This window comes from Siniperca chuatsi, linkage group LG5 (genome assembly GCF_020085105.1).
Source record: "Siniperca chuatsi isolate FFG_IHB_CAS linkage group LG5, ASM2008510v1, whole genome shotgun sequence".
Classification (NCBI taxonomy): Eukaryota; Metazoa; Chordata; class Actinopteri; order Centrarchiformes; family Sinipercidae; genus Siniperca; species Siniperca chuatsi.
In genome coordinates, this window is record NC_058046.1 from 25,605,516 (window position 1) to 25,875,703 (window position 270,188).

Genomic DNA, 270,188 nt, shown 5'->3' on the forward strand with positions numbered 1-270,188 from the left:
TGAATGTTTGTCACACTTAAATGTTTCAGATCATCAAACAAATTTAAATATTAGTCAAAGATAACACAAGTAAACACAAAATGCAGTTTTTAAATGAAGGTTGTTATTATTAAGGGAAAACAAAATCCAAACCTACATGGCCCTGTGTGAAAAAGTGATTGCCCCCTAAACCTATTAACTGGTTGGGCCACCCTTAGCAGCAACAACTGCAATCAAGCATTTGTGATAACTTGCAATGAGTCTTTTACAGCACTGTGGAGGAATTTTGGCCCACTCATCTTTGCAGAATTGTTGTAATTCAGCCACATTGGAGGGTTTTCGAGCATGAACTGCCTTTTTAAGGTCATGCCACAGCATCTCAATAGGATTCAGGTCAGGACTTTGACTAGGCCACTCCAAAGTCTTCATTTTGTTCTTCTTCAGCCATTCAGAGGTGGACTTGCTTGTGTGTTTTGGATCATTGTCCTGCTGCAGAACCCAAGTTCGCTTCAGCTTGAGGTCACGAACAGATGGCCGGACATTCTCCTTCAGGAGTTTTTGGTACAGCAGAATTCATGGTTCCATTTATCACAGCAAGTCTTCCAGGTCCTGAAGCAGCAAAACAGCCCCAGACCATCACACTACCACCACCGTATTTTACTGTTGGTATGATGTTCTTTTTCTGAAATGCGGTGTTACTTTTACTCCAGATGTAATGGGACACACACCTTCCAAAAAGTTCAACTTTTGTCTCGTCAGTCCACAGAGTATTTTCCCAAAGGTCTTGGGGATCATCAAGATGTTTTCTGGCAAAAATGAGATGAGCCTTAATGTTCTTTTTGCTCACCAGTGGTTTCGTCTTGGAATTCTGCCATGCAGCCCATTTTTGCCCAGTCTCTTTCTTATGGTGGAGTCATGAACACTGATCTTAACTAAGGCAAGTGAGGCCTGCAGTTCTTTGGATTTTGTTGTGGAGTCTTTTGTGACCTCTTGGATGAGTCGTCGCTGCGCTCTTGGGGTAATTTTGATCGGCCGGCCACTCCTGGGAAGGTTCACCTCTGTTCCATTTTTTTCACCATTTGTGGATAATGGCTCTCTCTGTGGATCGCTGGAGTCCCAAAGCTTTGGAAATGGCTTTATAACCTTTTGCAGACTGATAGATCTCAATTACTTTCTTTCTCAATTTATCCTGAATTTCTTTGGATCTTGGCATGATGTCTTGCTTTTGAAGATCTTTTGGTCTACTTCACTTTGCCAGGCAGGTCCTATTTAATTGATTTCTTGATTGAGAACAAGTGTGTCAGTAATCAGGCCTGGGTGTGGCTAGAGAAATTGAGGTGTGATAAACCACAGTTAAGTTATGTTTTAACAGGGGGGGCAATCACTATTTCACACAGGGCCATGTAGGTTTGGATTTTATTTTCCCTTAATATTTAAAAACCTTTATTTAAAAACTGCATTTTGTGTTTACTTGTGTTATCTTTGACTAATATTTAAATTTGTTTGATTATTTGAAACATTTAAGTGTGACAAACATGCAAAAAAATAAGAAATAAGGAAGGGGGCAAACACACCACTGTATACAAAGAACAGCATTCTTCACATTTTGTGCTTCTCTTGAGGATTGTTGGAAATACACCTGTAAAAATCTCAAAAAAACTCTTTGGTCATGTGACAGGACGGTAACTTCAGCCACAAGTCACATTACCACCGTGCCACCATGTCATTGACTCATGAGCCCCTCTGAGCCTGCTGGATGTGACTGTCTGGCTCACAATGCAACAGGGAAAACCAGGGCCTTAGATTCCCATTGGTCAGCAGATGGGTGTGAAAGAGGGATTAGCTCGGTGCTGCAGTCTACTCACCCAGAATTGTGTTTGTGTTTCTGTTTCTGTACTCATGTCTATGCATATATTGCATAATGTAGTTTCTGGTAAAAAGTGGATCATCCAGAGTAACAGGGAGACTAATTGTAAAAAGACATGTTCCTATTTAATCTTTTAAACATCATTTTTCAGTTCTGTGAGCACCACAGAATAAATTCAAATCACCTATATTGTACTGGAGGGGTGGAAGAAATCTCAGAGATGGATACCTGGAGCAATACAGTCGAACCAAAACTACTTTTATGGCAAGATGCCAACAGAGGCAAGTGGGAAAATACCTTTTTTGTAATGTGGGTGAAGGACCCTTTAATAGTAAAAAAAGACAAAGACGTCCTGTGATTATAAATGGTCTCCAGACATCCAGGCCAGCTTCAAATGATTCATGATCCTTCTCAGTAGGGACTTTTAATGACGTGCCCACGCTGCTCTATTATGTTGGGGCCTGACAGGAAAATAGACCACAAGCTTTGCTTTGTCAGTATCCTTCCTTAGATTGTTCAACATAATTTAACAGAGTAAGCGAAACTCTCAGCACTGTTGTTAGTGAAATAATGTATACAGATGAAAGAATGCAGTATTCTGTTAAAGGGAGAGGGATTTAACTGATATAGCTTTGTCTATGTAACATCAGTGAGTGAGGCTCACAACTTATTACCTTTTTCACTTCTGTGAAAAGTGGATGGTTCAGTTTCTCAAACCAAAGTCTTGTCAACACAAATATGAGAAAAGAAGACCGGCCTTTTCCAGGAACTGCTCCGTGTCACTACCAGACAAATGCTTGAACTTGCTCATTTTGAATTCTCAAGGTGCTCTGGCTCACCAGATGACTTACACAGGAATCATGACTGCACAAATAGAGGAGTGGGCGTAGGGGTTCAGCTGCTGAATAACATTGCACATTGTTTCTTCCAGGACACCCGAACCTAGTGAATCAACTTAACTGAATCACATAGCTGAGGGTCATGGGTCTGTGTCGGCGGGCTCAGGCTGTCTGAGGGGCAGGGGCAAAAAAAATAAAAAAGGCACCAGCGCACAGAAAGTTGTGATGCAAACCCTTTTCTAGCATGTAGGGCAGTCTATATGGCACTGCATCGTGTTTTCTCTATTTTAAGGGCACCCATTAGTGCACTGGATCACATTTTGTCTACTGGAAGGGCACCCTAGAGGGCACATTATCACATTTTCTTTCACATTGAGGGCACAACATTTCTTTCGAACATGGGTGCGCCAGGGGGGCGATTGCGATCAGTCCAGCGGTGGTCTGTGGCCTGTACCTGCCTCCCCAAAGACTTGTATCTGGACACTAAAGTCTGATACAGATCATTTACTGCTTCAGGTGTATTAGTAAATGAGTTAAGTTACAGTTGCATCAGGAATTCTAGCAGTCACATCTTTAACATCTGAACAAGGTTTCATTTGCTTCACAACTCGTTTGCGGGCCTTGTATCAAATAGAGACGTTTGCAGGCTGATTTTGAAGACTAGAGTTGAGAGCCTTTAATTTTTGTGGTTTGTAATATGAAAGCCTAAAGTTTGGCAACTTATAGGGTCCGCCTAAGTTCATAACTGATTTAAAATTTGATGCGACCTACTTGGAAGGGTGGAGATAGCTAAAGATGTTCAACTCAACTTTGTCATTAGGCAGCAAGTTCATTGGTCTAAGCAAGGACGGCAACACAGAAGCACAATGTTACAATGAAACTGTCTAAAGGCAAAAGAGGCGGTACGGTAATACTGTTACCTTACTGTATGAAAGTTTTATCTAATTTGACAAATAATTAAGCAATTAGTTTTTCAACTCTTGGACACCATATACTGTATATGATATGAGTTTAGTCATATCTTTCAGTCTTTACACCAAAACCTGCTGCTGTGCTTTTTTAGCTCTGACCGTAATCACTTCTCCAGCAGAGCCTGGCTGTATCCAAGTACAGGGGAGGTAATTAGGCTGTGATTAGTAAGTGTCAGCCTGTTAGCCTGTAGCAATACCACACTGTGTTCAATAGCTAAATAGCTTAATTACAACCTCCAGTGTTGTCCGGTAAAGTGGTCAGAGTGTTGCACTTTTATACAGTTGGGGTACTCACGAGAGGCACATTTGGCAGTGGTGGTTTTAAAGGTTAGAGAAGTAGGCTTTTGACTGGAAGGCTGCCGGTTTGATCCCTGACAGGTTTGCGGGAAAGTGCTTGACCCTCCCTCATTACCACCACTGAGGTGCTCTTGAGCAAGGCCCTTTTACTGCTCCGGTAGAGCTGCTCAGTGGCTGACAGACTGAGGTAGCACTGGGCTGGTTCCCCAAATTATGTGATTGTGATCATGGCATCCCTGCAAAAGACAGCTTGACTCTCATTGAACTAAATAAAGGTTACTTTTTTTTAAATGGTCCAAATCATAACAGCAAAGGCCGAGATATCCTGACTTTTACTCCCTTGTATGTGTCAAGCTAAAAAAACACTGGATCCTGTTTCTTATAACGCAACCAAAAGCATCTTTCCGTTTGACCCTCCCTGCCTGGTAAATGCACACATCTTTCAAATTCCACAACCCCAGTTCACAATGCAGCTTTCTGTTAAAAATCTGTAGCCAAAATGATGTCATCAGGGTTATTTTCACATATTTCCTGCAGAGCCACAGAAGAAATTATACAACAGTTATGAGGCTGAGTCATATTTCCAATGAATACTGAACTGATTTTTGTTTGAGTTTCCCTTTAATGATGATATTGAAATTGTAACTCAGAGTAATTAAGGCTTGAGTTATTTGCTCACAAAACAATATGACATCAGATGATGTAATTATCTCTCTGGGTATTAAGCAACAAGCACCAGCTACCATTCTTTCCAGAATAGCATTTTTGAATGAAACCACTCAATGAAAATTAAATGTCCTTCAACTCTTTCACCATCCTGCCCATTAACACTGCCACTAACACACGATCCAATGAAAGGTCTTACATCATTGTTCTCCAGTGAAGGAAAACAGGCCTTGGTCATTCTTCTAGCAGATCTCATAACAGACTTTCTTTTCTTTTGGCTTCAGTTTATAGGTTCTTGATGTTCCGCATTTCTTCAGATATTCTTGCCTGAACCATAACTCTCTGCTCTGCAATGAGTTGTTAATACAGAAATTATAGGCTTCAGAATGAATTGTTAACTGCAATCATTTTTATTTGACATTGTTGATTTAAGTGCTGTTTGTCCACTCATGCTGTGGGTCTGGAATGACGATTAAAAGAGATTTTTTTATGAAGGCTGATGGGTGTGGATTTGTTTTGAACACTGACAATTTGGTTTTTTTTATTATCTTACATTTGCTTCCATTTGAACTTTTTTTTTTTCAGACAATCACCACTTAGTGCTTTATCTTTTTAAATCATTACATCACTTGGACTTCAAACTTCTTTTTCGGATGTTCTTCCTGCTCATAACTGAATATCAAGCTAGTGCGTGTCCTAACTGCCTTTAGACAGTCACACTTAATTACAGGCTTCACTTCACACCCTTTGATAAATACTAGGGGTCAAAGATTGTATCGGCAGGTAAAAGGCAGAACATAAGTCCTTATTTAGAAAATGTATCCGGTGCGTCACCGCTGACTGATCGCTGCGGAGCCACAACTTTGACAAGTGCGGGACTTCATTTAATCACCTCATACAAATGGGATAAAGACGACGATGGAGTTCTTCTGGGGGAATATCTTCTTCTTTATACTAGTCATTAGTAAGTACTGAACTTGTTTTTGAACTTCGAACATGTTATTTTCACTATTATGCGACGCCGTCCTCTCATCCAAAGAGTAAAAAGATACAAATATTCTCGCCACCAATAGCGAGGGGTTTTTATATCGTTTTCATAAGATTGGAGTCGGGAAGGTTTATCAGTAGTTCGTAATAGCTTTGAAGGTGTTTGTTAAATGTTTTCATACACTTTAAATACATCCGAAGAGCAGCAGGAGTCACTTTTACTGAATGAATCTGCCTGGAAGTGCTTTTGTTTAGAATTAGATTTCACATCACTCTGCAGCGTCTCTTCCTTCTGCTATCAAATGCATGATCCATAGTCAACCCGCATGGGCTAAATAAGACCAGAGTGGCTGTTTTACTGTGTATCATCATGGCTTATTGTAGAGTTGTAGAGAAAAGTCACATCATTTCGTGTTGCTCGATGCCTGCTCTATAACCTGTGGAAGCTTTCAAGCAGCAGCCGGACAGAGACTTTTAATTATTCTCCTATATGCCCCCCCTCTCTGAACTGAACGGAAATATTAATATGGTATGGGGTTTGCAGAGCCCCCAGAGGAGGCAAATTGCTACTTTGTGCTGCAGGTAAACAGGCGTGGCAGAAAGCTGTGTGAAGGTCTCCTGAATCCAGTAGGCCTACCCATACACATTCCTCCGCCTGCTGATTGAGGGGAAGGCAGACTATTAGCTGAGCTCTGCCAGTATGGGCTTGTGGGTCTGTTACTGCAGAAAGACTCACTCTTAGACAAACAAATTCCATGTCCTCAGGGGCTTCAGAGGGCTGTGTCTGAACGTGGATTGTGTCTATGGAGAAACACACTGTTCCGGGGCAAGCAATGTCTATTAACACAGTTTTCAACACCTCATGAATAGTATTACCTGCATGTGTTGTGAAGCTTTTTTAGTTGGTTGCTTTGCTTTAATGAGTCAAGCTGATGTGGGGGTTTTTTTTATATGTGCATGATTCAGCCACAAAAACCACTTGACTCAAAGGAGGAAGTAGGATTGCTGAAATTGTTGCTGGAGATACAACATCAAACCTCTCTTTCATTAACGATCAGAGTCATGATAACAGTTTTGTGTTGAACATTTAGATACATAGATTCTAAAATGCAAAATAATAGTAATATAATTGGTTGTGCTTATAGTAGGTATAGTTTTGACAGGGTCATTATTACCAGTAGAGAGAATTATGTGATGGTGATGTGCTGTTATAAACTATGAGAGTCACTGTCACGCGATCTCATGTTTCTCCTCCACCAGCTGACAGAATCTGGAACTCACAGTCTTTCAACGTCGGCACTGCAGGTGCCAAGATTTTCAGCGGACCAGCTACGGAAGAATTTGGCTACGCAGTCCAACAAGCGACAAACCATGAAGGCAAATGGTATGAATTTAAGTCATCACTTTATCCATGGTTCTGTCACAAACTGCGCCCTGTCCAGGTGCTGTAGCTTTCATGTGGTGTCCAGTTAATCATTTATTTAGTCAATATTTCTTTGCAGTGTCTTTGAAATAGCAATAAAGGTGAGAAACATAATGGCATCTCCAGAGTATATAAATATTAATAAAGTTCAGTGGGACACTTGTAGATGCACCTCCTCAGTAAAAGCCTGTACACATGGCACAACAGGCTAAATTCCAGGTTCAACAAGGTGCCTGACATGCTTCAGAGGGATAGATCTTGGTCCATGTTGAGTTTCAAACAGTTGTATGCATGACAAAAAAATCCATGTACCTAATCCCAAAGATGCTCTACAGGGTTGAGATCTCAAGGCCATGCCAGTTGTTGATGTACACCAACTGTAATATTTCTGAATCTTTGATATGTGCAGTTTCGTCACGTCATGGAGAACTGTCCTCGTAGAAGTATTCATTTTGCAAATGAAGGCCTCTTGCTGTAAAGCGATGCACCTGGCTATCAGCAATGTCTAGGTATTCTGTGGCATGTAAACAACTCTGCACACTGTTATACTACCACCACTAGCCTGTACTGTTGGCACCAGGCAACACAGCTAAGGATTCATTCTCTTTATGCCAAATTGTGACCTAGTCATCAGTTTGTTGCAACACCATGATTTAACAAAAAATAAATATAAATCTCACTTCCTTTGTGCCCACTTCAGCTGTATCATTTTGTTTTTAACTGAAGGGATTGAAAATTGCGGTGTCTTTGCTGGATGCACTGCAAGGTTTAAGAGGTTGTGTGTTGTTAAATGCTCCTCTGCTCAACACTGTTGTACCACCACTTGTTTTTAGCTATGTAAGTGGCATGGCTCTAGGGATGGCAATGTCGATCTGTCGTTCGGCCACTCAGTTCACCAGACTGAAAAATCTAAACAACTACTAGATGGGTTTCCATGTAATTTTGTACAGATATTCATCCCCTGATATTTCTTCCAGCACCATCCTGAGGTAGAAATTTGTGGTTTTTACTAAAATGTGAATATGTTCGCGTACCAATGTTTTTTACACCATTTACTGTACCAATGTGTCTAAGTACAGCCTCACAGAGCTGCTCCAATATTTGGGAGTTTAAAAAATCTAATTTTATCAGTCTAGTTCTATTAATAAGTTGATGTTGCAATACATTGTTAAATCTTATAACACCATCCTGAGTAAATTCCTGTAAAATTGTTGACACTGTAGTCATAAAAAACCCTAGGCGCTCAGTTTTGTCTGAGCTGCTACAATCTGCATGTGTGACACAAACAGTCCTGCCATGTTTAAAGCCTCTTACATTTTGCCCCACTCAATTGTAACATTTAGTTAAACAGTAACTGAATGTCTCAGCGATGTCTCGATGTGTGTGTTGTATGAGTCACAGTCTCGTAGAGTAACTCACTGTCTGGAGGAGTGTCCCGTATGCGTAATTGGGGGAAGTGTAGTGTAGTGTAGTGTAGTATCTGATAGTGTTCTCTGACTGTATACTCCACATTAGTATCAATGAGATAGCAACAGTAATACATCCTGTTTCCTGTCCTCTAACTTATAAAAAACAATGATGTGTCCCACTTGTACCTTGTTTGACACTGTGTAAACAACACCGTCTTCAAGATATGTTGAATTTTGGATCAGCTTGGTATAGCTGTATTGGAAATCGGCAGCATCTGAATTTTATGATGTGGGTAAAAAGATGTTTGAACTGGATATTTTCTGTGTGGACTTGTAGAATCTTGTTTGCTGTTTCATAGGAAGTTAGAAAAATGACATAACTTACTTGCTGGCGCTTGCTCAGAACAAGACCACTCAAACTTACTGCTACAATGATAGACTGATATTTATGCATATTTTGTATTGTTTTTGTATCACAATTGGCTCAGAGGTTACTGCAAGAAAATTTTGGTTCCTATATTATTTTGGCATAAAGTAGTAAAATTACTTTTGTTTTTTTTTATTACAACAAGTATAGTTATCTATATATAGACATTCTGTAACCATTTTCTGCATCAAATAATTTGGAAGAGTCTCATTAAAATACTGTATGTAAAGGTAGTTATAACCTGTACACAAAAACATTCGGAGATTACTCTTATGGTGCATGTTTATGAGAGTGGGGAAGAGATGAATATTGTTGTTTTCTGTAGGCTCCTGGTTAGTGCTCCATGGAGTGGTTTCAGTCGAAACAGGAAAGGAGATGTTTACAAGTGTCCAGTCTCAGGGTCCAGAAACAGCTGTGTGAAGCTCAATCTCCAAGGTAAGGTTTGGTATTTTATTGTTTATTGTTTATTGTTTCACCTTTGACCTCTCTACCAAACATTGGCCATGTACTTAAAATGCCTAAACAGAACTGACAAGCTGCGTCATCTTAAAGCACCCAGGTTGTCTTCACACATTTGGCTTTTTTCTGTTTTGAAAATAAAAAAATAGATACAAATAATAGCAGTGTATTACAACAAAGCATGTATTTTATTCATACTTTGAGCTTATGATAAAGGTACACATTGCATCAATTCCAGATTTAACAACTATAATCTGAACTTTTCTTTGCCACTTTATCCACAGATTCCGTTAGTATTCCAGATGTTAAAAACGTCAATGACAACATGTGCCTTGGTTTGACTCTTACCCGGATGCCTACAGTCAATGGTTTGCTGGTATGTGTGTGTGTGTGTGTTTTCACTAAAAAGATAGAAAGGAAATCATGCTATTTCAGAGATTGGCAGATTGTATCTTAGTTTTACATATTTCTAATATTTCTTGTCTGTTTGTGCTTTGATGGAATAATCATCATTTTGATACATGTTTAGTAACACAGGCTTTAACTGCTGCCTGAAATATTGTAATCACAAGATGAACACGCTTGGACGAGACAGCAATGTGCCATGAACCGGTTAAGTCACGATTTCCTTCAAAATTTACATTGAAATGTTATTTTTAGGTGGGAGGAAGTGTTGCCAGTGGTTTAGGTGAATTGATTGCTGCATGGAGAAGTAGTACAAAGCTACTTACTAAATAAAAACATCAGCCACTGCATCACTACTGATGTTGCAGGTTCACTTTGTTGTTATTTACCACCAAAAACACTTAAATATGACTTAAGTCGAATTAACAATTAACAACAATTTAATTCACTAGTAAACTTAGACCGAAAAGCTTACTGGGAGCTTTTAAAGGCAGTGACAAACTTTACATTAAGTCTCGTCTCTTTTCTTCTGTTGTCATCTGATACAGATGTGCGGTCCTCTTTGGGGACAGCAGTGTGGCAGTCTGGACTTCTACCCAGGAATATGTGCGGGATTGAGCCCCCTCTTTCAGCCTCAGCCTGCCTTCTCTCCTGCCGTCCAGAGTAAGATCTATCATCTTTTTATATGAATACGGAGCTTTTGAGCTGTGTATAGTTAGATATCTCTCAAGACAGGTTTCTGTTCATATCAGAATAGTATAAATCCATCACAATGACATGCAGTTTGTTATGATGTTATGTCAGTACGTGCTAATGCCATCAGGGACCATTTTGCTTATGGGAAACTGTAACATCATAGATTTTAGAGTTTGCTTACAAACAGCAATGTTTGTAACACAAGACATAGCCAAGTTTGAATTATCCTCTGCAATGTAAGTTATTATTTGTCTTCTGGGTTAGATTTTTTTCAAACAACATGGCTCATCAGTGCTTTGCTTTTCATCAGCTACTCTCAATTTCTGAATGTCGGAGCTTTCTTGAACCCACCTACAAGGGTCTCTGCTTGGAGGCGTTTAACCACATAATAATGTCATTTTAAAAGGCAACTAACAGATAACTGTGATATATTACCTATCTCAGGCAAGTTTATAGTCTGCAAAATGATGAACATTTATTTTTATACTGTACTGGCATGAACTGAAACCAGTGGCTGTATGGAAGGTAGAAAATAAATATAAACACTTCAGAAAATGGTCAGCAGTAATATGAAGGGTATGACTTCAGTTCGATTAATCACTGCTTAAATGTATTATAATATGTCTCCTCTCATGACATTTCTAGCATGTGGAGGGCCTATGGACATTGTGATTGTTTTGGATGGCTCCAACAGCATTTATCCTTGGGGTCCAATGATCGAGTTCCTCCAGAAATTAATACCCGGGCTCGACATCGGGCCCAAAAACACACAGGTGACATCACGTTGCATCAGCCATAACAGGGAATATAAACAGAGATGAAGCAGTGGATAATCTTGAGTCAATGGTTCCTTTTTTGTCTTGTGCTCATATTTGATAGCTTTCTGTGCTTTATCACACCATTTTTCATCATGCCAGGTCAGCGTGATTCAGTATGCCGTTGACCCCCAGTTTGAATTCAAACTAAACGAGCATAAAACCAAAGATGAGGTGATGGCTGCAGCGTCCAGCATCACACAACTATATGGTCAATCTACCAATACCTTCCATGCGATCCAATATGCCAGGTTGGTGTTGCCTTTTATGCATATGTATGTATGTATGCATGTGTGTATGTATGTATTTATTTACTTATATGTTTGAATGCTTGTTTGGTTTCTTGTTTTTCCTCATTATTTGTATGTTGCTCTGTCTGTCTTTTTTAAATCTCTTTTTTTGTTTTTTGGTCATTTTTTGTCATGAAACCACAAACAGTAACTTAAAAGTGTCCACTGTGTCTGCTCTCTTCAGTCAGTGGGGGTTCCATCAAAGTAATGGCGCTCGACCAGGCGCTGCCAAGGTGATGGTGGTCGTCACTGATGGGGAGTCTCACGATTTTGCTTTCAGAGATACAGTCATTGCCGAATGTGACAAACAAGGCATCACCCGCTTCGGTATCGCTGTAAGTGATGATCTGCCATTTACTCTCATAATGTCATATATACAGTAATAGTAGTGTTTTTAAAATGTTGGTTATTAATAAAATCTACATCAATCATTAGATAAATATTCGATAAACCAAGTCACAGATTCAAGCTTCAGTTCCCTGACTTTAATCACACTTAAAGTTCCACTGTGGGGGTTCATTGAAGGGTTCTGCAGTTTAAAAAGGCATGTTGTTGGTCATCCAGCTTCCAACAATTTTTAAAGTTTAGAGATATAGTCATCTTTATAGTTATCATTGTACATGAGAATGGGCCTCAATATGTGATGCCTGCTGACTGTATAACATTGAATAGCTTTGTTCAATTCCTAAGCCAAAATCTCACATTGCACACAATGTGTCAGTGTTATTACCTAGACCTCCTTTTTCTATTTATAATCCTGAATTTGTGGTTCCTCTTTTTTCCCAGGTCCTGGGTTATTACATCAGAAACAACATCAACACAGATAACCTTGTAAAAGAAATCAAATCCATTGCCAGTTTACCCACAGGGAATTACTTCTTCAATGTGTCAGAAGAGGCGGCCCTCTCCACCATCGTTGGAACATTGGGGAACCGAATCTTTAACATAGAAGGTGCATATTGTTTATTTTTCCCTTTCTGTCTGTGCACTTTACTTCACGCTGCATGTTCATTCATATACTCTTTTCAAAGAAACTCATCCAGGCATGTCACGACATGTCTGTCATAGCTGATGGTCCACAAGAGAGATCAAAATAAAATGTGTGGGGTTTTTTTATACCCATCTTGCTCTTTGTCTGATTCTTGATCTGCTCCTCTGTTTTTGATTCTGGTGTTTACTCTGTTCCCACAAGGCACTGGAAAAGGGGACAATAACTTCAAGATGGAGATGTCCCAGGTGGGATTCAGCGCTCACTACTCCACCCAACAGGTACACCTCTAAAACCTTTCTATCAATTGTGACAAAGCAAGTTCACATGTTGGGCTACTTTTTACATTCAAACTTTGCACTGCAGCAAAAAATGTAAGGGGATTTGCGTTTCTGTGAATGTTGAAATATGATAAGGGAAGTCCAGTTTGAAGGCTCAGATGTCAAGGCATTGCACAGGGGTTTGTACTTCTTTGAGAGAGAATTGTCTGGAAAGTTATGAAGCAAAAATCTTCTCCTAAGCATCAATTCCTGCAAGGAAAACAGTTAAATTAGCACAATTCCATAAAGTACATGCTAAATGGTATTCTACAGTACCTGCTTTGTGCGTTTGTATTTGGTCAAAGCAGTGTGTTGATGGATGAAAACAAAAGTTGAGCCATCATGTAAATTTTTGCCAGATTATTCTTTATTTTTTGTCACACATCACATACAGTGGTTCTGCGACACTACAGGCTCAACAATGGAAAGGCCAAATAATGTTAAGTGTGAGAGCTCCACATACAGACGTATACACCACTGGCCACCAGTTTCTGCTATCAAAGCTGTGAAAATATGTGATAATAACTAATTACTGTTGAGTAACCACTTTTGACAAAAGCTATCAAAATACTGTATGTGACAATAAAGTTGGTCACAGAACATCGTCACAACAACCCCCCTGCTGTACCCACGCAGTGTTGTGATTAAAAGGAAGCTGCATTTTTAACCACTGACCATGATTTCAACCAACTGCCTTTTTTATATGTCCTGTTCTCACAGTGTATGCTGTGGTTCTCATCATTTGTTATATTTTTTACTAAGAAACTCCCAGCAACTCCCTTTGATACAGTTGAAAACCTTTTGATACTGAAAATATGTTGGTTGTTTCAAGCTGCTCAGTCTGTAACCCAGACCATATAAATGCTGTGATTTACAGTAGTATGTCTATAGTATCTGTTGACTGGTGTTTGACCTGTGCTGTTTAAGGACGTGATGATGCTGGGAGCAGTGGGAGCCTACGCTTGGAGCGGTACCGTTGTCCATCAGAAAGGGTCAAATGTAGACATTCTCCCTTTCTCAGCCTTTGAAGGAATACTTCAAGACAGAAACCACAGCTCATTACTGGGTAGGCATTTACAGTTGTCCTCTGCATTTATTTGAGCTCTATTATAAGTTTTGGTTCTGTTACTTAAAATTTTTGCATGGAACAAAACAGGAATGGAAGTGTATGATGGCTGTGATCAAATGTTTTCACTGAGCTGGTAATAAAAGTATAAACACTGTAGCCACTATGGCTGACAAAGCAGGGCAAGCTTTGGGGAAATGTGGCTGACAAACTGTTTCTAAACAAATTTCCGGTCTCGACAAACCTCTATAGATTTGGTAAATATCTGTAGTGTTTTTCAGTGGAAACTGGTTTACGAAATTGTTGGTTTCTTCTCCAACTAACCACTGCATCTGTCAGCTAACCACCTCTTTCATTTTGTTAACAAGTCTGAGAAGCAGAACATTGTAGATAAACATATTTGCATCATCTGTGCTGAGTATTTTATAGCAACATTCATTTTAATATGCAGTAGGTGGTACAGGGTTAAAGCTAGTATATGTTTCCTGTGCCCTGATAACTGAAATAAATCAAGTGCATATCCATGATGGCACCTTGGAGTGTTAGGATAATTATAGTGCATCTTGTTAAAGCAGTAAATGGTTTTATTTGTGTGGCAATTTCAGTTTTAGTGGATTTGCAAGTTGCATTAATATAATTTCAATGGCTTTTAGAGAATCCCTCCAGGCTTAATTAATTCTATGACAAATATTTTGCTGAGAGAAATTACAATATGTATACCACAGATCGTATGCAATGGTTTGTTTTGTTTTTTGGCAAGTGTATTATTGCAGTGACACTGTGTTACAATGGCTGGCCTAAGTACAGTGTTGGAAGAAGCATTCAGATTATTTACTTATGTAAAAGTAGCAATACTACAGTGTATATACTATGTTACAATTAAAAGCCCTGCACTCCAAATATTACTAAGTAAAAGTACACATGTATGTCAGAAAAAGTCAGAAAGATGTACTTAAAATATCAAAAGTAAAAGTACTACTTATGCAGAGTTATTCTAACTACTTATTGTAGTTTGGTAGTGGACAGTGTGGGCATGTACAAACTGTTCTTGATTGAGCTCTTCCTCACGCTTTTGTGGATTTTATTGTACGTGCTGAGGCAGGACAACATACCCTGTTATCATTCGTGTTAGTACGCAGAGTTTAGTGAAATCACTTGATTCCGAGCATTGCTCCATCCAACTTACGCCTGACTAGAGGCGAATCAGCCAGAGTAAATGAAAAGACCTGTGTAGGTGTGCAGAGCCTTTATTTTGCAAAGTAACTAGTAATTATCAGAATCACCTTTACTGGCCAAATATTTGTACACATACAAGGAATTTGACTTGTTTCTTCATTGCTCTCACTAAAAACAAAGACAACAAAGCTGACAAGTAAAGAGAGGTAAAAATAAATTATGTACATGAGTAGGTGAAAAAATAAATGTAGCAAAGTAAAAGTAGCATAAAATGGAAATACTCAAAGTACAAATACCTGAAAAATGTATTTAAATACAGTATTTGAGTAAATGTACTAAGTTATATTCCACCACTGTCTAAGTAAGAAGATGTCCCAAGATCAGATGTCAGATAGTAAATGTGTTACTTGTGGTCATTTCCAGGTTACTCTGTCACCACACTGAGTGATGGGTCTACAGAATACTTTGTGGCTGGTGCACCTCGCTCCAACCACTCTGGACAAGTTATTGTCTACACCGTCGACACCAAGAAGCAATCCGCTATCATAGATTCAGAAAGAGGGAAACAGGTACTGACATTCATTTTCCCCAGGAACCAACTGTATACATGTAGTGTTTTGCCAGACAAACAAATTTAACTCATCATCAGTAAACAGCTGACAATTGTTGTCCTAGATTGGGTCATACTTTGGAAGCGTTCTATGCTCCCTGGACGTGGACAAAGACGGGGTGACAGATCTCCTGCTGGTTGGTGCGCCGATGTTCATGAGCGAGCAGAAGAGAGAAGAAGGCAGGGTCTACGTCTTTTCTGTCACCAAGGTGAAAATGTCACTTTATAGTAACATTTTGTGGTCTGGATTTTCCTGAGTAACAGTGAACAAGGACATCATCACTATTCACGCTGAGGCATAAAGATAGGCCGCTTATGATATATGAAGAGACGTTTTGCATGACTACATTTCCATACATGATTTAGAAAGTCTATCAGCACTGGTTGGTACGAAAAGTGGGTGAAAAGTCAAAGAGATATTCTCAAAGCTGATATATTTCATTTCTAAAATTCTTAAATGTGGATTTCATTTATAGTTGTCTACATTTATAGTTCTTTAAATTTAAAGGAACTGTTAGCATCACCGGCCACATACTTTCTCTGACTTATCATCTGAAGGGTATACTGAACGAGCATGGATTCCTCAGTGGTCCGACCCCAACTGAGAACGCACGTTTTGGGATGGCCATCTCTGCCATTCCAGACCTGGACCTTGACGGTTACAATGATGTTGTAGTTGGAGCCCCACTAGAAGACAAAGAAAAAGGTGTCATCTACATCTACAACGGGGAGAAGAAGACATTAAACAAACAGTTCTCACAGGTACGGAGAGAAACGGTCTGACTGACAGACAAAGAAGTTTTTTCTTTTAGTTGGTCCTGTGCATTTGGAGCTAAATAAATTTTTGTCTCTCATGTCATAAATAAAATTTTGTTCATTAAACTCTGTAATAATGAAAGTGATGATCATTGTTGATCATCTTTTTCAGAGAATCCTTGGCTCCAAACTGGATCCTCAATTGCAGTATTTTGGAAGGTCCCTAGATAGCTACAAAGATCTGAATGATGATACAATCCCTGACATCTCCATTGGTGCATATGGCAAAGTGGTACAGCTCTGGTAAGTTACCATCACAATATGTGGGAATGGGGTAAATTCTGTAATGATTATCAAGTTGAGTAAATGAACCCATTATTTATAGAACCGGCAAGGCTGTAAATAATTTAAAATTGCACTTGGTTTTCAGGTCCAGAGGCGTTGCATCTGTCACAGCTAGAGCTGTTTTCAACCCTGATAAAATCAACATTATTAACAAACCCTGTCACATTAATGGACGCGAGCTTTCCTGTTTCAACACCAACCTCTGTTTCAGTGCTGCATTCAGGCCTAAGAACCCTGTTGGGCCCATTGGTAAATCTGATTACCTGTTAGGCTTCTCGAAAATATGTGATTCATGTTAAGCAATAGTTCAACATTTTGGGAAATACGTTTATCTGCTTTCTTGCCGAGAGTTAGATGAGAATATCAATACCACTCTCGTGTCTGTATGGTAATTATGAACAGCCAGCAGCCGGTTAGCCAGGCTAGCTGCTTTTCCGTGTTTCCAGTCTTTATGCTAAGCTAAGCTAACTGGTTGCTGGCTGTAGCCTTATATTTAGCATTCAGACATGAAACTAGTAGCAATCTTCTCAGCTAACTCGGCAAGAAAGCAAATAAGTGTATTTCCCAAAATGTTGCACTATTGCTTCAAGATATTCAAATCCCATCTTAATCATTTTCAAGAAAAAAAATTGTGCTCAGATGTCAAAGAGTCTGTCATATACAGTACTATTTTCACTTCTTTCAGATATATCCTACAGTTTGACTCTGGACGCTGACTTGCAGGCTTCTCGCGTGATGTCAAGAGGACTGTTCACTAAAAACAATGACCGCCTCCTCTCAGAAAAGGCAAAAATATCATCTACGCCCCTGTGTCGAGACTACCAGGTTTATGTTCAGGTAATGGATGACAATCATCAGTTTTGTTTCTTTATGATACAGTTGTGTGCGGTCATCAATGAGCATCGATGACTGTTTTTATGTGAGCACCTTGATGCGATAAGGCTTGTAGAGATATTACTTCATATTTGTTTTTCCAAAACAGGCATTAAGTATTTTGAAAATGATTTCCTGATTTGTCCATATATGGCTTCTTCTACAGGAGGCACCAGACTTTGTCAATTCCCTCAGTCTGAAAGTAGAAATCGAGCAGCAGAATGCAGATGTGAACCCCGTCCTCGATATGTTTTCTCTGAGTGCCTGGGAGTTCTTTGTAAGTGGCTGATAACCTACACGATATCTCTGAATCTGTGTTCATTTTTTTTTTTTATCCTTTTGTCCTTTGGTCTTCAAAGATCTACAGGAAACAGATCCGGTGACAGAAGACTTTAAACTTGGTTGTTATTTTGCGGAGGTGTTTGTACAGTCACTTCAAATGACACGGTGTGCGTTTGTGATGATTACTGGCTTTTAAAACGTGTGTGTGTTTCACTAAGTCACGCAAGTTCTCAGATTTACACCCTACATGTTTTCCCCACAACAAGATTAAAGTTCATCCAGCGCAGTAAAAAATATAATACATTTCCTTTATGATGTTTTTCTAAATCTATAGAGATTATAGGAGAATAGGCATCTATTGAAAATACAGCCTTCGAAGAATAAAGCAGCATCCTGCCCTGTTATTGTTTCAGATCCCCTTCACAAAAGACTGTGGCTCAGATGACGTGTGTGTCAGTGATCTGGTGCTGACTGTGAAGACAAACACAAAGGTGTCCAGGTGAGTAGCTGAGGGATTGTGCGTTAAACTCTTAATATATAATACTTAAGAATGTTTTTTCCTGAACTTAAATATTTAATATTGTGAAGAAATACTTTTTCCCTGGGGCTTTAATCCTTTAATGTGAGGTTTTTGCTGTCAAAGTCAGTGACTATAATGATAAATTCTCAATTACACTGCTTCTGTCTTATATTTTTGCTGTCGGGATACATCATGGTACATATTCAAAGTTCATATTTGTAAACAGGACTATGTAAAAGCCCTGGAGGCTGTACTGAACTGACCTACTGACCAGCTGTGTGAAAAGTTATGATGTTGCATAAAGGCAGCATCTAGTAGTGTACACATTTCTATAACAGAGAAGAAAGAATTGTTGAAGATTAGACCAAATTTGGCAAAACTGGTAATCCTCTATTTGATGTTATGCCCTGGTAACTCCTAACAACCATTTTCTATTTTCTCTCTTTTATGAGTCTGTCTTAATTGCCAATAGCTGCACAAATTAGAGACTTTCAGTTTATACAGCAACTTCATAGCCCATAAAATGGTTTGGTTCGACTTTCGAGCTTAGAAGCTGCTGTTGATTTTCCTTTTTGTAGACGTGGCTGCATGCCTCTTTTTGTGCATCTTAATCTTAAGGAAGGCCCTGCGATTAATTTCTGTATAAATACAGTGTTGTGCATTTTAAGGTGGAGGTAGATACAATAGTGTTCATTTAGGTAACTTCAGTTTTAGGTGCTGTTAAGGAAGGCCAACAATCTTTTAAACATTATGAATAAATCACCCACAGCTCACGGTAGGTCCCATCATTTAGTGAAATAAGGGGAAAATCACTTTAACTATTCCATCTTAGTCCTATCCCTCTTGTCAGTTAGACACTACTCATACTGTGATTATGCTCCTTTAATCTGTGACAAACACAAATGAAATCACGTGAATGCAGAGTACAGTAATCTGAGCTCTTGTGTTACAGCTCAGCTCCCGTTCTGGTCAGCGCTAATGACCGAGAACTGTCATTTGAAGTTGTTGTAAAGAACAAAATGGAGAACGCATACAATACTCAGGTCTTGGCCAAATACTCCAACAACCTCTACTACTCCTCCGTCTTTCTTCCCGTGAGTGAACAACACTTAAATGAAAGCTGTTTATGTTGACATGATGCTAATGTGAAAAAAATACTCATACTCTTACTCTTCCTTGAATACATTTTCAACATTATGGTCATCAAATTACACATACACTAAATAAAATGCATCATCATCAAATCATTAAACACATTTTTTCAACATTTACTGAAACAGTTAATTAGTAAAGAGTGTAAAGTGTATGAAGGTTTTCTGTACTTTTCAGCCTGTGCTAGCGAATAGTTATTTGATATTTATATATGTGTTGTCAGTGTAATAAAGCCACATAGCAGTTATGTGCCAGTCTGAACTATAAATTTACAGACTGATGGAGTCAAATGCGCCTCAACACAACCAGAAATTGTCACTTGCCAAGTGGGATACCCAGCATTAAAAAAAGATGAAGAGGTAAGTGCAAGAAAAAAAAAAAACATTTGAACTGAACTGGTTTAGCAATACACATTTCTTTGTTTGACTACTTACAGTAAGTAATGCAAAACGTCATGTTATGTCATTACAGATGACATTTCAGATCAATTTTCAATACAATTATGATCAGTTGCAAAACCGAGCCGAGGTGAAATTTGAGGCCAAGAGGTAAACTGAATTCATTAGAAATTCGTGACTCTTTATTAAAATTATTGACATGTAATAATGTGCTGTACCTTTTTTCTTTACAGTGATGGTAAAGAGGAAAGACCTGCAGACAACAACGTGGACATATCCATTCCTGTTCGATATGATGCAGGGATTGTTTTATCTAGGTGATTTTACTTTTTGTCACAGTAACATTATTAAGTTAAGTCATGCAGTGTGAGATTGACAGTTGACGATGGCAAACGCATTAAATGTTCATTTTTATGGTCTCTTTGTCCTAGGCAGTCAAATATCAATTTCTACGTGGTAGATGCTACCATTCCAGTGGTAACAACAGTGAATAATCTAGATGACATCGGTCCAGAGTTTAACTTTACAGTGAAGGTGCAATAAATGAATCTGTCTCTTAAAATATCATCATCTAATTTCTCATTATATTTATTATAAAAAAATATTTATTAAAACAAATTGTATTTAAAGGTTTCAACAGGTAACTTCCCTATCAGCCTCGTGTATCTGACCATTGCTCTGCCAATGACAACTAAAGGTGGAAATAAGCTCCTCTATGTTACCAGTGTGGACACACAAGCAGTGAGTACTCAGTTATCAAACACCAGCAACTTTTTAAAGAGTGTAAAAACTGTTTAACTTCATAAATGTCCTAGTTGACACCCAGTCTGCAACATTTAGTATCTGCTACATAGCCCCTACAAATGAGTATTTCCTAAGCCAGGTTGTGTAAAATGTCTTTAACTTTTATTGGATGATTTGGAGTGCGATATTTATAGAATAAATGCGTCTCCACCTGTAGGGAGGTTCTGTCAGCTGTGATTCCAGCAGCCTGGTTGATCCTCTGAAGATCGGCGTGAAGAGCCACAAAGTGTCCTTCTCTGAGGAGAGCCTCCGAGGCATGGAGAAACTGGTCAGTCACTTCTTTCTTTGCATATTTTTCTCTTCATATATGTCAACTTCCTTAGATGTTTCTTAGGAGACATCTGCTCACTTTCACTTGCATCTTAGAGAAGCTAGTGATGCACAAATCTAAATCTGCACACTGTGCACACGAGGTATCTAATGTATATTTTACAATACATAATATAATAACAAAATTAAATATTTAGCAAACAAGTGATTTTATCACATTCTCTTGTATTTGTGTTTTATTGCATAATTCATGTAGCTTTATATTTTTAACTACAAACTGCATATACAGATGTCACAAGTTTTAAAAGTTTTATGTTTTGAATATTTTTAAATCATACTTAATGTATATTGTATACATACTGTACTTTGTACCTCTAACTCTTTCTCTACATGTTTAACTGCACAACTCTTATAGTTTGAACTAATATCTTTAGCAGAATATACTTAATGTTTTGTACAAATAACCCAGATGCAGAAGAAGCTTTAAGTAATTGGAAATTGTGGTTTCACTGGATTTTTGTGTTGTGTGGTGAGTTCCTTATGTTAATGTGTGTTTTTTTTTAACTGACAGGACTGCAAGAGTGCAAAATGCGAGTATATGAAATGCATCCTCAAAGACACTGAAGTTAAAAGCAACTACCTTGTCAAAGTTAAAACAAGGATCTGGATTGGCACATTTATTTCGGTAAAGATATTCAATAATGAAAGTGGTTGTTTTGTCTGCTTTTATTACCACAAATTTTCTCTCATTTGTATAAATTTGTCATGACAGGCCACCTATCAGACCATCGAGCTGACCTCCAGTGTTGATGTTGAGTCCTCCAACCCTGATATGCTCATTATCGGCCTCAAACAGCTACCAGTAAGATCACATTGCAGTATTCTGATTTGGTGCCTCAAATAAGAAAATTCAAGATGGAAGAGACTTGTGACATTGAACACATTTTATCTATAACTTTCAGCGTTTTGAAGTTCCAGTTTATTTTAAGCACTTATTGTGACTCAGTATTCTCTTGATGCAACACCACTGTTTGGCAGTTTTTGTATGTAAAGGCCATATGCCAAAATATAAGAACTGCCATATGTTAGAATATTCTAGACTAGACTAAATTAAATGCAGCAAAAGTATGACATTTTACAAGTTATTTTTCTCAAATTCAGTGGACATAGTCTGACACGTGAAGCGCCTGTTTGCTTTCTGAGTGAGACAGACCATGTGATGACCTCTCCTGTCCCCCTGCTGTCCAGGTGGTGGTGACAATCAGTAAACCTGGAGAGAAAGGTGATGTTCCAGTGGGAGTGATAGTTGGCAGCATCATTGCCGGACTGCTGCTGTTGGCTCTGGCTGTTGGACTGCTGTGGAAGGTAAGGTTCTGTCTACGCTTTGGTGAATATAGTTTGAACATAAAGAGGAACATCAGTAAATCATTTATATAGCTTAGGCATTCCCGATGAGTATCTCTAAACACGAGCATTTCACCTCGCCAAGGCGAGAAAGGAGAATGAACCTGATCTGTCTGTTCATACAAATGTGCAGCTTTATGTTTATAGATTCAAAGGAAAACTTTTTGCTCATCACCAATATACTATACATAGTATGTATATTTACATATATATATATATATATATATATATATATATATATATATATATATATATATATATATATATATATATATATATATATATATATATATATAAGGATATAAGAAAAATAGGCTATGTAAGGACATTACATTAGTGCATTATGGAAATATTCTTATAGAAAATTGACAATATATTCTCAAATCTCTTGTTAAATACTTGCACATTTTTTATTGATTCATTGTTTTTATATAAAACTATTAGAACTGTGTCTGAACTCAGCTCTGTTTACTTTCTAGTTTGGGTTTTTCAAAAGAAAGTACCAGCAGCTTCAGAGGGAGGCCGAAGATGACGCGCAGAGCCACGCACATGTCGATGAAGTGCTGTGAACAGAAGAGAAAACTTCTTCTCTCCTCACTGGATTGTTTCCAGTGTGGATACTGGTACTTGTCACTGGTTCTTTTAAAGTCCAAACAGACTACAGCTCAACCACTTGGGCATTTTATTGAAATGGAAGCTGTTCAGTTTGTGGATAACTGGGATTTGATTGTCTGTCCATTTTACAGAGGAATGTTGTTATTAATCTTTATTTTTGAGCTTTGTGGACTATTTGCTGTTATGCACTGACTTTAAATATAATAATACATGTAAAAACTGTATTTTTTCCATACATGACTGAACCATAGACAATTCTTTTTTTAGGCCTTAGATGACATTGGATGCAAATGTTACACTGTAAAGGCATCAAATTATGCATTGCCTTTTGTTTTGACAAATTCTGGGCAACATGTTTGACAAATAACAGTTTCAATTAGGAAAGTCTTATGATCATGTACAGTATATAGCTCATTTGTCAAAACATTGACCTTTTTAACACACATGCTGTAGCCAGTCAGTCTCTAGCATAAACTGCCTTGACATCCACTGTCACCTCTGGCACTCAGGGCGTTTCTTGCATTAAGACTATTGATATCAGTAGCAAAAAGGAAACAATGCCTATCCTGGAAAGAGTGAAATCTGTAATTACTTTATTTCATTGTGTTTGTACTGTATATACTGTAAGATAAAATTATGATCTGTCATATTGGGTTTTATATATGAAAAGATTAGAGGCAATATGTGTCCATGCTGTAGCTACTTGTGTTGTTATTGTTATTGATATTTTTTTTTACCACTAGTGGCACAACTTGTCAGGTATGAAAATTTTAGTAGCATATTGTTTAGGTCTGCAACTGACCATTATTTTCATAAGTGAATAATCTGTTGATTATTTTCTCAATTAATCGATTATTGGTTTGGTTAATGGTTTTCAGAAATATTTTTTTTAAATACCTATAACCGTTTCCCCAGTACCAAGGTCGTTTTGTCCAACATACAGTCCAGAAACCAAAGATATTTACATTACTGTCATATAAGACAAAGAAAAGCAGTTTGAACCAGTTTTTCTTTTGGCACTATCAAAATAGTTGCAGATTAATTTTCTGTTTATCAACTAACTGATTGATTGTTTCAACTCTAAAATTGTTTGTCTGTAGGTCAAAAGGACACAATGCTCTATATCAACAAAACACTGTGTGCCATGTTCAAATACTGTTATACTACAGAGCTGAAGTGTCATACTCAGAAGCATCTGAATTGGTGCATGGTGGTTGCCAAAAGCAGCAACCAGGTTAATTCACTCCTCAAATACACTAAGTCTGTACTTTTGTTCCTTACTTACAGTGGAGCGTTTGAGAGATTTGATCAAAGCTAAATAAATATAAATGTGTATTGGCACAGCGTTGCCACAAGATGGCAGCATGATATAGATGACATGTTTGCATTGTTCGTTTATTTTCTCACTGCTCTGTTGATGACTTGAACACTCCATACCACTATCAATTAATCCATCATGATTTATGAGCGATTGTGTTTCTCGTGTCTTGTGTTGCCTCTGCTCCTCTCCTCTCTCCTGCTGGAACACATGTAGAAAACCTGACCCTGCAGGCAACCCTACTTGGCCCGCCTCCTTCCAAACATCAGTACAATTGAAGTTTTCACTCAAACTCAATTCATTTCCTCTCACATTTTTGACTGTTGTGTTCTCCCACCGTCAGGTTAGTCTGTCCCACGACTGTTTTGGAATGTGTTTCTGACTTTTTTCCTTTTGAACGAGCCAACTCCAGCACCCAGCAGAGTCTTTAGCATTCACTTCTTTGGATTTGGTGAGGTGGAATATGCTATTTATCTCTAATAAGTAGCATATTTTTTGGGAGCCTGGGCTCAAGCTTTCCTTGTTGGAGGGGATATATAGAATTTGATAAATGATTGAACTGCTCTGTTTCACATTACTCATGCACTACAGTGTTGTGAAATAGCCTTTGGATTCTATGTATATGTGTACAGGGAGCTATGTGGAAATAGTTGATGAAATGAGATACAGTGGAAGTGTTTAAACACCTTTGTAAATTCATCCCTCTGGAGTTTCCTGCAGATGATTGGCAGTTACAGCCAAACAACTGACCCTGCATGATTGCTCACAAATTGCGGCAGTAAATCAAAAATGATGTCATAGCAAATGAGATAATAACTGTTGGCCCTTTTTTTGCACTTTGTAAGACCTTTAGCGCTACCTAAATTTTGACTGTAGTTCTGGTTTCATTGTAACTTCATTGTAAAGACTTTTTAAAAAACTTTAAAGAGGATCATCATTAACTTGACAAATGATTGATGTGCAGGCCAGGTCCTGAATTTTTCATTTATTTCAAATAAAAACTTTATGTCATGCATGTTCGGAGTAGACTGGGGTATCTACTGCAGCAGTATTACAGCCTAAACTTTTTTAATGCAAAAAATCTGTATCAAATTAAAACAAAATAAATGTCATCCATGTGGCATCAGGAGTGTGTGCAACCATTCACAATCAGTGCTATGTGATTTTACTTATAATTTCAAAAACTTCCAATCAGTACTAATCATTCGATGCATTGGTCTGTTTGAACCATATTCAGCTCATGGCCTGGGACGGGGAGCACTGGTTGTCCCTCTGCTGATGCCATTAATGGCTTCAGGATAACAGCCAGCACTTTAAAGTTGATACAGCAGGGCAGAAATGTACTCGCATGCCAGGAAGTGTTTTGGTAGCTTCAACTCTTCAAAGACACTGATCTCACAAATCACACACACCAGACACTGAATGATTTGCCAAAACATAAACATCAAGTGAACATTTTCAGATTTGTTGAAAGAAGTAATTGTCACAAATATTGACTTGGCGCAGGTTTATATACAACTTTTGGTTGGCTCATTTGAAATCAAAATAGTCTAAATGGCCATGTTCACTGATGCTACGTTGCCTAATTGACTCACATAATAATCATCAAAAGCTAGAAATAGTTTTCATCAGCCTTTTCTGCAGTAGAATAATCACTACACAGATACTTGATACAGTATATAGTGACTGCATGTTATTAAGAAACGAGATTGTAAGGAGGTAAAGCAGGTAATGTGTGATCTGTTAGCTGGCCTTGTACATTGAGGATTACCACTTCTTTTTCGTCTTCTGTTTCTTCTTCTGGAGTACAGCTGCAAGGCGTTTTTACACAGCATAAAATGAGTCTAACACTACAAATCAAACATTCTCCCTTTGGTGTTGGATGAGAGAAAGTGGGTGGTCTAAATGAAGAATATGTCACTGGTGAATATGATTGCAACTTGTATTAGGCTGTATGATGACCCTTTTCATAGTAAATTCTGTGTAAGTTATTATAGAAATGCTAATGTTTTGTTGTAAAAGCCCTTTGTTTCCGGTGTATCTGTTATGGCTGCTAGCCCTGGGTTGTTTGTGTTAATGATCGTTTGTAAAAAAAAAAAATCAATAATAAAACCAAAGTTATTGCCCAGTGATGTTTGTAATGAAAATGCACAAACAAGAATAGCACATGTAAGCCTACAAGACAAACCTAAAAAAAATTAGAAAATAATAAGACTAATAATATTTTGTGATCATATTGGTTGTCGTAGGACATAAATTGACGTAAGGCAACTGTTTACATACTGCTTCAGCGCAGCCACACGTGTGCCGTAGAGGTTTGTTTTCATTTGTTCTCATGTAGATAAACGAAACCTTAGTGGCCGGAATTTAAAAAAGAGATTAGTGTCTTCTTCCTGGCCGACAGATAATTAACTCCCTGGTGTCTGATTCACACAGCAGACACTTTGCTCTTTGCTTAGGAGAGCTGTAACCAGAGTTCCGCTGAAGAGGTCGCGCAAGGACTTCTGAGGGAGTTCAGCCTGTGCGTCAGTGAGTGGAGAGCTGTGCGTGCGTGTGTGTGTGTGTGTGTGTGTGTGTGTGTGTGTGTGTTTCATTCAATGAAATGCAACACCCCGCTCTTCTGTCTCAAGCCCCTTCGGAAACAGGTTTGATTATATTTAAAAGCTTGACCCGGGAGAGAAACCCAAACAACTGTCTGTTCTAATATTAGCAGTGCGGCTGCGGACTACTATGAATTCTACTATGGTCGGATATATTCCAAAAGGCAACTCTCATCAAAAGATTTACACTTTTGTCTGCAGTTGGTGGAAAAAATATCAGTTACCACCAAGTAGCACCCTTAATATGAAGGACTGATGCCCGGATAAGTATGTTGGCTGTGGGCCAGTTTGATAATACAGTAATAAAGGCCTTGGTGTATGAGTAACAATGACCTTCATAACAATAATAATAATAAAATAATAATAATTATTAATATTATTATTATAGCTTTAAAGGGGCATACCCAAGCCATGCCTAAAAACGAGCTGTCCACCTCACACTGACATGAAACACAAAAAACTAAAACGATTCAAATTAAGCATTAATAATAGTATTCTCCATCAAAACCAAATTCATATCAGCTGACACATTTTTGTCTGATCTGCTGTGTTTGCTTTTGTTTGACTGCAAAGCCGCACGATCCGGAAGTATAGTGTTTTATCACAAATTCACAGACACATTTTCATATTCTGATTAGTGTGGCAAGAGAAAGTTGCTTGGAACATGTCACCTGATTGGGATTGAAAGAACTTTGGTAAGAAAAAAAAAAAATCTCCCCACCCCCACAGAAGAGGAGACCGCCCACCAGAGACAGTCAACCCGAGACCCCTTATAGATTTAAAAAGAGAGGCTGCATTCTCAGACTGACACTTATTCAACACTGCCACCGTAAGCAGATTACTTTTGCGCTGCCTGTGTCAAATACGTAGTTCACTTTGCCTCTCCATCATGTTTAGGATGCTGAAACACCACCTTCACCCGGGCATTTTTCTCTTGTTCATGTGGCTTTGTCACCTCATGGAACATCAAAAAGTTCAAGGTAAGCTCTCTTCATCAATTTTCTTTTATTCTTGTTTTTGAGAAACTTCGACTGCTGTCAGCCACAAAACGTGCCCGAGTGTCGAATACTTGCTGCAACCGGGAAACTTTTCAAAGTGAGTCTCCCGTTTTTCCCCGCTGATAAAAACGCTCTCTGCATCAGACAGTGCGTGCGTAAAGCGTCCATAAAACAGGTGCCATATGGGACACTTCAAAGTGAGACTATATGGCAAGTTTTGTAGCCCTCGCCAGGCGCACACCGCCGCCACGCCGTGTTGGTGGCAGCGCCAGCTTTCCATAGTACCTGAGCATATTCTCATACTTTTGTGTCAGCGTTTAGCGTCTCACGATGTTGTCGTTAAACCTGTAAGAAACTTCAGAATATCCACCGTGAGTTTATGGGTTATTTACAAATAGCCTATCCCGCACGCACCCATTCAGCATTATGTGCGAATTTGTGTGCATTTTTTTTTAGTTATGACAAAAAAATAATAAAACTAGAGACTTTTGCACCTATCATTTTTTTTGTTCGGGAGCTCGTAGTTCACGTAGATAAAATAGAAATCTGTGTTCAATATAAGAAACACACCAGTTCATGAACACTTAATGCCATGTGTGTCTGTGTCGGTTTAGACATCCTGCTGCTGTCTGATTCAAGTGATATTTTTGTGCCATAGAAATAGAATAACTATAGAATAAACTTTACACTGGTTTGTTAATAAGCAAGACATTGTCTGCAGGGTACATGTCTGGGACATTGTTCAGAGGCGTTGGAGACGGTGCTGTGTTTAGCTAAAGACCGTGGTTTGCTGAAGGAGATTGGCTGCTATTTAACACTGTCTAGACGCTCCACTTTCTGTCCAGTGATAACAAGGAGACTCTAGGAATAAAGGACAACCCCCCCTCCAAAGATTCTTCTTACTTTTTTGGTTTGTGGCTGCATTGTAAGGGCTGTCAGTCACAGATGGGATAGGCAAGTGTTAACAGTCTCGCAAAAAAAAAAAAATCAGACAAAATACTGTCGGGAGGGCGAAAGGGAGGGAGGGAGCGTCTCGGATAATATGGGCTGCGTGTGTGTCTAGTGCGTCTGGGTCAGCGGTTTCAGACGTTCTACATGCGACATTCGAGCATTTTTTGTTTGTCTGTTTACAGCTGGGAACTGCTGGTTGCAGCAGGGGAAGAACGGGAGGTGCCAGGTGCTCTACATGCCCGGGATGAGCAGGGAGGAGTGCTGTCGGAGTGGAAGACTGGGGACGTCCTGGACCGAGGAGGACGTCCCCAATAGCACGCTCTTTAGGTGGATGATCTTCAATGGCGGAGCCCCAAATTGCATACCTTGCAAAGGTGGAGGTGCACTCATTTCCCTTGGTTTTCTCATAATACACATCCCCAGTCATTTCGATTAATAAATCCTAGTGATGATCTGATTTACGCATACCAAAGTGCGTAACTGTGTGCACAAGGCCAAAATCCTCACCAGCATCATATAACACAGACCTTTTATTTTAGAAACCTGCGATAACGTTGACTGTGGGCCTGGGAAGAGGTGCAAGATGAACAGAAGAAGTAAGCCGCGCTGCGTGTGCGCACCAGACTGCTCCAACATCACCTGGAAAGGACCGGTCTGCGGCTCAGATGGAAAGACCTACAAAGACGAATGCGCATTGCTGAAGGCTAAATGCAAAGGCCACCCCGACCTGGACGTGCAGTACCAGGGGAAATGCAAGAGTAAGTAAATGTTATTTAAAATCTGCCCACTAATGAGATTCCACATTTCTCAAAGCTGCATGTGCCAAGAATCCAGTGGTTTGTTCATATCTTTCTCGTATTTCGTGTCACTTTTCACCAAATCTTCAAATTTCTTTGTCTCGACAGAAACGTGCCGTGACGTCTTGTGCCCAGGCAGCTCCACTTGCGTCGTTGACCAGACAAATAATGCGTATTGTGTGACGTGTAATCGGATTTGCCCCGAGGTGACGTCGCCTGAGCAGTACCTGTGTGGAAACGACGGGATCATCTATGCCAGCGCGTGTCACCTGAGAAGAGCTACCTGTCTCCTCGGCAGATCTATTGGAGTGGCATATGAGGGGAAATGCATCAGTAAGTCTGCAACTAGAGACGTGAGAGTGTGAGACTTTACTCCCTGAGAGCGCCTCCAGCCACTGACTTTGAATATTGTTTGAGTGCATTTTCTTCCTGGCCAGCTCTGCAGTTATTCACTGTTCATTTTTGCCAACATTCCACTGAGGAGGGGGTCTTAGAGAGAGAGAGAGAGAGAGAGTGTTTGGTAGTTGCTTGTGTTTGCTCAAGAAATGATAGACATCTTATTATTTCCTGATGTTGGCAGCACTATCCCATATGGGAGAGAGGGAAGGAGAGGGGGAGGGAGAAAGAGAGCGAAACAGGGGAGTGCTGGGGGCCATGAAGACATGCTTCAAGTTAATATTTGAGTCAGATGGATTCCTATCCAGAAAGCAGTCAATCTATGTCATGTAGTTTTAAAAATGTTAATTAAAACATGACTTTTTGTTCCTCACCACAAGACCTAACGCCATAAATAGGATTTAGTTTTTATTCCTAGCTTAGTTCTCCAAAAACTCAGCAGTCATCTGATCCTGCTTGAAAAGCATTCAATATAATCCATCTAATCAAAGATTTCCCCTGTGCTGATTTCTTCCCCTCTCCTTCTAGAGGCCAAGTCGTGTGAGGACATCCAGTGCAGCGTGGGGAAAAAGTGTCTGTGGGATTCTCGGATGAGCCGGGGCCGCTGTTCGCTGTGTGATGAGACCTGTCCGGAGAGCAGGACGGATGAGGCGGTGTGTGCCAGCGACAACACCACATATCCCAGTGAATGTGCTATGAAGCAAGCTGCTTGTTCAATGGGGGTGCTGCTGGAAGTCAAGCACTCGGGATCTTGCAACTGTAAGTAAACAACAAAAGCAAAATATGAAAAAATGAAACAAAACACCCCCCTCCCTCTCCAAGAAAAAGACAATATTCCATGTTGCTTCCCCAACAAAAACCTCCCCTGAAAGTGCCCCCCATCCCAACTTCCCCCAAACTCCCACCCCAGCCACACCACCAAGCACAGCTTAAGCAAGCAGAAAGGACATGGGAATAGAAGAACTTGCATGATGTTGTCTTTGTCGCTGGCTTTTGTTCTTGTGTTCTTGTTGGTTTTTTAAATTTTTACTTTTTTCAATTCTTCTGCAAAACAAAATAACAGAAAGGTGAATGAAAGAGTCTGGAAAAGCTAACTCCATTAAACTAACGCAAATAATACAGGAGACTAATTTTGTTTGCAGTGGAACAATCTTGATATTTAAGTCTAGTTAAGTTTATGGTCATGCTAGTGACCTGCAGGAGCAGGTTGCCTTAAATCTCATGCAGGTGTTTTTAATCAGTAATGGTTTATTTTTATGATAGTGGTCATATCTTTACAGCTTGTAAATTCCATGGTCACATTGCTAATTTCAAGTTAATGGTGTATTTGTGTTTTTGTATTATTTTTCTTTTTGTTACTTTTGGCTGTAATCAATCAATTCAAAATGCACCGCCTCTTGTGACATACACCACACTGCCAACATGACAATAAGAACAGAATACTTTAAAATATACTCATATGATGTGCATAAGGTGATTGTAACATTGGTGCCATGTTAGTGGTAATGACGATGGATTTTAACGCTGGTATTCGTGTAGATTACTTATCTGTAGAGCCATTAATGTGCTCACAAATCTGTGGGTAAACCATTAAATTGAACAACAGCCTCAAGGAAGTATCAAATTTACATTCCAAGAAGAGTGTCTCCTTGTTAGTTTCTTTCTCCTGACGGAGTACCTTAATGTGATGTGCCTAAGGTATGCAATGGAATTCAAGGGACCAACTTTATGATCACCTCATGAGCTAAGTATAAATGTGATACTTCACAGTGTGCAGGATAAGCATAAGAAGCTTGTAGAACCACGCCCTCTTACTTCTCATCTCATCATTAGAAAAAAAGTTAACATTTTCAGCTAACTTTTATTGTTCGTGCTGTTTCCAGTGAATGTGTTGTCTACCAGAATATGTATCAGAAATGATGAATCCATTTAGATTGATGAGGGACTGCTTGTTTTATGTTTTTGTATTGTCACTCTTGCTCTTGCTTGTGTGCTCTTTTTTTTTTTTTTTTTACGTGTCCGATGTAAATCTCTTCTGAAAAAAGAAAATACCTCAGAACTGTGTTGATGATCTCTGACCTGCTTGCTAAGGCCAGGCTGTGACACAGAGTCCTTCCTCCCTCTACGTTTGAGCCAGAAACTTAACTAGTAATCAGAGCAAAGAAACTCGAAAATCTGAGAACACAAGAGCACTTTTCTGTGTTATGTGTGTCTGCTTTTAGGAATCTGCCCAAAAGAGACCCGAGCCACTGGAACAATCAGCCCCAGTGCCCCCATAACACCCAACACCCCGCCCCTAACCCACCTTGTGACACCCCCACCAACCTCCCATCCACCTCTCTTTTCCATCATCCCACTTTTTTCTCTTGTTGCAGCCCTGACTTGCTAGATTATGTAAATGGCGGTTGTATAATTGAGGATGCCACAGTAATTGTGGATGCCAAGTCACACAGACCCTTCCTCACACTCACACAGATGCATACACAGACGTAAACATATACACACAAAAAAAAGAAACAAAAGGGAGGCTGTGTGCCAGTGGCTTTGCTGTGAGCTGTTTTTTTTTTTTTTAGAACATTCAGTGATATTCTGCGCGGTTGTGGTCCATATTCATACAACAGCTACCATATATTCTCCCACATAGCCATTACAGAAGACCAGGAGGAGGAGGAGGAAGATGAGGACTCAGACTACATGGCCTATGTCCATATGTCTTCTATACTGGATGGATAAGCCCCCATCACTAGGGGAACAGTCCTAGGGCAAGGAATCATGTCCATACTGTACATTATGTGTATGCTTATTTATTTTTTAAAGAAAAAGGAAGTATACATATAGTTCAGTCTGCTAGATGTTTATTTATACTTTTTTGTGTTTTATAATTTATACATTTACAATGTCAGGCTTATTATCTACCATGATATATTGTGTTACCACTCATTTCCCCCTTTTTGTTGTTGTCCCTTTTACTTTCTTTTTTTATCATGAAGAAATATATTTGTCCAAAGAGAAGCAGTGTTATTTATTTGTCATGTTACCGTGTAAGTATAAGTCCTCTACAAGCTGTAAATTGCATTCCCTGAGCTGTAAAAATCTGCTTGTTTCTGTCAAATCTCTATCACAGATGTTTATGTCACACATACGTAAATGCATGTTTAGGCTGTGTGTTTATTTATTGGGAATATATCAATCATTTTATGTACAGAAGTGTTTCTGGTTTGTTTACAACTCATAATAACTGACCAAAGGGATTCTCTCAATGGTTTTGCAAAAGAGCATTGTAAAAGTTGCAACACAGCAGTGATGAAATGGAAGAGAAAAAAAAGAGCCATTTGTTTTTCTTTTCTTATTTTATGGTTACTCTTCAGTTTTAGCCCTTTAGATTGTTTCCACATGGAGACGACAACTTTAGACATTATTCAATAGCATTTATTTTGTCTTACCACATTAGAGCAGAGGTAAGTTTTGGATGATACTTGATTATTTTGGAAACAATGTGCCATTAACATTTGTGTGCTGTCTTCTTGCCAATGTGCTCCATATTGCTCTCGCAGAGCTAAAATAGGACTAACGTACTGCAGTACTCGACACTATATCAGACTTCATCACTTTGTTTCTTTTTCTTTGTTTTTTTCTCAGAATGCATTTTTATTTTCAAACATCACAAGAGAAATACAAAATTCTGTTATGAATATATAGTTTTGTATTTTTTATGTAAATGTCATATGTACATACAAAGTTTGATGGTATTTGTACAGATATGAAGAGTGAAACAATAAAAGTTTTTTTCCTTATACTTTTTCTGACTCTGCTGTATTATTAATTTGTGAATAACATGTTGTCAAACATATCAAATGCCAATGCATGTGTTTAATTCAAAGGAGAAGTTGGACCTAAATCTAATTTTAGACCTACATACAGTTTAGGGTTGGGAAAGTTGCTGATATACCTGAATACTGTCAGATGAGATACATTTATCTACCATCAAACATTTTACATATCTGTTTATACTGTGGAATCAATGCTTTTTATATCTCTGGGTGTTTTAGGTTATTGTGGGAATGGATTTATTATTTATTATATGATTTTTGCACCAGTGTGAGTATTTAATTAATTTGCATTTGCCGAAAACAAACATTCCTTTCAGCTTGGTGATTTTATCCATAAACAGTTTATGAACTGCCAGAAACTTTACTGTATCATGATATAGGACTATATCAATATTGCTACAGAGAATTACTTATGCCCTTTAGGATTTTATCCATATTGCCCACCTCTAATACAGTATGTTCAAATAAAAAAAAATTACACATGTTGTAGCCCTACTGTAGAATGTTTAGTACAGCAAATAACAGGGTTTTAGCCATACAATCACTCCATAAACTGTGAATGTGCATTTAAAATTTAATAAAACTAGTTGCAACATCAGATGGAAGAATGCTTTAAGTCAATTAAACTCATCAAAACCATTTAAACAAGCATAACAATATAGGAAAGCTTTTTGAAAATCACGTTTGATGTCCCTTTGAGTAATATTTGAACCACAGTTTAGCCAAACATGAATTTGATAGCTACACAGAAACACTGGGCTATATTTATAATCTTCTCAAGTATAAACGGAAGAAAGGGAAAAAAGAAGGGAAATATAAGCTTTCAGGAGTATGGAGCAATTACTAGATGCCAAAAGCAAAGGCAAGTTCCTCTGGATGTGCTGAGTTTCTTTCCATTAATCGTCATCATCGTTATTTGCGATCTGAAACTAACATCAGTGGCGTAAATAGAGGCTAGATATGTCTGGACATGTCTTGCGGTATGTAGTACATCCCTGTAAAGTAATTTTAGTCGCTTGCATCAGCCCTCCATCTCTTTGCCAGCTGTCTCCATCACCCGCTCGTACTGTTTGTTCCTTCGCCGCCGCCGTACGTCATTGTTGACAACAATCATGGCGTCCTCAATGTCACTTCTCGGCTTGGGACGTTTGTCTTTGATCAATGTCGCTTCTAAATTGGCCCTGAATCCTATCAGGTAATTCACTATTAATTGTTTATTAGTTTTATATTCGCGCGTGATACTGTGAGTAATTTTGTTTTGAAATATTTAACTTCAAGTCGACTAAAGGAGAAACAAGGAGGCCTTACGACTGGCATGTCACAGGCTATTAAGTGATTGCAACCTAGCCAGTGTGAAAGCATAAACCACTTAAATAAAGCATATTAAATGTTTTCGCTCTTTATTGGGCACAGTATGTGAGTTTATACACTTAACTACGTTCAAATAAAGTGACTAGCCTATTAGCTAATGTCAATGTTATCCCGTGTCCTTACAGCACTCGGCTAGCCAGCTAATTAGCTAATTCTATGTCTAGCAAGTCTAACGAGAAATCAGTTTAAGAACTAACGCAATTTAACGTTGCTCACTGCTCCACACAACATGTGCTGCATACCTTTACTAATATTCGGCGAGACGGAGACTTTATTTAATAACAGACCTCACCGGAAAGGCCAATAACACTGACTAATCCACCACAGCTAACCTTACAGTTAGCTGTAGGGATCTTACTGGTGGCTGCAAGGAAGTTAACAACTAGCATCAAAATAACACATCACAGTCTACGTTTTTTGATGTTTAGACACTGCAATATTTGCAGTAACAGACACGACTCTGCATGATGAGTTACAGTTAGTTTTAGATATAACATCACTGGACACATTGTGTTCATTTCAGTTTTATTCTTAATGTGTATACAATGTGCACTTAATGTTAGGTTTTTCATAGTCATCAGACCCATTATATTTTGTGAGCTGCACACTACTGCACACATAATAACGGTTATATCTCCTGAAGTTACATCTGATCATAGTAATGTTACTTTATATCTTATTTTCCTGCACAAATTTGTGGTGCTCCAAAACGTTTTCCCACACTGATCAGTAAAATCTTATCTAATTTTTTTTAATCTCGATGTTATTTAATCAATAGTTAGAATGACCACCCAGAAATCAGCTGCAGGAAATGATTTGGTGACAAGAAGTATTTTTTCTTTTAAATGTGTATCTAGTTATAGAATAGGAAAGAGCATTATCTGGGGTTGGCATAAAGCTGGGAGATACTCTATAACATTTGATACAATGAAATGGCAGTAAATAGTATTTATGATTTTGGGAAATAAATTCTTTGTGTACTTTTAGCAGGGTCCGAAATTAACACCCGCCAAGTGCCAATGTGGGTAGATTTTCCGTTTGGCGAGTAATCTCGGAAGGCTATCCACCACACTGGCGGGTAAATGTTTGTATCAAAATCGTCATATAATAACAAACTATGCTGAGAGTCTCTACCGCCTTTTTTGTCAGTTACGGGCTGCTTCTGTCCTCTGCTGTCTGTGTCAGAGTTTGACACACACACACACACACACACTACCATATGTGTTTTCATACGCATCTAAATAGTGCCGTGAAACTGATCGTCTCGGTCTGTTGCTGCAACCCGGTATCACGCCAAAGCGTGTAATACACATGCTGGTCCACTGTGGCAATGTCACGTTTTGCCTCGCCTAGGCGTGGTAGTGTCACATTTTCAACACGTTCTCATTCTGTGGTCAAGTTAGCAATAAATATGCAACGTCTGGTTAGACTTTTAAAATAAAGCCTGCTGAGAAACATTTCAGGTGACGGTCGCAGTTTGGTTAAGTTTAGGCACAAAACAGTTTCAGATGGGAAATTAACTCCAGTCTCCTCTGTGAAAGTCCTGTGTTACCCATTACTTTTATGTTTGATTCTTAAGAACATTTAACAGCAAATACTTCAGTAGAATTTTGAAAAAAAATATGCTTGGCGGTGGATTTTTTTATCTACCAGTCCCATTGGCCGGTGAGTCAAAAAGTTCGGACACAGCTTTTAGGTTTTGTTTTGTTTTACAGAATATAACAATGTGAGACATACTCTTTACACAATGGCCTTCTCAGCTTTTATAATTTAGCCCTGGCCTCATCATGCACAGGATGAGGTCATTAAATAACAGATGACAATTTCGATTGCATTGCTTAACCAAAAGATAGATGGTGTTGTCCAAGTGAAAATTCAGTTGTCAAATTAGGAATACATTTTATGACCTAAACGTGATCTGATGATAAGAAATGGATGCCTTTAATTACTAAGACAGTTTGTTGGCTAAGAAATTTCAACAAAGCAAAGTAAGTGAAAAGGCAGATAGTTGAAGAAACAGTTGAATAAACTGCACATGGTCTTAATTTGAAAAGTAATAAGAATTACTTGAGACTTGAACTAAAAACTATTTTCATTTTTGACTGATCAATCAATTCGTCTTTGACCTTTGAGCAGTGATGTTGTTAGGTACACGTCCTGCGTCTCTGATGCATTAAAATCCGAAAGGACACAGTAAACTCTCTATCGACGCGTCCAGGGGACGCATCCTATTTTTTCCCTGACAATGCTACATTTTGAACAGCAAATACTTGTTGAAATCATATAAATAAACTAAAGAAACCTTACTATCAAAAAACTTGGTGCAATTTATTATCAAGCTGCAGCCTCTCACCTGCTCTCTCTGTCAGGGCTGAGCACACACGCACACAAACACACACACAGAGCGCAGTCAGAACAGCAGAGAGGCGGTGAAGATTACTTGAGTTGACAACTCCGCTTGTTACTGTAAGTAAGTGCAATAAAACCTTCGTGAGCATGTGAACATGTTGAAAGCGATATTTTAATCTGCTCTGTCTGTCTGATCCACCGGTGCTACGTTTACACAAGCACAGCGAGCTAGCTCGGCTAATAGTGAGTTGTTACAAATCTATTTTAAAATTTGGCAAATTCTTGTTAACTTACTGCTGGCTGAGACAAACCAGCCCCTCCTCCCTCTACAAGCGGTAACTTACCTGCAGTGAATTACAGCAGCAGCAGAAGACAGGAGGAGGGACTGATACTCACTGAGGTCTGAGTTCTTAATTCTTTCTAAACTTCACTCAGTGTTTTGATGTCAGGAATATGATTTTAGATTTGTTTTCAGTGAAATATTATTGAGTTTATATAGTAACTTTGCTGTTGCAGCTCTAGAAACAACATTTAATTATATTTAAAATATTAAATTCTAATCCTTTTCTGAATGTATTCCTATGTATTTAAAGATTTTTTTTTTTAAATTGAGTAATGAAAAAGAACCAATAAGAGCATAGATAAGGGTAGTAGTATCAATAAAATCCTAATGATACCCTTCCCTAAACACAAATTTAACACTACAATTTGTCAGAAAACACAAATTTTATTGGGGACCCATTGAAATGACCACCTGTGGGTCCCGGGGACTCACTACATTGAAAGCCTTTTGTCAAATATTATAAGTGAACTTGCAAAATCGTGTACTTCATCTGCTCAGCAGGCAAAAGCTCCAAGCATTTAATTTATAATACCATGAAATGGAAAAAGTAGACAAACACTCTTATTTATGAAGCTGAGACCAACAAATATTTGGCACTAATAATCACTTATCAGAAGTTGAATCTATTTATTTTCAAACTATTGACTAATCTGTTGATGAACGAATCGTTTCAGCACAGAAATTAATTGTACAACATTTTGGTCATCCAACCTTGAGATACAAGTGTATCTATTAAACATTTTTCTGTAAGTGAGTGCAGTCTAAGGAGCAGCACTTCCCTGGCTGAGCCATGATGGCACATTGCTTTTTTGTGACAGGACACGGCTGCACATTCACAAAGAGCTACACAGTCCTCGCCTGACAGTTGACCGCAGCCAACATTTAAGCACGTCCTGTCATTAGGAAGAGAGCGAGAGTCTGCCAGAGATTCACCAGACAGAACTAATAGGTGGCAGGGGGGATTCCCTCCTTGTCGCTTCCTTTTCACTGTATCCTCGCCCCACCACTTCCTCCAAGATAGTCTGTGTTTACAGAGTGTAACTTGTTTGTGTAATTTATCTCTTTGTTGCTTGTATGCCTTTGGCAGTTTGTGCTTTGCATGTAATGTCTACCTAATGGTTTTCAGGTCTACAAGCACATCAACATTGAGGCTGGCAGAGAAACCAGGACAAGACACGCAACTTATTACAGTTGATGAGAAATTGGTAAGGATCCCTCCCTGTTCAACGTGACACACGGATTGGTGTTTGTCTGATCTACTGTCTTCCAATTACCTTCCTGGAAAAATTGTTAAAACACTCTCATAATCTGCTGCCAAAATGAGCTTATATTAGACAGTAGGCTTTTGTAACAATATGATGGTTATGGCAAATGTTATCATTGGTAGTTCTGTGTGTGCTCACAGCTCCCATTAATCCTCTCTTCGCACTCCTCCCAAATTTTGATGACAAGTTATTAAAGAAGTTACTGTAACTACCGAATAGTTTACTTAAAGGAGATTAGGTGAAAAATTATTTTAATGTGACAATATGACAATGTGTAGTGTCACTGAAATGCAGATCAGCTTTAATTTAAATTCAAAAAGCAACATAATTTGGGGTATGGACCAACATAAAAGGTTTATGATAATTAATGAATGCATACCCATGTTGTACATTTTATGGTGTCTCCACTACACCAGTTACATACTAATATACAATGTACAGTTTTTATGGTGGTTTTTGTTTTCTAATATTTTGTCTACCCCATCTATGTCAGTAAGGATACACTTGATATAAAAACCACCTATCAGAATAATGCAGTATTTTTTAACAGGACCACAAACTATGGCCTCCAAAATGATCATGAAGTTGAATCAACACCTCTCTAAAACATTTTCAACAAAAACTGAACATTTTAACCTTGTGTAACCTTCATCTTTTCGTTTGGTGTTTTCAATTATATTCTTTTGTAGAACAGCATTAATAAATCAGTTGAGGTCACTTACACATTTCCAACTTACAGTTTGACAAGTTATATCTACAAACTATGTACTCAAGAGTCAGTGGCCATTAGAAACTAATAGAGGAAAATGGTGATGAGGCTGGGAATCTCTAGTTACCTCAAAATTCAATTTTATTTTGATTTAGGGTGCAATGAGTATTACAGAATGATTTTTGATGGATCCTGATGTATCTAAGTATTTGATTTCCATATGTTTTCTTAACTCTACAGCCACACAATAACATAATTACTAATATCCACCAATACAATAGTGAGGTGGTATGAGTGAGGGTATTGTTGTTGTAGTGAAGTATCGCCATAACGTGTGTTGTATCTTACCTCCAATGTGTACAACACTGAGCCTAAACCCAGCTGGCAGTGATTATTTACATTACTTGTGATTTAATTTGCTCTTTCTGAAGTGTAGAAACTTTGGCACTTGCTTGAGGGTTCTTTGTTTGGCATAAACAACAGCAGGTTGATTTGCATGTTAGTTGCATTGCCACTGTTGACATGACACAATTTGCATACTGTACAGGTTTTATCCAGCTCTGTTTTGTCGTCTTCATAAAAATCCATAATGTTTCCACACTATTACTTTTACATTAGAGCACACAGGTTGGAGTTAGTCATCTATGCTCCATTGTCCTTGAGGCAGCTTAAATTTGTTTTTGGTTTTTATAATTATTTTATGGGCTTAATTTGATAGTGCAGCCACAGAGAAACAGGAAAGGGGGAAGGGATTCAGCCTTTGTACAGTGGTGTGAAAAAGTGTTTTCCCCCTTCCTGATTTCTTATTTTTTGCATGTTTGTCACACTTAAATGTTTCAGATCATCAAACAAATTTAAATATTAGTCAAAGATAACACAAGTAAACACAAAATGCAGTTTTTAAATGAAGGTTGTTATTATTAAGGGAAAACAAAATCCAAACCTACATAGCCCTGTGTGAAATAGTGATTGCCCCCTAAACCTAATAACTGGTTGGGCCACCCTTAGCAGCAACAACTGCAATCAAGAGTTTGCAATAACTTGCAATGAGTCTTTTACAGCGCTGTGGAGGAATTTTAGCCTACTCATCTTTGAAGAATTGTTGTACTTCAGCCACATTGGAGGGTTTTCGAGCATGAACTGGCTTTTTAAGGTCATGCCACAGCATCTCAATAGTATTCAGGTCAGGACTTTGACTAGGCCACTCTAAAGTCTTCATTTTGTTCTTCTTCAGCCATTCAGAGGTGGACTTGCTGGTGTGTTTTGGATCATTGTCCTGCTGCAGAACCCAAGTTTGCATCAGGTTGAGGTCACAAACAGATGGCCGGACATTCTCCTTCAGGAGTTTTTGGTAGACAGCAGAATTCATGGTTCCATTTATCACAGCAGTTTTCCAGGTCCTGAAGCAGCAAAACAGCCCCAGACCATCACACTACCACCACCATATTTTACTGTTGGTATGATGAGTATTTTCCCAAAAGTCTTGGGGATCATCAAGATGTTTTCTGGCAAAAATGAGACGAGCCTTAATGTTCTTTTTGCTCAGCAGTTGTTTTCGTCTTGGAACTCAGTCTCTTTCTTATGGTGGAGTCATGAACACTGACCTTAACTGAGGCAAGTGAGGCCTGCAGTTCTTTGGATGTTGTTGTGGGGTCTCTGAATGGCTGAAGAAGAACAAAATGAAGACTTTGGAGTGGCCTAGTCAAAGTCCTGACCTGAATTCTAGTGAAATGCTGTGGCATGACCTTAAAAAGGCAGTTCAAGCTCGAAAACCCTCCAATGTGGCTGAATTACAACAATTCTGCAAAGATGAGTGGGCCAAAATTCCTCCACAGTGCTGTAAAAGACTCATTGCAAGTTATCGCAAACGCTTGATTGCAGTTGTTGCTGCTAAGGGTGGCCCAACCAGTTATTAGGTTTAGGGGGCAATCACTATTTCACACTGTATATGTGGCGCAAGCTCTACCAGGTGAGCTACTGGGGTGCCCCCATTTGTTAGTGTAATCATACATTTGGTGCTCTTGTTACCTAGTTAAGCTGAAAACATTTACACCCAACAGAATGATTTTGTCCAGAATTACAGGTATTTTGCTTTTTATCCTGAACATTGTAGCTGTTCTTCCGTACTGTGTATACTGCTTAATGATGAAAATACAATTAAGAGTACTCCATCGATTTAGCATTGCACTTCTATAACATTTTTGAACTCACAATGTGCGGAATGCTTGTGGAATTTTATTCCGTATGTGTACATACACACAAGAAACCAGGTTACACAGGAAATCGGATAATGTGTTTACATGCACTGTAGTAACCTGATTACTGTAATTCCACCTATATATATTGACAAATAGTCAAATGTTGAATTGTGGAAACCAGTTTTCTAAGACTTGGAGGGGCTATTTTTGTCCTGCTTTGATTCTACCTCCCTGCTGCTACAGCAGTACTTCTTGTCTTTGTCATTCATAATGATGATTAATCGACTAATGAATAAGTCGATCGATAGAAAATTAATCAGCCACTAATTTGATAATCAGTTAATCGTTTCAGTAATTTTTCATACAAAAATGCCACACATTCACTTGTTCCTGCTCTTCCATTTCAGTGATTTGATGCTTTTTTCATTGTAAACTGAATATCTTTGGGTTTTAGACCGTTCATCAGACAAAACCAGCAATTTTAGAATGTCATCTTGGGCTCTAAGAAATAGTGATGGGAATTTTTAATTTTTTTTTGACATTTTGTACATTAAACAATTAATCGATAATATAATCACCAGATTAATTGATAATGAAAATGATTGTTAGTTGCTACCCTACTGGTTATACATGGCCAAGAAATCATCTTTATCCAGGAAACGTTTACTGTGAAAATCAGATTTCTCTAATCCCCTGCCCGGATTACGGAAACCGGGTTTCTCAGTTTCTGAATGATAAATTCCCTATGAAACTAAAATGCTGTGTTTTTCTGTAGCTTTGTTTCATGACTTCTGTGAGCAGTCTGCCACTTGTCAACTGGTATGGCTTGGGTACGCAGCGTAGCTCCAAAAGCACTTGAGGACCAGGTTTCAGGTCAACGGGTGACTATGAAGTCATTGTTCAGAATTACCTTTTCAATGAAGTATGTGGTACAGCTGTATTTAGCTTTATATTTCATGAGACAGGGTCTTTGGTGCTTCTTTTAATCAAGTGCTAATGCACAGCCTAAACACCAATATGCATGCATTTGAAGTGACCAAGGTTAGCAATGTACCAACTGTACAAAACAAAGATGGATCTTTTGAAGTGAATGCTTTGTCATTAAAAGACGAAGGAGATAGGAGATAATGGAGTAAGAGGGAGTTTGGGGAGAATGTGGGAGTCTGTTTTGGACTTGTTTGGGGTTCTGTGTGTGGGCAGCGTCAGTGCGCTTTTGTTCCAGACCAAAGCTGACCATACTGGCAGACAAACCTTTGGCTGGGCGGAGTGTCTGTCTCTGTCCTCTCAGTAGGGGCCACTGAGAGGAACAGCAGAGGAGAGGAAAAAAAGGGCCTCTAAAAAATGGGGAGGGGGTGAAAGAAAAGAAGCTTGCATGGAAAAAAGTTTGTGAGACACCCTGAGACTCACGAAAAAGACAGTGGCCACTTCAGTGTTGTCGGCCACAGAGGTTCCTTTGTGGCATGCTGTTGCTGTCGACGGCGGGAAGTACTCTAATGCTCACCCAGACAGGCCAAAAAGAGAGGCCCTCAGCTGTTTACAGTACAGTGGTTTCCGTCTCACATGGAAGAGGGCAATGAGAGCACTCTCCCTTTTGGGCATTCAGTGTATGTCAGCACGCTAGTCATTCATCAGGCTGTCAATAAGTGTGAATTGCTTTCTGGTTAGACCAATCAAACAAAGGTCTCGATCCACTGAGAGGTTATGCTGGGTTCGCACGCTGTCTCTCTCGAGCAGCCCGAGGAGAAAGTGGTGTTCCGCTTGTTCTGTAGTGAACATTTCTGAATAACCTCATTTAGATGAGGTTGCATTTTGGCCTGGGCAAATGATATTTTGAATTTGCTCCAAAAACTCTGTCTGAAGTTTGTGTGATACTCATTATCTTGTCCTTAGTTCTCGTCTGTCCAAAAAATGCAAACTTTACAGGAACTCGCGTTTCTGCTGTTTGTTTGGGCATATCCGTTACAGGCAAATTTAGGCTATGAAGGGCAAGAATATCCTGCAGGTCAAAAATATGAACTAATCCAGTGAAGAGGATTTTTAATGGCATTTGTGAACAATTTTACTGGAGGCTGCAGACAGAAAAATAATGGGCAACTGTTTTGATAATTGATTAGTCATCAAGGTGGCTATAATCAATGTTTTTATAATAACAATAGATCAAAAGACTACGTGTAATGTGGCAGGTGTCACTCGTAGTGATAAATCCACAAGTATCACCCGACTGCATTTCTGAGCTTTAAAGCATCTTTCAGCTCATTTTTTTTTTTGTTTTTTACGGCTTGCAACTTTACTGTTTAAGTTCTCTCACAGCTGCTCTCACAGCTGTCATCAGTGTTGTTTTCAGCAGCAACAGCCAGCTTTTTTCAGCAAAAAAGCTCTAAAATCCAACTGTACACTACCTGTTCAGCAGCAAACGGCAGGCAGACAAAGATGGCAAATAGCTGGTGAACCTAGTGGAGCATTTAGCAGCTAAAGACCCAGATATTTCCATATCTGATGGATGTGTTGCATACAAGTTCGCCATATAAACCCATGGCGGAAACAAGCTGTGTTGTGTTCACAGCTTATGTTCACAGCTTATTTCCACTGCCCCCAAGTGGCCAGACATATCAGTTATTTCAGGTTTAAAGTTTTTATTTATTTATTTTTTTTAAAGAGCCAAACATTCCCTAGTTTCTGCTTCTAAATTGTGAGCATTTGTTGCTTTTGTTTGTATTATGTGATAGTAAATCGAGTATCTTTGGGTTTGGGTCTGTTGGAAGGACAAAACACATAAGGTGATGATGTTAAATTGTTATGGGCATTTTGTTTACTATTTTCTGACATTTCATAGACAGAACAATTTATCAAGACCATAATCAGCAGATTAAATAACAAAAACAGTCATTTGTTGCAGCCAGATCTTTCCTCAAATTGTAAAAGCTCACAAAAATGAAAAACCTGCCTAAAGTTTGAGATTTGTATGAGCAAAACTTTGAATGTCAGAAACAATGCCAAATAAAAAGACCTGCGTGATGTAGCTCCAGTGCCCAAAGCTTTTCCCTTGACTGCCCATGCCAACCTGCTTTTGTTTGCAATTACTGTTTGATTAAGCATGCTGGGCAGCTCCCAGGGTCCGGCTGGCTGGCAACTGATACACAGCTTTACACGGAATGTCTGCGACCTCCCTCAATTAGAGTCAGGACTTTTCTTTACTCTCTGGCCCTTTGCAGAAACAACTGCGGTTACAACTTTAGCAGCTGCTTCAATATGTGATAATACAATATCTCCCACTTATGCCTGAGCATCTGAGTGTCTACTCCTGATTCAGCCGTGGCCAAGTGCACTCCCTCTCTCCACATAAAGACAACACCATAATCTTAAAGCGCTTGTGAAGCCTTGTTATAGAGTTCTCTAAAGGCACTAGGGTTTTACGAGACAGAGGAGGACAGTTATTAGGGTGTGAGGAATTGAGGGGGAAGGAGGGAGGAAGATGGGAAGAGGAAGAGAGTATTAAATTGGTAGGACCATTTGATGCTTGGCATCTTGAGTTTGCTAATTTGAAATCTTGCGAATTTAGAGCACAGTGCTTGCTAGGCAAGTAACATGACATCTGGACAAAAGATGTGGGGTTTGATTGCAGTATGGTAGTTGAGTCTAAAGGCAGGTTGTTGGTTGTTTTGAAAGACCTAAATTGAAATCAGATTGAAAGATGCTGAGTCTGTCAGTCAAGATTTATCATCCAGAGATATCAGAAAATTCCCTGATACAGAGGTCGCTCAAAGGAAGCTGGTTAACACAAGATCATCTCAATGCACCATAAGGGCTATTCCATTGGACATGCCAGTTGAGACTTGAGAACTCAGTTTCCGCAGAATTTAATGTGTTTTGAGCTTGTTATTAGGCCCTCAACCACGCAACCTCAAACAGGTATTTGCTTTCCCATTTTGAAATTGCAAGAAAATCTGTGTGTAGGACAATGAGGACACAGAATCACAGTAAAAATCCAGCTATCCAAACTATGAGGTTATATTTAGCACAAGCAGTTTAAGTCTGCAGTACAGGGGTGTATATTCTCTAAGCCTGTCTAGCCTCAGACACAGAGTGACCTACAGTGGAGCAGACCACATTCACCACCCCACCCCCCTTCCTCTCCCTCTCATCCTCATCTCCCACCCTTCCTCCCTCCTTCGCACATAGACAACTTAAGTGTCTGTTTTGTCTGGTTGCCCTCTCATACGGCGCGCTTATGCAAAAAAAATCTCTCGGCTCAAGTTTGGAGTAGTGGGTCAGAGGATGTTGGTGTTTGAAGAGTGCCAGACGAGGCTTTATTATGTATCATCCACTAAATAGCATTTCATTTATTGACACTCTCTTCTATAGCGACTAAGCCTCTTAAGAGGACTCCTCAGCCCTGTCAGTGCTGGGTAGTTTTAGGAAGTGTTTAGCTGCTAAGTGTTGTGTTTGCAGAGCGGATAAAAAAAGGCTTGCTACTGCTGTTTGCCTACACTTCCATTTATTCTATTCTGCAATATTATTATTTGTAAACTAGCAGCTCTTTTTCAAAATTTTTTCTAACTAGTTTTTGTGTCTTACACTATCATAAGTCTGGTTTCTAATGTTTTGTGTCTCTCCAGTCTAGTTATTGTAGGTTATCATAACAACAAAAAGCTAACATCATAATTCCTAACATAATTTATGTTGCATTTTTAATTTCACAACATAGTGTGTACTAGAGCTAGAACAATTAGTCCCTTAATCGGTTAGTTGTAACAGAAAATTCATCAGTAACTTTGATAATGGATTGATCGTTTGTCATTTTTTAAGCAAAAAAGTCTGTGCTTCCAGCTTCTCAAATGTGAATATTTTTTGTTGTATGTATACTGAGCTGGGCACGTTTTGCTAAGATTCTATAGACCAACCGATTAATCAACTAATTGAGAAAATAACAGGTAGATTAATGGATAATGAAAATAATCATTAGTTACAGCCTTAATGTGCACTGCTAAATAAGGTCTCTATCTATCATTGCACTGTTTTAGGGCTGCAGCTAATGAATATTTTCATTATCAATTAATCTATCAACAATTCTTTCGAGTCATCATTTAAACTATAAAATGTCAAAAAAAATATACACCGTTACAAGTACCCAGAGTTTAAGAGGATGTCTTCATATTGCTTGCTTTGTCTGATTAACAGCCCAAAACTCAGAGATATTCAGGTTACAATTATATAAAACAGAGAAAAGCAGCACATCCTCAAATTTAACAAGCTGAAACCTGAGAATGTTTGGCATTTTTGCTTAATAGATTATGATAGTTTTGGATTATTTATAAAGCATTTTACTTAATAATAAATATTTGAACTGGTGCCTGCATCCGACATATTCTTAAATGAGCCCCTCCTCTATCCTCTCTTTCCGTTCCTTACCAGTATGTGTAACGTGAGATTCGAGATGACCCTCATGCCAGCTGCTTCTCGTTCTCCAATGTTGAACCACTCCCACACATGAGCAAGCAACACAGTATTTGTTTCTATTAGAGACGCCCCCTATGTCCAATCAGTAATTGGCACGCTTTCTCCACTTCAAAGACGTCTGAAGGTGGGAACCGTCGGAGGCTGATGAGTGAGGCTCTTGGTCTGGGTGTTGGCTGGACAGTGGGGGGTTAAGGGTGATGTGTTTGGGCTTTCACCACATGCCGACTCAACATGATTCAGCTCGGCTGACCTTATGACCCCTCCTGACTGCCGAGCTGCAGTTTTGGCATACGGGTGTTCGTGCTATGATAGGCGCGACTGTACTAGCGTCATAGCTGTCACGCTGTACACCATTACCCATAACAATGTGGTAGGAGTGACACTAGAAATGTTTTTTCTGAGCCAGTCATGCACAGACACAGACAATTTATTTACTTATTTGTTTGTCTGTTTGGTTACTGAACTAACAGGAAAATACACTGTGTACCTCAGTTTACATTTGTAAACCCTAACAAGAAAAAAAATAGGACAGTCAGCACCAGTGTGTTTAGACAATTTCACCCTGTATCTGGGCTATTTTTCTAGGATTAGAAAACACACGTGTCTGCTGATGATAATTTTCATTATAGATTAATCTGTTGATTTGGTTTTCGATTAATTGATTATTTGGTTTGTCTATGAAATGTCAGAAAATAGTAAATGTCCATAGCCCATAGTGACGTCTTTAAATGTCTGTTCTGTCTGACCAACAGTCCAAAACCTAAAGATATTCAGTTTCCAGTGAGCACAAAAGCAGCAAATCCTCACATTGGAGAAGCTGGAACCAGAGAATGTTTGGTACTTTTGCTTCATTAACTGACTTAAACAATTAATGAGTTCTTAAAATTGTTGTCAGTTTTTTAATTGATCGATTAATCGGTTAATTGACTAATCATTTCAGCTCAAGTCTGGTTATGAGAAGAAAAAAAGTCTCAGACAAACATGTTGTTTCTACTGTTTGTGTCAATATAGTAACTTAATGTTTTGTCTTGAATAGTCTCACCTCTCTGATTTATTGAACAACTAATAATTAAGCGGTTCAGGATCATTGCAAGAACAGATGTGAATTTCCTTTTTATGGTTTATTTTAGGTTTAAAAAAGTGAGATATTTCCTTACTGGCAGACCACTTTTTAAGTGCAGGAAATGTGACCATTCACCTGCAAATCATCTGAAACTGACGAGATGTTCTAAACGATATTGGGACATCAGTGGCTGGAAGACAGTTTAAGAGTCCAGTGAAGGACATATACAGTTATAGAGGAAGATGTTTTCTCTTAGCCTGGTTTCTTCCCACCACATCTCCAATTTCTTTTAGTGATTCAGTTTGGTCTGGTGTTGTGTTCATGACAGCTGTTTCCCTGGTTTGAAAAACAAGAGCCAATCAGAGCTTTGTAGTTGGGGTTAAGAATAGGGACGTCACCCTCCTGTGCCAGAACCAGAAAAATGGCTACAATATTTTTGACAAGCATGGATGAGATTGACGCAGCTATACAGATTGTTGGAAGTCGACTTTTTCCACTTTGGTTTGCTTTTAACAACTGAGATGTAACGTGTTAATTAGTGAACTGGACAGAGCCAGGCTAGCTGTTTCCAGTCTTTATGCTAAGCTTAGCTAATCACTTTCTGGCTGTAGTTTCATATGTAACGGACAGATATCAATAATATTGATCTTCGCATCTAGCTCTAGCCTAGAAAGCCAATGAGCACATTTCACAAAATGCCAGACTATTCCTTTAAATCAGCACATTTCTTTGACCGATGTGATGTGACAAATACGTCACCCACTGCTTATTGGTTAGGGTGAAATAACAACCCAAACAGAAAATGCTAACGTGAATAGGATGTCAGACTAATGAAGTGAAACGAAATGGCAATTCAGTCCGATCATCAGGCTAGCATCCTCTTATTGTTTTCCAAACATTTTAAATGGATTCTACCACGTGGAATAAGATGGACATCACATCTTGTAACTTTAAAAAAGTCAGTTTCGTTGATTTTCATGATCTACACCAGAGCTTATATAACAGTACGAAGGACACTTCTGTGTTATTCACATTAATCTAAATATAGTTTATTCCACAAGTGTTTGATTTAGAGACATTTTGCACCTTAACTCCCCCCAAGAAAACTATTCTTTTTACTTTCCTTGCTTTTTGATATCTCATTATTTCCTTCAGTTTTTTACCACTTAAGCATGTTGATATCTTTGAACCTTGTTTACACAGAAACCTTCCCTCCCAGGACTCTGTTGGAGCATTAGGGGTACCAGCTTTCAGCATTCTGGTGGGCCCAGCGGCCCCACAGCAACAAGCCCCTATGCTCTTTATTTGGCACGTAGCCTGGAGGTGTCAGAAATATCGACACGCTTTCACGTGACGGAGACTTTGCCAGCCTTTTTCACCCCTTTCTTAAGCCCGGCATTCTGCCTGCCCAGCCAGGTATTGTAGGGCCCCGTGAAGGCCCTGTGAATAGTGTCAAGCTTGATAGTTCTCATTTTGCTTCCTGTACATGGCAGAAGAAAAAGTGCCCACCGTGTGGGTTTTCCTTTTGTGATGGCCCGCTCTAGTCTTCCTGGGAACACACCACATTCCAGCCACAATCATTCCCTTTGTGAATCCGGGTATTGTGGGTGAGTCTGTTATGCCGATAACCCTCCTAGCTTTCAGTGTAATGCATGCAAGTATCATAGAAGTCTAGACTCGTATTCCCGCAAACAATGCCAGATAATGAGCGGAGTGTTTTCAGTGATTTGGCAGAGCTTTTGTTTTGACACATCCTCCCTCATTCGTGAAGGACCTTTTGTGCTCATCCACGCCTAAGATGTGATTTAAGGTCTGCTACATCTGGACAAATTATTGCACCAGTTTACTATACACGGGCCTCATGTGTCAGTTATGGTTTATGTAACGTACATATGCGTAACCATAGTCTGGCCTGCTAATCCCAAGGGTATAATTTCTAATACGTCTCGGAGAGGGATTTTCATGCATCTATCCCCCAGAACAGACCAGACCACAGAACTAAATGCTAAATGTTTCTGACTGCAAATTTGATTTACCTCAACTCAAAAGGTACTTTTTGTTTAAAAAAAAAAAAAAAAAGAAAAAAAAATGTACCCCCTCGATTCACAACTCCAAATGTGTTATGGTCCACTGTGTACAAAGTATTTTAATGGTTCTTGTCTTTTCTCCAAAACTCTCAGGAAATTTTTCTTACGTCTCGCTTTTGGAGTACAGGTCTTTTGAACATTATCCATTGAAAATAAAAACTTATATTCTGCAAAAAGCAACGTTTTAAAACATTTTTGATCACCTGCTGCAGACTCCAAGATGATAAAAAAAACAACCTGGCATCTCATTTTGTTGCTCTCTCACAGTCTTGTGTGTTATTGTGTCATGAAATGTCCACCATTACCCCCTTTGGGTGAAGAGAACATGTTTTCTTCCTCTCTGTGACAAGAAGGAATTGTTAAGGTTAAGTAGATAGGGCAACCGGAAATAATTACCAAGCACTTGTGAAGTTTTTTTCCCCCCTTTGTTCGTCCTTTCCCTTTCATTTTAACAATCTTTTCAATGTGCAGATCTTGTTTATGATTAAATTCAGTCTGCTCTTGCCTCTGAGCATGGCAAAAGATGTTTCACTGAAACGAGCAGTAGTTTAGCAGTTGGACCTGTAATTTACTAGGCTTTAATACCATTGGAAGCTCCTTTGCCAAAGGAAAGGCGGGCTTTTGTGTAGAGTTCATGCAAAACGACCCCCTTTCTACAAATCAACTGGCAGATGACAGACAATGATGAAAATTTGATTCTTTGAAGTTGTAATGGCCATTGAAATGTGTAAAATTCTTGTATTGAAAGGAGAGCGCCCTGGAAAGCTCTCAGTCTTGGGTGGCTGGTGCCTGCGTGCTGGGAGGTTCGTCTGTGTTTTGTTGCCGACTTCCCATTGCTTGTTTGCTAATTCCCTGAAGAATTGGACCAGATCCTTGATAGGAGCTTGAAGGGGCTCCAGTTGCTCAGGAATATGCATTTAGTACGCCCAAAGGCCCCTCCTCCTCCTCTTGTTGCACTGGCCTACTTTCTGATGGTCTGGAATAAATCACCTCAAGTATTAGGCATTAATTTCATCCACCTCAATGCAAGAGTATGAATAACAGCATAAAGATGGCTATTATATTCTTCTTCTTCTGTTCTGTTATTCTCCAGTATTGACCTCTTCACATATGTAAGCTATGGTTTCTTCTTGTTTCTTGTTTTTAAAATTACGTTAAGTAGTTATACAAAAATTGTACACATATTTAAAGTCTAAAAATCAAAAATATGAATTACTGAACTATTCCCTGAGAGAAGTACTCAGCCCATTGAACACCATTGGACATTTACAAGCAGCATATCAAAAAATAATAAAATCACAGCCAAACTCTGACAGGTTAAAGCACAGGAAAGATTCATATGTAGTTGTAACAGTCGTGCTGGCAGAGGCAAAAATGCCCACAGAGTGAACATCAGATCACAAAAATAATAAAATACAATCCAAACTTTTAGTTTATTTTACAGTGCTTATAAAGTGTTCCACTCCTTGGATTTTTAATGTTTTATCGTTTTTCTGACACTGAAGATGTATTTGACTTATTTTTGACCCCGATATTTAAAAGTGAAAATAAATCTCTACAGATTGATGTGAAGTACAAAAATATAAAACATAAAGTACTTTTTATAGCCACTCAAAATTTTACTAACCCCATTTTTCTGACACTAAGAACTCGTTGTCAGAGCTCGAAGTTGTATTTTTTTTTTTTTTTAACACCTGCAAGCTAACTTTCAGATGACCTTTCTCAACACACGCATATATCTTTGCATGAACTCTTATCCTTTTGCAGGGAAAGAAAAAGACATCAGTCAAATGAAAGTCAGAATGGTTCTGGAAGACCGCTGGCTGGTCTGCAACCAAAAACATGTCCATTATTGTTATTTTAATACACATGGCAGCATAAATGGGAAGGTTTGACTGCTTTTGGTCTCTGTTTTGAGTGCTCGTTTTAACCCTGTTCAAAGTTCCATGTTCTGTCGCTTACAAAGGGGCTGGACTTATTAATTCTCCATAAATCTTTTACTTGATACACATTTTATAATAATTCATTATTGTAGATTTAAAGATCTTTACTGACCATTGCATTACTTCGTTTTTTTAAGGTTTTCATTCAGTTGTTTACAAATCAGTATGGGTAGTATCATGGGATTGTTATTAAGTGCGATCAAACGTGATTATAGGACTTTTCTATTAATTAAGTAATGGATAGCAGGCTGAAATTCCCATTAACGCTGTTACTTACAGGAAGATGTCCTTTATTTCTGTCTGTCCCTTAGGACATCACCACTTTGACAGGGGTCCCAGAGGAGCACATCAAAACACGTAAGGTTCACATCTTTGTGCCCGCCAAAACGGCCATGCAGTCAGGAGTCAACAGCACCAAAAAGTGGAAGATGGACTTTGATACCAGAGAGCGCTGGGAGAACCCGCTGATGGGCTGGGCGTCAACGTAAGAACCTCCCACACGTGCCAATTTCTACAGCACATACACTGAAATGAGATTAGTTTTCTTTTCTGTGTCATGATGATACTTTTTTGATAATTATATTAATTGGGGATTGCATTACTTTTAGCAAGTGCTTTTTGGTATTAAGTCAAGTCAACTTTATTTATACAGCCCAAAGTCAAAAAGTAGCCTCAAAGCGTTTTACAATCTGTACAACATGCGACACCTTCTATCCTTTGGATCATAAAACGTTTATGATATTTGCCTCCAATTATGTGACTATTATGTGACTAACAGCTCTTTTTGCCTTGCAGTGGGGATCCCTTATCCAACATGGTACTCAGTTTCTCCTCCAAGGAAGATGCCATCGCTTTTGCTGAGAAAAATGGTATATAAAAAAAAATAATCTGACATTTCCAAGATTTTCGATGGAACATCCACCTCAACATTTAAAGCAAGACTTTTGTATAAAACAAAATATAACAGTGAATGTGATGCCTCCACTAATCATGGCCAATCAGTTTACAAAAAATGACATAATGGAGTAATGACACCCACACCATCCCTTGGAGTTTTACCAAAGTTTAATCAGTGGAATTAACAGAATGAATGAACAGCCTGTACAGACAGTAAGTTACATTTTAAATGAACACAATTTAAGTACATTTTTAAGATAAAGATATTTGATGTATTAGTAGCACTATTAGGAGTAGTAGTAGTAAGTTACTGTTGTTAGTAGGAGGATTGTGATGCTGATAAGTGAGGTGGTTGCCAGTTTTGCTGCATTGACTGCATCAGAGAGTGATTTGGTCAGTGCAGGAGTAACTAGATTTAATCTGGATCAATGTGCACTTTGACTCTGTTTTAGATTGAATCAGTTACAGCATCTTACATAATGCAAAGTATCACTGGAGCACTTGACCATCCTGAATGGTAACTGAAAGTTTTTTGTTTAATTTTTTAACAAAACATTATTTTGATAATTATTTTCATAATTTATCATGAATTATATGCATAATACAATAATGTACACAATGTATTCATGTATATCAATGGATAAACTATACAATGAATATGTGAGACATTCAATTTTGGAAACCAGGCATGAAAAGCTGGATAACAGAACTTTCTATCCTTTAATCCTCTAAATGGATACGCTGCAGTTTATTCTCAGGAGAGATAAATCAGTAATCACATTCTTGAAGATAAACTCGACTCTTTCTGTTGCAGATACCATCATACGCTTTGGATATTGACAGTATTATTATTATTTTTTTTTTTATATGTTCACAGCTTATTAAACCTTTCAAACCAGGATCGTCATCAGGTGATAGTGATGATAGTAAAACAGCACCTGTTAATACCTTTATGCCAACAAAGACACCTGATGACAACGTGTGGGTCTCATAACAAATCAAGTAATAAAACATGAAGATAATACTTTCGATGGGCTAACAAAACTGAAACATGATTGATGTAGTTTTCTGTCTAGCAACGCTCAACAGAAAGTTCACCTCGACTCAGAGAACTGAACCATCTGGGAAAGTTTGTTGAAACTAAGCAAAGGAAACTGGTTTACTCTTGTTTATTGCACCATGAAAGTGATTAGTGCAGTTCTGACTACACACAGCCTGCTGATGTCTACAAAACACCTCATTGTGAATGGAGCTCATCCAAAGTGAATATACGTGACGTTCTTGCCCCCATCACTTACGCTGATGTTTTTCCTTCAGGTTGGAGCTACGATATAACGGACAAGAGGACCGCAAAGCCCCGGGTGAAATCCTACGGCGCAAACTTCTCTTGGGACAAGAGGACCAGGAGGTCTGCTAAGTAAACTGAAGACACCCATCTGTTACTTGGCTTGACCTCAGTTTGTCCCACAAGAGACCTGTATCATTCTTGTCAATAAATGCATAATTATATATGTGTGAACCAAATATTTGAGTCATTATCGCTTTATTCTTCAAACATTCACCTCATTACTGACTACCTAATGTAGTCTACTCGATTAATGAAGTGTTTGTTCTCTGGGTCGAGTTGTGCAACAGCAAAACAAAGGGGAACATATTATTACAATTAGAACCTGTTTAAACACAGGGATAAATATATCTGAAGGCATAAACCAGTGACATTTTTCATGCGTGAGTGTTTGTTTCCATCCTTTTACCTGAATTGTTTCAGTGTTTGGTGAGTAGCAAACCTGGAATTTAAATAGCAACTTGGAACAGCTTTTTTACTACAACATCTGTGCCATGAGGTTACAGAGTTTTTGCTGAGCACTAACCTAAAATGCTAACCACTACCTTTTCAGTGAGACCTGCGACGGCAACATGTGATTTTGATTTCTTTGGTACCATTTATCTGGAAGTACTAGAAATTTTAAACTGACAACAATGATCCACATAATACTAGAGCTGCAACTAACAATTACTTTCACTATCAATTCATCTGATGATTATTTTCTTGAATAATCTATTTATTGTTTGGTATATAAAATGTCAGAAAAATAGAAAAAAATGCCACATGTCACATTTTCATAAAGCCCAATGTGACATCTTCAAAATTGTTTTTGTCTGACCAACAGTCCAAAACCCAAAAATATTCAAGTTTACTATCATGTACAACAAAGAAAAGCAGCAAATCCTCACAAGTGAGAAGCTAAAACTAAGGAATGTTTGGCATTTCACTTGTAAAATAACTTAAAATGTTTAATCGATTTTCAAAATAGTTGCCAATTGATTTTCTGCCACTCAACTGATGCTAATTCAACTTTTCTGGAGCTCTACATTACACCATCATTTAAAAAAAGCTGTTAATTTTAGCTCTATTGTTTGGGTCAGGTTCAAAAGTCTTAACCATCCTTTTCACATATCCCAGGTTTATAGCTGAATTCCAAATGGTAGAAAAAAGTGAGGCTTTTAATGCAGGAGAATTAGTCTGCTTTTAATGTGGGCATGTTTTATATGAAGCACATACTGATAAAAGGCCCTTTTAATCTTATTTGCCAAAAAACTAAATTTCTAAAGAAGCGAATAAAATAGTTAACTATGATCCACTCCCTGTTGAGATAAAGTTGAGATCTTTGGAAAAGCCATAAATTCTTTGAAATGGCCAGCTATTGCACTTGGCACTGTACTTGTTGCCAGTGCTTGTTTATGCTCTTTGTGTTCAGTAAACAGTGGTGTTACTCTGCGCCGAGTCCCAAACTGCGTGACTGCGCTGACATTCACACACCAATCATGGGTGCCTAATTGGTATAGCCCTTCGTTAATTAACGCACTGCATTGCAAATCTTTCACAGCCTTGCGCTTGCTATTTATTTTGTTCCGTCACTCTGCACATCAAAAGCGCCGATCTGATATGAGCGTAATGGCCCATCTGAATGGCAGGACATGAATGACAGCATGTGTTGCTTTTCCCCTTTGAAATCCCCTCGGAGAGAAGCAGCGGGGAAAATGCTCTTGGCACAACTTTGTATCATAAAAGTTGAAAGCATTCCGCCCGTCTTGGCCCATAAGCACAATAATGTATGTGAGATGAGAACGGCAGTGCGGTGGCATTGTTCAAAATCATCACAACGCAAATATCGGCGATACAAGTGCTGTGATCAGTCAGGACATAAACATTGGCTTACAGTGTTTAGTAATACACGGTCCTAATAGTTCAATAGCCATAGAAACAATGTTATCGAGTGTTAGGAAGGGGAAAAAATATGTTTGCAAGGATACATATATTTAAAATATACTGACATCACTTGTTGATAACAAGACTTCTTGTCTAATTTATTTGTAATAAATTCACTAGCACCATACGTAAAGGGTAGGATCACTTGAATTACAAAATACTAACCCATAGTGGTATCATGCCATGCAGATAGTTTTCATTTTATTTGCCCGGAGTTTTAGATGCCAGTCTCTGACATTTCTGCTGCCACCCCAATACAGTGGAGATGAATGCCATTATGTTTGTGGTGCTTTAAAAAAAAAAAATTCAACAGCAACATCTCTCTCCAGAATCAGTGTCAGTGTTACTTTGGATAATCCACAGACGTTGCTATGAGCAGTTTTCAGTTGTCTACCAACAAAAATAGTCCCAATGAAAAGTGTTGACAGCCTGTTCTGTGGATTATCCAGAGAAACAGCGCTTTAAGACAACATGTGCAAGAGCTAAGAGTTTGTGGAGGTAGAGCGCAACATGAAGAGCAGCACATAATCCTATAAAGCAGCTCAGTGGGATGCTACGGACATCGGAATTTAAAAAAATATATCCTGATATCCTCGTCCTCTCTGATATTTTATGCCATGCTTGAGATTTCTTATTCAGGTCTCGGTAGAATCGGATAACAGATTAACATAACTCCGGGGATTCAGAGATGAACAAAAAGGAACTTTGCCTCTGAGGTTCTGTACAGTTAAATTGTTACCGCCATAACTACCGCCTACTGTTCATGCCAGACACCCATTGGAAGCGCATTGTGGAGATCAGTGTATTCAATTCAGTTTAACTTTGCCACATAACCTGGTGGAAAATCAACATAGTGCTTACCACTGTGGCACGCACAGCTGTTCTTTTCATAAGAAATAATGGCCTTGCTCTGCGCAATGTTGTACTTGCACTTTGGGTGTGAAGGCCCCGTAACACGGACAGTGATTCTAAAAAGAGTGTTTTCTGAAAAGATGTGACTGAGCACCACAAACAAAATCCCATTTACCGCCACTGTATTGATGTGGCAATTTTTTGTTTTTTGGTCATTTGGCTAAACCAACCCTTTTTTTTTTTTTAGAAACACACAAAAGTAGCCTGCTAGCTAATCAACATGTATAAACAGGATTAATCAGTTAATTAATTGTAATTAATCCATACTGTATACAGCGTGTTTAATATATTTACACATAGCACATAGATTGCATATGTGCCCAGTAGATTTGGAGACCATACAGGATTTGCCACAACTGATATGTGCAACATACAGTGCAGCACCTGCTTGCTATTACAGTGTTTTATAGTGTTTTCAGTGTCATAATGTTTTATTGTTTCATGGGTTAAGTAATAATTGGCCTCACCAGCTGGAAGATACAATAAAAAAACTCTGCAGCGGGTGATGCTGAAACAAACCACAATCTGTGTTACACTTCATTCAATCATGCATTGAAATTTTATAGATCTGATAGGAAAATGTGGCGCCCAGGAGTAAAATGTTTTTGCAAAAATTCTCTTATTTAAGAAGAAAAACTAAAAGAAAAAACATGATGCAAGAGTCCAGATAGTAAGTAAAGTAATTCCCGTAGGAGTTCTGTGTCTACAAATGGCGTTTTCCATTTGGGAAGAAATCTTGATTGACCATGAATTGTTTTTAGTTTCTGCTATAAATAGAGTTCAGCCTCCTGTCATTAAAAAAAAAAAGTCTGTTGGAAAGCACACAGGCCATTATAGAGCTGTGCGTCCTGCTTCCACTCAGCAACTGGACAGATGACCTGATGTGAAAGTTTGAACACATGCCAAGATGTTACTTGTTTAATAGAGCTTCTCTAAATAACACACACACACACACACACACACACACACACACACACACACACCTTCACTCACGCAAACCACTTGCTGACCCACGATGACCTAATGATCACTGCTGTCTGTGGTCACTCACTACTGTGAACTCCCCAACCCAGGCGATGAGGCGTGCAACCCTGCTCGTCCACAGCCATAGACCTGCTTCCCTTGTGTGTGTGTGTGTGTGTGTGTGTGTGTGTGTGTGTGTGTTTTCAGCACACTGTGTGGACTGGAGCTTGGGGCACAGATCACAGATTGATGATGAGTTCTGGCTTTCAAACAAAAGCTCATAGCAAGCAGCAACACTGAAAAGAACCTGTTTCCCTGAAGTGTACTGTTTATTATGCTTGCATCATTTATTATCCTTTGTGAGACAACAAAAACGGCTATGCCATATTATCTTTAATTTTTATATTATTTTCCAAAATAATCTAAGCAATTTTGTTAAAGGGTCAGTTCACCTAAATGACACCTAAAAGGCTGAGCAATATGATGATTTATACCGTGAGATAATTTGAATAATTTAATAATAATTTTTTTACCATCAGAGGTTTTACCATAGTGTTGTACCGTGGCACCTTTTTCTTTAATATCTCTGGGTGTATGAAGTCTTTGTGGGCAACAATGCAAATACATTATTCTTTATCCTTTATTTCACAACCCCTACATGGTGTCTACTCATGCAGACAGTTTGGGTTTTATTTGCTACAATTTTTAAATTTCTTAGATTTATGCTGCCAACCCAATACAATGGAAGTAAATGGAGTTTCATCTGTGGTGCTCTAAAAAACACACACACACAAAAAAAAAAATCTACAGCAAGATGGTTTTCCAGAAATGATGACCCAGTTACAAATAAAACCAAAACAATCTGCATGGCTAGATGTGATGAAAGGTAAGTCAGAAAATAACATTTGGATGAAAAAACCTTTCAAACAGATGTTGAAGGGACCTAATCTCCTGGAATATATCTACTTTAAAGGATAAGCCTGGCAATACTCAGCCCCAAAGCCCAATGGTTCCACCTGAACACATAAATCTTTTAAAAAAAGGTCACTGAAATAAACCTTAATTAAAAAAAAAATAAAAATAAGGCTAAATAATTTCGTACTGTTGTTTTTAGCAAATATTACTTGAACAGGTGTAAATAGTGCATTTGTTTTTTCAGCTGCAGATTAATACACATTTGGTGTATGTGGGAATGACTCAAAATAAACTACAGTGCTCATGTTCATCATATTGAAGGAACATGTCACCCAGTGCAACAGTGTGGCTCACTGATGGGTTTTTAATAGTTATTGGACAACAATGGAGCTCTATGGCACAGAGGAATGACACATACTGTATCAGGCTTTGGCTACACAGACAAGGCCTGTTAGTAGAATCAATTCATTGTTGGTTTTGGTCTTTTCATGGACTTTGTTGACAATAAGAAAAATATAAAATATCACCAGACTTATCCTTTAAAGTAGATATATTCCAATAGGACAGGTTTCCTGCCATGTCTAAAGAGTCTCACTGAAAACTAGCAGAAAGTATTTGAGGCATGCTGCTTGATTTCAGCGTCGCTCTCTTCAAAGGAACGCTGTTAGATGGCGCGACGTCCCCCTTTGCTTCTCAGGTCTCGGGCAAAAGAAAGGTTGGGGTTAGGAAGGCCCTCTCCTGGGACTGAAGGCATCCACAGCATAACACACTCATGTTCCGCTATTTAGCAATTGCTGTATTCATCTTTTCTGTTTTCCCATTCACACCGCTATCAGGTTGGACATGACACCACGCCCCCAGAAGGTCAGGATAACCCCCACCCTACACACACACACACACACACACAAACACCATAGAGTTATCCTCCTGAAAGAGATCAAAGATGCTATTGGTCAGCACAGAAGACAAAGGGGTTAGCTGAGGTGGTTAAAGTAGCTCAGTTAGCGTGCTGATCCCTCAATGTCTATTTTAACAGCCTACTGGCGTCTAAGATAAATTCCATTGCTGAATGTTAACATCTTATTAATGGGTGGAACAGACCATAGAAATGCCTCTATGAACCTCAACAGACAAGTTAAATGTAGTTTTCTCAGGCATAAATCATTTTTTAGTGTAATTTTTGCCTCACGTCTTTGTGAAGACATTTAGGCCGATTACAAATTGAACTAACGTCCACACTAATCTCCTTGTTGTGAAATCAAAGGCAAGTTTTAAAAATGTCTGGAAAAGCAATTCATTTTGCCAGTGTTTGAAGTTGTCTGGCGCATGGCGGGTGACGATGAATTGTCCCCCAAAGAGTTAATTGATGGAGAGGAGAAAACCTTCAGGGAGGGAAAAGTTCAGTTTTCTACCTCCCTGTCCTGTTTGAAGGAGATGTGAGTTGGCAGTGCAGGAGAGGCTTGAAGATTAATGCTGCAAAAGGGGGCTCTGACAGCCTCTCCGCTGGTTGCAGTTCTCTTGGGTGGCCCGATTGGTCTTGGATGTCACTTTTGCTACTTAATCTTGTGTATGTGAACCAGGCAGATTCAGAGGGGCTGGGGGGCTGTCCGCTGGGCAGCAACAGGAGAGACAGACTGAGGAGAAAGCACGAATTTCACTCCTTCAACTTTCAGCAGCTCTCCTTGTTTTTTTTTGTTGACATGGCCAGCAGGTATTAATTAGTGTTTAAAGCATGAATCAATTATATAAATTACATAAAAAACCTGCAAGAATTTATGCAACTAAATTACTGCAAATATACCTTATTGTTGTGTAGTGACTAAAATATAATGTACACTACTCTGTATCCATTTGACTTGCATGTTTGCTGATCAATGGTGGAGGAAATATTCAGATCCTGTACATAAGTAAAGGTTGCAATACCATACAGAGAAAATACTCCATTCCAAGTAAAAGTCCTGCATGTAAAATATTACTTAAGTTTAAGTACGCAAGTTTTATTAGAAAAATGTACTTAAAGTATCAAAAGTAAAAGTACTCACAATGTAGAAAAATGCCCCCGTTGAGTGTTGTACAGCAATTATATATTATATTGTTGGATTATTGTTGCTGATGCATTAATGTGAAAGTAACATTTTACAGTTGTAGTTGGTCGAGGTGGAGCTAATTTTAAATGCTTTATATACTGTTGGTTAGTTTATTCTATGACAGTTAATGATATTTTATAAACTCATGTGTTTTGTAGGTAAAATCTTAATCTGCAAAGTAACTAAAGCTGTCAAATAAATGTAGTGGAGTAAAAAGTACAATATTCCCCTCTGAAATGTAGTGGAGTAGAAGTACATGAAAAATACAATTACCTCAAAATTGTACTAAAATACAGTACTTGAGTAAATGTACTGTTGTTAAGTACAAATACTTGCATTCACAGTTAATATTCTTTCTACCCACTTCAATCCCACCATTAGGCTGACTTTTGGGGAAGGCATCCAGAATATTATTTGATGGAATTATGCAGCCATAAGAAACATGTCTTGCGCTTGTATATTTCAGTTATGAGCTGAATACAGAATATATATGTGACAGTGTCAGGCAGTGTGGAATAAGATGATTTTTCCAACTTTAAAGCTACTTAAAGGGAAAATTAAAGTCCCTAATAACTTGTTTTCTCAATCAGCTTCTTACTATGAGTGAATGGGTTCTACATGAACACACAAATGTTCTGACAAAGTTAGCACCATTTTTTTGGTTATTTCACAGGGGAGATCTCTGTTTTCATTGGTCTGAAGTGGGCGGGACAACGATGGAAAAAGGTGATGTCACGCATGTCAACATTTAGCAATATTTCAATCAAATTTTGATGACAGTTGGTGAGTCACTGTCTAATCAAATCTGATCAAACCCCACACAGTCCTGATGATGCAGATTAGCGGAGTTTGTGGCTGTTCTCTCTTAACTCTTAATAAAACGTTCCTAAAGATGTTTATTTTACTTTGATTGTTGCATATTTACACATGAATATTCAATGTTAGAGAAATACTGAAGATGTGAAACCAAGTTTTAAGGGACTGTAAAGACAAATGGGGATATTAAGGAAAATTGATGTTAAGGGTTTAAACTATGTACTGCTGCCTGGTTTTTGCTCATTACTCTAAAACCAAACTACAGTGCAAAATTAATCCATTCATATTTTAAACTGCTGGAACTGTGAGGCTTTTGACTGCACTCTTTATCTGATGTAGACCTGATACAACTATGTAGTCAGGTCATAAAGTCTAACCTTTAACATGCAAAATGATTTAAATGGAGGTTAAGATCTACCTATGTAGGAACATATCATTTAGTCAAATTTAGAAATTTTAATAGGTCAAAAAAGTGTTAAAAATCTAAAAGAGTGATTTTATTGTTAAAATCTTTTCACTCTATTGGGAGAGTGGACATAATTTCTTCTTCTGGGTTTTTCCTATTGGCTAATCCCATTAGAGGATGTTTAGGCTCAATTCTCAGAACAACAGTAAACAGAGAGGAAGCGCTGCCATGTGATCCCAAAACTCTGGACTGGAGACATTTCATAATTCTCAAAATGACCGAGAAACATTTAAGAACTACTGTCATGTGGACAAATGTGTTATTTTACATTTACTTTTAAGCCTGGGGTTTATTTTGTCCTGTACTTCACCAATTTTGTAGGTGTTAAAATAACTAATATGTTTAATAAATCTCTTTATCGCTGTGGATTTTTCTTTAAAATGTTTCAGATTCATGAATTGACTCTAAATCTCCACAAACTTTTACAAAAAAAGCTACATTGAGGTTTATTTGGGAATTACCATCGTTAAAAAAATGAGGTAGGGGTCAGGTTTGTCAACATTATATGGTAAATACACTGTTTACCATTGGTTACTGTAAAAGTATTGAAAGACTCTAGCTGCCAGTTGACCTCTCTAAGCCAATCTTTTTTTTTTTTAAAGATTTTTTGGGGCTTTTTGCCTTTATTTGATAGGCTGGACAGCTGAAGAGAGACAGGACATGTGGGAGAGACATGCAGCAGAGGGCTGTGGGCCCAGGGCCCCGATTCGAACCCAGGCTGCTGCAGTAAGGACTCAATCTGGTACATGGCGTGCTCTACCAGGTGAGCTAATGGGGGCGCCCCTCTATAAGCCAATCGAAACTGGTCTCTTACTTGACCTCTCTGACATTTAACCCTAATCCTCAACACCTTAAACACTATTTTTGGCTTCCGCTCTAAGCTTATTCCCACTATCTAACCCGTGTTTGTGTCTGCAGCCTGCTATTCCAGCAGAGCTGAATCATCTCAGCACCATGCTGTTCACCTTCTTGTGTTTCTGTTGTTCCCTCAGATCTTGTTTGTGACTGACTTTGCAGTTTCCTGCCTGACTCAGGGTGCGTTTCGTCATCGCTGTAAGGGCGACATTAAATTTTCACTTGACCAAATATGGCTCCGGCAGTGATCAAACTGCTCTGAGCCAAAACTTTGGTAAAACACAGGTGTTCTCTCTCTGCGCTGCGACCGTGTTTACTAGATTGTTCCTGTGAAAGACTCACTTTTTCTCCTTTTTCGCTTTCACACGGAACGTTTGTATTTTGAGAGCTGCAAGCTGCCCACATAGTGTCGTCACTGGAGCTGCTTTCCCCGTAAACTGTTTGGATTCAATGAGCTAATCCACCTACAGTGTTTGGCTTGGTGCCATGCAGCACACCAAACAGATCATAATGTATAAAAGGCAAAATTTATAGGCAACAATTAAATATTTACTACATATTAGCGACTGATTAATCACCTGTGGCTTCTTACGAAACATTCACTGCGTTGGCTCGTTATAGGAGTTATCAGAGGCCAAGGCTCATAAAAACTGATTAAAGACAGTCATTGAAGTAAATGTCACTTGTGCTGCGTTAGTGTAAAAGTAATGCCACTTGGGGCAAAGCTCTAATTTAATTTCGGCTTGTAGAGAACATTTCCTTCACTAAGTTGTCACCCAGATCTGTGATCCTGATGCTTGCACTTCATGTTGATATTAATTTAAAGCTGGCGTCTGCACTATGAAAGCCTCAGCACCTTCTCAGAGTGCAGCCAAACCACAGCTGTACTCTGCACATGTTCATCTGACTCTCCTGCAGAGAGAGGCAGTGCATGTCAGAACCCTCCTCTTTGTTATTCCCTGTTTTTCAGAGCCGTGAGAGTAAATTCTACAAAGTCCACAAAAAGGATGGTCAAAGCGTCACGTCGGTCCGTCTTCAAAGAGTTATGACAAGAGAGAATCACTAGTAAAAAGCGAAAAGTCTGATAGCCATCAGTGGAACGGGGACTCTAGTAAACGGAGTGCTGAGTCTAGACCACTCGAGACGGGCATGTTAAGGTCACGCTCATAAAAGTCCCCTAGACACGGTGCTCCGTATAGGCCTGGAGGGAAAGAGCCGAGAAGGACACCTGCACAGATGGGTCAGGAGCTGCTCCACCACAAGCTGCTACTGGGCTGCCCCCATCACATGGCCTGAGAGAGCAATAGGTTTCATATGCAGCACATCGTGAATCAGGCTCAGCTTCAAATACCTCACAGTAGACTAAACTGGGCTGACTGCGGTAGGTATGTAGGGAGGGCAGGGCAGTTATCTCCAAAACATGGGCTGCAACGTGACAGAGGTCTCATCATAAAGAGGGAGAAGAAAAATTACCCGGTGTGGTTTTGTTTTGCGGCAAGGAAATAAATCTGTAACTGGAATGGACGATCTTGTGCGATTTTTAAATAGTTTTCTTCTTAAACATGCAACAGATCCTTCTGTGGCCACCACTAATTGACCTCTTGAAAGAATGCAACGCCTTCTCCATGACTGACATTTGCTTTTAGTGGCTCCTATGGGATGGGGCGGAGGGCTGGTGGAAGGCGATAGCGGGGGAGATCCTCAGGAGATAAACCACCATGCCCCCTGTCCCTCAGACAACAAAGAAAGTGAGTGATGTTTGTCTGAAAACCAAGAGCCGCGATCCCTCTTGTTTTGATGTGTAGGCCACCTGGGATGCGGGTCTCCATCAGCACTCGGGCCGAGGAGAGAGGAAGAGATACAGGACTCACACAGATCTCGTCCCCAGGACAAACAATCTGAGTGACAAGCCTGCTGGAATCCCACGGAAGTCACCCAACAGACAGAAAACACACAGAAAAAACAAGAGTCGTTTAGGTGGCCACAAAGGGCCAGAGTAGAATTGCACAGCGTTGTTTCCCTACATTTTTCGAGGACAAAAGTTGAAGTCCTTTAATATCCAAACATACGCAGGATACCTAACAAGGATCATATTAATTTAATCTCAAACTCAAAAATAATTAAAGATGTTTAGGGGCCAAAACTGACAGATAGCTCTATCCTCAGCTGAAAATTCACAAGTTGGAAGGATTTTAAAGGCAGTGGTGGAAGGTAAGTACATTTACTCAAAGTACTTTATTTAAGTACAATTTTGAGGTACTTGTACTTTACTTGAGTATTTCCATTTTATGCCAATTTATACCACTTAGGCAAATATTACACTTACTAGTCCGCTAAATTTGAGAGCTATAGTTACAAGTTACTTTAAAGATCGATCAAGGTTTTACATATAAAATATATGATCACCTCATAAAATGTGATGCATTGTTATAAATTCAACTACCCATTAGTTTATTAAGCAGCTGCAACATAAAATGCTACATACACAGCAATGCATCCATGATAAATCCAATAATATAATACTAACAGGGCTCATTCTGCTGCCTAATCAGTACTTTTACTTATGACACTGTAAGTAAGTTTAGCAGCTAACGCTTCTGTACTTCAACTTAAATAAGGACTTGCAGTGAAGTCATTTTGCCTTGAGTTATTGCTACTTTTACTTAAGTAAAAGTTATGAATACTTTTTCCACCTCTGTTTAAAAAAGGTAGAAATTTTATCAGTTTTATCATTTAATAAATAGTTTTCATTGCTCTAATGATGGACCAGAAAAAGACCGACAGAAGATCTACAGCTCAGTTTATTGTCATCTGTGAAACTTCACATTCCCTAAGATTTACCTGCTGTGGATCAGTTGCAGGGGGAGTTTTTCAGACTTGAATCCGTGAAGATCCGGGTTCATAAATCTGAGGCAGTGAATGAAATTTGGGAAGGCAGAGCTCACAAGTTTCAGCAGGCCAAATCTGTTCCAGAAATAGACACATTTGTGAGGGTTTATGCATTCTTACATTAAGTTTAATGTTATGTTAGGTGATAATGAGCCTAAGCCTGAGCCACCAGTCATCCTAGACTAATATAGGATTGATTGGAAAGAAATGACTGTGGCAGCTGTCTGATTCGGTGCCCAATATCCTCAATTTCCACTTCTGATCAAATTACTTAAATCTGTTCAGACTAATTTAATATACTCAAATGTGCTTGTGTTTCATGATCTTTATATCAGATATAATGAAACTGAAAAAGTATGCAGGTAAGTGAAAATCAAAGGTTATGTGAAGTTTAACCTTAGGTGAACCAAAGTTAAATTAAGGGTTAAACTCAAGTTCAAAAGAAAAAAAAAACACTTTAGTGACTCATAAAGCACCATGAAGGAAAAATCAAGTGATTAAGTCAAATATTAATTAGTGGTAATAATGATTGTGGCATGTTGCTGCAAAGTACACTCACTCACTGATTGGCAGGGGTGGAACTCGTTAAGATTCTATCAGGTTTGAGCCGTTCGTTAGTTTTACAGCTTGGCCACAAACCTACAAGATCACGTGCGCGACAGGAGGGATTCCTCCGCCGTTTCATTCAGTGTCAGGGACGTCTGCTTTGAGGAATCTCCTGCTGCACATCTGAAAACACAAAACTGGTAGAAAAAAAGACTTGTAAGTTATGGCTAAATCACTTTTAAAGTTGTATTATTGTCTTATAACCTTTATGAATCTACTTTTGTAGAATCTATTCATTTAAAATAATTCAAACTCGTCATTTTGTAAAGTCCTAACCATGTGGTGCTCCATAGAGTGCAGAAAATGTGAATTTTTGCCATTGCTGTTTCACACCAATATGGTTTGGCCACAAAAAAATGCAACTATTTATCCACGGTTGCTTTTCCGTGTCTATTAATCCATCAAATTAAAATAAAATTGACATATGAGGTTGACACCAAGTGGAAGACTTGACTCTCACACCTTCAGGATAAATAAAACTACCAGTTTTCTGGTCAATTTAAATCAATTAAAATATGTGAAGTCAGAATGTCAAAGTGTTGCACATGTTGCGACTCGTTGGAACCATCCTCTCACATATCTGGAAATGATTATTTGGTCCAGGGAACATTTCCTCACTAGCTTACATCATATCGATACATTTCCGTCATTTGTGTTTGTTTTTCAAAGGGGTGTGTGAGTCACAAAGTCAGGAGAGTGTTGAAACAAAGAGGAAACACCTCAAATGAACCCAGAGGTCCTGTCTGATCACGGACACTCTCACACACATACACACATGTAACACGAACGACAGCAGCATCAAGGCTGATGTCTGTGCTGTGTCACTGCTCGAGGATCCCGAGGAGGGGAGCTTTCTTTGTGGGAGCAGCTTCTCGCTGTGAGGGGCCGGGAATGTAGGGAGTCCTGCGTGGAGCATCGGCTGTGGGAGGCAGAGCAGGGGTACGAGGCCCAGATGGATGTCAAGGCAACATCTGTTCCACCTCCTGGCTGGGTCTTATCAGCAGAAATGCTGCCACACTGGATGGGAGAAGGGAGAAGACAGAGAGAAAAGGGCATTCTTTGCAGAGTTTAAGAAAACATGCCTGCTTTTGTTTGTCTTGTAAACGAAAGTTAGGTTCCCTGTCGGGTCATGCATTTGCATTTCACAAAGCTCACAGGCTTCGTTTTGTTGTTTGTGAAAAATCCAATGAATCGCCTTTACATTAATGCTTCCCAACCAAAAGGGCCAATACAATTTTAAAAGTCTGTCACTAAAATTCCCAGACCTTTGCTTTATATAATTTAGTTTCACTATATTCTGTTACGAGGTAAGATTCAACCTTTCGTCAGATCACAAAAATGCTAAATAAATTCAAGAACATTTGTACATGCAATTTCACTCATTTGTAGTCTGCCCAGCTAAAACTGCAGCTGTTTGGATACACTTTACTAAATGTATCCTAAAAACTATATATAACATTTTATTTGATACTGCCAATACTTTTCTTGTTTTGTTGATATTTTACTTTTGTGTCACATCTAGTGTTTTTGGCAGGCATATGTGGATTCATCAGACACTGTGTGCTGTTCTTGTCTTTGCTTTTTCTTTACTTGGGTTGATCATCAGATGCTACTTGAAATACAGACAGCAGATAATATATGATGCACGCTTTATCCCTTTTTAAAAAGCAGCACTTTTGCCTGTTTGTGATTATTGGGGGAAATAAATGTGAACAGCAGGGGAAACACACTCAGGCAGTGACTACCTTTACTGTTCAAGGAGTCATGCTGAGGTTGTGCTGAAAAAGATCAAATGTGGCAAAAGTGTGAGGATAATATTTTTAAAAAACCCACGTCTTTTGGTGGTCAGTCTCAATCGTACACTGTAAAATCATGTGTTGATTTTCAGTGTTAAAATGAAAACAGCCCATGTTAAAATCCAAACCACACTTGATGGAAGATTTCCTGTGTTCTTATTGACTGTAATGTGTGTGTACTGTACACACTGTAACCACGTTACAGGCGACTAGTAATGACATGACGTGAATGCAGCGCTCTTTATGTCAGAAAATAAAAAACAAAAAGACAAAATGCTTAATAAAGTATGCTGCAGGCTGTAGCATTGCACGCTGGAGAATTGTCTGTGGTTGGCAGGTTTGAACTTTACTGCGTACTTTAAGTTCAGTTTGCTTTTGTGTGGTGTCTTCTCAGTCATTCTTTACATGCAGAAGATTAAAGGGGCCGCTCTGGCATTTCTGCATGTTTCGCCCTTTTGTTACAAATCACAGCTTCACTTTATATTACTGCCAACAATTAGGCTTGCCATAGTTTGTTAGACTTCTCAAAGTGTTTTTCCTCCCTTCCAGGCAGCAAATTAATTGCCATTCATTTTAGTGAATTATAAAAATCAACTTGCAGAGACTTGAAAGTTTCTTGAGATGCTGTATCCACCACAGTAAACATCTCCGTTATTGTTGCTTGGTAATACAACTGTGAGCACAGACTGATTTGAAAAGTCTGGACTGTATTACCGCACAAAAACAACAATTTAACTCTGCAGCTTCTTATCTCTATGCCACACTTAGGGTCTGCTGCCAATGAGGACAAGAGAAAAAATTCCCAAAACACCACAGCCAGACACCAGCAATTAAACAGGTAGAGCAGGCAAAGGTTCAGTGTGGGAGGAGAAGACTGGCTGCATCTTCTTCAGGGGGAAAAAAAATCTACTGTACAGACAGAAAGAGAGAGTGAGGAGGAGTGGAAGAGCGAGATAGGTCCCCTGTCGCTCTCTTTTTTTCCTCCCCGGAGGGCTGCTTTCGCTGAGGTCCTGGCCTCTTCCCTTCCCCTGGGCATCCTGGATGCTCATGCTGAGGGAGGACTGCTTTGGCGTGACCAAAGGGAAGCAGAGCGAGTAAGAGAGAGACGGAGAGAACCTGAGAAAAAAAAACACTAAGAAGAGAGAGATAGAGAGGACTCAAAAAACAGAGGGAAAGTGAGAGCGACAGGAAGAAAAGGGGGGAGCGAGACGAGCGCAGCAGCCCATGGTTTGTCTCAGGGCTGCAGCAGCTTCTAGAGCTGGTGTGCAGCAGACTGAAGAGAAGCACGTCTGCCCCAGAGGCAGAGACTGGAAAACAGGATCAAAGAGTCGCCAGGGCAACCTGCATGACACACATTGTATTAAAGCCACACGGTTAATTTGAAAGAGATGGAAGAAGGGCAAAAGGAGAAGAAAAGGGGAGGCAGAGGTAGCACAGAGTAGAGTATATTTATCAGGAACTCCTGTCTCACTTGGTTAAGTTTCCACTCAATACTTTCTTCAGCTGCTACACTTTGACTCGAGTGCTTTTTTTTTTTTTTTTTTTTTTTAAACTTTGGCTCGACCTCCACTGGCTCATCTGCGTTTTCTCGATTATCTTCCGGTGTCTCAGATTTCCACAGGCCACCTTAAATCACAAATCAGAGACATTGTGAAGAAAATGTTTCCAGAAAACGTATGCAAACATTCAGCTCATCACACATTTCATACTAATACATGAAGTACAAATGTTACATTGTAAGAACATTTACTTAAAACAGTCTCTAAATTCATACCTGGTCTGACACACAAACAGATAAAACGCTACAAACCTGAGCAGAATGCAGAAAATATTTTGTGTTTAACAAACCTAAAAACTGTCATCCATACTCCCATTATACATTTACATGTTAAAAATAAAGTGACATTATGGCATTTAATGTGACACTCAGAGATGTAAAATATTTTAACAAACAAAAGAAATCAAAATATAAATAACAACTAAGACAATATTCAATTTTTTAATACTTTAATTGCCATTTTAGACAAAACGCATGATTGAAAAAACAAACAAAAATACAAAAAAACAAAACAAAAACAGGCTGCTGTGAATGTTTTAAAACCTATGTGTGAGCAGATGATATGCAAAGTCCAACACTGGAAAAAACCCTAGTCGACAGATTTATTTTGCATTCAAGCGACTGAATGCACCGATCCATCCGGATTGTAAAAAACTACCTGGCAGATCTCACATCAGGTACAAAAAGTGATTAAATCTCTAAAAACCTTACAAAATACTGAACAAAACAACAACAACAACAACAACAAAAATTACAAAGCACACACAGAGGAGGTGTGAGCATTATCCATTACTGAAGCACATCTTAGGGACAAGCACACACCTGTGGCACAATCAATACGACTCATTTTAGAGGTGTGGAGTCCACACGTGGGCAGTCGGGCTGAAAGATGGCATCTGGGATAAAACTCCCCACTGAGCAGTAATGGAGACAGGGATCGGAGCAGGAGTGGAGGGGCAGTGTTGGTTGGGACGGGTTGGGATGAGGTGGGGCGGGGGTCCGCGATAAACAGCAGACAGGGAGGGGTTTTCACAGACAGTTGGAAGGCATTAGGGTGTCGGACAGGGACTTGTCAGATGCAGCTGTTGCTGTGGCTGATTGATTGAGTTTGTATTCCACCCTGATGAGAGACTGGAATCACTAGCCAGAGTTGAGAGGGATTATGTCAATTTCCAAAGGAAAAAAAAAAAAATACAGTAAAAATGTAGAAAAACAAAAACAAACATGACATTTGCTTAGCACTGAAATGAAACTAAATCCATCACATTTCTCTACTGTGTGGCTACATGCAGCCCGTTCAATCAATGAGGTTGTTTTTTTTTTCTTTTTTGGTCTTTGATTTGAAAGAATTCATAAGTGTGGTATGATATATAAAAAATCTGAATTTAGCTCTATAAGGTTAACATACAGAGCTATAAAATATATCCTAAGTTGCACATTTATAAAAAGCATTCAGACTTGTTCCCACTTTCTCCAAATGGACTCACGTCTCCATAAAGTCACGTAGCACTTGATTACATGATTAGTAGTACTTGTGTATAACTGCACAGGAGGGTACACAGCAATATGCTTGTTTGCATGTACATGACACTCCATGAGATACTCAGACTACACTATTCAGATTAGATATTCAGACACGGTGCGACACACCGATATGTAACTACTGTACATAACACAAGGCTTTCGACTATGCAATCACACGACATTCGTTGTTACCGAGTCAAAAGTAGAAGCATACTTGACAGCCATACAGTACTTCTCAGTGGAAAGAACATCAACAGTGCCCACCCAAACACCTTGTAAAGTAATTACTGAAGATGTTAAACATATCTACAGACAACCTGGGCTCCACTTTTGTGTGTGTGTGTGTGTGTGTGTGTGTGTGTGTGTGTGTGTGTGTGTGTGTGTGTGTGTGTCTGTGTAAGAGTGAGAATGTGTGTGTGTTAGTGTCCAATGAAGACTGAAGGAATGCCATTCGTCCAACATGCCATTGGTTTAATCACAATGGTACAGACTGTAGTAAACAAGATTTCCATTTCTGGCAAAGTTCAGTGATTTTTCTTGACAAACTGCTTTACACTGGGTGGGTTTAATGGCAGCTCTCCTCTGTCAGGTTGTAGTGGCTGACTGTTGCTTGTGCACACTCTTCCAATTTGAAAAATTAGAGTGCAGGTGAAGGGAGGATAACATACAATACACTTCTCAAAGAGAGAGGCCAACATCTGCTGTATTTTCTTGTGTGTACATGTTTGTGTCTGTGCATGAGTGTGTGTACATGGGTACCAGCAGGATGTGGTGTTTCTTTGTCGTTAGCCGCTAATGTCTCTTAGCATTAGCAGCGTTAGCATCATATCCTTGCAGGCTCTGTGTCTTTGTCCTCCAACAGGCTAATGAACTGACCAAAGATCTCCTTCACTGCCTCCATGTTGTCAGTGCTGCTGCCCTCCAGGATCCAGCGCTTCCCTCTGGCCAGCGGCTCCAGCTCAAAGTACTTCTTGATCTGCCGGCAAAAACAGAGAATGTGATCAGTCAAAACATTCAGTATTAACTAATTAATAATAATAATAATTAATAAGGGATCCTGTTTAATCATATTTACATAGGCAAAATCTTTTAAATATCAGCAATTACATTTAAAAAATCCTGCAAGAGCATCTTCATTCAAATTTAAATAAATTGATTATTTTATAAATTTGCAGATATATCACTAGTCTCAAACCATTCTTCATTAAAAAGGTCAATAGTCTGCACATTTTCATGTCAAGCAAACCAGGTGATTTCAATAACTAAAACACCTCCAAACATGTGGGAGAAAGTAGCCAATATTATCTTGTGCTTGAGTAACTGGTGGAAATGGAAACCTGCAGATTTTTCGCCCTCCATGGTAAAGCTTTGGGATGTTTTTAGACCAGTGTATGGACAGTTCATGACTCAGCCAAATAGAAATGAGGACCAGGATTATCATTTTGTAAGAAAAGCTCTGGTTTTACTGTTGCATTACAGTTTCCTGAGGCCACACTCTTTATCCTCTGGGGCCAAGAACATTAAACAGGAAAAAAGCAAGAGCCCACGTGTGTCATCCCTATCCGCACTTCAATTAGTTTTCCATGCACATGTGTGTTTTCTTAACATAATCAGTCACAAATTCATGAAGGCACAGCGATGAAACTGTCCACACACAGATTTGCATCCAGAATGCAAAGTTAAGAAATAAATAAATAAATAAAAGTAAAATATAATACAACTAAATGAAATAAAACAGTCTTCTTATCTGAAAAATCTGTGGCTTGTTGGCTTGGCACTGCTGTTTGTAACAGTTGATTATAAAGTTCATATGTTGGCTTTTAGCAGCTCATGACAGTGGGGGTGGGGTGAGGCTGGGGGGAGAACCAGAACCAGCTGTTACGTAAAAAACAAATCTCAGAGGGAAACAATGTCTTAGACCTCCTCTGAAGGTACTGCAGGTTGTTAGGGTTTCTGACATTTTCAAGCTGAGAGTAATGGAAGCAATTTCGTTTGCCCGATGTGAACGAAGTTCAGCCATCTCCTCCTGTTTGTCTGATAGCCAGTGAGGAATGTGCAAAGACAAATGTGTACTGTCAGCAGCTCTGAGAAAAAAAGTCAAAATGCTAATGTCACTGATGCAACAGAACTACAATTTCCCGCCATGTATACTTATTTAGTCACTTTCATGCTCAGTTTGACAGTTTTGTGTTTGTTTGTAAAGGTTTAAAGGAAAGTGTATCGCACTGATCAAGTAACAACAGGTACAAATGCTGGAATAATTATCATTTGTCAATCACAGTATATGGATAAAGTATTCATAACTCCTTTAAAAGGGTGATAGAAAATATTAAAATCTAAAGAGCTATTTCCTCAGTTATCTTTACTTGTTAAAATATGAGCTTGACTATTCATTCCGAAAGTAGACTTTTTTTTCTTGCTTTCTTGGTTTATTGTAATCTGCTTTTCACATTGAGTGTTTGTTAAAGGGCACAGGTTGAAAAGGGGACATTCATCAGTCACTGCAGAAATACTACTGTTGTGAAAACATCACAATCTGTTTAGCATAAAGATAGTATTTCTACATATTTCTGCACATATAAAACAAAGATTGATGATGGAACAAATCCTTTAAATCAAAATAGCAGATAACCTCACTACTCTGAACAGGTCTTTTCTAATACAAGAAGACAAATACACTTGTGCACCCTTTAAACACCACCAAATCCACACAGGTGCCCGTCACACAGTCAAATGACTTTTCAACTTCAAGTGAAATTGCTTTTGTCTAGACCGTGCTGGGCTGTCTAGCTGTGCCATGGTGTGTGGCATGAAAAGGATGGGGGGGGGTATTCTTTGTGTCTGCTCAAATCCAGCCAGCCATGCCAGTGAGTGGGAGAGTGAGCGCTGTCTCTGTCCCTGAGCCGAGTCTCTGTCCGGGTGTAATGTGAGTTTAATGACAGATTAAGTCACCTCGGCCGCGTTTGGCTCAGAGGCCTGGCTAGAAAGCCGAGCGGACCCAAACAGTGTTAACAAATCTGTCTGGGTAACTTGAGCTGCCCTAGTCCAGGCTCTAGCCCCAGACCTAGACTGCAGACGATGCGGCTGGCTGCCTGTCTGGCTGGCTGGCTCACTTGTCTGTCTGTAGCCAAGGCCCTCTTCTGGAAGACTCCGGCCCCTGCACTGACAGACAGTCAAAAGGCCAGCAGTAACCTCTGTGCAAGTGCAGACAGGCTCAAGCTTCTCTCACTTCCCCTCCTTACCTCACAGGCCAACAGAACACACCCAGGGGCATCTCACAGTGTGGCAAATGCCACTGAAAACTTGATAAGTCATCTGGTATCGTTGTCTTATCAAGTGTTCAGTGCAGCTTTACAGTTGTTCAGTCATGATAACTCGAGTAGTCTGAAATACCCAACAATCCCCCATTTACTTAATACCTAGTTGGTATGAACACCTTCATACGGGCCACATTTCATTGACAGGGCACATTCAATCCAGAGATTTTAATCACACAAAATGCGGACAGGATACGACGCCAAAAACACTGTCTCAGTGTTACATGACTGAAGGAACCCCATGACCCATGAAATGCCGGGTGCATCCACACTGGCAGTCAACAGTGCGGCCCAAACCAGTTTCTCTGAGATTAAGTCCTCCTAAGCACACTTATGCTTGCTTAAGGAATTGCATGAGGCAGTGGGAAGGGTAAGCCACACAAGACGTGGGTTGCCAGATGGCTCCTAGGATGACCACTGGGTCATCCAGTCTAGCTTCTTCTAGGTCATACAGACTGGGGGACTCGCCTTGTGCATGGGAGTAAGCGTCTTATACATGGGCTGGATTTTATATATAATTTTTATGACGATTTTGTATCATATGCAATTATATTCAGCATTACTGTATTATTTTAAGCGTAACTGATCAACATGAAATTTGCAACCAATTCTTGCAAGGTGGATGAGTCAGTTTCTCCTATGCAGCATATTGTATCATATGTTTAAAGCCTTAAAACGCCAAAGCATGGTAATATGCTGATACCTGTTGGTCCACTTTTAGAGTGCATCTTGCTTTCCCAAAAATAAAAATAAAAAATCAAGTGCAAATGTATGGTTTATGTAACCCCAAGTGAGGTTTAATTCAAGATCTGCCATACTATACATAGGTGAAATCCTGTTTTCAACTCTTAAATATGAAAAGATGAGACCTGTTTTATAGATTGAAGGCTTCTAAGCTAACAGTAATGCTAATAAAGTGTCAAAATTATGCAGGAGGCCCGTTCAGTGGGAATAACACTGCTGCAAAGCCAAGAGTGCTACAGGGAAAGCTGGCATCAAAGCAAAGTAGTTTTACTGTGTAAACTCCAGGGCGTCAGCGGCAAGGAATCTTGATTGTGAGACAAATGCTTTCTCAGTTAATTCTGGATGCTAAACTTTGTGATGTAGGCAATATGGAGGCGGATGCATCCATTTCCTATTTCACCACCGTGGGGGTGGGTGGATTGAACTACTAATAAGAACACAGAAAAGCCACAACTCTGCATTAGGTGGCAAATTTATCTTTGTGTGACAAATTATGGTAATTTTAAACATTTTATTAAATTGGAAAAACTGGCCGCCTGTACTAACATCTGACACATTCTTGCACAAAGAAGGTAATGTTTTAGGAGAAAACACACATAAATAAGATTTGATGATAAATTGATTGATGGAGGATATAAATTAGTGTTCAAGTATGCAACTGATTTAATGATTGAATGTCTTAAATTTCACATGTTGATTAAAAGAGACAATTCATCAATGACTTTTTGGAAAATGAGTTTGGAGGAAATGTCACTTCATTAAAGATATATTGTTAGGTCTGACAATGTGTGACCCAGTGTCTGCAGGGAGTGGCTGCACAGCCAGTCAGCTAAGCTTAAGCACCAATCCTGGCAAGCCTACTTCAGGCTCCTTAAGACAGTGGATGGGCATGCATGGCACGTGCACCCAGCTGCTCCCTGACCTATGCCAGATTACTACATGTGATGGCATCATGTCAAGTCAAGAAGATATCCTGGTAGAATAAAAAGAGCTTTGGCGGCTGTCTACTGCCAACAGAGCCCTGATCTGGCCTCCTGACCAACTAAACACACCAGGGAGGCAGACATAGGCGAAGAGAGAAAAAAAAAAGACTGACTAGACGAGAGAAACGAGAAAGATGCCTGAGGCCAAGTTCTAGTCATAGAGGTGCAAAATGTTAGCTGCTGAGAATATGTGAGAAAACCCCCTGACAAATGTTTATCCTTTACAAATTTACATCCTCTGTTCTGCAGTAGCGCTCAGTTTACAAATAAAATTGAGGATTCAAACTAGAAAGCAGGTGATAATCTGCTCAAATGCCTTTCTTCTTCAATTACAGGCTGTATTGAAAAAGCAAACATAAAATCAGTACAATTTCAATCTAAGCTGTTAAAAATGAATTCCCTCTTTTTTCCACCTCAAGATACTTATTTTACTACTCATAGTCAGAGCTGCAACCTATCCCAGCATGCACTGCCCAACAGGTTTCCAGTCCCACAGGATAGCACGCAGATGAAATGAAATAAGCTCACTCATGCTCACACTCACACCTATAGGTCTCCCACAACTAATAATCTCAATAAGCTACACTTAACTCAACAGTACATGCACCACTACTTATTACTTATATTATTACATTGTATTATTATACTGTATTATCATCATCAACCGGTAAACCCACTTGGTACTTCACACTTATTTTATCTTATACTTATACCCAACTGGTACTTAATTTATTTTCTGACCTGTTTTTATAGTGTATTGTATTATATTTTTTGCTAGTACTTTCTCCTGTGTGCACTGATGTAAAGGCGAGCTGCTGTAACAAAGAGTTTCCCTTTGGGGATCAATAAAGTATTTCTGATTCTGATTCTGATAGGCAGTTCAATTTAGATGGACTCTGTGCTTCTCTGTCAAGATGACCAGCAGGCCAATTATCATATGTACACAGTGTAGGAATTTATTTATAGTTAAACTTAAGATTTAACCTGTTGATTGTGGTATCACCAGCATCATGAAAACAAAGAAAACAGCTCCAAAGATGGCAATTGTAATGACTGTACATGTATTGGTTAAAAAAAAAAGAACATTTATTTAAATTGTTGAGAGAAACTGACAACATATGCCAAATAGACAAACTGCCAAATGCCTTTTTGCGAACAATGTCACAGACACTTACATTACACAGGCAGCTGTCTAGTACCGGTTACTGGCATGCAGCCAGTACAATTCGAAATTGAAGTAATTTTCCATGGAGCATTCTCATTATTTTATCTGTACCCTGTATGTTTCCTATAGTCATTTTGGCAGTCGAGTTTGTGCCGAGTAATTCAGATTAAGTGCCTTTCTCAAGGGTGCAATGGCAGAGGTCCAAGGCACAACATGCCATGTTCAGGATCTTTCTGATCAAAAGACTTAATGTGGTTCAACGGTCTTGCGCTATGTACACATATTTGGGAAATCTAAAGTCAGTTCTAGCATTCTTGCAGAGGTTAACAGCAAAGCCAGATGGAACAGACGCAGGTTTGTTGGATACACTCCTACAGCAGATCAGTATCATAAAAGAAAGTTAAATGACCTGTGCTGTCAACTCTCAATTTCTAATCTAGGGCAAGAGTCTGGCTCTTGCAATTGCCTCAGGTTCCAAAAGTCTGAGAAAAATATCGAAACTAAATTCAATAATATCAAATAATACTAACAATCTCTTCCTGTTTAAGTAATAAGATCGTAAAAGGGAAGAACAGGAAACGTTCACTTGAGAAGATTTTGCCTTTCAGCCATGTTTAGAAAAGCCAAAACATAAAGAGGAGCTGATAAAAATACTTACTCAAACAGATAAGTTATCCTTCAAACACTGCTTTCCTGCAGGCAACTATCAAAACTCCTCTGTGGAGCAAGGAGAGCTTTACTCAATAAACTCATTGGAGAACCAGTGATTTCAGCCTTGAGGTTTTCATTTGGATAAACTTCAGCAGGGATCCCTTTTCAACAAAAATAACCTCCTTTGATCAAAGGCTATTTAAGAGCATGTGTGCATAAAGTGACCTATGGGAAAAGCAGCATAAAGCGGCCAAACACATCTTCACATACTGTATATTGAGGCATTAGGTATTTTAGAAGGGAATTTTTAATATAGTATTAGCCTTAAAATAACTGCCTCAGTCACTCAATTGACAATATGGCCTCTAATGCCCTTGTCATATATGTACCATGACCACATGTATATCCTGCTTCACTGTCATGTGTCAAAACCTCACCACACGAGTAAGTTATATAACTGCAAAAGAAAGCATTAGGGGGTCTCTGAACTAGGGAAAGTGGCATACTCAAATATCCAAGACAATCAGTTACACCATCCCTTGACATGTTGGCCCCTGTGAAAATATCAGTCACTTGGAAAGGCCCACACTGGCGACTGCATTGATATGGGAGGGTAATGTGAGATTCACTTACCATATAATAGATATGCCTTTGTTTGCTTTTCCGGCTTACCTAAAAAGCCTTAAAGGCATGAGAAAGCCTGGAGGTCCCCAAGAGGGGAACACTTGGGAAGCCTGTGAAAAAAACAAACATTGCACCACAAACTGTAGGAGGTGTCAAATGAAACAGCCCACTGGCCAGCAAGTAAAACCTAAAGCCTATTTAAGCAAGGCTGTAACACCTTGGGCAATGGACCCAAGGTTTTCAATCTGAGGGGATTACTGTCCACAAGCCTTACCCAAGGTAGATAATGACCTGATCACCTGTTCAGTGAAAGTATTAGCTGTAGGTGAGGCACATGACACTACCACCTTTGTTGAAGTGAGGACTTCAGGACTCGCCTCTGATTTTTGTTAGGATAGCTAGTAGGTGGCACAACACAGAGAGAGAAGTATGAAAGGCTCAGCATGGTCCCCATGCCAAACCCTGCCCCATCTTGTGTCCGCAACAATTCATGTACATACTTGCACTCTCTTCCTTGCGGGAGCTGTCATTGTTCTCCAACACTGTAGTGGGTGCTGTGGACAAATCTATAGCAAGCACACAGGAAGGTTGCTCTTGAAGTCAACAAAAGCAGGAAAAGATGCACGTGCATGAGACTAAAAGTCTCACAATGACTGCATTGTGCCATTGTACATGTGTTGTTGTTTTCTACTTGCTTCGTCACTCGCCAGTATGTTTTTGGAGGAGGCAGAAAAGGAAGCAATCGGCTCAGGGGTACCAAAGACCAACTAGCCAATCATCAATAAGGAGCTGTGCATAATTGTAATTATACAATTATGTAACTGCAATGGTTTGCAGGTGCATGCAGGAGTGTGAAGACCCATGCAGTCCATGCAGCAGGGCTTAGAAACAAATCCAGGGCGTACGGTAGCTCGCCTGGCAGAGCACGTACCGTGTATCAAAGCTGAGTCCTTACCGCAGCGGCCTGGGTTCAAATCCAGTCAGGGCCATTAGATGCATGTCATTCCCTCTCTCTCTCCCCCCTGCCTTTCTCTACCGTGTCTATCTAATAAAGCAGAAATGCCAAAAAAAAAAATCTAGAAGAAAAAGCCATGTACAAGTTTAAAAGAACCTATGGAACCAAAATGGTCCTTGTATTTTATTACAAGGACTTGCTAAGTCAGAGAATGGAAAGAGGGAGTGGGAAAAAAGACAGGAAGATATGGACTTCCACTTTCATTTGCTGTGGAAATGATCCAGGCTTGCTAGCACGTAAAAGCGTTGACGCCACCCTGGAACCAAACCATAGTTGTTGAACTGTTGGACCAGGGGATATGGGAGGCAACAAATGGTCACAATGCAAAAACTGAGCTGCCTTTAGATTTACTGTCCTGTTCCACTCAGGTGGGACCATGGGTCTCCCTCAGGCTCAGCTCAGTCCAGGTTCAAAGTGATTCACTTGCGGTACACTTCTCTTCAAAGCAAACTGACCACTGCCAGATCAGAGCCATCCTCAGAGGCGCTGTAAATCTAAGCAAGACTGCACAGGGAACATTCTTCCTGACCCTTTCAGTAGCACAGAGGCATTTATTTTTATTTTTCTTGCAGCAGATCAGATGACTTCCAAAAACACTGGCTGCTCTTACCTGGGTAAATGACCCATGCCTCAAGTCTGGTAGTGGCAACAGCAGATGCAGTGTGTGTTTGCAGAACACACATTCAACCATACTTAAACACAGGGGATTAGGGCTAGGTCATAATTCAATAATGTTTATCCCCTTTCAGCAGAATCATACTGTGATGATATGATCTTATTATGTTATTATTCTACAAATTTCTGCTTTCTAAATTAATCATTTTAAACATGTTGCTATCAAAAACAAAACAAAACAACTGGTATATTACACGTGTTTGGTGTCATGTAACGCAAAGCAGTGAGACACAGTGTATTGCTTTGAACATGAGTTTGATTATTTTATTTGATAAATATTAATAAGAGCAAACATCCTTGTCAGTATTGTGATAAGGATTTCAACCATATCGCCCAGCTGACTGGATCAGTTATCGGAACAGTCTAACAGACGAGCAACTGCACCCCGATAATTGGCGACATAAAACAGGCAAACCTGATAAGCACATTTGCCCTAACACAATCATTAAACCTAACGCCATGAGTTTATGATAAACCATAACATCTCAAAATACATTTCTCTTTGGGTCAGGTCCCTGAAAGAGATCAAGGACTGAAGGTCAGAATACTGGTGATTATATAGTCTAGAAGCATGAATGACATTTTCTATAGTTAGAGTGCGGGTTGGGGGCAAAGGGGAAGAAAAACATCCGTCCTCTTGTGAAGGTTGGAAAGTAATTGGCAGGTTCAGTAGCTGGTACATGGCCCCTTCACCAGGGGTTGACCTGTAGGACACTAAGAAAAGTCTGTGAGGTCAGAATATCTGGGATGTGTGTGTAGTGGGCGAGTTGGGGTGCCCATGTTTGCCTTGCTCTATTACAGATTTACAGTAACTCAATTTATTAAAGGCCAAGAGCTCCATGACAAGGAACATCTGGTCTGTGGGACTTGAACGGGTGAGCTGGCATCCTGCCCATGCTCCCTGCTGCAGGGGCCAATGCGCCAGCACCTTCACTCAAGCCCGCCCTCCCTCTCTTCTTCTTGTGAAGAGGGCCGCCATGCTGTAGCAGCCCACACAGAGGGCCCTCAAAGCCCAGGAGGTCCGTTACAAGCCACCCCTCCTCCTCCAGGACCCCCCTAGTGGGACCCTCCACCCCTTTCACTCTGGGGCCCCCCTTTCATGCTCCAGTCCTGACAGTTGACCAGCTTTAAAGCTGCAGCAGGCCCCAGCTTTAGCACACAGCACGCAGCATTACAATCAAAGTGTTCCCCTTCTGCAAAAGATTTAAACCATGCGTCAAGTTAGAGTCTGCACACACACACACACACACACACACACACACACACACACACACACTGACCCTGTCTCATATAGACTAGACTAACAGACACACACACACACTCTCATATGCCATGGGACCATCATATTTAATATTCAAGGTTCCTGGGTTTTCTTACCTTTTCTACCTTGCATACCTTCTCCTATTCGTAATCATGACCACATCTTCATATTGTTTCTTTGTGTGTCTGTGGATGTGTATGTTTGTGTGTGTTCTGTAAATGAATCACAGAGAAGTTTGTTACAGTAGATGGCAACAGAGCAGACAAATGGGATAAAAGACTAATCAGAAAACAAAGAAACTAATCATAAAATAAAGGATATAATGAAACCACGGCTTGTTTGTTCAAAACACACATTTCACAGTACCCTTTCCATCTGTTTCAAGTCTGCCTCTTTTTTTAAATCATGTACATCACTCTACGAAACTGAAATTTGTTAAATCCACATGTCAGTGGGGTCTCTGTATTTATGCATTGTTATAGTGCTCCCTGGGCTCAGCATCAATGAGATGTGATGTACTTCAGGAAATGTGTTTATTTTTATGCACTACTGATTCCCTCTGTTACAGAACTGCTTCTTACTGGTTTTAATCACTACCAGGAAATCAGGAGTGTACAGCCAATGCTGTGGCCCAGCCCAAGCAAAAGCAATCCCAGCATTGACAAACATTTACATATCAAAACTGTCAAGGATGAAAGCTGTCCCATGTGCTCCTTCTTTTTCAGTTAATTATGCATCAACTCAATGACAGAGGGGTATTTAAGAAGAACAAAGTCAACAGAAACAGAAGTCTTCCAGAGTCACTTCTGTACAGCCTGGATGAAACTTTTCCAGGACTCCCACATTTGTAAAACACTGCTATGCCATCAAGGAAACTTTTAGAAAAAAATCATTAGTCATTTTGAGTTTTGTCAAAAGGGTAAGTTTCAATGGATGAAAAACTCCATGAAAGAAAACCCCCCAAGATTCACAGTGTTTGATCCCTGTGAGTCAGCAATGGAACCTGGGGGTCAAATCACATGCTGAATAGGCTTTTCGGAAGTCTTGTCCTGGCTAGTGGCGGCCAGTCGTCCGACCCTGCTTGACCAGCAGACAAAGGGAGGGCACTGACCACAATTGGGATGGGGGGGATTCTTTTCTCCTCCAATGGAAAGTCGGGTCCTGAATAGGGTCTGGCTGGCTGAATTGCGTTCCACACTGATTTTGAGAGTGAGGACCCATTGGGGTCAGGGTTCAGCAGCATTTGACGCGGGCTGTGGGAAAAGGCGAGCACGGTGCCCGCACAATCTGCCGACTGCCCTCTCACCCACGGTGCCCCTTAACCTCCCAAAGGGATGGCCCACCAGCCCAGGGATGACAGGATGAGAAAGGCTGTATGGGTGGGAAAAGGAAAGAAAGCAGAGATGAAGGTGGGCGGGAAGGCTGCACTAGCGGGATAGACAAAGATGTAAGAGATAAACCATCAAAGAAACGAGAAGTTTCTAAGTAGCTTCACATATTGCGCTTCAAAGGTCTAGCACACATTCTCTGGAGGGTAATCAATATGTGTTGCTTGACTGGTTTTCCAACCCTCACCTCCCAAGGTGGGATGGATGAAGCACTGGGTACATGTCTGTCAGATCTCTCCTGACACTGAGGGTCTGCAGTCCTTTTTTGTGTAATCATTCACACACCACAAACGCAAACATAGGTTTATAGGTGCTGTGGAAACGTATGCTACAGTACCTCTAAAACTGGCTCACCATTTATGAAAGAGTGAGATATATTTACTAGCAAAAACATCCGGACTCACAACACTCCTTCTTAGTAGTGCAGTCTGACATGAAGCCACCTAGCAAGATTGCAAAGTTAAGAATTTCTCTGCCAAATATGTTGCCCCACACTCCTGCTTGTATCCTGCTTTCAAATTTAATAATTGGTGAATGACGGTCGCAAGCACTTTCCGGTCACCATCAGTAGAAGCGACAACCTTCCTGCTACTTTATTTCCTTCCACGAACTGTAAGAAGATATGATACTCAGACAGGAGTCAGGCACTTTGTTCCACATGCAAAATGTAAAGGTGTTGCTCGTTCTTTAGCCACCACTGAGGCAATTTTCTGTTGCCCTGCTTGTTAAGAGAGAGAGACAAGCGTTTCACAGAGATCACAGACTTTGTGGGATGGGAGACCGATTATGTGAGCTTCAACAATCCCTGTTTATTAACTTCACACCCACAAGAAATACTAATGATACCAGTGGCATCACTCGCATTACCCTGGGGTTATAGAAATTATTAAGAACTGCAAACTTGACAGGATTTGTTGGACTGAAGCAGCTTTCAAACATCTCCGTATTAAGTTACATTATTAAATGATTAAATCACACCATGAAGAGCAATGACAAGGTGAAGTGTAACACAAGACTGAAAGGCAGACTCTGGTATATAAAGACAGCTTAATTGTAACAGTTTAATGTTGTGTTGGAAAATGAAGCTGTCAATGCTTTGTTTTACCAGGGAGGATAGAGTCATCTTACTGCACATGGCGGGGCCACTGGCTGGCTGGAAACACCTCTTGAAAAACTATCACGTGCTGGTTTACATGGAATGTCACACGGGGTCATCCAGTATACCTCATCAACTCACAGCAGTTAGTGTAAATTGGTCAGAAGTATCTGTAAGATAAAATCCTTCATTTCGTGCGATGTAGTAGATATACAATATCACTGTCACTTTTAACAATTTAGAAAATAATATACTGGCAAGAATAATTTGGTGGTTTTCTCAGTGCTAATATAACATGAGAGCTGTGCAATGCACATGCCACAAACTGTATTTTTCAAATGTCTGTCAGCTGATTCATACTGTAAGTTTCCCAGCCAAATTATTTGTTTGTGTACTGTTAAATAACACAAACTACAATTATGGCAAGAATGCGTTAAGTAAATCAGTTAGTGGCTACTGGCGCCCAAAACAGGAAGTTAAAAATTACTCATAAAACCAAACATCAAAAGAGTAACAGGCAGCGGAGTGGGAAGTTCACTCTGGCATTGGCATTTGTATTTTATCTGAAGAGAGTGTTCCCTCATTTAAAAGGCTAACACCTTGTAAAGAACACGAGGCACTGGACTGATTTATCTTGTTTACATGTAAACAGTAGAACACTCGCATACATTTTATATTCATGTGTTGAAAATAATAATTTTATGTATTCAGAAGAGAAGTTAAACAAAAAGAAACGGTGTTGCACATAATTGATATAATGAGTAATAATAATGTTGATGGATATAATAATAGCTGAATATTTCCTAGAATTTTACAGTGAAAGAACACCTCTTTCACGGTGTCAATATGTCCAGGGCCAACTTGAGCTTTCAGTACATTGTTACATTGTGATCAATATGTTTATATAATGTGGCCATAGAGCCATTTTGCACTTGGCTAGAAATGAGGGACAGAGCTCAGCAAGGTCACCTGCTCCACATCCGTTTTTCCACTGTAGCCAGCAACTCACAAGTCGGGGGTTGGGGAGGGGAGTTGGGGGTGGGGAGGGTTGGTTGCTGACCGGCTTCAGTCTAGACGACTCAATACGCAGTTGACTTTTTAAACCCGCTTGTCTGGAAAAAGAGCAGACGTGAGGTAAGAGGGGGTGAGCTGCAGCAGAGAGGTGGTAGAGCATTTTGGCTGCCACAGCCAGCAGGCTAGACTCGCTACGAGCAAGCAGAGAGAGAGAGGATGAGAGGAAAAGTGAAAGACAGGAAGAGAGAGACAGCGAGAGAGATAAACAGACAGCAAGGCAGAGAGAGAGAGAGATAGACGCTATCGGAGAGAGCTATCCGAGTCGCTGGCTGTGGCTCCATTGTCAAGGTCAGTGAGCCGCGGAGTAAAAAGTCACGCCACCTGACCCCCCTCCCTCTCCGCCTGTCTGCTTTCCTGCTGTTCATCCTGTCCTCCCCCTCAGTACCTCCATCAGTCTCGTCTGCTCAGTCAGCATACACAGGGAGAAAATCTGATCTCAATGATTGCACAAATATTCTCTAGTTATACCATTATACTATATTATTTTACAATTTATCTCTTTACGTAGCTTGATAAGGAGAGCAAAAATAGGTAAAAAACCCATCCAGCTGCATATGATGTTGTATGAACATCTGACACCTTTCTATCATAAAATAGATTGTTAACTCACCAAATCTATGAAAACACTATAGTGGTCTCTCTGCTGATGCTGTGCCTAAACTCTGCACCAGAAATATTTATGCAGCAGCTGGCCCTTTAGAGCACATTCATCTTCATTTGGTATCCTGGAGAAAGGTTTTAATGGGAAATTAGCAGAATGCAAAAAGAATGTCTGTTTGAAATGCTGACTGCACTCAATTTGCAGTTTTCAATAGTCCCAATCTTTGGCAGTCTAGCTGATAAAAATTATTTGACATTGTACAATGATCTCATCTTTACAAGATTGGCAATGAGCCCTTTTGGAAGTTCTCTTAATTATTATTCTGCAGAGAGAAGAAGAAAGATTATTTTGGCTCACTTTTACTTTTGCAACATTACTTAACTCTCTTAAGGCAAAAGCAACCCACTGAAGGATACTGACATCTGCTGAATCATTTGACAGGGCTGCAGCAAACCGTTACTGATTGTCTGGTGGGTCTGAATGCTTACTACTGATGATTTAATCTAGATGAAAAAACTAAGAGAGGTTATAGCTCACAGACAGCCCTTATGATGATTAAGCACTGACCAGAGCTTATTCCGGTGATGATGTATGTGAAAAAACAAAGGACAAGCCAACGCAACAGTGACATGCTGTGCAGCGTTAAGCAGAGCATCACTTTTCTCATGAGCATCAGTGTTTATGTACAAGCCAACATGCCCCCCTCCAGGCCTTTTAATATAACCAGCCCTTCCATTCCTAAAATAAAAAAATAAAAAAAAAATATATATATATATATATATATATATATATATATATATATATATATAAGCCTGCGACAATCAAAAACAAGCAGAGGGAGGACAGAACACACCCGTCATGACCCATCACGACTTGTGGTGATAAAGACAATCAACAGACATCTGACATTAGATCATACACAATAGCACCACACACTCATGACTGGATCAAAACTTTCCTTTTCAAAAGGGCCGTGTTGGTGTCATATCATCGGCAGCTGTCGGAGACTGACTTATTGTTTTTTATATAATGTGGATTTGCTCATTGTTCACACCACGTCATTCTGTTTCATCCTCTTTGTTTGACCTGTCCTTTCTCAGCAATGACCTGCAAAGACCCCAAACTAATTATGACCCTCCACTTCTAATAGAGCACATTTTAACTGAACATGACTAAATTCTATTAAGTGATCAAGACATTATTCTACTGCAAGTATAATGACTGCTCTAACAGTTTACTGCAGCAGTTTCTGCAGAAACAAACTTAATTTTGGACCTTTTTATCCATGCATTTTGCTGTTTGTATGTTCTTTTATGTGCATGGATGTGTTTTGTTGTGAGTCTTATCTCTCTTTTTATTTCTTCTGCTGTCTCTCTTGCACAAGGCATCTTGATCTCAATGAGATTACCTGGTTAAATGAAATCTAGAATAAAAATATTCTCCTTGTTTTTATCAATAACTGCTATTTAATTTTTTTATTTACTTTTAAAAAATAATTATCACTTAACGTTCTTATTTGTGACTGATGTACAACTTTCATCCTGTTGATTATTCTAAATGAGCTGGCAATAATTAGACATTTCCACTGAGTAATGACGCAAGTGCAAGGTATTGTAAGGGTGATCTTAACAAGTTAGTTAGAGCCATTTGGTAACGGAGTTGCTCATACTATGATGTTTCCTTCTTAAGGTTCATTGATTGGCCCTTACCTGTGCCTCATCGTCTACACAACCAATCAGCAGCCACTGGGGAATTTAGAGCCACCAGCGTCACAGGCCACAATGACACACACACACACCATGTGCCAGACGTTTGACGAAAGTTTCAGACACTGGGCACCACATGAGTCATTGAGCACAGCCACCACCCAATGTGTGCCAAGACCTGCAAGTTCACCATGTGCAAAATGTGACAGAGGACAGTGGTTGACTAGCCACTTCCGGCTTGGACTATTCCCAACACAGTTTGATCAAAAGTTATCATCACACTTTCTGCAATGTCAAGTGACTGCAATGGACATTGAAAATAGAATTACTGTCCCAGTTGCATAAGGCATTCAAAACCTATGGGATTTATTTGGGCAAGTAGGGCCTCCCCTCCCTCTTTTTTTTTTTTTTAAAGAGTAGATAATGTTGTTCCAATTAATGTGTCTGGGCCCCCAGGTTGTGACATATTCTGTTTATGGATAAGTGAACTTCTAAGTCGAAAGTTCTGAAATGCTAGTATTTACACCTATTTAGGAAAACAATCAAGCCCCTTGGCAGATGAAGTAGAATCCTGGCAGTTCCAATGAATTTTAATAAAAGAGCCTGAACAAGGTTTAGAAATTCCTAGAATTCCATGGTTACCAAAACATGATATATATGCTGCCTGTCACTGTGTGAGACTCTGAGAGATTTTAACAAATTACCTGTTTTGATCATAACTGCCAGATCGTGTGCCAACAATTGTTAGGAACCTATTCACATTTGGATCACATTAATGTACTCTATATTGAAGGGGCAAAGAGGGCAGGCAAGATTCAGCATGTGCTGAGCTCCATAAGTTGTGCAGGGCAGGACACGCAGCAACGCATTACATACTTGGCAGTGTAATTACCTACGTGCTACATGCTGAGAGAACTTATGAACTAATTAATGGCTAAGAGCAAGTGGTCTATCGGATGTAACATTCAAGTAGCCATCTGGATGTCTACCACCTGTCGAGGGTGAGTAAGAACATTGTGTGGCTAGGAAAGAGATGTGTCATATTTCAAACAAAAAGTCACTGTTGATTTTACTAACTTTGTCCTTACTAAAATAGTTAGAGCATTTCTGAAAAATCAACCAATCAAATCCACCTATCCAGCTACCAATTTATCTATAATCTATCTATGAATACATTCACCCAAATATCATCTATGTCTGTCTAGACTTTTAGTCATGATCTCCATTTATGCACAGAATGAGATACATTAATCTGATGCAACTAGACAAATTTCTAAGCAGCCAAATGATGTGAGCCTTGACAGGATGTAATATGATTCATTGTGTTAAAATGTGATGCAAAACTTTAACACAGTAGTTTTGTAACTGCTTGTAAGAAGAAATCCTAAAAAAATAAATAAAAGAAAAAAGTATACATCTGCTCCCCCTAGTAATAGGAGAGGGAGAGAGTTTTCAGTCTTTTGGGAATACTTTTTAATCAGACATGAAAAATCAGCCATTGCTGAAGAAAAAACACAATATTTATCTTTAAAAATTGTATCTTAAAAAAAGTTTATAAATCTCCCATTGTTCATAATCCATATATAGACGGAGCACACTGCGCTGTGTGTAAAGAATATCTTTTACAGTGCTCTTTTAGCCAGCACACAAGCAGCGGGCGGATACACAGAGCCAAGTCTGTGTTTTCTTTGAGCGAGGGGCAAAGGGGGACATGTGACGTGAGTGAGTTGTCACACTTGCAGACAGGCCGAGAGAGAGACAAACAAAGTCAACAGATGGACATAATTGTGAATAAAACATGGGAGAAGTAGGAACAACTGCGATTATTATTAGACGTTAAAATTTCTGGTTAATAACACAGTGCCCAGTGTGTTACTACAAAACCATGAATCCTCACACCATTTACCTACAGTATACACAGGTCTGTTTTTCTCTGTCTGTTTCTATAAAACTGTGGGGGTTTCCCTGACCTGGAGCTAAAACACAGATCTAAAACATAAAACTAAACTGAATAGATAAATAATACATAATATAATTAAGACATGGCTTGAAAACATGGCTTTGTGTATTATTATGATTCTTTAATTTTCTGGACTGCACAATATATTTATGTGCTGGTAGTTAGTTTTGTCCAGGGGTGCATAACAACACCTGGCTGCAAGATCTTTTATTAACATGCTAGGCTGAGTTTGGTTCATGTTTCTTACAGAAAGAAATGTGGTGGAGTGTGATTTTTGTGTTTTTTTCTAGTTTGGTCTGAATTTGGACATCGCTAAAGCATTGAATTTTCATGTATGTCATCATCATCATCATCCTAAATATGTAAAAAGCATAGGTGGAAAACTTTGCATTGAGCTTGCACATGGCAAGAGAAAACATGAACCAGGTGTGAGTAGTACAATAATCCAGATACCTGAGCAATATTTGTATGTGTAATTTTTCTCTGCTTGCATGCAGAACCCACTGTGGTAATATTAAACAATTTTAAAAAGTGTATTACCAACAATTTTTTTAGATTTCATGCTGAAGTTGCATGATAAAAATGCATATTTTGTTAGCGTTTTGAAAGTGCTACAATAGGGAACAATGGTACAGCACCACTGATCCACTCTGAAAGGCTTGGCGAGTCTCTAAAAGGCAAGCGAACCTCTACATGATGACAGCAAGAAATGTCTGCAGTTCATGGTGTTTGCATTCTTCTCTATTAATGAATCAGTTAGTCAAACCAATGTCTAAACTTAAAGAGATAATTATACTATCACTTCATTGAGATTTCCGTTAGAAACACAAACTGTCACTGACTGTCAGAGCTATACTGGGAAGCTCAAAATCATTATCACCAATCCAACGGATCTTGGAAACTTGTTTAAATAAACATGCTAAATGTGTATTAAACAAAAGAAAACAGCTGTAGGACGTTTTCAGTGACTTTTGTTAAAGTAAAAACACAAAAAATGATCTTTGCGCATGCTGTCCACACCTAGTCAATTCATTAAATGTACAACATTTCTACTGAATGAGTCATCAGATTAATCAGGCATTCATGAAGGTAACCAAATGCCAGAGCAGAGATTATCCATTGAAGGTAACTGTATATGTTGTTGTGCAAAACTTACAGTACCTAAAACCTACTCAGCAGCAGAAGTAAGAGCCTTGAGAAAGAACTCTTCTCCAGTGATATCCGCAAATTACCTCCGAGTGATTAACTGAAGCCTCCCCCATGGGGAGTAAATTAGTACATTTTGGATGAGAGTCAAATGAACATAAATTACTAAATCAAAGTCAAATCAAATCAAAGCAGATGAAGCATAGTTTGCTGAGTGAGCATTGTTGTGGTAGTTGGAAATGTTCCAAAACTTGGCAGTGGCTTGTTTAGTTGCACAAAGAGCTGTTCATTCTCATTGTCTGGCTGCCCTACTAATGCGTTCATCTTTCTTTATTTAGACCCCTTGGGATAGCGCAGAAGTACTACAGGGGTATCACCTGCATCGTTTTAATAGGTGCAAACATTGCTGAAAATATATATGGCTCAACAAGATGCTTGGAAGGTGTGGAAAGTAACTAAGTACATTTACTCAAGCACTGCACTTAAGTATATTAATTTTATCCCACTTTATACTTTAACTCCACTACATTTCAGAGGGAAATATTGTACTTTGTACCTGTAGTTAAAAGTTACTTTGCAGATTTAAAAAACCTATATACTGTACAGTATAATAATGTAACAATGACACAGCCCATTTTGGCTGCACAGTGAGTAATCCTTTACACTTTAAGTACATTTTCGTGATAATACTTACGTACTTAAGTAAGATTCTGAATGCCGGAGTTTTACTTGTAACAGATCGTAATACTTCTTCCACCACTGATGCTTTGTGGTGAAGTGACTCCATTGGAGGTGTGAACACAACTGTTTGGTGTGCATGTCAAGTGAACAATAAAGGCCCTCAATACCCATGCATTACTTCAAAAGGCCTCAATTACAAGAGATTATTACACATAAATGTTTCCGTTAAACACACCACTGTCCGGATGTATAGAGTTTTCCGCAGTAATTGTGAGAGCTGGAATGCCATCCCCTCCATTGTTAATGACTGGCAGTTTATTTCCACAGGTGAAAAACAGACTCTTTCCACAGGCTAGGATTACCAAAGAAATATAATAAACAATATAATAAAAGTTGTATAATGGAAAGCCCCTTCTGCACAACAGACACTAAAGGAGTCATTTAAATAGAGCAGGAAGGAGGGGAAAAAGATTTTAACATCTTGCTCCATATATAAAATAAATAAATTTAAAATAAAAGGATTTCTGGCCTTTTTCCAGAATAAAAGCAAAAGGCATGTATTCTGTTTGTGCGTCTGCATCCACATCCTTAGAGAGCAGAGCTACCGCAGCCTTCATCTGGAGGCTGTGACACAGCTGCTTCTCAAACACCCAAAATCATTTGATTCACTTCCAGTAAGTGCCCGAATCTAATCAGCAGGAACAGAGTGTTCTGAAAAGGACGTCAGCGCTGAGGGCTGGTCATGCCGCAGGGTGCAGACATTAGACTCCCCGCAAGCTAACCCACATAGGGTCATTCTGGTCATATCACATCAGAGACTTGTAACATTTCACCATTAGCCCCCATTAGGTCTCAGTGGGCTTAGTCATATCCCTAGACATTTTGATCATTCCCTGCAATCACTGGTTAAACTTGAGGGGCAGTGACTAGACTTCAAGACTGACATAACACGCCACTTGCAAGGAGAATGCATGCAGGGATACAGATTCACTGATTTAACGTAAACTGCTTTTGTAATTTGGTGTTACGTAAAATAACATTTTTTATTTAAATATAATTAAGTTAACACTTCTATGTGCCTGCTTCCAAAATTGCTTCCACTCTGCCAACCAACACCAAAAACAAGCCATACTACCAGCCCACAATTCCTTCATGGTATAATGCAACATGGCACACAGGGGGAAATGCTTTAAATCGGTGCTCACGTATCAACAACGATAAAAGAGGATGAATAGGTGATTTTGCAAATCTGGTACATGTCGGTGGTACAGAGACAATTATGTGCTATGCCCACAGTTTAAGAGGCAAAATTGACAACAATTACCACCACCCACTTGGGGACTGGAAAGAATAATGTTCTGTGTGGGAAACGAGACAGATTTTCTTATATATTTACACTTAGCAACAGGACAAATTGCATATTGGGCATGACAAAACATGTGCTACCAAAAACAAACACATCATTAGGATTTTGGCTCTGATGTACATTACAGTGGCTCAGCAATACTTTGATCACATTTTGGATGAGGGGGTGATTTTAAAAAAAACAAAGTTCTCTTCAAAATGACACTTTTAAAACACCAATGCAGATGTAACGCTGGTGAAATTTGAACATCCTAGTTAACTATGTAGTGTAGTTCCATGTAAGCTTTTTATAATATAACAGGAGTAAGCAGGAGCTAGCCAATGGCAAAAATCACCACATAATTACTTTAAAAAGGTTACAAAAAAAAAAAAAAACACCAAAAAAAAACTTTTTGGAACAATGCAACCATTTGGCTTTAGATCACTTGCCCAAGCTTATTTTACTTACAGTGTGTTACTCTAAAGACAATTCAATTTTCAACATCAGCAAACCTGACTTCAGTTGTTTCAGAAAACAGACATGGAACTACACTATTTACCTTGCTGTGTGTGGGAGAGTTAACTACAAAGTTTTCAGTACATACAGACATGATTTTGGCTTCTGGAAGAATTATTCTTTCGAGTCATAATATTGCTCTTTCAATTTAAAAACAAATATTAGATAAACAGGGTGGATCACAGCCTTTGGTGTGTATGAGTAACAAGTTGATCAAACACACTGTCAGAGCTGAGTTACAATGGACTTTTCCGCAGCCTTTTTTCTTTGAGTTAGGAGATGTTTGCATTTAAGAGTAGGACTGAGGTTCAGGTGTAGGCCCCCAGGCTCGACTAATCCTACTTGAAGTGCCCGTCCCATTAGACCATGTAATCAGGAATGTGCTGCAAAGCAGGTGTGTTAATAATGCTTATTAAACAAACGCCCGTTTACTGCTGTCTGCTTTGGATACCTGATGTTGGTGATGTCATGACAGACATGAGATGGGAGGGAGAGAGGAGGAGGTAAGGTTAGTGAGGAGTATTTTCACAGACTGGCGAGTCCAGACAGAGAGGCAGAGCGAAAATAGCTCAAGGGGCAAACAAGGTAACCTTTTTCAAAAGACGCTTCAGGGGGTGTCTGCCAAGTCCCACACAATGCTGTCTGCAGTGAATGTCTGTGTTGCAGTTGTATTGCACTGCAGAACAAAATCTTAAAATGTCTGGGCGCATCTTCTTAAGGCAGATCAAATCTACTGAAACAGTCCAAAGCTGCTCATCTGAATGCCAAAATCACCACTTGATGTGTAACTTAATATGTTCCTTTCAAAAATATCAGTTTTGCCCAGAGATTGCGATGTTGTTAAGACCCTTACGTCTGAAAATACTTGTGAATCCATATTGGCCTGACAAAGAACCTTACCAGAGTTTTCTCTCCTGCATCCCCCCTACTGTAACTCACCTCTTTCCTACTGTTTAAATGAAAAAATTAAATTAAAATACAGAATACAATAATCTCATAACAACAACAAAGGGGCAGCGGACTATCCATTACAAAAAACACTGAATAATGCTAGTTGTGCATGCAAATGGATTAGACATAAAAAGTACAAACGCAGTATGAAGCATTGCTTTGTTACCTTAATACAGCCTTCTTACAGTAGTTACACTCATGTGTAATATACTAGTGTGCAGACAAACCCACTTCGGACTATGAAGTACCATGCCATTATCAATCATTTAGCTGAATTGTGGTATCACATGCACTCATTAGTCAACGCAGAGGCAAAGATATCAAAGTAGTTCATGGATTATTGTTGTACTCTGTCATTAAAGCTGATCGTTCACCACTTTATTCCATTTCTGCTACTTAATTTTTTTTTTATTACTACTGTGTCTTTTTGTCTGATGTGCAGTAGTTAGGGCCATTTTTATCACCTGTAATGATACACTTAAGGGACAGATCATGGAAACTTGAATCAATGTGAGTTTAGTCCTACATGTCATGAGCTCACCATGCACATATAGAGGAATGCAGACCCTACACTCCCTGCTGGTGCCATGAATTAAGCCGGATACATAAACGTGTTGCACTGAGGTCATGGACATCTTCTTGTGTTCATGACATCATAACCACAGAATAAGCCGTGAACATCTAGTATGGGGCTATAATCAGATCTCCTACATGGTAACTGTTGTTACAAGAATAAGGCCCTGAGGATAACACTGCCCAATTTACTTGAAAGATGAGCATATCCATTCTAAGGCATCTACATGATTCACAGGGAGGGCCTGTGTTTGGAGGGGGCAGCTAAGGCTGTGCAACAAGTCTGGACACACCCATGCCAGCCGGGACATCCCCATTAAGGGGCCACTTGGTTCTAAAAGTGGAGAGAGATGGGGCAAAGGGATCAAATGGCCAGTTGTTTACAAGGGGGTTTGCCCACTAACATAGAACTCAAGGGACAAGAAAAGCAGGTGATGCTTAGTCTTAGTGTGACACTAAGATCAGGGGAAGAAAAAAGACAAGATGAGATAAAAGAAAATAAGGAAAACAAAGCAGGAATGTGGAATGTGGGCTCCCCTGTATTTTGGTTAATTTCAATTGATTTTTTTTTAATGTTGTTTTTGAATGTTTTAATGGTTTTCTAAGGTACCCTGAGACATAATGTTAAAAAAAAAAAAAAAAAAAAAAAGCACACAAGTACTAGCATTGAAATAGCTAAGGGTCACACACTTGTTGAGGATGTGACATGGGTTGAAAAAACTAAATGAAAAAAAAAAAAGAAGCCCAGAAATGACTGAAGTGAATGATGTGTGGAAGCAGGAACAGTGGATTTAAGTGCTACAAAGTGACTGGCCATGCCCTCTCTTTGTGTCCTAAGGCCAGAGTGCATCCTCTATGAGTCCCCTGACGTGCTCAGGCCTCATTCATGGGTAATGTACCAGACTGAGCCAGTTACTCCCCTTTCTTCATTCTCTCCGCTCAGCCGAGGAAGCCCTCCCTGGCCATACCTTTTCGCCCACTTTCTCTGTTGTCCTGTTTGTCAAGTTGACGGAGATGCCACTAGCATGCCTGAATTTGAAAAGCTGAAACTCTGCTCTCAAAAATCTAGAAATCTAGAATCTAGATGGTGGTGTTTCAGTTCACTTTTTTAATCTGGGATCAAACTTAGTTTTACCTGAGGTCCTGGCCGTATAAATATACTAATACCGGTACCTTATGCTTCACAAGAACAAATAGGTCCATGCAATTCCACCCATTGTTTAGGAAATGGTAAGTAATAAACCCTAAATAAAACTGATTTTCATTGAGTACAATCTGTTCTTGTTCCATAACTTCTGCACACTGTTCCTCTGAGTGAACAGTGTAGCATCAGGTATTGTATGAAGTGATGGTTACAACCGGATCTCTGAGTGATTGCTATCAGTGACTTGTGTTTCCTTAAGTCCTTCAAGAGCAATCTGAAGATTTCCACATTGGTTCTGTACTGTGTGCAGTGCTGGGACACTATGCAGTGTTTACATACACTCACTCATCCATCTCGCACACAACAGTGATGGAGGAGTGTTGAGCAATGACGCATTCAAGTCTAGTCCATGGCCTATTTGTCTCCAATGAACAGTGGCTGCTCAAATGCAAATAACTGAAAAAATATTCCACCGCTGTAAAAATGGAAAAAATAAAATGAATGTGTTTTGTGTAAAATGAAAATGCTATGACTATTATAAGGTGAAAGTAATGATACAGGTAATATAATTCATTATTTTTGGACATTTTTTTCCTCTGACAAATATCTAGGAATATATGTATGTAAAGTATGCGTGCATTTTGAATATATAAAAATGCTAAAGCCAAGGTGAAATTAAAAGTGTAAAAGCAGTAGGCATTTTCTCTTCACTTTCTATTAGTGGACATATTCTGAGCATACACACGAAATTGTAAAATAACAAAATGATATATATATATATATATATATACACACACACATAATGTTGTGCAATACTCCTAACCTCATTATTACCAGAACAAATATAAAATTTTATTGTGAAAAATCAACTTCTATTAAAAATATAATCATGTTCTAAAAGAAGCACAATTGATGGGCAGTGTCTGTTTTGTGGATTTAAGATAAAGACTTCTGTATCTTTGGTATAAGTATCTAGGATGAGTATTTAGGATATATATGATATATATGAATATATGGATCACAGATCTGAAAACATTTCAATTACAATTGTTTTAGCCATTATGTATGTATGTATGTATGTATGTATTATTTGTTAATTTTTTTTAATTCTTTTTGAACACTGGATGGCGTATGGGTGCAGGAAGGCATATAGATGAACTCAGCAGGACAGGTGGAGGTGATTGGGGACCGGGATGAGCACACAGTTTTTGACCGTGTAAGCATGCACACACTGTTGTTTCTTGTATTATTAGAAAAAACTGTTTGTAAGCTACAGAGGTCGTCTGTATAGAGTACACACGTCCAAACTAGTTTTTACCGAGTCTAGCAATCACTCAGTGGCTTTGAGTAGCAATAGCCACCACAACAATTTAGAATAAACTAATAACTAAATATACCCTGAATTTTAGTCACGCTTACTGCAACCTGCCACAAAAAGAAGCACTAGCAAGTCATGTGATCATGACCGTAGCCATTCTAGCATAGCACACAAGCTGAGACCGATGCCGGCCTTCAAAGCAAAATTGTAGAATGCCAGGTTTTCAGAATTAACGTTTAGAGAGGCAGAATCAACGTTCTAAGCATCAATACTGCAAAAATTGTTAACAAAAACTTGCAGAAGCATTACACAAAAGGTTTAATGAAATTGTACAAGCAATGAGTGCCAAAAGAAAACACTGCCTTAGAAAGACACACTGTTGGAGGCATTAAAGTAATATGAGGAACTTACCTCCAGATAGCAATAAAGTAACGCTGATAGTGAAGCAAATGGTAAAATTCACTATGCTGATGGCAATCCTTGTCAGAGGTTGAAAGTATGTGATTTTGCACTGAACTGAACATTTCGAGCCTTGCTAAATCTCATCATGCATCAACCATACAGGTCTAATGAAAACAAATAATATAATTGTTTCACTAATCTACAATTTCTTCAGTTGGTCAATCTGATAAGGAGATTCTTCAACCATTCATTCACTGCAGTGGAATGTGTTGTCGTTCAGTAACATCTACTTTGTTGTGTACACAACAGGTTCACTATCACATAGTCACGCAGGACCCTTCACCACTGACTTAGGCATTGGCACTGTCACAAACTCAGGCAGACAGACTGAAAGAGCAAAAGAAAGGGAAGAACTGGCATATGAGTAGGGACCACAGGTTTGGCATCCAGTGGGGCTGGCAGAAACACAGCTAAAGATGGCTGAGTGCATTCCCAGCCCTGGCAAAACAAATGGAACTGTTGTTTGGGTTCAGAGGAGCTGGCCCTCAGAAAGGACACCGCGGGAGGGAGGTGGAGGGGTGGGCAGGCCAGACAGGGACAGACGAGGACACTGGAGCAGGGTGGCAGGGTTGCATGGCTCACACCATCCACATCAGCTCCAACAAACAGCATCAAACAGTTCCCAGAGGGGAAAGTTTGTGGAAAAAAAAAAAAAAAAAAAAAAAGAAGGTCAAACTCAGTGGAAGTCACAACTTACAAATACAAAAGATGTTGTACTGTATATGAGGCATACAATTTGCATTGCATCAGAGAAAGAAAGTAGTACAAATACGATGAGAAGACATGCCATAACGTGTTGCTTTCTCTCGGCATTTAAACTGTATAGCTGCCATCAAAGGGTTTTTTGTTGATATTTTCTGAATGAAAGTGACTGTGAAGCTCTGTTTGGTGATGCGGTTGAATTAAAGATGTGGTGAAACTAAGACCTTATTCAACCTTAAATTACCTGTTAGGGTAATAATGCCATAATATATTTCTGTCTTCTTTTGACTCTGCTCTCAAGCACTTTGGGAGGGTAACCCTGATCACAGGAAGCTGTGGAGGAGCATCTCATGTGGCTCAGACAGCCCAGGGGACTCGTCTGTCATTTGGTGCGATTAAGACGCAAGTCGAGCTGCAACAGTGAAACTGCCCAATGCAGCACGCACTACAAACATTGATGGTTAGGCCTTGAGATGTGTGTGGGAGTGATGCCGGCTGACTTTAAGTAGCAGTTCAGGAGGGAGAAAGACTGCTGAGGTTGGCGGTGACCTTCCCTTGTCAGCTGCTCAGATATTCTTCATTATGAATATTTTGGTCCAAATAGTTCAGAACTAAACATTTCTTTAGAGTTCATATCTTAAGAACCATAAAGATTAAACAAAGTAGACAAATAATAGATTAAAATACGTCTTTTGTTTGAGATGTAAATTCAGCAAGCACAGTATATATCAGCAATATCACCTGTCAATAACACTGTCATTATGTTATTCTTTGCATTTTAATGTTACGTGACTGTAGTATTTAAATTCATGGTAGACTGAAAACGCTACAAAAAGGGAACATATCCAAAGTAACACTGGTCTTTTTTTGTTTTGTTTTTTGCTTTGTCTTTTTCTGCTGTAGTAATAAGATTGAAACAATAATCAAATCATGTCTAACGCTGTCATTTTCCTGGTTGATACAGTCTCCTACACTGTGCAACCTTCCTTCCTGCTCGGACTTCACTAAGCATTGCTCACATACCCTGTCTGCCACCAGTCATCGCTACTTTTCTTTACTATAGTTAGGGTGGCAAAAAATAATTAATTCTGTTTGACTACTGTGAGAGTCAAATAACTCTGCACTAAACATGAGAAGTAAAAAAGGCAGTACTAAACCATGTCTAATGTTTCTACATCTGCCTGGTCTATTCTTGTTCACAACACCACCTCCATGCTTATCTTTTTTCTGTGGTCTGCATGAAAACTGAGACAGGATCACAATGCGGACAGCATGCAGACAACACAACACATAAATAATGTGCATAAACACACGTGGCGTGGTTGGATTAATGATTATACAAATAGCATAGCCAGACACAGATCACATTTTAGTCCCAAGGGTGTGTGGCGTTCATGTGTACTGGCCAGATGAAAACAAAAAACACATGCAAGTAGACCACACTGAAAGTCTTTCTAAATATAGGATCATTTCTAATTATTTGTAATCCAAACCTACACTCAACTGGAAATTATGTGAGAACTGGTTAATGGCATACACACTCAGTACAGCAGTAGTAGTAGTAAGTAAAGTTCAGTAACCCCTTTAGCATGATATGTTATCTTGCTTGAGGAACGTTTGAGATAATGCTGTGGCTTTAAACATACCCAGGCAGGCTTCTGCCGCTCAAGACACCTGGCTTCCAAATCCTGTCGGTCACATCTCCATTTTAGACATTTTTCAGAGCCATTAAATGTACCTTGGTGTGTGTCTGCAGACAGGGTGGCCATGGCCGTTTACCAGCTTGGCTGGAGCATGAGAATGAAAGAATGCTGTTTATGACCAAAAATTCATCAGAACCCCCAGTGATATTTGGTGATGTGGTACAAACAAATCCATGTCAATGAATTGTTTTGCGACTATATTAGTATAGTACAGTATTATGGCAGTTAAATAGTACTTCTGCATTTTGTTTTTATAAATGATGGCCATTTATGACCCTTAAAAAATATTTTAAAAAGTCTTTCTTAATCATCTTGCATATAGACACTGCACTTAGTAAATATTATTTATAGCCACTTGATTAGACTTTTCCCTTGACAGGGTTGAAAGAAAGAAAACTTTCAGAAAGCATCCAGTCTACACATCCAGTCCACAGAGTGGACCCGACAAGGTATATGAAGGTTAGTAAAGAATGCAAGCTACGTTAATTATGGCTAGTTACGTAAATCAATATGGTAGCTGGTTATGATATAATGATCCCTAAGTTAGCTAGGTTTTGCTCAAAAATATAACCACAGAAAATAAAATGCTGCAGTCCATTTGTGAAAGCCTGAGCTTCATTCATGTTGTTGTTGTTATTATTATTATTATTATTGTTATTATGATTGTCACAGTTCCTGTCCACTCATTCTTGCCTCCTACAAATGCCACAAAGAAGACAGTAAAGACTTACATTATGCCTGAGCTGTAGTTAGGTTGAAACTTGTAGTTCTGAAAGCAAAAGTGTTTGTTTTTGCATTTTAGATCATGCTTTCTTTAAAACCCTGAATGTAATATGCCACTTAAATGCACTAAAATGGGCTGAGTTTTGACAGATAATATTATTGTATGCAATTTAAGCAATAAACTGATTTTTCTAAAAAAATGAAACCAATTGGTTGTTCATTTTAAAAGACCTGTCTTATTTTCTCTTTTGCATATTTACTATTGCTCATTAATAAAGCAAAAGTATTTCTTATCTGATTACTTGATTAATTGATGGAATAATCTATTACTAAAATAATCAAAAGCTGCAGCCCTGCTTCCAATTTCAAGTTACATCATGTACACCTGCAGAGCTTGCCTTACCTGTTGAGGGGCCTCAAACTCTAAAGTTACAGATGCTAGCAGTGTAACACGGTGTCAATGTAATGCTCTGCATTTCCCATTGTTCACCTATCAATCAACTTGGACAAAGAGCTGTTTTTATTATCACTTTAGTATGTCTTCAATAACATGAACAGTATACTGCTATTATGGGGAAGAACTGATCTAAAATATAGATTATATATATAAATATGAAAACATCCAGTAACTTTGAAGACAGAGATGCAAAAACACCATTGACTATAACTGCTGAACAGATTCTGAATGACTGGATATGAGATTGTGTAGCCTTAACTAATACAAAACTACAAACCCCACATTCAGTAAGTCTACGGGCCTTTTAAAATGTCTTCAGAATACATTCATTTGTAAATATTCTTTCCCAAACAGCTCCTTTTTTTACTGACAAGCACAAAGACACAACCTAAATCTCACTGGCACGTGCCCCTGCTGTGTGGCACGATTACAGCACTGACAGATGTGCACACAACTTTATGAATCCCGAAAATATACAGGTGTGCAAAAACTGACACACATACACACAAGCCTTGACATCTGCTTGGTTCCACACCAAGCATCACAAACCACCTCTTCTTCCTTTGACAGCTACAACAGGTAAAGCCATACACTGTTTACATGAAGGACAATGCTTGCCGATGCAGATGAGCACCTCCCACGCAACTACCTCAATCCCCACCTCCCTCTTGGCAGAGGATACCAATTTCCACCTGGATGGACTTCAACTATGTGCCAAGAGGATATCACGGCAGCTCCATATCCTCTGTGTGACAGTGTAATTCCCTCTGCCCTGCAGCAATGTCTGCAAAACTCAGACAGTTTACATGTTCATGTAGCTACATTGCACTGGGGGAGAGTGACTTGCCAAGTATTCTGTGCATTCATTTTATTTCTGGCACACACAGTTTAACCCCTCCAATGTGAGCTGTCACAGGTGTGACAAAGTCAAAGGGAGAATTGTGTTTGATCTTTCTTTCAATTCAGCGTTTGTGGCAACTAAACCCAACACTCTTAACTGATTGTTGAGTCTTCTGCTTTGTTACATTTTAATATATAACCATTACCATTCTAGGTGAGTGAAAATACTTCATTTTAGTGCTGAGCAGCATAGAAATGTATTACGTGGATGAATGGATATGGGGTACAGGGATGTATCAGGTTCCAGACATTATTCAACCCAGGTATGCAGAAAAAAATCTGCTATAATTAGGTAATATTGTATTTCACGCTTGATTACAGTACAAATACATTTCAATCCCTTAGATTCAACATTTAATTAAATCTTCTAAAACTCCAGATCACTGACAGTTGAGGTTTCTTTAATATGTGATGAAATGTAACATGTTTTCAATCAAATACAGTAAAGTACAGTGAGCCACACCATTATTATTTAAGAATGCAAAACCTTCTGGCTAAGTGCCAGTATATTACAGTAACTCGGAGTATAATACCACCTACATTGCAGATGTTGTTAAATGAATCGACGAATTAAACTAAATACACTTTCAAAAGTAGAATGTTAAATTGTTCATTGACAGGGAAGAGGTCAGACATTATAAAGTTAATTTACAACACAAACACCACCCAGACTACATGATTTCCACTCGAGTCATCCCAACTCAGTGGAGTAACTTACTATTTCGGTTCTGGGCTGCCCCCTATCGGATAAGTCAAGAGTCCCTGAATATCTGTGGGGCTGAAGAGAACTGATGAGAAACAGAAAGTTAAGCGGGGTGTGTTGGCATGCTGGCTTTGCTAGATAATGTGCCAATCAGGTTGCCTAACAAGAGTCAAAAACATCCCAGCTCACCTGTCAAGCAGCACCACAAGCTACAGTATGAGTCATTAAACCATTGACCCTTAAATTTCAGACGTGCAACATGTGTTTAAATGTGATCAGAGGGTGTGGTTTGACTTTGATATAGTTTGGTAAATATATTGTACTTATGGGATGACTGGATGTAGACCAGTGTGGATATACATGGACATTGCGGATCACAGATTAGTTATGTACCTGGGTCAGAATGCTTAACATGATTTAGAGTCTGTTTGTTTGTAATATCCATCAAGAATAACGGTGAATGTCCTACAATGTGATAAAAGTAAAAATTACACTTGTCTTGAGTCTTGACTAAAGCTCCTCAAGGAGTATTTGACAGGGTTGAATTTAAAAATGCTTTAAATCACCTACATGGCTGTGTGTCTGTCAGACGGCATTTCCCTACCATGTCTACATTTCTTTTTCTCTACACCTTCATGGCCAACTGAATGTCTTCGGTCAAACTTGTCTTATGCTTGAGGACAGACAGTCCTGCAAAAGGCTCTCTGAGTGCTATGTGAAACCCCTTAACAGGTTCCCAGACAGTATGAAAACTGACTAAAGGATTTTTGGAAATAGGATGTTACACCTGTTAGAATGAGCTTGAGCCAACTACCAAACAGCTTTAGGAACAAACAGAGGCATATGTTGATCGTTTTTTTAAACCGATTCTCCAACGTAGACAGCCACCACCAAACACCCCCCACCCTCCACCCCAAGCTAAGGCTATCAGACAACTAAAGCTGCAAAAGTAAAATGACCTGGTGACTGTTAAAGCCCTTGGGAGAGTTTCTGTCTGGTTTCTTGGCTCATCTATCAATCCTCAGACTGGATTATGTATACTCCACTGTTTTCCACAGACCAAAACATAGGACTGACTTTAGTGCAATGAGATAACTTTTTTATTTAATATTATGAATTGGCAATATATTAATAAAATTGAATAGATCCACACAACTCAGGGAATGAGACATGTTCTGATTTTAAGGAAGTGGTCTATGGCCAGGTTTTATAGATGTTTGTGTGCATATATTCCTGAATAAATGTTACCAAACAATCAGCTAAGAATAACAAACGGAGAAATGATGTCCACAAAAATGATTGTGGAACCTGTATAAATTAAAATCAATCTGTATTTTATGTATAAAAGGTTTAAGGGACTTAAGGAGAAATTATTAGTTTCAGACACAAGCTTTAATAATGTCCTTTTTAATCTCCAGATACTGAAGTCTGGGAAGACGTCGAGTGGATGGATCCTCCAGTTCATGTCCCCTGTCCTCTTCCCTCTCCACACACAGACTGGCCACAGCACTGTGATCCTGCCCTCCTGGCCTGCAGGTCAGCGGACGCGCCGATTACCCGCAAGTCCTTGACACAAGACAAATCTGAGCGCTTTCATCTGTGTCGGTGGGTCGCCCCTCAAAGCCTTGTTACAGGATTGGCGCTCGCCAATTAGCACAATTAGCTTTTGGCAAGCCGCCGAGGTGTCACATGGCACCAGCTTTGCACTGATGGTACCTGACAAGCCCACAGATCAGTCATGTCTGCCATCACAGGGGGTAAGTTGGTCGCAGGATGGACAGGAAAACAAAGATGTAACTCTTGAATAAAACACACATACATACATACATATACACAGGCCATTGACACAAAAAAGAGACAGACACAAAAACTATTTTTGTACATTGGCTGAAGTCCACCATGCAGCAGTAGAGAAACTGTCTTTCCTGACATTGGTTTTAGTTCATCAAAAAGGTGAGATTCAAAACTAAGATACAAACAGAGTGTGAAACTGTGGCACAAGCAGACTGTGGTCTAAGATGATGAGAAAACAATGCAGTCATTACAGTCACTATATGTGATGGACCTGTTTTTTTCTGTCTTTTTAGGACAGGGAGAGAGTTTGTTTGTGAGGTCAGGTTCCCTTAATGTTTTATCCAGAATGCTCTGTTGAGGGGTTCCCTCAAAGTCATTTGAAGAAATGAAAAACATGGGCAAATAAAAGTGGATTTATAAGGGGAAATCCAACCCAAGCAAGGGTTCCCTGCCTTTTCAGAAAAAAAAATTGTACATGGGTACAGTATAGGAGGGTAACATCTGGAGGTAGTTGTGCCATGAAGGAATGCAGCCGCTAAAACAGAGTGCAGAGTATCGTTATATCAATGTGTGAATGTGTGTCTGTCTACTGTATGTATGTACAGTATGCATGGGAAATCAGCTTGGAAAATAATACACCAACAGCAGTATACTGGAGGAGCTAACACATATAGACTTACTACCTGCATTATGCAGTGACAACTCTGATAGACCACTCAATGTTATTCAGATTTGTGATCAGGTCCTGTACCAGCTGAAGACAACCCTGGTGACTTAACAAAACTGCATTAATACAACACCAGAGTGACACTCAAATATATCAAATATTTTGATAGAGGAGGGTTAACAGAGGTAAATAGTCAAGCCACTACCAGCTATATTTGGTGATCACTGCCTCCCAGGTCTAAGAGCAAAAATGCCACCTTACTGTTTCTCTTAAAGGCCCTGACACACCAAACCGACGTCAAAGAACTAGTGGCGACAAAAGCCGACTGTTGTGTTGCCTCACGTCGCCTGTGTCTTGGCCGTTCACTGTAGTCAGTGTGGTGTGTTCTAGTGTCACTTTTTGGCAAACTAGCAAATAAATTCACTTAAGCTGAACAGCCAACCAGAGTGATTGCTCTCACCGACGGCCTCCGCCGCCGATTCAACATGCTTAGTCAGCCGGAAAAGCCGTAGACGAGGGCATACGAGTGCCAACGGTGCGGAACACACCGCAAAAACTAGCTACAGACGCTCACCGACATTGGCCGAAGGCCCGGTGTGTCAGGGCCTTAAGATGAGCGAACACGCTTAAAATATATGAAAATGGCCTGGAGCTGTCCATCAATGCAACAGCTTGATAAGACTGTGTTCTAGCACACTTACCAAGTAGAGCTACGTAAAAAAACACAGGCAAAACCCGTGGCCTAGATACAATTGGTGATCCCCAGACAATGGGCAGAGAGATAAGCAGAAGGGCAGGTCTGGGGCACTGACATTCTCATTTGCAGCTTTGTGTTTCATTGGTCCTCTCGCTTTTCCTCAACCTCGTCAGTGTAATCTCTGTGCCTGGCTACACTGAGTATCTAGGTAACACTGCTTGAGATCAGTATCTCCCCTCAACACAAGAAGCCAGGAAGTGTTCCATCTGTCATTATCACAATTCACCCAGCACTGTGGTTTTCCTCTTCACATCAAATCCATTCTTTATGGTTTCCTTCCCAGGGATCTTGTGTAAGTTAGTTATTTCCAGCTGACGACAGTACAGGAGAGGGAGACCACAGCGTCTGTGTATGTGTGTATCTATGTGTGGTGTAGTCGGAGTGCAGCTGCATTCCTGAGGGTGAGCAGTGAATTGACCACATAACACCATGGTGTGTGTGGGAGTGTGACACAACAAGGGAGGGAGATTATGGCAGAAAGGTTTGTTGATGTAAAACACAACAGTTTGATTTCCACTGGTGTGCGCATGCATGCATAAATGAGCACATCCGCACAGCTGCTGATGGATGGGCATGTTAGAGCGACACACCTTGTCTGAAAACACTCGGGCGCATCTGGAGGTCTTGAAGAAGAGACAAGTTAAAAGAGCGACTTAATTATCTGGCCTGAATACCAAAGAGAGTCAAATGAAAAAACATTCCCATCTCTTCTTCTCTTCGCTCTTCCTGTCATGGTGCTTCTTCCCTTCACAAAACAGGTAAATGTTTGCAATCCACATGAAAGCCTCAAAATAAAGAGTGCACGAAAACACCTTCTCATCAGTTTGTTGCACCCAGTTAATTGCACTGGGAGGGAGCAGTTACAAAGAAAGGAAAACATATTGACCTCAATTAACTGTATTGCAAAACTGTGATTTATGTAAGCAAAACAAAAAATCAAAAAAGGGAGTCTGCAAATTCCATCTTTTCTCAAGAAGTCATTACGCACAAAACTTGTTTCAAAACAACTTTGAGAGTTATTCCCTGTAATCAAATCAAATGGACCACCTGAATCAGTCAGTTGCTCCAACCCATGGGTTGTTTTGGATGTTAATCTACTGAAGTGATTTTAAACTACGAAGACGTCTTGAGAAATAAGTCACAAACAGTGACTTCTACGTCTGGTAGAGAAAAAATTGTGTATTCAAAATGCACTGTACTAATTGCTCAGCTACAACAAATTTGTATTTGACTCACTGTTTTCAGCTGTCTTTGGATCCTGCTATCCAACAACAATGCAAGATAATGAAAAAATCTTGTGGCCCAATAAGGCCAGGTCCATGATACGCAGTAACTTGCATAATCATTGTCTCAAACAAAGTTAAAGGCTGTGCCACATGCCCTTCCCCATGTCACTCCTGTTTTCGCTTGAGGAAATATATATATGTGACTAAGTGTAAAGCCAAGTGCCTATTATCTCATCTGGATTTTTTTCTAGATACGAGACACACTTCAAATGGCAAATGTAAATGGGGCCACTATCTCATCAAAATATAAAAGTTTTCTTGCCGAAAAGTCAATGTACTGTTTTTGACTTCTCATTGACCAATTAAGTACAACTCTCAAAAACTATTTTGAAAAAATACCCAGCATTAATACATATGGATCTATTTGTCAAACTATGCTTTGAGAGGCTTTAGATTGTTGAAAAGAAGAGAGGAAATGGAGCATCATTGTTAACATTTATAAAAGATGGATAATAATGGATAATTCTTAGCACCATCATGAGCATATGGACAATGCCAATGGTTTAGTGTATGGAGCGGCTCAACTGTGGTGCAGATGCATGTAAAAGGGTGCAGTCTGGTTGTCTTGTCACAACATTCAGTTTGAGCCCTGAAGACAGAGACAGCGTTATCCTCTTATTGTCATGGAGAGTAGTGCCTTGGAGACTTGATGCACAAAGGCTGAAGGAAAGTTAGCCTTAAATCTTCATTGGGGATAGAGCTAGACATTTGCATGAGGGAAGAACATCCTCAGAGGAAAGTTGGGTTACCACTGGTACCTTTATGCCAACTGGAGATCAATGTCTTCACTGGTACATATTTTTGTGCCTTTTTGTTTTATCAAGTATAATGATACTACTACAACTATTTGTACAGCTCAAAGTGCTTTAAAAGGAAGGAAAGAGAAAGGGGGAAAAAGTAGGAGGAGGCATATTAGCCTAAGAAATGTGATGGAGATCAGTCTATACCAGGAATTGCACAACAAAAACTCTGTACAAAAAAGGGCATGTTTGTGCTAGACAACAAAACCTGCACCTCCTTGAGTGTGGGTGAGCCAGGTCTAAGTAAATTTTGATGGCGAAATTTACTGAGGTATGAGTATCTGTGGTTAAGCAGCCAGAAAAATAAAATCAGCTTATTACTAAGTTCCCTATCTCAGATTTGCATACTCTTGTGCATGTGCACACGTGTGTATCCGCACACCTTCCAGGCTCATTACACCCCTGTATTTCCACTCAAGTGGAAAAACACCCCCATCACTTTCCCCACAGCATCCTTACTCTCTTGCTAGCTCCCAATCATCATCCACCCTGTCACCTTTCCTCAAAAAAATCCTTGAGGAGGTCAACTGAGAGATTAAGACCCTTCAAATGGGGTCATGGAGATCAATGATCAAACAGAGAGCCAGGCCCAGCCCCCACTCCACCCACTTTATTTCAGGAAGCCTGATAATAGAGACAAAAAGGCTGGCTAACTACTTCCCTACACCATGACCGAACCACCCTCTTAATCTCTGGCAGTGGCCTCACCTATAGCTGTCACTGACAGTTCCACCAATTACTGCTCTGAACAACTCCATTAATTGGGTCTCAGAAATGTGAGAGTAAATACAAGTTTACTCTGGTCAGCCTTTGTTCACAAAATTACCAATGACATTGGTGAAAAGATAGGGTCCAACAATTTAATAAAATACTGTCCGCAAAATCAAATACTTATATTTTATGATGTGTTATCACAACGTATGTCCATTACTAATTTTTTTATTTACTAGAGATGTAAAATTATTAGACAAGCGTAGATACTAAAGCAAAATAAAAAACGAGACATGTAAAAGTACAACCATTCACACAATGGGTCCATTAATTATAAGACTTGGCAAAACATACAATGTCATACAATGATCTATTTCATCTCCCCTGCTGTGCAAGTGCTTTCTGATTTCTACTGTGTGTACCCAAAAAGGGGCACACTGGTCAAACATTTGACCAATGTCAAATGAGACCTCTTGACATGGGAGAAACTATTTGTTGGTTGTGGGTTTTCCATCATTGTGTGAGCCACATTCCTGTGGACCACAGGAGAACAGAACAGGTTGTGGAGAAACACACTCAGCTGAGGGGTTGGTGAGGTTGTTCCCTTCAGAAAACACACCTTCCAATGAGTTACAGGTTTTCACATGCTGGAGTAGCTTCAACATTTTTAGAGGTAAAAGCTAGCAAACTTATTGGGAGTTTAAAGGTGAGGAAAGAGACAGGAGGACACAGGAAAAGATCAAAGAATAAATGCCACAAGGTTTGACAGACCATAAAGGAATTACCCTGTGGGTGCATCTATTACATAAAGCTATGTATACAAAAGCTACAAAAACAAGGTACAGCGTTGTACCATTTGTTACTAGGGCTATACATTTCTGACAGAAAGTTCTCAGAGTCAAGCAACTGTTACAGTTTATAGCCAGTATTTCACCACGATGTTGCAAAAGGAGCCAAGTGTGCCAAGTTTGGTTTAAGGGCAGATGAATGAATGCTAATAAAAGGGGAGAAAAGGGAGGGCATAAAGTGAGAGAGGCCAGGGATTTGAAACTTCCTGTCTGTAGTGCATCAATGGAACTGTAGTAATAGTATTCTGACACTGTAGTTGTGGGAAAAGAGGAGGGAAAGTGAACATTAAATCAAGAAACTGGCATGCCCTCTTTTCTGCAACTCCAATATTATGGAGCTAAAAAGTGACCTTTAAAATGCTAGAGATCCAAATATATTTGATTCTAATTGATTTAGAATTTTAGAGAAGAATTTGGGAAGAATTTAAGTGCAGAATGAAGACACAGAGAGGAAAATAAAGGATGAGCACTAGAATGCAGAATGAGTATAAATTAGAAAATGTGAATGAAATGTGAACATGTAAATGAAGGGTTAAATCCAAGGCAACTGGCCAACAGTGACTTCATCTATGCAGTGCAGATGCAAAGTCTCACCACTCATCAGATGGCATGTCAGGATATGTGTAATGCTTTCTTTCACTGTCTATCACTCCCTCTCAGTGTGTGTGTGTAAGTGACACATTTATACTTACACAGTATGTAAGTGTTACAACGTAGAATATAGATGCAGATGAATGTAAAAGGCCATAACACCTGGTTGAAAGCAGTACTCAAGAGTGGTATTTTCACTCTATGCTCCATTAGCATAACCCAAAACTCATCTAGTCCTTCACCAACTGTACCTAAACAATTATATCAAGTTATAACTGTAAACCAGGAACCAAGTGCAGGTACTTTTATAAAGAAATGTCATGCATAATGTTAATTTACAGTTTAACACTTACGCTCTAAAAACTTGTGGTAAGGAAAGTTTGTGGGCAAGCAGTGGTTTACAGTAGAACCTCTAGGAGGCTTTTCCCTTGACCTACTGAAGAAGGTCTTGACAACTAATGAGGATGGCTTGATTGTGTCAACAGCAGCCAAGAGAAAATATTCTTTTTGAGAGGAAAATTATTCCTTCTAGGATCAGCTGAAGGCAGAAAACATGGCACATATGAAACAAACTATGTCTGCGTCAATGTGCCCGTGTGTGTCTACCTGTCTGTTTCTGTCAAAACATGGCAAATTGATGATTAATGACTGTTTGCATGCTGGTTGGTAAGGAGGTTAAAATCTGTCACTATCTCCATTCTGCCTCTTGGTACAGTTGTCTTGATTTTCCGGAAGTTGAGACAAGAGCTGGAACAATGCTTAAAGACACAATTTAATAATTAACACCAACCTTCTGTAATTCAATTTATTGTTTTCACTGGTGTGGTACATAAAATGTCCCACATGACGCATTTGAGTGGCTGCTTGTCTGTGCGGTGTAACTTTGTCACAATGCATAAGCAACATCAGATTTAGATCTGGTACACTAAAAACAGATGTGCTCCAATTCATACCAGGCACTCTTTTCCTCACAATGGACTAACGCATAAAGGGACTGTTCAGGACCGGATTGACTTGAGTTTGAGTGTGTGTGTGTGTGTGTGTGTGAATGAGTGACTGGGGCGGGGGGGGGCTTTTCCCGTTCAGTCATTTGGGGACTTTGACCACAGTGCTTCAAAGCCTCTGTCTTCAACTTTGGCGACAAGCCGTCATCATGGTTCTCAAGGTTAGATATTGCAGCCTCCCCCCTTTTTCCTCTGTTTACAGCATTTTTCTTCATCTCTGTCTTTTCTGTATTCTCTCCTGTCTCCTCGTAAAATAGTTTAACCCCCCGTTCTCCCCCTTTTCTTTCTCCCCCTCTCTGACTCACTCCTGGGCTCCATTGTTTTTGCACTCCTCGTGCAGTGTATTATCAGTTTCATTCTGTCTTCTATCTCTTCCTCAGATAACACAAGCGATAATAGAACAAAAAAAAAAAAAGACCTCTACCTCTGCCCACTAACACTGACAGCATTTTCTAAAACAAGAGCCCCTCGTAGACACAGTCCATTAGGCCCATCCATCCAAACAGACCTGCTTTGTTGAGGTGTTATATCAACAGGGTGAGCTCCCCTCCACTCCTCCCCAGCTTCCTTGGGCCCCCCAACGGCAGGAGATTGATGTCAACAAGGAATTTTGTCCCACATTTCCTTCTACCTCCTCCAGACCCACCCTGCTCCTGAAAAACACTTGCACCAGCACAGAGGGCCCCAGTGAGGCCTTAACAGGCCCACTGAGCTGTATTACCCCACCACCACCTTCTCTCACCCCTCACTCTAGCAGTGCCAGAAACACCCTAAGTCACTAATGTGACACAGTAAACAAGGAGTACCCCAGAAAACAGCACCAGCAAATGCAAGTGTGTGTGTGTGTGTGTGTGTGTGTGTGTGTGTGTGTGTGTGTTAAGGAAATGAACCACCTTGTTCTGTCAACAGAGTCGTTGCTGTGAGAAGAAGGTCAACAAGGAGACGTCATTTGTGTATAGTGTCATCGCCAGAAGAGCTGCCAATAGAATTCAGACCAACTAAATTTGGGCTCGTTTCATGGGTGGTGCTTGTCAAACATTCACAAGAAGCAAGAACCTGCAATGCAGCTGCAGTCTTTGGAGGTTTTCGGAGTTCAGAGGTCTGCAGTGGGACGTTTGCAAAATCCAATACATGTTTGTTCCAATGAATTATGCAACAATACATAATTTCATTCATCTGTGGGCCTAATCTAATTCTGCGATCTAGATCACGTACAGACCTTCAGTGACAGACACACTACATGGCTTTCTCTATAGACTTCCATCCATGGCTGTAACATTATACACCATGTAATGATTGTCCAAGGGAATGTGTACCTTCATATTTACATACAGCATCCTTTTAAATTTCATATGGGCTGTGTAACAATTTGCAGAAGAGCGCTTTGCAAAGCATGTCACTGGCAACTGAGGCTTGAGGTTTCTGAGATGACAGAAATACCAAAACAAATTATGAAACAAAGAGCTAAGTTTAATATAATGTGCTTCAATTATTCCTGTTTAGAAAAATGTACCATTTTTACAAAGGACTCCAATAGCCACTTTGTTGAGCAGATTAAGCCCTAAACAACAAAGCTTTAATTTTCCCTTTTTAAATGTCAATATATGTATATTCTATTCTGATAATTTTCTATTTCAATTACAGTTGTAAACCTCAATCAGAGAGCTATGTATCACTGTATTTTTATATCTGTTACTTGTAAAACCTTATTTTGATTTAATTTTAACTTAATTAAATAAATTCCACTGCAGTTTATCATCCTGAATCATGTCCGATAAAGATAACCCCCAAACAATACTGATTCAGTGTGCACTCAAAATACCATTACGTTTGGGTTTGCAAGGTGCTGAGAAGTTTGCATGTAAAAAGTGAATTATTCTTTTTGGGTGCCATTTTATTTTTTTCTTCAAGCAATCCAATGTTTGTTGGTAGGGATTCTTCTGAGATGCTATTACATGGGTTCAATATAGCAGCCCCTAAAAATATTAAACATGTGTATGTATGTTGTCCACATATGCCTCTGGAAAATAAAGAGGTTGAAGACCGTTCCAAATGTCATAGGGTCCCCATGAAACCATAGTCCCGTGTGAAAGGAACAATGTGGCAAGACCTGCAGCATTATATCCATGCATCACATATGGTATATACAAAACCTTACGCATGACTTCTTGTTTTAATTTAGAGTGACCTGTCTAATAAACATTTAGACATGCTTAAATCATTTAAACATTTCAAAGGGATTACCAAGGATGTAACCAGACTGAGTTTTCCGGAGCAAATTGTTATGGTGGATCAAAGGTTATGACTCTAGTTGAAAAGGTTATTTTCAAAGTGTTACAGATTACAGTAATCTTAAACATTACAAGTAAAAAAAAAATGTAATTATTTTCATTACCTACATTTCTCTGATGCACTTTTAGATGACTTGGCCTTCACATCTGCAGAATATAAAGGCCAAAAATATAAAGAGAGGATTGTTTCCACTTTACAATGTAATATTGCTAGAATTATCATCTACCACTTCAATTTACAGTTTATTACAGTTGAAACTTATTATGGTTAAGTAACATTAAAAGACCTTCTCTCATATGTACAGTACAAACACTGTTACCCTCCTAACCTGGTGATGACCTAATGAACAGTGTAAAGCTTCTATGAAGCAGAAGTTTTAGTGAAGTAGCTCTACTGGCCCAAAACATCTCTAAGCAATGTGCACTGACCCTTACGAGGACATGTTTACTTAAGAAAAAGCTACTGAAAATTCTAATAAATAATGAAAAGATACATAACATACTGGGTATATATGGTGTTTTATACTAGACCATTAAAGGATACATGCACATGTGGGATTATTTGGGTCCAGACAAGGCTGTATGACTTATGTAGCCACTTCTAATATTGATGTGGGAACAAGGACAAGCTGAAAATGACTGTTTAGTACAATACATGACATTACACGACACATATGATACATGACAACTATGTTAACCAACTTGGACTTAAGAACAGGTTTCTGGTAATAGAAAACATCACTTATGCTTCATTGTATGTTTTAAACTTTTTAATATAGTAACTATACTGTATATGCCTACACTGAGAACACAACAACATCTTAAGCATAATATCTCATATATATATATAAAAACACATTTCATGTAATATACCCGCCTAACCCTTAAGGAAAATCAGCTAAAGCAGCTATGCAAAAATTAAATCAGAGGTAATTGACAGTACAAGCGCACATACTCCAGATAACCTAAATAAATGAGTGATACTGTATGTGCTAAGTGTTTTTAGAAGTGTAGCTGGACACACTGTACATAACCCGACACTTTCTAGGGTTCACTCTGAGGCCTTGCTGTGATGCTTCCAACAACCCCTGCAGCTAAGGATGATAAAATCTTGGCAACAGGAAGTGGCATATCTTTAATTGTGCTTTTATCCTCAGCTGAGCAGACACACTGCACTTACACTGGACCAACAAGGCCAGCGCTAAGAGTAGTTTGCCACCTGTACCTTGGTACTTTCAGTGTAACTTTCATTTAATATTAAGCAACTGGGCTCTATAGTAGAGCATTTTGACAACCTTTATCAATAAGTAATGTGAATATATAAATATTCCCAAACTTCCTGAAGACAAACCATACACAAGTTAGAGGACTAAGGAACATACCTTACTATCTGGCACAACTAGCAAGACCCTTTCAGTTTTGTTAATAATTACAATTACAAGCAAATCTTAATTCACAATTAGGAAGAAAATATACATTTTAGTAATGAGGTATGTGATGGCTGCTAACAGTCATCAGTCATTCCTGTTGCAACGGGATCATATGCTAAGAAAACATATGCCATAATGAACTAATAAAATAAAGCTAGTATTGCCATTTTGGGGATTATGCAGGAGAGGCATGTGCAGTGTAGTAACAAAAAGCTTAGAAATTTGAAATTTTACTCTTCTATCCACAAGGTGCTATCTGTGACCAGTGGTACAGAAATGTAGACATACCATCATTACAAGTACTCTGTCGAAAGCTATTTGGGGCTAAACTGAGCCATCCTATGTGCCTTTAAGCACCACTTTGCATGAATAAGTACCTGTTAAAATGTTAGTTGTTTGATCTTTGAGGGTCTATACCTGTCTTTCATTTGCATCAGCATGCTGTATAAATAATGATTTATCATAGGACTTATAGCTTATTTTATTCTTCATATATGTTTCTAAGATGCAAAGTCCCATAACAGAGGTGAAAGCTCCTCTAAAGTGAACTAAACGCAATAGCATGGGAACCTGGGGAGAACTGAAAATAAACTCCAGGAAGAGACCCCTGCGGATGTTGAGCAAATGTTTGGTTAACATATAGAGGGTTTGCCCTCTTGCACTCTCCAGTGGTTGAGTGGGCTTACTATTTCCACCTTTTTTTCCTATTTTGTGTGTGTGTGACACACGATATTACCTGAAGCTAGACTGCCATTAATGAGAACAACTGGGGGTTATTACTTTGTTCATGAGTTTGACATACAGAATAGAGGCAAAGAAACACAGTGTAAGAGAACAGGTGGAGTCAATGATTTTTCTTTTCATATTTGGACTAAAATTTTGTTTCATCTTACTTTAGATTACTCATGAGTCATTGAACACTAAACTCCTTCAGTGACACAGCCATGAGTCAGATGATAATATACACACACAGGCACGGTAACACTCATAATGACGATGTCATTTCAAACGTATTACAGTGTGTGAGTATACACACACTTTGAAATCCATGCCAAACAAGAGTATCTCTTTTGTACCCACAACTGAGTTTTGTGCTCCAAGTGCAGCACCCTAGAGACCCTTTAAAAGTGTATTATTAGTGGTGGCAGATATATTTGATTAATTGGATTTAATTCCACCGATGGTCTAACAGAAGATTTCAAAGCCTTATGGTAAGACAAGAAACCAGCCAGCTTGTCATAAATCAACAAAATAGGATGTATGAATGTGGATGTTACCCTTTTTGTTTGTAGAAGAAATTGATATTAGCAACTGGAAATAAGAAATTACTACAATCTGCATGAATGGATTTATTTTAATGTATGTTCAACCTAAGTGCATGTATAACAGAAAGAGTGTGACAGTGCAGACAACTAAATACAATATAGCAACATGGACAACGCATAAATGCCCATATTCCCAATTACATTTAGCTGCCAGAAGTAGACAGTATGACAACAACCGCACCAGTAATAACATCAGCTTCCTCACTGACTTTATGCAAGTCATTCATTATGAACTGAAATGGCCCTGCCAACTTGGTGCAAAAAAGGCCTTTAGGCGACATTCATCTCATCCCTCCGTCCCCATAAGCCAGTCTCACGTGTCATCAGTGTTTGCAAACAGTTCAGAAAAGTCAATACTTCCAGAGGCTGATGCAATGATGGGTCAAATATGGCAGAGGACACATCACGCTAAGACTGGTGGGCAAGCGTGGGCAGCTCACAGACTGGATTAATTGGCTACGTTATGAGGGCCAACAAAGAGACCAGTGTTGTCAGGCTTATAGCAAGCAGTTGCCATTTAAAATATCAATAAGATTAGTGGGTTTCCGTGACTATAGCGGCTTGTGCTCAAGTGCAACCAGTCCATACTAATTAGTTCAACTAAGTTAAACTGATTCAGTGGAGTCATAGGTTTTCCTCAGATGCATTCAGTTTGGGTCACAGCAGAATCTGGTATAGAACTTTTCTCTCTATCATTTCCCACTGTAGATTTCACATCGCTGAAGAGCAGCAACACCGGTGGTCTAGGCTAGGGAATGCAGATGGTCCCCTCTCCAGGCATCCATCTTTGTTATCCTTCAGAAACATTAAATAGGCCTCTGCAGATGTTGCATGTGTGTGTATACATTTGTGTGTGTGTGTGTGTGTGTGTGTGATTTTGTGAGTGTGCAGGAAAGTGAGGTTCCAGGTTTTTGAAACATGAGAGAGCATTGCACAGGGAATGCTATCCATAACATCCTACTCTAAGAGGCTCCTTCTGTGAGGGAGGTAGAGCACGGCTAGCAGACAGACAGACACACAGAGAGAGAGAGAGAGAGAGACAGAGAGAGAGATGGTACAGACTACCCTAGTTGTGCTGTATTTTATCCCAGCCTCCACAAGCAGTGATTAATTTTGTCCTGAGGGGAGGTGGTGACATGACCTACTCCATGACTACTACATGACATTTCTACTATCTTCTAACTATTACAGCCTGTCTGTTGGTTAAGTGGCAAACTGCTATGCCAGACAAAAGAAGAAAAAAAAGACTAGAACAAAAGAACTGTACTCACGGGTGTACTGCACTGGCCAGTGCTGGTAAGATGCTCAGTCAGAACTACACTGCTTCCTACTCAGTCAATAAAGAGAGAGGATAAGCAAAACCTGCCCAGAACAATATGGAGTCTGCATCCTAAAGACAACGCAGTCAAAAAATATGGCTGAGAATGGAGTGAGATTTTAACTCAGTGCCCTCTGAAATGACCTTAAGAAATTACATGGCACTCAAATAAGGATAAAATATGGAATCAAAATAATTTGGGATCTGTAACAAGTCTCCTAATTGTCAAATGAACCAACTTACTGAAAGTAGAGGTATGCTATTCATAAATCATATTTTCAGCTTTGAAGATTTACAGTAATGCCAAACAGCAAATAACAAGAGAACCTATAACTTCAATAGGAATGGGGGAATCTGTGTTCCAGAGCCCAAAAGCTGTTTCATGGACTATTTACCGGCAGGGATAAAAGCAAGTGTCTTGGAAGCACATGCCCTGCTTGTTCTCTAACCATATGAAAACAGATGAATGTATTACAAAAAGTGAGCTGAGATTAGAAAGTCCTGCTACATAAAAAAAATTAAAATTCTGAATCCCCAATGATTAATTATGTCAGATATTTATGTTAAATATTCATGTTTATACTGCTGGTATAATTGTTTGTTGATAATACTGTAGCTCTTAAGTATTCAGTTACAAAAAGACTGACAAAACTGTTGGGACTAGGGCATTTTAAGGACAGACCATTCTGAAAGACAATTTGCAATTTGAAGTATTACAAGCAAAAGTACTGTAGTTTTTGCTGTAGTACTGTACTACAGCAAAAACTGATGACAATAAACAAATTAACACTTTTTAGTGACAGAGAGATCCAGATCATAGTGGCAGGGGACATCTTTCTCCCCAGAATGTCATCCAGATTCTGAGGCTTTCCCCAAGCCAGGTCGAATATGAAATCCCCCTTAGCATGGGTTTGCCATGGGGTCTCCTCTAAGCTGGATGTGCCAGAATACCTCCACATGGAGGTGTTCAGGCATCCCATTAAGATCACCAAACCAACTTAACTGGCTCCTTTCAATTGAAGGAGCAGTGGTTCCTCAAAGCTCCTTCCGGATGTTCAAGCTCCTTATCTTCTCCCTGACGGTGAGCCAAGACCCTGCAAGAGAAATGCTTTCCTGCCGCTTGTATCTGTCATCTCATTCTTTCAGTCACTACCCCTAATATCCTTAGAAGTGGAAAAAGCTGGTCCACTGTTGATGACTGATGACATTTGCATTAATCCAACTGTATCTACAGTTCAACAGTCAGTTGAAGCCTCCTTTCCAGCACCTTGGCACAAGATTTCCCTAGGAGGATGAGCGGTGTGATACCCCAATAACTGAAGCACGCTGTGTCACAACACTGAGGAGGTGTTGCGAATCAAGAAAGCAACATTAAGAGCCTTTTGAATCTCAGTGACTCTCTTCCATCCCTGGTACCTTGCCCTGGGCGGCTTTCTGATTATCTGTAACATCTGTCAAAAAGATATGCAAAGCTTATAAGTCTTACCTCGACAGAGGGCATGTCTGTCGAATTCAGATGTTTATTAAAGTGTTCCTCCCACACCACCCAATATCCCCAGTGGAGATCATCAGTCCTCTTCCCCTGCTGAGAAGTCCCTTCTCCTCCTTCCTGAATCATCGGACGGTTTGGCAGAACCTTGTTGAGGCAAACCAAAAGTCCATCTTGATGAACTCCCCAAACTCCCTCCACACTCAAGTTTTCCACATTCTTGCCTGCTGATTCATACTTCCTCTGGGCGAACCAAGCCTGACAACCTCCCTCAACGGTGGTGTCCATCAGCAGGTAGGCTTCCTTCCTTCTGGCCACAACTACTAGAAGACACATCAGCATTGGAGGCTTTGAACATGGCACACCTGGATATCATGTCCCCAACCTCCAATGAGATGTGAAAATAAGTCTTCCAGAGGTGAGAGTTGGAGACTTTGTGCAAAGGGGCTTCAGCCGGACATTCCCAGTTCACATTCACTGTACATTTAGGTTTAGTGGCTTTCGCTTTTGCTACCACTTGATTCAAGTCACTATCAGGTGTCAACAGCACAAAATGCAACTTGGAAGGCCATTCCACCCAGTCAGCCTCATGGCTTCTCCGTCATTACCATAGACTGTATATAATGATGGACGACATGAAAGCTCACGAAAAGTGAAGCCCCCTGGTGGCTGGCTGCAGTATAGGTCATAAACCCCACCCCCTCCATGTTAGTGGATGGGACATGGGCCAAACTAAAGAATTAAAGTACACGCAAAATAATTTTTTCCCAAAGATGGTTTCTGTCATTTTAGGTAGTTCTTATCACGCTGATGTATGTTCAAGTGTTCAATTTTCTGATTAGTTTAATTTTAATCAGATATTTGATGCTATAAAAACGGGGTTTCACGTCAAGATTGACAGCTGAGCCCTGTTTGCGATTGAGTCAGCAGGGTGTATGGGCAGGACTTCGCTACTGTGGCGCCAACCCTGATCATTACTACGCAGACTCTGGCTCCAAATTACGTCACCCCCACGCAAAACTATCCTGGAGTCCCCAGTTGGTGCCCTCACTTAGACCCACCCAGAGACTCCAAAAAAGCTGGATACCCCCAAAATGCTGTGCTGTGAGCACAAGCAGCAGTCAGTCTTTCCCTCAGTGACATGTTGGGGGCTTGTATCACTATACCCATATGGCGCCTCTCACCCAGGGCAACTCTGTAAAAGGAGAATCCAGTCCAGGAGTTAAGTTCCAAAGAATCCAATAATATCTAGTTGGTACCGCTTCATGTCCCGTACTAGCTCCGGCTCCTTCCACAACAGAGAGATGATATTTCATATCTTTCCACTTTTCATAGCCATGGGTCAGCACGCCATGGCCTCTGCCTTGGCCTGCCACCCACTTGGCAATGCACTAGACTCCTACACTTAACCTTTGAGGGGGTTGACCCACATGCCATTAGCGCCATGTTATTTGTTGCAGCTGAGCCCTACCAGGCCCAAGTGATACAGGCCAGCCACAAGGGACTTTCCTACAAGCTGCTGTTCAAGGTCTGGCTGCAGGAGGAGGCTTTGGTTTCCCCTATTCCGGATGAGGTTTCTCTTTTCCCAGAACACCAATTTAGAGAGATCTTTTGATCACTCTTAGTTTGGCCCCTCACTGGGGACCAATTTGCCTTGGGAGCCCTAACCTGGGGTGCTGTCTCCAACAACACAGCTCCCAGGTTCTCAGGAGCACGCCATCTATGTGTATATGTATACTTATTATTTACTGGTGAGTATGTGTCTGAATATGTACAATTAATAAATGCAGAACTTATTTTTCTGCTTATTTATGAAAGACAAATTTAAGTTAATTGAAGTTAGAGATGCATGGGATGGATTAAATTATCAATAGCACTGTAAATGGACACGGTTACCTGGTTTGGCGTCCTTGCAGCAGGCTTGTCCTGGTGGTTGGCAAGGATGAGGAAAGGCAGTGTGCAGAGCTGCGGGTGCTGCAGGGCCGAGTGGAGCTCGTTACGTGCTGCCTCAAGGTCCTCATCTGATGAGGCACTGTCCAATACGAAGACTACACCCTGTGACCCTTGGTAGTAACGACTCCAATATTTCTTGATGTTGTCGGCTCCTGTAGACAGATGTGATACCTAAATGTTTCGACTTCTGGGAGTACTCATCATCATAACTAATGTTACTGTTGTCATGTGAAAACCTCCTAATGAGAGAAATGCCAAAAACTACTGTAGTAGAATGCTGTGCATCATCAAAAAATATTAGTCACTTTGTAAATAGACTTTCTCCAATCCAAAAACAACTTTTTTCTATTAAATAAATAATTCATATTCATTCGCAATCAATCTGAGTACAAATCAAACATATTATACATTAGAAAGTATTGAAATAGAAATCCATTCTGGAACATCATAAGACATATACTGAACAAAGCACATTAAGATACTACATAAAAAAAACAAACAACAATAAAGTATAATTTCCTTTTGGCAGAAGCATTTTTCTTCGCTTATATTGTACCTTGGTCTAATTTATATATTGAAATGTATGTACCAGATATTTTCCAGGTAAAAGATGTAAAAATAAATAAATAAATAAATTCCAAGCAATTACTGCTGTAATGTTTGGAATGGTGTGAAATCATTTGAGGAAAAATAATCATGATACATACTGTGGTTGTTTGACTTTTAAAATTGTATTTGTTACACTTGTCTTGAATGTCTTGAAAAATAACAAAATCACTCAGCTTTGCGGTATGAAGTTCAAACTACCTCTTTTCATGCCAAATGATTATTGTCAAGGTCACACTGGCGTTGAGTTCACAGTGAACAACATATGGTTCTTTTTTGTGTGCTAATTTGGAGCAAGCACATCCACTCTAAATGATTTTGTTCACAGGACCTTTGTTAGTTTAAGTAATTTGAGCAAAAGAGACCTACATGCTCACAAAATGAGTCAGTCGTATCCCTTTTGCCACCACCTCCCTCTGCTTCCACTACTGGCCTGTCCTTTCACTTACTGACAATGTAGGCAATGCTTTTGAAGAGGAAATAAATATTTATAGAGAAATGTTTTCAAATAACTTTTTATATTATTCTCACGACAAATTCCTGTGCAGTTATTTCATTGAAGGGGCACTTGCTCAGGGTCTGTCCAAATCCCATCTGCTTCGTAGGGGTGGGCGATCTGGCCCTAAAATAATATTACAATATTTCAGGGTATTTCTGCGATAATGATATTCTTGAGGATATGACAAAATCCTGAAGAATATTTTTGGTTTAGAACTCACAATAGCTGTTGAGCTCTCCAACCAATGCCTCCACTGTGGAGCCGGTAGCAATGTTACTTTCGCTTTCAGCCATGCTTGTTGTGCGTAACAGTATAACATCATTAGGTCAGCAAGTCGGAATATCGCCATCATCACGATATAAATCTTTTTTTATCATATTACAAATCTTGATATATCATGAATGATATGATATGGCACACCCCTATTACTGCTTCCTAGGATTTGGCAGTCTCGAACACAACCTCAACCACTGCCTTGACCATAACCATTGGCCATTTCTCACCTGAAGTAAAACATTGCCATGTGATTAGTAGAGTTTAGTGGGGCCAGTTAACTGCCTTGGTCTTTTCATGACAAGCTAATTTGAGGGCAATAAAGTCCCTTTACTATCTTCTGCAACCATGCCCCTGTCAAAAACAATCCTCTCACACTAAACACCATTTTTCAATCCAAAACTCAGAGGAAAAAAAGAAAAGAAAAAAAGAACCAGTCTGTTATGGACTGGAGCTTCAACACAAACTATGGCTTAATGTCCTGTCTGCAAACTGAACACCTACAGTAATCTGGATGTAGAAATACGCACCCTTTTACAAGCACACCTACAACTTTTCTTCTTTTACCTAGCAGTAAGAAAATGTAGTTTCAGCTTAGCATTTATGGTAAATTCTCATCATATATTAATATTCCGTTCGTGAAAAAATAATAAAAAAAGGTTTCTCATAAGATTGGGAATAACTGCCAGATGACAGCTTCTGCTGTCACCCTCTCTTCATTGATGCTGACAAACTCACTCACCACCACAAACCATGATATGCTAGTCAGCCTCCATGTTACTAATGCTCCTTTAGCATTGGGACATCTTGCTCCTTTCTTGTGACTACTGGAATCCATTGTAACTGACAAAACATAAGTTGATCACAGCCACTAATCTCCTTTAATGAGGAAAATACAAATTTCAAGCCAACAGGAGAGGTGACTTTTTGTAACTCAAAAGATAGATTTAAGGTGGAGTGTCAATACAGAGGTAGTATATCAGTTTATCCTTCTTCTTCTAATAATAATAAAATAATAATAATTATAATTATAATAATATCACAATCTTGAAAAAAAAGGTTTTATTTTGATTTCCTCATTCAAAAACAGTGATGAATTCTGAACTGTGTACCTAAATCAAATACACCACAGTACTGGCTATTGTAATTTCAGAAAAAAATAAAAAAATAAATAAACACTTATCTTGTCTTCTGCTCTTACACTTACATTTCATTAACTCAGTTGAATGCTGGCCTTTTCACAACATGTTTTCCATTAAATTGTTCTAAATGTTTGTTCTATGCGCTCGCCAAACTTGTCAGCACCACATACACACAACTACAAAGGATCTGATCACATTACATACGCAAGTAAATGCATTTGCTTTTACACGGTTGTTCTTTCTCTAGTTAAAATTATCCTCCTCCATCTGGTGAGGTTACTTCCTTTGCAATCTTGTGAACTGTTGTTTTGTTATTGTTGCTCATAGTAAGGTAATGCCAAGAAGTGACGAACTGTGAGGCTGGCAAATGTTTAAACATCACGAAGTGCTCTCAGTGACATTTGCCTCCTTTCCCTCATGCTCTCCCTCCCTTCCTTCTTTCCTTCCCCACTCTTTCTACTCACACCTCTCACTGAAGTGGAAAGCTATCAGACAAAGTGGCACTTGAGAGATTGACTAGGAAGTTTCTCTCTTTGCCTGGAAATGGTGGAATGTCACGTCTCATTGGATCTTGTTGGCAACTTCTGCCACCTATTGGTCTGACAAGAGGATTTCAAACATGACGTCATGATTCTTGAGGGATGCTGGCAGCCCTACTAGATATCATTAATCAAATTAGTGCATCATTCCTTTGCTCGTTTTTCTCCCTTCCTTTCTACTTTTCTGCCCATTACCACTTTTGCTAATATCATCTGTATAGAGCTTGTAATTATAAAAGACATGTTTTAAACTTTTATATTTCCCTAAGGTGTAATTAGCTAAAAGTCAACAGTGCAGCACAACAGGTAAAAATAGCATGTCAGTAAAAGTCATGTCTCTTACTGACCTTGAAAAGTACTTACTCGTCAGTTGGAAGACTTATTGCCTCATCATTCACTATATGAGTTTTGACTGTGTGAATGAAATAATGAATGTAAATTACATAATTGTTTACTGAAGCTACCCTCGGCAAAAGAAATTGGTATCTTTTGCTTTTCCAAGATGGATTCAATCCCTGTGTGAGTTGTTAAATATTGATGCAAAATGGTACGTCAGCTTGAGGGAATAAGCCTAAAATGTCATGTTTACCACCAGTGTTAAGATTGTTAACTGGTTATCCCATTAAACTTCATTACAGCTCTCCTGGAAATAGCTTGACATGACAGACTCTCTACATGTACCCATCCATGCGAATAGCAGTACACTACCAGACAAAAAAAGGGTACAAGAAAATTGTATACCACTGTAAGTATTTTAGTGTAACTTGAACACTGCAGACCATATGTTTTATAGCTGTAAACATGTTTTTATGCCCTCTTCATAAAGATTTTAATCAATGCTTTGATTTCAACATTTCTGACAATATTACACTGCGGAAAAAACAAGCATGTGATGTCAGCCTGTGATGTCAGAGAGTAACCCTCTCTGGGATCAAATGGATAGAAATCTGATCTGACGAAAACACCTCACCCAGCCCACCCATCCCACCCATCCCTCCCTCCCTCCCTCCCTCAACCCAACAAGACTTTTTCAACCCTCTGAAGGAAATGATGACAGGCTGAAACATGGAGCGTAATTACTTATTCAATGTACTGCATACAATATATGAATGTTTAACATTTATGCATGGTTTGAGGTCTGGGAGACATGAATCTTAATGATTGTATTGTATGTGGATGTGCATTTGCATTTGATGATTCATTGCATATGCACAGCCAACTGCTACAGGCCACTGTTATGTGAAACACTCAGGGCTACCAGTCATTACTGATGCAGCCAACTTTCCCTATCCATAAAACATTTCCTACGATTATTTTTCTGTTGTGTTGACAGAAAAGTAAACGAACCATAAACTTACTTAGTAATTGAAGTAAAGCCTCTAGCTGTAGTTTTTAGGGCTAAAACGATTAGCCGATTAAACAAAAAAGACAAACATAACTTGTGAGGATTTGCTGCTTTTCTTTGTCGTACGTGAAAGTAATGTTGATAATGTTTGGGTCTTGGACTGTTGCTCGGAAAAAAACAAGCTATTTTAAGATGTCATCTTGGGCTTTAGGAAATTGTAACGGGCAGTTTTCACTATTTTCTGATATTTTATAAACAAAACAATTACTCAGTTAATCAAGAAAACAATCGGTAGATTAATCGATAATGAAAATAATCGTTATTTGCAGCCATAGTAGTTTTGTCTTTGCTAAAATGATGAAATGCTCAAATTTAGATGCAAGCACAATAGTACATACTATAACTTATTTACCTCACAATACGATTTAGTTTCATGTTTCATCTCACAAAGACTAAAGAATGACACTCGCATTGCAAAAATGCATTTTGACAGAGGCTAGTGGGACAGAAGCTAGCCCAGAAGAGGTGCTGATTAGCTCTATTCTGGGATTGCGGGGTTAGGGTTCAGGGACAAAATGTGAAGCTCAAAACATTTTTTGAAAATACAGAGATGTGATGATTTTAAGATTGTTTTGAAGTCATGATGCCAATAACGCAGGATGCGGAGAGAATGGGAAAAGCAATCTACTGGTTACATAAACACAAGTGGCAATGATGTTTCACTGATCAGGTTACTTTTTTCTTTACCAAAGTGTGACCATGAGTTAATAAACCAAACTTCGAGGCAAATGCCAGTAAAACATAAGCAAGCAATCACACAGCAAAAATTAAAAGCAGATAGTCTTCTGATTGAATTCAGATTCTCTTTCAGTTGTGTTTACTGGCTGTTGTTTCTTGAATTCATCCGCAAATTCAAACAGCTTGTGATGGTCTATATTTTAAAAATGAGTCAACATAGTTGAAACCTACTACCCTATATTTCCATTTGGTCTAAATTAGGCTACTGTTGAGGCTTGTTTCGTTTGTTGTTGGGTATCAATGCAGGTACGGTTTCAGATTCACAGTCAGCTTGAACAACACTTTCTAATACATTTCGGCCTGCCACCATTTACGCTTTTTGTCAGCTTCTATCATTGGAAAAAATGTAAACGTGTTGCTAATCAGGTCTTTTTTTCACTCTTGGAAGTTGAAACACTGAAAGCAACCCTCTTTGAAGACTCCCTAATGAAAAACAGACTGTTTTTTTCTCTGAACAAAACAGCTACAATACAGTGATGGGAGGGAGAGCTGGGACTAGTGAGGGAGGCCTCTAGTAATAAAGTTTGCTTATTTCATGGAGGAATGAGCTGGGGCTGAAGTGAGGTGGAAAACACTTCAGCTGTTGATACACCATCAACCTGCAGTCTCAGCAGTGTCTGTTTTTAAGTAAACAGTTCCTGTGTGAGGCCTAGCGTGAAACACACATCAAGCCCTCTCATTTATGCACATAATTGACAAATCTGGTTTACAGAAACGTGGCACCTCTTAATAGATTTGAGATAAATATGCTGTGTTGCTGTATGTAAATGATTTGGCTGGATATTCGCTCTTTGCCACTCTGAACCCCTTCTTTCCATCTGGTGAGCCATTTTCATCATGTGCCCCTGTGACTGACACAGCTGTCTATAGTTATAGACAGTGTAATGATTAATCAACACACACTTTCTATTTATATTGCACTTTACCCAACCCACATATTGGCTGCTGTGCCTATATACTAAGATCACATGGATATGTCCACATTGTCATTGCACACTTGACCTAGCACTTTGAAACTGCATTGTTAAAATAGAATACTTACTGTTCTTGAACATTTTAGAAATTTCAACTTCAAAAGTTGGTTCGGCTAATGCACTTTCAAGATATTAATGGTGTAGCCCTTATAGCATGTGATGTGTGATGCACCATTCATCCAGTATGAACAAAAAACCCAACATCAAATAGGGTGATATCCTTGAATGCGGCCTCAAATAGAGATCAGTTACACATCTGTCCTCAGAACTCCAAAATCAGAATAGTCTGCGATTGCAAGCATCTGCTTTAAACCCAAATGACAATTTACAAATTATTTCACTTTTGGTCAAATCTTCAGCTATGGAAAGGAAAAGCTTTCCTGCTGGGCAAAGTAACACACACTGTGGTCTTATTTGATAGTAATAAGAACCACATTGGGTCTGCGATGACTACAATTTAGTGGTTTTGTTCAGAGATGTGCTCACATACTTCCTTTGCCTGTTGGTGGTCGTAGTCAACTGGTAAATGTTCTGTGATGTTCTTGCATCTTGCTTGTGTTCCCACTTACATTCTCTGTATGTATGTGTAATGGATAAGATGGACTCTATATCAAGAATTGCAGTGACAAGTTCAAATTTACACAAATCTGTCACATTTACACACAGTGCATACATCACATGTATACGTTTATCAATAGCCTCACACACACACACACACACACACACACACACTCATCTACAAAAAATAAAAACCCACAAACCTTTGGCACATTGAAGTAAACATCTTTTACTATAAACTGATTGAAGTCTGATTTCAAGTATACTGGAATATAGAAAAGTATTGGAAAGCCTGGTGACAAATACTGTTTAAACAAGAACACTGCGTGTGCAAATATCTAGCACTCTACTTCAAATCAAAAGCCTCAACAGTAACGAGTGGTGATTATTAGGACCATTTCTTCATCAGCTGTCATTGCGTGGCATGAATGCACAATGTGAAATGGTCTGTCTAGACTTGACGTCATGTGACTGTCCAGACATACATATATATATATATATATATATATATATATATATATATATATATATATATATATATATATATATATATATATATATATATATATATATATATATATATATATATATATATATATATATATACACACACACACACAATAACACACTCATACGCACACTTAATAGATTCCTCCCGCGTCCCCGGAGGTGCCCTTCCCACCTAATACCCATACCTGGAACCAGCTGGTTAGCGAATGCCTGCCAGAAATTAAAATTAATAACATTTAAAAATTTAATTTTCAGATTACTTCTAACTAACCAAGTAATACAAGGTGCCATACAGGTGATATTGCCTCACTGTGGCGATCTCATATTTTGATAAGTGGCTATGATAGAGGACAAGATGATTTTCCACCTACTTCAACACTGTCTACTTATATTTCTCTCCTACCCTCTATCATATAGCTAAATGAAGGTTGACATATTTTAAGTGCATTAATGATATGTGACACTGCAGCCTGATTAATGTTTTTTTCGGAGCATTTGAACTGACAGCTCTGAGAGAGGATGGGCTCTGTAGTGAGAGACCACACAGTTTGTCTTTAAGCGTGCACATGCGTCTGATTTTTACAAATAGAATGCTGTTCAGCTGTGGGAATTATTTTATTTAGAGTTATTTATTTCAGTTTCAGCTTCATTTTGATTTAATTATTTCATCCTGCCACAATGCTGTCACAGCGATACTTTCCCTGTTAGAATTTTTTGTCATGCACACATGTAGAAACCCCAGTTAGGAAACCTGTTATTTGTATATATGACCAAGAAATCAAGTTTCTCCAGGAAAGCTTTATTAACTTGTTTTTTCTTAATCCCTTACTCCAATTAAGGGAACTGGGTTTCTTGCTTACATTATATTTAAAAAATAAAAATCAGGGCACTGCAGAAAGCTGACAATAAATAGGTTTATTTACTAGCATGTAAACACACTGAATGACAAGACAGACAAATCCTGCCTGATAATGACTATGAGGCAGTATGCTTTATCAAGGCCAGTCAATGTGTTCAAATCAATAAGCAAGGAGAGCTTGACAGGAGTGAAGATTGAAAGAGAGGCAAAAAAGAGAGAGAGCTAGCACAAATAATAGCACAATACGGAAGCAATGGTAAAGAGAAGAAGGGATGGGAGGCGGTAGGGAGAGGAAGAAAACAAAAACAGAAACCATATAAACAAATGAAAAGAAGACAGCAGGGACCTCAATGACAAACGCATGAGTGAGACCAACGTATAGCCCTGTCCCAATCATTACAGGCACCGTACATCAGGGTTGCCTGCACATAAGCTGCTTTGTGCCCCTGGTTCGAAGGACAGCTTGCGCTTATGACAATCTGGCCCAGTGTACTCAGGGCAAGGAGAGTTAAAAATGCATTACCAGGCTTAGCAACAATACAAGTTACAGTTGTGAGTCAACTACACTCACATGGGTTCATAGCCTGCAATATTTTAATGACCGAGAGGAGACCTGGCTCCTAAGCAAACTCCAAGTGCCAAGTTTGGGTCACTCTCTGCTATTTGCTGTATGCAAGATTTCTCTGCATGCCAAAGGTGTTGACCTTAACACTTACTTTTTCCCTATGTGCCCTCTTCCTGTTCAACTTTAACTACTTTTGTCTCCCAGATGAAATGGGTTGAGCAATAATCAGGCTTACCCTGCCAAGCAAACAGCAAGGATGAAGCGTGAAGGCTTGGGCTTTTACAAGGAAGGATTTCATGTGTTTAAACTGCTCTACCAAAAGGATCAAATACTGACAAATAGTTATTGCATCAGCATTTGTGCCTTAAATGTTCTTTCCGATCTCCGGCATTTAAGGTCACCTGTATAAGCAAGACTTGCTTTATATTTCTTACTTTAAAGGGGAGAATACCTCATTGACATTCAATGGGCTTTCCGGTGGGAGAGGAAGGAAATACATGGGAAGTGCTTCACTTCTTCATGCTTCTCAACAAGCGCTTCTGCCCTTGCTTTAGTCAAGGCTGAGTGAAGAGAACAAGCCACAAAGGTATTGTGTAAAACAAGTTTTGGGAGTCAGGAATACTGATGTCTGTGTGTCACATCTTGTATCTTTTTTCTGCATCATTGATGTAGTGCAAAATATAAAACTAAACGAGGCATGTTTGCTTGTTTTACAGCCATAGAGAAAGGTGAGAAAAAAAGAATACTGACAGAAATGAGAAGTGTTGAGTAAGTTACAAACAGTGCAGAAAGGGGCTGCTTTAATCAGAAAGCAATCTGAAAGGCTCATTATGGAAACTAACCAGTGGAACATTACGCAAGAGCACCAACTCTCCCGACTCCACATTTACGTCATATACATTTGGAACTAAAAGAGTACGCCTTCATTCAGCCAAACAAAAGGGTTGCATGTCAACATTTCACGTCAGACAGAAACCTAAATCTGATACTGTGCTCCAAATAAAAAGTAGTCAGTAGAGGCGTCAAAACGTCATGTTCTTGTTTTTACCCTCTCCAACCTATCCATAATGGATGACACCACAAATCACTCAAATTCTTGTGCTCTGTTATATTTACAAGAAAAGGAACAGTGGAGTAAGGGTCCACGCAGGCGGGCCAAGAGAAAAAGAGAACAGATTTCATCATCCTTTGCTGTGGTGGCAGCCTATACTAACTTATCTAAATCAGACGTGTCATCCATGGGACCAGTGTTTTTCCAACCACAATAATGTCCCACCAGACTAGCTTTGAACCAGTCCAGAAAAAAACTCTTTTGAAAACCTCCTAATGCGTTCTGTCCAAATTTGGTAGCACCCTCATTGGTGGTCCCCCTGTGTATCCTTGAGTGTGTGTGTGTGTGTTAGTGTCTGTGCATATGTTTTTCATCTTTTCAGGAGGCTAGGTTGGGTAAGCCTTCAAAACATGCACTGCACCTGTCATGTGCCTATAGTGCGCAGAAAACAACAAATTATTTCAACTCTCAACAAAACAATTAATTTTCTTGTGTCACTAAGTTGCTTGTAGGAGAAGGGATATCACTGATTTATCCCTCTCTTAAGGCTCCCTTTAAGGACTGGAAGCCTCCCATTGCATTTGTTCTGTTTACGCATCTCCACCTCAAGATGCCCCATCTGTGGCTATTAAACAGTTTCCTTGAGCGCTGTACATTTCCAGGAATACCAGGGTGCAGATTGTACAGCCACTTCAAAAAACACTAACAGAGGTCTGACGTCTGTACACAAGTGTTGGTCTGTGACCTTAAGGTGTGATGTTACTGGAGGTAAAAACAAACATGCTTTTGCATCTTTGGCCTACATAGTTATCTGTGTAAACAGTTAATGTTGAGAGATGAGATGATATCTGAACAAGTTTTATTATGTAAAAGGAAATGTTTCACAGGAAAAACATGCACATTTGTGTAATAAGATGAAAGTTAATATGGATTTGATTTCATTAAGAAAAATTAAATAAAGCCCTAAAACTTCTTTTATATATCTTAATATGTTAAGCTGCAAAGAAACTGCAACTCAGTATTCCCTATTTGCAAATAAATATTCCATTGTAGGTTTAAAAAGGGTGGTTGTTGTTTTGTTGCATTGTGTTTTTTAATGCAGTTTTCCCAATCCAAAACCACATTCAGACAACCACTGTAGTTAGTGTGGGGCTGCAGGAAATGAACTTGCTAATGTCTGGGTTGGCCCACAAGAAAATGTCATTGCTGGGCCACTCTGTTTCACCTAACACAGATTCACACAGTGGGTTTCACTTGACAAAAGAAGAAATTGTCAAATTAAATTCTGAAAGCTTTACAGGCTAAGGCTGGGTATGCATTTCTTACCTCCAAGTTCTTTTACATTCAAGATGGCATTTGGAAATGGCACTGCTTTGATGCTGAAACCTGAGAGGAGAAAAATGAAAATCGATTATTGTAATGATATAAAGAAATTGTGTTTGTGTGTGTGTGTGCGTATGTGTGGACGGCACATGTTAGGAGTCAACTTTTAGGAATGTTAGCTGGATTGCTTTTCAATAGTGAGAATGGCAAAAAAAAAAAAAAAATCTGACTTTATCCACTTTCTCATTTAGTGATATTTGGTGTACCTTTTCCAAACCACCAGCTGGTGAACACAGAGGACTAACAACATATTTGTGTCGTAAAAACGAAAGAAAACATTGTGTGGTCCGGGTTAGCAAAACGAAAAACAAGAAAAGCTAAACAAAAAAGTGTTTTGTTCTATGTTGGAGTTAGTGGAGTACAGAACTAATGTCTAAAGTGCTACCATGTATTATGAGGTTTGTTTCTGCAGTTGCATACGGTGGGAAAACCCACCAAAGGAAGAGATTTAATGTTGGTCAAATTGTGCTAAATTGTCTTGGTGGGAATTCCTTTCCTGGAAGCACTAACAAACAGGAGGAGAGATGGGAGAGACAACTGATTATGATTTTCTAAACGTCTGAATTAACTACCATATGTGGTTTTTAAGCAAATGAGCAAAATCATGAAGTAAGAAGTGGGGGGGGTTCTTCATGATCTTCCCTCTATGTTGGCAGATGTGGACAGTGCTGACAGCTAAATCTCATTTCAGAGAAGTACAATAAAATAATTCTCTGCTAAGGTAAGTAATCGCCATATTTTATCTATCAAGGCCTACTCAGCAGCAGATGCAGACAGGTGTTCACTCCCTTGAACCACCCCCTGCCACAGAGACATACACACTAACGGTTACAGGCAGCACATTTGGGAATTACTTTATATTTAGCTTCTACTGGTGAAAGTGCACAATGACTTCTGGGACTTCTGCAACAGCTCAAAGTTGACTGCTGACAAAGCCAGGAGAGGAAAGAGGAATGTCATTGTCCTTGAAGGATTTCATTGCGTATATGGAAAGCAGAGCATTAACTACCAAGAGGATGATGTACTAACCCTAAAGCCTCCTCTTCTGGACATACTTAGCTTCTTTCCTCTAGTCAAGTGGGAGGCTGGTGTTGAGTATTGGCTAGTGAGAAACAGCAAAGCATTTCTGGCATGAGAGCTGGGACTTTAGAAGACATACTGAAGACTTGCTTCCCCCTATTGGAGAGCTGTAATACCTGGATAGTATTATCTATCTGTGATTCTAATTCAGAGGACAACTTGTTCTTGAAACATGAAGGCATTTCAGAAGCTTGGAAAGCTTGCAAGAACACACGTGAAGGACAGGAGATTTGTGGAGGGTACGTGCTTCTATTTAAGTATGCACATTTTTACTCTGAAAAAATGCTCTTTCCTACTGATCCATATGTTGTGTGCACATACCTGTTGTAGGTACGATGCCGTCGCTGCCCTCACTACAGAGGCGTGAGAGCAGGCTGGTCTTTCCAGCACCTGTCAGGCCAATGCACACCACATCATACTCTGGTCTTGGTGGTGGGGGTCCTTTACAGCACAGTGCCCGGAAACACTAGAACAAAAACAAAACAATGAATGCATTGGAAAACAGACCAAATGCACCTGGGATGGATGGGGTAGTGATTAAGATTCTGCTTTTGGAATCACAACAAGCTCTGCCCCTAAAGTGAAGATTCTTGAAATAAACTCTAACTCTGCAAGAAGACTCTCATGGGCTTTACAGCTGTCTTTGTATGATGAAGCAGGAAACCCTAATATATGTCAAAAACTGGGTCTGGTCTATGAAACACTTCCAGATTGTCAGCTGATGTAAGAGGAGCAAAATGTTTAACCATGTTCCACCAGAAAGTATTAAAAAAAGGAATGAGCAATGACAAAGAATAAAACCACAAGATGTTTTACTTTTATGATTTAATGCAAGCATGTCATACAGAGTAAAAGTCTACAAGAAAAAAAGATGTGAAATGGAATAGGAGTGTTAGATGATGTTAGATGCATGTAAGCATTGACGCAACATGTTTTCGTCTGCAATGTCTGTGTGTGGACCCTGTCTGACTGGGCCCTTATGGCGGCCAGAGGCAGACCTGTCACTCCATGAATCACGACCTGGGACTGAGGGCCTGCTGTGAGACATTAAGGGGCAAATGCGGTGTGAACCGTGAATGAGATCTTTAAACTTGTGTGAGGAGATCAGTATCCAAAACTAAAAAGAGATCTCTTTTATTAGCAAGACAGGAACCAGTCTGGGCAAGGCAGGGCGGGCAGTCTCTCTCTCTCTCTCTCTCTCTCTCTCTCTCTCTCTCTCTCTCTCTCTCTCTCTCTCTCTCTCTCTCTCTCTCTCTCTCTCTCTCTCTCTCTCTCTATATCACATTTCAGGTTGAAGAACATCAACACAAGATTGCTTACTGCTCTTGTCAGGGGAAGACCCTGTTCAACAGAGTGCTACTCTGTTCAATCAAAGACTCTTGACAGGAAGGAAAACACATGCACAATTATACATGAACAGCTGCACATCTGTGCGCACATTCCCCAGGTGTGCTTGGGCATACCATTATAAATGTATACCTCAGTGGGGAGAAGGAGATATAAACAAATGAGGATAAACAAATATTCTGTATCAATGTTCAAGTAATCTTTGGCAAATGTTCAAGATTTAGGTTTAGTAGACTACAAGAATTCCTATCAAAAATTAGATTTTCAGCTCACTTCTTATCTTGAGATTAATCAAGCAAAATGAACAAGAGTTTTCCTCAGACTGGCAGCAACTGCTACAAGATACAACCACTAGAACAAGAGAGCAGCAAAGTGTGTTGCAGGCTCAATTCTTCCGCATACCCCCAGACATCAGTGACCACCAGGGTCAGTTTTCAGAGCCATGTCAAAACAGAGCTGCTGTTTGATGGAGATGTGGGGAATCTGCTTCAACAGAACCAGACGTCGGCTGAGCAACCCGACCCCCCCGACTCCTTGGTGAACCCGCCAGTCTACTCAAACAGGAAACATTCTCCTCTTCCAGAAAAACGGTAATATCAGAAACACACGCGCGCGTCAGATGGGGGAACACATGTAAAAACTTGGTTTGATGAGGTCATTCTATTCTCTTTCTTGCTCTCTTCTCCCCTTGCCGCTTCTACCCCCCACCTACCTTTCCTGAAGCTACATGTAAAGATTTCTGTAGGTGATATCTGCCCTTTGGCTGTCAATCCCCCCCAAGCTGACAGTTAAACTTTCAGAGAGAGCAAAGGGTTGAGATGAGGAGAGATGGAAGAACTGGAGTAGCTAGGAAGTTGCTATGAGTTGGATGATTGTCATGTATACTTGGTCTAGTAATAATTTTATAAGGTGAATAAATAACAAAGAAAGCAACAGCGAAGGTTGCTGCCTCATTGGCTAAGTGGGAGCAGACAGACAGGACAACTCCCAACACCTCTCCTTCCACGTACAGTGCAGATTTCACAACAGTTACTAAAGGAGCATCCAGGGCCTGACCCTGGGGTCCTTATGTACACAGTGGCCCCTGTGAGAGAGAGAGATGGGAGCTTCCACCTTTGGCCCTCTTCGACAGCACAAGATTGACGAGGAGAGCTTGGTCAAAAGGCTCACAGGAGAAAAATAAATATGTCCAAAGGGCTTTGCTTACCTCGATACATGCCCCTCCCCTGTCAACCACACTCTCAATGATCTGAGAGTCAATGTGCTGTGTCACTGAGCCTGAGAGCTCAAATGAGACCATCCTATGATGACTACCTCATAAAACCATCTAGACAAACAGCTGGGATTAAAACTGGAAATTGAATTCAACATACAGTCAACAGTTCCCTTAATGTTGTTTGAGTGATTTACAGTATGTTCACACAAGGTGTAATAGATTGAATTATGAAAATATTCTCACATGTACTGTCACACAGAAAAACATGTGCCTACGGAGGCCTGTCCACTTTACTTCCTTGTTTATCAAGGCTACTATTAAACTACTATGGAGGCCACCTGTGCATTAAAAAGAAGGCAATCTTTAAGAAAAACAAATAAACCTTGCAACTCCTTGCCAAAACACTCTCCATAAAGTCTGCCATGCCTAGACTTTATTGATTGGCTGCCTCTTATAGGATTGGACATGTTTTAATTGTACTTCCCTGAAAGACCTGCCGAGACATTACCTCACTGTTGTTGTGAAAGCTGATTAGCTAGGCTTTATGTAAATGAGAAACACTGCCGAATATAAATATCACAGAAGACATAGCCAGGCTGCATTTTTTCAGATGAATGTCTCCTTAAAAGATGCGTGACAGAAAGAAGGAAAAAAACGGGCCCCCAGCCTTCAATTTGAAAAAGATGTCAAGACATTTAATGGGTGACATAACTGGGCCTCCTGGCAGCGGACCAGAGCTCAAGCACACAAGAACAGAAGCTGAAGACACTACTGCTGGCCTAACAGTCGTTGTGTAAGGATAGGTCAGGGCAGCTCCATAACTCTACAGACACTGAACTTAATAGCATTTAGCCTCATGTAAATGATGGAGGAGCCCATATTCAGAGTTTAAAAAGGACATCAATGGCATGATAGGAAAATAATTACCTAATTTCTCCAATGTTTTCCTTCAAACAATGTTCAAAAGTCACAACACATGCTATAACATGCAGCCTAACTAACACCACCATGGAGCCCGCTGACTTCAAGTGACCGTCTGTTGATTTGGTTATTTGGACTGTACATAAATGGAAAAACATCAGGCCCCAAGGTTTAGCAACTACAAACTGACAGGTTCAGTTAGAGCTGAAAAAGTTAGAGGAAAACTGTTTTGTCAATGAGTCAAAACCCATCGTGTTGCAAATTCACCTGACGTAGTTGGACAGATCAGGTGCCAGGCTCTTTTTAGAAAACCACTTTGTATTTTTAGAGATAATAAATGTGGGTTAGAGGGAAGCCACGACCACCGCAGCAGACTAGTTCGTGTTTCACTCTCGTACTCTCTGGCTACTGTTGAGACACCACAGGACAGGAAAATGGGCAGTGGCATGACAGCATGTTCCAAATTGAGGTACCCCAACAAGCTTACTGTTTCTATGGAGTGGTTTTCTCCACTCCTTGCTTCAGTTATGAAATTGACATTGGGGTCATCAAAGGATGCATGCAGCATATGGCCTACAAATACTCCGGCTGGCTATTTTGAAATTCACTGCCAAATCTGCAAGAATGATATGCTGAGTATAGGTACATATTTATTTTCTGCTTAGGAACATATAAATGCTAAATGTAATAGAACAAGTACAGTTACTCTGCACAGTGCTAAAAACATCTTAACAGGTGTGCAGCATCAACTAATGCTTTTGCTAGAATACTCAGGATAACGACATAATTAATACAATATCTTGCCCAGAAAAGGTTAGCAGTCTTTTGGGATCATTAGGATCATTACATAGTATTGTGTCTATCCAGATGTTTGGCTAACATTATCCAAATGTAACAAACTCCACACTTATTATACATAACTGCTTTGGTAGATGAGTTTAGATACAATAACATTTTGCAGAAACACAGTAAGAAGGGGCTACTGCCAACCAAAAAATCCAGCAAGGAAGGCATTTAAGGCATACACATAAATTGGGGGATGCTCAGTGGTTGGAAATCATGTATCATAATCTTGTTGAAAACAATCCACTCTGGGAGTTCACCAAAAATTCTTACAACTCTGTGTGAAAAGAAATTATAGTGCTCTGGTTTATAGGGAGTAAGTGCCCGACAACTGAATCACCTGAACTAGGCTTGTAACTTGCCCACATTTTGCACTTTGGCAAAAAAGGGGGTTGTTAATCTGGAAACCAAGGCTAAAGGAAATCTGTTGCCAAGATGTAGATGTAGATGTGCTTGCTACCCACAGCCAGCCTCATTCTTAAATACACTTTGTTTAGTAAAATCCTCAGACACACAAACCATGTGCATTTACAATAAAAACCATCGCAGTGTGTCGTGTCCTTGTTCAAGACGCACACTTCCTCTTGAAAAGGTACACATCAACTGATATGCTTGGAACGCTTTGCACTTGGCCCAGTGATGGTGCTAATGAGTGTAATAACGGCTGTTAAAACTGCAGTATCACATTTAGGCTACCTCCAGGCATTTCCAAAAGCTAGACACACCAAAAAGCAAACCATGACTTCCTCCTTGGCTGCCAGTTTACACAAGCTGGGTATTTTGATTTCCCAACAACAGTGGACCCAGCAAATGAAAGAAGAGAGGAGGAGGAGAAAAGGGAAAGGACATCCGAGACACTTGCCTCTGGGAGTCATAGCCATCGTAGACAGACAGACAGACAGACAGACAGAGGACACGGATGGGCAAGCAGGCCGTTCTTATTTTTCCAGACCAAGTGTCGGGACAACACTTGTGTGCAGGGCTCACTCCTGACCTTTGGAAATGACAGTCCTTTATATGGGCGTCCCGACGGAGGAGCGGTGCTAACAGATGTGTGTGTAATACACACCGGCCACAGTCATAACACAGGCCTGCAAAACCAGGGGTAATCGGAGGGAGGGAGCGGAGAAGGGCATGAAGGAAGGCAGTCTGTCAGGGATGGAACGAAGGGTAGAGGGGAGCAGAGGAGGTGGAGGGGGTGTGCGGGCAAAGGGGGATGAAGGGGCACATTCATTCATCCTCATTCATCTTCTCCCCCCGTTCAGTTGTTGTTGTTATATGCCGCTTTGATGCTGGATGGAGGGTGAACGGTGGGACACAGTGTGGTTCAGTACAGTGTGGGAAGGGGGTGTGTGGGGCGCACTGCATGCCATTCTTGTTAAGGGGTGAGAGAGACATGCTAGACACACAAGGCTGCTCACTAGACTCTTCCCATGCTTAGTTGTTACCGTGCCAATGATATACAGCTTCAGGCCAGGGTCCCTACCACACCTCACCAAACCAACCACCCACCATCCTTTATTCTACTACTTAACACATATAAGATGTTTGGTTGCTCAAGTCCTCCTGATGTTTTGATAACACCTCCTCCACCAGCCTTCTAACCACCACCGCTGCCACCACTCATGTCTCGTGGCAGCACATTTTCCTCCCTGAGGTTGCAGGCAAGATGATACCGGAGGCACGATACTTGTCACAACAGGCATGATTGACTGGTTTCTTAAAACCTTAATTGCAAGATAAAACAAACAAAATGCAGATTTGGCAGTGAGCACTGTGACACGCTTTCAACTGTAGCCGCGGGTGATGAAATACAAGATTTACTGCACTTCAAAAATGATGGCCAACTAAGGACACTAAACAGGTGCCATTCATTACCCCCGCATCAGAAATAGATCCCTGAACAAACACAGACACCTACACACACACACACACACACACCGACAGAAAGAGTACACTGGAACATTTGGGGGATACGCGTCACTCCCATTCCATGCCTCGACAATGCACATCCAGTTGTGTGGAATGTTTTTGATGCAGTGAATGTTGAATATGTCTACTGTTGACTTCAACATCTTAAAAACACAATATCACAGACCTACTGGACTGAAATGACAGACATACAGCAATAATGATAAAATGGCCGTGTCTGCACCAGCTCAACATCCTGTCTGGTGAAGTAGACTGTGTCTTACTTAAGTCGACAAAACAACCCACAACCCATTATGCCTGCGTGTCTGTGTGTGTGTGTGTGTACTGGGAGGTCCTGTTTTAAAGCTGATTTGCTTGTCACTGTTTTGCAGGCACATCATCCCCTTATTCTGAAGCAACATCCGCTCTCTTACTCTCTCTCCCTCTCTCCTATCACCCCTGCTACCCAATTCATTCATCCCACTTCTGTCTGTCTGGCCCTCGTTTCAGAGCTTGAACACTATTGCCCTGACGCTAAGGTGTCTGGACAAGGAGACAAGCTGGAACACACACACACACACACACACACACACGCAGAAAGCCATAGAGTGAAGTTAGAGCGCCCCCCAGCTTTCTGCTGGAACACACTGCATGTATTATACAGCAAACGATGCATTGCAGAAACTCAGTTAGTGTAACTGAATTAGCATCTTCTAATCTTTTTTTAACTAAAGACACAAAAGTTAAAACAAAATGAATAAAATACAATAAGCCAAATAACTCTAAAACAGTAACATATTGCATTTCCGGTAAGGAAGGAGGACATCTAGCCTGCCTAAAAACACCAGAACATTCCCACAAGAATCTGTTTCATCACAGCGGACAGTGTTTCAAAAACAAACAGGAAAACAGACGAGAACCGCCTGCTACATAGGAACAGAGGTGCAAGGTGGAGTTTCATCTGACTGAATGAGGTGATGTGACCAACTGACCGTCTGGAGCGTAAAGTCCACTTTTTAAGAGACAACTAAGACAGGTCTAGACTATGTGGCAACATTTTTGAACAACAGACTGGAGCGACCCCCCTGCTTCACCCTCTCTCCTTCTCTTCCCCTTTTCAGTAAGCAGCTCCAGTGTTGGCCTTCTCCTATCTGGCCTGACATGGTAGCTTGTGACCCTGCGTGGTTGAGAAGAGGCCAGATCAAAGGCAGAGGAGCAGCCTTGGAAAAACATTTGGGCTGGGAATGGACGGGATATCTGTCAGAGAGCCTTTCCCACTGGGCTCACTAGTTCTAGGGCCCAGGCATCAGGTTACCACCCAAAAATGCCAACATGAAAGAGGAGGCGACGCTAATCTGCATACATGGGGCTCTCGGTCTGTCCTCCACTCGCACAACACCACCACCACCTCCAATAATGTATCCCTTCTTCTCCTCTGTTCCTCACCCTCTAAACTCTCAACCACTCAGTATCTCTGTGTCACCCCCAAACTACACCAATCTAAGACGCCCCTACACTCCCAAGCTTCTATCCACCACCACCTCACCCTCCTCCCAATCCTTCACCCCAAAAACACTCAAGCTTCATCACAGAGGATTAACAGGAAACCCTGACACAACCCATTGTTAGGGAGGCAGAGGGGGCTTGGGTGGTTTTGCCACCCCGAGTGGGTCTTTTTTTTTTTCCCCCCACTGAGGTAGTGATGCTTTTAGAGAAGGAGACTGGGGAACTTCATGGCCTCAGCCTTCTTACTAACCTCCCTGACGTACACGCAGACACAACCACTTCCACAAGTTCTCCTCTCAAATGCATAGACAAGGCCTGGAAGCGGGCAAGAGTTGTTCAGTAGCAATGAGCAGGGGCTAAGAAATGAAGGACGGAGTAGGGGAGGGTGCATTTGTAGGAGCAAGTGGGATAAAGGGAGTGCTCAGGATGAGGATGGTGTATGTGTGTGTGTATTTGTGTGGCGGGGGGGTGGGGATGGGTGTCAGTGCTGTAAATCTTGATGTCACTGACAGGAAGACTGTTGCAGACCATTACCATAAATCTGACAAACGCTAATTTGATGGGAGGCTGTATCTGTCTGGTCAGGGACCAGTCTAGACGGTTCTATTGAGGGGTCCTACAGCGTAGCCCTGTTTGTTTCCAGCACCATCTGGATGTGGCAGTAAGTGCCCGCTGCTATGGTTCACATGTGCGCACACACACACACACACACACACACACACACACACACACACACACACAAACACAAAGTACACCATTCCTAACATTGCAAAGGCTTTGACCATTATATGCCTGAACAATAACTTGAATTAAATTTTGTAATGCAATGACAGTATATATTCCTGTATTGCTCCAGGCAAATCCTAAAACAACAGGTTACCCGTAATATATTTAAGTGCTATGGTCAACATTCCTGTGCAATGAAAATCTTTATTAGAGTTTACGTCAATGATTAAATACAGTATACAGTAGATTATATTAGAATAGCACAACAAAGTGTACAGTAGCATGAAGTTGTGAAACAAAACAGTTTCTGAACTGAAGACTGAGGATGCTAGATGGTAAAAAGCACTAAATGTTTAGTAAGTAAGAAAATGTTTAATGGCCTTAGGAGGAATTTAGCAGGCCTGATTGACAAGATCTTGATATCTCCGCTGTGCATATGTAAGTGAGTCTGCTCTACCTCCTGTATCAACTTCGCAGGCAAGCACAGAGACGACATTCTCAGAAACATAACATAAAACATAAAATTTAAAGTAGACAAAAAATGTGCACTACAAAAGACTTTGTACTGGTTTTAGGCCTACAGTACACACTCCACCTTTATCTCCCAATTCTGTAACTGTAAAATGTTACTGGCAACAGAATGCAACGTGCTAGTCTGGAACCCTGAGAGTTACAACCACAAAAATGGTCTAAATGTACAAAACACTAAAACCTCTTGGATATAACAGGTGAATGAAGGCTTCCATGGCCACAATTTAAGCTTTTGTTTATTTCCTAGTTTAATGAGCTTTACTTTATTGTAAGGCATGATTCCTGCCCATTTAATACAAAAGCTGCCATTTGTCAGGTCAAAGCAAACCTACACTCTTCAAATTGTGTCTAGGAGGACATGTACTGATTCATACTGATTACCTCAAGGACAGACTAATGCTTATGAGGCCACAAAAAGACTGCATCTTGTAAGAGAAGCAAGTATATCCCTGAACAGAAGAGCAAAAAAAAAAAAAAAACCCCAAATCTGCCATTTTGAAGGTTTTAAAGCATCCATAACTCTCTCTCTGAACCTTGTATTAAAAATTATGTTTGCTCAAATCCAAAAATGCTGTTGCACAGCTTTGAGTGTGGAGAAGCTTTTTTTGGTCCAATACCCAAGCCAGTCCATTTTTCACCTTCATTATCTCCAAGTAAAGTTTCAAAAAGCAGTTACCACGTACACCTAATTTTTTATTGAACAAAAATAGATTTTCTTTTGAGTTACTGTCCTTTTATTGGAAAGAACATGCTCCCCCTCTCAACAAGCAGGACTAGAGTTCACCTGAGGAGAACCTGGGATGGATCCAAAAGCTCTGGCAGGTTCAGTCAGCACTGCAAGGGCTCCACGTTTGTCCCATTCAGAGGGGCCAGGAGTAGGCCACAGCACAGACTAGGGTTGAACAGTGTTTCCCTATAGCTTACTACTTACACTTTGTTTCTTACAAATGCACAAATGTCCCCTCATCAACAAAGTTCATAAGCTCTGTGTCCCCCAACACCTTTACAATTGAAATGTAACAGCCTGAAAGGAAACAAAAGAATTTCACAGTATGAAATCAATCAAATTGAGGGAGCTCTCATATGATAGGTAGAAGATAAAATGGGTCTGATGGGTAAGATATTGATAGGAGAAATATAATCCAAGCAGCAGGTCCACTAGACATGCTGAGGGACTGAGGGGCCACAGCTTTTTTCCCCGACACATTTATCAGTCTGGAGCCTACCTTGGAGCTCCTGTGTGTTTCATGACATTTACTGGAAAAGTACACTGGGTAGAGAATGAGAGGGACAGTATTAAGGGGCCCACCCACAGGACTGTTTTCATGTTACCCTCTTTTTGTAAAAGAAAGCAAGAATCTGAGGTGGTGGCAAGGCAGCTGCATTCACAGACAGAAGACACCTTTACTCCATGGGACATCCACAGGGTAGATAAGGGGGCCACAGAACAGAGAGATTGAGGGCGTACCACTGGGTGCCACTATAGTATATAAATCTTGTAATTGGAATGGGTGATTCGTTTGGCTACATTAGCATACGGCGGCGGCAAAAACTTTGGTTTCCTGGGCACAGTGTAGTGCAAAAAGATGTTTTTCCGCACCCATGTAGAGGATCAAAGCTTGAGGGGCCCCCTTTTGAAGGCCCTGAAACCAGTGTGCAAGAACCAAGGGGGGTGGGGGGCGCCCCATCTCATAGACATAAAGGGTGGGTGGATGGGGAGGGCACTTGTCCCACTTACATCAGTTATGGCACATTTTCATACAGCATCTATCGACGACTAACTCAATTTTTGATAAAAACAAATCTTAGGGCCCCCATTCTCTCTGAAACAAGTGTGGGAAAGTTTCAAGCTTAAGGACACTGTCATTAAATGTGAAAGACCCCTCCCCATCAACTATTTCTAGGCCTCTTTGAGACAAAAAATAAAAAAACTTGATGGGGACCAACTGAACAATAAATGTGTTTTTATAGATTGTGCGGTAGCTGAGAATTAGGTTGAGTTGGGACAAAGAGGGCAAACTGGAAAAGCCTTTTCAATGCAGATAGATTCTCACAGGATATGGAAAATCTTTGATTCTTTAATAGTGTGAACTATTCCTCACATCATATCATACAAACAAGGCCGGGCCACAATGATCCTTCACAACATCCCTAACGACCTTGTTGAATACGTCAAAGTGTGCAGATTAAGAGGGAGGAGAAGAGAAAAGCTTTTTTTGCAACCTAGGACAAACTATAGACATGGAGAGAAAATCCCTCTGTTCTACAAAAGCTGAACAGGGATTGTAAATAGGCCTCTGAAGGCTTTTAAGACCAACAAAATGGAAAAGCCATTAATAGGTGAGAACCACAAAGAGTGACGTCAAGAGGAGAACAGAGGGACATTTTCAGGAAGAGAAAGGTCATGACCCTTGAGTATTGTTAGACATTAAGGGAGCACCAAGTGGTTTCAGCAGCATAACAAGAAATTAGTCATAACACATCAAAGACAGCTGGATTCTGGAGAAGTGACAATTATAGCTGTGACGTTTTGACAACTTCTTGTAACAGATGGCTTTTGTCTCGTTATTACAACCTCAAGTATGCTGGTATCTTAAAATCTTCCCTCAAGGATGTGCATATCCTTCCCATAATATTTCACAGGTGCTTCAGAGACCTACAGTTATACAGTTAGGTGAAACTCTACATGTGTGCAACTGCTACAGTATGTCCTCCCAGGTCAAGAAGACCTTTTCACTGTCTTGTGTCCAGATGGACTGTGTCTGTGTCCAGTTGATAGAGATTCCAGTTCACACCTGGCACTAGAATGCGTCTCAAATGCATCAGAGTGACCACTTGTGAGCAGATTTCCTTTTATCTATGGGAAACTGTGACAGTTACTAAACAGCCAAAACACACTTTTGCATATGGCTTTTACAGCTTAACACTTCAGCCAGTGCAATTCAGTCCATTTGAATCTGACTGTTTGGGAGGTCTGTTGAGCTCTACTCCCAAAAAATTGACTAAGCAGTCAGGGACACATATGCATTCACACCATACTATGTAATTGCATGCATCCCTGACCACTTCATGCTTTGGTGTGAATAGGTGTGCAAGATCTGAGACATTACAGTGACAAATTTTACCTCACGTGTGGGTTCTTGTATTAATGAATATTTGTGGTTAAATGTAAACAAACAGATACATTTTAACCCTCCTTCATCTAGAAAGGACAGAAATGTATTAGATTATATTGTTGTCTTTGCAGTGATGATTATTACCTGTATAACTACACTTCATAAAAGTTACTGCTTTCAGAAAACTTGTTAGACCATTAGTCTTAAATAGTTAATTTCAGCTAAAAAACATAAAAACAAATATATAAATTAATCATCCTTGACATTCACGAAATATAGTGTAAATGTAGTTCAGATTTTACTACTTCAACAGAAATACTAAGCAGTGAATGAGCCTATTTACAAGGCTGTATAAAGGGATCACAGCCATTTACTAAAGTGGTCTGACAGTGTTTAAGTGTGTTTTCCACAACAGAAGCACAGGCCACAGCGCTCTCTAACCACACACCTCTAGTTTACACACTGTTGGCTTTCACTTGATTTCTGGCGTTTTTAATGGCCAAAAAGTGGCTGGTACCACCCTTCTCTAATAATAGACTTACACATGCAACCCAAATACAACATTCTCCCCACAAACAACACTAATTAATACATACATACATATACATACATACACACACACACACACACACACTCAAGCGTAATCCCAGAGCTCCTGTTATTTTAGATACATACAATATGCTACAGGCCTAGATTTATAACATGGTGGAGGGTATTTGACCTATATGTACTTCATAAATGCTCTTTTGGCAAATATTCACAATAGTCTGGAATATGACAATGGTATTGATTTTTCACGTTTACTTTAAAAAACACAAGAGATTAAATGCCGTGCTATCTCCTGCTGGATGCCCTTAGGCTTAAAAACGAAAGACCTACACAAAGGAAACAAGGAGACAATTAAGGCTACCTAGGTGGGAGGTCAAAAACATTTTAACTGAAACCTTCCCTCTTACTGTGTATGATTAACATTTTTTCAAAAGGCAGATTACAGACTAATAGAAATCACAGTTGTTAAGAATCTTTTTGTAACCATGTCCACAAAATTGAAAACAATGTGTGCACGGTTCTTTGCGCTATATGATACTGTTACACAACTTTGTTGACAAATTAGCTCACATATTACAGAGAAAACTGAGTGATTGGGCAAATTCAGTAGAACAAAAAATAATAATGAGGGATGAGAGTCCAAAGCCAAACATCTGGTGGTATTTCAGGTCTGGGAAATCGCAGGTCGTTCTGTGCCATAACCTCTTCCACTGAGCATGAATCTTTAAGACTTTGGAGCGTTTCAGTGCATTTGTCGGAAGTTAACCAGACACATTGTTTTAACCTTTGCTGGAGGAGACTCTGTCTCATTCCCAGGGGCTGGCTGGGTAAAAGGGTCAATGACTTCAATAGGCCTTCATTAAGCACAGTTAGTGTCAACAGTTAATTATGCAAATTAGGAGACCCCTCATGTGGTTTGTGGGTCCCTGGCCTCCCCCTTTCATTGCAGCCTCACACACAAAGAAGTACCACCCTGCAGATACACACACACTTTCCATATAGCACATACATTCACTTACACACACTGTATGCCTTTCATACATTACTTTTCCTCCTCACTCATTTCTTGTCAGGAATCAGAAATGGAGTGTAATGGTGCCGATACATAAATGGAGGCCAATGAGGCCCCTGAGGTCTCCAGTGGCTTTTCTTGCCATCAAAGAACCTCCGGAAGGTTCTTGCTGGGTGAAAACTGAAAGCCCACCAAGTTCTCCTCATCAAGACTGGTGAGTGGGGGGCATCAGTGCCCCCTCAAAAACAAAATGGAGAAAAAAAACCCTGCATCAAAACAGTCAATTAGGCAAAAATGCATGACAGCCAAATTCGAACATTGTTTCTGTGATGGTAATGACAGGCCTTTCGCTCCTCTGCCTCTTCCACATATCTGATGTCTGTGGCCCCCTGATTTTCAAAGGCTGGGAAGCCATCAGTAATTAATAATCACACGCTTTGGGCCCCTCAGTTGTGACTGGCGGATTCTTTGTAGGGCCAGCCTCAAAAACCTCAAATCCACTTTCACCTACCTCTTCTCACCCCATTGTTGCTAGTTTGTGTCCATCTCCCTGGCAAATGCCTCTATGACTGCCTGCTGTTCGGTTCAGGTACATTGTTTATCCACCATTTGAGGGGGTCCTCTCCATTGTCGGGAGACTGTTATGGGCGCCAATTTTAACCAGCTCCCCCTCAACCCTCCATCTAAACCCATTCACCTCCCACTAATTGTAGAGAGATGGGGTTGTTGGGGGTTTGAGGGGTGGCTAGATAAAATGGCCTCAGTTGTGAGTGAAAACCAATCAAACGCCACCCCGAGAACTGTTTATACATCACGTTTGCTTTTGGAACCATTCTCTTGTTTGTTATTTTATTTTATTTTGCTTTTTTCCTACAAAGCAAACTTCTCAAAAACAACAGTCTCAAAGTGCTTATGTAATAGTAAATCAGAACCAGATTGTGGCCTCCACTGGTCCAAACCCACCCAAGTGAAGCTCTGGGAGCAGGACTCTATTCCTTCACCATGTGATACAGGTGTCATATGTTCTTTTGATACAGGAAAGAACATTTTGCAGCAACCCCGTAACCCTGCAGCAGTCTATTCCTGAATCATGGTATGGTAGATGCTCTAATGCCAAATTGAGTGATCATGCCTGTTTTACTGGTTTTCATTTAGATCATTCGATGACCTGTTTACATAGCCAATTCCAAAACAAATATTTAACATGTGTTTGTCTAATATACCGGTGTTATATGGTGCATATCCATATGCAACTAACAGGGTGAGTACTGAGCATTGGCCAGGAGACAGAACAGTGCGGTTCAGCTGCACCTAACTGACCTGTGTGTGTTTGTGTATGCAGTGCAGTCAGAAAGTATTAGGATGGTGACATGTTTGTCATCGTTTTGGCTGAGTACTCCAGCACATTGGATTTAAAATAAAATAAGACTTTAGCTTAAGGGTGCGTAGTGTAAAGCTTGTAGCCCTTTTTATACATAGTCCACTAGATTTAGGACAGTGCATCAGGACACTGATCCTAAACATCAGACATCACCACAACATCATCACCAGGGAAGATACCACCTGTTTACAAGGGATCTGTAATCAAGTATTAAATATGATGACTTTGTTTCTGTTAACTTGTCCAATTATTTTACGTCCCCTAGAATTGGGGGAGTGTGTATGAAATGGCTATGATTCATACACTGATGTGCCTGTAAACACCCACAAATTAAAGCTGGAAGTCAACACTTTAACCTCATAGTCAGTGTTTCATTTCAAATCCAATGTGCTGGAGTGCAGAGCCAACACCACAAAACATGTGTCAGTGTCCTAATACTTTCTGACTGCACTGTACATGTGTGTGAAAGATGTGAAAGATAGAAAAGGCTATGAGCTGTACCAGAGAAACGTGTGTGTAGGCTACCACTATACAAACTGTACGACTAAATCCCACACAGGGAGCGTTTGACTAAAGCCAATGGACTCCACATGTCTTTCCTACTTCAAAGGGCATAAAAAAAACGTATCACATCATCCTCCTTCTTCACAGGAACAGGCATAAAAGTCAATATATGATACCCTCAGCCAACTTTTTAAACTATCTCACACAACAGCTGATTGTATTTTTGTGGTAGAAAATCAAGACAGATATACTGTAAGGTATCAAAAGCTTGGGAAACGGCCAGGAGTAAAACCAATATCATTCAGGAACTACTGTATCACTTCTTCAGTCCATCTTCAATGCATGTTTGCTCTGCATTATCCTGACACCTACTGGATGGCCAAACATTCTCAATGTTTCACTGAAATAATTATTAAAGCAGTGTCGTGAAACCACATTGCAGAGTATCAACCACTGTTACTTTGCTGATCTTCTAACTACACTGACCTAAATTGTAACTATTAACATACAGTAGACAGAGTGGCAAATAAACAATATGAAAGGTCTACAGTTGACTCAGTCAGATAAATGTGACTGTTGCCCATTATAACAAAATTGTGCAAACAATCATTGTGGAATTGCCCCTGGTAAATGACAAACTAAATGATTGCATAAACAACAGAACAGATCAACACCATGTGAGACTGTGCAACAGCCTGCTGTGATCCAGAAAGAACATGAGACACATTACTAACAAAATCTTACTTTACCGGAAGAAAGGAGGGACACCAGACAAATAAGAGAAAGGCACATGCACACACGCACACAAGCAGAGAGAAAGAGCCAAGGCTGATGGATAGATGTGTGTATGGCAGTATTGCGCAAAGGGGCTTTCATAAACGACTGAGCACAGAGGGAAACGTTTACTTAGTCAAAGACAGGAAAGAACAGACAGAGGCAAACTGTGCCATGATCCATCACAGGCCTACCTATGACATTTCACAGTGCAACCTGATTCAGAGGTAGCATAAGCCCTTCCTGAGGCCTGCCTCTCCAGAGAGACAACTTCCAGCCTAGAAAGTGCTACAGAGATCTACAGAAACTACCTTGAAAAAAAAGCACCTGATGTTGATCTGCCATGAAAAGATGGGGGAGATTCAAGGTGTGTGTGTGTGGGGGGTGTTATTATCATCAAGGTCTGGTAATCTCTCTCGAAGTACTCTGCTTGAAATCCCCATGAAAAGGTAATCTTGATTTTATGAAAGGTATAAAGAAAAGGAAAAGAAAGGGCACAGTAACATAGCCACAGGTTAATGGTTTTAATAGAGTCAGGGCAAATACATCCAGTATTTACTCATCGATGATGCAGAGGGTTTTGAAACATTTCATATTTTTATGGCCCCTTTCACTTCAGTTTTAAAAAGAGTGAAAACGATTACACACAATAAACAAGCTAGAACAAAAGACAGCGATCTTTCATCAGACAAAACCCTTTAAATTGTGCACTTCTCTGATGTGGCTTTTGCATGCTATTACATATTGCTTCAAATACCACAAAAAGAAATTCACCACTTTCAGTTTGCCCTGAGGTTTTCCATACATCCTCTTATGACCATGCTTGTTAATGCCTCTTAAAAACAAACCACAGTTAAGTGTGTGATGTAAAATATTTATCAAAAGAATAAAGGAATTTCCTTTGCTGGGTAAGTAACCTCAGTTGACCCCTTGGATACAATAGCATATGATTTGCTTTGCATGGTACAAATTAAGCCTTGCAACAGCCTATGTTCAACTAATAAGTCCATGCTCTAATTCATGGCTGTGTGTGCTGTTAGTTACAAAAGGTAGAATGCAGTGTATTAATGTCATGTATGACACAGTACTCACAGAAAAAAATGTTTGTTTCAGGTGTAATTATTATAACAAACTTCTGTAATAAATTTGCAGCGGAACTGATGCGCTGATCAGTGACTACATGGCTCCACCCAGAGGATGTACGAGTGAATTTTATGGACTGAATTTTGTGCCACAAGAGAAAATTAAACTGATTTTCCTCAACTGTATCAGTTCTGAAAACCCAGTGTTTAAGCATCTAGTTTTGATATACTATACTTATAAACAACAGTGACGCCTTCTTTTTGTTCAAAACCAATTAAGCTTTCAGCATCAAAAGCAATGGTTTCAGGTTCAAATTCCTCCAGGTTGTAGCAACTTTCAGGCAAAAGAAGTATGTTCAAATTGAGCTCATCAGGAAAGAATGCTACTGTCAAGTCTGTTGTCCTTTGTTGCCAATGTTTTCATCTGTAAAGCAAGTGCTAGTGGTAACTAGAGGTGAACTGTATTATTATTTGATTAATAAATTGGTTGACAGAAAATTATTTGTCATTTATCAAGTAAAAGTATCACATTTTCCGTTCCCAGCTTCTCATATGTCAGCAGTTCCTGTTTTTCTCTGTTTTCTGTCATTAGAAACTGAATGCCTTTGGGTTTTTCAACCGTTGATCCAAAAAACATAAGCAGTTTGCTCTGATAATTTGTAATGGACACTTGTGATTATTTTCTGACTAAACAATTAAATAAAAAAATAATTGATAGATCATTCAATGATGAAAACAATAATTAGTTGCAGCCCTAGTGGCAACAACTGACTTATTGGTAACAGTAGCACAAACACCTCAAAAGAAAAAAAGACCACATACTGGACAATATTGTGGAAGCATCTTCCAATGAAGTTCATGCTTCAATCGGTGTTGGAATGCTGTTATTCATGTGCTAAGCTGCGTCTGTTGGGATATTGGACTATTCTTCAAGAAGGAAAATCTCAAGCTCTTTGACAGATGAGGGGGATTTGGAAACCAAATGTACACAGTGTGCTAAACTACATCCCATAAGAGTTCTGTGAACAGTAGATCCAGTAATGTTGGAAGACATGGGAGACAAACTTTGTCTCATACACTCCGCAATTTGTCTCATGTCACATTGAAAAGGAAATTATCATTCTGGAAAACAGGATCATGAGAGAACAAGTATTTGCACAGATGAGTGCACCGGGTCCTCAAAATGGTCTCATATTTCTTGCCAACAATTACACAGACCAATCATGGACTCAAATGTCACCAAGTCAATGGATGGCTGCCAACACAATTACAGATATAATGGAATTAAGACATCTTTTGGCTTTCTCCAAACATGATCTCCAAGTTAAAAGGTGAAAAATGACTCATCAGGCTAGTAATTTTCCATGTAACTGTTTGAGGTGCAGGTTTTGTGCTTCTTTCATCAGCTTATGCCTCTGAGTGTATTAGTTGAGGAGTTAATCAACTTTTTAAATCAATGTTTTACTAACTCTAAGCTCTTTTGTTAGCTCTACTCCACAATTGATACAGTTGTGTGGTACCTTTCTGAAACCTACAATTCAGTGTTTAGCAACCATCTCTTTCAATGTGCATCTAAACAAGTGAACAAATTTAATTCCAGTGAGGTGACTTGCAACCATTCTCTCTGTTGAAAGCAGTATAGCATCCCTTTTAATCACTTCAAGAAAGACTTTTATAGACTTGTTTTTAAGAAGCTGTTTCTGATGTTTTAATGTTGTGTTGTTGCCATTAGTCTCCGTAAGTTTGTTTCATGCCTTGTTTCATTATCTCACTGTAAGTTAGTCCTTTTTCATGTGGTGCTGCAAATATTTGCATGTGCCCTGTATTTCCCTGCATAAAACAAACACCACTAACACCAGTAACATATGTAGAGATTAAAGGGACCGGCAGCTGGAGCTGAAGTTCAAGTTGAACTTGAAGAACTTAAAGTCTTGACAGTATGCATTACAGTATGTGCTTTGAACAACAGTCTAGATTCTGGAGTAAAAGATACATGACATAGATGACCTCAATAAGTTCAGCACTTTCCTTGGTTGTCTTTGTCAACCACCACAACAGTGGCTGTTCAATAACAATAGGGGGCGCCATTACCCTTTCTTCCAATCAGCAGGTCACTCAAACATACCAAGCATGTCCAGACACAATTCCATCTTCACTTCCAAAGCACTGGTGTGAAGCATATGAAAAGTATGTTAGGAAATCAGTACTGATCTTGGATGGAACCAGTTAGGGATGTTTAGATGCCCATGTGATCTGAGAACTGATCCTACATGAGCAACGATATAACTGAAAGTGTTATCTTACAAGCACAAAAACATGAGATTATGGAATAAGAGTACCTCTACAGGAGTTGACGACCCACTACTATGTCTCTATGTCTTCGTCCTTTGACTTCCAGCAGAGTTGCTTTAATAGTTCTGCTGTGCTTTTGTAAACACAGCTAAAATAAGAATTAAGGATACAAAAAGCCAAGTGAAAACCTTCTGTTATCTGATCTCCCTTAATCTACATAGCGCACACGGTGCTAAATTTAGCATTGTATTAGTCGCGCATGCTTAATTTTTTCTTTTCTTAAACGGCTGTTTCTGTTTTTCTGAAAGACTCCCCACTTACCACAAGAAAAAAAAAACGTTAATAAAATTGGTTTAAAGGTGTAACAAGAATGTAGTTTTAAAATGTATATCTTTCAAATTATATTGACCTATATGGGAATACTGGGAACGGAAATGTTACAACTGCTAGGCTATGTATTCTGCATGTCACTGGTATGGCTGGGTATCATTTGACATTTTTCGATACTAGTGCCGATATGAAACATGAGTTTCACTAACAATGTTAAAACAATCTTTTTTTAATACCTTGCTTTGAGGAATATAAACTTTTTTCTACAAATCCCTTTTTATCATTTCACAGAAGCCAAACTCAATTTTGAAATGTTGTATAAACATAAGCATTCCTACAAGACCTTTGACTAAATAAATACAGTCTTAAATTGGAAAAAATATGATTTCAATAAGAAAATGTCTGATTAAAACACAAGTAAACAATGCTATGAACCTGACTTGGCATTCAAAGCCATCTTTCAGTAGTTTTTGAAACTCGATGCTACAGACACATTTCAGCATCAGCCCTAGTCACCAGGACCATAAACATCCATGTCAGATTGAGACTGCAGGATGTCCTTGCAGACAACTGTGTGAAGACTTCAAACTGTCAGTGCAGGGTGTATTTTTAACCCTGAATTACATATACATTAAAAAGGAAGCTTGATTAAATGTGGGTGTATGCATCTGGGCATGTCCATATAGACATAAAACAACACAGCTGCCCACATCACTTTTTGTCACACTTCCTCCGCATAATGCCAAAAATATCTGCACTCACTGAAAAAATTGGAAGAGGAAACCCCTTTTTATGGGATTGGGTCTCTCTCTCATCATTCATATCAAAGAGGATTACATCTGGGGATGGGAACAGGCTTCAGTGGGCACAACATTCGTGTAGTCACAAAGTGTTGTGAAATACTTTCATTTCAAAGGCCAGACAGTTAAATACAGAAGCTCCTGCTCAACAATTGTGGGGTTCACAATTGTATTTCTACAAAAAGCATTGTTTAAAAAGTTCATACGACCTGATTTTGTTCTTGTGGTATAGCAGTGACTGAAGAGGGATGCCTATTATATGCTGCTGCAAAATTGAGCTGTCAGAAATAGTAACTGGGGCATGATCTGCACCAGCTTCATCGTCATAATTAGGAGTCCCTCAGAGATTGCATTGACTGTGGTGCAAATATTAGGTGGAGAATTGTTCCTGGCTCTATGTCGGCACCTGAAGTCTCTATTAGAATGACTGCTATTGAGCAAACTAAACATTTGTAGATATAATATTTCAAACAAAGTGCTTCATGTTTCATCTTGATGCAACTCCTCATGTGTTCCGAAAAGTGTCCGAGTTTCTTGAACTACCTGCAGCAGATGTGCACTCCATGTAATTAGTGTGTTTTGTCATCCCAGGTAAACTTTATTTGTTTCTTTTATTCTAGGTGTTGCACTAAGCAGGGGCTCTCTTCCGAGGTCTGGCTCCAGATGGGGTTACCCTCTCCTAGAGACGCAGATCCATACAGATATTTGTTTTTTAACTGATTAAAAATGAATTTCAGCGTGTTGTTAAGAGCCTTGTCAGATATCAGGTTTTGTTGTTTAGGGATTTCTGGTTTCATTCCAATAACCAGGTAAGATTTTGCTTGGCCATGGACTGGTCCTGGCAACGGACCAAGACAACCATAACGCCCAAATGATAGACTACATGAAGCATCTGCCAAAGGCATCTTAACTCAAGTGGGTGAACATGTGCAGAGGTTTATAGATATTCCAAAAATAGAAAGTAATCAGAAAGAATATTTACTGTACATGACATCTTTCATCCCCTGACTGGTTTATAAGAAACATACATGATTGTTTACATGATTTTATTCTGAATGGAGCCTAAATGGGCTGATCACAAATCCGTGTGAAACGGGCATAACAAAACTACTATGAACTAACATCCCTTTTCCTCTTATTTTTCAGTTTCTACACTACTTTTTAAAACACACTCTCGGGCATCACACAGAGAATCTGTAAGACAGAATTGAAAGAAAGAATAGGCATTGTAGACCATATATATATATATATATTTTATTCACTTTTACCAAAAAAAATGTGAGGTTCTAACCCTAACACTGACTGTAAGGTTTTATCTGGATGGAGTACAGATTTTGAGACACTAAGCATACAAGATTTAGCATACCTGAAAAACTCACAATCTTTCCCAATATTGAACGCAAAAGAGTTGCTCAAGAAAACAATGCCACACAAATGAAGTAATATTTCAAGATCATTAAGAGTTACACAACTGAGCTTTGATTTATTAGAACAAGTCTGACAAAACCTTTTAAATCCAAGCTCACAAAATGTTAATTGAAACATAGCAAATGAAAAGTTATCTAAATTACATACAGTACATTACATTCAATTTCCCTATGTTGCTCTTGATGTCACGTAAAATTCTCACAATTATAGTTACAAACATTTGGCAGATACTCATCCTGCAGTAACTGTCAATGGAAACTGACCCCAAGCAATGGGGGAAAAAAATAGTATAATATAAAATTTTGAATCAATATCTGTTTCTGTGGAACGGTTCCAAGATAAAAATGTGTAGTCAATCAAAGATGCCTTTGGAAAGAAAAGCTATGACAGCAGGAAATTTGGCTCACATGTGCCAGCTGCAAGTTGTTAGATAAAATGACAATCAACCACAAAATGCTTTTCAAATATCTAATCATATTCCACTGAAACCTGCTGCTACCTTGAAGACTGATAAACACATGGATGCCAACATTTATCAAGGGAGACAAGAGCATGATTCTTTCACTGTTCTGTTCAGGGAGTGATAAGTTATCAAGTCTTCGAGGCCTGTCAAGGCTACAGGGGTTTTCATGGCTGAGAAGCATTATTAGAAATTAGGCAGGTTCACAGCAGGCATAATCATCCACAGTGTTTTTTCTTAAAAAGCTAATTATTTCAAATGGCAGGTAATATTTTTTAGAAATGTGATTTGTTTTAAATGAAGAACTGCCACTGACAAAGTTTAGCTCACAGATATGTAAATACAACAATCTGATGTAACACCAACATACTGTATTATAATCATACAGAATGCATTAGCATTATATTGCTGTTGAATTCCAAATAGATAAGGATCTTTACAAAAAGAAAGAAGGAAAGAGGCAATTAAGAAATGGTTGTGAATCACTACGATTCCTCTCTCAATATATTTGTTTTTTTTATATTTTTGGCAACTCACTGAATAAAATATGAAGAGTGAAAAGCAATCTACCTCCTTGTCTGAGCTACCAAGTTGCAGCTAAGTAATATAGGGATGACTATCTGTGTTTTCATTAGATATTTATACACAACAGTATTACAATTAGGGCTGCAACTAACGCTTATTTTCATTATCAAGTCATCAGATTTATCTAGATTATTTTCAGGATTAATACAGTACCTGCCACAGGTCTCTAACGCCCAAGGTGACGACTTCAAGTAGCTCGTATTGTCCGACTAACAATCAAAAAAGACAAAGAAAAGCAAGAAATTCACACAATTGAGAATCTGGAACCGGTTAATTTTTGCTATAAAAATGGCTTCAACGATTAATCGCTTATTAAAATAGTTGCCAATTCATTTTCTGTCAGTCGACTAACTGATTACATGATTTTCTTGTCTGAGCTACAATTACAAAAACTCCCATACCAGATTATACTTAGTATCGCATATCACAATGTTAGCGTTATGTTATTAATTATTGATTCTGCATGATGGTGAAATCAACCAATGCAGGGAACTGTAGTACAGTATAGTAGATCTATGTTATCAACACAGACACTAAAAGCATGGCCTGAGGTTAAACCTAATTTGCAAAACAACAATTTTTGCAAAAACAATTCCTGTTGCTTTTATAGATGTAGTTGCAGTCTGCATTTTACTAAAATTTGAATTCACTTAGTTTGCGGACTAACAATAACTGTTAGCCAAAAGGACTGATAGTACAAAGAAAGAGGCCTTCCGCCTTGGATTACTGAAGGAATTTGCACCCCAGTCATGTATTACAATGTCTTGTGGATAAGCACATTACAATATTTGCTTCGGGCCCCGAGCTCAGTGTGAAGATGGGTCCTTGTCATGTCACGGTACAAAGACTATTGTATAACGGAAAGACATTTTGAGGCGTCTCACAACAAAAGCCTACAGGGAGAGGTTTTAAAGGGAGGCTTCTGAAAATATAGGCCAGCAGAACACATTTATGTAAGGATAAACCAATAAATGATCATGTCATAAAAGGATAACAAATACAGATTTTGTATTGAAACTGTATTTGAATTATAATTGAACCTATTTCTTGCAACAAAATTTAAAGCCTCCCTCCACTCAAACATGTGTTTGGCTTATTCTCTTGGATGTTTGACGTTCTATGTGCAGAAGGATGTATGTGCAGTAGAAGGCAGTTTTCATATTTATCTGCTGAAAGGGGAAAGTTTCTCTGTGTGATGTGGAAACTTGAAACCTCCAGTGCACATACACTGAGAATTCATTTTTCAGTGAAGTAGATGTCTTATATACAGCAGTTAAACTTTTTATATTGAAAAATATTTGCATATTTATAGATTCTGGATTTTTCAATGGGGAAGGAAGAGTGGGTGTATAAATTAAATTAATCATGTAACTTAACTTTTTTGTGGAAAAACCATATCATTTTTATATGTTGTAAAAAAAGTCTAAAAGGGGATCTTGAAGCTACAGCCTATCTGCTTCTCTGAAGTAGTGATACAAAAGGTAATATATTTTTCCTGTTTATCTTTCTGTCTGGTTTAACAGATCAAAACAAATTGTCTCACTGGCATGAAAACATCAATTATATCTAGATATTCAATATATTCTGTTGATCCCAAAGGGTACTGTCTTTTCAAATCATTATAGTGTTGTGGTAGCCACATTGCTGTTGCTCCAGGACTTCAAACTATTTGCACTGTTGAGTTACAAACACATCAGAACTCATAAAAAGTCAATTGGACTTGTAAGTAGTTCATGTATTGGACAGGGTTTTAGCAAGATCAGATTTTGGCAGCCATAGAGCCTGGGGGCATCAAGAAAATTCCAGTTTCAAATCAGATTTTTGCCATTATAACCCATTGAACCACACCCTAAAGCCACAAGCTGTGTTGTACTGTGTGTCATTTACTGTGGTTGATAATATAAATTTTTCACACCTAACTCACTGCTCCTGAGTTTTCTTGACTGGAGTAGTTATTTGGTGCCACCCATGTCACCCTTTACACATGCCCAAATAGACAGAACTGAAGAAGATGCTCCAGAATTATATTTTACCACTATAAACATGCTTGTTTTGAACACACCCTAATTGTCCTGCATGTTTCTGTCCTGCTTGCGTGACTAGCTGGCACTGTTACAGTGCATCCGGAAAGTATTCACAGCGCTTCACTTTTTCCACATTTTGTTATGTTACACCCTTATTCCAAAATGGATTAAATTCATTATTTTCCTCAAAATTCTATAAAAAATACCTCATAATGACATGAAAGAAGTTTGTTTGAAATCTTTGCAAATGTATTAAAAATAAAAACCAAAAAAAATAAAAATAAAATAAATAAATCACATGTACATAAGTATTCACAGCCTTTGCTCAATACTTTGTTGAAGCACCTTTGGCACCAATTATAGCCTCGTCTTTTTGAGTATGATGCTACAAGCTTGGCACGCCTACTTTTAAGCAGTTTCTCACATTCTTCTTTGCAGGACCTCTCAAGCTCCATCAGGTTGGATGGGGAGCGTCAGTGCACAGCCATTTTCAGATCTCTCCAGAGATGTTCAATCAGGTTCAAGTCTGGGCTCTGGCTGGGCCACTCAAGGACATTCACAGAGTTGTCCTGTAGCCACAGTGCTTCACTGTAGGGATGGTATTGGCCAGGTGATGAGCGGTGCCTGGTGTCCTCCAGACATGATGCTTGCCATTCAGGCCAACAAGTTCAATCTTTGTTTCATCAGACCAGAAAATTTTGTTTCTCATGGTCTGAGAGTCCTTCAGGTGCCTTTTGGGGGTATTGTTTGTGGAATTTTGAGGAAAATAATGAATTTAATCAATTTTTGAATAAGGCTGTAAAATAACAAAATGTGGAAAAAGTGAAGCGCTGTTAATACTTTCCGGATGCACTGTAAGCTTGCTGCCCCACCTCTGTAACTGTGTTTTGCCTTCCCTGGCTTCCCTTTTGTTGCAATTGCAATTTTACCAATTTTCCCTATAGAACTGTTGCTATTCCATTCTATTATGTTCTAGATTGCTCAGTTAACCTCCAAACATTTGCTTGCCCCTGAACCTGCTCTGCTACTTACTATCTCAGTGCTTTGGTCATGTCCTATGGAGATTCCAACCCATATTCTGACTGCTAAGACATGGCTGCAGCTTCACTGAATAGAAATACACCTCTGAAAACAATCATGCATGAAGTCCACAAAATGCACTACAACTTGACGGACATAATTACTATATAATACGTGCTACTAGAAAGGATGTGGTCCTAAAAAATTCTGCTCCAAGTTCCTGGTATACATGGTACACAAAGGCCAAGTGTGGCGTCGCCCTGCTCTGTCAGCCAATACATCTCAAACAGGAAGTTATTCTTTGTTGTTTCCCAAACAACCAGAGCCAAATTCCTTCCCAAAATGTCCTTGATGTAACAAAACAAACCAGTATGGACTGGCAGCCAGGTTTTAGGAAGCAGTACTCGATAGTGGGTCGGTGACCCTTGGTGATCTCTCAATCATCATCCCACCAGATCCTGTGGTTATTCTGAAGTGTGGGATATTTGTGGCCCAGGATGGGGCAATGGCTGCTCCCATCCTGCCTTTCAAAAGGACGGAAGCAGGTTGGAAATGTATGCTGCTCACATGCTGTGAGAAGAAGGGTTTATTTACTGTGCAAAAACCTTTCTATGACATAGGCATCACAAAAACAATAACTCTGAGATTTATGTGTCCCAAGGGCTTACAAAATCATCTAAACCTATTATTGCATTGAATTCTGAAGGTCTGTCTGAGCTCAACTGTACTTAGTGAACGACCTATATGGTTAACACATTTCTAACAAAAAAAATCATATTGAACATTAAGGAGTTCTAGGTTCATGTTATGTTATGATCAGTGAGATAAAGTCTTAACAAGATGAGTGGATTACACCCAATGCCTGAGATATCTTAAGATGAGAGCAAAAAATACCTCTACCTGAAAAGAGGATGACTTTTTTGTCAAACAATAATAACACAGTGTTTGGATTTCCTCTAAAACTTCCTAAATGTGATCTAAAAGGGTTTTTTTTTTTCAAACTAACTTTGAAAATGACAAGTTGTGTAATTAGAGCCCCTACACTTTAAAGACAAATTTGTTTCACCAACTACAAAACTACAAATGTACTCAGAAAGCAGTGCACCACTGCAGATTGTTTCTACTTTGAATTACATATAAAGCAAGATTTTGATTATATTTTTTTGTTTCTCTTATTGTTCCCACAAATCAGAAATTTGGCTTCTCACTTTCTTCACTCTACAAACCGGGCAAAGCTCGGGTTAATCACTCAGAGTGCTTGCTGCTGGTACATACAGTGGTGTACAAAAGTGTTTGCCCCCTTCCTGATTTCTTTTTTTTTTTGCATGTTTGTCACACTTAAATGTTTCAGATCATCAAACAAATTTAAATATTAGTCAAAGATAACACAAGTAAACACAAAATGCAGTTTTTAAATGAAGGTTGTTATTATTAAGGAAAAACAAAATCCAAACCTACATGGCCCTGAGTGAAAAAGTGATTGCCCCCTAAACCTGATAACAGGTTGGGCCCCCCTTAGCAGCAACAACTGCAATCAAGCATTTGTGATAACTTGCAATGAGTCTTTTACAGCACTGTGGAGGAATTTTAGCCTACTCATCTTTGCAGAATTGTTGTAATTCAGCCACATTGGAGGGTTTTCGAGCATGAACTGCCTTTTTAAGGTCATGCCACAGCATCTCAATAGGATTCAGGTCAGGACTTTGACTAGGCCACTCCATTTAAAATTTGTTTGATGATCTGAAACATTTAAGTTTGACAAACATGCAAAAAAATAAGAAATCAGGAAGGGGGCAAACACTTTTGCACACCACTGTACATAGCGTCTTGGTCATTGACACTTTGGATGTCTTAGTGACAGGGTATTAACAGAGGTCCTTCCAGATGAGATGCTATCTCCTTAATCAAGATGCCAACCTGCAATCCTGCCCTTTCTCCAGGAAGGGATAATGAAATGGTTGTCAGAAAGTGGAGCAACCTGTCAAACTATAACAAAAATGCCCTTTTATGTAAATAGGCTGAAAATGTGACAACGTAAACGTTGTAAATGTATAATGCATTCTATACACTAAATGTTGACAAGTTATTACAATTTAAATTTGAATTACAATTTTATTAGTTACTACATAACTAGTCTAGCTGCTACACACCTATTTGATATGAAGTAGTACACCGGAGTGCACAAAACTGCAACTGCCACATTCCCTCACCATTTAAACAGTGTGCCCTTGTTTTGGAAATTTTGCATGCATATTGCATTAAAAATGACACTGTTCACACCAGACATTTTACATCACAGCTCAAAGCAAAGAGCACCGTGGTCAATCATTTGTGTTTTCCCCAATTTGTACATTCACCATGGGGTCTTATTGAACTTTGAAGCCATTTGGCAATGTCTAGCAGTTATCTATTCAAAACCAAGCATGCATAACAACAGTGGTACAAGAGTTGTTATTACGTTGCAAGCTGGGCTGAACTGTTTTAAATCTGAACAAAGATGAAAATCCTAAATTAGGCTCTACATCAAATAGATCAGTGTGATAGCAAATGTGCTGACGATAAGATAACTCAGCTGTTAACTGGGTTATCTAATGGGAATGTTTATTAACAATTCAACCCTGTTGTCATGAGTCTGCATGAATCACAGAGATATAAATTTTAACCCGGAGGAAACCAAATGCAAGCAATGTCAACTGTTACTATGCTCTAGTTCCGTAAAAAAAATATTGATCAGAATTATAAATGATAACATGAAACAGTAGGAGGAGTGATATACACCACAGTGGTCTCATTTCAACCCTAAAGGCCAACTTTCCAAAAGAAAAGGGGGGGGAAACAGAGAGGAGATTGGGAATGACGACAATCACAACGCTCAACCAATATGAAAATGTAACAGGAAGAGGTGGCTGCTCACAGCTGATGAGTGGAGACAAACATTTATCAGGCGTGTGGTAACAGGAAAAGGGTAAGCCTTATGCAGTGACACAGCACGGAAACCCAGGAGACAAGAAGGAACAAGACAAGAAGGAACAAAACATCCTCACAACACTCTGCCTACTCAGGTGTCAAATACAGCCTTCAGCAAGAGATTGATAAATGGATCAAGTAAAATGATACAGAGACACTTTTTACATACAGATTTTTTTTCTTGATGCAATGACTTGACTATTAATTTAACTCCATGCACTCCAATTATGTGTTAAAAAAAATTTAAAACTAGATCACCACATAAACTAGAAAACTGAAACTAGAAAACTTTGCAATATATTTGGTACAATACTCATTCATTTTATCTTCATATAAACCTAAATATTTGTTTTAATTATTGCAAAAATTGAATTGCACCATTGTCCAATAAAAATAATTTCTCTGGAACTGACAGGTAAATCTAGTTCCTCTTTGTTCAACCAATTCTGCATGGATGTGCATGTGCATTTTAACATCAGTTAGGTCAGTCTCACCACGCACACTCCGTCGGGTTTCTTTCCAAATTAAGCATGAACCAGCCTTGAGACTCTTGGTCTGAGTGATGTGGCCTGGGCCTGGGGGTCGGAGCCAGCAAATCTGTGGAGCAGCCGTTTTCCACCCCATTAATAACATAATGAGGTGACCATGAAGTGCCTAATACGATCACTTACACCCTTAATGTTTAAGGCATCCTGCAAAGACAGGGTCCAAAGAGCAGTAGCTATGGTTCCAACAGCTCATGGCCACTTATACTAATGTCCCATGGCACCTGCCGTTACTAAGAACTTAACCAAAATCTAACTGCAGTCTTGCACTGATTTCACAAGTTGATAGCATTACCACAAGATTGTATGTGGGTTTACATTGTTTCATCCACTTTGTGATACGAGCGACAGTGGGAGGGACCACCACGATTCCGTGCAGTCACTGTATTTACGTTATTTCATTCACTGTGATAGACAGCGTGGTTTGCGGTGAGCAGAAGCTTTGCGGTGGAAATGGCTTAGATGTGTTTTACTGAAAAGGAGAAGATAACAGAGCTTTTCAACCTGCTTCACGTTGTCTTCACTCTCAACAATCTCTACAACATCAGAAACTTGGAGAAAACACAAGCAGCCAATCACAGTTCTTGCTATCCCCAAGTGATATCTCTGTAGCTGCAGTAACCCTGACATGTAGTTACATTTTTGAGGAGGCAGCGTAGCCTACAGCGTAGCTTCAGAGCCTACATACGCAGTCGCCGTAGATACTGCAAAACCACTGAACGCAGAAGTATAAATAAAGCTTTTGTCACTACTTTTACCAACTTGTAAAAACTCAGGTTCTTTTCCTCCCAACATTATGACATGCTGCTCTGATTAATAACTGTGAAGCACCAACAATGTTGATAGGCATTACTGACATTGCAATTACACAGACTGATGAAAAGTACTGTATAATATTGGTAAAAGTTTAAAATGCGGTCTCTTCTGCTACATTTAGTGTGCACAGTGTGAGTGGGTGACTTGACAGAGGACAATCAGCGGGAACATGGGAGAGTCCAAAGCGTTAAAAACAGAGAGATTACATCCAATCATAACAAGAATGGTTTGTTGTTCACACAGAGCTGGTTCAGAGCTAAAGACAATAAGCCTAAACGGCAAAGCATACTGTAAATCTGGTGTGAAATGACTGATGTAGTAAATTATTAGGTCAGTGTAAAGAAACAAGAGAAGGTTTTCTTGATTTTCCCAGTGGCATAGCTCTTTCAGCATCACCACCACTGTCAAGATTGAACATGTCTGATACTAGCCTAGGCTAATTAGGGTTACAACTAACAATTTAGTCCACTTTTAATATCACCAGTCCTTTTTTTTGTCACGGCAGCAGCATGGCTCTAGGGATAGCAATGTCTGTCGGTATAGTACGAACATTCGTAGTCCCCACAGGATGAAGCCTACTGACTGATGAGCCGGCAGGTAATGATAGCCGAGTGCAAAAGAAAACCTCATTTGAGCTTTGAGTGAGACAGTCCACAGCTGGAATGCAATGCAACCATCTCCAGTGGACCTTATGGGTAACAGTCCTATTAGTTCTGAAAATAATTATTACTAGCAATAGTTATTATTATCAGCCTTCAAAATATTCAATATCTTGAGAATTGTCTTTCTACAATGACAAACTTTCTTGTGCTTTTTCAACATATTCCATAGTCATGAACAGTACTCCTATTGGCTGTGCACGCCATGTACTGTAGCTGTGCACAAGCTTACTGTTAAACACTCCTATTTCAAAATAAGCCTCTCTGTTATTGTTCATTGAGAAAGCTTCACCAGCTGGTCAGGGAATAACAGGGAACCTGACAATACGCAACATCAGCCATCAGCTGTGGTCAAAATAAAACTATTTAAAACATATTACAAAAAATCATGAAGGCAACAATGTACCTTAAAGTGAATTCTTTCTTACTCAACATTATTACAGTACTTCATGTGCACACTGATCAATGAATCAATGAGTGTACATTTAAGGTAATTATCACTGATAAATACTGCAGTATTACCAAACATTCATTTTTAACCATAACAAAACAAAAATAACTTGAATAATATTCATGGATCCATTCCTAACTGCACTCTAAGACTGTCTGAACTACAACCATTGACCAAGCCGGTTGCTAGGAGCTACAAGGGGAAAAAAAGGGACCATAATCTATCTTTGTTTCTATTCTCCAAGAAACTGCCTTTACTCAAAGACAGCTTGTTCTCTGTAGGTTTAATTTAAGCTACATCTCACGGTACTGACGTCCACCTGTTCCACCTTAATATTATGTAAACACCCACTCGAATGAAACGGAGAATACTCTCAATTCAGTGAGAAAGCAACAGTGAAGCAGCAGTCACTGTTACTTGGTCAGTATCTGTTTCAAAACATAACAAGGAAAGATTAAACCATGGTGAAACTAATAGTATTCAATCCAGCACACACACACATACACACAACACAGCACAGCACAGCACATCCCTGCCGTTCTCTAACAAACTGATACAAGCGCGTATGCGTTTTCTTACCGTGTAAAGCCCAATCCTGCACAAGGCAAGGGAGAGCTGCATGTGCTCCGACATTGTGCTCAGCGACAAGGGTAACCCCCAGCAACAAACAAGCCAAGCCTATAGAGTAAGTGAATGGATGGAGGAGGATCAGGAGTAGCTGAGCACAACAGTGTCAGGTCAACAACATAATTCCAGCCCTTCACCATCTCACTGTCAGCAGCCCATATCTACAAGCTATTTCTTTTTAAATCTGAGCTTTACAAAGGGGTTTTGTAAGGGTGTAGATGAGCGGGATTGAAGGCTGTCTTGTGTTTACTTCCCGTATTCATTCATAGAAAGATAAAAAATAAAAAAAATAAAAAAACACTGCCACAAGGATCAGTGGACAGACACAAGCTTGAGATTAGTTTGTGAGGATCTCTCTCTCCACAGAGATTAAGGGCTTAGTGACAACTAGGGATACAAATTGCATTAGTCACCATTACCCACCCACACACCATGCCCATACTGTACGCACAGCTTCATGAAGTATGAAAACCATTGCTTTCTATGCATGGAGGAGGATGAAGGGATCGACCACTTGAGCTTGCAGCGGTCATGGGGATTTCAATAACTGCTGTGGGATGCTTTGCTGGAAGTCGGTCTGTTCAGGGAGAACTGAGAGTCATGTTCAAATAGCTTGTTTTGGTCTGCTCAGCTGTCTAGTAATATTTGCTGCCACCACCTGCTAACATACTGCAGCTATAATAGAGTGCTCAACTGTAATGCAATAAGAATACATGACAACTAGTTACACCGGCAACAGGTAGCCTAGACTTCAAATTTATTATATTTTTTAAGAATGCAAACATACTGCGTGCAACATAGAATTTTAACTGTGCCTATATGTTTGGATCCCACCTAGTATGCTATTGCAGTAATTCAAAGTTTGGAAATAAAGAATGACAATAGGACAAGGACCACTGTCCTCACTGCAGTAAAACACAACTCTAATTAGCTTTTTACAATTCCAAACTCAACAGCTGAAAGAAAACACTGGTACAAACCGAATTTGGCGTGTTGTCCCATCCAATCTGGTTCTACAGGTAGGTACAGAACAGGTTATGATTTGATTATATCAGATCCATAAATCAATAAATCATTACTGTAGAATACCAATATTTTAATACACTGGTGTTCACACTGATTTGTGCTTTCCACCATTAAATAACACAAAGATTTTCATCCCACAATGCAGCACATCTTGAGTGCTTTTAAGTCAACTACTGAAGAATTAAACATTTATTTATTTATATATAAAGAAGCCAAAAACTACAACCTACTGTCCACCCAGTTGGATCAAAATATGTTCTTGCTTGTATCTAATTTAAAACCAAAGCACTGGGGCAACTTTGTGTCTCATTTGCTTAGGACCAATATCATCACACAGAACTTTTGTCACATCTCTCTCTCTCTCAAAAAAAGCCTTTCCAAATCTAGTCTAAAACAGTGCATGTCATGCACAGTACAGTTTATACAGTAGATATCTTCTTTTGTAATGCAACTCCTCATGTAACAAGGCAGCATATAATAAGCTAGTAGTTTATTCAGTCTGAAAGTAGTTCAGCAAGATATGCTTTCTTATGAAAGCCTTGACTCACTGATAAAACTCTGATTATCAAGCTGCATTTATCTATGGCTTTTATGGACCCATCCCACAACTCTTCAAATAAAATAAGAGAAGAATAATAAACCACTGACAACAAACAACAAATCCCTCCACCGATCCATGTCCTTCATATTTGTTTTTCTAGTGAGGAAAAAGCAAAGAGTGGTTATGGCCTGAAATAAAGTAAAGGAAATGAAATGCAATAAAAAAATGAAAACAGTTCACTAATGGCTCTTTAGAGCAATGGTTTATCAACTTATGTGGATGTCAATATAAAAACAACTTAAAGTGCCTGTGCTTGATCATGATCATACCATAAATATTCCCTAGTCTCCAACAGCAACACTGATGTTGCTCCAGCCCAACATGCTGACTCACTAGCACTCTCCACAGACACACAGGAATCATTGCAATGAGCAATGACAGTAGACATAAGATGGGGGTTTAGGAATGCTGTGGTGCTCTGAAAGGTACTTCACTGAAAAGGTATTATACATTACAGCTGGAGGCTATGCACTTTTAAATAAAAGGGCAGGTTTAAGGAACTGTGGTCAACTTGAGGTAAATATCAATTCACATCCATTCAAACTGAAACCTGAGTAAACCGGCTCTCACCGATGGATTAAGTAAATGATTAGCCTAATATCCATCCACATATAAAAAGCACACACATGGCTGAAATATTTTGTGACTGTTGGTGCTCTTATCTGCATACAATAGGTCATTTTTGTTTGCCTCTGAAAGGAACTTGGCAGAGACAGCACCAGCGAGGTGTGGAACACGGTCACATAGGGGACAAAACTGAGAGGAAAAGTAACACCAGCCTAGTATCCCATTGGCTAACAAGCTGTATTCATATGCTGCCAAGAACTTCCCATCAGTTCTCTTTCCTCTGAATTCAATGGTGAGACGTCAATCTGCTATAGCCTGCTGTGTGCCCTTGCAGTTGGTCAGCCAAAAACCCATGCAGGCTTCTACCAGGACAATTTATTTTCATGAGGTGTGATCTTAGTGCTGACCGGATAAACAAAGGGGCATCCTCATAGCGAAATGGTCTCATCCCACAGAACCGCGTCGGTTCAGTTCTGGTCGGGGACCTTTGTTGCATCTCATGCCCCTCTCTTCCCCTTGTTTCCTGTCAGCCTGTGTACTGTCTGCTATCAAATAATGGCAAAAATGCCAAAAAATTATCTTGAAAAAAAATAATAATTTTAGCGTTTAATTCCAAAATGCTGATAATTTCCCTAAGAAATCTGTGGAACAACACAAAAATTCCTCTGAACTGTTAACTCCAGTAAGCTAGTGGCATTAAGTACTAAAATGCTTTCAGCTTAATGACAGCAATCATCAGAGGACATCTCACATTTCAAATTATGGTTCTTCAATGACATTTTTAGCTTATTTACTTATCTTGGGAATGTGTCTTCTTCACAAACTGCAGATTAAAGCTTTAAGGCCTGGCTGGGTTCTTCGTACCAATGTATACTTAATTTCAAAAAATGATGATGAGTAGGCTACACACTGTAATTTTAATGTTCTAAAATTTTCAATGTTGTCCAATACTGGTATTCTGTGTGTGAACTACAGATGTCTCAAGGATACCGTCACATATTCATCAATTAAATAAATATGATAAATAAATAATAACGCCTGCTCAAATAAGAGCTTGCAAAGAGAGGAGACAAATATTTTATATAAAAACACTGATAAGATTTCTGGGTAGATGATAATTTACAGACTATGTTGCTTGTTTTTCATGTGATGGAGATGGTTAAACAACACTTGTTTATTAAAAGGTGGAGTATGCAATTCTAATCCAATACGTCTTTTAGTCAAATTCAGCAAATATCTCCTCACGGTGTGCTAGCTGTCCGTTCAGCGTGCGTGGTATCATGGTATTTGTCATGGTATTTGATTTCTCCAGAATCGCATACCCCAACTTTGACAAGCATCATACCTTTTTATATTGTATTCACAATAGAGATTAACATTATAAAAATCCAACCAAGACACTTTCAACATCCAATCTGCCAAACCGGGTCACACTTAAAAAGTTTTAATGCTGTTCCAATCTACCTACAACTACACAAAAAGGAAAGAAGGGACAAAGCAAGCAGGTGGCTGGTAGCTTTGGTAATAATTTGAAACTAACTGAAAACAGGTGTTCAGCCAGTCATTTTGGTCTGACAAAACTATTAATAGTAATGGCAGCTGAATAACTGCCTTCTCAGTGGCTGCATGTGGTATACCTGTTTTCTCTTTTCAGAAATATGGAAAGAGTAGCTTACATACAGTGTTCACCATCTCTACACAAAAACTAATTACTAGTTAGTAATGTGCACAGCAAGTCTGCGTTTTCCAAAAGGGAACTGCAATTGAAATTCAATAACTAGGTGTAGTCTTAGTATAATGTGGCTAAGTTATACAGTGGTGTGAAAAAGTGTTTGCCCCCTTCCTGATTTCTTATTTTTTTGCACGATTGTCACACTTAAATGTTTCAGATCATCAAACAAATTTAAATATTAGTCAAAGATAACACAAGTAAACACAAAATGCAGTTTTTAAATGAAGGTTGTTATTATTAAGGGAAAACAAAATCCAAACCTACATGACCCTGTGCAAAATCATGATTGACCTCTAAACCTATTAACTGGTTTAACCACCCTTAGCAGCAACAACTGCAATCAAGCATTTGCGATAACTTGCAATGAGTCTTTTACAGCGCTGTGGAGGAATTTTGGCCCACTCATCTTTGCAGAATTGTTGTAATTCAGCCACATTGGAGGGTTTTCGAGCATGAACAGCCATTTTAAGGTCATGCCACAGCATCTCAATAGAATTCAGGTCAGGACTTTGACTAGGCAGTGGGACACACACCTTCCGAAAACTTATATTTTTGTCAACAGAGTATTTTCTACTACTAGAAAATACTCTATGGACTGACGAGACAAAAATGTAACTTTTCAGAAGGTGTGTGTCCCATTACATCTGGCATAAAAGTAACACCGCATTTCAGAAAAAGAACATCATACCAACAGTAAAATATGGTGGTGGTAGTTTGATGGTCTGGGGCTATTTTGCTGCTTCAGGACCTGGAAGACTTGCTGTGATAAATGGAACCATGAATAACCAAAAATTCCTCCACACCGCTGTAAAAGACTCATTGCAAGTTATCGCAAACGCTTGATTGCAGTTGTTGCCGCTAAGGGGGGCCGAACCAGTTATTAAGTTTAGGGGCCAATCACTTTTTCACACAGGGCCAGGTAGGTTTGGATTTTGTTTTCCCTTAATAATAACAACCTTCATTTAAAAACGGCATTTTGTGTTTACTTGTGTTATCTTTGAGTAATATTTAAATTTGTTTGATGATCTGAAACATTTAAGTGTGACAAACATGCAAAAAAATAAGAAATCAGGAAGGGGGCAAACACTTTTTCACACCACTGTATATCATCTAGAAATGAAAAAGCTTTAGCTATTGCCTGCATTTTCACTTTCACTAGTCATAGTTAAACTAAATGTTATTCATTCACTTGCATGTGTTCACAACAGAGCATGGAATACCAAATGGGTTAGTGTTTAATTTAAATATAATGCAGATACCAAAACATAGATCCAACACTTCATGGTGAAATACGTCAAGAATTTTGCAACACAAATGCATCCAAGTCAATCAAAACAAAATACTGTATGCAATTATTGACTTGAAATCAAGAGACAATGATATAATTAGATGAATAAACAGCCTTTCTTAGAACACTTTCTCACTTTTGCTCCTTTTCCCTAAATGTTCCTCCCGTGTATTCTGTCTGAACATGAGCTGGATGAGTTGAGGTGTGGGCCAGCCCATTAACAGAGGAGGCTCTCTTCAGTCATCTGTCACACCCATCATCACCATATGGTTTGAGGTCAATTCTGCCTTAGGGTTGTTGTCACTGAATTTTTGGCATAATTTAGATTCCACAAAAACCAGACTGGTTGTCCTACAACAGACAAAATGAATGCTTTCGTACAGAATTTGTTTTTACAGATCTGGCTTCCTTTAGGGCAGAGCTACAAAAATGACCTGGATGTCAGTCCACCTGAGGGTTTAGTCACTCATGTGTAGCAGAAATAAATAGTTGGTCATCTCTTCAACAAAGGCAAATGTGTAAGATTTGAGAAATAGCCTGCAGGCTGTTAATTTGCATACAGCCATTAATGAGCACAAATAATGCAGTAGTATAAATATGACCATGCAAGCATAACAGCATGTTAAGCAATAATAGACAAAGAAAAAGTCTCTATTTACAAAAGTAGTGTCTACTACAGTAAAACCTCAAGAGAATAATGCTGCTTGTTCTTAAATGGGTTTTAGAAATTATCAATACAGCCATAGTTTGGTTCTCACACGCAAAGTTTCCTCTCTTTGATGTCACTCACAACATGTTCAATGTGTCTGCAACAAGTCAGACAAGAGTTGGCCACATGGTGCACTTGTAATTTGGTAAGGTTGTATCATGCCAACGGCCAGAACGAAATTCCTCTGTCAGTGCTGTCGTTTTGTGTGGTCTTTAACACTACGCTGACCATGCAGGAGTACAGTCCTTGAACATGCTCAAGCTCCCAGTTGAAACAGAATCCACCACAGGCAAGATCTCTGCTACGGTCATAATTTTAAACCAGAAATGTGCAATAAGTATGTGCTTCCATTCCTGTTCATCCCAAATATCCTTTTTGGTCTAATCTGATCAAAAACCCTTACCTAAAAGTATGAACAGGACATAAGACTGCCATAATTTATCAAAGGTTTAGTGACAAGCTCCTATTGATTTATAGGAAAGAGAGAGACATAGTTTTGGCCTAGGTTTTGTGCCAGGTCTCCAGTGTTTCACAGCAGGAAAGGAGGCCATGCGCCTATTGAGTGCCTGACCCCTGAGGACAGCCAAGTACTGGGCTCCAACAGTCCACAGAGTTACAGCTGTGCTTTCCACAGAAAACTGTTTGTCACAGAAAATCTTAAATCCTCAAGCAAGTAAAGTGGAATTTTTCCCCCCTCTCAGTATGCTCAGAAAGACTAAACACGGTAAAAACTGACCAAAATAAATAGGCAATGTTAGAAGTTGTAGCTTATTGCATTATACCAATAGAAAAAGAAGGGAGCTGAGGGTGAAATTAGTTTCTATCATTTCATGTCACGAGTGTGCTCCCTTTGACAATGCCTGTTGTCTTTATCTTTAGTACCAACAACTTTCCACTGACATGTAACTAAGATTACAGAATAACTAATGTAAACTATGAATGTGCTACTTTGTTCCCCACAAGATTGGTTACTCCAAGGCCAGAAGCCACAGAAAAGCTAGACATTAATCAGTTTGCATTAACTATAGCACAACTGTACTGGTGCCAGTTGCCAGATAGGACTTTGTAATCTTGACTCAAGAATCGTCTCAATGAAGCAGAAGTTTAAAGTTCATTTTTAGGACCCACATCTTGGGAGGCCCATTATAAACAAGCTGATAACACTGGGTGGGCAAGTTCCTCTACAGTTCACACCATCACTCTGCCCCCCATCATGTGAGATGACAGCACAATGTTTGTGTACTCTTTTTTGCCTCTGGCTTTATAAATTCCCAGGGAAAGCTTTCAGTTACAGCTTCCTCTCTATTGTTGCACTTTTTCAGCAGCACCCATCCCATCCCTACAATGTTGGCAAAGGCCCAAAAACCATAACCTCCCCGCTAAAGTTGGCACAGTGGCGTGGACTATAACAATTATTTTGGTCACAGGTATGGCAAATATGCAGGACTAATATCTCAAACCAGTGTAGTTACAGAGTGTCTTACTTCCATTGACATCTTGACTCCAAGTAGCCTAATCCAACACACAGTGCAGCTTTATCCTCGGCAGCAACAGTGAGTGACATCCTCATGCCACAATACATAGCTTACAGTACTTAAAGGGCGTAGCTAGTCGGCTAGTTATCGTGTTTCACATGTAAACAGATCGGGGTATGGGTCAACCAGTTAGACCTTGTTCACGCAACACTGATAGGTAAAAGCTTCAGGCTAGAGCTGACACCTTAGCATAAAACAACAACAATAGCTACTACACATAATTATTGATAGCCACACACCTGAGTGACATCACTATCTGATAAGAATCCCAACTGGCAAGAAACCAAACGTTAGAGCAAGTATTTGACTGGAATACCACAGCATTTCGATAAAATTTACTTACCAGATAATCCATGTACTATCGCTGACCAGTCACAGCAGCACGAACTGGCTTTGTAATAATCCCGTTTTTGCTTCAATGAGTCCAAAATTTAATGACTTTGGCCACACGTCGCTTTGTATTCCCCGCCTTTCGACAGCCACAGCAAAATAAAAACCAGCCTTAGGTGGGTTTAAAAGCAAGATTTTTTTTCGCCGTCTTCTTCACCAATAAGCCCAGTTTCACCACAGAAACGACTGGGTTTGTTTATAACGACGAGGGCCGCTGGGTTCGTGTGCCTTTTCTGAATAAGTAGCCCCACGTCCACCGGCTGACTTCCAGTTTTTATCACACAATTATCAGTTGAGTGTTTGGTTGAGGAAACCAGCAAAGCCTACAACGCTACGTCACGCACGTCGTTTTGCGGACGTAGCGTGGTCACATGACCAAACACATGGTGGCTATTTTCATTTTGAGGAGGAATCGTTGCTGAAACGGTCTTTTTTTATTAAAAATTAAAAGTGCTTTACATCAAATTGCATAGAACATTTAGACAAACAAATTAAAAGGCAGTAAGGACAAACATTAATGCAATAAAACGGTAGAAATAAAAATATAACTTTAAGTAATATTCAATAAAAGCAAGGCTACTTTAAAGCAAGATTAAAAGGGTGGGCCTTAAATTGTTATGTTAAGGGAGAGGGAGGGAATACATTTCCAACATTGGGATATGCACCACTAGGTGGCTCTGTATTGTATCACAATTGCTTCTATTTTCCATTTTTAACAAGTAAACCAACACCAAACGAAAGAATCTGACCTTGTGCCTACACATTCATGCAGTTTTCCACAGCATTATCAAGCCTGAAGCAGCACAAAAACAGCTTCTGGCTTCTGACATAATACATTACACAATACATAATGAATGAAAGGGGATGACACAGTAAGTACACTGTTCAAAGTCAAAGACTGGATCCTCTGAAGCACGTAGGCCTGACCACAGACAATACAGGCAGACGAAGGTGAATAACAGAAAGGATGTGCATTTGTCAGATTAATGCAAAATCTTGTGATGTGTTAATGTGTGTCAAGTGTCAGAACAGCATTTGTGTCATCCTAGATTTGGTTACTGATCTCAAATGCGCCCCAGCCACGTTCAAATCAAAATGTAAAACTATGTTGTTCTCCTGTGCCTTTGATTGATTGGTTTCTCTACTGCACTTTAACTGTGTTTCTGGTCTATCCCATTTGTATTTTATTTCATTGTATGTATTTTATTACATTTGATACATTTTTTTAAAATCAAATTTTATTGCATCTTAATTGATTTTATTCTGGGGTTTTTTTATTGCTTCTTGTTTTTAAATGTCAGGACAATGCTAATTTGATTTACATTACTACCCCAACAGTCTGCACAGTAAACCCTCTTTGGACTTGGAAAGTCATCATACCAGATAGTACCAAATTAACAGGACAAAAATTAGCAAGAATTATCTAGTGGGAAGCAAACACGGAGCCCAGACAAAGCAATTACAGTATGTGATCCTGATTAGAGGAACAGCATAAATCAGAAGTCTACTAATGTGATGCAAGCTGCATACTGAAGTAATTCCTGTTCTCTAGAGACCACACTCCTCTTCAATATTTCATGTGCTGTGCTATAAAGGAAATCTCCCTGAACACAGTTAAGTGGAAGGTGAACTGGATGCCCTCTGCACAGGTCTGACAGGTATGGAGGATGTAAGGTAAGAAGACTTATTGCATTAACTTTAATGTGCAGAATATTTAAGCATGTGTAAATTGAATAAAGTAGTGTTGTTTTCTTCAGGATATCTGACCCAGTCAAATGTGAGAGGAAATCTGGTGGTAAAATGCCACATTCACTCAGAAGAGGCTTTTGTCCATACACACACATCAGGAGCTATTTGGAGTTCAGTGTCTTGCTCAAGGACATTTTGACAAATGAACATAAGGAGCTAGGGATCACCCTGAAAATGAATGGCTGACCTGCTCTACCACCTGAGCTACAGGTGCCCCCATGATTTACATGATTATAAGGCCATACACTGTTATATCATAGGTTACATTTCATATTTAATGCATGAAATGGCATTGCTTAATTTAGGTAAAAATGTGACAGCAATAAGGTCAGATGCACTCTTGAAAGCTCTGAGTACTTTAAGAAACCTTATATTTGCCTTCGCAATAATGATTTGAACCAAACTCTTTCTTTACTCTGAGTTTTATTGTTATCATTAATATTCTTTTTACCCAATGTAAAGAATTGCTATGCAGTCTCTGGGGGGAGACAACAAAACAGCCACAAGGGGGCAGTATCTACCAGCGTAAAGGGCACATCATCATTACAGGCCTTGTTATGTTTTCCAGTATACATCTTTCCCAAAGGAAATGGTTTGTTGATATAACAGGATGTCAACAAAACACATCATGGGTGGTTTAGGTTGTGCACATATGTCTCTGTGCTTATATATTATGACTCAAAATAATCATTTTTATTTACTCAAACACAGTTAATGTAGCTTTTGGATTTTATTAATCTATAATAAAAGAAAACAACTTTCAGTTTAAGTTTACATGCGAAGGTCACCACCAAAGTTTGAAACCAGAGAGCTGAATGTAGTCAGAAGACAACAATTTGTGCTGATGATCTATATATATACATATTGCCATTTCTGTGCTAAAAAAAAAGGAATCAGTGTTTCTGTAAGAATTATATCCTTTACAGGGAAAAGGAACTCTATATTGTTCATGGGACACTAAAACTCTCCATTTAAAGCAATTTTTAGTTGTATAGCGGCTCCATAAGGCAGGTTTCATTGCATGTTTCACAGATTGCCAGCCCTGAAGCTGCTGAAGTAAGCTGTATCCTTAATGCACCATTAGACCATGAAAATTAATGTCTAAACTATTCAATCAAAATGATGAAATGAAACTTTATCAGTATAAAAATATACTTTTTCACCTTGAAAAGGATCCTGGCCAGTGTCAGTGTCACCTTTACTCTGGAATCACCAGTTTATGTTCTTGTGTAGTTGATGGGACAGACCCCTATCTAATTTTAAGATATTAGTTACAGAACTAATACAACCTGAACTTCAGGGTTTAGGGAGATTCATGTCAAAAGCGTCTGCTATTTCCTGTTAATTATAGAAAACAATTAAAGATTTCATTAACAAATGTTACGTCGGCAACTTCAGTGCATCTCATCAATAAACCATTCCACCCAAAACAAAGTCTCCCATTGGAAAAGGTTTTTAAATATTTAAATGGCCAGGAGACTTTTCCTTTCTTATTGTGTTTTTATTGTGTTTATGTTTTATGCTTCTATGCTGCCTTGCTGCAAAAATAATTTACTCTAGTGGGACAGTAAAAATCTGAACTGAACTGCATTATTATAAAATATAATTATTTGCTGGTATTAACAAACTCCCATCCACCACACACAAGCAAGGATTATTGATTGTGTGTCCATTGTAGCTACACATATTTCTTTGGAGGGCTTTGTTGACTCATTTAGGGTTACTGGTAGAGAATGAGAGACTAAAACAGAATAAAAACCTTTAGCCATCCATGTCTAAGACAGAATAACTGCCTGCTTAAATGATCAATAGACAAATTCATGTATTTTTAGATCAGTGGTCTATATATCATTACATAGCATAACATTGGACTGAAAAGGGGACAAACAGTATGTGATGTTGCTTGTTCAGTCTTGTCTTGATCTAATAATGCTGTGGGGGTAGAACCATAATGGTGTGAACCAGTCAGTATGATGTCAGCGTTTTTGAGATGACATTCCTTTCAGATGATGGAAGATGACAAATTTACTATCTATATCAGTTGTATTCTTCTTCTAGTCTTAAATCGCTAAATCAGGTTGGGCTTTGTGACTATGAATAGCGAACTGGCCTCAACTTTATAATACTGTAAAATTCCACAGTGCTTTATTTAAAGCTCACATTTTTTAGAAGGAAATTAATTAAGTGAATTTATGATGTGCTGCTCAGTTTGTGATTAATACTATATGATACCCAGTTAAATAGGGACATCAAAGCTGATACTTCATGAAAGTGGACATGGATCACTGGTTCCCATCAAGGATGTAGCTACCACTGAGGTCACTGAGGTCATGTCCTCTGTATTTTCTCTATGAATTTGGGGGGGGCTTTAGCAGCCTAGTGGGCATTTACATTCTACAATTAAAGACTGAACCCATCAAAATAAATTAAATAAAGGGTTCATTACTTTTCTCCACCAGAATTTTGTTCCCCAGTGTGAGGAATTGCTTTTAGACCTTACTGTGTGGAAATAAAATGTATAATTTACAGGAAACTTTTAAATAAGATATGAAAAACCCATTTGGGGGACTTGGACACATGACCTCAGTATTTCTAAAATCTACAAAGAGCTATGGCCCTGTGTTACCTCATTAGTCTTAATGAGATGATGCTACCATTGAGGACGCAGATCAGTATTTTAGGGAATGTGGAAGTTTTAGCAACCTGTCACTATGTGCAACTTACAGTTTTGCTGGAAATAGTCTTCTTGAGTAATGATCACTGAGTACATCAAGATACATTATGAATTTTAGGCCTCTGCTGCACTATGTCAGAATATGTGATGGGAACATAAGAAAACAGATGCCATTAATGAGTTAACAAAATAAAATGAATAGTGTATTATATACTTAAGCATTAACACTGTTTTAAGGGGCTGCCTTCTTTGCTTCCATGCATGCATTTTTTGTACCTTTCCTATCAAAAAAATATAAGATCTTTTAATAAAAAATGTGTCAAATAATGATAGAAAATCTATAATTCTAAGCCTAGTAGTTTGTTATTATTCTAACTAAACCGAAAAAGGTAAAAGAAATATCCATATACTAGTAAGGTAGCAATATCACACACATACACTCAAAAGTTAAAATATGCAGTTGTATATTATTATATATTATGTAATTGCACCACTTTTAACAATAAATTACTGTGTGATGCATCAACATGTAAGCAGTATTTTACTGTTGTAGCTGGTCGAGGTGGAGCTAATTTTAGCTATTATATTTAGGGCTGGGTAATCTATGACAATGCATTGTATTTTATAGGCTCATCATAGGTTTTTATGTTTAATCTTAATCTGAAATGTAACTATGGGTGTCTGATAAATGTAGCTAAAAAAAAAGTATTTTGGCTCTGAAATGTAGTGACTTATAAATATTTAGTAGCATTAAATAAAAATTAAATTACAAGTACCTCAAATTTGTAAATGTTCAATCTTGCAAATGTATTTAGTTATACCACTGACAAAAACACTTCTTATCCATAAAAGCCACGTGTAATATTTACCATTGTACCCATTCAATATGTATTCCGTTTAGCTACTTGTATTTGTTCACAATTTACAGAAACAAGTGTATATATATATATATACACATTTTACGTTGTTGTTCATTGCTGCTTTTTCTATATATTTATATATACACATATTTTTGATACATACTTGTATTTATATAATAGTTCAATGTTTTGTTTTGTTTTTTGTTTTTACCTATCTTTGTTCAGCTTTGTTGTCCTTGTTTTTAGCAGTATGTCTATTTCGGTCTTGTTGTTGTTCTTGGAACTGAACACTGAAAGCAACTTAAAGCCGGAGTCAAATTCCTTGTATGTGCTTGGCCAATAACGCTGATTCTGTAAGACTCGTAACGTCAGTATTTTAAAAATCCTGGTTACCTTTTCCACTGTTATCTCCCTGCTCACAAAACAACTCTTCTTAAAAGGGACAGACCGCCCTCACAGCCTGGTGAGGCTGGTCTGTGATTACTTGTGGCACTCACAGACGGTTGATTTGTGTTGTCTGGGTGGACTGCAGCATCTTGTAGCTCCGCCCTCGATTATTCAGCCTGGTCGACGTGCGGTTGCTGCGCAGCGCGTGAAGGCAGAAGCGTCCGACTCGTATCGGAGGGAGACTGGAGGAGCTCCGGTTAGTCTCGTATCGGAAAATACGTTCGCTGCAGTTTTACACACTGCAACCTCTGGTTTAAAACCACCGCAGTTTCTTGTCAGGTTTGATCAAGAGGAGGGGCAGCGGAGAAAGGGATATAAACAGGGGTTTCTCACGCTGCGAGAAGTTTGTACGCGGAGTTTTAAGAGTAGTTTCGGGTGGGCTGACTGAGCTAGCCTGGCTGCCCTCTGCGCGTCCCTCCTGTCCCGACCAGCCAGCCATAAGTTAGCCCGCTGCCCTGGTCTTCTTCCAGCTGTGGTGAATCATGGCGCTCAGAGCCAAGGCGCTGTACGACTTCAACTCTGAAAACCCCGGGGAGGTGTCGGTGAGGGAAAACGAAGTCCTAACTTTGTACAGCGAACAGGACATCGATGGCTGGTTTGAGGGGGCGAACAGCAAAGGAGAGAGGGGACTGTTCCCCGCTTCCTACGTGGAGATCCTGAGGAACGACGCCGCCTCCACGTTCAACAACAACAGCTGCAGCACATCTGGGGACACTTACCCGGACTCCCGATACGCCAACGTCCCATCCGGAGGTTTTGACGGCTCTCAGAAGAAAGTTGAGAACTTTTCTAAACCGTCTCCGCCTGGTTTCACCTCTTTCTTAGCCCCCACACAACAACAACAGCAGCAGCATACGTATCAACAGCCCAGCCAAGGGAGCGATGACGACTGGGATGATGACTGGGATGACAGCTCTACTGTTGCAGATGAGCCAGGGACTGTAGGAGGAAGGTATCGTGACTTTGAAGGCAATGGGCCATCCACTTACAGAGTGTCTACATCCTCAATGTCAAGAGGTAATGCACAGCAAGCAAAGAGCTCTGCCACAGTCAGTAGGAACCTGAACAGGTTTTCAACCTTTGTGAAGTCAGGAGGAGAGGCGTTTGTGCTCGGGGAGGCATCAGGCTTTGTGAAGGATGGGGATAAGATCTGCGTGATAATGGGTCAGTATGGTCCTGAGTGGCAGGAGAACCCATACCCATTCGCGTGTACAATTGACGACCCTACTAAACAGACCAAGTTCAAGGGTATGAAAAGCTACATCTCCTATAAGCTGACACCCACCCACACTCAGAACCAGGTGAACAGGAGGTATAAGCACTTTGACTGGCTGTACGCTCGGCTGGTGGAGAAATTTCCTGTTATCTCAGTGCCACACATCCCAGAGAAGCAGGCCACGGGGCGCTTTGAGGAGGACTTCATCTCCAAGAGGAGGAAAGGCCTCATATGGTGGATGAACCACATGACCAGCCACCCTGTCCTGGCCAGGTGTGATGTTTTCCAGCACTTCCTCACCTGCAACAGCACAGACGAGAAGGCCTGGAAGCAGGGTAAGAGGAAGGCAGAGAAGGACGAGATGGTTGGAGCCAACTTTTTCCTCACTATCAGCACCCCTGCAGCTCCGCTCGACTTCCAGGAGGTCGAGAGCAAAATAGACGGATTCAAGACTTTCACCAAAAGGATGGACGACAGCACCTTGCAGCTCAACGCCACTGTCAATGAGTTTGCCCGCAAGCAGATCAGTGGCTTTAAGAAAGAATATCAGAAAGTGGGGCTGTCATTCAAGTTCCTCAGCCAAGCCTTTGAAATGGACCAGCAGGCGTACTCTGCTGGACTCAACCAGGCTATCTCCTTCACTGGGGAGGCGTATGAATCCATTGGAGAGTATTTTGCTGAGCAGCCCAGCAAGGATCTTGACCCCATCACGGATTTGTTAGCTCTTTACCAAGGACACCTGGCAAACTACCCAGACATCATCCATGTCCAGAAAGGTAAAATAACAACACTGTCGTACACATTTTAAAACATTTCTCACTCACTGATATATCGTTTTGAATAAGGTTGCTTTCACAGGAGCCTTTCTGTAACCAAATTCTTCTTATGTTTTTTATGTCTTTTGATTCATGACATCAGGACACAGATTGTTGCCAACCTTTAATGTTTAGTTTCATTTCATTACACACAATTCAAATCCCAGGACAACCAGACAAATCTCACTAAAAACGTGTCTACTGAAATGTTTCATAATCCTAGTGTTCCAGTCCATCTAAAATTCACCACATATACACATATAAAATAAACCAATATGGTCCCTGTGGGATCATAGATCCGGTTTCCAAACCTTACTTCCTATCACAAGTTTGGCTGACACAATGAACAGGTTTTAAAATAAAGAAATAAGTGTGTTTGCTGGCTGCAAAAAGATAAACAACGCGCTTTGTTTCAGGCAGTTTTAATTGTAAGACTTGTCAACAACAGACTGCAGTCAGGTTACAACTAAAGCTTATGTCGCTTTGCAAAACAAATAGGGAGTGTTTGCATTTGGAAATAGGTTTACATGCTTGTGCCCCTGTTTGTCCCACCTGCTTAGTCAAATGGGTGGCACCCGTTCGGCTGTGTTTGGTTTTCCATTACGGGTGACGTACTACATATTAGCACTCTGGAGACGGAGAATGGCCTACCTGGCTTGGCGATCACAACACTGAATCCTTCACAAATGATTGTCCACATGTTTTGTAGTCTTTGCACATAAAGTCAATGTTAGACTAATCGAGGCCATCCTCCTACATGACCCTACCCCAATGATTGTTCTCATTGTGTGGCAAAATGTCACTCGCATGAGAGGCAATACTGTTTTGCAAGAGGCACACCACTGTAGCGCTTGTGTTTAGAGAGAAGCTCTTACTGCTGTGTGAAAATGTGGCACAATTGCACAATTGCTTCCTTCTGATGAGATAGAGAAAATGTTAATCTAAAGGAAACATGCAGCTCAAACCAAACTGCTCCTGCTCAATGTACCGTAGGTTATACCTGACTGACTGCTTTCTGAACATTTTTATGTGCTGATATTAGTAGATGTCTCTTTAAATCACATGAAATGTAAATTTTTACAATCACTGACAACTGGAAATTGGGGAGCCCTACCTGAAACAGTACCATGTAGGACACCATATAGGACATGTGCCTATACACACTTGCAACATTAAAGGATGATGTGAACTAATCCTTCTCATTCCATGCATTATGTTCAGTCCCAGTGCTCTAACTTACTAAAATCACATGGCTTTCAGATTAGGGTGGGAAAATAAACTTTTCATCTACTTGTAGAGCCCCATTGGTGTCCAGTATTTCATTTATCAGGTACAAGGCTCCAAAACATTGACTTTCAAACCATAACTTGTCAAAGTGACTTAGTAGAACCACAACTTAAGTTTAGCATTTTGCTGGTGACTTGTGTTAACTCGCTACCTTCCCCCGTGGACATCTTGGTTTATTGTTTGGGTCCCCTACAAACACTGGGTCCATTCAGTCCACAATAGACAACACTGGGGAAACAGGACAGACGGTGTTTAGGCTGCAGTGGGACACAAACTTCCCAGTCAGCTCAAATCAAGTTTGCCACATAGGCCGCACACAGCCCAAATAAGGTGACACAGCCATTTACACAGTCTGGTGTGATAAGCTCAGCCTAATTCAACAGATGAGAAACTCGGATTTGATAACACTCATGGAAGACCTTGCTGTGGGCACAATGTGGAGAAAAGATGATGGAGTGCAGTGAAACAGGGCTTCACCACACTGGCAGACTGGAAACAAAGCTGACGGGAAAGTCATGGAATGCATGCAGCAGCTGAAAGGAGAGCCGCTTGTAGAATATTGAATCCAAAATTACTTTGATCTCATCTTGTTTGTAGTGGACTGAGGCTGTTTAGTTTCTCCATTTATTATCAGTCCGGTTGAGCCAGTTTTTTTCATGCACACTTTTTCATTTCTTTTCTCCTTCTGGAGGTGAAGAACCTGTTCCCTAATTTCTTTCTATTTATAGAAAAAATAAAAGACAAAAATTCAAATTCAACCCTGTTTTTCCTGTTAAAATCTCAGTATGTGCTTATTATGCCGCATGGTAGTGACAATGATATATCTTAACAGTATAATGTGCCTGCATTACATTAGATATAGTAGTGCTCTCATTCATGACAACTGAATGGCTGCTTGTTGCTCAAATTGCCTACGTGTTTCCAGGGAGCGTTGAATGCCAATACCCACTGCAAAGGTACTTGACATTCATGCTCTAAAGTCTACTTATGTTGTCTGCTCACCTCAAGGTCTTGTAGAATCATCCAGCACTTGTCAACTGTTAACACTGCAATGAAATGACTGTAATTAGGGAGAAAAGTACGTGCAAGAATAGGTGGTTTTTAATGAAACCATAAACACTGATAGCTTAATTTTCACTGGCATATCAAAACGTACACTAGCCCTGTACATGTTCTGAGTTTGACATTTTGTCTGGCCCTTTGTCTACCTCTTCCTTTCTCTCAGTCTCCCGTATATTTAATAAAACACTTCCTTTTCAGTCCCTGTGTACGTCTAACCCGTCTGCCGCTCGCTTTTAATACGCCTTTCCTGATAAACGTGTGGAGGAAATGTCCACAAGTGCTATTCTTCTGTTATGAAGTGAGGTTTATTGCTGTCTTCTCCCAGTTAGACACCTGAAGAGAGGCTAGGCCATATCCTTTGTTGTCATAAACCAGAGTTCACATTTCCGCGACAGAAGTGGTCACACAGAAACTCAGTGGGCCAAGTAGGTGAACGGGGGCTGAGTAGTGCATTGGAGGAGCGATAAACAAGATTTGAAGTCAGTCAGAAAGTCAAATTGTAACTATAGTAGCTTTAAAGGTGCAGGTTGAGGCTAATAATCTTGGTCATTACCCCTATTTAAGAGGTTATCTCTTGAGGTGGTCTTGTAGTCTTATCACTGTTGCTCTCTTTAGGAGAAACCTGTCAAAACATTGCTTGTCAGTCGTATCAACGGCTGAATTCCATTTTTAGCTCCCTATATCTGTCTCATTAGGACCTCAGACACCAGGCAGGTTTTTATTTGATTTTGACCAGTGAAATGTGAGCTTTCCCACAGAGGGACTGAACATCACCCTATTGATCTCCACCTATTTAGGGACCCCATTAGCGTGGAGCTTGACTGGCACAATGATATTGACATCATATCTGGATTGCTTTCAAAAACATATCGAGCTTCCCATCGTTTATTTTTGTAGTCCTAATCTGATATTGTGGCCTTGACAGCATTAAGTTGTGTTATTTTTTATTATTTCAAGCTCTTGAGAAAGAGGAAGGAAGGAGAAGGTTTTATAAATGCTCAGTTTACAATCCAAAGTTAGGTTTAACTCTGGTTTGGCCGATTAGCAAAGAAGCTACGTTTGTTAAAATTTAAATGCTCTTTTTCAGCATTATTGAAGCTGAAGAGAAGGGGGTGATTGAACATTAAAACTTTTGAATGCAAACATCGCGGTCTAAAAATGGTCCAGCAGCTTATGTGGAGGTTAAAACACATTTCTCTCTACTTCTTGTTTTTATCGCAGCCCACACGTCTACTTGTCAAGTGAATATTGAAATGCAACCAGTTATGCTGCTGTAAGTGCTTGTTCAAACACTTACTCAGTGTAATAATATTGATCTTGCCTGCTGTGCCTCATAGAGGAAGAACTTGTTGTTAACTTTAGACCAGGGCATATTATCACTTTAGCTAAAATAATAGAGCACCACCCACTCCTACGGTTTATTTGCAAATAATGTTTTTATTCAGTAGATAAAAATGCTCAGACTATTATCAGTCTTTATCAGGTTAACAAAGTAGACTATTTTCAGGGAAGAGCACACATTGATGAACTTAAAAGCAAGGAGGAATGTTCTCAATCACATTTACATACTGTAGTTTACAATGATCTGTTTCACTAATTTAATCAGCTGTTTCACTAATTTGTGTTCTGCATACAGAACAATCCAGTAGGAGAAGAAAGTAAGATAAAGCCTATCTGTGGATTAAGATTAAGTTAATAAGTAATTAAGTTGATGAAATGCTTTTTGGCTTGGCCCACTCTTTCCCTTGTTAATTTGATCTGTCCAGCACATCACTAAGAGCTGTATTTTGTCTGGTCTCACCAGTTTTATCATCACATAAAGTGATAAAACAATGGCAGGCAAGTAAGAGAAAGCACCGATGTACAAAGATGTCAGGTTTTGCTGCTGAGTCAGCCTTTCAGCTGACACTCTTGTGTAAACACTGCAGGTCTGTCTGATATATTGTTACATGCACAAATGGATGACGGAGGTGGTGGAGTGATGAGATGGGGATTGCCCCTGGTCACAGGCTCGCAGTAGCTCGGTGTTGTATAACCAGGGATTACGTAAGAGCTGACGCTGCTGCCTCCAGAGAGTCCAGGAGGGCTCGGTGCCACCTCCGTGCACCCAGGGAGGATTTCTTCAGAGGCATTCATCAAGATTTATTCTTATTTATAGTGTGACACTTCAGTATGCTACAAACCTCATTAATCACTATACGTGATGCTGGAGTAGAGCAGTAATCGGTAGCACTATATGTTGAATCTCCATAGGTTTATATTAACACGACAGCATTATGTACCGGTATCTCAAATACTGGCAGTGTCCAGTATTTTTCTGTCAGTCACTGAGTAGCAGTAAACTGGGAAAGCAAAGATGGCCGCAGCGGTTGTACAACAAGTCATCAGATGCAATACGGCATGACTTAAAAATCTAAAAGAGGAGCTATTGCTTTTTATTATTATTATTGTTTATTACACTTAATACAAAGTTCCTGTTCTCCAGCAAGTCCAACAGACAGGTGTGTTGGATCATAAACTCTGATTGTAAAAGAACGCCCCCGCACACTGTCGATCACCTATGACAGTAAATTAAATATCTTCAGGTTCTGGACTGTTGGTCAGACAAAACAAGCAATTTGAAGACTTCACCCTTGTCTCTGGGGAATTGTGATAAGTATTTTTCACTATTTTCTGACATTTTATAGACTAAGCAATCGATAAAATTGAGAAAATATTCAGCAGATTACTCAATAATGAAAATTATCAATATTTGTAGCCAGGGTGCAAAATTTACTTTTTTCTCCACCAGCCAATTGACTAGTGAATATGAATGTACCAGCCACTTAATAGATTACCATTGGGGGTTTTTTTTTGGGTGGTGAGTGAAGCAAATCTACCAGCCACTTGCATATTTGTCTGGTGGCTGGTGGTAACTTTGTGCCCTGTTGCAGGCCTACAGACTCAGTATCTTATTGGTGGTTTTGTTTTCGCAATAGGCCTGCAAAGCTTACTTGCAGAAGATGTGAAAAAGCTTTCTATAGCTTTCTAAAGCTCTCTATATTACAGTTTGCTGACACCATCTTCTATGACTGAACTCTTGCCTTTCTCATAAAGTCTCTATGGTAACAATTATTCCTCCTTAGTCCATTAGTGGGCTTTTAAAACACAGGAGGCCAGAGACCTTTTAAGGTACAATAAACACCTTTGGGATTGGCATTTAAGTCTTTGGACAGCTGTGTTGTTCCTGTCTCTGTCTTTTCCACCCCCTGTCTCTGTTCCCCTGTTATCTTTGCCTCTTTTTCTGTCATGTTCAATATGTTGTGCATTAGAGAAATTTCAAAGATCTGGGTTAAACTGCATCTGAGGGAGCTAAAGCCAGAAGGCAGATTTTGGGGGGAAGAGGACATGTCTTTTTGGGGAGACTTTGTCAGTATATTTCTTTGCTCTGCATGCTGTAATACACAGAAGTATACAGAAGCCAAAAGTGCAGGGTTAGGTCAGTAAGTCTTCTGTGGTCTGACAATTCAGGAAACATGTAGGCTGAATCAGAGTTTAAACTGGTGTGCTGGTGACTAAACTCACATAATGACTTGAAAATCCCATGACAGGCCAATACAGGAAGTTTTGCTGCATGCCTTAAGTGCACAAAGCTCACCTTCACACTAAAGCTAGCGCTCTGAGATGACATTGTCTGTCAGCTGGTTATGCCATGCGTAGACAACATGTCATTATGAACACTATATCATCACACCTACATAGAGTACATCAGTGTTGGTTTCTGTGTTATAACGTATTGAGCCAATCAATGTTTCTGCCACATTAACAAGGAACTAGGACAGATCAAATGGGTCTACAGCAAGTTTCATTTAAAACACCTCAGGGATACTACTATGATTACTTTCATGATCAGTTAATGTGCTAATTATTTTCTCGATTCATCGTTTGGTCAATCAAATGTCAGAAAATGTTGAAAAATGCCCATCCCAATTTTCTAAACGACAAGGTGACATCTTTGAATGTCTTGCCAACAGTCCAAAACACAGAGTAAGCTACCCGAAACACAGAGAAGCAACAACTCCTCACGATTGAGAAGCTAGAACAAGGAAATGTAATAAAATACTTGATGTTACACTAGCAATGATGCGTCTGGCTTTACAACCTGCTTCTTCTTAGAATATCACAAGGGCTGCAGAGTTAATTAAAAGATTTTCAAACTTCCCCTCTTTGGCCGACAGATGAAGATTAAGAACCTTAAGAAACACTAAGAAATTATGTAAGCACACAAACATTAGCATTCATGTCACAGCCCAAACAAACAATTCTTTCTTTCCTCTTTGATTCCAGCTGTGACATGTAAACATTTTTAAGTAGTTGGATCAGACAGAAGGTCATATCCTGTCACTTTTGCTTGTGTTTCGACTGAACACTTATTGCTCATGACATTTCTTCCTTTGCCTGGTCAGAAGATGTCAGCAGTTCGATAAGTCATCTGTCATGAGCTCCTGGTGTTTTGACCCTGCCTTCTGCTCCCATGGAACCATCTGTCTGGAAAGTTGTAGGCTAATTTCTTGTTTTGGCACCAGTATGGCTGAAGGCTTATTCTGCAGCAAGCAAAACTTGACAGAGGGTCTATAAAGGAAGCAGCAGCAGTGACAGTTCATATGTGTCAAAATGGGAGGTCTGTAAACCATCATGTCTCTATCCTCTTATGCCACAAGAGTCCACCACAGTGACGACAGCAAGTAGCTCTTCCTGGCAGTGTGAAAACTCAGAGGTGTTTTACTCGCAGTATGAGTGTGACATGCTGGATTTGTTTTTTGCACAGTATAGTTTATTTGTAGATGTGTAGGAGAGGTGCCATCAGACCCTGTCATGGTTTATTTAAATTCACCTGTAGTAATCAAAGCAATATCCGACAGCTAAACTAAAACGCAATTGAAACTCATCACTAACCACCAAATGACAGTGATGGGAAATATCTTCGAATCAAACTTCCTTAAAGAGTGCAAAGCTTTTTAGCTGTTTTGATGAAATCATTTGTGTAAAAGGATTTGAAAATGTCCATCTGAATTGTTTTAAACTGAGGATCCTGTGAAAGAGGTCTTAAATATGCTCTTAATGGCTACACACATGATATTGTGCTAAACAACTGAGGCTAAAGCTGCATGTCCTGGGTAAAAAGTCAGCATCTCCACCAGTTGATGATCCATGTAGAAGACATGGAAATAAAGAAACAACATCATTATTGTATAGCAGTATAAATATGAAAAATGTATGATCAGACTCTTTATTTCTTTCTAACATACCACGTGGGTGCCTAGCTTATGTACTTGGACAAGCAAGACTAATGTTAAATTTATGCTTTATTGTTCGTATTTTCAAACAGTATGTTTCACTTTTAACGTTGAAAGGGAAAAATATAGTTAGCCAATAAAATGCTCCTTGGCCTTGGAAACAACACTCAGTTAGGTTACTGCAGTCATCTAGTTAGTCATAATAAACTACAAACTCTTTATATGCAGAGTATCTGTCTTACTACAGACTTGTTCACATTTGTAGGCAGTTGTCCGAGTTAATATTATGTCCTTGAAATTGCCAACAATCACTGGTATCAGTATCCTTAAATGGTTGTTTGGAAAAGGCCTTTGAAGCGACATGATGCAATAGATTTTTTTTTAGTCGTGCCCCCTCAAGTTCCCTAACTATAGACATAGATGTGGTTCTCAGGGAGTTTAGAACAAACTGTTCATGAAACTATTTTTGGCCACTTCCTTGAAGTTATACATTTACTGTCAAGCTGTGCTCTTGAATCTTAATAGCAAAGAATATTCCAATTATTAATTAACTTTCCTGTGAAAGAGTCTGAAAGTCAGATGTCGGTTTGATTAATTAAATATTAGGTTTAAGGAAATAAGGAAGGAACACTGTTTAAAACGTGGCCTTCTTGTGGGCTGTTTTCCCACATCAGTTAAAATAGTATTTGGATGATTTTTACTTTGATTGAACATAAATAAGTGGTGTGAGTGTTTTCCGTTTGTAGAATATGCACTCTCATGAAGCACTTTCAAAAATAAACATGATAATAATTATAAATAGGATCATGGAACAAAAAACAAAATCTTGATTATTTTTTCTTTTTATTTTTGCTTTCTTATCCCCCAAACAGGAGCCCTGACGAAGGTGAAAGAGAGCCAGAAGCATGTGGAGGAGGGCAAGATGGACCGGGCACATGCCGAAGGCATCGACGAGCGCTGCAACATCATCTCCTGTGCCACACTGGCTGAGATCCAGCACTTCCACCAGATCCGCGTGCGCGACTTCAAGGCACAGATGCAGCACTATCTACGGCAGCAGATCGCCTTTTTCCAAAAAATCACAGGAAAGCTAGAGGAGGCTTTGCAGAAATATGACAACGCGTAATAGATAGCTTGTCTCGTCTCAGCCTGTGGGTTTAGACCTTGATGATCAATGACCATGCACCTCCCTGCCAGTGGAGTTTTGGCAAACAACAGCTAGTACCACATAGTGCTGAATGCTATTCATCCAGCAGGGAGGGACATTCAAGGAGATTATGCTCCAGTAATAATGAAATTTCAACCAAATCCAGGTTTCTGTGTGTGTTGGCCACATTGTTTAGGGGACTGGATGTCCTTGTTTAAGAGAGTACATGTAATTTAATGAAATTAGTCTCATGCCTTTTGATTTAATGAGAATCAGTGATAATGATGGTGCACCACTTTGTCTGGTGCGTTGGTGAATTAAATCTAATCAGTGTTATGACCTGCAGAGAGAGAACCTTCCACTGCTACCTACACACCCGGTGCAAGATTTCATGTATCAAGTGTTTTTAGCCTTGAAAACACTGTTTTTAACTGACTGTTAAAAGTGACTGCCACTCCAGGAGCTGCGTTGCTCCAGTAGCTAACACACTGCCTTCTGGAAACACACAAGGCCTTCCTGGTATCTCTCTCCTCGGACAAACAGGAGGAAATGCTTACAGTCTCCTCGCTGAGCAGTTACAGTCACCGCTGTCTCGCTGTGCCTTCTGATTACGTTTCTCTGGTTTTTGTTACTAGTTACTAAAAAGCTTTATATACTGTATATGTAAAGATATATCCTATTTGTTTTTACAAAGCTACAAATTTTGCAGTCTTTGAAAAAAAAAGAAAGTTTTTTATGGGAGATAATATTGTTTGATTGTGCTGTTTTTTTCCCCAGTGGTCCAAGGATTAATTTTCAGCACTCACAGTGTGACAAAATCAGGATCAAGAGAGGATTACCGGCTTTGACATAAGGAACCCATGCCTTACACATGGCACAGCCAGCACTGGTGCTGATTTAAGCTTGCAGAATTTAAGGGACACTATAATGGACACTATAATGGACACTTGCTATGCCGTATACCTGAATTTGTGTCAACAAAAATGTTGGTTTTCAGGCTTAGTTTTGGGGTAGTGTTCAGAGGCAGGCTGTTAGAAGGTAAAGGGTTCCTCACCTATTTTAACAATGCAGTCTTTTTAATAGTACACTTCAACTGTACTGCTGTTTTAAACCTTTATGATGTTGGTTGCATCATGAAGAGATTAACATAGAAGCAGAGACACAAAATAAATTCCTCCTTCACAGAAAGCTGTTGGTTGGTCCTGTGTGTTTTGTCAAGTACTTTAAATATGTAATTACTTTTGTCTTTTGTTATTGTTCATTTGATTGGACAGAATATGTCTGATCACTTCAGTCCAGAGCCTGAGAGCCTGAATACAGTGAACAACTGGGGAGAAAGCCAATAAAAAATTGTGTATGTGCTGACAGCTTAATTTGCCTTTTAATGGTCCTTCAAAGTGCCTGAGACACTCATACTATAGAATTTATACGACCCATGTAATGTGGCCACCATACCATTTTATAATGTCAGGAAGACAGAGAGCAAACTGTGTGGCTCTGCAGGTTTCCTTGGCTGCATCCCTGGAGGACTGGTGTGCCGTGTCAGTGTTTCATGCGAAGCTCACGATCGGCTCGCAGATCTGCTGACAGCGCAGGTCCCGGCCAGCCATCTGGGACATCTGGCCTCTGTTAAAAGTGGCGGAGCGGATGACAGTGAACATGTAGTGAACAGGAGATGGTCAAAAATAGCTGGGAGAGTTTCTTATTAGCTGTCATCACCACCACCTATAACCAAGATGCAGAACAGTGCTTATTGGAGATAATGTTTTCTTCTCGCTAGGATGGTCTGATTAGTTAGAAGAATTCTCCCTGTGCAAATCATCAGTTTTGTCCAATTCTGCCCCTTTGTTTACTATCTTTGGGTGAATATACTGTCAAGCAGTGCTGTCTTTTTGGCTGTCTTTTTGTCTTTAGTAGCTGCTTTAATCACCATTGGGTCTCAAGAAGCAATCACTCAGTTCTGTAAATATGTTTATATGTTAATATCTTCCCACCAGCAGATTATCTCAGAAGACCTCCTCCTCTGCCCTGTCCTCCTCTGTCACTGCTTGAAACCAGAATACAGAAATGTACAGAAACACTGATAGAAAAGGTTACCAACTGTATATTCTCCTGCCAAGAAATCAAATTGTAAGCAATTTAGAAATAATATTAATTAAATGTACTGTGACACTACTCAGTACTGTGATAAAATGCAACAAGACCTCAAACATTAGAGCTTCTTTAGTTAATGAATCCATTTCCTAAGGGATCTGCAGATGCCTTTTAATTTCACCGAGACTAAGAGTCTACAGCCACAGTAGCAGCTCTGGTGTGGCTGCATTAAGGCACAGCGATGTTTTGATGTTTTGAACATCAGCATGCTAACATGCTCACAATGGCAATGCTAAAATGCTGATGTTTAGCAGGTATAATGTTTATCATGTTCACCATCTTAGTTTAGCATGTTAGCATGCTAAAATTTGCAAATTAACACTAAACACAAAGTAGCTGAGGCTGATGGGAATACCATTAGTTTTGTAGGTATTTGGTCATAAAACAATATTGTACAATTTAAGATTTTTACCTGATGATGGCGCTAGATGAAAGATGATGCTAGATGATTGTGAGTGGGACATGAATGTCTTTACCAAATTTCATGGCATACATCCAATAGAGATATTTCAGTCTGGTGTCAGTGGTGGACCACCATCTGCAGAGCTACACTGCTAGCATGGCTAATAATATAATATAATAATAAAGTCCGCTTGGAAAGTGCAAACTCTCCCCATTTCCTTTCTTTCCTGTCATCTACTTTTCTAATCTCTTGTTTTCATTTTCTACATAACCACAACAAGATGCACACAGCCTTTAGTAATATCATCCCTCAGGCCTTCTGTCAATACTGCCAACGCCCGCGGAAATGGGTGCTCCTGTTTTTACATTCTTGCTCTTCCCAGCCTTAAGCTTCGGTTGTTCTGAATTAGTGAATGTGATAAATGTTATGCACATATAGCTCAGAAAAAGGATTTGGTTGAGAGAGTTTACATACAGCTACTCTTGCTACATATGATTGTTGTGAAAGTTTGAAATTAACATAATGTTAGATCCACATATAGTAAGAACAATAACGTCATTGTGGTTTTTTTGGCCTGCAAGATTGTGTCATTGTTTAATGTCATGCAAAAACATGCAGAGTGCAGATGTTTTGTGTTAGGTCATCATCTTCTGTGCAGTGCAGTTATTCTAGGGGGGGTGGGCTTCTTATACACCACAGTCTAACATGCAGGAAAAAACAGCTCTTGATTCAGACTTGGATTTTTCTTGAGACAGAACAGTGTCAGCAGCTGACCACATTCCACAGACACAAACGTCAAGTGTGTGAAACCGATGGCCACATAAGGAGCACCGGAAATATCTTCCAGATGCTGCGGGTGAGCATGATAACAGAGCATGACACGGTGTAATCACTGAAGGGTGAAAACAAGAGATACAAGAGACTGATTGTGATTTTCTGGAGGATTTGTTCTGGGAGAATTTGTAATCGAGGCAGTCAAAGCATTTCAGCTCTAATAAGAAACACCACATGTCCAAAATAAGTTGCCATTACTGCTCCTATGAGACTTGGCTCCTTTTGGACTTGCAGTGGCTCTCTGGAATTCACTGAATACAAACCAGAAACATTCTGTCTTTGTCATCAGTGTGGTGAAGACCCAAAAATGAGAAAATCTGGCCGAACCCCTTCCCAGCTGCTCATTTACTGCTCTCACACAAGGAAAAAAGAAATCATTTGACAGCATATTTTCACCTCTATCACAGCTGAATAGCAATTAGTTCTTTTACTTATTTTTCTGTTTTCATAAGACTTGTTTACACATTCCCCAATCTATAAATGGGTTTGTTTTCCATCAGTTTCAATAGTTGGCACTGAGAAGCAGAACAGTAGTCAAGAGAACAGGGTTTCCGCCTCTAATGACCTAGGAATGATGCCACATTTAACCACATTGCTTTCATAAGGACTGAATCAGTGTCTCGAGATCCTTGTGTAGATTACACCCAATTCCTGTTGCACCCTCCCTGTGCAACACTCAGGTCTGATTCCTCCAAAAACAACAGCTCTAAAACTGTGAGTTCAGACTCATTTCTGTTTGTACAAGTTAAAGTGTGTCAGAGACAACCTATCCAAATCACTCATCTCTGCTTAGATCCCACCATGACACCTATGCATTATTTCACATCTGCTATCCTTAACTTAATACCCACAACTCTTCATCTCCCTCTTTAGAGCACTTACCCTCCCATGACATAATTTCACACCAAATGCCATTGTGAGTTTGATCCTGACTTCCTCTTATTGCTTCAGCTGATTAAATGTTATGTTATAATGCCAGGAAATGGCCTGCAGCAAACCACAAAGATTTCATCCCTCATATTTCTTCTTGTAATATTACTATATTGAAAGAGGAAGTGCAAAACCAAACACAGGATTTCTGTTAAAAGGAAATGGTTTGTTTCAGATTGCAGTACCATATTTTAAGTCAACGTGAAAAAATCATGTTGTTATTGCGTGGTGTGTTGAAACAGCTGCTGTCTGGTGCACCAGTAGTAAAGCACTTTATAGTTGTGCTGGTAAAATGTAGATTTAGAGTTGTACATTTTAGCTATTCTTCCTTCAAAGAATTTGGGCTTTAATTTAGTTGTTTCAGTAATATATGATTTCATAGACTGTGTATTGCCAGATGACGTCGCCTTGTGGTCTGGTTGAGCCAGATTCAACTCTCCCCCCCAGAGTCGGGGGACAGTTATCTGTGTGTATATCACTACAAGCGACCCCTTTCATATACAAGCGATCCATTGTTAATATAGAAATATGAATTATAGCCACTTTAACACGCAGACATGAGTGGTATCAATCTTTTTATCTCATTCTAAGCAAGACAGAAAATAAGGGTATTTCCCAAAATGTCAAACTATTTCTGTAATAGTCTGAGTGTAAATTAATTAATGAAACTGATAGGAGTGTTAAATATATTGCAGGGTTTTGATTAATAAACACCAATGGACATAAACCAGAAGTCAGAATCCACATGTCATAATGTGCAAATGAAGGCAAGTTTAATTAAATATTCACCACTTCACCTGTGCATCTTGAAAAAGCACCTGCACATTTAACAAGTAATGCATAATAACATGCAGGTCGATTGTGTGCAGTTGGTGAGACAGGTCAAATCATGCATTTCAGGTTCACAGTTGTCTAGGACAAAGTAAGCCCCCCTCCCTCTTTTCTGCACATGTAAGGCAGAAGCAAACTTCAAGTGCTGTTTCTGTTCTGTCTGATTTTTTTAACAGAGTTCATGCTTTTGGAATGTGAAGCGTTTGCCTGCACTCAGCATATTCCTGCTGGAGGGGGATTCTGGCTGGATCTGTTTTCAATTAGAGCCGGGTTTGTACTGGCCTTTGATCAGAGTCTAAGCTGACTGAAGCAGAGGGGAGACCCTGTCCTGACACAGGTGACAGACTCAGGAACACTGAGGCTCTGGGCTGAACAGATTCTCAATCTCTGGGGAGAATGAAAAAAACAAAAACAAAACAAAAAAAAAACACAACCACACACACACAGAACCACTCCTTCCAACACTGGATTAACATTACAGTCCCAGTGGTACAATCACTTTATGGAAAACTGTGTGTGTGTGTGTGTGTGTGTGTGTGTGTGTGTGTGTGTATGAGGAAGCATGTGTTAAGTCCTACTGGCCACCTCCTGAGACTTGTTTTAAGTTGGTCCCCTGTGAATATTTCATTATAGTTTCACTTTTTCTTAATCCTAACAATAGTACATTGGTTAAACCCTAACTGGAAACTCAAATTGGAGCTGATAATCTCCACGTCAACATGTGTCACTTTACCCAAAACTAACAATTCACATTTGATGTTTTGATTCATATACTACACAGGTGTGGAAAATTCTATGAGACCTGTATAACTGGAAAGTTTGGTCAGTTTGGTTATCTTCTGACGGTTGATGAAAGCTGGGCGTGTAAGGTCAAACATGTTCCTGTCGTGCTGGATGTCACGCAAGGGAGCAGGGAATACAAGGAATAGGACCCAAATGCAGACTCAGAAGCGGAGCAGATGCAGTTCGTAGATTTAATACAAGGAAAGGATTACACGGGTAGTCAGGCAGGCAGAGGTCCAAATCGGGAGGGCAGTCCAAGACAGGCAAACAAATCAGACAAGGAGCAGACAATAAACAAAATACAAAAGTCCAGGCAAGGTCCAAGAAAACACAGAAAAAAATCCAAGAGACTTAGAAGAAGCACAGGAAACAAGGCTGGAACACCTGTGGTGTAGACCACAAACCACTGCTGATACAAATGATCATGACAACGAACTAACACTGAACAAAGGAAAAAAAAAAAAACCCCGGACTAAATACACTTAGGTAGGGGCGACAATGAGACACAGGTGCAATTAATCAAGGCGGGGCCAACAATCTAAACTGGAGGGAAAGCAAACAAAGACAGGAAGTAAAACCACAAGACACAGGAGGAGAGGAGAACACTACAAAATAAAAAAGGAAACAGGACAAAACCCCAAAACTATGACAGTTCCTGTCTTTTAAATCAAAGATTACATTAGTGTTCTTTCTTCTTCCATTGTTTGCTCAGCACGCAACATGCCTGATTTTTGTCATGTTTGTAAAAGAAATTGAAAGCACCTGATTGTTTTATAGGCATTATTGTGCTGAAAGTTAATTTTAAGTAAGTTTACTGCTCACCACTTAACTACACTTTCCACTCAGTGAATATCAGTCAGTGGGTTTAGTCCGAATAATTTAGTTGATGGTTTTTTTTTTTTTGTCTTATCATTATTTTGTTTTTATTTTACTGTGTGAAACAACAGACCTTGGCGGGCCTGGTCAGCAGCTCCCATGAGATCATCCACTGAACTCAGCACAGCAGCACCCTGCCCACTCCTGTGGATGAGGTTCCTAGTACTGGAAAAGGCTCAGACAAGATACACCCTGCTTATAAAACATTTTAGACTGTCACATTTGCTGTGTCTAGAATTTTGAACTGGGCTTAATCTAACTTAGAATGAATACAGTACATGATAGTTTTTGTAGATGGCTATGGTTTGAAATAGCAGAAGAAACACAGCAAAATATGTGACCTTTGGGTTTATATGGTACTGGCATGATGAAACACACATCCTGCCAAAGTCACACCCAGAATGAAAGTACAGATGTCTACTCATCTTTTTTTTGCCAGCTTAAAATAGTTTTCAATAAAGACACGAGGCTATTCCAGCTTGTTTCAATTATTTTCTCCATTGCTGAATTACTTTCTTGTTAACATAGCGGCTACTAATACTGTTTTCTTTCAATAACAGATTTCCAATAAATTTGCTGTTGATATTCATAGTCCTCAGAAGGTGTATTCTAATGTTTCTGACCTTTTCTCTATTGCCACCACAAGTCCAAAATTTCCTCTTGCATAGAATAAATATCCAAATCTAATGGGCAGATTGCTGTGGCATTTTGTGAGCTCATTCATGCTCCTCAGATGATGAACCTTTTCCATTTTGGACACTCAATTAGCTTTACTCTTACAACACCCTCTGGGCAAAACAAGAACTTTACACACAAGCTATTGAATGATCTAATGGACAGAAATTATCTGGGGGCATGCATGGTCTCAAGGGGATATAACTGTTTGACCCAGGTTGCAATTCAGGAAAAAATTATACATTTTCAGCAACATAACTAGGGGTTTAAAGGGCTGTAGGAAAAGAAAAAAGAATCAATTTCTTGCCTCTGTGGACCACCAGCAGGGCTCTAAACATTTAGTCTTAGATGTAAAATATTACAAGTACAACTTTGAGCTTTAGAGAGGTGCATTTGTTTTCTTGTTTTCAATCAATCAATGGCAATGCATCATGGGAATTGTTGTATTTTTCTATTTATTAAGGAAAGAGAGGAGGACATGCTGTGTGTCCCGTACCTGGCAGAATGTTCAGGAATGTGGGAGCACTCTGCATTCTTTAGCCCCGGTTTTGTTTTTATAGCCCTCACACAGGAAGCTCACTCCAGTGGGGCCTGATTCATGTAGTCTGAAAAACGCTGACTGCCCTCCCGCCCCCACCTCTCTGGCTGCTCTCCAAGATAGACACACACACACATTTTTTGTCTTTGTGGGCCAATGTGCATTCTCCCCTCCCCCTTCCCCATCAGAGAGTTTCATTTATAGCTCTAATTACAATAAACAAGCATGAACAACTGGGGAAGAGGCCACTTCCCTCACTTACACAATTATTTTCTCACTCAGGGATTGAACCACTCGAATGTCTGTTAATCATATATCCCAGGCTAAGTTCTTGTTTTTAAAATAAACTGTCTGGTGGTAGTTTGGCAGTAAAGAGCAGGTTACTCATTGGCCATCAGTCCTGAAATCAGATGAATGTGAGGATCCCTGCTGGTAACATGTCTGTTTTCAAGCTGTATTTGCTAAAATGAAATGATAATTTGAGATATTTAATGATAATCTAAAACCAGAATGACTGGTTGAGTCATCTGCACTGGGAAGACTTGCACAAGGTCAAGCAAAACCTAAAAACATTAATATTTATGTTCCTTCATCCTAAATTGGGAGAGCAAAAACCAGAACCACTGTCTACTTTGAGTACTTGTTTTGTTTCTTGCAAGCTGAATTTTTAAAAGTAACCCAAAAGTACAGAATATTTTCTGTGTTTTTGTCATGACACCATTGTACAGGGGCAGGAAGTCTGTGCTAGCCTCTTAAAGAAGGTAAGACCAGCAAAATGTCACCAATTTCAAAGGAATCCCTGTATTTTTCTCTCCATGTGACTTACTTGTCCTCATGCGTATCAAAAAAAGGACACAGACCCGCACACACACTCTCTCATACAACATGTAGTCAAGCACACTCTCACTCTCACGCTTTCTCTTCAAAACACACACACTGTGCTGACCAGCTAACCGACCTCTTTGTCCACTGCCACCCACAGACCACAGTTGGCCACAGTCATCAAATATACCAGCTGACATGGACTTGCTGGTGCTCTGACCTCCCATACAGTTTCTACACACACCTCCTACTGTACAGGTTCATTGTTCACAAGCTCAGACATCACTGATTTACAGATTATCAAGATCAGTGTCTGCATTTTTTGTGTTAACAGAATGATGCATGAAATCTATGGATCAGTACAATTCCACATGGTAGTGCCGCTGAGGATTTCATTTTGGCTCATTCATCCTTTTCAATAGTCCTATCACATCACATCTCCCGCTTATGTTCCACTCCTTACTGAACAATGATGATTAAATGATGAGAATTTGCTTCACGTGGGACTCCATGTAGGGCGTCAGAGAGAGCACAACATCTGATGCATGACATCTGTTCATGACACTGTGGATGAAATTTACTGACTGCCTTTGACATGGAGTTATCAAATCAATGGACAGTGGGGCATGGGGGAGTTGACTACACATGCATTTGTGCAGAAAAAACACTATATATGGCATATTGTAAAATGTACTTCAACAAAATAACTAAATCAAGAATGCGTCCAATATTGTTAGCTGAAATTTTATAAAAGACCACAAATAGGGTTTGTATTCAATTTAGCAAAGAATGCAGTCCTACAAAGACAAGTCAAAATCCACAGCGTATGTTATAAATTGCTGTCACACTGTATACCATGCACCTGCAAAACCATCCCAAGAGACACTCAAACTAGATGAATAAACATCATAGTTTTTCTGGTCATATTTTCTGGTTATATTCAATATGTGCATGACCTGTTTCTTTTTGGTGCCATTTCAGATCACATCAGCCATGTGCAGAGCAGGGAGAAAGCTTTGCTCACTGCCAAAAACCATAGAAAAGCCTGTCAATGAATGAAGCAGCTAATCCTTTCCCCCAGCAGATGAAAAATGCAATAGGACCCAGTTTAGTTGCAGATAAAACAGCGGCTGATACTGGTGCCACTTGGGTAAAGAGCTCTGGGAAGAAAGAAAAATAAGATAGATTACAGAGTGGATTTTTGTTTGACTGCATCATTTGCGCAACAGTGCTTTCTCCTAAAAGGCAACCGCTGTGGCTTTTATCACCAGCGCGCTACATTCTGAAACCCTTTGCAGTATTTTACATGCCTTGATTAGCTTTTATGAATAAACTAAATGACACTTTGTGGATGATATGTTAGTGGTACTTCAACTGCACAGACATTGTTATTCTTGCAGTAGTTTATGAGATGAGAGAGAGAAAAGGGAGTCTTTTTAAAACATAGTCTTTGTACAATGCAACTGGCAGTCAAAGTGATTCAATTAACCATCTGGGTTTGTCTGTGTGGAACCTTATTAAACCAAACGAGCCAAGACTGCTTTGTCTCTTTGGCTTGCAGGGTGCTATTGTTCTGTAACCCTCTGCCCCACAATTACCAACCCTTAAATTACGATGATCCACTCTGAGATCTAATATCTGAGGGCAAGAACTTATCTTGACTAATTATCTCTCTCAGTTTCACTCATGCATACTTTAGTAAATTGTATCAGTTGTATTGTAACCTGTATTAGCTCACTTTCAAATCTCAATATCACAATGTAAAGAGTGGACTGAAAACTGTGTTAAAAGCCCAGGGCTAACACTGTAAATGTGTGTAACACTGCAGACAGCTAGCGTAATATAATTTATGTTATGTTTTTAGCCATACTAGCGGCATGCCTCTTTGGTCCAGACTGAAATATCCCGACAACTACTGGATAGACTGGCATGAAATTGTGTATAGACATTCATGATTCCCAGAGGATGAAGCTGACCCTGGTGACCCTGATTTTTTTTTATTTAGCGGCACCTGGTTTGTTACCTGCAAAACTAATGACATTCCCATCAGCCTCATCTTTGTGTTTTGTGGTAATTAGCAAATGTAAGCATGCTAACATGGTAAACTAAGATGGTGAACATTGTAGACATTATACATGCTAAACATAATAAGAATGTTAGCATGCTGACGTTAGCAGCCTCACACAGCCGCTAGCATGGCTGTAAACTCTTAGTCTTGTTTTCCAAATAAATGGATCAGTAAATTAATCTGTGAATGCAAAGCCTCTTCTTACTTTACATATTGTAACTTTAGTTTCATTACAAACTGTCCAAATCAGTAAAAAGGCCTTGTGAATGTTCCTGAAATCCTGAATCATTTTTTGATCTATTGGATTACATAAAGCTTTACTTCACTTGTGTAACTGCAGCTGTTTGAGGTGAAACAGTGGTACGGCTGATACCGATATCATTATTAAAATCAGGACATTTTGATAAATAAGACCAAAATGTAACATAAAACCATATGATTCGTACACCAGCTCTAAATGTAGAACCCTAAAGTCAACATGTAAAATTACACTGAAAACGTGACCATTAAATGTTGGATTTGCATCTAATCTACTTCACCTTTACCTCTGTATCCACCCTTTTTTACAGCCTGTTGTGTTCCACCAGTCAAAAGAAAATCTGACATGACATGCAAAACAAACCATGCATCTAAGGCTATAAATAGAGTGTGATAATCTTAGTATGTAGGATAATCTTTTAGATCACAAGCATTCCTAAACACAAACAGGCAATCTCATCATGTATAACAGTGTGGATGGTCTCACTGAGGATGTGCATGATTTCCACTGGTGATGATGAAAGTACTCAAGCAAAGTTGCCACAAATTTTTTCCTCACCTTTATGTATTCAGGAGGAGTTTCACTGAGAGCAATGCTCTCTTTTTCAGGAATGTGCTTATCACATTCACACAGTTGCACAACCACAGTCTGATCTGTCCGGGAGATTGAACCGACGACTTTACGGTCACAAGCTCGCTTCTCTAACCTTTAGGCCACCACTGCCCACAAATAAACAAAGTTGGTTTGACAGTTTTGGATTGAGGTTGGAACTCAGTTTAGCTTCAGATTGGGGAAGTACAGGAAAGCACAAAAAGAAGTCTGTCTTTGTATTTTTGTTTGTGTGTTTATGTGTGAAGGAGGGAGTGGGTGATCGAAATCCTTTAAATCCTGCCTCACTTTGAGAAAATCCCTCTCCTTTGTGTCTATTGAAAAGCTGCAACACTATTTTTTTTTAAACCACCTTGACACCTCATTCACATACTGTGGTTTGTCAAACCCTATTTTGACCTATTGTGGGAAAAATTGTGGGATCCTGAAATTAGGCTACCAAGACACCACACCAGCGCTGTAGTAGTGTGCACCGTTTACCATTACATTAATAATAATAATCTCATTCTACCACCAGCAGTAGGTTTCAGTTAAACATCCTAGTAGCAACCACTGCTGACACAGTTCCATAGCAGTTTAATTGACATACATCCACCATCTTGTCTGCTCTCTGACCAAGCTAATATTTACAGCCTTCTTTTATAGCTCAAATTGCCTTTCTGGCCACAGATGCAGCTATGTTTGCCTATCTTAAATTTGTTATTTGTATCTTTATGTACATTTGTTCTTCGCGCTGGAGGAATAACGACCAGAGTCAAATTCCTTGTACGTGTCTATAGGCCTACTTGGCCAATAAAGTTGATTCTGAATTGACAAATTGGGACTAAACTTCTCTTGTTTGTGGCTGGTGGAGATGGGAATGGTGAAGAAGTTCAACCATTGTATCAGTGGAGCGCTTGCATGCTCATGTTTAGAGGTACATTTTCTATTTTGCTGTTTTTGCTGTTTCAGTTCATCTTTTCTTGCGCTAAGTGTGCCAGACTACTGACTCCAGACAGTCCTGAACTGAACAATTTGATGATGTTCTTCCTGAGTTGTGTTGGAACTTCCTTTTAAGACATGACAATATTGTGGTTAACAACAGTATCCCAGTGAAGTTCCTGTTGGCAGACTCTGTGGCTTGATGTCATTGTGCTAAGTTTGCAACTCACATGTGATGCCTTTGCTAAACACTCCTATTAGCTCATTTGCTGTCAACAAGACCATTCATCTTTTTAATTACCACCTGTGCACATGTGACATCCTTAATGTCCCCAGCATTTAGTGTGTTTGGGGTCAGGAAAACAAGCAATTGCTTTCTTCGCATTATACCAGCAGTCATGTGGACTGACTCACAGCAGTGAAGCTTTAGCTGCAGAAAAAGATCCTTGCGCTTTTCCAAATCACATTACATGTTTACCTTCTGGGTATCCACTGTGCTTTTTAGTGGACATTTGCTTTGGCAATGACACATTTCCTATTGAGATGGAAAACACCTCAGTGCAGATCATGTGACAAAGTCCTGCTGATTTTATTGTTTTTGGATGTGAGAAAACCACAATTAAAGTAATTGCAGGAAACTGGGAGAAGTGATGATGATAATTAATCTTTTTCTAACGGTGCTCTGGTGCAATGTATCTTTTGTTGCAATGAGTAAAGTGCCATTAAGAGAGGGCAACAGGCTGCAAGTACAGTTTAAATGATAGTGATAGAGAAAACTGCCAAAAACTAATTTAAGTGGAAGAAATAAGGGATAATTTGGACACTAATAACTCTTGTTAGAGGAGAATGGGCGGATACTAAGTCAAAAAGACTGCACAGGTTATACACAACACACACACACGGTATGATTATGCTACTGTATGATAGCAGAAAGTAATTCCGTGCAAGTGGTTTATTAAAAATATGGTATAAATAAATATGACATTTTGGGTTACATCATTCAGATGAGACTGGAAAACACTGGATAGACACATTTCTCATTAGTACAAAATGATTTCATAACATATAAGTTTACAGTGTTTTTCTGTGACAGCAATTTCTCATCTCCCATAGCTTGCCAGAACATGTCAGAACAGTACCTTTCATTTACAGTAGATACATCATTACAGTGTCAAATAACCATGGCCCACAGTAGATAATGTAAAGAATCTGAGGACACAAGTTAATCAGGCTTATCAGTGTTAAATAATAAATAGAAATACCAACACTCATTTCAGTCAAATAAATTCTGTTTCTTGTAATTTGTCTACAAAAGACCTATCAGTATTTTTAAAGATCAACTCCTTGTGCTAAAAATTGCTGCTCAAATAAACAAGTTCCATCGACAGATATTTAATGCCTCACCCCAGAAGGTCATTCCCAGTCCCAGACTAATGGATTTTAGGGTTAGCTGCTCAGTCTCCTTACAAGAAGGTGGACCCTTTTCTATTCAACTGTATGGGAACCTGTGAATAGATTACAGAATATACCTACTATTTGAATTTTACTATCACTGAGGTGAAGGTGGGTAGAATACAATGTAGATTTGTGTAATCTTTAAGATTAGTGCCTTGATTTTTCGTGCACGCTTTTTGAAAAAAATATAAATACTGTGCATATTAAAATAAAAAACATGAAAAAATGAAAAGCGAACATTTTAACCAGTGTGATCTTATCAGGGCTATACAAAAAGTTTAAATAGCGGTACAAAACCAGCCAGCGAAGCATTTGTGACAAAACAGTAAATTTTATAATATTCAATCCTGTAATGTTAAACAAAGACCTCAATTATTGATAATACGTGCAACCCTCATTAAAGGTAACATGAAGTAAATGACAATGTTAACAAAATACCTGAGTTACACAAAGTTAATATACTATAATATATAATACATAACAACAATATAAAATCTGCACAATCAATTGAAATGCTTAGACGAGGCATCTTTGTGCCAGTGTCAGTCTTAGTAATTCACAGTTTCAAGCTGTTATTTGCATCATCTTCCACTCCATAACCATAACCCATAACGGAGAGACTTCAACGTGCATGAGGACCAGATAACAATGTGAGTGATTAAACATATATTAGGCCCCAAACATAGGTTATAATTTACCACAATGATGACCACTTTGTAAATGCTCAAGTGAACAAAGTCTGCTCCACCAACTCAAGATACAGCAGTGGTTGGTGCTGGATTGTAAACCAGTGTTTGAATGGATTTTGTGACTCAAACAAAACCCAAAGCTGTCCTGGCACTGATTAATGTATTGCCAAAGGGCTTTGGCCATAGTGGTTTTCTTTATCCATCCTTAAAGCTACATGAATCTGCACTAGGGGGCAGAAGAGCTCAAAAATAAGCTTACAGACACACAGCCTTGACATACAGTATTGCAGCCTTATAAAGCTGTTATTCCCAAAGTTGTTAGCAAACATTGGAGCAGTGTCTCTGGCCATATGGTGACCTCTTAGCCTCCACCAACTCTTGAAAATGAAATTTTGGTCTTTAGCTTCCTTAATGTTTGATTTTCTTCCTTAGGTAGTTGCTAACTTTGTCTGGTTGCAATTAGGTGGTTGCTGCCTGCTGGTGCTCGAAATGGGCCTCATGAGCATGAGAGTGGTGAAACTGAACCATATAGTAATGTGTCGTAAAAACCAAAACAACGAGCTAAAAGAGGCTAAAAAGCTCCATAAAGCTGCAGAGTCGGTGATAATTCTGGGTTTATCGCTAAGAGTAAAACCTTACCTTACCTTCTTATGTAATTTGATTCAGTATTAATACAAAAATATTGATTAATGCAGCTTTAAGCTCATAATAATTCATTGCGGCCTCATTTAAATAGGCCTACACAGCCAAATTTTAATCTGTTATCAAAACCTGTAACAGAATTCTCCAACACATTTAGCTACAAGTTGGTTTGTGGAAGATCATACCCAGTACTGATTCTTCTGCAGAGTGGGAGTGGCGGTTTGAATAATTTGGGAAGATGATGCAGGGGAACCATTACTCCAAGAACTTATGAGGATATTTGAATCAATGGTGTTATAAGATGAGCCCTGATTTGGTGTCAATAACCGATCAAGAACAGGGCTACCTGGGCAGGTGTGGTTTAATGGAGTGACGGTCACTGTGGGAACTGTTGTGCTCCTCTGGATTTGACCATGGTAGGACTGACTGCTTGGAAGACCAGTGGAAGGTGGCTCCTTTGCTGCAGCAGTGCTCTGCTTCCTTTGCCTATGGTGTCGAAGAAAGACAACCAGCACTACAAAGATGATGACAAGCAGCAGCAGGGCCAGCAGTGGTAGGATAACCAGGAGCGGACTGGAGGTTTTTTGAGGGTAGGACTCTACACGAACTGGTGTGTTCCTAAAGGGAAAATCCTCTGTTCCACGTGTTGGTTTCCCAAGAGTCGTACTGAAAATGCTAGTTCTGTTGGAGTTTCCCCATCGATTGCGTCCCTTGAACTTTTGCTGGTTTTTGCTTGGTTGCTGAGTGGAGAGGAAAGCTGTAGACAGGACTGGTGAAGCAGCTCCATTTATGGAAGTCTGGATTGATGTCTGAGGAAAAGTTGATGTGGCTGGGACAGGACTCTTTGTGGTTGGAAAAAGTGCTGGATCATATGGCACAACTGTAAAGTGGAACTCCCCTTTAGCAGGTTGGATGTTATCAGCTTTCAGTACAAACACCAGTGAGTCATTTAGCTCTTGAACTCCAGTCATGTTGGCATTCAGCTCCAAGGCTACCTTCTCCTGCATCACCTCCTGAAAGGTGAAGGACTCAGCTGGTACAGCTTTCCTGGACATTTTAGGTTTTGTCCGAACCACCATCCCATACTTAGGATGGGAAATAATTTCAAATACAGGATCACTCCCACTGATATTAGCCAGTTCAGAGGCATTAAGAAAGCTAGTGTTGAGTTTGACAGCAATCCCATTGGGAAATCTCAAACCTTTGCCAACCTGGATCAATGGTCTGACAGTTATGTTAAGCACTTGGCCAGTTAGATTTGCCTCTGAAGTGAAAGCAGTGTACTCAAAACGGTCTTCGGCAGAGGAAAGGGAGATCATATGGTAGGACAACCTTCCAGAGTGTAGGTCCTCCTGTCTGAACTGTGTAACCTCTTGGTTGTCCTTCAGAAGTTTGCCAAAGTTTGGAGGCCTTGTGATCTGGTAGTGAATGGTGATGTTTTTCCCATTGGTCTCAGCAGCAAGGTTGTCCTGGGTCAGCGATACTGAAGTCTTGCCTTGCTCCAGTGTCAATCCAGTGTAGTTGACCAAAGAAATTGTGATTTCTGTCACTTCTAGGTTAAAGAGTTTATATATTGGTTTATGATGGCCATCTGTGACACTGAAGTAGAACACCCCAGAGACAGAGCTTCCATCATGGATGAAAAAGACGCTTCCGTTATTGATTTGGGCTTGGGTGAAGGCCACTATCGACTCATTCAAACTTCCTTCAAGAGCTAGGTAACCATTATTTGGCTTACTAATCACAGAGAACTTAATATCATCAGGAGGATTGTCTAAGTCTTCAACTTTGAGATTCTCAGGCCTGAGGGCTACTGTATCTCCTTGTACCACCCTCAGACTTGGAGCTTTGGTTTTTAGCAAAGGTGGCTGATCATTTACAGGTGTGATTGTAATGTTAAAACGCTCCTCAACAACATCATTGTCATCTTGAGGGCGTTGCGCTGTTTTGCCCTTAGGATTGAGCCATGCACTGAATACAAAAGAATCATGAGATGTCTCTGAGTTGTCGTGCTTATAGATGATACCGTATTTGTTAACGATGAACTGGGAGAAGTTAGGTTTCTCCTTGGTGAGGTTTCTCTCGCCCACCACTATAACACCATGCTGAGGCAGAGATGTCACCTGGAACCAGACCTCATGGGAGTTCCGCTGAGGTGTTGGCAGCTTGGACATCAGGTTAATGGCATCCAGCTTGTATTCATCAATGATGACACTCTCACCTTCTGTTACCTCAGCACCTAGCACCAAGCAAACATTACGTTAATCACCAAGGACAACATTGCTAAACATTTTAAGTAATAAAACATGAATAAGAGCGTAGTCAGTGGATGGCAATGTAAGACTGTTGGTCGACTGGTCCACTGTAAGTCAAAATTTCCATTTCTACAATAAAAGAGTATGACCAAATAACTTGCAAAGCTAATGCCATTCCCATCAGCATTAGCTGTACTTTGGGTTTAGTGCTAATTAGCAAATGTTAGCATGCTAACTTGCTAAACTAAGATGGTTAGAAATTATACCTGCTTTACATCAGCATGTTAGCATTGTTATTGTGAGAACATTAGCGTGCTGACATTAGCCTCTAGTTCTTGCTCTAGACTCTGGTTCATACCTGTGTTTGCAAGCAGGACTGTGTTGTGTTCAGGTCCAGTATTCTCATAAGAAATATCTATTTTGAAGGTCTGGCTGTCCAGAGAAGTAGGCGGTGATGCTACAGAGAAGGTTATGGAGTCCATGGCTTCCCAGCCTACTGACTCGATGGGGGTTTGAATGTACACAACCTCTTTCCTGTCCACCTGAGGTACAAAAACAACACAGATCCTCAGGCAAACCACGATCCAAAATAAATTCACATCCTTAAAGTGAACTGATGCTTTAATCAACTGTATAAACAGTTCAGTGACCTCAATAATTCTTCACCATTCTGAAAGACATTACTACAGTATGTATAAGGTTCATCATTGATTTAAATTTGCTTTGCTCAGCAGTAAATTAAGTACACAGAGCATCACAGCTTTAACTGTGTCAGATCATAAACCATCAGAAATAATTGATTACATAAAAGCCTCACATGTGCCATTCAGCTAAAGAAGCGCAAAGTCAATTTCCTGAATGAGGATGCAGAATATCTATAATTCATACCATGGAAATCTGGCAACTTTCCATATGAATGGAGGAACCCTAATGTTGAATCTAAAACTGGTTCACATCCCTTGTATTTTGTTTTTAAACATTCTTGTGTAAAATGAGAGAAAAATGTTGATATGACCTCCAGTTCTTCACTCACCATTTCTTGTGTGAAAGTGGAGATGTCCACTGTTGAATTATCAGGCTGCCTCATCACCAGACGCCCCAGTTTAGGATGCCGAATCACACTGAACGTAATGATGCGGCTCGAGGTGTTGCTGATGTCATTAGTCACTGCTTGTAAATCCTCATTTGTGATAGTTTTAGAAGAGCCTGGAGAAACGATGTAAAACTGAATTAAGAAAATTACAGAAGAATTGGCTTGGATAATTGATCATGAAACTTTATCTGGAAAAGGAAATTAGTTTTTCTTGTCTGGTATTCAGTTTAGCTTTGACCACAGTGTTAAAACTCTTCTGCGGCTGCATCAAATGTTGCAAGTTTTCCCCTCTGGAAGCGTTTCACATCTTTTTGACTCCAAATTATGCAAAACAAGCTTGGAAATAGACTGATGAGAGTCTTTTGATGTGTCAAATTAAAGCTGCACTGCAGACATCACAGACTTTTTACAGCACTGTCCAACTGCAGTGCGGGGTGTTACATAAAATCCAAACAAGAAATTAAAAGTGGATCAGCTCCTTGCAGGCGCAGAAATCTTCCACTTGGGGAAAATGTAAAGAGAAACATCTCCTGTGCATGATGACGGGGGGCTGACTAGAGCTTTTTTTCTTCTTAAGATGTATTACATAGATGTCCATAGCTCTACTGCCACTGTGAAGAGGATCCTAAAAAAGGGGTGCTGATAAATGATGGAAGGCAATGATAGAGGGAAAGAGGGGTCGAAGCACAAAGAAATTCATTCATCACTTGTCGTGAGCACTCCACCATCCTTGTCTTTCTTTCACAGGAAATCTCCCTCTTAGAAGAAGAGGGAGCGACGGGCTTTCTTGTCTTTTTACAGTGAAAATCCATCTTGCTCTAAATCTGTACAAGAAGGCTTTTGCTATATTGTCAGATATTTGTGCAGCATTTTGTGATGGTAGCATATAGACATGTAAAATGTAGAAATGCTCACAGGAATATAATCAAAATACGTAACACAATCAAAATACTTTTCTATGTCTATGCCTGCGAGATGAGAAAAATGAGCGGCACAGTGGGATATTGAGACTGTAAGATAAAACATTGTGTGAAACATGCTAACCACTGCACAAACAACACACCATATTATTCACTGTCTGAAGTTCATGTTTTTCAGGCATATGTGATAATAATACATTTATAAAATGATAATGATGAAAAGGGATTAGCAGAATACAGCAACGTGGAACTGAGAGAATCCATATTAGAGTATTATTAAGGTGCCAAAATACTCCATCAGAAGTGCTTGTCGGATAATTGAACAGCTTTGGCTGTGTGAAGGTTGCTATATATATATATATATTTTTTTTTTCTTTTTTTTTTTTCTCTCCCATGCCGTTGGTTATCCCCTCCCCATTTTTAAACAACATAGTGTCTCCCCCCTCTCCATACAGCAGGCTTTTTACTCCACCGTCGAGTGTGGCCATTCAGAACAACTATAAACACTTCTGCCTTCTGACGTGGTCGGACAATGCGTTGTACAAACTAGTTATTTTCTAGCATAACGCAGTCCTTATATTCCCAGTTGTCAGAATGTTTTCAGGTAAACGCCGGTTTCTTAATGAGGCATATGCAACCATTTAGTCTTTACACAGCTTTACAGAGAGCACCCAGACATTTGAGGACTTTGCAAGGAAGAAGAAAAACTTTAATCTCACCTCTACAGTGTGAAAGTGTTTCATGTCAACCCTCACCCCATCAAAACCCTTCATTGTCAGTTAAAGCTCTCATCCCGCCCACCCCCCACCTCCACCCCCCTCCCTCTGCCCCGCCTGGCACAAAGCACAAACAGGGCTGCTTTAGACAGACAGTGGCACAGCTTTTCAAGTACCCACTCACCCTGTGGCTGGGACGCTCAGCAGAGCGTGCCAGTTGGCAGTTTGCTGCCCTCGCAATATCGTTTCCTTCTAACTCACAAACCAGACCACTGGAAATCTCAGAAAATCTTGAAATGTGTTTGCAGACACAGACAACACCCAGTCAGCCTATTTTTAGCTCCTGAGTATTAAAAGTAGCAAACCGTATCTCAAACCATTAAGCAATGGCAGCAGCTGATTCACCAGTCTGGTATTTGGGTATTGGCTGTTGGAAAGATGCTGAATTATTTAACCAAAGGGATTCTGAGCAGAGACTGTGGTCAGGCTGAACATACAAGCAGGTTAAATCTTACAAAATATAGCAAATGAGAGGGCAAGGTGTCACAAACACACGCTTAAAATTTTCAACTGAGCCCTTACAAAACAAACAAATAAGGAAATCAATACTTTGATTATGGATATTAATAATACAACTAAAAAGAGTTGTTGTTACATCTTCATAACCATGAATATTGGCACTGTAGTTTATTTTGAGTAAATTCCACAAACATCGTCCGGCTGTAAATACTCACTAGAGCACCAAATGTGTAGTAATCCGCAGCTGAAAATAGCCCCCACCAAATCCACTATTTATTACAGTTTGAGTAACATTTGTCAGAAACTGCAGTGCCCATATGTTTTAGGAAATTACTTAAACGGACAGTATGTAATTTCTGCCGCTAGGAGTCTCTCACATCAAAACAATAACAAAAGACGTAGTTTGATGGTGAAGTAGCGTGGAATCATGGGAGTGGTTGTCTTCACCACCATTGCCTTCATTGCAGTCAACTTCTCCTGGTTAGGATTCCTACAGTGATCATCATTCATCATTTTTACTATGAACCGAATTATCCGCAGAGGTCTCCTCCGCTCCAAACCAAACAGACCCAGTGATTAGGACCGGTAAAAACACTGAATAAAGTTTAAGTGTCACTTAAAAAAATCTGTGTTTTACGACGCTGTTCGGCGGACAAAGAACGTCCCAGAGGGGCTGCAAGCCGAGCTGCCGTGAACGTTTGCTCAGCTTGTTTCTCTTATAACTTAAGATCCAGACGTCCGATGAATAAAATCCTTTATCCGGTTAAAATATATATTTAAAAACGACCAAGATCTAAAAAGTGTATTGTAAAAAATGTGTCTTAAAATGGGATAAAAAGTAAAAAGGGGATATGACGCCATTGACACAGACCAAATTAAATGTACTGTTAGCTTGACTAAAATTACAGATTTCTCTAGCTTTGAAAATTCTTGGAAACATTTGGGATAATGTACAAACAAAACTCAACAAAATATATAACATAGGTCCAGTCGTTTTTAGACATTTTAATGTGGAAAAGTTACATAATACCTTTAACCTTTTTTAGAAATCAAACTATATATTTGTGACCCGTTTTGAAAATTTTACATATTTTTGAGTGCCACAGAGTAAGGAAGAGGAAAAATATAGAGCTCTACTCAGAGGGCGATTTACCTGGAAACACCTTGAGTGGACGGTTTTTCTCTAAACTGAGAACTAAGGCTCTGGCAGTGATGCTGAAGATCTGCCTAGGAGTGAAGTTCACACCATCGTTGACTTGGAAGTTGAATCCTCCAGACATGGCACCTGAAAATGCAATGAGACAAAAAAATTTAATAAAAAGCTCAAACTGTCAAGAAGACTCTGAGGCAAAGATTCTGTCTGCTGGAGTGAATAAAAAAAAACAACTGCATCTTAGTTTTGTGAGTACATGTTGTTTTATAAATAAGCCGGGTCTGGTTTCTGCAAAATACATAAAAAGAAGTACCTGATCAGCATTCCTGATGCTGGTCTGAAGAAAAACTGCAATGCAAGCTAAAAATTCTTATTCTTCTAGGGAATACTCAAACAAAATCAATTATCTATACTAGTGTAGGTGTGTGTGTAAAAAAGAAAGACATTCTTCAACATATAGGATGGGGCGAGTCCCTTGCACACTATTATTACAGTCTTTCCTGGTGGTGCAAGTACAGGCAAATAAAAAAGTAGACAGGCATCAGAACAGTAAGCAGAAACCTGATCTGAGACTGACACCATCAACAGACATAAAACAGACCTTGTCTACCATTTTACATCAGAGTTTGCAGACTATAAAGTATTATCACCTCCAACCTGGCTTTCAGTCCGGTCTGTCTGCATCAGTGTTGCAAGTAATTTAACGGCTAATGAAGGGAGTTGCACAGTGTTCCTGCTGATGACTATGTTTCACTATGAGTTGACACAAGTAGAAAGCAAATCAAACCATTAGGAAGTGTCAACAGCATCTTCTAGAGGACGCAAAAGGAACAACAAAAACAAATGATCTTGAATAGAAAAAACAGATGAATTAGATTAGGCATGACTGCATTAAATCCAAAGCATGCAAGTGAACAAAAAAATGATGATCACATTTGGAGCAATTAATTACAGGATATATTTAGGACTGGGCAATACAATCGAAATCAATGCTACAATATTAAAAAGAATCCTTTTACAATATCAATATACATTACAGTACTTCTGCTGGTTAATTCAGAATCAGAATCAGAAATACTTTATTGATCCCCGGGGGGAAACTCTTTAAATTCGATGGACAGTGTCCCACTGTTAATCATTCCATGAGACAAAACAAAAACATCAAACATTTTCTTGTTAGTTTTTAATTACAGTTTGCTTGGAATCATCTTGGACAACAGAATGAGAACATGATTTGACCGTATTATCAAATTACAAATCTAGTGAAGGTTGATGCATGATAATAAGTACTAATCACCCAGTCCTTTTTAAATGGCAACAGTCTTTTCTTCTTCAGTAGCCCTCGCCACATAAACAGAGGAATGTTTAAAAATATAGATATTATTGTTGTCTTATTTCGATCTTGCAGTATTTTGGGTCTGTTGTTGTTATTTACATTAATCTCTCATTACTTTATCAATAGTTTTTAATATAGTTTTTTCAGTTTGAAGTTTGGGGGGAGGTCCACTGTATAAGTGTATGGCTTTATGACCAATGGGTTGCACTTCTGTTGTCTGTTTTTACGCGGTTTGTATAAATGCAAAATAAAAATGAAATTAAATTAAATCAAACACAAAATTTCTGGCTTTTGTTATTGAAAAAAAGTCTCTTCTGGCTTCTCCAGTGTCGTGTGGTGTTTATACTTCAGTAGGTGATAGAAAAACTGATTTTACCTTTGTGAACAAATAGTAGCTGTCCCTGGTCTATGTGTGCCTGGGTGAAGTTGAGCACTGCCTCCATGGGAGCACTCTTCAGGGCCAGGTATCCATTGCTGGGTGGGGTCACCATGAAGTGTAGCTTCTCTGGGGCTGTGTCCAGGTCCTGTGCTCTCAGATCCCCTGGCCTGATCTCTGTCACTGAGGATACCCAAACCTGGACACAAGATGGGCAAGGAAACAGCAGGTACCAGCTGTAATCTCCATGAAACTATAGACCTCCAGGAACATGGGAACAGAGACATTTTGTGTGACATGACTTCTGATGTAGAGGCTAACAGTATTTGACAGCTAAATGCCAGTTTGACATTTATTTTGATATATGGAATGAAATACTGTCATATTTGGTTATACAATGGAGCAAAAGACTTGCTACATTAAAGCTTATTTCCATTGGTGAATGCCAGTCTTTGAATAAATCCCATAATAAAAATAATTCAAAAATATTCAATTAAATTGTCTGTAGGATAGAACAGGTTCATGTCTCGTACTTTTTCATGAATTAAAAGCAGCTATGTAACACCTATTCTCTGCATAGATATAATGCAATTGAAAAGGAAGCGAGACACATAAAAGACCAACGGAAAGCGCTGATGTGTCCTTGTCATTCATCACCACCTACAATGGACCAGGATGCTGTGGGTGTCAGCCCAGCTCCAAGGCTATTTCACGTTTTTCTCTCTCTTTCTTTTCTCTCTGTTATTTTCCGCTGTACAATAAATCATCCAACGAAGCAGAACTGCTATAAAAATAATCTCTGAGGCACCTAAAGACAGCATGACAATAACAACCTTTGGAAAAATGTCTCTGAGCATCACTCACTTCACGTTCAACAACATAATTCAAATGAAGGACATCTCGGGAATAAATATAGCCGTGCAGACTGTAAACACAGTTGGATGTACTGCAGAGTGTTGGTGAGGCACAGTTAAGTTTCTGCTTTCATGTAAATTTAAAAACCTCAAGCTAACGCGAAAGAACAGAGGAACTCATTGACACACAGAACACAAAACTACTGAACCGTACAGACATTTGACAACAAAGGATGAGCTTCTATAGTCCAGGCCAGAGCAACTATTGCATAACATGCCACTGTCCCTCACAGAGGTTGTAATTCCACAGTAATTACTGTCACATGTCTTCTGTGATAAAGTCCTATTCGGTTATCAATGGCTGCTGTATATATAAAGTAATATTAAGACATACTAATGCATTAGTATGACAAAATGTATTATATTTATGTCATGGTAATTGTTATGAAAAAGCACAACTTTTGTATCATGGCCAAATTTCTTTTACATGTGGTAAAAATTACCATGACACCTACTTTATTACTTTGCATTTTCTGTTTTTGGGGGTGGGGGTAAGGTTTGGTAGCAGCTTTAAGGTCACAATAAATGTTATTATTAGGTTTGGTCACAAAATCTACTCTTGTTTCGAGCTTATGGTCTGGAGCAGATTCTTATGTACAATACAAATTACAGACAGTCCTTCTTTTTGGAACAAATGAGTGCAAATTTCCTGTTAGAACAGTTTGTAGGCCATACTGAAGTGCAATGCAGCCACAGGATATGTAGCATTTTATATAAAGGGTGTGATCAGAGTAACATCTCAGTGTTCACACACTGGCAAACTTATTGGCAATCTCCCACTGCTGTTCTCTGAAAGCTGGTTAATGTGTGACTTTCAGTGATCCCACACTGCAGAAGTGAAAATCGCACGATGACGGGAAAGAAGAAAATATGCAAAAACATTTGGTCACAAAAGGCTGCAGGGATGTATAGCCTATCACAAACATCATATGCTACATTAGAGTGTGAGAGAATCTGAGGGTGAGTTTTAACTTTTAAAACCACTAAATGTTGGTTGACACTGGAGTCTAAATGGCCCTCAAATTCCCCTAAAATCCTCTCAGTGTTACTTACTGGAACAGAAGGATGGGGTACTTTTTCAATTAGCACCTATTAATGCCACATCCACCCACCACATGGGACACCAAACACATCACATCGGTCCTACAGCATAAAGTCTTCCCATATGAGAACACTCGCCACACATGTGAGCGTCTGTTCATCTATTGGGAAATGACTACACCTCCAATAATCCCCCATTTAACAGGAAGTCACAGCAGGCTCTGTCTGATGAGTCTGATGAACAACATCAGTGTGACTCACCAAATTCAAAGAAAAGACACACGAGATCAATTTGCACTAACAGCCCCCCAGGGTCGAGGTGTCTACTGCTCATCAGGCTGCAGCTTTAGTGATGGAGATGACAGTCAAGTTTAAACACAACAAACTTCACCACACGTCACATCTTTGATCCACTTTTATTGCCTTCCTGTGAGTGTTTCCTGCCAAACCTTGACTGTTTTTATGTTTATTTGTTGAACTAAACTTTTTGTTTTTATCTCACCTGTATAAAATAAAAAACATTCAAACATCACATGTTGCTTGGTCTTAATTCCCCCCCCCCCCACCCCCACCCCCTTGTCAAAAGGTCACATAAGATAAATACTCAAATGGATAATTTGATTTCAGGAGAGCTCTATGTGACAACTCAATGAATTTTAGTCCCACTATAAAATCGTGACAGTTAAACTATGTTAATTTCATCTCAGAAATTCACCACAGACTGCTTACGTGATACAGTGACCTTGGAAAACATAAACAAGTCAAATGATGCTTGGAGAGACAATGGGACAGTCCTGACACCATCCCCCGTGACTCCATCTACCAGCTCCACCTCCCCCACCTCAGCAAGGGCCTGGGCCTCTCCACAACTGCCCACTCCAGAAGCTCCCAGTGCAGTAAACATGGCCCTCCACTTCAACCTCCAGCACCTGGACTCCTCAGGAACCTACACCAGGATCCTGTTTGTGGATTTCAGCTCCGCCTTCAACACCATCACCCCGGCTCTGCTGCAGGACAAGGTCTACCACCTGAGTGTGCTTGACTCCACCTGCAGGTGGATCGCATATTTCCTGTCCGACAGGAGGTAGAATGTGAGGCTGGGGAAACATGTCTCTGGATCCCGGACCATCAGCACCAGTCCCCTCCAAGGCTGCATTCTTTCCCCTCTGCTCTTCTCTCTGAACACCAACAGCTGCACCTCCAGTCACCAGTCCGTCAAGCTCCTGAAGTTTGCGGATGACACCGCATTGGGCTCATCTCTGATGGGGATGAGTCCGCCTCCAGGTGGGAGATTGACCACCTGGTGACCTGATGCAGTCAGAACAACCTGGGCCTCAACTCTCTCAAGACAGTGAAGATGGTTGTGGATTACAGAAAGAGCCCAGCCCCACCTGCCCCCATCACCTTGTGTGACTCCTCTGTCAACACTGTGGAGTCCTTCCGCTTCCTGGGCACCATCATCACCCTGGACCCACCCAGGACCCACCCAGGACCACTGCCAAGGACAAGGGCAGACTGCAGCATATCATTTGCTCTGCCGAGAAGGTGATTGGCTGCAATCTACCTTCCCTCCAGGACCTGTTCCCCTCCAGGACTCTGAGGCATGCAAAGATGGCTGACCGCACCCACCCTGGACACAAACTGTTTCAGACACTTCCCTCCGGCAGGAGGCTGCAGTCCATCAGGACCAAAACCTCACGCCACAAAAATAGTTTCTTTCTGTCTGCAAGCCGGCCTCGTCATCAAGGCCCAGGACCCCCACTGACACAGACTCTCTTATTCTGAAATGTATGTCAATTAGTACTGCCACAACTACAAAATCAAGAGGTTTATAGTGGATAATAGTTTACTGGTTTCAGTTTAAAACATGTTGGCAGATTCTGCAGTATAGATAGATAACTCAAGTTCTTAGCTGGCATAACTTAGAAATCATTGGATGAGGTCTCTTTTGTCTGTATTGATTTGTTTCATTTATGACAAAAAAATGAATAGTTTATATTTTTAAGACAGACTTATCCATTTGACAGCAGATTTTATTTGGTTCCTGCACTGATATTTAGTGCAGGGTTGTCTTAGGGTTTATTCTGCATTTTCCAAGCTTATATAACATGTAAACTTAATCCCTGTGGCACAATCAATGAATGACAATCTGATGAGTCCTTTTTAAATATTAATTCAGGAAAAATCAAAGCTGTTTCAAAACTAACTTTCCAACAAATTATATGAAGGCATACATAACTCTGTGATCTCTCAAAATCTTCCACAGTAGTTTGAGACTCAACATCTGCAGTGGCAGAGAGCCCCCATGTGGACACTGAGAATCCAGTTCCCTTCCCTCTAACATCTAGTAAAACATGCTATAATGACTAATGATTACATTTGAATTGAACAGATCATCAATATGTGCAGATCAGTTTGTCAATGACTATCACCAAAAATCATAAACAGCTCCCTATAAAAAACAAGTTTCTGATTAAATTTACTTGAATTCAACTGGCTTCCCGATGTTCTTCAGTACAGTCAATTTTAGAAGTTGCTCTTCGTTGAGTCTGCAGTATCCCAGAGGAATTTGAGGCATTTGGGGCAAAGCTGCACAGACAATAGATACCTACACTTCAGCCTCTCTTTCCAGCTGGACCTCTCCCAACTCTAGCCACTAAAGCTGACAGAGTACAAGTCAGCACAGTTCAGCACATGGACACCAATGGACACACGAGTAACACATTTAAAATGTATGTAAGTAGAAGTGTTTTTCACAGACAGGGAGTAAATAAACAGTAGGGTTTCTTTGGATGAGCAGATAGAAAAGAGAGATGTGAAGTAGATGAAACTAGACTGAACTGAGGCCATGTGGTCACAGTGTTTACTATTTCCAGTCCATGCCATCATGCCACTCAACACTAGGATGCTGTGAAATGGACAAAAATCAAGCAAATATTTTCAGCAGCAAGACCTTATGTCCGTGTAATGCCTGGGGGTTATTTTCCATTTGATTTAAACTCTTTTGTATTCATAAGAAGCCATAGAAATAATTTCGACCCAAACTATGCAAAATAGTTCAATTCACTGAAGCAGCATTGCTTGCAGCCGACCCACCAAAAAGCAGTGCTTTATTTTAATACTAGGAGAATTTGTTTGAAAACCTAACACCATAGCACCATAACAGGCCTTCCTAAAAGTCCCAGGCACCTACAAATGTATGTCAATGTCTGTTCTGTGCTGCCAGCCCCCCTGGACCCTCCTCCACATAGCAAACATAGTTTCCCTCATCCAGCCAGCCATGGCAACTTGCAACACTGCCCACATAAAAACTGTCCGACAGTAAGCTATGGTGCCAGACCTGCTAGTAAAAAAAAAAAAAGCCCAGAGTTTAAATATAGAGCAGCAGTGCAGACTCACCCTGAGGACCCTGTTGGCTGTAATAACAGGAGGCTCATCGTTGACAGCTGTAACCTGGATGTACACCGTCTGGGCTGCACTCTGCTTCCTCAGGCCTGTGTCATTGGCCACCACAGTGAAGTTGTCGGCTAAGGTTTCACTGCTGTCATGGACATAGTAGATGAAGTCATGTTCCACCTGATTAAAGATCAGGGAAATTATTAGGGAGAACCTGAGATTAAAAATGCAAAGATTTATTCAAAACAGAGGTACAAAACATTATAATGATTTGTGACACTTAGGTCACTATCATCTGATATAGCATGCATATAGGGACAAAAACTAAGCACATTATTGCTTTATAAAATGTTTTAAAATAACTAGGAGCACAAACAAAAGAGAAAACAAAAGAGATTCCAGCTTGGGTAGGGTCAGATGAAAAGGGGGTCAGGCCAGGGTAATGCTATTTTTTCCTTCCTTTAATGTTGTAATTTAATTAGGGATTCATTCTAGGTGATAAACATTGTAAACATGCCTGTAGATTACAATCAAATTTGAAAAAAACTCAACATGGAAAACAGCAGAAATTACTGCAATAATAATCAATCACATTATTCATCCATCAATCCATCAATTGACCAGTCTAAGCAAATTATACTAAATATTGCTATACAGTTATTCCATTAAGAATGGATTTCAGGTTACAATATTTGTAAAAATGCCTGTAAATTTGGGTCAAATCTGAGAAAACATCGTCTCCTCTAAATCCTTCTATGCCTGTAAAATGTCAATGATCATAACAAACAAAAAGGTCCATAAAGGTCCATCAATACAACTGCCAGTCTATTGTCATTTTTCCATAGCAACTATAAGAGTCGTAAGAATATCTCACCTGCCTCCTGGTGAAAGAGGTTATGGGCACACTGGGATGTCGAGAGTGCTCAATGTGACCATGCTGTGGGGGCTCAGTCAAACTATACAGGAAGTTAATTCCAGAAAAGTGTCTGTTGGTGACTTTGAGCACATCCTGGGTCAGTGCCTTGGAGGCGCCCTCGTTCAGTGTGAAATTTGAGACCTGAAGTGGGATGAGGCGTGGGATGATGTCAACAGACATCCTAATGTCGCTGACATCAGTGATCCCATTGGTGGCATCGAGGATGAAAGTGTCGTTCACTTTGCTGGGCTCCACCTGCATGTACTGGATGTTCCCATTGTTAATGTCCTCTTGGGTAAATGTCTTGACAGGAGACTGTTTGGTTCCGATGTAGTGCTCCTCCGCTTCGACAAAACGTCGGAGAAGGCCATGAGACGGAGCTACCTTGACTGTGAATACAATCTCAGATGGCAGGTTGTCCTCGTGAGTGACCTGCAACAATCAGAAAACATATTAAGTGGTTATATTTGAAATGTTCCATGCGTCACTAAAGTTTAGTTTTCATTTTGCTCTCAATGTAACATGGCATCACTGTAAAATGTAAAAACAAACACTGGACAACATTCGGTTTCTACCCTTTCAGCAGCTTTAAAAACCAGAGCACTCTCAGTCTTTTACTGTAACATTAGTGTGATATTGTCCTTTTATTATAATTTAGATTATCTGCCAAACGTTGTTCCCTTACGCTGATACCATAACTACATGGTACTATGATTATTATCATCTGTAAAGGAGAGGTTTAGCGACCACTGGTCAAATAATAAAGAACAAAAAACTTAATATGAACTAGATTTTTGTGGCAGAAAAATTGTGACATTCTAATGATATTTCAAATATAAATAAAAAATTAGATCTTGCCAATCTGTCTCTCTTCTGAAACAGTCACCTCCAGTTTAGTTTCATCAATCTTCACTGGTTTTCCCTCTTCCACCAGTAAGGTGTTGTGATGCTGCATGATAGGTGGCCTCTGATGACTTTCCAGGTAAACCTTCACATTGATCCTCACTGCAAGTCGAAGACCTTTAGCTTTCACTGTTAAGTTGAAATAATCTGCCAGATGTTTGCTGTCATTGTGCCGATAGGAGATCAGCTCATCCTTTAAGTCAGACTGTGAGAATGACTCCACCTTTGTTTCATTGAGATAAAGTCCTCCATACTTGGGGGCCTCATCCAACTTGAAGATGACCTCCTGGTCATCTCTGATGTCCAAATTTGATATGACACTAAAATTACTGGTTGAAATGGTTACTGACTGGCCCTTCTGAACCAGTAGGCCAGTGTTGATGGCAACATTCAGAAAAGGGTCATGTGCACTGATGTCTAAAAGGCTTGATATAAAATGTTTTCCATCTGAAACAAAGAGCACAAACCTGCCAGTGCTCACACCTTTGTGAATGAACAACACTCGCTTTTCTTCCAAATCCTTCTGTCGAAACTGGAACAGCCGATGAGTAGTGTCATTAACCAGTACTAGGTCTCCCATTGGGATTCCACGTCGAGTGTAAATCAGCTGGCCATCATCAAAATCAGTGTCTGCATCATGATAACGCAAATCCTCTATAGTGAGTAACTTCTGTCCATCCCTTACTACATGGAAAACTTTATCAATAACACGTACTGGCTTTTGGTCATTCAATAGCTGAATAGATATGTTGAGCACTCCTTCTTTGGAGCCAATTTCATCTTCAGCAATGGAAGATTTGAACCCTTGGCTGGTGGAAGCTATAAAAGTGAATTCATCTTGAGTTGTTTCACTGTCATCATGTATGTACATTATCCGTTCCTCTAATATATCCTGATTACTAAAGGTTAAGATGTTGTTGTAGCTAGCATTGGAATTTGACTGACTAATACGGGCTAGCTTTCCATGTTTGGGGCTGCTTATGACTGTGTAGTACATATCCTTTGTACTCAAAGTCTCTGCAAAAAGATGATCTTTTGTGATAAGTTTACTTTCTCCCTCCAGAAGTGAGAGTCCATCATTTCTCATAAACACATTGTTGACATCAGCTTTAATGGAAAACTGGAAATCATAGTTTTGTGACTGAGCATGTTTGGAAACCAGCTGAAATTTGAACCTGTCACTTGTATCTTCATAAGGCCTGTCAACTAGCTCGTAATGTACTTTTAGATCTGTTACATCTTTTTGGCTAAAGGTTGAGTTCCTCTTCAAGACTGTGGCTTCGAGCAAGAGTTTCCCTTTCTTTGGTGTGGTGAGAACCCGAAAATAAAGATCGTCCTCTGAGAGGGCCACACCTTTAGCTGTGGCAAAAAGATGCTCCGAGTCCAGTGTCACTTTTCTAACTGTATCCATGTCTATCATAACATTCCTCACCAGGTGGTAATTCACCCACTTCACAGTGATTGGGAAGAGTATTTCAGTGGTTGCCCTTGCAGCCACATTAACTTTGCTCTTAAAGTAATCAGTGGCATTGGATGTCTGGATATCTTGAAAAGTGCTAATATACCTCAGGCGCTCTTTTTCTAGAAGTCTTTGGGAAAATGAATCAGTAGGCCTCCATTCACCGCTTGAGTGAAGTCTCTGGAGTTCTCCATACTGAGGGGGCTCAATGATATCATACCGGATGTCTACAACTTGTCTCACAGCATTGGTTTGCACAGCCAGCTGCTTTGAACCAATTATAGCAGTCTCTCCTTGAATGATCTCAAGGCCTGTGTTGTTGGCAATCTTATACTCCAGCGCTACAGCCATGACCCTTAGAACCACAGTGTTGCTGACCTTTTCCCCATCACTAACTCTAAGAACTATCCTTGAGTTCCGGACCCCTGTGTGAACATAGTACACCCTCAGTTCCTGCAAGTCTAAATATGAGAATGAGGTCACTGCCTTGCCAGGGTTGTTTTGTATTTCCAAATATCCTGCATCAGTGTTCAGGTTCCCAAGCACAGAGAAGACAAGATCGGTGTAGCTGCTGTCAATGTCTGTAGCCTTCAGAACATCCGTAGTGACGCGTTTCTTTGAGTTCTCCAACAGGACAAAGAGATTTCCTTCAGGAAGACTCAATTCAGGTGCATCGTTAGTGGGTGTCACAGTAATATTGTAGCGGTACAATTTGTTGCCCTTCAGATAATCAGGAACTTGCTTTCTACTGCTAGAATACATTGAAAACATGAAGAAGTCGTCCGGTTCCTCAGAGCCTCCATGGATATACATCACTCGTCCATGCCAAAGGTCCAACATGCTGAAGGTGTTCTCCTCTTGGTCCTGATCGACATCAAGCCTTATCTGACCACGAATCGGTTGCTCCTGAATTCGGAACATGATCTGAGACTGTCGAATGCCAAGCTTCTTGAAGTCCAACTGTACTTTGATGTGTTTGGCCTCAAGAGACGCTCGACCGCCTTCCTGGACCTCGAGGTTTTTGAGCTGCACAAAATTTGAGCCATACCTTCTGTCCAAGCCCCTTGCTAGGGTGGTCATGTGAAGTGACGGTGTTGGTGTCACCAAGTGAAAGAAGGATCCCGGAGCACTTGTTGGACTCACAGTGGTTGATGGTTCTGGTTCTTTCTCTGGCTCACAACCAACTGAGATATCCTTGGTGACTACAGCATTGGAGAGACCCATCTTCACTCTGTTGACTTCAATGTTCTTCAAACATCCTTTAAAGGAACCTCCTCTGACACGCTTTCCAGACACAGAGACAAGCCCCACCTTTCTGACTTCTGATCTGGTGCTGTCATCGATACCTCCAACAAAGAGATAACCTTTAAGCTGAAGCCCCTTTGAACGAGAGCTAATGCTGCTTTTCACCATCTCTCCATCAACAGTTAGCTCAAGGCTTTTGGAACTGAAATGCAACTTTATAGAGTGCCATTTCCTGTCATTGATGAATGTGAGGGAACGAAGCTCAGTTTTGGTTCCACCTTTTCCAATAATGGCCACTGGCAAACCTTCCTGAATCTCCACAGCCACAAAGTCCCCTTCTCTGGCTGAATTGTACAGGATAATTCCCTCTTTGGCTGAAGTATGCACAACACACTCGAATACCGCTTCCAGCTGGGCGTTCCAGGTTGGAAGAGAAATGTAAGCCCTGGAGCTAAAGAAGCTGATAGGATCCTCCTCTGTGGCAAAGAATTGGGGACTACAGCCTAAAGACACCTCATGGACATTCTTGAATCCAGTATACGGCCTCAGTGATGACAGCAAGTCATGTTCGTTGAAGACCAACTCGTCCATGCAGCCTCGGAAGCTGATCAGATCTCTGGGGAGGTAAAATCTGTCCAGGCCTCCTGAGCCTCCAACATAGAGACCATCCAAAATGTGAAGATCGTGATGGGAGCCTGGCATCTTTACACTCGTGTGAGAGTTCTTGTCTACAGTCAGAGTAACGTTGTGCTGCACATGGCGGACCTCCACGGAGTGCCAGGCCTGGTCATTGAGCTGGGTACCTCTCTCTGATTCTAACACTTGCTCCCCCAATCCAAGGTCCAGTTTCAGCTAAGAGAAGAAACAAAACAACTGGATTACAAAATATGCTATATTACAGAAATAAAAAGGTAAATGCACATATTGATCTATGCAGCAATTCAATTTAAATTCAGGTTTATCGGTTAAGAAGAGATCTATGATGTCTCACATTAAATATGATTTCTGTTATTGTTAGCCATGCTAGTGGCGTGCCTCTAGGAATGGCAGTGTCAGTCTGTTGGTCCACCTCTTTGATCCAAACTGAAATACCTAAGAACTATTGAATGGATTGCCATGAAATTTTGGTACAGACTTAATCCCCTGATCTTTCTTCTAGCAGTTTGTTTGTTTTATATTAGTTTTTTTAGTGAAATGTCTCCACAACTAAAGCATAGATTGCCATTAAATTTGGTACAGATATCCGTGGTGCCCAGAGGATGAAGCCTACTGATTTTGGTGATTCGCTGACTTTCACTTTGCACCATGAGCAGGTCAAAGTTTTCACTTATCATGTGAAATATCTCAACATTTTGTTGATGGATTGGTACAAAATTTTGTAGAGGATGAATCCTGAAGACTTTGGTGATCCCTTGACTTTTCTTCTAGCACCAACATAAGGTTCACGTTTGTGGTTTTGAGTAAAATGTCTCCACAACTATTGGATGGATTAAATTTGGTAGATGTTCAGGTCCCCCTCAGGATGAATTCTCATAACTTTGGTGATTCCTTAACTTTTCATGTAGCGTCATTATAAGGTTATGTTAAACTGAGATAGTGAACATCGTAAACATTATACCTACTAAACATCCTAGCACAGTCTTACAGTGCCTCTACTCTGTAGACTCTTGTTTAAACATGCATATACAGGTTGCAACTGTTTAGTATGATCATGAAGACAATATTGTTAAAAATATTTTTTAATAACATAAAAAATATTTATATAGCATTACAAATGCAAAAATAATATGTAGATTTTAAGATATTTTCAGTGTATCACATTAAATAATTGTTTATATAACCTATGACACTAGACTAAATGATGGAAAGGGAAACACAGGATTTAGACTACTTATATTCCATGATGTCACGTGCTATAACGAGTTTTGTCTGTGATTTAAAGCAGGAAGAGAACTATTATCTCTTTGCCTTCAGCTATGTCCTCAGAGCATCATGTCACCATCTCAAACTAATGCTGCATTTAGATGACGTGCTTGTCAAGGCTTGCTGCTGAGTCCCTGCTATTCATGCACGGGTTTCCAGGGAGCAACGCTCATGACTGACTCACATGGAATGAGACCCCAAGCCCGAGGATAACTTGTGCGAGAGTGAACAAAAAAATTATTTGATGACCTGTGCCAGTTTAAGGAACAAGGACGAGCAATTCACTCCTCGTGCTCACTGAAGTACGACAATGCAACACAGTCGTCAGTGTGATTCATTCCCGGTAGCACAACTCTAACACGAATAGAAGCATAGTCACAAGGATTTCTCGAGTCTGATGCGCAAAAGCTATAATGCATATCTCAGGACTTGCTGTGTTTCTTATGAATGTGCATATTAAAAAGGCTTCCTACAGTACATCTGTCCATTCTGCATGCTGATTTAGCCTGGCAGAGGTGCTTACAGGATGCTTTAGAAGCAGTCTTGAAGGGACAGATGTATTTCACCCTTAAATCCTCCCAGCAAGGCTTGTGTTGTGGGCTAAAAATAGCGTACCCGGCTTGGGACACAAATCCATTCTACATTTTCCTAGTGCCCAAGGTAAGCATATTTTGATATTAAAATCAGAAGAAAACCTCCAGATGTGTGTATTGCATGTGACTATTAAATTTAGAGCCAGATGAATATTGTGGCAATATTAGTCTTTTTTACTGCTGACACACACTCAGCTGCTCACTTGAATTTAACATTAAAGCTTCTGAAATTTTTCAGACCTTGTAATTTAAACTTATTCTACAATGGAATTCAGTGCCTTGAGAAATAGGGATATACACTCTCTGTGGGATACTCCAAAATATTACCAGTCAATTGATTGGTACAGATTTCAATTCATAGTATCTTTTTAAAAAACTAGAAAATGTATTTAAATTTGAGCTTTTTGAAATTAATTATGTTTTGCTTTTCAACTGACTAAGATTTGAAGGCTGATTTTGAGGGGTACCTCTTGTGATTCAACTGAGTAAAAGGCACTACACTCACTGAACAGACACATTTATAGTTGCAAAGCAGGACAGTATTACAGCAAGTGACAGTGTTAATAACCGAAGGACTGCACAAAGTAAAGAATAGCCTCTTTATATTATAGTATATAACATTATATAAAGAGCACGATATGTTAAATTAGAGCTGAAATGATTAGTCGATTAATTGATTAGTTGTTCAACAGAATATAAACATTTTTTTCATTTTTTGAGCAAAAAATGCCAAATGTTTGTTGGTTCCAGCTTCTCAGGATTTGCTGCTTTGCTCTGTTTTATATAATTCTAAGTTGAATATAGTGTGTTTTGGACTGTTGGTTGGACAAAACCAGACATTTGAAGACGTCACTTTGGGCTCTGAGAAAGTGTGATGAACATCTTTTCACATTTTTTTGACATTTCATGGATTAATTCATTTATTTATTAATTTGTAATAACAATCAATATCAAATAAATATTACATTATATTATAGAGCGATTACAGCACCTGAAGGAAAATGCATACAAGCAGACAGTGATTAATTTCATACTTTTTGATAATTAAAGAAAATATTGAAATTGATGGACACAGGCAGTATGAGGCAGTAGGAGGCAGATGTGTGTTGCACTGTGTGTCGTGAATCATCTGGCTAACATACACGGTATAATCACGCAATAATCACTCAATTATTCAAATACAATAAAGACACAGATCTGCAGCTTTCATAATCCCCAACTTTCCACTTTGACAAGAAGTGACTGGTATGGAGTTAACACTCAGCTCACACCACGTAGATGTGTCTGCTTGTGTTACTGTGTTGTGCTGACACCGTCAACTGAGATGGAGCAATAGCTTAAGGTGGTTTCTGCGTGTGTGTCATTTCTTTTTATACGCGTGCATGTGGTCAAGCACAAAGATCTGCGTGTATTGTATGCCTGTACATATATGCATGTGTGTGCTCATGTATGCTTGAACACATATGCTTTATGTGCTGGGGCCACAGATGTACCCACCTGCAGGCGACCAGCACTGAGCTCTAGTAGGAAGTAGTCAGTCTGGCCAGCGGCGAGAAACAGCAGGCCATTGGTGCTGGAGGTTCGGAAGCGAACGCGGAGTGTGTTATGGTTGGACGACTCTGTTGCCTTGAGCTGTACAAAGCCATCGCCATAGAAGGAAGCTGGAGAAAGAGACATTAGAGAGAGATAGATTTTCAGTAAAAGAAAACAGAGAACAAGAGGGAGAACTGATGCGTTGAAATGTGGTATTCACTGTCACTGTCAGGCTGTTAAATCAATGCTTAACACTCATTCAAACTGAGCTGACTATGAAGGAGAACTGGAACAGAAAGTACAGTAGCAGTGAATACAGCAAACACAGAGCAAGTCAAGTCAAGCATTGTGGTCTTAATATTGCCATGTGACATTTAGATATAAAAGCCAGGCTAATTATGATCCTGGTTGTTCTTTACAAGTGGAGCAGAGTCTGCAAATGTGGGAGGCACACACACACACAAAGAGCTTTTTAACACACACTGTGCACAAATTATACCTCACCTGATTTAAAAGAATGCTTGTAAGATGAGTTTAGCCTTCCTGGTGGGCCAGTTGTGTTTGTCCTTTATGTGCTCAACCATAATGATTTACATGCATTCAAGTACGACAAGAGCACAATTATGATGCATTCAAAGCTATAGAATAATAACCACCTTTAGGAAGAAACAAAACTCCAGCCTGTGCATCGCGACAGAATTGCAGGTTTATGTCTCTTCTCGTTTGTAGCTTTAGGAGAAAGTTGTTCATGGACTGTCCAAAACCGTAGGAATGACATAACAGAATTTTAAAGGTATTTGACTTTAATGCCACAACAGCTGTATACAAACTGAAGTTGTGGATGTGGAGGTGGCTTGGAGGGAGTCAGACATGTTAGGGCCTGCCCTGCCCTGACAGGAACCTTCAACCTGAACATGAAAGACTCTGACGTCCTCACATTGTCTGTGGCCCCATGTTCCAGGAACAGCGTGGAGGACGGACCCAGCTGTTTCTTCTACCTCACCTCCCAGCCATCTCACATCACCCTGTAATCTGGGCTAACGCGCTCTGAAGCTTTCTCATCTAAGCCTCCATGCCCGGGCACCACCAGTCCATTTTTTATTGAGCTCCAGAGTCTGACGCATATTCAAAGGTTAACAAACATCCTCGCCTCTGAAGAAACATGTCCTTTCCACGTTTGATTTATTTGTAGTTCATCACCCAGGGCAAGAACGGACTACTGCTAATGGGCCAGAGTGACTCACTGGGGAAGCAAGATAAAGTTAAAGTGAGTTAATGTATTGCTTTTACTACTAAAAGGGTTAATGCACTAATGGGGTAGTTTGCTTGACCAAATCCAATCTGTATGGAGTGTGCAGTTTAAATCAACACAATTAAACCAGTAAAGCATGTAAATTAGCCCTTCAGCCATATCAATATACAGTCATCAATCAACAGGAACTGACCTCAGAGAGACAAAAACAATAGAAATCAACCTTAGTGTATCAAAAAATATCATGCATTTTCTGGTAACACATATACAAAACCAAAAGAAAAATCACTTACAACATTATATGTATTTATACTTTCAAATAATATACACTATGTATGTATATCAAATAGCAGAAGAAAGAAAAGAAAGCCTAAAGTTTTTTTTCCTCATCTCCCAGGCTTTCTCCAATTAATTGGCTAATTTAAATGTTTCGTATGTAAACAGCCAACTCTCAGCCACAAGTCTTTGTGCGTCATCCATATTTTAAAAACATCAATTTCTGTTTTTAACTCACTAAATAAAGTTTTCCATGGATCCCAGTAAAAAAGGACAATAGAAAACTAATTGAAACTAATTCTCCATCAATGAGATGGCACTCTGAACAAATCTGTTTTTCTTCTTCTAGACTTAAAATACCGTCTAGTTTCAACATCTCAACTAGGCATATAAAGATCTTTGCTTCTTAGATAAATTATATACAACATCATTTTAGATACAAATGTCATATTTTGTTATCCTAAATGTATACAGTTTAGGTTTGGTTCATATGTTAGTAGCCCACTAATCTTTACTCTCAGCAAACACGGTTTCTCTTAACAAACAAATGTAGATCTTTTGTAGGGCTGCAACCAACAAATACTCAATTTGATGATTAATCATCTGGTCTATAAAATCCCATAAAAAAAGCAAAAATTAGCAATTTCTCACAATCACAATTTCCTAAATTCCCAACATGACATCTTGAAATGTCCAACAGACCAAAACCCACAGATATTCAGTTTACTATCACATAAAACAAAGAAAGAGAGCAGATTCTCACACTTGAGAAGCTGGAACCAGGGAATATTTTGCTTGAGAAATGACTTAAAATGATTAACTGATCAAAATTATAAATTTTCTTTCAATCGACTAATCCATGAATCGACTAATCCTCGCAGTCCTCTAATCCTCAATCCTCTAATCTTATTATGAATAATAAATACCTTACCAAACCAATAACTGTAAAACAAAGTGCTTTGGAAGATTTGTTAATTTGTTTATCCCAAATAAATATATTTCTAGTCAGCCAGTTTTTTTCCATATCAAGTAGCTACACATGTTTTCCAGTGAACCTCACATGGTTGTTCCCATCTCATATTCCCCATTATAGCCAGCTTTGGTGCATATTTGTGCACACCCGAAAAATATCTAATAACACTGTTTTGCTCTAATTCACACATAAAAATATTTCAAAGGCCCTGAACGCCGGCTGAATAATCAAGTACGGGGCAGACACAAGTTTGAAAGTTTTGAATATATATCTATATATCCAGACCTCAGACATATATATATATATATATATATATATATATATATATATATATATATATATATATATATATATATATATATATATATATATATATATACATATATATCAATTCTATATTGCTATTGAAGTACTACTGAATTGCAGTTATTCCTATTGTTTGTTTAAATTAAATTAACTGTCATTAACTGACCAGGCAGGTATAATGTGCCTTTAACAACTGTTAAAAACAGCTGGAAAAAAACTAATTGATTGGGCTCACAGACACACAGCATCCAGCTCTCATCCTTACTCTGACCCTCAGTCAGACTGACTGAATTTATTGTCCTTTCTCATTTATACGTCATGTTCATTCATCTGACTGGCTCTGTGCACATAACAGGCAGGAAGCTTTTCCACAAACTGGCCAAGAGGAATGCAATGACATTTTTCCCTTAAATTCACAAGGATGGGCATGCATGCTCAATTTTATTTTGCCGTTGTCATGATGACGTCATATAATTGAACGTCATGTTTGGTTAAAACAAAAGGGTCTTCCCCACAGTTCACTTCTCTAGAGGGAACTGGAGTCTTGGAACGCTGTAAAAAGATGCCAATAAGGTTTGGAGTAAGTGTTTGGAAGACAATTGTTCAGCTTTTTTTTTTTTTTTTTTTACATACTCACGTGCTGAAACGTGGATATTTTGGAGGGTATGTAAATGAAAGAGCACAGTAGACTGCCAGAAAACAATACCCACACATAAACATACCCGTGTACACCTGACTGTGTGCCTTAAGAAGCAGAAACAGGAGGTGTTTGGGAGGTTGTTCTGTAATCTACAAGTCTGCAGGGGCAGTTTCTGTGCGTCAGGGTCATTTTTTCTGTGAGATTTCACAACAAAGCTAGTGACCTTTTAGTGAACACCCGCTTACAGTTAATTTGAGGGGTAAGACCAGTGCTTGTCACTGCCTGTGTGCTCAGTTTATACAACAAATCAGAGATGCAACTTGACTGAAGTGCCTCTTTGGGTTTTTGTTGACGATCTTGCCACTCTGTTGCTGATTCACTGTCAAAGCCCGGGACGTGGATGTTTTAGCAAAGGCTTGTTTCATAATCCTACGGGAATACAGAGGATGCACACATTCTGAAATGCACTGAAGTAAAACAAATGGCTATACTATAATTATTTACAATGAAGGATATAGTGAGTGTGAGTCATGGTGAAATAATTCCTGATAATCCCCAGGGGCAAAGTCTGGATGAACGCTGAACCAGAGAGGCTAATGAATGCACACATGGATGTAAATAATCTGAAGCTGTAGCTCACTAAAAAACATATTCCCCCCCTTAAATCTCTCGCACAGCGTTCATTTCTATGATTTCTTTGAGTGTGCTATTGTCACAGTCAGATAGTTCTTCCAGTGCAGTGAGCATCACAGTCCCATTTATGCTGTTGCCTCTGATAAGGTGAGAGCGCTGTGGGTGCACACTGCATATCCTGTGTGTGCACCATGCATGCACAGATTATCCAAAATCTAGTGCAAGTAAATGTTTATAAGATAAATACGGATGTTATTAGCCTCATTAATTTGATCATGCAGAATCATGTTGTTTAAAAGCTAAAAATTCTGTTGTTGCTGGAATTAATTGAAAACATTGCAGCCAAACACCCACCAGCCAGTCCTCATTCACAATTTATTCAATTCTGTTAGGTGTTACACTGAGGTTTACATCTGAACACCTGTGAACCACTACAGCCACTCAACAGCACGTACAGAAAACACATAACAATCCTCTGTAAAGTGATAGTCTAAGCCTGCTTTTGGAGACACACTCATGATGTTACAGAAATAGTGCTGCAGCCTACATATGGAGGACATCACAGCTAGCAAAAAAAAAAAAAGAAAAGTAAATGATCGTGTTTGAGGTTGTTATTTCATTTATTATGACCATTGAAATGGTAGCTATAACCTGGCAATTTCAAGTAGCCTTCAGGGTGAAACTATTTTCTCAGTAAAACTACAAACACTTTAAGTAACTCGTCAAAGTTAACCAATATACGGATATGGTTACATTATTAACACATTGTCATTGAAAGCACCATCATGTAAGTTTATCTCTCGATTGTTTTAATTGAAAAAAAGTCGAAAAGTTGCATTGTTACCTCCCGACGCCAGCTCGAGCAGGAGCGACCACCAAAGCAGACCGCGGAGCCACAACTTCTTCTGGGTGTTTTTCACAGCAGAGTCCATCTTTCTTCTCCCGGTGGAAACACTAATGTTAGCGAACTGTAGTTACATATTAACAGGCCTGTTTTCACTTCTTCACGCTTCAGTAACGTCAAACACAACAGTTGAGCAAATCCCTCAAATGGTGAGAATGAGCGTGAGGGAAGCAATGCAGCAGACCCTGAACTGAACTGAGGCACCGATGTGGACCGTCGCTAAACTCCGCCTCGTGTGTGCGCGCGCGTGTGTGTGTGTGTTCTTCTCAAAGAAAAAAAAGTATGTTAATCTCAGATTTCAAAATAAAAGCCAGAAGAAGAAGGGGGGAGGGCCAAACACCATGTGGAAAAAAGACATTTCAAGAGTTCTTAAGTTATTATTATATATAAGGTATTCACAGCTGTAAAAGGGTTTTACAATACATCTGAAATGTATTTATTTTTGTATAAAGAAACATCAAAAAAACTTTTTTAATAAAATTAAATATAAAACCTGCACTTTTTATAGTCCCTAAAAGATGGTGTGGCACTTATAATAGAGGCAAATTACACTTTTAGCTAAGTATAATGTGGACACCACTAACAAACACATATCCGAATCAGAACCAGAATCAGCTTATTACACACACACACACACACACACACACACACACACACACATATAATAAGCTAATATCTAAAGGAAAATGATGAATATTGTAATTTCCAATCTTTGCCCAGTCCCTGCAGCATGTTCATTTTCTCTTATATTGCCTGCATCAATAGATTTTTATACATTGTAACTATGTATATTTATTTTTCTATTATTTTATTTACAAAACTTAGGTACAAGCATGTGGTAAAAACAAACACTGTACTTTCACATATTAAGCATAAAATTTACAATATACATGGTTTTTGTAAATTGTTTATATTGGTACCTGCTGTAATAGCTGCTCCTTGGCAAAAAATACAGGTATAATATGTGTGTGTAAAGACAAAAGGCAAAAAACATCTATCAGTTCCTTCAGGTGGGTTTAATGTGTCTGGGATCAATAAATAGTTATTAAACAAATGATATTACAATAAATCAAGAAAAAGTTTCATTTGATAAAAACATGCAAGTTAATGAATCAAAATGCTGCGATGTCAGTATAACATAGTTGGCAGAGAAACAGAGGAACAGATTAGCTAACTGGACTCCAGTCTCAACACTATGTATTAGTGTGCTTTACTTTTTCCATAATACTGTTGTTGCTTCACGACTGATTTCACTTCATGTTTACTTATTTCACTTTAGTGAAATCCAGATAACATTTCTACAAGACATTATTAGAACGATGTTATCCAGATTGCAGTCCACTAAGAAAGTTTTTTTTTCAGAATATAGATTAAAAATCAATCAGATGCAACTCCTGGATTTACTCATTTACAATTGCAGAACTGAATTGCAGAAAAGATATAAATTATTATTGTAGAATCACAACTTAAAGAATCTAATCAAGGCTAAATATGATTCATTTTGAGGTATTAGAGCAGATACTGTAAACAAAGTAAGTGTATGGCACAATCAGTAAATTTTAGTGATGAATTAGTCTGACTCACAGGAAGTAGGCTGTGGGTATAAGCCTGCCATTGGCTGAGTATTTCAGTCAGAATTCTCCTCCCCTTCCGCTATCTGCGTGTTACCGTTTTGCGAGGGCACCGTTGCTGCATCCTGAGCTTTACACCACCCAAGACAATTGTGATTTGTTTAAATAAATACAAACAAGCCAGAGTGGTTTTTTGCCCTTATACCAGAATGATAATATGTTCAGCCAGACCTTTCTCCAGCGCTGGCACAGCACAAAAACCAAGTGTGGAGATAGGTCTGGCTATGCGAGACTAGTGATGAATGGATGTTTTTCTGATCTGATGGAACGTCAGCAGGTTCCCAAAAGTTTTCTGTACTCCTGTTTGATGCAGCTGTAGATGGGATGGTAGTAGCGCCTGTTTGACGCCATGAGGTCGGTGACGATCTCAGTGTGGTCAACTCTGGGCAGCAGGTAGAGCGACACCTTTACGGACAGCGAGGTGAGGAGCTCCGAGAGCTTTGTGGAAGATTCGAAAGGAACGATAATGTCACTGGTCCCGTGAAGCAAAGCGAATGGAGGCACTCTGGCAGAAATTAAAACAAGAGAAGATTGTGGGTGAAAAATGTTGTATTTAAAATAAATAGCAGATGCAACAGGTTTCATAAAAATCAATGCTGTTAAATCCAATATTATTTTATTTTGTGTCTTTTGGTCTCACCTGTTCAGTTTGTCCTGGCTGAACTTCTTCAGTATGTGTGTTGGTGAGTAGTACGGGAAGTTCTCCACTCCATTCATGGCTTTGTGCATGGTGGAGACATATTCGACAGCTCGCTTCTGCTCATGCTCATAATGGTCCACAATGTTGTACACACCACTCAGACCTGTTCGGGAAATACGAGAGATTAACTAATTCATTGGCACAAAATCCTGCCAATCAATTTCATGAAAATACGAAGGAGGCAGATGTTTAAAGTCCTATTCATTGTGAAAAAGTGTATTTGAAGAATTTCGCTGCACTCATAGCAATAAAAACTTGAACAATGATTCATGATCATCTTTGTGGCGCACATAAATATACCAAAGTTGAGTTTACTTTAGCATAAAACATGGTTGCAACTGTGACTGAAACTTGGTGATGCAATGTACAGTAATCCTTACCAATAACTCCTCTTATTGCCAGTGTAATGTCCCTCTGCTTGCAGGCCTCTATGAAAAGCTCCTCTCTTGAATCAATGAGAAACAGTGTGGTCAGTGCACACAAATGTGCACCCGCTGAATGGCCAATTAATACTATGTTGTCCTACAAAAGACAGAAAAACAAGACAACATGTGTAATGACATATTATCTACCATGAACACTTGGTATGTATGTATGAAAGCACTTAAAGCAAAAATAAAAAGTATCAGTATTCTCCAACAAAACATCAGTATTTGAATTTGTTAATTAATAAGGAACAGATTAGACAGTTAGGATCGGTGCTACTCAAACTGGAAAAAAGAAAAGTTTTAAAATGTATTCATGGAATGAGTTTAAACTGTGACATCAAAAGGTCCCATGAAATTGCTTTAAGATTGTAATCCATGCTTGGACAATTTTCTGCATTAAAAAACAATTTTGGTAAATTGGAATGGATTCAGGAAATTTTAAGATAACTGCAGATTTTATATGATTTCATGAAACCTTTAAACGTTTTCCTTCTTTTGGGGTTTATAAATAAATGGTCAATCTTGCCATTATTATCTGACAGTTTTCCTCAAGTTCCAAAGAATACTTCAAGATATTTCTTACTTTGTCAAAGTTGAACTTCTGTCCACTCTCTTGGGCCCACACCAAGCAGTCAGCAATATCTTGGACCATCCCTAAAACGTTCCCCTGGCAATCAGATTAAACCAGCAGTCAGTCCAGATACCACAGTGACAATAGAATTAAATTTCTTATCTGCCGTTTGGGTTACTGCAGTATAATTCTTATATTATATATTATATTTCACAGAGTTATGAGAGGTTCTGTTCATATACCAGTCATTCATCTACATACAGTTTGTGCTATACATCCGTAATAGGAATGCCAATAAGACTACTGTGTGTTGTTCTAAAGCGCTTACCTTTGGATGGGTACAGTAATCAGGACAAATGACAGTTGCACTCAGTTCTTCAGCCATCTGTCTCGCCAGCAAACAGTAAATGGATCTGTCTCCAGAGCCCCATGCACCTCCGTAGATGAAAACCACCAGTGGTGCAGGCACATCAACAAACCTGCCCACGTTTGGAGGGTGGTACAAGTCCAGCTTGTTGCCTCGGCGGCCGAATGTGATTCCCTTAGAAGTATCCAGACAGACAAAACTGTGAACTTTGACACCACTTTTGGTGTCACATAGCAAATTTTCCAGGGACCACATCAAGTCAAGTGGTGAATGCTGAGACAAACATAACAGTGTGATTATTTTATTTGAGATATTTACTGACATGTCTGGTCCCTACCATGCAAAGACACATACACACATAGACACATTGATAAAACAACCGCTTTTTGTTTAACGTATACTTAACACACCTTTTCATAATGCTTACGGTTTTCGTCATTCTTGTACCATGACTTCCACTGAAAGTAAAGTCTCCCATATTGCACATATTTGAGAGTTTCCAGGACAGCTCTGGTCAAACAGTATATTCGCCTGATGGAGAGGCCAAACATGAAAAAGGGGATTAATAACTGACTCTTCTTAATGAGTGAAAAACTGGAGCCAAGCTATATTTTGTGGGACAAAGAACAGCTCTACAGTATTTTACAAGTTACCTTGGTTTTAAAGCTTCCATGTACTTTTTATATCCAGGTTTGTTGGGCCAGCCATAAATCCACTGGGCAGCTAGAGAGATGGAGTATGGGAAGCCCACCAACATGACACCCACCGCCACAGGCAGTGACATGTGATATTTTAATATTAACCTTCAAAAGTAAAAAAAAATAAACATATATATTAAGATATTACTCTTTCCATAGTAATGTCAGTCAGTGTTCTTCAAAATGTTGCATTTGAGAGGCTCTTACATGTTGTGCTTCAGTCTGTCTGTCCTACCTGCAAAGATCAGAAGGTTAGGGACACAATGTAAGTGACAGGAAAGCTTATCATTTGTTATATTGTTATCACACACACATAACAGGTAAAGTGTAAATGATAATGTATCCCAAGCAAGGTGTATACTGAGGTTGCAGTTTTCGTTACCACTTTCTAATAAGTCATCTTTTCTAAATTTACAAATATTTTATAGATCAGTTATAAACTATTAATAAATACAAATTTTGGGGTGACAGGTTATGTTCATCTCGCCCCAGCTTTTTTAGCTCTTTTGTTCATCAGGTAAAAGCTCTAATAGACTGTTTGACCTCTGAACCTTTAGAAAATTGCTGCAGAGCATCTGGACCAAAACTCCATTTATTAATAACTTATTAACATTTACAATTAAAGACTTGGTGGATTGTTAGAAAGTGTATTAACAGATAAAATTAGAGATTAATTACAAAATTTTGCTGTTGGCTTATTACAAAGTGAGACACCTGTGACTCTTATTATTACTGACTTATTAACATTTGTAACTGCTTGATGTATGGCTAAACTAATTAGAGACACTTGTTACTGCTTAATTAATGACTTGACTATTAATGACCAGCCAGAGAGATTTTTCACAACCCGGTAACCCAAATGTCGTTCTAATTAATGGCTTATGACTTATCTATATCATTAGTAAATGGTTTATAAATCATTAATAAAGTAATTAGTTACTACATTATAAAGGGTGACTTAGAAAGTGGTACCCAGTTTTCTGTATATGCAAACCAGGGCGTCCTCTAGTGGGCCTTTAAACAATAACACAGCCAACAAATTGCTTGTTAAAAGCTTCATCAGCGCCACATCAACTCGGCTTAAACATAGCACAAAAATCACATAAACCTTCGATAAGTGCTACTACAGTTAGCTACGTTACATCATACATTGATGTTAGCTAGCTATAGGCTACAGTGCGGCTACAACTGTATCAATGCAAAAATATGTTATGGTCACCTGCTTTTCACAATTCCGGTGTTAAGCTAAATTGGCAAGACCACTCTCTCAATTTGAACACATCGTACAAACAGAAGAACTGTTAAGTTAAGGCTAAGTTAGCAGTGAAGTTGTAATAACGTTAGATGTTTTGTAGCTTAGTTAGCTTATTATTTGCTTCGGAAAATAACGGAGCGGTCAGAAAAACACCAACGTAAACATACCAAAATATAAAATTATGTAAGACTTCACGCTGACTGGTTTGTTGTTAAATTCGTTGTGTAAGATGAACTGATGCCATGGATAACCTCAGCGCACTACCTGTCCTCCAAAGCCGGAGTCGGCCTCAATCACACAAAGATATATGCGGCTAAGCGAGAGGATAAGCGTCGTTAACTTCCGTATTAGCAACAACTAGAGAGCTTCAGCCCGTGGCCGTATAGCTCATAACATAGAGTTTATTATTCGCAGATAAATATCACTCTGATTATTTATTAATTTGGTTACACGCGGAGGTGCCCACATAAACTTTGAAGATAGCATGGTTTCTGTATTGGCATGCAAACACGGATTTCTATCTTGTTGAGTCAACATCTCTGCACTGATACCCCGGAAATACATACTAAAGAGCCTTTCGTGTAAATAGCAGAAATTCAGGTTGTCTGTTTGTCAGGTTCATTGGTGGTAAGCTCATATTTCTTCTTTTTTAATTTGACTAAAAAAACCTTAACTCGAGGTCCACTTACTATTTTTTCCTGCAGTTTTCAACAGCGTCTCACATTCTTCCTCAGCAGATGGACTTTGCTGAGTTGTCATGGATATAGCGCAGTTGTTCCCTGCGTAGGTCGCGTAATGACACCTGAGCAATTTCTATGACAACTGAGCAAACTCCATCCATCAGTGGACGGGGTGAACCTGGTGAAACTAAAAGAGATTTAAATGAGTAAGTGGACTTAAATGTGTTTTTTTATTGTCAAACTACATGGTTTTATCCACATATCAGTGCTCATACTGAATTACATGTCAAGCTGTAAGTTATTGTAGGTGTGTGAAAATCAAAAGCACTGTAACTGTTTAACTGTCTAATTTGAATAATTCATAACAGATTACATTATTCTGAAGGATCTTGAAGGCCAACAGATCCTATTTCTGCTTTGAGGACCACTAATGTGTCTAATATGATATTGATTAATTAAAATTGCAAATGTATTGACATGCCCCAGTCTAATAACCATACCTTGGCATGCTTAACTTAAAAATGTCCGTTAACTCTATCAACCACGCTGAAGCCTGGTTGTTTCCACACCCAATTGTGGTCAGTTAGACTATTGACCCCCTCAAACTTCTTGCTTTACCCAATGACTGAGAGTAATTTATCTTGAAATTTTCCACGTAGTGTTGGCGGGCAGAGGAAAGTTCTTAGGCTTAATGAATAAATCAAATTAATGAATAAATCATGATTCTCATGGCAATAAAATCAGAAGTTATATATACATACAGTACCTGTAAAAACACACACTCTTAGACTATGAATCCAATTTTCTTGCTACTGAAGTCTAGTAATTCATTTTACAATACCTTTGGTCTAACTAATTTGTAATCACTATCACTGAATGTGTTTTATCCAATGTTGTTTTCACAGATTTCACAATTACTTCCAGTAAAAAGCTTCAAAAAGCCAACGGGTGCCTTCAACCTTTACTGGAAATGTGTTTAGGTTAAGTTATCAGATGAAATATACTTTTGAAAAATGGAGATTACGTTCAGATTTCTCAGTCTTGTTTAAAACACTGAAACATCCATGGGACACAAACATGACCAAAAAATATATTTGTTAATTTTCATGATGTAGAGGGGGAAAATAATAATAATGTAATTCATAATAATAATCTGCAAATCATGTACAAATCAGTACCCTTTAAACTGTATGTAATCCTTAAATAATCCAATTTATTGACATTAGAGTATTACTTTATTGATTACAATTAGAAAAGGGTAATCATAATCAGTAACAGAGTTAGTAACTTTTAACTGGGACTGCTGAAGATTAATGTATCAATAAGCCTACAGAAAGCTGCAGTGCCAGCATATGCCCAGCAGAGGGAGGAAGAGTTCTGTCACTTGCTCCTTAAATTGTAGTTTTATCGATTTCTGAATGTCATGCCTGCAATAATTCTGCCACATGGTATCTACCATATTAAAGGAGACTAAACAGTGATTAAAGATGAATATAAAACAGTTAATGTTTGCTTTACCCTGAAGCCCACACTGGACTGCACCTCAAAGTTAGAAGTTTTAGCCCTTTAACTACTACACATCGCAGTTAGCCTGTAGTATATTATTGGGCTATTACCCACCTAAGTTTCAAGTCTTTGCAAGCTCATTCTCATACTGTAATGACTTGAATAACAAACAGTGGCTGCTGTTTTATGATATGCTTAAAAAAATGGTCTGGACTAAAGTAAGTATTTGTGATGTGAAGACAATTGGCTAAAATATGCCAAACCACTCACATGTTCCCTTATGGAATTATGGCTATCTATAAACCATGTACTTCAATAGAGATATTGTTTTGTCTAGTTACCCCACATAAACACCTAAATATTACAACTCTGTGCTCTATTAATGCCCACTTTACATTTGAACTCACAGAGGGTAGTGCAGTACTGCACAGAGGTTTTATTGGTCTTGACCATGGAAAACCTTGGACTCAACATTGCAAATTCATGGAAAGCGGAGCAGCCGGAGGGTTATTGTTATGTTTGGCCCCACAGAGCGGAGCCTCCAGCCCTGAGTGGGTGTGTGGTTGTTCCTCCATCTGCACGATGTGGGGAGACCCAGGTGCTTTTCAGAAGCCACAGTGGAAACGGAGCCGTTGAGTGAGTGCAAAGTCAGGCATTCAGCTGACAGTATGAGCGGTGTCAGCCCGTTTTGAACACTGGGGTAAAAATTCACGCCATTTTCCTGTGCGTGTTTAAGATTTATATTATCCTTGAGGGAATGATTGTATGCATAGTGGTTTTAAGATAATAACAATTGACGTACACAAGCCTGTATTCTGTGTAGGCGTAGAGGAGTCTTAGGGACCATTTGATCGTGAAAAACTGTGTTCTTTGTGGAAAATCTTTTAGAAGTTTATTTTTTTGGTCTGAAACAATAAGAATACGTAGTTTGTTAAACAACTATGGGCAGCGTCTGCCTTTAGGCCTGTATTAAAGGACAGCGTACAAATGCTGAAAACCTGTGACAAGATGTCACAATCATCATATTATTTGCTCTCTGAGCCTTTCAGATCAACTCAGAGCTCAGTGATTCCTCGGATGCTGCAGGGAAGCACATTGAACCTTCACACTGCATGTCCTTCAACAGGAAAGCCCAGCCTCGGGCCATCATGGCAGCAAACAACTGTCCTACTGACATGTCCTGGAGCAAGACGCTGAACTGCTACCAGCTGCTGTGATGCTGCTCTGTAGCAGCACTCTGTAGATGGTACCACCAGTCTGCTCCTCTTCATTCAATATCAAAACATTAGTTCAGATTTTTGAGAAAAAACAGTGTCACTTTATCTTAAAACATTTCCGTCAGTGTTTTTGTTCTTGTCTTTTGGCTTAATTGTATTCAATTTAAATACAGTAGCTGACAAGTAAGTAAAAACTTTCCCTCCAAATATTCTCAGGGTCACAATGGCTGGATCAAAACCCAGCAGGAAACAGGGAAACCGCCTTTTCATGACACAGTTCTCCTAGATGTTTACCAACACACATAACTGAGATACAAAATCAAGATGAGAAAAATACAACGGATTTCCTACAAGCTCGCATATCTAGGTGCATTATCAGTGTTGCCATCAGGGGCATGACGTTATGTGCTCTAATTCAGCATACCACAACAGTATTAGTATAGTATAGTATTAATTAGTCTGATATTCGGGGGAAAACAAAAATCTGAAGTACATTTTTAACTAGTATTTAAACACTTGCCTCAACATCAAGAAAATAATTGTTCCTGTAAACTTACAAGGTGTGACCAGCACATTACTGTGACAGGTGACAAAACCGGCACTCAATAAGAGGAGTGCACAGATCTAACTGGATAGGCTGGTGGTACTGGTTGTCATGGCGGTTCAGTCTCTTTTGCACATATAGCCTTGGGACAATTGTGCTTTTGTAGTCCACTGCTATTCAACACTTGGAATTAAAAACCTAAAAATCAAGTTCAATCACATATCCAATTCGCTGTAAGTAGCAGAGACACTGCTAACATTGTTGTGGGATGTACAGAAATTTCCTGGTATTATGTTTTGTAACTGAGTGAGAAAATGCTTCTTCATGAAAGAAAGTATTCAATTCTTCACACCGGAGTTTTCAGATTCATTTAGGTACATAAGAGACACATCAGGCATGTAGATAGTTGCTTATTTGGTATAATTTGAACCATTATCACATATTATTGAGAAATCCAATCTTTTCGTATCTTTTAGGATGACTTATCCTCCTCTTCATCCGGTGAGTCATTGTAGGTGTTTCACATTAAACAGAAGCTTTCTACTTCGTGTGTGCAAAAGATGAGTCATATGTAAACTACACTGAAAAAATATGTAAATATGTACACCACACAGCAAAAAATACACCTTTTTTTCCCCAATTTATGAGTCTTAAATATAAAAAATATCTTTATATGATGTGTGAAGTGTGCCATTAATGACATTTCCAATCATGCAAACAGGGGGTGTGTTCAACTTTGTGAAAATTGGTGCTTAATCCTTGATAGATTAATGGAAACTCTAAATGGCAGGAGGGACAACATATTCAATGCATGTATTTGTAAGTGTTTGGGCTTTGGTACAGATGTTTACTTGTGTCTGTTTGTATCTTCTCAGTTGAACGTGTGTTTGCTGGCGTAAATGTGTATACGCTGGCCTGTTTACTTCCCCCTGGGAACCTCCCACTGTGACCCGGTCCCCCAAGCTCCTAACTGATGCGTGGCGCTGAGCCAGGACCCAAACATGCTGCTTCTGTGTTTTGTCCCCCCACTTTCCCTTCCATCCACTGTGCTGCACAACCCCAACTCAGTCAGAGTCACAGAGGAATTCTGCTTTCGGTGGGCTCGGGACCTCAGGACACAGAGCCATCTTTTCACGGGGACTTCACAAACACACCAGGCCCAGAAAGAACCACCCTTTGACAGGGGGGAACCATGGAAACTGGCACTGACCACAAGGCCCGGTTTCTAGGTATCCCTGTGCCTGGAATCACACCAGAGTCCCGCAGACGCCAGAGGAGCAGCAAAGACAGAGGTGTTGCCGTTCAGAGGGCGATGTGGTTTTTCAGGGGGCCCTATGATTGATTGGAGAGAAACAGAGCAGCCATTCTCGTCAGATGCATCAGATGAATGCTAACAAGCCTGTGAGGATGCTCAAGAGTGCATTCTTTAGAAACAAGAGTGGAGAGATTTGGCAAGATAAGGTAGTTGATGAGTTGATGGGGAAACTGACTAAGCAAATATATCAGAAGTAGGTGTGCATGTGCGTGTGAACAGTTTGAAGGGGTTCAGTGGTACCTCACTGCAACAGTTTCGTCTTTATATAATCCAAGCTCTCTGCAAAGAGCAAGGAGTCAAGTTTCAGTGTGTCGTGTCTCTCATGTTCAAGCACTGACTGCATCAACAGAAGGTAAAAGTTTCCCTCCACCGTGCAACCCTCAGAAAACTCTTAATTATTCAACACCTGACATGACTGATCACCTTTTAAAAAACATACAAGCATGCAGGGATATGTTACCTGACAGTCAGGCACCACACTAAAGCTGTGTGCAATGCTGCATGTCATTATTATATGAGTGTACATGTCAACTTTTCTGTTTTTAAACATCCTGAATAAGGTTGACATCTTGACTTGACAAAGAGTTGACTGATCCTTTGAGGGAAAAAAACATAATCAACCAACCTAAACCATTATCAGTGTGTGATGGTCCACTTCCCTTGACACCTGTTTCATTTTCTTTCACTTCACTTACTGGGAATTCTCACAGCCTTCATAGAAAAGGTTCAAACTGCTTTAAATCAAAAGGCGAACCCACTGTAACTGCATATAAATAGACCGACACACAGTTCAGCTGTGTGTGTTATGTCTCCCAGATCACGGCTCTGCTCCTTTCTCTAACTGCAACATGTCTCACGGCTGCATTACATTGTGTTCTGTTGAGTCGTAAACTGGTGTTTCTGCTTCTTCTATGCTTAGTTTCTTAGTTTAGGGGACTGAAACCAAGACATGTTGTTCACTGCTGATGTTTTAGATCCCATTTGCTAACATCAAACTTTATTGTAGCTCCACTGCAAATATCTTAGTGTGTCATCATGCTATTTATGTTTGATCGGTTATTTACAAGAATAATGTAAAATATATTAACAAAGAAGCTTAGTGTCAAAGCCGCCACCAGCCAGGTACATCGTGCAACTACGAGGCCCAAAAGCTCCAAGCTTCCTGTGAGTTAACTGGCTTTTTAGCTTACAATATAAATGACGACTATGTAGCATTAAAGCAAAATTTCAACTGACATGATAAGGGCCTTAAGGTGGGTCGTACTTCTAGTGGTCCTGTCTTGAAGAGAGTCCCAATATCAAAATCTAGTTTTATGTTGTGTATTCCTGAATTAGTATTTATATTCAAAATTACCACACAGCAAATCAGAGGCTAGGTAATATGAAAGCATGCAAAAATTGCACACATTGTTCAAAATGCGGGAAGAGCAAGGAGTTAATAGGGGCCCAGCAGCTTATTTTTGGGCGCCCCCATTGCACGTTAGTCTGGTCATAGTCATAGCAAGAAGGCTTTGGGTTTGAGGCTGACATTTCCTCCAGCTGCAAAAGACATGCAGGTTAGATGAGAAGCTCTGGAGACTCTTAATTTGCTCGGTGTGAATAGGAGTGAGACTGCGTGTGTTATTCCTGTGAAAGATTGGTGACCCGTCCAGTGTGTACCTCGCCTCTGTCTCAGTGCGTGCTGAGACAGACTCCAGCCCCCTACTGTATGTCCTTGAATCCAAGAAACCTCACCAATGTTTCAGGGTGAATTGGTAAACGTATGCACGCACACTCGCACACACACACACACACACACACACACACACACACACACCGGCTTTAATAGTAATGTGGCATACCGGCAGCCGGGTATGTTTTAATTCAGCACCTTTTGTTTGCTTTTCAGTTCTTTGCGTGCAGTGTCCACAGCTAAGATTTAAGACATTCTTTCCACAGCCCAAACTAGTATCAAATACTGTTGAACTGGAATACATAAACATTCTTTCTCAAATTGAGGTAAGTTAAATGTATTTTATAGATTCTTACATAAAAATGTCAGCGTATAATTCCAGCATAAATACTGGTGTTATATTCACCAAACTATTCCGGCTTGGCCTTCAAACTGCCTCGTACGGAATTACTTCAAACTGGACATTGCTCTTGTCCAGCGACTAGATTCCTTACAAAACCCCTGGGAACAAAAAACCTCAGTGAAGTGTACAGGGGGAGCGAGTTAATGACTCCAGCACTGTTCTCTTTGGTCTTGATCGTCATGGAGTGTTAACTGTAAAGGCTAACAATGAGAGACAGCACCGACGAGTCAGAGACTGAGCTCTGTCTCAGGCATGCTGACATTTAGGTGCATGAAATTACCCCAGTGCAGAGAGAGGAGCCTCCGTTTGTCTCAACATTCAACTCGCAAATGTTTCACACTGATGAAAAGAATAGTCAATCAAAGATTATTGATCTCCCAATAAAAACTAAAGCAACCAAACAACTAGCAAATTGCTTAAAAAGTTATGCCAAGTCTTTACAAACCCATGTCATGCATATTTCATAGACTGGATCATTTGCCTACCAGAACTGAAAAAAAACATTTGAATACCAGAACACATAAATTTTGAGGAATATAAGATACAACAACGTAGCTCACAGCCTTTAATATATGGCCTGTTTGCACTATTAAAGGCTAAACTGTCATGGTTTCTGTTCTGTTATTTCCTGTTTTATTTTGGTAAGAGTTCTTCTCTCATGTGTTGTGTAGTTTTACTTCATCTCTGTTTACTTTTGCCGCCATTTTTGACTAGCTGATCAGTTTCACCTGTGTCTCGTTATCTCCCCTACCTGAGTGTATTTAAGTCTGTGTGTTTCCTTTGTTCAGTTTCAGATTGTCATTGTACCATGTGTCCCGCGTTTGTTCCCCAGTCCTGCGGGTTTCCAGTGTTCCTGCGTTACCCGGCTCCTTGGAGGATTATTCTTTGTTTGGACTTCTTTTGTTGGAATTATTTCTTGGTTGGATTTTTACCTGGACTTCTCAGCCGCCCTTAGTTTTGTTTTGCCTTCTCTTTCGGATTTGTTTGCCACTCACAGAATACCTTTGTTCTCTGTCTGCCTCATAACTGTAAGTTTTCAGTTTGACTCATTAACTATTATTGAGCAGGTAAGTTTAAAACAAGGTTTATTTGGTGACTGTTCAAAAAACAGATAAGCAACAGGTGGTCAGTCAGTGAGGGCCAGAGTCCCAAAGGTGAGCAGGCAAAATCCAAAAAGAGATCACATGAACAGGAACAATATGGTAGTACAATAGACAATCTGGCCAATGGCTAGTGTTTATGCGCAGGTATATAAACTGTATGGGGTTGATAAGAGACAGGTTTGGCTTGCTGTAAGAATGAGGAACAGGTGTGAGTGGGTGTGGCGATCAGGTGACTCTGGTAGATGTTTGGTGAATGGGAGGCACAGAGACCAAATTTGCCCTTACGACACTAATCTAGTGAATTTATTTAAGCATTAATTGGACTGATACTGAGAGAAATGGAAGCTTTGCAGAGTTTTCCAGCAGGTAACCATGCTGCCAACCAATAGACATTGGTCAGAATAGATTGAGTCCCTTAATTTGACTTAACTGTCGAAGATTATGTGTGCAATGAACGTGCCAGGGCTGACTCAGTCCCCTTACTTATGCAAGGGGACAGAAATCGTGACCTTTTATAACAAACAGAATTCTTTATAGTCACAAAGCCTCTGCTCTGCAACACAAACATGTTGTTAAAGAAAAATGTTGGATTTTCACTTGGGGATAGAGATTAACACCCAACCCAATTCTACATAAGAACATTGCAAAACCTTTTAAACACAGGTAACCATTTAATCCGGCAAGTAAACTCTATGGAATTTTATCCAGGGAAAGGAACACACAAGCCTCAGTGAGTTTCACTGTGCATACTTAACACTGTACATAGTGTTCTTCCTCTAGTGCCTCCAAATATTTGAGTCTTTAGCAGGTTCTTTAAACATATTATGGATAATTTTGCAGCTGACTCACTGTATTGTTCAGGTAGCTATGCAAATGTTATGACTGCAATGTATTCTGGTATTTTTTTTTTTAAGTTTCCCAATAAATTTGTCCTGTTGTCCATGTAGATTCTCAGATTTAATAAGTGAGCAGGTTCTTCATAAAATACCAAATGTGTGCACATAGCATGATGCAATCTGATTTCTAGTGAGTTATCTTTCAAAGATACTGTCTCTGCCCAACAGTTTCACCTCCTTTTTTTTAAAAATTTATTTTTAAATTTAATTTTTTGTTTTGTTTGTAGAACTTGATCCACTTTTCCCATTACCTAAGCGAGCATGTCATGTTCAAGCTGCTAAAAGTTCTCACTATTACAATAAACTATGTAGTGAATTTTATCTACCAGAGACACAGAGGTCACTTTGGCGTCTCATCACATGCCCAAGGGAAGTTACAACACAATTACACAGAATTTTTAACTTTCTATCCTTTTTCGTGTTCTCTGGAACAAACTGCCTGATCTGTTGCAACTGTTCTGTATTTTTTTTTCTTTTTTTTTTTTTTTTTTTTTTTTTTTAAATCAGGCTTATGATTTTTTTTTTTCTTTGTCTGTGGGATGGTTGTGTAGTTTGTCAATGTCTTTGGGAGGGTTGGTGGTTGTCAGTGTATTTTATTTAATATTCTCATGTCACTTGTTACTGATCTTTAATGTAAAGCAGTGTCTACCAGTAATGTGCTATATACATTGCCTTGCCTTTCTCTTGGTGGGGAAACCTTTTTATCTCTCTTGAACCTTCAAATCACCTTGCTCTGTCCTAAAGTTGCCACTGAATCCTAAATCATATGAAGACATGCCTGTTAACATGTTTACTGTAGGGTTGATAGTATGCTGTAATTAGCATTCACCTAAAAGCGTGTGGCATTTTTGGTGTGTGACCCTTTAAAACAAAGCTATGTCTACTTGCAACCTGTCAACAAAAGTGTAACCACAAGAAAAAAACAGTGAAATTTGCGAAGATTAGAGGAAAGGCTGAAAAAATAACTTTGTGTAGCAGAAATATGTTTCTGCCTTCCTCCTGCTACTAATCATCTTGCAACCCCCCCAGGTATGGAACCGATGTCTTAGACTGAAAGTTAAGCTGAACATGTAGAGCTGAGATCAGTCTAAGATGTCAATGAAATGAAAATTGCCACAAGAGGCCAGACTCTGTTTTGATTCAGGAAACACAGCCTTTACTCTTTTACTAAAGTACAAATTCAAGGTACTTGTACTTGAGTATTTCCATTTTATGCAACTTTGTACTTCTACTTCTCAGAGGCAAATATTGTACTTTTGACTCCACTACATTTGTCTGACAGCTTTAGTCACTTTTCAGATTTCACTTTTTCAAACCCTTTTGTTTCCAGTTAAAACCCATGTATCTCCAAATGTGGTGATTCTGAATGTGAATATTTGTGATAAACTGAAGTGTTCCTTTTTTGGGGGTTAAGACAATTTAATCTAAATAACCTTAGCTCCTAAAAAGAAGGGGGAGAAACACGGATTAGCTGGAAAATGCATTGTCACACTCATGAAAAGTTGACTTTTTAGAGATACGTGGTTCTCACAGGACAGCGGTGCTACAGACATGATGATCTTATTGAATACGATGCATTGCTGTAGATTAAACTACCCAACAGCATATAAAGTAGTTAAAACGAACTCAACCTTAAACATCTACAGTTAATTGCAACATACACATTAATGCAGCAGTAATATTAATCCAGAAACATCAAATTTGATACTTTAAGTAAATTTAGCTGATAATACTTACACATACTTGAGTGAGGTTTTGAATGAAACACTTTTAATCGTAGTGGAGTGTTCTCACTGTGTGGCTTACTTAAGTAAAGGATCTGAATACTTCTTCCACTACCGCAGCCTTGTTGTTTTATCTTTGTGTGTGCATGTGCCCCTTGGCATGGTGGGACACTGCATAGATACACGTATTACACCATAATTGTAGGTCTGCCCATGAACCACACATTGCGAAATATACATCAAATACAAACATCAAATAATAGCCTGTCAATAACATTTCCAATGATAATTCCCAGCCAGTAAAGGCATTTGAACCCTAGTGGTTAAGGAGACCAAAATGTCATACATCAGAGATATGTTTTCACTTGACCACTCACTTTAAATTGCTCTAGATGTGTCAGCTAAACGCCTAAAAAGTAAATGTGAAATGAGATCTACTGTATGACTCCATTAATAGCATCGCGATTCTCCCAGGAGTATCTGCTTGTGAGGTGTTAAGTGAGTGTATCGGTACAGACAAACTACTTTCAGAAAACAAGAATGAGTTGTAATTAATTTCTTTAAATCAGTCAACCCTTCCCAAACTAGTGAAAGACTAAATTGTCCATTTTAATAGCACTAGAACTGATCCCCTTAGTTTCCATCTCTGACACAGGTTTTGGTCTTAAAATATTCACTGTGCTTCTGAGAGCAGAGACACTGCAGGGTGTCACTAGTGTCAAATGTCATTACAGTCAAGAAAAAAGCATATCACATACCAAGAAAGGACTTGTAGGGGGGAGCAAAGGATAGATGAGCATGTGGGTTATTTTGACTAAAAAATAAAGATTTGAAACCAACAAAAGTTTCCATTTTAAAAGGAACAAACTATTCTGTGAGATTTCACATCCCTTAGTAAAATACCACATGAAAGGAAGGGACTGCCAGTGGAGGTGGTACAGAACAACAGACACGAGCAGGGTTTGAAACAATGGCAGCTAAAAAAAAAATGTTATCGTGCAATGTCCAGTTGGGTTGCTGTGCGCTGTCGACTGGGTGGCAGTGGAGGAAGACTGGATAGTTGGTGTCTGGTAACTGGATAGGTGGTGTACAGTTTGGGTGGGGTTTAGAATGAAATGGCTCTCCATACTTCTCAAGACTGTGGGGGTGTGTTCAACCCTGCCTTGTAGAAATTACATTTATAAATTAAATTGTTTTCCCAATTACGTTGTGATGGGAAACATATTCGCTGCCTGCCCCCCCCCAAATTAATTGCTACATTTATGTACCTCTCTGGACTTGCGATCAGATATCTTTGAGGAAAACAAACAAAAGTGAACATTTTATTCATAGTGATGTGTTTAGAATGTGCTTGATTGATATCTTCGTCACTCTCCTTAGCTTTGTTGCACTTTTATCATTTAAAATACCTTTTTCATGAGTACATGTCTGCTGAGGTCTAATCAGCCAGATGTATACTTCAAAAAATCCTGAAGATATTCACAAAAATTGTTCCCACAATGCAATGCTCACTGCTTAAAATAAAAATTAGTTAAATAATTGTAGAGGACAATGTGGCAACTCTTGCATTAAAGTTCCAAGTTCACAGTATCATTACTTATTATTAAAACAGTAAAGAGCATTAATTTCTTATACAGGCTACTAGCTGCTAAAATAATATATCGTACACATCAGAACATAATGTTTTCTTTCGGGTATAACACGGCTGTTACGATAGCATGTCTAAAAGAGGAAAAGAAAAGGACTTAATAGTGAACTGAAATAGGATGCAATTACATAAAAGCTCAATGTGACTTTCATTGTGTTGAGCATACATCATAGTTTAACGCCACATATCTAGAACCTTATTCATACGTTGCCACAGGCCACACTTGAACTTTTATGGTATCTCTGCCTTTGCAGATGTACTATATATTAATTATATGTTGACTGCAGTAGCAACATGGTTTTGCTTAGTCTGTAAGTCAGTCTGTAATGTTTATTTTATTCCAGCAGTTGTTTTGTAGGCTTGTACTTTACTGTCTGTGTATCCACTTTGTCTCTACCTGCCTCTTTCACAGTCAGTCACTTCCTACATTTCAAAGATTGACTTTAAAAAAAAAAAAAAAAAAATGGTTGATTGGAAAACCATCCAGGAGAGCTGAACCTTTTGTAAGTAGCCTACACTGAGATCTTTATCATTAATCCCCAGCATACAACCGCTGAAGACCCGAGAGCTGGTTTGGTAATCCTAGACTCCCAAAGTACATGTTAAGCTCTACCACACACATACGATATATACGCTGCGGAAAAAGAGCGAACGTAGATGTTTGGCACTGAAAAACCTCAATGGGGATGATGGACAATGCAACAGCTGGAGGCAGGAGTACGAGCCAAAGAAAGAGGCAACAGAGAAATCTGGACAATTCAACGAAATAACCTAAACAGAAATGAAAAGCTTCGGGGCCAGAATGACCATTATGTTATTTAAAACAGGTTGGGCTCAGGCGCATATTAGTGATCTCTCAAGAGTGACATGTTTTGCAGTACACACATGTAGATACGGAAGCTTTGAGATGCATGTGAGGGGGGGAAAAAAATTCTGGTGATCCATTTTCTAAGTCTGATCTAAATTGTTGTAATATTCATTTCGGCCACAAGAGGCTGAAATGCAACGCTACAATATAGGACTAAACGCATTCATGTTTTCTGCCAGGTGAAGCACCGATTTTAAAATACATTTCTAGCCAAAAGAAAGACATGACAGTTGTCACAGCACATAACTTGCTAACACACAATATATGTACCTTGTATTTAGAGTGCATAGAGAAATTAAAACTCACCTGGAAGAAAACATGAACGTGGTGCACTTCAGCCTCTTGTGGCTGAAATGAGTATTACAACAACAAACACGACAGAACAGTGAGTGGGGGGGAATTAAAAAATTCACCTGTCAAAAGGAATTTAGAAAGATTATCCTGGCGAAACCTTTTTTTTTTTTTTTTTTTCTCACCTGTTAAGTCACAAACACAGGAGAGAAAACAATTTAGATCAGACTTAGAGAATGGATCACCAGAATTTTGTTTCTTAATACCTCTCCGGGCTTCCAGATACACTCCCATGAAACAGCTGTTACTGGAGACTCCCTGACACCCAATTGGTGAGAAGTGGTGTGATGTGTATGAGGTGACTGGGATGTTAATCTGTGTGTGCGTGTGCGTGTGCGCGTGTGTGTAGCAGAGAGCATAGGAGAGAAGACCAAGCAAGGTAGCAGGGCCGAGGTGTGTGTGTATTTGCAATTGCGTGTTGGCGGGTGTTGTCAGAGGGGCTTTGTGTGGCAAATTACGTGACCGACAGACAGAGTGGTGTGATATCAAGTCTATCTTTCAGATGGCTGATCACACTCACACACTCGTTGTGATAACCCCGGGTCTGCTGGGAACCCTCGTCTGCAGCCAAACTTTTTGTCACAGAGAACAAAGGTGTTAAGCACGGCTTTTTTCCCCCTGAACAATCTGATCTGATGAGCACATTCCTTTCCACTGCTGGTATTGCCCTCATTATATAACCAAGAACAAAATGTATTGTTTTTTTGGCAAACTGATATTTTAAATCTGCATGTAGATGTTGATAGTATAGCACAGTTTTTACTATGTCTGTGTATTCTTATACTGAGACACAGTTTTTGGTAACAGCTGTTGAATTTTTAAATGCCATTTTCAATTTTATTTCATACATTTTATATTAGTCCACAATAGAAAGATGAAAATTAAGGGAGAGATGGGAAACAACATGCAACAGAGGTCTCCAGTCAGACTCAAACCAGGGACGTTGCAGTATACAGTCAGCGCCTTAAACGCCACCAAGCAAATTTTGGTAATTTTTTTTTCCAGTGCTTTGGAAAATCACCGGAGTGGGAATGTGGTGGGCGAGGGCTGTTGGATATGAGTGAAAATACACCAGGAGGCAAGGGTGTAGGTTTGCATATGGAGGTAAGGTAGGTAGGGACATGTCCCTATCAATATTTGAGCAAACTCATTAGTATTATCTTTGGCGTGAATTCATATTAGATAATTCCGATGTGCCCTCCCAGAAGCTATGTCAAATAATTGCCTGAGATACATGTGACTATTGCTTAGCTGTTGTTTCAGAACAATGGATAGCACAGAGAGAGAGAGAGACAGCGCGCTGCATGCCGCTAACAACTGTTTCTAGGCGTCTCCCCCTACACATGTATTTCTGTGAAAAAGATAAATAAATTACATAAATAATTTTTGATTTTCAAAACTTGACAATTGTTATCTTAAACTCATCATCACTGTGAAGTCCTCTCTTTACAATGTCAGCATATACCTGTGGTACACATGATGCATCATGTTGACCTCCATGTGTTCACTTTGAGCATGAGACGCTGTGAACACATTTACATCTCCACTAGTCTGAGGACCAACACATCCTGCTTGTTCAGTTGTTGTTGTTCAGTGAATCTCAGCCACTGCCAGCGCAGACTTTGAGCTTTGGACTTCCTACTCTTCTTTGACATTGTTGTTGTGGCCCAAAACCACAAATGTAATGTTTCTTTTGTACACAACCAGTTTTTCAGAACTGGTTTTCAACCAGGTTTGTGCAGCAAAGTTTTCAGATTTCTAAAAATCAGATCAGAGTGGGATAGAATTAGAGGAATAGAAAGGTAGAATTAAAGACAGAGCGGCAGATGGGACAGGAAAGCCAGAGGAGTCATAATTAAGACAGCGGATACAAAGAATAGGACAGACAGAGAGCCAGTTAGAGGAGTAGCTGGGCAGCAGGACACCTGTAAGATAAAATGGAAACAAACATTAAACAGTTGTTTCAATATAAGAAATCCAATTAAGCAACTTCTACCCAAAGCTAAAATGTCATTAAAAGGTGTCTGCTTTTAATGTCTTCACATGAACAGATTGTAAAATCAAAATCACTACCCCTATTAAATGAAAAAAGGTATCTACTCACTGGGGCTATTTTAGAAGTCTGTGTTTTAGTACCACTTTAACTTAACAGTGTATAAGAAATCTTCATGGAACACTGTTATTTCAGCCTAACATTTGGGCCACAATCTCACAAAATTATCTTTCTTCCCCATAAGACACTTTCACTAAGCTAACTTATTGCAAACTCTCACTCTGTACTGGAGGTTTCAGGTTTCTTTGCCGGTTACATTACGATTGGGTTTTGAATTTGTGACGTACCAAATCTAGCTTTACCGGAATCCGTTTGAATCTCAGATTTTACTCCGTTTGAGTTTCTATCTCTGCAGACTGGAGACTTTGAGAAGGCGTGGTAACTGTCAATATTTTTTTTTTAAATCGTCTAATCAGTGTCTTACAATCCTGTAAGTCAAAAACTAATTTCACCAATACGCCGCCTAAACCAGTTGTCAATCACTGTCAATCTTTTTTTTTTTTTTTTTTTTCTTTTTAAATTCAGCGAATCACTTCACAGTATTATAAGTGGGGGTACACAAACAACTCACTCTCCCTTGTACCAGACAACTTTTCAACTAGCTAGTGCTGTCAGCTTATGGCTTATCAACTCCTTGATCGTGACAAAATATAGTCATTTTCACCACTGCTCATTTTAGAAAGGCCATCACAAGAAAACTTGTTCTTTGTTTAGAGTATCAAACAATGGATCATACATGTTTGTTTCTGGCTTCCATCATTAGTTAGCATAGCTAGCGAACTTTTATCTTCCCAGGATCATGCCCGGTGGGTGGAGAAGGGTCTAGCTGCAGTCCTCCCTCCTGAGGCCACTAGTTCTGTGAGCCAATGGGGTTTGAGCATGCTTGGTAGGGTTCCGTTGTAGAAAGTTGGCTACGTAAACTTTCACTTATTTCACCTTAACAGTCCACCAAAGTCTTTCTGAACAAATCTGAGACGAGAAATAAGCAATCCAGTTGCTAAAACTTCACTCATATTAGCTCTACAAGGCCTAATTTAAAAGTTTGTTCCGACTTTCGTAAGGCAAAAGCACTTCTGGTTTCCACTGCTTTACTAGCCTGTTAGTTTACTACTGTATTTTCCCATAGAGGTTAGCGAGTTAGCTAACATTAGCTTGCAGTTTACTGCATACAGCCTGTGGTAGCTCATTAGCCACCAGCATCTAGCTGTCCAACAAAACTTGCGACGTGTGATTTCTAAAATGAGCAGTAGTGAAAGTTACTATATTCTGTTGTGATCAAAAGTTGTCTACTTCCACTTTAAAATCATGATTTAAAATGTTGCTGTCTATTGATACTTTGATCCTTTGACTATAGAGCTGAAAAATTTGGCTCTCAACATTGAGAAACAAGGCAACTTTGCTTTATTGTGTTGAACATCCCCCTTCTCCCTATGAGAGATGATTAGCTGAATTAAAAACGGATAGACATCTGGTTCAGGCTGCTTATTGGTGAAATTAGTTTTTGATTGACAGAGGATTGTAAGCCTCTGATTGGGCAAATTAAAAAATGCTTGACAATTACCCCGCCCATTCAAAGTCTCATTCTAGAGGAATGTGAAAACACCTTAATTAAATATTATTGCAGCACAACATTGTTCCCTTTCTGTATCTGAGCACCATGCAGCACACAACAGACTGCAATTGGAAATTTTGACCTTCTGTTCAGGGGGCTGCTATTGTGCCAAAGTTATCACACAAGCTTTAAACTGTTTATGGGCATGGTTAGGTCCATTTCACTAGTGAAAGATAACTGGTAATGTACCACAAAGAAGTGCTGTTACCATGGTTACCTGCAGTTAAGTACAGATTAAGTATACTATACAGATTTAGAAATGTGGTTGACCGCAGCTATATTTGAGGTATCTTGTTTATATGATTTTCACAGATCCGCCAATCAGAAACAAGTATTTTCCATATGGTATAATTACAGCCACTTCTTCACCACTACACCTTTGGCTCAGGGTTTAATGTTTTTCTTCCGGGCAAATGGGTCAGAAACAACAAAAACCAAAGTTAATTGTCATTTTTAATCTTTATAAATAAAGTCAATGAATCAGAACAAGGGCACCGTGTGTCATAGATGCAAAGCAACAAACATTCTTGCATATCGAAAATGGTATAACAATCCCCCCTCCTTCTCCCTAGAGCTGGACTCTCAACTGTGAACGAGTGAGAAATTATCTAAATAAACTTTCTTTATCTACCACCATTTTCTTGTGAATAGGGATGAGTATGGTTAGGATTTCATTGATACTATTCTTATCAATACTCATCGGTTCTTTTTCATTACCAAATAATTTCTTTAAAAAAATATTTAAAAAAGAATAAATTCACAATAGGATTAGAAGTGAATATTTTAAATAGAACTAAATGGTGTTAGTGGTGGAGCAACAGTAAAGTTTACAAGTGAAAAGTCACTATATAAACTCAAAATCTCACTAGAAACAAATGTAAAATGTTGCTAAAATAAATCGCATTCCTGTGTGAAACATGTAAGGTATTAGGTTTTATATTGAAAATAAAGAATAAGCAATGACAATAGAAAACTAGACTTGCAAGCAGGTACATCATGGTCCAAACACCAGACGCAACAGGGAAGCGTACCATCTTGGGGCAATCGGTAGGACAAGGCTCTCACTGAATAGGGCTTTTTCAGCTAGTTCAATACGTGCTTGTTTGTATGCTTGGACAGGCTGAGACCCCCTCCTGCAGTGCACACAACTAAGGTCTGCTCCAGTGTTGGATCAAAAGGGCTATGGAGTCCAAATCTGTGCCAGAACTACTCTCAAAAATCCTTTTGCACCTCATTCACAAGTGTTGAAGTGTTTCCTAGTTTAGGTACTGTCAAAATAGAATGTATATATTAAGTTCTTTTTCCCAGTCACTAATTTGTTATTCGATGTAAAAAGAAACTCCTTAACCAGCAATGATGAGGAAAAAAAACACAGCTGATGAAATCTCTTGAGGTATGAAAGTTAAACAATACAGCATGTGTTGCTGAGGGTAGACAGCTAAGGTGGCCCGAGTGGAATATGTTTCATCTTTGGAAAAGCAGTTAACCTTAGATAGTTAGTAAAAAAAAAACAAAAAAACTTCAAGGTTAGGAGAACTTGCTCTTGACCTGGATATGATTTGGTATCAAGCACAGGTCAGATCTATCTATCTGTTCATGCTTTGTTCTAATTGTTTTAGCAGCAAGGTGTGCCCTGACTGTTATGAAATGTGTGCTCAGTCTGCACTTCCGTTAACTGACATTAAACGCTTCTCACCCTACTCTCATTTTCAAACATGGGTGTGTTTGATGGGTAAGTCACTACTGTAGGTATGTATTCACGTTAACCTGCCTGCACTGTCTAAAGGTTCATCTCTTGTCTGTTTCAGAGCTCTTAGAACTTGACTGGGCCTCTTGTGTATCCTGAGAAATACCTGAGAGAATTATGTTTGACAAAATAAGACATAATTTACAAACATACGAAATAATAAATGACAGATACTTCTGATAAGTGAGGGGGAAATGCAGCACAAACTAAATAAAAATGGAGCCACCGGCTACAAACCCAAAGAGACCACATCAATTGGTTTGCCAAAGCTTAGACTTCACGTAAATACCCAAAAGTGTTACTTAAACCTCTTCCGATTAAGTTATATTTATGAGTAAACAGAATCCAGAAAACAATCTAAACTCTGTTCCAACCACCCACCGTAGATGCTCACTTTCAGTTTTGAAATGAAACGGCAATGGCTGAGATCATGACTGCAGGCAAGTGAATAATTTCTGAGTGTTGGCAACATCCAAACTGCACCGAGAACTCAAACATGTTGTTTCAGACTCAGTTTACAAGCATCCTGCCTTCCTGCAGTGAGATACAGGGGGATTTTGGAGATCTGTAATGGCTGGCCTCTTGTGTTTTAAAGACACAGTCTCTAAGTTGTTGCATATATAATGTTGACAATCTTTCACAGAAACAGTATTCTTCTTATCAGTGGTATCTAGCCATGCAGATAATTTGGGTTTTATTTGCCTAGATTGTGTGATATCTGACTGTGAAATTTCTGACACCACCGCCAAAAAAAAAAAAAAAATGATTATAAAATTCAAAAAAGTCCACATTACCACAGAGCATGCTGACAACAGTATTTATTGGGACTATTTATTTGGTAGAAAATGCCTTTTTTCAATGTTGGGAGCACCACAAGGGAATCCCACTCACCACTGTAATATACTGGTCAAAGAACCAATATAAGCTGCATTGCTAGATACCACTAAAGGTAAGTGAGAAAATATGTTGTAATTTGGGTAAAACAACCCTTTTAAGTTAACAATTTAAAGCTGCATTAACTAATAACGTTTTACATCAACAATGGATGAAATGACTGTCTGAAAGGGGTTGCTAGTTGTAACGAGTCTACAAATAATTATCACCCGACTCTGCAGTTCGTCAGGCAAAGTTCAGTTCACACAGATTAAAATGAACTAGTTCATTCAATTTTGTATTTTTAACCAACCATTTTTTTCCTTTACAATATGCTGTGAGCTTGACTTGTGTAGAGGAACTTTGCAGCTGTTGGCTCTTACCCTTTTAATGATTTCTTGTGATCGTCATTCACTCGCAGATATTTCCCAATCCTGGTCAGATGCTTCAGCTCGCTGTGTGTTTTCAAAAATCTGTGACCCATCAGATTCTGTGACCAAAAACACTGGCATCCCAAGTGGTGGGTGTTGTAAAACACAGTACGTTCACTAGTTGCAAACAGATTTGTTCAGTTCACTCTTTATATAAAAATCTAATTATGATAGTTGAATTTCTCAAGTAATAAAGTCACATTAAGAATTTTCCTCCAAAAAATACCAAGCAGTTCTTTAAATGTGGGATCAAAAGTAGGTTTGGTGGGGAAATAACTCATCACAGCCACTCTCCTACCAAGCGCTCGAGTTGGATTTGACACAATGTCCCTTTGTTTGGCCAAGTGCCACACATTCAATGGGCTAACGTTCAAAGAGCACAGGGTCACGGTCGAGGGATTAGGGTCAGTTTAAAGGTTTGGTGGAGGAGAGCGAGGAAGGGGTCAGGGTTATAGTTAGACTTGGCATGGGGGGGATGGCTCCACTACACAGAGTAGGAATGTGTACATGACTACAAATGAATTTAATTTGAATGCTGATTTTATGGTACCTGGTGATGTTTTCCAAACAACTACTTTCCTTGCCATTGCTGATTAGGCTGACACACTGCTTGTCGCATTTAAATGCCTGAATGGTGCGACTGAGAAGGAAGTTTTTTGTTAAACCAAAAATATTTGTGGATTAATATGGTTTTCTGTTACAAATACGAGCCTGGATCTTTTGCGGTTAGATCAAAGCCTTTCTGTGATTTTCTGACAATAAATGGAACAAATGTGTGATTATTTTTCCTTCTGGATTGGCAGTGACTAAAGGATCAGGAATGCACAGATCGATGTCCACACATGCTCCAATGTCTGCTGCTGATTTGAAAGGCATGTCTTTGTTGTGAATGTAGGTTTTTCAGCCACGCCAACACATGCAGACACACACGGAAATCTCAATGTCATTGAACTGGAGTAACCCTCTTTTAAGGTGAGGCCATACCTCTCAGCCAATCGCAATGGGCCTATAGAATCAGGCACCCTGCCCTGAGCCAATCAACACGTTTGTGCTTTTTTCTCTCTCTTTTCTCTCTCAGTTTACCCCTCTCCTTTTCATTCTTTCTGAAATACTATTTCATGAGTAACAACCCACCCCCAGTGGCGGAAGTTGTTAGCATTTGCTGGTTTGTGCCAGTCAGTCACTTTTTGTTTCTCCTAAAGCTCTGGTCCTTGTATCTCTTGAACTTGTCTGCCACGCCATTGTGTGCTACTCATTCATTCATAAAATACACAATACCGGGGGAAATCCCTCAACCACTGAGGCCATTTTGCTCATGACTATGTCTGTGTTTACAATGAACAGGAGTGCGCATTTATGGGCACCTTTGATCCTTTCCTCTTTGGAGAGGTGGTAGTCGGCTTAGGAACCATGTGTGAGTGTACTTGTATGTGCACAGATGTCCCTGCAAGTGTAATTCGAGGTGGGAACACTGTCATATGCCTTCAGGGGTTGAGTAATATGTCAAGCCAAGAAACGGCTGTTTCTATTTCTTACTAAACACAGATTCCCACAGAATACCATAACATACAGTAAAGCTCAGGCGGTCCGTTCCCATACATCAGGAGGATGAAAAGGTTGAGAGGTGAGCTCTTCTTAATAACAAGTCATTGTTTTATTTGGAGGGGATCTTTCAGAGGAAAGTAACACAAACCTGCTTTTGGAGGATAGGTTTTAATCTGATTAAAAAAAAGAAAAAGGGAGAAACCTCAGGAAGAGCAACAGGGGAGAGATCCCTCTTCCAGGATGTACAGACATGTACATACAGAGTAGCTAGAGATAATAGAATTATATAATGGACAAACAGAATGAAAATATTAAGAAACAGAACAATATAACATACAAATGAAAATGTAGTGGCTAGAAATAGTTCACCATATGCGTGACAAAATAAGCTCAAAGGTTCACTTACTAGCCTATTCTGAGCTTTATTACTACTACTTCTGCCTAATTTACTGTAGTTTGAAATGACACAATTCCCTGTTAAAATGAAATGATTTCCCTTTAATGTAAAATAAAGACTGGAATCTGTGATGTCTTACACTCTCAGACACTGTAAAGGGTTTGGGACAATTGAAGGCAGTGGAAAAAGCTGTAAACACACATTGACACATTATGGCCTTATGATATTATATGATATATGATAACTTAATGATATGGCTAATACAAGCCCCAGGAATATTCCTGGGGCTTGAGACGATTTGGCATAGTGGCCACACTTGGTGCAACTTCTGGCAACATCATGTGACACACACTGGCCCAAAAACCATTTTTCTCATACACTACCATTTTAAAAAAGGAGCAGCTTTAAAACTGTGAATACATTTTTCTGAGAGTCACAAACCCCCCTAGAAATGTCACTTTGTATCATCAAACTTTGATTGATTTGGTCCAATAAAATTTTGTCTAGAAGAGCCGTATGATTAAATTATTGTATCCCATTCATGTGTACAGCTTGGCTCGGCCAGAGGAAGTTTTGAACGTGCATGCTCTCAACAGGCTCAGCCGGATAAGGACACTACTGAACATGCTCTACGGACCCCAAAAACAAGGAAGCGTGAGGAAACCCTTGGAGACTTTTCCGGCATACGTGCCCAGTGCGACCCTTTGACAGAAATAAATGGAGCACCCTTTTGGAACGCGGTATCCAGTTCACCTTAATACATCCATGGGCTAATGCGTTAGAAAACAGTTGCCTATTTACACATACAGGAGACACGGAGTAACATTAGCATTAGCTTTATTTTGGTCTCCACCTATTCCAGAGGGAAATATCTGGCTCTTTAGGTGCTAAATGCTCCACTGTGTTCACTAGCTGGTTGCTGTTTGGTGCTCAGCAGGTAGCGTACAGTGGGTTTATCTGAGCTTTTGCCTGCTGTGGCAGGTAATGAGAGTAGTGAAACTAAACAAAACAGTTGCGGGCTGAAAAACCAAAAGAATGAGCTGAAAGATGCTAAAATGCTCTGCAGAGCTGAGGGGACCTGCTGTGCCTTCATATTCTGTGTAAGGTCATCATATGAGCTACACCTTTCACATACTTGTTCGACCCATCATTATTTAAAAATATTGATTAGTGCAGCTTTAACATCACTTAGCACTGCAGTGGGATAGTGGTCACTGGAATATGGAGCCTCAAACCAAGTTTTGTTGTATTTTCAAAACTTCATCTGTCAAACAGTTCCAAACAATTCTGCTGTTTGACATGTTGAGTTCCCACACTTAATGTGCCAAAATATCTGTTTGTCTGCTCTTCCTGGAGGGCATGATCAGGTTTGAATTGATGATTAATTCCTAGCATGCGCAAATGAGGCCACAATGTAGAGTGGGACTTCTTTGCATATTGACAGTAGGTTCAGGCTCCTCACTAACAGACACACAGCAAATACCACAATGAGAGGTTTTAAGTTGGTGCTACATGGTGATCATATCTAGAGACAGGGAGTATCTACACTAAATTTCAATGTCAATCATGTTTTACTAAATTAAGTGATAAATATATTACTTCATAACCTACAGAACAATAATATACAGGATACCAATAAAAAACCAAGACTGTCTGCTGCAATGTTAGCAATAGGCACAGGTTTCTAGGCATACGCTGCAACTCAATAGTGACACTAGTCCAATTTAATAATAAAGTTCCTCCATGTTGTCCTGTATCCGATTAAGACAAATGGAACAACCAGTCCAAAAGACACAGAGACACATCTGTTTCTTTCCTCATTGTCTTCTCTTTGTTAAGTATTTTTAATCTTGGAAATTTAATGCAGATGTGCTTTTGGTTCAGACAATTGTTATTCTTTTTGCCTCACTGCTGTCCTCTAAATTATCTTTTCTTTTTTGGTTTGATTTACTGTGGAACATGGCGTTCTTTTCTTTGGCTGCTCTGCCATTGCTTATCTGTCATCTAAATAAAAAAGCTACTTTTTAATCTTAAACAGACAATTGTTACTTCTGCCAGAATCATAAAAGACATGAGATCACTTCCTGTGTGAAAAGACGATATTTCTGACGTCAGTTCAGTCAGTCACTCATAGCTGTTTAGAACAGAAAATAACCATCATGCTTATTTTTACCGGTCTGTAATTCCATAATATTTTCCAAGAAAGTTTCCTGGAAAGAACTATGTCAAGGATGTAAGTGGTAACACATTACAGAGTAGCTCTACCTAAACCTAAACCCATTCATCCATTATTCATTGACTCTTGGAGGCTTTATTTTCTATACATGTTTAATTGTATGCTCCTAAAAACTAATTTAACATTTTTGCACAAACAGCTGACCTGCTGTGCACTGACTATGGGTGCTTTCACACGTAATAGCCTGTTTACTTGGTCTGAATGAGGGAGAAATTGATACTTTTAGTTCAGTTTCTATTTGATTTTATAATTTGGTTTCGAATTGATCTAATACCTGTGTAAAGAGACAGAGCTGCAAAACATATTCACAAACCCTTATACTTATTGGCCAGAATTTTAGAGGAAGAAATGTTTATGTTTTGCAAGCATGCACAGAAATCGCGAGTAAGGGAATCATGGAGCCGGTGGCAAATGATGATCTATGGTTACGTTAGGGTTCAGATCAGGCTCATGGAAAACATGATGGAAATATTGCATTTATGTTTATTTCATGTATTAATTTGAGGAAACGTCCACACAGATCTGATGTTTTCGTCTATCGCCATTTTTCGTCTCGTCAGTGGAAGCTTGAGTTATGTTTAGTTTTGTACTTCATGTATGACATGATTTATTCACTAAGTATGTTTCCATTGCACTTTGTCGCATTTTTCTTCTTTTTCTGTTTTCTTATTGGTGCAAAAAAACCAAACACAAATAGTGACTTTACAGACACAACAACAACAACAGAAACAGCGAAAAAATACACAAGGACAGACAAAGAAAAACAGGGTGACACCAACTTTTCTGCTCCAGCCAAGTGTAAAAGCCTTTTTTGAATCTCTAGCATTTCCATTCAGGTTTTTTAATGCGCAAAATCAAAATATGCATAACAACGAGTGGAAGGAAACACACCTATAGTCTCTACTTGTTCTATAGTTAGTATAAATTACTGTACATAGTTCTTTCCAGGAAATGTTCCTTGGAAATTATTATGAAATCATAGACCCGAAAAAACAATGTTACCGTTATTATATTAAGTTGCCATATTTAAAGGATTTATGTGTGTGTATACCCTCACTGCCCCCTCCCTGCTGTCCTCCCCAAGAAAAACAATGTGTCTTTGGAACATAAAGTTGGTATTAAAAGATTAACAGTAAATCATCATTCCACACCAGTGTAGCTCTGATGAAAAGTGAAGTTCCCTTTGAGGTGGGATCTGTCTGCTGTTGCAGTGAGTTGGGTCGTAGACACTCCACTGTGTTTGATCTACTGTACAAGTTACTTACAATTTTCAAATCATATGAATCAAACCATGTGACTTCAAAGCCAATTACCTTCATATACACTTCATGGATTTGGCTTGGCAGCCGCACAATGCAACTCCGCCCTGAATCCCTGCCATAAAAGACCAATGTCCATTTGCAGGCTGTTTTATAGTTTCATAACACTTTAGTGAGTGTTATTTAAACATTAATGTGTCCATGTTTACAAAGTCAGCCAAGAACCACATGCAGATCAGGTTAAATTAGACACAATAGTAAGTAGTTATGCTTTCGTCATAAAGCTGCTTATTGCGTTATGCAGGCACGAGGCACAAGAGCGACAGACTGGTCAAGTACAAACCAGCTATTTAAAGAAGTGACTGGCCTTGAATCACCTATAGTATGTGTGCAGAAAACGCATGGTATCAGTAGTATTGTGATTTGAGTGCGAAAAAACCAACAGTTAGAAGGCTGATAGTGCTGATATGATACATCCACACCCACAGGAGCAAGTCAGTCAAAGCCATATCAGCTCTACATGGACTCTCGCCAAGTCCAAATAACTGTCACTGAAAAATTAGACCTAAGATTCTTTTTCAAATCTGGATATCCAGTTCAGCACATTGAAAATCCAGAAAAAAACACCAACAAACTTAATTAAAATCTTTAAAACACAGTCGAAATATTATATACTCCATAGGTCGCTTTTGCTATGTAATTTTGCCATAAACACAACAGCATCCCAACTGTTGGCTGACCTGCTTTATCATGCCCAGACTGTTTGTAACTGTAAATGTATAAGCTGATTTCAAGCAGTATAGTTCAAGAAATTAAACCAAATCAAAGCGCTTGCTCAAAAAATTCACCCTGGATGGAGACCCGTACGTATCCTTTTGTAATATGTGAGAATTACATAAATCCCATTCTCAGCAGATTATAGCTTTTTTTCAGCTAGAAGGGCATTTCTCTGCATTCCTCACTCTCGTCTGGCTCGTTCCCATGAGAAAGTCTCAGCCACAGAAGAAATGGAAATGATCTGACTGGCCTCAGAGACTCTTTGTGTGTCTGTGTCTGTGTGTGTGTGTGTGTGTGTCACTTTGTTTCAATCCAATATTGTCCCATTAACAGTGATGTTCTCTGTGATACTGTGGGAGAGCTTCAGTGTAATGCTGAGTAAGATGAAGAAGTAGGAAGCACAACAGTGCGTGTGTGTATGTGCTCTTGTACTTCTGTGAAGACCAATTTAAGACATTTGAGTGAAAACATTTTTGGAAAATGAGAACATTTTAGCAGGTCCTCACTTCAAAGGACTGTTTGAGGGCTAGGACTTGGTTGATTTTAGAATTAGGTTCAGGATAAGGGTTTGGGTTAGAATTGTAGTTGTGATGGCAAAGGCAAAAGTGTTTGTACCTGCTCTGAATGACCACTCTTTAAGGCAGGGTTAAAAGCCGGCTGTCATGGCTTCCAGGGCACTCTCTTCTCGAAGGTATTCATGGTTTGATTGTACACACAAAAAATGACAGAAGTAGAAAAGAAGAATGAAAAAGCCAGTGAAAGAGCTTGAAAAGGAAGTTCAAATCCTGCCTACTTTCTCACCTATGCACAGCTGGCCAATCGCTGCGTTATTGTTGGATTTTGAAATTGTTTGAAAGTTGAAATTGTTGGACGCAGCACCCCAAATTCAACATCAGAAAGGTGCGGGGGGAGGGAGTTTCAGACGCTGTTAGATGAACTGACAAGCACTTTGTTTGAAGCATATATTGATCCCTTTAGGGTTAGGTGACAGCAAATATATTGTCAGTGAGGATCCTGACACAATATGTAATACTTTTGTCTTTCACTAACACGTGATGTTTTAAACTTTTGCTTTATTTAAGATACAACAGTTCAGGTGCTCTGCCAAGTGCTCGTCTTGTATACAATGACTACAAAGGCTTTTAAGCATTTATTAGATAGTGCCAGAAGACTGATTACAGGAGATACGTTAAAGAGGAATGCAACAAAGGACTTTGCGGTTTATGGTCGGTGTCTTAACCCCTTAGCAAAGGGGGCGCCCCTATCTGTTGTCTAGTGCTTACTTATACTAAAAGAAATGTCTGTTAATCATAAAAAATGCATGAAAACCTGTGTACCATTCAGGCTCAATATAGGCAGTTTTTATGGAAAATTTTGTTAAATTTGGAAGGCTGTGGCTCAACAGGTAGAGCAGGTCGTCCATTAATCGCATCTGTGTGTGTGTGAGAATGGGTGAATGAGAGGCAAATTGTAAAGTGCTATATATTTGCATAATTAACATTTATTCATACTACTTAAGCATTTACACAGTCATTTTGCAGTTAAATGATTCATTTACAAAACTGTAGTAAAGTTAGTTGACATTACCTGATATATAAAAAAAATATAGTAGTAGCCAGTAAGCAAGTTCAACATAATTCAGGTACAGACAAACACATTTCATGTACTACTTGTGAGCACAGTAAAACGTACAGGCACACAGGGAACTCACTGTTGTGGAAACAGTGGCTTCAGATAAAATTTACCTTTTTATCTTGGGTTGCACATGCTATGACTCAGTTTGGCAGCATGCAGAAGTTTTGTTTAAAGAAACAGTTTCCTGACCTACTGAGTAACCTGAATGAGAGAGGGAACTCTGTTGCATCTGCTCATCTTTGACCTCTGACCTTGTGAGGACGTCTGGCAGTGGAGTGACGGATTGCAAAAGGCGTCAAATCTAGGTGTAATTTATGCCAACCACAACTACTAAGAGTTAAATTGCCATGAAAAAACTTATTAAAATTGAGGTTAGTGTTGGGTTTAGCAAGATGAAACAGCTTAAAGGGATGGTCCAACATTTTGGGAAATACACGTATTCTCTTTCTTTCTGTTAGATGAGAAAATCATTGTGAATCTCATGTCTATGCGTTAAGCTGGAGCAGCAATGCAATTAGCTTAGCATAAAGACTGGAAGCAGGGGGAAACACCTAGCCTGGCTCTCTACAAAGTACAAAAATACCTACAAACAAGCTTTGTGTCTCATTTGTTTAATCTGTACACAAACGTAACAGCAATAATTTGTGGTTTTAGGGCGAGTTTGGTGATATATGTCTTGAGATGCCACCCAGAAGTGCTGAGTAAATGAATAAACTGTTGTTTGTAGTTACAGCATGTAGTTACAACATATAGTGAGCTTTAGAGGTACTAGGCATATTTCTGTACTTTGGACAGAGCCAGACTGGCTGTTTCCCATTGTTTGGTACATTTTCTGTTTTGGAAACAACTCAGTGTCTCCCCACAGTATATTACATTATCCTACGTGCGAACATTGTCTGAGCTCCTGTTTCTAAGATCATTCTGTAATTGCCATTTGACATGTTCTAAGCAAAAGTCGTGGCAAATATGTGACTTTCAGCCAATAATACTCCTTTTAACTGGGGAAATTCCATGGGAGAAAGTGAGGAGAACTGATGCTGATTCTGGCTCACTGCTGACTGGGTCAACTGGGTTTACCAGATGGCCAGCTCTTCCACCATTGGCTCACCAGTCTCTCCAGTTGTGCGTCTGTTGGCACTTAGTGATAGGGGGTGTGGTCATGGTATGATAACTCGGTCGCGGGCTGAAGGGACACTGAGGACAGCAGGGAGTGGGCAGCTCAGCCAGGCAGATGTCCAGCTGTGTACAAGTTGTACTTCAGGACAACGAACCCTGGCCTGACCTGTCCTCCCCACTCTTTTTGATAGAATAAATGAGTTTTAAGTCTGGAAAATGCAGCTTTTTATCAAAGCGTGATAGCAGCACCATACATAGCAAATCAGAGGCTGTAAATGAACCTTGTAGCATTAATCTTGAATCCAATCTATTTACAATTGTTGACTAAACAATCTTAAGGTCAGTTTAGAAGCTGTTGTGGAGCTTTCAGTAATGTCACATGATCTTTATCAACAGATAGAATTTTCTAAGTGGTCACGGAAAATGGAGATGTTCAAATTTTCCATTTTGTTTTTCTGAGCACTTTAAAGACTTCTGACTATGTTGGCTTTTAATTCAACAAGTTAATTCTTGTTATTTACAAGTGTTTTTATGTCAGTTGTTTTTGGCCCTCTTTTGCCTAACAACTGCTGTTTGATTTGCCTAAACATCATAGGTCTTTAATAGCCTTTTAATAGCTTTTTTCTGGTCCAGACAAATCCCACTTCTGACACCAGACACAGCTAAGCTGAAAGAAAGGAGAGAGAGAAGATAAGTGACAGAGACACTTAACCAGCATAAAGGTAAATGACTAATAGAGAACTTCCTCAGTGGCTACAGGACGAAGCACTTGGGGACAGAGACTGGAGACATCCTGAAGGGAAGATTTCCACAGTGGACAACTGCGAACGAGTCATTGTTTTTAAAAACGGTGAACTGTTAGATTGTAAAGAAAGTCACATACTGCATGGCATTATTACACGTACATCACACAAATTTACTGTGTTAGGTCAAATTTGGATAGAAGAAAGAAGCAAGAGCAAAGAAGCATAGGGCCACTCACCACGCTAATTT

The 270,188-nt window shown here is 39.5% G+C and overlaps 7 protein-coding genes across 13 annotated transcripts; 4 read left to right on the forward strand and 3 right to left on the reverse strand.

The window, feature by feature from the left end:
* Nucleotides 1-5,321: 5,321 nt before the first annotated feature.
* Nucleotides 5,322-25,442, forward strand: itga2.2 (integrin, alpha 2 (CD49B, alpha 2 subunit of VLA-2 receptor), tandem duplicate 2). Its single transcript, XM_044196633.1, has 30 exons — nucleotides 5,322-5,583; nucleotides 6,867-6,990; nucleotides 9,191-9,300; nucleotides 9,609-9,700; nucleotides 10,278-10,392; nucleotides 11,071-11,198; nucleotides 11,343-11,491; nucleotides 11,715-11,865; nucleotides 12,317-12,482; nucleotides 12,723-12,799; nucleotides 13,766-13,904; nucleotides 15,504-15,649; nucleotides 15,756-15,899; nucleotides 16,249-16,452; nucleotides 16,619-16,749; nucleotides 16,877-17,040; nucleotides 17,477-17,628; nucleotides 17,831-17,941; nucleotides 18,360-18,445; nucleotides 19,419-19,560; nucleotides 19,894-19,977; nucleotides 20,090-20,166; nucleotides 20,250-20,333; nucleotides 20,448-20,550; nucleotides 20,647-20,757; nucleotides 20,978-21,088; nucleotides 21,662-21,775; nucleotides 21,863-21,952; nucleotides 22,339-22,455; nucleotides 22,974-25,442. Exons 1-30 carry the CDS (start codon nucleotides 5,538-5,540, stop codon nucleotides 23,061-23,063), a joined length of 3,558 nt encoding a protein of 1,185 aa, XP_044052568.1. The 5' UTR covers nucleotides 5,322-5,537; the 3' UTR covers nucleotides 23,064-25,442.
* A 2,372-nt stretch (nucleotides 25,443-27,814) lies between these two features.
* On the forward strand, nucleotides 27,815-33,965 carry fsta (follistatin a). Of its 3 annotated transcripts, none has more exons than XM_044197057.1 (6): nucleotides 27,815-28,007; nucleotides 29,159-29,356; nucleotides 29,516-29,734; nucleotides 29,882-30,106; nucleotides 30,698-30,928; nucleotides 32,814-33,965. In XM_044197057.1, the coding sequence occupies exons 1-6, from the start codon at nucleotides 27,917-27,919 to the stop codon at nucleotides 32,900-32,902; spliced, it is 1,053 nt and encodes a 350-aa protein (XP_044052992.1). In that variant the 5' UTR covers nucleotides 27,815-27,916; the 3' UTR covers nucleotides 32,903-33,965. The 3 variants fall into 3 exon arrangements, with proteins under 3 accessions (XP_044052992.1, XP_044052993.1, XP_044052994.1); XM_044197058.1 differs by having other exon boundaries at nucleotides 29,159-29,350; XM_044197059.1 differs by lacking the exon at nucleotides 32,814-33,965 and adding an exon at nucleotides 32,743-32,780.
* Nucleotides 33,966-35,038: 1,073 nt separating this feature from the next.
* ndufs4 (NADH:ubiquinone oxidoreductase subunit S4) lies at nucleotides 35,039-55,205 on the forward strand. Its single transcript, XM_044197054.1, has 5 exons — nucleotides 35,039-35,194; nucleotides 39,189-39,267; nucleotides 53,096-53,268; nucleotides 53,580-53,653; nucleotides 54,999-55,205. The coding sequence occupies exons 1-5, from the start codon at nucleotides 35,112-35,114 to the stop codon at nucleotides 55,100-55,102; spliced, it is 513 nt and encodes a 170-aa protein (XP_044052989.1). The 5' UTR covers nucleotides 35,039-35,111; the 3' UTR covers nucleotides 55,103-55,205.
* A 16,042-nt stretch (nucleotides 55,206-71,247) lies between these two features.
* On the reverse strand, nucleotides 71,248-174,978 carry arl15a (ADP-ribosylation factor-like 15a). 4 transcript variants are annotated; one of them, XM_044197750.1, is made up of 5 exons: nucleotides 174,594-174,978; nucleotides 134,691-134,835; nucleotides 133,233-133,292; nucleotides 122,131-122,339; nucleotides 71,248-73,315 (listed from the first exon to the last, which is right to left on the reverse strand). In XM_044197750.1, the coding sequence occupies exons 1-5, from the start codon at nucleotides 174,603-174,605 to the stop codon at nucleotides 73,163-73,165; spliced, it is 579 nt and encodes a 192-aa protein (XP_044053685.1). In that variant the 5' UTR covers nucleotides 174,606-174,978; the 3' UTR covers nucleotides 71,248-73,162. The 4 variants fall into 4 exon arrangements, with proteins under 4 accessions (XP_044053685.1, XP_044053686.1, XP_044053684.1 ...); XM_044197751.1 differs by lacking the exon at nucleotides 174,594-174,978 and adding an exon at nucleotides 174,200-174,314; XM_044197749.1 differs by lacking the exon at nucleotides 174,594-174,978 and adding an exon at nucleotides 166,745-166,854.
* A 5,411-nt stretch (nucleotides 174,979-180,389) lies between these two features.
* snx18a (sorting nexin 18a) lies at nucleotides 180,390-192,361 on the forward strand. Its single transcript, XM_044197748.1, has 2 exons — nucleotides 180,390-182,362; nucleotides 190,899-192,361. Exons 1-2 carry the CDS (start codon nucleotides 180,853-180,855, stop codon nucleotides 191,150-191,152), a joined length of 1,764 nt encoding a protein of 587 aa, XP_044053683.1. The 5' UTR covers nucleotides 180,390-180,852; the 3' UTR covers nucleotides 191,153-192,361.
* Nucleotides 192,362-204,813: 12,452 nt separating this feature from the next.
* cspg4ba (chondroitin sulfate proteoglycan 4ba) lies at nucleotides 204,814-234,190 on the reverse strand. Its single transcript, XM_044197753.1, has 10 exons — nucleotides 233,878-234,190; nucleotides 228,918-229,081; nucleotides 222,184-225,756; nucleotides 221,256-221,729; nucleotides 220,385-220,561; nucleotides 215,031-215,229; nucleotides 213,319-213,450; nucleotides 209,951-210,123; nucleotides 209,276-209,459; nucleotides 204,814-208,901 (listed from the first exon to the last, which is right to left on the reverse strand). Exons 1-10 carry the CDS (start codon nucleotides 233,963-233,965, stop codon nucleotides 206,842-206,844), a joined length of 7,224 nt encoding a protein of 2,407 aa, XP_044053688.1. The 5' UTR covers nucleotides 233,966-234,190; the 3' UTR covers nucleotides 204,814-206,841.
* Nucleotides 234,191-234,934: 744 nt separating this feature from the next.
* si:dkey-193c22.1 (uncharacterized protein LOC567837 homolog) lies at nucleotides 234,935-239,905 on the reverse strand. Of its 2 annotated transcripts, none has more exons than XM_044197755.1 (9): nucleotides 239,755-239,905; nucleotides 238,540-238,567; nucleotides 238,288-238,437; nucleotides 238,045-238,165; nucleotides 237,596-237,808; nucleotides 237,280-237,363; nucleotides 236,649-236,790; nucleotides 236,209-236,371; nucleotides 234,935-236,073 (listed from the first exon to the last, which is right to left on the reverse strand). In XM_044197755.1, coding segments are annotated over exons 2-9 (1,110 nt in total). In that variant the 5' UTR covers nucleotides 238,542-238,567; nucleotides 239,755-239,905; the 3' UTR covers nucleotides 234,935-235,838. The 2 variants fall into 2 exon arrangements, with proteins under 2 accessions (XP_044053690.1, XP_044053689.1); XM_044197754.1 differs by having other exon boundaries at nucleotides 239,852-239,882.
* Between the last annotated feature and the right edge of the window lie 30,283 nt (nucleotides 239,906-270,188).

Bases quoted from the DNA above. Each gene is read 5' to 3' on its own strand.
- snx18a (XM_044197748.1), top strand. From the start codon at position 180,853: ATGGCGCTCAGAGCCAAGGCGCTGTACGACTTCAACTCTGAAAACCCC. The intron at 182,363-190,898 runs GTAAAATAACAA...TCCCCCAAACAG, and splicing joins CATCATCCATGTCCAGAAAG to GAGCCCTGACGAAGGTGAAA.
- ndufs4 (XM_044197054.1), top strand. From the start codon at position 35,112: ATGGCGTCCTCAATGTCACTTCTCGGCTTGGGACGTTTGTCTTTGATC. The intron at 35,195-39,188 runs GTAATTCACTAT...AATGGTTTTCAG, and splicing joins TTGGCCCTGAATCCTATCAG to GTCTACAAGCACATCAACAT. The intron at 53,269-53,579 runs GTAAGAACCTCC...TTTGCCTTGCAG, and splicing joins CTGATGGGCTGGGCGTCAAC to TGGGGATCCCTTATCCAACA.
- si:dkey-193c22.1 (XM_044197755.1), bottom strand. The intron at 237,809-238,044 runs GTGTGTTAAGTA...GATACTTCTAAG, and splicing joins ACCGTAAGCATTATGAAAAG to GGAATCACATTCGGCCGCCG. The intron at 236,372-236,648 runs GTAAGGATTACT...TTTCCCGAACAG, and splicing joins GGCAATAAGAGGAGTTATTG to GTCTGAGTGGTGTGTACAAC.
- cspg4ba (XM_044197753.1), bottom strand. From the start codon at position 233,965: ATGGACTCTGCTGTGAAAAACACCCAGAAGAAGTTGTGGCTCCGCGGT. The intron at 215,230-220,384 runs GTGAGTCTGCAC...TCTTGTGTCCAG, and splicing joins CAGCCAACAGGGTCCTCAGG to GTTTGGGTATCCTCAGTGAC. The intron at 210,124-213,318 runs GTAAATCGCCCT...TCGTTTCTCCAG, and splicing joins TCCACTCAAGGTGTTTCCAG to GCTCTTCTAAAACTATCACA.
- itga2.2 (XM_044196633.1), top strand. From the start codon at position 5,538: ATGGAGTTCTTCTGGGGGAATATCTTCTTCTTTATACTAGTCATTA. The intron at 10,393-11,070 runs GTAAGATCTATC...TGACATTTCTAG, and splicing joins CTTCTCTCCTGCCGTCCAGA to CATGTGGAGGGCCTATGGAC. The intron at 22,456-22,973 runs GTAAGGTTCTGT...TTTACTTTCTAG, and splicing joins CTGTTGGACTGCTGTGGAAG to TTTGGGTTTTTCAAAAGAAA.
- arl15a (XM_044197749.1), bottom strand. From the start codon at position 166,798: ATGTCGGAGCACATGCAGCTCTCCCTTGCCTTGTGCAGGATTGGGCTT. The intron at 134,836-166,744 runs GTAAGAAAACGC...TTTTTGTTCTAG, and splicing joins GCAGGATTGGGCTTTACACG to TGTTTCCGGGCACTGTGCTG. The intron at 73,316-122,130 runs GTAACCGTGTCC...TTTTGCCGGCAG, and splicing joins CTGCAAGGACGCCAAACCAG to ATCAAGAAGTACTTTGAGCT.
- fsta (XM_044197057.1), top strand. From the start codon at position 27,917: ATGTTTAGGATGCTGAAACACCACCTTCACCCGGGCATTTTTCTCTTG. The intron at 29,735-29,881 runs GTAAGTAAATGT...TTGTCTCGACAG, and splicing joins GTACCAGGGGAAATGCAAGA to AAACGTGCCGTGACGTCTTG. The intron at 30,107-30,697 runs GTAAGTCTGCAA...CTCTCCTTCTAG, and splicing joins ATATGAGGGGAAATGCATCA to AGGCCAAGTCGTGTGAGGAC.